The 276,043-nt window shown below is 42.4% G+C and overlaps 2 protein-coding genes and 2 long non-coding RNA genes across 6 annotated transcripts; all 4 read right to left on the reverse strand.

Moving 5' to 3' along the window:
• Positions 1 to 764: 764 nt before the first annotated feature.
• Positions 765 to 205,208, reverse strand: tenm1 (teneurin transmembrane protein 1). 2 transcript variants are annotated; one of them, XM_086307559.1, is made up of 38 exons: positions 204,824 to 205,208; positions 189,479 to 189,751; positions 185,511 to 185,846; positions 133,113 to 133,356; positions 125,709 to 125,947; positions 104,655 to 104,828; positions 93,974 to 94,176; positions 92,022 to 92,229; positions 87,859 to 87,960; positions 85,195 to 85,389; positions 82,584 to 82,784; positions 80,553 to 80,738; positions 80,360 to 80,389; positions 80,102 to 80,248; positions 71,911 to 72,145; positions 70,518 to 70,637; positions 70,167 to 70,428; positions 67,575 to 67,860; positions 58,926 to 59,069; positions 57,970 to 58,222; positions 57,175 to 57,195; positions 47,948 to 48,180; positions 28,224 to 28,471; positions 25,275 to 25,358; positions 24,594 to 24,788; positions 19,582 to 19,669; positions 16,590 to 16,786; positions 15,364 to 15,677; positions 14,540 to 14,712; positions 12,717 to 12,961; positions 11,725 to 12,018; positions 10,249 to 10,493; positions 9,544 to 9,686; positions 7,660 to 7,871; positions 6,885 to 7,186; positions 5,235 to 5,941; positions 4,426 to 4,568; positions 765 to 2,385 (listed from the first exon to the last, which is right to left on the reverse strand). In XM_086307559.1, the coding sequence occupies exons 2-38, from the start codon at positions 189,693 to 189,695 to the stop codon at positions 1,630 to 1,632; spliced, it is 8,382 nt and encodes a 2,793-aa protein (XP_086163685.1). In that variant the 5' UTR covers positions 189,696 to 189,751; positions 204,824 to 205,208; the 3' UTR covers positions 765 to 1,629. The 2 variants fall into 2 exon arrangements, with proteins under 2 accessions (XP_086163685.1, XP_086163692.1); XM_086307566.1 differs by having other exon boundaries at positions 28,224 to 28,378; positions 204,824 to 205,207.
• A 22,420-nt stretch (positions 205,209 to 227,628) lies between these two features.
• Positions 227,629 to 231,552, reverse strand: LOC147337647 (uncharacterized). Of its 2 annotated transcripts, none has more exons than XR_015131172.1 (7): positions 231,394 to 231,552; positions 229,764 to 229,895; positions 229,547 to 229,646; positions 229,369 to 229,428; positions 229,188 to 229,278; positions 228,864 to 229,021; positions 227,629 to 228,205 (listed from the first exon to the last, which is right to left on the reverse strand). It is a non-coding gene; the product is annotated as an uncharacterized LOC147337647 (long non-coding RNA). The 2 variants fall into 2 exon arrangements; XR_015131171.1 differs by having other exon boundaries at positions 227,630 to 228,205; positions 231,389 to 231,549.
• A 12,036-nt stretch (positions 231,553 to 243,588) lies between these two features.
• On the reverse strand, positions 243,589 to 254,129 carry LOC147337648 (uncharacterized). The gene is made up of 3 exons (XR_015124857.1): positions 253,450 to 254,129; positions 246,234 to 246,316; positions 243,589 to 245,732 (listed from the first exon to the last, which is right to left on the reverse strand). It is a non-coding gene; the product is annotated as an uncharacterized LOC147337648 (long non-coding RNA).
• A 9,946-nt stretch (positions 254,130 to 264,075) lies between these two features.
• On the reverse strand, positions 264,076 to 266,341 carry LOC147337649 (uncharacterized). Its single transcript, XM_086309031.1, has 2 exons — positions 265,829 to 266,341; positions 264,076 to 264,333 (listed from the first exon to the last, which is right to left on the reverse strand). Exons 1-2 carry the CDS (start codon positions 266,339 to 266,341, stop codon positions 264,076 to 264,078), a joined length of 771 nt encoding a protein of 256 aa, XP_086165157.1.
• Between the last annotated feature and the right edge of the window lie 9,702 nt (positions 266,342 to 276,043).

Below are 276,043 nucleotides of genomic sequence, written 5' to 3' on the forward strand. Positions count from 1 at the left end.
CGGAGATGAGGTTGGACAGTATCTAACGGAGCATATGGTTTCGAAGGGAAGGTGCATCGCGGCCGATCGGCAGAGTGCTAGTCGGGAATGTATATCACCTGCTCGCAGTCAGAACATATGCATTGTGTGTGTGTGTCTGTCATCCGCGGCACGGGAGAGGAAACACAAACAATTAATGGTGGGCAGATGGTGGAGCGACGGCGGGAGGCGAGTGTGTGTGTGTGTGGGGGAGGCGATGGGGGAGGCAGACGGACAGGGAGGTGGATTAGCAACATTTAAAGAGAAAAAAAAAGTTCTTTACTTTCTTTTTTAAACTTTTTTTTGTGGGGAGAGGCTTGGAAGTGGTTCACATGTAGTCTGATTGGCATTTCCTAATGAGAGGAGACAAGCTGGAGAGAACAGCTCAGCCAACTCCAGGTCCTGCCCCTTCTGCACTCACCACCCACTCGCTGAGCCTCAGCTGTCACATTTCTTTTTCCCTTTCCTCTGTGCTTTTCTTTTTTTCTTTCCCTCTTTCTCCCCTCCTCCCCTTTCTTCTTCTTCTTCTGCTCCCTCTCCTCTGACAGACGACGCAGGTTTTCTCGTGCATATCTCGGTTCGAGCCATAATGATGGGTGATAATGACAGCACAGATTTGAAAAGTTACAAACTCCCAGAAACAAGAACAAAGAGAGCACAACAAATGTGTGGCGGGGAGGCGCGGAGACGACGTGAACGAGAGCGAGCGGAGGAGAGGGGCAGAAATAATAAGTAACAACGTCTATGAAATCCCAGCCAGCGATTTTGGTAATTCACACATAATAACTTTAATCAGCTTTGTAACCCAATAAAGTCAGATTTTTCAGCGAGAATATTTACTATAGCCATGTATAATTCTTTGCAAAAATGTAACTGTTTTTCTATTGATTAACAATACTGACACTTATGAACAACAGAACTTCCAGTTGAGCACTTCTTTTTTTCAGTGTGAGAAAGCACTGGCTATATACATTCTTGATTTTTAAGTATACACACTCATACAAACTACTGTTGGAGCACACCAGAGGCGGAAACCACAAGAGCTTTCCTTCTCTAAAGGGGGGAAGTGTCAGAGTCGACAAGGCCTCTCTTACACAATATGTAAACGATAGTATATCCGAGGTAAACCATGTAGGAACTCAAATGGCAAACCGAAGAGCTCTTGATTCGAGTCACGAAGAGGATTATTCACTGGCAAAATCCTAAAAGTCTTCTTCCCTACAGTGCCGTGATGTTGAGCAGAGTCCAGAAAATGATGAACAGTGTTGAAACAGCGAATGGCAGTCGGTCGGTCGGCGAGTCGGTCGGTCGGCGAGTCGGTCGGGTTGATCAGAGATACAAAAAAGCAAAGCCACAGCCAAACCACACTGCTTGTGCCACTGTTAGAAATTGGAGAAACTGGACGATAATAATAAAATACCATCATTTTGTCACAATTAAAGGCATTTGGAAGTTTTTTGTTTTTTTTCCCCACACATTCGCTCTTCTTCTTCTTCTCTGATGTCGTCTTCTTTTTTTCCCCCCGATACAGTATAGAAACAGTAGAACAAATCAGAGTAGAGTAGAAACAGGCAGTCTTTGGTGGGGTGGGGGGCCGCTCGTGTGTCTCTGTTACCTGCCCCCCACCTCGCTCAGTGTCATAAAGTGGATGTTGGAGGGGCAGTCAGACAGCTCCGGCTGCTGCTCTATAGGCAGGGAGTAGTAGCCGTCGTAACCCTGAACGCGTCCCCCAGACAGCAGCTGCTGCTTCTCAACCTCGCTCCACGCCCTGCTCCCGGCGTCTCCCGCTTCCACCCTCCTTCTCTCCTTCTCCCAAGCTCCCTCCACTGCTCTCTTCCTCGCCTCCTCCCTCACCCGCGCCCTCTCCTCCTCCTCGCTCCCACCGTACCGCACGCACAGGCACAGAGACCCCTGCTGGAGAGTGATGTCGGCAAAACGCCGAGTCCTGCCGTTCACCGTCGCGCTCATTTGAGACACGCTCACGTTCACGCCGCTCTCCAGGACGCGGCCCCCGACTCCCAGCCCCAGGGCGAGGTCTTCCTCGATCGGCCGCGACTGGAGGAAGTGGTGGGTGTCGCAGCCGTGCACGGTGAAGCTCATCCCAGTGAGGTGGATGGCGCCGTTCAAGATGGCCGCGACTCGGCGGCTGTCCTCGCTGGCCACTCCAATGACCTCCGCGCTCACTCGGCCGTGAGAGACTGCAAAGCGGATGCTGGGGCCGAGGATGGAGGGCCGGGAGCCAAAGGGAGGGGGGTGCGCCGGTCGGTGGCAGGTGGAGCCCACGGGCTCAGAGACCAGAGGTAACCTCTCCAGGGAGATGAAACTCCTCAGCTGGCGCCGCAGCTCGCACTGGATTCCCAAAACCAACTAGAGAAAAACAGACGGACTCATTTATTACAGCGTTCTGCATGACGTACAGAAAAACACGATCCACACTAGATATTTAGACACGTAGAAAACATGAAGCACTTTGAGAGGCAAACCACCAAGACACATCACTGTCTGGGCAACTTTTAAAAAAATAGCATCATATTTTATTTGCAGTTTGCGTGGCTGCTTTTAAACCGACTTTAGGAAGTTTGGAAATGCAGTAAAAACAAGTGCAAAGTGCTTTTTATTTTATCTGTTGTGTTGAAAACTACTTTAATATACTTCACATACTTTGGAGTATATTTATTATTATTTCTTATTACATTTTATTGTTCAGTAAATTCCTTTTTAATATTTAGTAATGAAAAAAATTTATTTGATCACACATTTATTAAAAAAATAAAATAAAAAATTTAATAAAGGGTTATGGATTGTTGCTGTAATGTACAGGACAAAATTAACACACTATTCTCAAAAAGTATGACATCATGTTCTGGTCAGAGTGAAAACGTATCGTCATTTTACAGAAATTTACAATTTTAAAGAAATGTGCACTGATGTGTCATCACACAGACAACATGTGACAGACGGTGCTATAGGCAGTAGCTTCATACTGGCTAGCTGCCCGAGCACTAGAGTGCCTTTAACACTACTGATAATGTCTATTAGACATCAGCAAAGAAAGTCAGATAAGGCTACTCGGATTACACAAACATTATGTAGGAGCAGGTCATGGATACTAAAGTACTAATGTAAATAACTGGACATGAATAAGCTGAACTCATAATATAATATAATATAATATAATATAATATAATATAATATAATATAATATAATTCTAAAAAATGTTTTTTAAAGATGTAACACATTTTGGTATCAACATGAAAGAAAAGCAGATATGGAACTTAAAAGTGAGATGAGTAATGAATTAAATAATTAATTAACATTATATTTAGAATCTACCCATAATCAATATAATTTCCTTACTGTTGCCAATACAACCAAAGCCAATATTTTAGTCACAGTTTTGAAGATAAGACCTTTTATCAAAGTTTGACCTTATCTGATCTTGAACAAAAGGTCGGTGATATTTAAAATCCCCCCATATCTTTTCTTATATGACGATATGGTGTCAATAAAAACAACAGCAGTAGGAAACATATGTTGAGAATACCCATCACACCATTATTCTTACAGTTTTAAGAATAATAGTTTCTATCTTATAAGGATTTTCTCATTAAGTTGACCTTGAAGTCCTTGGTGATGTAAGAAAAATTTTAATGTGTTAGAGCTACGTCCTACGTGTCTCTGACAGGAAGACAAAACGCCCATTTACATCAACCAGCTTAAAACCCACCAGTTAACACAACATGCGTGTGTTTGGACTGCAGAAGTAAAGACATGCATGAACAGGAAGAACGTGGCCCAGCTTTAAACCCGCAAGGTTTGAACACACTGCAGGGTGGCTGTGGCCTTACCACGCTGTGCACAACGCTATAAAACAGAGACACTGGGACCCTCAAACGCTCGTGCCAATTTACCTTAACGACAATCAGTCTATGAACTAATTAATAAATCAACTAATCATTTCATTACTCGTACTCATTCTGGAGAATATTCTCATAATAATCAACTCAGTGTTGATTTTCATCCATATAGCCGATTAGGAAGAATCACTAAGGTCATAAAAATGGCAGATAATTAGCAGGTAATTTGAGTTTTCATGCTTCTGCGGAGGACTCTCGGTCTGATCTCACATGAAGACCCAAAGTGTTAAACGAATGAGATAAATGACTAATTATGAAAGTGTTAATCACAAGCACTGACATAGGCTATGTCTCACACAAACACACACATATGTATATATATATATATATATATATATGTGTGTGACATATCTTTATGAAAAATATTGTTTCGCAGTCAGACCCTAGTACATTTGAAAAAATGTTATACATATAGTTTAAATATACAAAGCATTACCACAGGCACACAGTGTTAGATATGAAAGAATCTAGCAGCAGTGTGATGCTCACCTTGCTGGAGTCCCAGTCCTGCATCTTGGTCGGCGCCTTCATCAGTTCGTATGTTTGTTCCATTCTTCCCACCTCAGGCTTTGGGAAACCGGGGACCACGTTATGAAGTTGAAAGCCAAACAGCTGCAGCCAGCTACCGATGTCTGGACAGGAAGAGAGAAAATTGCACGGGAGAAAGTTTAGAATTTAATGTGTATACTGCAAAGCAAACAGACAGTCACAAGGGCAGGGAAAACAACACCTCGTATGGGAAACCACACAATGCATGAGTGCAGCGTGCGGCAGAGACGTGTCTGCTGGTGTGCGCGCGTGTCCGACAAACACACTCCTTGTGTAACAAACAATCCCGCTGCAGGGAAACGTGACAGGCCAAATTAATGTTCTATTAAGCAGAAGGACAGACGCCCCCGCTGACATCCTGTATTCATCTTCTACTCTCCTATCCCATCTCTTTCCCTCGTTTCAGTTTCTATTTTGTCTCTCGGGGAAACAGTATGTTCTTGACAGGCAGAGGGAAGAAAACTGAACCGGCTGTGTTAAAGAACAATGTGATCAGAGGCATGGCTGTCCTTTCTGTTGCCAGTAAATCCTGTCTGTCACAGCTTCACGTCTCTGACACCCAGCACACCTGTGGTTAGCAATGTGGCAATCTTTATGGCAGATGTTTCCCCTGTAGGTGCGCGTGTAGGAGTAGGTGTCACTGAGTGATCTATCTTTCTGTATCACTTAGTTTCTGTCAGTCAGTCAGTGATTTGCTTTTGACTTGGCAGCAGTGTGCGTGAGTGTGTCTGTGCATGTGTGACGCTCACCTGTTGTAAACTGCGTCACCTCCTCCACCCTCCCGACCGGGCAGTTGTTTTTGAACGCGTACAGGTTAAAAGGCTTCGGCTCCTTGCTCAGCTCCCCCCACAGTTCGTGATTCGGTGAAGTCCATCGGCCCGCTAGCGTGTCATAGTCCTGCCTTCCCAGGTGGACGAGTCTCGTGAAAGGATCGTACAAGCCTCCGTGGAAGCCGATGACAAGCTGGAAGTCTGGGTTGGTGTCCTGGTAAACCTCTCCGTAGGGAGTGTAGAGAATCTCTTTGACGAGCCGCCCCTTGCTAGAGAAAACTGCCCTCGGGCTCCCCACGCTGTCGCAGGCTACATAGTACTCCTCTCCGCTGCTCAGCTCCATGGCGATAAGGTGACCCTGGAGGTCATAGTACAGCGACGTGATCAGATTGCTGCTGTGGTTGTACAAGTGGCTGACCCTGGTAGGGTGTGACAGATCGGCATAAAAGAACTGCAGCTGCTCGCCCTGGCTGCTCTTGGTGGCCACGCGGCGGCCCAGTCCGTCGTAGCGGTACCACACGGTGCGCTCGGTCACGCGGTTGAAGACGCGGGTCAGCAGGCCGTTGGAATTGTAGTCGAGCAGGTCGTTTGCTCGCTGGCGGAGGAAGCCGTCGTCGTCCACGCCGTACTGCAGCTCGCCGAGATGCGTGATGCGGTCCCTCTGGTCGTAGCGCAGCGGCGTGAGCCTGAAAACAAACATCAGACCCTGAGTGATATTTACCGCATGCTGTACACAACTACAACTGTGCATCAGTTTTGTTGACAACTGCTCAAAAAATCATGTTAGTATGCAACAAATGTAACCACAATGTAACCGGGATTCTGGTGCCAAATCTGTGCAAAAGTTTGTCTCAGCCGTTTAATAGTTCACCCGGTCTGTCTGCGCTCAGTCTCATCTGTCGTTCAGGTTCTGTTCTGTGGCCTTTCTGCAAACTCATGAGCAAATGTGAAAAACTGGAGGCAGCGGGGAAGCACCAGCAAGATCTCCGTGCATAACAAAGAAGGTGTTAATGACAACAGATATCCCCGATTAGACAGCGTAACAAAGGTGACATAACAAAGGTTACAGTTGATGGGTTGAGAAACAGTTTCCAGTTCCATAACTATCGTTTAATGTAAACAAAAATTGCCTGCAAGTCTCTCATTGACTCGGTTCTCACCTACAGACATCACATCCTCGAACACCTTTCCTTCAGCGTAAAACAAATCAAAACTGTTATGAGTCATTAAACGGTTAAACAACATCACCGTCACTGTCGACTGTGATAGATCTCCACACCGAGGCAGTTAAATGTAAAGTCAGCACTATCATGCATGCCTCTCACACCCACTCATTCCAACTCCTCCTATCAGACCACTGCTAGAATGTCCCTGCAGCCAGAGCCAATACTGTCAATACTGCTATATGACAATTATTTACACGTGTGTGTTTATAAATAAACAATGTCTTATTTTGCTATTTTATTGGTTTCCTCTGAGAGCCATGCTTAAGATATTTATCCACTGCTTTGCAATGGATAATAAAGATTTCTGAGCTGATCTGAATTATCGATTTATTAATAACAAACAGGCAATTTCTTTTATATTCAATGCTTTCTGTACAGTATATGGGTTTGTGTGCTAACATACCTTGCACTGGTTCCGTGGCTAAGTAGATTAATGTTCCCATTGAGGTCGTAACTATAACGCCACTGAGGCCGCTCGTTGACTGAGGCGCTTTGCAGCTGGCTGTCTGCATCATACTCGTAAGTGTAACGGGTCACATTGCTGTCCACGCCCACTCTGATGTCGCAGGTGGTTGTACGTCCGGACGAGTCGTACTGAATGGTCATCCAGTAGGCGATGGACTTGAGGATTTCATATTGAACCTCCACCACCTGGCCGTAGGAGTTGAATACCTTGGTGTGCTTCATCAGATGGGTGGTGATCACCTAAACACATATTGACTCCATAAGAGTCCATGAAAGTGTCACACCAAACTCATGGGCTAAAAGGTTGCTTGTTTACACATGCAGCACACTCTGGAAACAAAATTGTAACAAATTGGACAAGTTTGATTATTTCACTCTCTTTTGGGTCTGTTTGGATGTTCACAGACACCCATGTGAAATATCTGACTGTTTAGTTACTAGTTACTAGTTACTAGTTGCCTGCCAGTGTTGTCAAGGCTAGATTTGATAGACAAGTAAAACCAGCTGACTGACCGGAAACGAAGTTGACTAAAACGCAGGCCAAAACAATGAGCTGAAAGACGCTGAAAGGCGCCACTGAGCTGAGCTGCAGAGTCAGATTTTATATTCCACAGTCATGTGATTATTTTTTAAAAGCAGAAACAGCTGATTGGTGCAGCTTTAAAACGTCCACATTTCCACTACCGAGTAAGATAACTGGTGTGACTTCCTACCTGGTTGAGGTCGTAGAAGATGACGCTGAACTTGCCAAACTGCTCGACCCGCCCCGACACATCAACATAGCGGTACAGGTCAATGGGCAGAGGGGTCTCATTGATGACGGCCTGCATGCTAGTGACTCGAAAGTTGTTGTAGCTGTAGTCAAATCTGGCGTTGACCAAGCCTTCTTCGCTGAAGCGGAAAATCTGCCGACTTGTCAGGGGACCTACGCAGAGGAACCGGAGCAGATTTACATTAGAACCCCCTTAACAGCGTTTACAGAAATATACAGGGACATGAAGTGTACACACAGCACACATATAGCCCTTACAAGTGGATGTCACACCGCCCGCATAACCCTGCCTAATTAATTCAAATCAAGGCCTAATTCGCCGTCATTAACAGAGACACACACTGCGCAATCCATTCCATCTTAACTATCCCCACACCTCTATGGTATTTCCTGTGGTGACCTTTAATATGGAGAGATAATGAAATCTAAAGACAATAGCCATGATGGGCCAATGTGCTGCTTAATGTCAGAGCATCAACTTTAACAACACCATTCATCACATCTGCTCCGAGCTTCTGCAGCCAGGCCTCTGTTTGGAAAAAAAGGGCCTGCTAATGAAACACCATTACGCTGCTATTTGAGATGACTCTGATTGCAGTTAAAATGACTAAGTGCCTAGCTTTGGAGACTGTAGAGAGCTGGATCAGTGTTACATCTTTCTATTTTTATTTTCTGTGGAATGTTGATTCTAAACCTTCGCTAATGGGAAAATGGCAGAAGTACTGAGAGCGAGGTGGAGGCTTTTCTGCAGCCCTGGGGAACTTGCAGTCTGTTCATCTCGCTCTTCTAGCTGTCATTTCCCCCCAGCTGTCATCGTTCCCCCTTCTCCCTTTCTGTTCCTTTTCCCTTCCCTCGCCCACCACTCTATATCCCCATCTTTCTTTTTCCGGTGCCACACTTTTCCTTGTCTCCTCTCAAGGGACAATTACCACTATCTCTCCTCTCTCCAAGGCTCCGTTTGTTCTGCTGAAATGAGATCAGTTAAAGGAAGGTGAGAGTCTATTCACAGTGAGGGCAAAGCGATAAACACACACACACACAGCTGCGCCGCGCAGATTAGTGACAACTGATGGTGGCGAGCCAATCACAAAGCTATGGGAAGTGAACCGGCAGCAGAGATGAGAGCACTTTCCATGACCCTGGACCGACTATGGAACTTAAGGGGACTGCTCAACTGTATTAACAATGGCTGTATCCTAACATGCTATATCTGCAGCTGCAGCGATGGCGTGCCATCGTCGATAGCGCCGCCTTTTAGAAAACGTCTTGTCTCACTCATTTTCTCCTTCAGCACTGAAAGTATTGTTTAGTTGTATTAAGTTCAGCTATGGTTTTTTGATTTCCTGCCTCCTCTATGAGAGCGAATATGAACCCAGCAAAGTGCTACTTTTAGTGTTCAGGCATGCAACAACAAATGCAGTATGTCCACACCTAGCTCACCGCATATAATTTTGCATTCAAACATTCATTTGTTTGCTTTGATCAGGAAGCCTTTTTGCGGAGGTGGGGAAGAGACGACGTGGGTAAGAGCCCGGGGGGTGGTCTTGAATTTACAGCTGTGGTAGACCACAGTCTATTCCACTTGAACATGCCTTGCCCTACTGAAACTTCTAACTGTGGCTGCATCAGTCACAGATGAAATAGCACGACGTCTGACTCAAAGCCAGACTACTGAATTTGACATCACTCCTCAAATCTGGCACGCCGTGCACAATCACTTATATAGACTTTAAAATTTTGCTCACAGGATTGATTTATGATCCTTTTGCACGTTGTGAATATCTAAAATGTGCTTCTGTTGGCTGCTTTGAGCACATGTACGTACCTGTCTGCCTGTATCGTATGGAGCTTATGAAGCCATTGTGGGTGAGATGAATGGTCTTGACTGTTCCAGAGGCCTCGTCATAAGTGAAGGTCACCAGGGTGGAGTCATAAACCACCTCCGAGAGGCGAGCCGCAGCTGTATACCTGACGGGGGAAAGAAACACATTTTTGAATAGATGATCGATAAGTAAGTTATGTTAAAATAAAAGTACCTTCTTTTTAAAGCACACTGCATTTAATCTTCAATGTAAGTAAACATGCTATGCCACATTAATAATACACGGATCCCTTTGGGTCGCTAAGTTGCACCATCCTTCAACATTTCATCAGAAGCAGACCAGCTGCTGCGGCACTTACAGCCTTTCAAATCTTGAAAATGGGACCATTTATTACAGTATCCTCATCCAGGCAACGAGTATTAAAAATGTTAAATGCCAGAACGCTGCCTGAATCAGTCCTCCGACTTTCATCAAAATCAGATCAGTTTGTCTGACAAAGTGCGACGATAAAAAAAGGTGTGACCTTTAATCGGTCCAATCGGTGTGATTTCGCAAGGATGGATGGATGTGTGGCGTGCATTCAAGTGTCCGCTAGAGTTGGCGTAATTGGGCTTTTAAATTTTAAGATTGCGCTTTAATTATATCACCTTCATCAAGACGATCAGTGTTATGTCTTTGTACGGAGCTAAAACAGCGATGTGCCACACCTGTAGATGACTCTGCGCCCAGTTCCCAAGTACTGAGTCCTCATCAGGCGCCCGTCCAGGGTGTAGTCCTGGATGAAGGAGGCTTGGCTGTCGGGCGGGGCGTATATGTTCCTGTAGTAGCCGATGGACAGCAGCGACTGCAGGGTGTGCTTCACCATGCTGGGCATGGTCACCGCGACCAGACGATCCGTTTGGTCGTATTCAAAGACGTAGCGCCGCTGGCTGTGCAGGAGCAGCATGATGGACTGTAAGAACACACAGAGATATTCACAGACAGTTCCAACACACTGCATCTCTGTGGTTTCACGGCTTTCTCGTTTTCTGTCTTTTGCACTCTCTCTTTTTAAATTCCAATGTCACTGGGTTAAAACTTTCTCCTCAATAAATAAAAAAAATCGGCTCTTCAAAAGCAACCTTGGTTTTAGTTTGAGACCGCTTCAGTTATTCACTGAAAGCGATTTAATTATCAGACGTACGTGTCGAAAAAACAAAACGAGAAAAAAGAAAAACCATAATTGGTTTTCACACAGCAGCGTTTTTGTTTACCGCTGCTCCCCCCCCTTAAAAATCTGCGTAGCTATTCACACAGTTTCAGCTGCACTAAAACAATGTTCTCTTTAATGTCTTTATTCAACTGTAAGGTATGATATTAATGTGTTAATAATACATGAAGGTGGTATTAATTTCTAGATGGTTCTGTAATATAAGCTCATTTTCACCCTAATTTTGTCTTAGACCAAAATCCTTGACACTAAATATATTTCAGACTGAATATCATGTCATTAAATATTTCAATTAATTTCAAGAGCGGAAATTATACCTTCTGGTAGCTCTCAGCTTAGTCACACACACTGTTTGAGTTTCTTTGACTAGAAAAATTCCTTATAGCGAATATAACTTCTAAACATCTGCCAGAAGACGACGAGTGTTTACTGCAAAGACTTTACTGCTGTTTTCTTTTGAGAAAATCTATTTGCCGAACCTTGAAACATGCTGGAGTTATGCAATCGATCAGAAAGAACACACCGTCTGCCTTTACATCTCTCAACTGTGCGCGCTGTTGCAGTCGTGAAGACACAAGGCCAAGTTTAAAAGGTCTGCCCAACCATTAAACTTATGGCAGATCTAATATTCGCTCTGCAAACTGATGTTCATAGCCTAAATGGAAAGCCCCTCAAACTGAGGGAAACACATTAAAAAGATACTTGGTAATATAGCACCTGTTACTGATTTTAATATGCTTTCACTTCTTTACTTTCGTTTCCCACAACTGAGACGCTTTTTTTTGGTTTGCCTTTAATCTCAGCGCCGGTTTCGGAGAGCTGCACCAAGAAGGAAACGTAAGTGGAGAAGATGTGTTAGATTTCTGCAAGCAGCAAAGGCAAGAAGAAAACGGCGACAGGAGCCCTGAAAACAAATCTCAGCAGGACCTCATCACAAGCTGTCTGTCACGTTCGCTTCAAACTTTCTACTCACTCTGTCTGCGTACGTGTAGCTCCAGATCTTGCCGTTGACCCAGGCTCTGGACGTCACCCTGTCGCTCTCGTACTCCAGCTGCTCGGACCATTCTCCGCGGTGGATGGCTGAAAGCAGTCCTCCACCTGAATAACTGATGTTTACTTCAGTGTATTTGCTGCTGGGTGACCACACGACAGGCCGGCCCAGCTGGTCATACTGAATGTGGAGGGTGAACTTCCTGTGGTCATCGTATATCTTCCCAACTCTGGTGCTTTGATCAAAGTCTATGGACAGCAGGTTCCTGTTATGTGCCTGGAAAGCAAAGCAGTAAAATGTCAGCTAGTGACAAGAACACAAACAGAAGCTTTTTTTTAACAGCATTAAAATCATCATAAATGGTGATTGAAGCCGCAGACATGCAAATATATGAATGAAGTGGCATGTCTGAGAGCAGCAAAGATTTCATTAGTCCAGATGAATTAATTGTGACATTTCCAGCAAACCCTGGTCTGCATTTATAAACAATAAGCTGCCTGGCGAACAAGTGAGAGAACTGTTTCCCGGGGAATGCTAATTAATTGCTGCATGTAACATAAATGCCCTTTTCTCAGGAAATCTCCTGTTTGTGCTTTCATCACCACTGCAGAGGTGTTGCAGCCTGTGCGTGTGGAAAGTACAGCTAACAGGTTACGAGTCATTTGACCTATTATCACCTCCGCTGACATCATCAATCGCTCAAAATCTACCGGATTGCACAACTCTTAGCACTTAAAAGTGACACTTTTTGTCCCCCTGGTTAATGTCAAATTGCACAGCTTAACCCTGCGTACTCCTAAAATGTTGCCGGGCTGCTTATTTGATCCATTCATATGGGATTCTGGGATATTCGGCTAGTTGCGTGCATCCTCTTGTTAATTCCCAATGCCTTTGTGCAGCACTGATGCCGCAGGATTGTGTTTTATATATTATCACAGTTGGCGTAATAACAGGCTGATGATTTAGTGTTTTACCCTGAGCCTGCGTTCGTAAGTGCTGTAGTTAGTCTTGCTCTGCTCCTTCCTCTGCCTCCACTCTATCAGGCTCGGGGCGTGGTCTCCAGGCAAGCTGATGTTGCAGCGGCTGGCCGTGGGACTGACTCCACCCCCGACGCCCCCCGGGAGGAGGGGCTCGGTGCTTAGCGACAGCTCCATCCCGCTGGCCAGCGTCACCAGAAATGACCCGTCGGCGCTGACTCTGTACGAGCTCTGAGAGTGATCTGGAGTGGGAAAGTGCAAGCGTAAGTGTGAATTGTGGGGATGTGGAAGGGGGGGGAGGGTGGGTGTCGAGGGTCGACCGTTTGTCGTGGGTGGGTCAGACACACACACAAAAAAACCACAAGTGCACAGAGATGCAAATATGCAACAACAGATGAGAAAAAAGAAGTGTGAAGAAAACATCAGTCATTGTGTGTCAAAAAGAAGAAAAAAAATCAGCCTTGAGAGGAAATCTGTGAGAAGCGGGCTGCATGAATGCGATGTCTGGCTCTTTGTGTGTGCGTTTTATTTGAATTAATTGCTTCAATCACTGTGCTGAGTGTTTTTTTTAAAGCTCTCTGCAACATTAGCATTGTACTGCATCAGCTATTACATCTTTAGAAAGGAGGAACGCAGGAGACAGATAATGAGAGAGTGAGAGAGAGAGGGGGGGCAATGAAAGGAGAAAGAGAGGACAGAGAGAGAAAGAAGGAGAGGAAGGTGGGGTATAGCAGCTTTTCACACATTGCAAAGCATTCTGAGAAACTGCTCTTTCATTTCTGCCCTGCTCAGAGTCAGGCTTCCACACACTTTCACACATGCCAAGATGGCTTTGTCTCATGTTTAAAACACAATTAATACAAAAATTTAGAAAAAGAGGGGTGAAAATAACCATAAAACTATATTTTAACCATAAAACTTAACGCGGCTAATAAACCGGATAGTAACTTCTATTCCCTCCGCCACCGTAAAAAAACCTATTCTGTACATATGGTTATTGTTGCCTCAGAGGCAGGCGAGGACACGGTGAAATTGTGGGCGGCGGAGAAAGAGGTGGTGCTCGAAAAATAGTGGGTCATTTCAACTTTTTTCCCTGGCAGCTCTGTCACACTGTAGCGTGGCGTACATGCATGTGTTTGTGCGCGCGTGTGTGACTGAGCGCGTGCGAGTTGGCGCAGATTTTCCCTCCCTGCAGTCCTGTCAGTGTGACAACTGCAAGAAAGCAATTAAAGGGATGACATGAGAAGAAACTGCTCCCATGAGTGGCTTCTTCACTCCACTCTCATTTTCTCCTCTTCTCATCTCTGCCCTCTTTTCCATTTTTTTTCTGCTTTGCCCCAGCAGTTGTTAAGGCATTTCACGAGTCAGTCAAATGTAGCATGTTTTGTGTAAATAAACAGCATTTTTTCTCCCCCCCGCTGCCCATTCGTCCGGTTATGTAAAGAGGTCGCATCAGATCTGTATGTGAAACTATTTATAAAAGCGGATAAATGCTTACTTAAAGCTGTGAATCTCCAGCGATGAAGAATGAGAGAAACGCAGGTCAGAGTTTCTGACTTAAACCAGAATAACAGCCACGTTTGCCGGCATAAATGTTTAAACATCGCTGTAACCTTACGCCCTGCCCTCTACATAGTATGTGGTGTATGGTTTAGTGCCTCTTCACATGACTCATAAATAGCCTTGTGGCTAGTTGCTGGTTATAGAACCAGTAAATACATAAAACCAATACACCTGTGGCTGCGATGCATAAACAGTCTGAATAATGAGCTGTGAGAAATTTAAAAGGCAAAAGCGCAGAACTCATTGTGATGCTGCACCTTGTCTGAACATGTAAATGGTGTCGCTGGCAGACAAGTTTGTGCTGGTGACAAAGTTCTCACGGTTGGACGCTTCAACCTCCACCCGAGACCAGCGCTCCAGGTTGCCATGGAAACCGCTCACCTCCGCCGTCGGTAAGGTGATGTTGGTCACTCGACCCTCGCTGTTGTACCTTGGAGAATAAACACAAAGGCAATAAGCAAACAAATACACACAGACGCGCGCACACACACGCACAAACACGCGCAGAAATCCATCGCTCGCAGGCAAATGACCACAACCAAGCCCGCAAAAAGCACGCAGGCACACATATGCATGCTCCCGTGCGCTAGCATGAGCTCGCAGTGAGTGTCAACTATGATTTATATGTGTAATTATCCAGCTGTGGAATCTGAGACAGAGACCGACTAGGCAGTGGTGAATAATTCAGACAGATGTGTTTTTCTGCCTGTACTATATGTGCAATACTAAACACGCATGTGTTCAAAGAGTTGCAGCAGACGTCCTTCAGCTAATCAGTCACTTTAAGCAAAGACTAAAAAGAAGAAAGAAAAAAACAGTCACACCGCCCAATCCCACCCCAGGCCTTCTCCAGCTTTGTTGATGCAGAAGTGACCACCAGATGGCACTCATATTTCATACCCCTAACGTAAACCTTGTCATATGAATACACATTCATGCAATGCAGTGTTAGCTCAAACATTCAGAGTCAAGCAACAAAGCGAGAACAGGAAGGAAGGAAGGAGAAGAGAGAAAGAGCGGGGACAGACAGAAAGAAGATCGCAATAAGCAGATAAGCTTTATAAATAAACCACAAACTCACTCATACACAGTGGTCCAACTGTTCTCATCACTTTTGGTTGCTAGGAGACCTGTGTTGCCATGGTAAGTGATGTGGGCGATGTCGTGGCCTTGGGCGGACACCTTCCTCAGCGTGCCACTGTTGCTAAGGGACAGCCAGTACACCTGTCCGCCAGGTAGAGCCAGCCAGAGAGGCACTCCGTGAGCATCCCTCCTCACCTGGAGGCTGCGGCCGTCGCGGCTCATCACACCCGACAACTGGCCGTCTGTGCCGTAAGAGAAGTTGTACAGGTAGTGACCTGTGATCAGGTGTTTGGTGTACAGGTGGGAACCATTCTATCAGAGGGAGAGAGAGACACTGTTGAGGATTCAGCTTCTGCAAATGACAAAACCTGTAAATTTAGAAACTATTAGGTACTCTGTACTCTCAGACTAGTGATTTGCAGGTACACACACATTAACCATAACTACTGTAAATTATGGGGTTTATTTCTTTAAATTATATATTTAAAGATGAAGAAACATGTTCATTTTAGAGCTTAGAATATGTAATATGTAACTGTTGTCTGTATGAAATTTTAAAATAATTTTTTGAAATAAGAGTTTCATTTTCTCAGGCAGAATGAACCGTTTTGTTTATTAAATGATCAGAAATAACAGGAAAGGCCAGATTTCTGCAACATAAGGCAATAGGCTCACTATCTTGTGTGCATCTATCATGCTTACTGTCGTGCTTAGTCACCCACAAAAGCCCACTCTGAGCCAGTAAACACCCTGATTGGATTAGGCTAACCTAGCTGACATTATTTGATCATTCAATCATTCAAAGCTATTAGAACGAGACTTGGAAGTGAGGAATATTATTTTTGTGAAATGCAATCCAAAATCATCCCAAGTTATTAAAGTTTAGCCAGTTTACTGCATTTATTCTTTATTTTTCTCTAAATGGGTCATATTAGAAAGCTAATGCTAGCTTTGTTAGCTGGTTCAGTTATCTACCTTCCTAACAGGCCCAACTAGCAGTTACTGTGTGTCAATAATTAATAACTAATTATCTCAGACTAATTTGTGTGTACAAATGAGCTTGCGTGGCTTAATCTGTTTTAATTTAGCAATGTGCAAATCCAAGTAAACACTTGAGTTAGTCAGTCTGTTAAATTTGCTAATAAATTATGAATTAAAAAGACAATTCGCTGGTATCCAAATATTTTACATGCAAATACACACATTAGGCATTGTGATAAGAACCTGGCTAAAGAGATAGAGCTCCTGGTCCAGAGGTGAGCTGATTTCCACCAGTCCGGCTGGGCTGGGCTGGGGCTGGTTGGGGCTTACAGCTCTGATCCGGATATTGCCCAGATCAGCAATATACAGGGTGCCATTGGGAGCCACTGCCAGAGAGGACGGGGCTTTGAGACGAGCATCACGGGCGTAGCCTCCGTCTCCTGATAGGAAAAACGGGAACTTGTCATTTCGGTAAGGACAGGAAAAGCTCTTTATCAACAAAATAGCATAATTCAAAGCAGCATCAGTTCTAACCACACTGAGAAATACAATTCGTTCTCCAGCGAAAGCGAGAAGTCACAACCAGTCCACACGCAGGTTGGCAAAATACGAGGATCCCATGGTGCCGCTTAAACGGTTATCAGTTTGGCTCAGGACGTGGACCTATTGGGATATGGTAACTTCCCAGTGGAGTGGATATGACCACCTTGATAGTGACCTCGGTCTTATCAGACGGTGGTAGTAGGCGACTGAATGCATCCAGATGTCTTTGGTTGCACAGCAGGATAACAGCTGGGTGAAGCCCTTTAGATGCTGTCAGCAGTAGGCCTGGGGCCTAGTGATGGGTCGTTCGCGAACGAAATGGCTCTTAGAGCCGGCTCTTTGACGTGAACGACGCGAGCCGGCTCCTTATCGCGAGCCGTCACGTGGGTTTTTTTTTTTTTTTCCCCTTTCTCTCAGCCTCTCTCTCGCACTTTTTTTCCGCTTCACTCTGCACGCGAGCCTTGTGCTTTACGCTGGGCAGAGGGGGGAGGGGCGGTAGTTACACTCAGTAGCACAGGAACAGAGCCAGAGAGAGAGAAAGAGAGGCAGGGACAACAACATTAGAAAGGTATAGTAATCATCCACAACTATTTTCAGTTGCAGATGATAAAGGATTGAGAAAGTTTATTCATGCAGGTCCATATGACAGAGAATATGCATGTTCTTTTAGTTTTCATATTATAATTTATATTTAATTGTGTTGTGGTTTGCAGTGTTTTGTGTTCTTTTCACTTTAAATTTGTGAAAGGAAAAAGCTGAAAATTTAAATAGTTAAAAGTTGAAATGTGAATAGTTGATTTTTGTATTATATGATTTATTTATTACATTTTATGTGGAGTGAATAAATAAAAGTATATTTACGGTGGCCCCTAGAGACAAAGCACATACAAACTTCAAATCACGTACGAACTCTGAAGCATGTACAAACTCCAAAACACGTAAAAACACGTACAAACTCCGAAGCACGTAAAAACTCAGAAGCATATAAAAACTCAAAACACGTACAAAAGACAACAGAAGTGCTCCAGGATGCTGGGCGCAGTGTTGAGCCTTTGTTATCTTGTGGCTACACAAGCCAGCAAGTACCAACGACCGGATTTGGTGTGTGGTAATAACAGGTAAATGAACTTTTTTTTAAATTATTTGAATATATATATGAGTGCCTGTGTATAAATACACAAACAATACACACATGCTTTCAATTGTGTAATTTAAGTGATCTAGTAGCTCGGCTTTGGAAGTTCAGTTCATGCTAGAAATGTGTTTTGGAGTTTGTACGTGTTTTGTCTCTAGGGGCCACCGCATATATTTATATATAAACATATATAAATAAAACCACTTGTTTTTATGTTAGTAATTCCTTTTGTGCATAATTTTATATTATTGTTAATAATAAATTAATTAAAGCAACAAAACAACCTGAAGAGCCGGTTCGGAGCCGAAAGAGCCGGCTCTTTTTAGTGAGCCGAACCGAAAGAGCCGGATCTCTAAAAAGAGCCGGAAATCCCATCACTACTGGGGCCTCTGATGGGTCTGTGCAGACAGCAGGGTGGCAGTTTATCTCGCGACAGCATGCGCATTATGTGTGTATGCTTTTGTGGGCGACCGCGCACGGGCTCGCATCCGTTAGTATCGGCGGGTGTGCGCTCGCATACGTGTCCGCGTTCAAAGACACTGTGTGAGTGTTTACGGCGAAGGGATGGAAACGGAAAGCCTCTGAAGAGAGTAATCATCTGTTAACAGCGAGACATGATTGAAAATATGCAAAGTACAACTCAAGGAATAGGGATGGTTACAGCCCATTGGCTTGTGGCATGGGAGAGACACTTCCCTCCATTTTGAATAGAAAAGAGACTGATTTTTATGAGCAGAATTAAATGATAAAATCACATCCGCTGACACTTACAATGAAAGCACGGCCTAACTGTCAAAAGAACATCTGCTTATTTGTTGGGTCCTTTTCCTCTTCCTTTTATTGCATTTCAGGTGCCCAACCATGATACAGCAACCAGTTAAAACATTCGGCGTGTGGAAGTGAGCATTTTCTTTCACCAGCTGTAATTTGAATGGATTTGAAAGGTTTCTCCTGAGCTGGTTGCTACTGAATTTAGCTGGAGGTCTCCACAAAGAAGAAGCCTTCCTATAAATACAAATATAAATACATCGACCCACACACACACAAGCATCCACTTTCTGTTTAGCCAACACACAAACGCTCACAGTCAAGTCGTTCTCTTAATTCTCCAGCCTGATGTTGTAGGCGGTCTTTTCTTTCCTGGGTATTGTCATCATTTATATAAAAGTCATTGTCATATTTTTTATTGTTTTTCAAGGAGAGTCGAAGCGGCTCTTCCTAGACACTAAGATTCCAGCTGACTTTAATAAGTCGGGGAGGGAAAGTGCTAATCAAATTATTGTCCAGCAGGGACGCACGGGGCAGCCAGATTTACCCACTCAATATCAAGATATACAGACTAAATCAAATCCTCCGAGCTTCACAATGCTCCAGTTTTTGTTTCCTCTAAAACTACTTCTGAAGCAGGCCGAATATGATGCCACCAGAATTAATTCTCAAATGCTTTTGCATGTGTTGTAGCGCTCTAATCCTATTAAGCATAATCTAATACGTTCACATTACTTAATCCTGCACTCCTCACATAACAAGTGTGCGTATGTGTGCCTGGTGACCCACCAGAGAAGCAGTCGCAGTTGGGGTCTATCTTGCAATCGCAGTCCGTGGGGGCTCCGGAGATAATCGATATCTCGCCGTTGGTTGACACCTGTGGAGTTTTCAAAAAGCGACATGTCACAACGTGCTGCAGGAGGCCACTGTTAAACAGAAGGTAATGTTCCACAACAGCCTTTGTAATGTCTCGTCTCTCTGGCAAATAAGATAATGATGGCATTTCATATAAAAACCTGCGCTGAGTTACAATATCACTTTGCGTGTATCCGCTGTTCCTTTAGCCAAAAACATCACCGATGATATCTTTGGTGCCTCTCCGTGAAGTTTAGACAAACAAAGGCATTATGCATCTTCGATGTATGACACTATTCCCTTGCTGACTGACAGATCTTTGGAACATTAAGTCTCGCTCTCCAAACAAATTAAGCTGATTGTCCTGATGGGGAGGCGAGCTGCAAATGGAGGTGAAAACTGTTGCAACAACAGCTTGATTTTGATTAATCTTGGGAGGCCGATGCTGCTTAACTAGCCCGAGAGGACCGTGCATTGTTGGAAGATAATTGTCAAAGATGATATGTTTGATGAAGACTTGCTTTTATCAACTTTATGATTCCACGGGGAAAGTTTATCTGAGGTGTTTATTATAAAGCCGTTCCCTACTGCAGCTCGTTTGTTTGCATTGCCAAACCCAGAAAACCCCATGTTTCCAGTGTCTGGGAAAAAAAACAAGTAAATAAGCACAATTCCCACAAAACTACTTTCCAAAATCTCCATTCATCCATCATCTGAGAGTAGAGAAAACCTTACTCCTAATTTTAGGTTAGAAGCAGAATTTCATCACCTTGACCTATAAAATACTCGAATCTAAGGTTTTACGGATCAGGACATAATAAAAGCAGGTAGATACAACCACAATAACAACACAATATATTATGTCAGTGTTAATTTAAGCCAAATTTAGAAGCAGTGAGTGAGGAAACAGTACACGTTTACGCACAGCTTCAATAAGAATTAGAGGGTAAGTAGCAGCCATGTGCTGCTAATCAAATTCACTTTGTTCATTTATCATCAGCAAGTGTGAGCACCTCTATGAAAGCAGAAGCTTTGGCAGTTTGCTGGTCTGGAGGAAGAACAACCCGTTGTTTCCCATCAATCAGATAGAAAGAGTCACAAAGGGAAAACATTCAAGACAGCTGCTAATCTTCACAAGAGTGGAAGTCCCAGCAAATTCGCCCTAAGGTCAGTCTATGCATTGCTCAGAGAAACCATAAAAACACTCAAAATCTACATCTTAGAGTCCACAGACCTAAATCAGCAAGCTAAATGTTAAAGTTCATGACAGCACAATTAGAAATAGACTGAAAAAGTATGGAAGGATGTCAGGGGAGACCCTCTTCTCTCTAAAAATAAGATGGCAGCATGATTCATATTTGAAAAGCTGCATCTGAACGAACCGCAAGACAAAACAATGTCCTTTGGACAATAAAGAACAAATTGGAGCTGTTTGTCCACGATGCACAGCGCAAATTTAGCAAAAACCAAACTCAACATATAAGCACAAACACCTCATATCAACCGTCAAGCACGGTGGTGGAGGGGTGATGATTTGAGCTTGTCTTGCACCTTGCAATCGTTGAGCCCAAAGTAGAGTGCCAACGTATTCTAGAAGCCATCTGTCTGACACCTAAAGCCTGGCAGTAATTGGGTAAAGCATCAGAACGATGATCAAAAGCACAACAGAAACACTGACAAAGAAAAGAACCAAAGCGTTGCCTTGGCCCAGTCAAAGTCTACACCTCAAACTGACTGAAATGCTGTGGCAGGCTCTGAAGAGAGCTGTGCAGAAACGAACCACAAACCTCAATGAACTGAAGCGACGCTGTAAAGACGCGAGAGCCAAAATTCCTCCACAACGAAGCGAGAGACTGATAAGGTCGTCGAGAAAACAGTTAATTCCATTTATTACTGCCACAGGCGGTTTTACAGGGTACTGAATCACGCGGTGTGTTTAGGTTTTTCACACAATGCTTCTGCATTTTGACTTTCGGTAAACAAACAGTGACATGGTGAAACAGATCATGTGCTGTTCTTCATCTCAGCCTTCTCAGAACAAGATTATGTTTTATCTCGTGCTTATTATGTTCTGAAACGTAAGGTGTAATTCGTTTCGCCATGCAAACTGTTCTACTCACACAGGGAAAAAACAGCTTGTTTCCTCTTCACAGTACAACAAATGCTTCATCTTTAAACATGTCCAAAATAAACAGAAAATAAAAAGTTGTTGCAAATTGCCCTTAATTTAAAGCAGATAAAGACGGGCACAACGGAGCAAATGTGGCATGTAATGAGTTTGATTTTAATGCTCCAGTGTGATATAACGAATAACACAGCAACTTATGCAAAATAAAAATTTTAAAAAGCACATATTGGTTATGCATGTGTGGTCCTTGATGTCCTGGCCAAATGTTCTGAGTCTATGTGATGGGAAGACGTGCCTGGACCATGAGCGCAGACCGCAAGCGGTGCCAAGTCATCGCCTAAATACTTAGTATGAAGGCCAAGGCACGTTCACATTTAATAGAGCTTATTACACTAAAAAAAGACTTGCTGGCTAAACAGTACAAGCTGGTGCGAACCATTGAAAGTGAAACCGAGCACTTAATTCACGCATCATTTTTAAAATCAGCTTAAAACATCATGTCAGGTGTATCTGTGTGCAGCGAACTTACCTGAAGTGTTCAGTATTTCATTTCTCCTGCATCACATTGTATTTGCCTGGCTGTTCTTTGTTTCTTAATGCACTGATTGATTGCACATCACAAACTGCTGAGATAATCCCAACTCGTCATCACACACATCTAAACAAATGATCATTAATTTTACTTTACGGCTCGTTGTTACAAAGCGGTGTCATTCACTGTCAGTCTGGCACCTGTTGCTGAATAAGTGTGGAAACCTTAACAAACATGGATGGATCCATTCCTGTCTGAGTCCAACTGAGACGCTTGATAAATAGGAGCCTAAAAATGCCAAACATAAAATAGGTGTGTCAAACGCAGTTTAAAAAAAAAAAAAAAAAAAGGTCTTTTCATTGCCCATTGCAACATGGCTGGTCGGTACCCAATAAAAAGGCATTTGAGGTATTATATGTTCCTGTCTGCCTCCACATGGACCCAGCGTGTTGCTGCACACCACAAAGGTGCTATTGATTGAGTCCAGCAGGCACTACCTTTGTGCTGTTGGTTCCAAAATGCTGCAGTGCTATGACAACATGCTGCTACCTAATGGAGCAAATGGACAGAAAAAAGTAATATACTATATATACTTCTTTTTTCTCTAAAACTGAAACCGTACTTCTTGATTATTTTTTGAATGCCTTTGATTTTGAGCATCTACGTCCTAGACACAGACTCGACGCACTACCTTGCTGCGTAGCATCTGTTAGGCAAACAACCTGTTCACAGTGGGACTCATGATGCAACAAGTGTGAAGGTAAATTAGTGTCATAAGGCCAGATGGATTGCCAGTGTCAGCTCTAGCTGAGCTGTTTCTTTTTTCCTGTTGTTATTTCCATCAGAGACGTGGAAAACGTTCATGCGAAGAGACAAGAGGCGTGCATTGAAATGTCAGGGTAATATGGAGGAATATACACTGCTCAAAAACATGAGATATCAATGGGGAAAAAGCCTGGATATGGACTGGTTAATGTGTTAGGAATGAAAAGATGTCACATCCTTTGATGGAAATGAAAATGCTCAACCTACAGAGGGGTTGAATTCAAAGACACGTGAAAATCAAAGTGAAAAAATGATGCTGCAGGCTAGTCCATTTTGCTTACATTTCAAATGGTTCTAGTTTGTAGCTTGTATGACCCCACGTGCTTGTATGCATGCCTGACAACATCAGGGCACCTAATGAAACGATGGATGGTGTCCTGGGGGATCTCGTCTCATATCTGGGCCAGGGCATCACCGAGCTCCTCGACAGTCTGAGGTGCAGTGTCAGATGGACTAAAACATAATATCTCAGAGGTGCTCTACTCAATTTAGGTCAGGCGAGCAAGGGGGTCATTCAATGGTATCAATTCCTTCAGCCTCCAGGAACTGCCTGAATACTCTTGCCACATGAGGCCATTGTTGTGCACCAGGAGGATCCCAAGACTCACTGCACCAGTGCAGGGTCTGATAGTAGGTCCTAGGATTTCATTCTGACACCTAATGGCAGTGAGGATGCCAATGCCTAGCCTGTAGAGGTCTGTAGAGACCCTTACATGTCTGTCAGGGTGAAGCTGTTCTCATCTGTGAAAAGCACAGACCACCAGTGGTGGACCAGCCAATCCTGGTACTCAATGGCAAATGCCAGTCAGGGTCCAAGGTGCTGGACTGTGAGCACAGGGCTCACTAAAGGACCAAGTCTGTTTCTGATGTTTTGGTCAGAGACATTCACACCAGTGGCCTTCTGGAGGTCGTTTTCCATCCTGTTCCTCTTTTCACAAAGGAGCAGATTCGGGTCTTGCTGACATGTTGAGGACCTTCTACAGCCCTGACCAGCTCTCCTGAAATCTCCTCTATGGTCTTGATGCTATGCTGGGAGCCACAGCAAACCTATTGATGTGTCATCCTGGAGGAATATGAGCAGCGACACTGACACTAGCCAAATACAAATGTAGTGAAAAAAAGCCAGAAAAGATGAGAAGGGAATAAATGTCAGTGGCCTCCACCTCTAAAAGTATTTCTGATTTGTTGCTCCTCTAGTGCACCTGTTGTTAATTTCATCAACACTAAAGCAGTTGAAACTGATTAACAACCCCCTCGGCTACTTAACTGACCAGATCAATGTCCCAGAAGTTTAATCATCTTGATGCTCTACTCTGATTACAAAGTGTTCCTTTCATTTTTTGAGCAGTATATTAACACTCTGGATAAGTATGGTCTTTTGCAACTTCAGTATAAATTTGCAACATGAGAACTGCGATAAATGCATCATTAACAGGTGCCCTCAAAAGTCTTTTTAGTGACCTGCTGGATGCGGTTGATTCGCCTCTCATCAGTCTCAGCAATGTACAGCGTGCCCAGGTGGGACAGGGCGATGGCCTTAGCTGCCTCCAAGGTGGCGCGCACAGCTGCCCGGCTCACCAAGTGATGGTCAATACCTGGAACCTGGCAGTGGATGGGACGTCCTGCTACAATCCGCACCTGCAGACTTTCTGACACCTAAGGAAATACACCACAACGTATTATCTGTTATAAAAGAGAGAGGCACAATACAGACACTTACATCAATTCAACAGAGTCAGCCACTCTGTTGAATTGCTTTGGTTTTGATCCGGTGTATCAAACATCGCCTGCCTCATCTCCTGACTCATTACTTTTGAACATGCTCAAACAGGCAATTCATTAATTTCGGAGAAAAAAGTTGAGTGACATTTTCTTAAAAACAACTCCTGCAGAGACCTGTGATAGCATGTTATTTTTTTAACAAGGTGCTTTTTTTTGCTTTCTTTTATGTTAGCAGCCTCACTCACTCTAAATTCACCTAAAGTGACAGCACTGCAATTTGTGAAAAATATGTTATTACCCTCTCTTCCACTGCTACATATAGTCCCAATGTCTCATAAGAAAGCAGATGAATGAATGAGAAGCAGGCGTATATTTCCCTCTCTTGCAAGCCTCTGCTTTGTTTCGTGCGTATTTCTCTACCTGCAGGACGATGTTGTTGTCGAGGATGTACAGGGAGTTGTCCAGTGGGTTAATGGCCAGGTCTGTTGGCCACTCCAGCCGCACCTGAGGAATGACAAACACTTATTGTATATTTCTGTGAAGAAAAAAAAAAGCGAGAACAAAAGAGCAAAGAAGTCCTTGGTGGCAGCTGCCCACAAGAGCCAGTTACAGGTGATACAAATAACATCTCCTTAATAACATAGTATTAGGCCTCCTGACCCTCCCTGCTCATGCAAAGGTCAGTAGCGGGCAGGGAGCCTTCCCTGTGTTTATTCAAGACTCACACTGGCTCGCTTCGGCACGGTTCCAAATGTCATCCAATAACCGTGATCGCTGCCTGCTCAAATAGCACACCCTGTCCGCTAACACTGTGGGGGTCAAAGGCAGGCAAACCTACACCAGCGCACAGCCACCCACATGACTGTCCATCTCACTCGCAGGCGCCCGCGACCGCTGCAGAGACGACGCGGTGCGTCTGAAGGATGAGGTGATTGATGACTCCGAGGACGGATTGGTAAATAAATGGATCATGTTAAATTGCCACTGACATGTCCAATTATAGGCCCTGTCAAATGAGAGACTAGAAGGTTGACTCTGAAATTCCATTTTTAAAGATAGAGAGATTCATCAAGCAGGACTCACGGTGTCCCATGCATCAAATCCCTGCTGCACACGATATTGAACTTTGCTGTGACGGCAGGCGATTGCTTCGAGAAGCTGACCTGCACACAGGTTAAAGTTCTTTGTGTTTTTCATTTGTATATATTAAGAGAGCTTCAGCTTGCATTTCCACATCTCTTAAACAGAAAGCCAATATTATTACCAGAGATTTGAGCAATGCAGTATCTCTGCTTATAAGCACCAATGGTAGGAGATGGATTTAGTGTGTTGCTATGATACACTGCTCACCATACGTACTGATGAGAGACGAGTACTGCAGGAAAAAAAGTCTTATCAACAAAAGGTAAAAGGTACAAAATTTATTTATTTATTTATTTAATTTTAGAGTATCTAGTTGCTAAAAACATTGGGAGATGTTGTAAAGTGTAACATTGTTTATAACATATCAGTGAAGTAGATACAGCAGTAGGGACATGCTTCCTACTGTGTTGCATCACCTCTCTTTGTTTGGAGATCAGTTGCTGCAGTTTTGAAAGCAAAGTGTTTACCTGTTCTTGCTGAATATAGGATTTCACATGCTGAACAGTCTGTGGCCTTAGAATACTCCACATATTTCCACTTGGGTGTTGGATTTGACACTGCAGGCACTCTAGTCTAGCACCTGGATTTCTTTAATGCACTGTTGTTGTAATGTCATTACTATGACAGCATACATTGCTTCAAAACCTGCTGCCCCTATGTTATGTGCACTTGTCTGTACAATGATAATCATTGGAGGAACCCTCGCTTCTTTAGAAGTTCAGATTCTGATTGGTCACATCACATCAGTGGATGTTGAATCATGGAGGCAGCAACAAAAACTGTTCCTGAGCTGTGAATTCTTCTCCCAAATCACATTTGTGTTTTTTAGCGTACTGCCTGGAAACCCAAAGATCACGGCCACTCAGTTTTTGATTTTGTCCCATTTCTATTTCTCCCGATTCTCTGAAAATATTTGAGATAAACATTTTCAACGCCTCCCCTTCTTTTTCAATTATTTATTGAATTATGTTATTTTGAAACTATTGAACTACACAGAACTGCACTGAAAAATGTCTTTTGTGCTTGTGGCTGAAATGCAAAAAAAGCCTCATATTCAGATGTTGTCCTGTGTGCAGAGAAAGCCTGTTTACGCCTTTTTTTTTCCAGAAAAGAGAGGCTTTGAGGCTTTCTCTTATTTGGCCTGACATTACTGTGAGCAGCGTGACAGTGTGAGGCAGAGCCTGAAAGCAGGTGTCACAGGGCTAAAGCGGGAGACACCCTTGAGGATGTCAAAACTGCACTTTGGAGTACTTGACTATACCTGAAACCAGCTGGGGAGATAACATTGTTAGGCCTTATTTGACACCATCAAGGAGTTCAGCAGTTCTTTTTGGTTTAAAACACACAGTGACGTAGCTCTGTGTACTCATCCCCTTCCCGTTTTTTGTAATCAACACAATAAAACCCATTCATTACAGACAGCTAACATTAGCATGCCTCGCTAATGTTAGCTGTCTGTAATGAATTTTTTGAGCTGTGTAGGTGAGTGGCAGATGACTCTGCAGTGCTGGAATAGCATTAACATAAAGGACAAGGAAGAGCAATCATTTCCAGTATTAATAATCTGTATCCTTGCAGATTTAGTGAGCTAAACTATCAAACTGAGAAGTTCAGAAATGATAGCATGGTAGCTTGTACTTTCAGGAGAAAGCTAAGTTGAATGTAGACAAAGTGCTACAACAGCCAAGAGATGATGAGCAAAGATGACACATTGAGGTCACACATTGTTTTTTTGTTTTGTTTTTTAATTCAACGAAGAATGAATTTGACATGATCTGAACAATGAGTAACAAACAACGAGAAGAGCCAGGAGGCAGCACGGGCCCCTTTAACGACACATAATATCCCCTCTGGGAATTCACCTGGCTTGAACATTGATATTCACACACACATACACAGGCGCTCACATCCCCATGTGTGGGCAGAGATCCCTCTATAGAGCCAGTAGCTCATCTATAATTCATCCTTTGCTCTAATAGGCCTGATATAAGTTAGCAGTGTGATCTGAAGGCTGCCAGATCAAACCTATGCAGTCTTTGGTCTCTCCTTCACACACAAGCACACATACCTTGAAGAAATGATAAAGGTTCTCAGTAGAAGAAGCTTTGCAGTGTATACTGCTGTTTAATAAGCAGGCTTATTTTTCTACAGATTATTAAAACAACAGCATTCACAGCAAATCTGCTTTCCGCTGGTCATCGAAACTCTGCCGCATTATTAACTCACCTGGCCGATGTCCATGCGTGAATCGCAGCTTAGCGGCTGCGTCGACATCAGTCCGTTTGAACCAATCACAGTGGAGAGCAAACCCCTCTCATTAATCTTCTGAATGGTGGTGCCATCAACGAAGTAGACAACTCCTCCTTTATCCACAGCAATACCTAGGCGGGTGAGAGAGAGACAGAATGAGCTTTTGGAGATGACAGAGAGAAGCGAGCGGGGGGTGAGAGAATGAAAAGGGAAAACGAGAAAACCTAAAGGAGAGAAAGGAAGAGGGGAGATGAGTAAGGGGAGAGAAGTAGAGTGGAGAGAGGAGAGGGCTTGGGAGAGGCATCCAACTCAGTTAGACATTCAGCTCAGCAAGTGGCTGTCTTATCAAAGGCACTGCACCACAGAAATGTAATTATATTTCCATTCCAGAGCCCACTAAAGGGATTAGAACAATGCAACTGGAGGAAGAAGTTATTTGTCATATTAGATGTGAGCAGGGTGCCGCAGTGAACTTTTGACATTTGATGCTTCTGCAAATGTGCTTTATAAATGAGCATCCACACTTCAAACACACGTGCACATGCCCGCATGTGCATACATGCGCACTTGTATTTGCAGAGTGCTCTGGGACGCAAGCTTTGCCAGCGCTGTTTGCTATTAACAGCATATACTTGAACTCTCCATGCAGTGGAGTTCTGCAGCAGAGAAAGGAAAAGAGGTAAGTCCAGGTATTAAAGGTCAGGGCAGCCTATGAATCATCTGTTATGGATGAGGAGCAACCTTCATCCCCGCCTCATCTTCATACCGAGAATAGGCCTTTGATTCAATAATACTCCACTACTCAGCCCTCACCTCTTACTACACCAATCTCACTCGATTGCTTTCACTTAGCATCTGTGACAATAAGCCATTTTTTTAGCATTTCTACCTGCCATCTCCAGCGCATGTGTGCCATTTACGAATGATTTTTATTTTTTATTCTGCATCATTAAGTCACAACATGTTTATGCGCTGTGTATATAATTTCATCTCACACTGGCCTCCAAGGACTTCATGGAGACAAAACCTACTTATTGCATTTCCAATCAATGACAGAACTAAGCGGTTTAAATATAGTAGACTATAAAACAGTAGAAAGCATTAAATAGCATGACAACATAGAGTCTTATAAGCAGATTCTGTTCCTTAATTTTGTCTTTAACATTTCATCTCTTTAACCACACAAGGATATAGAAAAAATGGAGTCATTGGTTGAATCCAAGTTCATAGTTGACTCAGCTCTCTTTTTTCCCCCATAAGGGAAATATCTGACTTTTTAGCAGATAAATGTTATGTGTAAACCTCCTAGTTGCTAACTTTGTCCTTTATTGCTGTCTCACTTTGAATATTACCACTAGTATGTTTCCATGAAGTACACTATGTAACTGCTGTGTAATTTTACTAGGTGAAAGAACGAGTAATTGCTAGCAGCGTGCTGTAATTTCGACACTGTTGTGACCAATCTAACACGGCAAATTCTGCACTTAATGGAACTGACCGTGCTGCAAAACTTTATCCTCTGACAACATATTTATTATGAAATAGTGAAGATGACATTTTAACATAAATAAATACCAAATAACGGCACAACACATGAAATGACCCAGACACACTAGAGTAAAAACAGGACTGTTTTTGTGTTCGGCAACCGACTGCGAGTGTGCAACACCCTCAACCTCTGGGCGACACTTTTGAACACATGACCTGGTTGCAGCCTGACTCAGGATGTCAATTTCTAAATGTCTGTGACGCATCTCCTTGGAATAGGGGAACTGACTCAGGTAATCGCCAACTGGTTGTATTCTGATTATATTCTGATTATATTCCCATATGAAAGCTAGCTATGCCATTTTGTAGTTAAATCTCTGCAGCAACTATGTCACTATTTGTGGATACGTTTCTGATTTTCTGTTTGATGTTCTGGCTGGACTCTGAAAGTAAGTAGTTCATGTGAATTTCTGTGTATGCAGATGAGATTTTTGCAATAGTGTTTTCACAGTTAATCAGCATATTATCACAAACAGTCATGACCAACATGTCCCCATTCATTTGCAAACTAATAGGAGACTGATGGCAGACTGATTCTGCCTGATTGTTGTTTTATCAGCGTGTTGATGCGTCAGAGTTGGTTTGAAGACAGCCACTGACTGTGAATGGTCACAAGCCTGGTCCCAGTCCTTAAAGGGAAAAACAAAGTTCACAACAATTCTGTTTGCGCTGTTTTTTACCTGCTATGACTGTAGCGTGACATCAATGCCACAAAAAATGCTGCTCTAAGCTAATTAGCTAGCACTGGCATCACATATTCTTCACCTGATGACTGATAATTTGACCTTCTAGCCAAGATGGTGACCCCTGAATATGAAGGCAAAGCACCATGTTGTACATAACGACTTCTCAGAGCTCTATCCATTGCCTGTTCGAGCCAGAAATGATGAGTGTAGTTTTGTGAACCAAAACATTAAAAAGTTGCAAAGTCATAAGATAAACAAAATATGCTAAAACACACTGTGGAGCTGAGGGGAGTTATGTGTGGCTTCCTTACTAAAAGTGACCCCTTTGACAGGAACACAGAGTCACTGAATCATTTCTTTCATATCTAAAGAATATTGATTAGTTCAGCTTTAAAAAATGTCAGAACACAGTGGAAATTTCCTGGAACAGAAGATAATTGTTTCAAGTTGTTTTTTTGTTGTTGTTTTGTTTTTAAGATTTAATGGGCTCACTGAGACATTCAGCTTATCGTGATTAAATTGGGCAGTGGAGTGAAATCATCAGTATGCAGTACAACTACTCCCCCATCATTCAGTCATCTTTTCTAGTTCTGTCAGTCTTTCTCCTTCCAAACTCTGTCACGCTGGATTATTTCGAGATGTGCCTCTGTTCGCTCTGAGAGCCCAGGATAAAAATCATTACTGCCCTTTCCCCGGGTAGCTCTAATGTCTCATCCTCCTTGACATACAATAGCTTTCTTTACACATGCTTTGTGTTCAACGCGCGCACACGCACGTAGACGCGCACTAAAAAAAGTGATGCACTGCCGCCGCAACTAGATTCACAAATGTCCTCAGACCGAGCAACCCTGGACCGACCCCGTGAGTCATAAATCGCGCAGGTGGAGTGGTGGTGGAAAAGGGAGGTGGGCAAAGGGGGAGGGCCAGGGTCAGTGTGTTTCCTCCAGGGGCCAGAAGGTGAACTGCAGAGCTCTCCCTCCTGGCCCCTTCATCATTTCTCTGACACAAACAGATTACAGCACCCACACAGCCTCAGCCCTCCTCGGCAACACCTTTCCACTCCTCGTCTTGCATTTCCCCAGCTCTCCATCCTCCCTAACCTGATCTTCCTCCACTCTCTCTTTCCCCCTCCTCTCTTTGCTTTTTTCTTGTCCTTTGCTTTCTTGTCGCGCTCTCTGTGTCTTGCCCTGTATCTCGCAGGTGTTAATCAAATCACTGACCTCTGGCGCTTGGATAATGTTTAGGCTCTGTTTTTTTTTTTCATCTTCTCTCTATTCAGCCCATTTTTTATTCTTCCATCTCTTCCTCTTGGCCTTGCCATTCTTCCTCCTGTCACCTGCTATTATGCAAGAGGGACGTCTCAACCCACAGTGCAGTCTGAGCCCACTTAGGCCTGAAATTTGGCACTTTCTCCCTGCTGTAACACCATCCTCGTATTCCTCCTACTTTCCTTTCACTTTCCCATCCATTCCTCCTCCTAGCACTTTCTCGCTAAACCTGTCCCTGATCTTAGAGCTCATAAATCCTGCACAAGGACATGACGAGTCAGCCAGGACTCTCCCTCAATACTGATTTCTGTTCTCTCCCTCTGTCCCTGGATATTATTCTTTCTTTGCCCGCCTTGGTCTCACAGACTTCCAGCCTAAATTCCCACTTCCCGCTAGTTTTTTTCCTGTATTATGACATCCTTATTACGCATACTCGGGATCGGCATATCACATATTTATACAAACAGGTTCTAAATAGATGCCAAACTACCATTAACAGTAAACAAAGTCTTATTCATTCACACACAAGTACGAAAATAAAGAAATATTGCTGTTATTGCTCGACATTGGTGACAGGATTTACACCAGTTTATGTGTTATTTAAAAGCATTTTGCCGTATTTATTGAAAAGGTGGTAGATTAGTCCACATTCTCCTTGTCAGGGACTGGATTTCCTGCTGTCTTTTATAAAGCTGTGTGCTGCTTTAAGGGAATTTACAGCCCCGTCGTATAGCCAATGGATACTCAGAAGACATCAAAAGATTTACTGTTTCTCCCTGGGTGAACCTGGCACTCTGATACTCATGTTTAGAAGCTGGCAGACACACCGGTGGAGAAGTAATTGAGATAAATCTCAACTCCACGGGGAAACGGACATTTGGCTAAAGTTGGGACAGGATTTTATCATCAAAGAAAAGTGAATTAGACTGAGTTGCGGTGACCTTGGAAAAAACAGAGGGAAGAGGGAGTGGAGGGAAGGGGAGGATGATACAGTGACGCTATTCACATGCAGCCAAAGAGGGGGGAAAAAGACAGACAGTGCCAAAAGAGGTGGGAAAGAGAAGAAGGGTGGTAATAAGACAGAGGTCGTGATGAGGAATTGCTCCAATTAACCATTACAGTCCAATCACTCTCAATCAAAGAATCTCTTTGTTCTGTGTCCTTGTCAAAAGAATATCAGTTCTAACGGCCCCCTGTGGCAATGCAGTACAATCCAATCTGATTAATGCCTTGAAGAGAGGGGTCTTAGAGAACATCAGTGTTGATTACAGCTATTTGAAGAGAGGATGCCACCAGGAGTTCTCTGAGCAAAGAGCGAGGGAGAGGTGAGGAAAGGTGTAAGGTGAGAAAGAAGATAATGTGTAATACGGTCATTAGAACACAAGTTGTGGATTATATATCTTATTTAGTAGCACTCGGAGACAACACTACAGGCTTACAGTAACATCAGGATGTGGTGTGTGTGTGTGTGTGTGTGTGTGTGTGTGTGTGTGTGTGTGTGTGTGTGTGTGTGTAAGTATGTGGTGCACAGTGACTGCTAAGACCTGAGCACTCGAGAGCACAGGAAGTCAGCCTTATGGTGCTATTCAAGTTTTCCTTAACAGTACTTTCACCTTTCAAACATTGACAGCAAAGCTGCCAAAAGAGGTGCTGCTATAGACGAAAGAGAGAAGAAACGTAAAATCACACACACATCAGTGTCTGACAGGCAGTTAACCAGCACGTACATGTACAGAAGAAACACAATGTAAAGGGATGTGGTAAACAGGAGAAGAAAGCATAATTTGCACAGTTTCGTTTATATATGAAAACTCTGACGCACCCACACAATCACAGCACAACACACGGGGGAGAGGAACACACACACACACACACACACACACACACACACACACACACACACACACACACACACACACAGGGTGCCAGCAGCCCGAGGTGTAAGCCATTCAATCTGCCCTCCCGTATCCCCCAGGCCCAGTGAGTGTTAATGACATGGACTGACATATTATTACAACATCTACAGTAAATGATGCGAGCTGGAGCTGATTATGGCCCGTGGCATTTCTGTACAAAGTAACTGTATGTGACTGACAACTGAATGCAGAGCGATAGACAGTTTCACCTGCACGACTGGCCCAAGCGAGGCACACTGGCCATAAATAAAGTCAACCACATTAGCTGGGGAAAGCCTGCAGGGTTCACTAACTGCTGCAGTCCAATTGTGAGTGAAGCTGAATAACAGACTGTCTCAGAGTCTTTAGCTTGCTGTGTGGTTTGCACCTCACCTTCACCATTTCTCCTTGAAAACACACAACGCTGCCGGTACGTAAAAGTGTGAATGTGTGCACATGTTCGCGGCAGCTTGTGGGTGTGTGAGTGTTTGTGTGCGCGCAATGCATGCAATGAAGAAGCTAGGCGGAAAAGATAAGGCTTGGCAGTTAATCACATTGTGCATATGCAAATATAGAGCGGGTAAATCAGAGCGTCTGCAGATACACACACGCACGCACAACTTTCATCAAGACACTTGGGTCGCCCATGTGCACTAAAGGAGGGAAAATAAACCGCCTCATTCAATTTCAGAATTGTGAAACGCCTCTGTGCACTCTGTGGTATATGTGTGAGTCCAAATGTGTTCATTTCACACAATGTTTGATTGCACACCTGTGCAAAGAAGAAAAAGTTGTGCTGTACACATTTTGCTAGTGCTGCAATCAGTCCCCGATCCTGCACCTTCTGCAGCAAACGGCTCTATAATCTATGACATGCTCATCTCCTAACTGCTGTGCTATAGTTGCTCCTATTTCCCCAATCAAACACGTTCTATCGATCAATACCAAATAGCAGAGGCGTGTATTTCTTGTGGATCTTTGGTAAGCAGAAATAATTCATGCTTCTTGTAATTAATTATTCATTGAAGCCCCACAGAACAGACAGTGGCTTAGTAATTAAGTCTGAATCAGACACTGTGGCTCATCTAATTACCAACCACTATAAGTTTGTTAACATATTAACCCGCATTAATTAATTATTGATAGCGTTCTCCTTTATTTTGAGCTGGTATAGTTCCCAACTACACATGTATGGCGAGGCGAGGAATTCTCGCACGCAGAGACCTGAAAGGAGATTTTGAATTAGTTGCATGCTAATATTCATGCAAATAAACATTTTTTCCCTTTTCTTTTTCAGAAAAATATGCGATTCGGTGGTAATTGCCTTGTTTGATAGCAAAAGAGAGATCCAAAGCAATCACAGAAGCGGCAGACAAACTCAATTATAAAAAGCAATTGAAATGCTTTGGACTAGAAAGCTCCATGAAAGGCTGAGGGGTTTGGGATCTGTGCGAGTGTCTTGCAGATTATGTCGCACTGTTTAGAACATCAAACAAAACACAAGAAGGTCTATCAATAGGCGCTCTTTTACCAAACACGCCATCGTGGCAATATTGCATGATGCCATGAAAATGGCAACAACAAAAAAGAAAAAACAGCAACAAAAAACAGGAAGTGGGATCAGATGGGAGGAACAAATGTTCTGACATCTGAAAAAAAGCAAACGGAAGAGCGGCAGAAAACTACTATAGAGTGCAAATCTATGCAGCTTCCACCCAAACAAAGTATCCCACGTACAAAGACATCCCAGTGTCCTAGCCAGAGGCAGCACCAGTGTAGTCTCTATCACAGTCATCTAAGATTTTGCCTCATCGTTTTCCCAAACAACTGTGTGAGCACATCCTCGGGTTGAGATGTGACAAATGGACTCTTGGAGAGCTGCAGGTGATAATAGTGCCCAGGTGTGAACAATTACTGGCTCTGTTTTTCCACCCCTTTAACAGCTGCTGACCCCCACTCTCACACAGGGAGATTCAGCTAAACTGCTATGTGCAAGTACGTCCGCTACCATCGCTCCGCTTTTTCATCTTTCTGCCCAGTACGTCTAAAGAACTGACTGGCTAACAGCAAGCACGAGTTTACTTTCTCTCCCCTCTCATCAGAACTCCCTCCACCCCCGTGACCGAGACAAATGCGTCCATCTGTGTGTATCGCCCGTATTTTGGGCTTTCACCTCAAGTAAATGCAATTTATTCCTCCGCGGTAGCAAAGCTCCACTCCTCCTGTCAGTGTGCCAAGCTCCCAGTGGAGGTTGACAGGCCAGCTGCCAGCAGTGGCCATCCCGACCAGTTAAAGGGACACGTGTGTCACATTTCCCATGATCACACTGACGTTGTCAGCCTGACATACCTTTAACGAGGCTTCCATAACTAACTGCCTGTCCCTTCAGAATCGGAAACACAGACAGTCCGGCGACCAGCGGCCTGTCAATCAAAAACGAGCATATACAAGTTTGCTGACTGGCACACATGTTGCACCTTTGGCGCAAAGGCTCAGCCCTTGGCCTTAAGCCTGCATGTCTTATTGACTCTGCGCTTCATTACACACACAGTGAGCTTCAGTAATCTCTCTGAAGCTACTCTACACACTCCGACTACAAACAAGGTAGCTGTCAGTCTCTATAGCGTACCACCTATTTATTGCTTGAATAGGAGGCATTGTAAAGGCAGAGCCTTGTTGTTAGTGTATAATCGTACTTTCTTTTGTCCTGTGTATACCTTGACAGCAGACAATTTCTTCTCAGAATATCAGTTTTCCGCTGACCCTGACCTTATCAGAACGTAGCACGAATAATTTTTGAAAGCAGTCCCTGTTCTTCCAAGTAATCCCAGATAAGCCTGATTCATCTATCTGATTCAGCTAAAAAATAAAGTTCAACTGACCATCCCTCTACTACCATTAGATGAATTCCATCTCATGTTTTAATACTCTTAGATCTGAGGACTACCAGGTCTCTGAAACCCTGAGTCAATGGGTCAGCAAAAAAGTTTGCTAGAAATGTTAAAGGTGTAATGTGTCACTGTCGGGGACCATTTATGGCAATAAATAAAATATATTGTGTGGAATGCTCTATTCTATGTGTTAGTCAACAACTAAATCCAACCGATTTTACACCAAACTGCCAAAAGTATTCACCCACCCATCCAAATCCCATATAAACCCATAAAAAATCCAGCACCTAGTCATGCAGAGCGCTTCTACAAACATTTGTTAACGAACGGGTCGCTTTCAGGAGCTGAGTGAATTCCAGGATGGTACCGTGATAGGATGCCACCTGTGCACCAGGCAAATTTCCTCACTACTAAATATTCCACAGTCAACTGTTAATGGAATTATAACATAGTGGGAGTAATTGGGAACAACAGCAACTCATCTAGGCCACATAAATCACAGAGTGCGGTCAGCAGATGCTGAGGCTCATAGTGCTCAGAAGTCGAAAACTTTCTGCAGAGTCAGTCACTATAGCCCTTCAAACTTCACGATACCTTCAGATTAGCGCAAGATCAGTGAGCTTCATGGAATGGGTTTCCATGGCCGAGCAGCTGCAACATCACCAAGCAACATCACCAAGCATCATGCTCCAAGCATCATGCTCCCAACTTTGTGGGAACAGTTTGGGGATGGCCCCTTCCTGTTCCAACATGACTGCTCATTAGTGCACAAAGCAAGATCAATACAAACATAGATGAGTGAGTTTGGTGTAGAAGAACTTGACTGGCCTGCACAGAGTCCTGACCTCAGCCTGACACAACACCTTTGGGATGAATTAGAGCAACAACTGCGAGCCAGGGCATCTCTTCCAACATCAGTGCCTGACAAATGAGCTTCTGGGAAAATGGTAAAAAAAAATCCCATAAACACTCCTAAAACTTGCATAAAGTCTCCCCAGAAGAGCTGAAGCTGTTATAGATGCAAAGGGTGGGCCAACATTATACTAAAACCTATAGATTAAGAATGGGATCCCACTCAAGTCCTTATGTGTGTGACGACAGAGGAGTATATATATTCTCCCCTGTAAGGGATTTCTGAAGCTCCAAAATGTTTTTGGCACACTATGAATTAAAGTACCTGACTGAAAAATTTTAAAATCTTCCAAAGGGTTTATAATAAAAATCAGAATATTAAATCAGAATTAGCACCTGTCAAGAAACCCAAGGTCACTTTACATACAAAATCCATCTGCATTTATTGTAAGGCAGCAAAGAAAGCTGTTTCAGTAAATGACTTTGTCCAATCATAATTTTAAAAATCAGACTCATTTCACATTACTTGCTATTACTCATGCAGAATAACACATCTTTCATGCCATCTGACATTTGTGTAACATCCTGTCGTGATTAGCTAACAGTTATTGTGAACTATGTACTTTTTCTTAGGCCAGGGTGGCTTTTTTACACGTAAATATTTCTACCATATTAGAAGAATCCCGAAAAACTCACTTAAATTCCCTAAAGACGCACCAAAAATATCACTTTCATGAGAGCAGACAGACAAGTCCTTAAATGCAGCAGTTCTGGCCACAGCTGTCACCAGTGCAAAAGCATGAAAACATTGCTCAGATGCTTAAATGACATATGTCAACAATTCCTGACAAGCAACGTCTTTACCTCTCATAAATAATGACAACGCCAAAGTAGCGTGACCTTGTCACAAAGCCAGGATGCCCCCTGTGGGACTTGAGTCCCAGAAAGACAAACCCAAACAGAAAGTTTGACATTTGTTTGACAGTGCAGAGCAGCGGCGTTCTCTTGACCACAGACAAACAGAACTTACAGTTTCTGAAAGTGGCAGTTTTACAGTTTCTAGATTACATTATTAACAGTTGTGTATTATTAGCAGTCCAGTGCAGTCCAAAGCACTTCAGCTCTTATAACTGGTGCAAAACTGATTCCCACTTAAACTGATGACAACGTGTTGGTCACCAGTATTACCAGATCAGCAGTTAAAGCCTATTTGAAAAGCACTGACAGAAAACTAAAAAACTGACTTTCTCTCTCTGTGTATATGTTCATAAAAACCCAAGCTGTTTAGCTGTGACTGAAAGAACATTCAGCATCAGAGCTCTAGTGTTTTTTTTATTGTCAAGTGTTTCATTAGACCATCTGGAAAGAGCCTAGTGTGACTTGTGGCAGTGGGTCAGCTGGAAATTTTCAGAAAAACACGCGGCATAAAGTGAGGCTGCATGCATTATTTACCCAGAGTTATCTTTTAATGCGATGCAGTCGAGCAGGGCCTGTCACTGTTTCAGACAGCGACAAAGTCAGCAGTAAAAATGCAGACATGACACGGGCCATGTGTCTGCAATTCTTTCCCCAGCTATGTCAAACTTGGCTCACCTGCTGAAAAAGTCCTGATGTACCTGCGTTGCTATGTGCCTTGCCTCACGCTCTTTTGCTTGGCCCTTCAGATTTGCCGCTGGCAGCTATATTCTTAGCATTATTTCTGAGAGAAAATGAGTCTCTGGCACAGTTTCATATTGTGGCTGCTCAACGATGCATTTCTGCCTCGACAAAACCGCCGCCGCTCTCCTAATTATCATGGATGCTGCAGTGTGAAAACGAGCTGCGGTAGAACTAGCATGACCCAATGGCGTCTCCTCTATTTTGCATTATCATAGAGTATGCTGCTGTTTGCCTTGCTGTGTGATTAATTCATGTGTGTATCATTAATGCAGGAATGTCCAGGGGCAAAGACAAAAGCTCGGTCAATGCGAAAGGAAACACGGGGGCAGGCTGTGCGCGCACGTGCACGTGCTCACACACGAACCGAATCTTTGAGTTCAAAAAACGCAGTGTGACTTATCATATGCCCTTGTTTTTGTGAAACAGCGCTCTGTTTAAACCAACAAAAACAATGATAGTTGACCCACTGAGCGGGAAAGCAGCCACAGGGCCAGTTTAATATGCAGATGAGGAGTGGGACTGCTGCATGCTGTCGGATTTGGATGCGAAACACTCAGTCCACTCTCGCTCTATTTCTCTCCTCATCCATTTCATGCATTCTCTGGTTCTCTCCATTTTCAATTTTTCTCTATTAATGTCATATTATTTTTCATTCTCGGCTGCACTCGCTTTATCTTTAACTCTCCTCCTCCCTCGGTCCTGAGCTCCCTCTGTTTCTCTATCAATTTAATCCGCTCTCCTGTTTTGCGAGGTGCAACTGTCTCTCTGCACTAAATGCTATGGGAGCCAGAGGTAGAATAACAATGGCATTTTCATTCCGGCGTCATAACACAGAGCAGCCGGCACAGATCAGCTACCCTGCCGTAGGACTTCACTTTAGTGCTGTGTGATACGGCAAATTTTGGTATCAGTCCAGTACCCAGTAATTACACCAAGTAAACGCAGGTCCATACCAACACCAGCACTATGCCAGGTGAATCATCATTCATGAAATCACTGTGAATTTTGCTTCTCACAATAATTAGTTAACACAAACTTTTTGTGTATTTGAAACTGGGCTTTTTTTGGAGACCTGGAAGGTAAATACGCCTGTCTCTGAAGCACTTGGGTCGGCTTCTGTTGTTTAAATGTGCTGTAGGCTATAAATAAAACAGACGTGACAGCCAGCAGAAAAAGCTTCAGACATTTTTCACAGTGCATGTTTGAGGTATATTTTTTTCTTTCCCACAAAAATTATTTATTTAACACGATTCAGTGTCCTACATGCTGAACTTTGAGGTTGGAAACATACGAAAGTATCGTTCCTATCATGCTAGTGTTGATCCGATACCAATACCAATACCAACAATAATAATATTTCAATCTATCTACTTCTATAGCAGTAGCAGTGGATCAATCTAATTTATAGTATCAATGCAGTGCTGGTATTGGTGTTCGGATGTACATTAGCATAACCGGATCAATACTTTCGTTTGTTTCCATCCTCTAAGTTCAGCAGAACAGGAGACGTGTCTCCACAAACACTGCTCATCTCGTGCAGCTACACTTTACTCCACCCCCTCCTCCCTACTCTGGTCTCTTTATCATTAAGTGCTGTTGGTCATCATAGCTGTTACTTTAGCAGATTTGAGTATCTATAGACTATATTCAGACATTCAAATAACAGAATGTATTATTTTAATTGAATATACTCTGAGCCTGTCTATAGCCATGTTAAATAAGTTATTTTGTTAGAAAAGAAACAATATCCCTAAACATGAACTATGAAAAATGTCAGAACCTTTTCCTGTTGATTGTGAGATCTGTTTTGTTTATAGCCTGAAGCAAGTTAGAACAACAGAAGTCGACCCAAAGTGCTTTAGAGACGGACAAAAAACAGAGTTTCATAATACATGAAAAGCTAAAAGTTGTGTTTTGTTGCATTAACTAATTAATGCGGAAAGTAACAATTACAGTATTCTACAGGTCATTAAAATGTGTTTAGAATTAGCTAATTGATTATTATTCATCTCATAAATCACGACACACTGTTACTGTGACATGTTATTAGTTTCAGCGTTGGTATCGGCAGTACTGGGCCTGTATTTACTTGATAGAATAACAATGGCATTTTCATTCCGCTGCTATAACGCGGAGCAGCTGGCACAGACCAGCCTCGCAGCCGTAGGAGACCTCAGAACTTCCCTCACTGCCTCTCGCTAACACAGTTTTGGGAAGCAGCAGATTTAAGAAAAGTGGAACGCAGGCCGCAGCGATTAGAGCGGTGCAGTTAAAGGACAGTACCACTCATAAGGCATCATTGCCTGAGCAGAGGCAGGGGACCAGTGTTTGCTGAGTTAATGGTTTGAGTGCGGCCTGGCTGACAGCGAAGCACCGTTTGATTCACCGCTGCTGAAACAAACTGGGAAGTGATCCTGCGCGCGCTGCTGCGTTTCCAGCTATTTCTGTTAATGAGACCAGCACCCAGTGTGTGAAGATATTCATTCACCTAAGCTGCTTATATGTCAACCACCAGCCAAGACAGCTACTGTACAGCATGAAAGCCTGGCTGTCGTGGTCTCTGAGCAGCTCTGTGCCACGTGAAGCGTATTAACCCGTGGCTCTGACGCTTTTTCTTTTTTTTTTTTTTTTTTAAACACACCCAGGCTGTTCAACATGCAAATAACCGCAACCAGTTTAAACCCCACAGCTTCATTCGGCAACCAGGCCCCGCTATCTCATCACCGATGGCGTGCCTCGCAGCTGTGTTGCCGAGTGAGATGGGGGACAAATGTGTCTGTCAGTGTGAGGGGGAGAGAGAGAGAGAGAGAGAGAGAGTTGCAAAGAAAGGGACTGAATGAAAGCAGTGGAGAAGAGAAAAGAAAAAAGGGGAGGGGAGAGAGAGCGGGCCGACAGGGCACAGGGAGAAATGTGGTGGCAGCATGTCAGCTTCTGATAAGGGCATTAGTCTGCCCCCTGTGGGTCAGAAAGAGAGACTGACAATGCAAGTGCTCCCACCACCACGTGCACGCGCACACCTCTCTCTGTGGATGTCAGCTCTGCTGCCTGGGACCAGTCAACAAATTAAAGATAAGACTTGCACACTGCAGCCGCCAACAACTAAACCTTCAATCACCGGACTCCCTCTGAAGTCCTCTGTCCAAACCAACACATGAAAGAAACAGAACACTCTGCTATTTTTACATATGTGTGTCTTTTATTGGACGATTGCTTAAAATAACAAACAAACAAACAAACAAAAAAAGGGACCCCTTTACGCTGTGAACGGAATTAGTCTAAAATGTGAGCCAAGGCTGTTCCTGTTCCTGAGGGATTGACGCCTCTTTCATGTCAGACATGGGATCCATCCTAAATGGAGCAAGGCCTTTTATTTACCAAGCTAATTGACTGCAGAAGCAAATGTGCAGCCAGCTCCAAACAATGCCCCAGATCTTGTATTCATAAGTGAATGTTTGAAGGACACACGATAATCCCTGTAGCTTAGGTTATTGTGGGGCGGAGTGAGGGGGGGGACTATAAGCGAGAACGCTCTGCAACATCGCAACGCTGTCAGCTAAATTAAAATTATGGATTACTGTTTAACAACTGTTTTGCCGTGCTGCAACAATATTATGTGTCGCAGCAGGCCTACCGCTGCTATTTGAACACCGGGGCACGGGGATGATTCATCGACGCGATTGGTGGTGGGGGGGGGAGAAAAACAGATGGAAGAAGTAAGGAAAAAAGAGGAAGGTGCTAATTTGGAGCGAGGAGCTCACCAGAGGACGAGAGGCGAGATCAATGCTGGAGAATCACAGAGACACAACTTCAAAAAAGAAGGGGACAGCTATTTCTCTGTGAAGTCTACCACTCATTACCATTGGAGAGAGGGTGATGGGAGGAGGGGAGTGTGGGCTGTGGCAGATAGATGACAGCGAACCGAGGGGCTCCAGGCAGAAATCTCTAGATCCTTTATAAGAGCTGGTTAGTAGGAGTACAATAGCCACAGAAGAGACTCTGTGAACTCCAATGAGTCAGTATAAATTACCGCACCCTGAGTGAACAAGAGGAGTCTTGGGACAGAATATTCTATTACTGCACGAAGGCAGAGATATGGCATGTTCTAAGGTGTAAGTAGCGCGTATACACAGAGCAGTAGGCCACAGATCACGTGTCAAATGGTAGTACGAGTCAACCGCGATCTTTTTCGCTTATCATCTTCTTGTTTCTCTTTTTTCCTCCTCTCGTCGCTTTTATATATCTGAATGAACTCCAGAAGATGGAGGAAATTAAAATCAAACATCCCCCATCAAACCTGGAGCTTCCCTGTGTTTAGTGACATTTAAAGAACGGAGGCACGCTACGTTTATTTATTGCGCTCTGTATCGACCGGCTGTCTGCCTCCGACGTCGGACGGCGTCGCAGGCGCACGCTGAGTATGACTGACAGAACAGGCCTTGCAGGACTGTGGGTGTAGCCTGAGTGACAGGCCTGTGGCTAAAAAATCTCCCGTGACACTTGGAGACTGAACGCTGGAAGGCAGGAACAAAAAATCTGCCATTTTAACCTTTGTAGTGTGACATCCTGGAGGACAACTGATGTAGCATATGACATTTGATTTTAATCCGCTCTGAGTTCAGAGTCACTGACCAAATAAAGTGAACTGCAGCTTTTTCTGCATACGAGCGCTCGAGCTTTACTGCAAACTGTAGCATTAGTCAGTAGGCAACCTGGAGCTGTACTTGTGCAGTTATATTTGCATCACCCTTTGTCTGTGCATACAGTCACGGTGCACAGTACATCACAGAATAAACGATATAACGTGTGGGTGTGAAGGACGGCTAAATTGAGATGAATTGTCAACATACGCTTGCAAAAATATGGATCTCTGCAATGTGAAGACGCAGATGAACATTAACAGAAAAATAAATTAAATCAGTAGTCTGTGTTTGCTTCTCTGTGTTTTTAAAACAGCTCAGATTCTTACACACACAGATAAGGTGTTGTGAGAATCTCTGAGAACTTGCTGCAGTTTCTCTGCACATTTAGGCTTCTGTCGCTATGATATTGAGGTTATATCAGCCTGCGGAGGTCACACCATCTGTTGTCGTTCTTCTTTTGGAACACATTTTGCAGCACTATATACAATAAACACATTCAGCACCGCTTTATAGACGAAGACTGTTTCTCTCACCACTATTGTCCAAACTGCTATGAGTGTAAGGGACCAAAAGAAAAGAAAAAAAAAATCCCTAACCCCAGGTATTCTGTGGGTTGATGACAAAAGTCAGACAAGACCAGTTAAATTTGCTACAGCTCACAGCCAGGACAGAACAAAAGGAATTAAAATGTAGTCGTGCAATGGCAGACAATAGCAGGAAAAGCTGGAATCCACTCCTGTCAGCTAATAAGTGAGGGCAGAACGATTAACCAATTCAAATCAACACCCCGGGCTTAATGTCTGAAATGTATGTGCATTAATTTAAATTGCTTGAACCCGGCTAAAGCTAGGAGGGAATGAAAAACTAAATCTGCAGACTTCTGTGCATTAGAAACGCTTAATATGACAGGCATATTCTGGTTTAAGTTTATGCCTACAAGTGCTTTCTCCCACTGTAAGCCAGGGGAAGCCATGCTTACCCTATTAGTTGAACTATTATTGTCATTTTAACAAAGATCAAACTTCCCTTGCCCTAGGAACAAGATAAAAATATTTCTCTTGTAGCCAGAAACGAGCAAAATAACGTGGCGATTTAATCAATCTACAGAAGAGACAGAAGAGTACAGCGCTTCTGCGTCACAGGAATTTATGACTGTTACCACAGCCACAGTGTGCATAAAGAGAAGGATTTGAAACTGAATATTTTAGGGAGTAGACCAGGACAATTTGGAGATAGGTAAATTTAGGCTTTCAGTTTATAATGCATAGAATTTTCTGCAGCGAATATCTGAAGTATATTCAAAAGGAGACCATCTGAAACACATATTGTGTGAAATACAAGGACACGACTGCCAACATTCTCCCTAAAAGCCGAGAATCAAACGCAGATAAGTTAATCATTTCGTAAGTTGCTTAATTTAATGCACATAAACAATCTATTGAATGCTAAAATTTGTTACAATTTTGTAACTTTCTGTTATTATAGTTTATAATCTAACCTTGTAAAAGGTGTTTGTTCAACCTTCTGATAATATAAATTTGCATGTATGAGCACAGCATGTGTCTGATTGTAAACATGTTGTTTATGAAAAATAAAAATCCCCCTGATGATGTAGAGGTCTTAAAAAGTCATGTATGATAAACTTGGCGTTTCAAGGTTGGAAACTTTTATTTTTTACTTTCTAATGAATTCATGATTCAAACTTATCGATGTTTGATTGATTTATCATAATACTGCCACACATTTGCACTCAAACTAAACATATACAAGTTTAATGCAAGACACAGTACTGTGCAAAAGTCTTGAGTCACCCTGTAAGGCTTTATAGTTTGCTATCTGTGGCTCATCACAAGCAAAATATAAAGAAACGAGGGGTGGCTCAAGATTTTTACACACTTCTCACACATGTTTGTATCCCTACACCTGATTTCTTTTTTCAACTTGTTTGCAGGTGTGATAGTAATTTGGGTTTACGTTTAAGTTTACTTAGGCTATGCTTAATTCATCAACTTAATGGTTTCTTTTTAAAAAGAAAAGGTGAAAAAATGGTGCTTACACAAACTAAATGTCCATGAACGCAACCCGACCTGAAACCTAAGTAAGTACATGTGTTTGTGTGCCGACTGCAGCTTCGAGGGTGCACTGTGTTACCGTGAGCAGTCAGCACAAAAAAAATGATGGAAAGCATGCTCTAAGTCACATCCTCATCACATCCCTTTGTGGACAAGTCCGTGGAATGAAGAATAGATTTTTTTTTCCCCTTTCCATTTCCAGTCATTACATTGTGGGGTGTTTTGAACCACAGAGCCAAAAACAGACCTTTTTCTACTTTTTTCCACAGAGACATTTGGAGTTGTTAAAGCAAGAAAAGCACAGGTGCAGCGAACAGCATTAACAATGGCCTTATTCCATTGAAGTGTAAGCCCTGACAGTGAGTCAGCATACATAATACCAGAGCCTGAAACTAGAGCACCTCAATGGACTGCAGCCATGATTATTAGTTTATTAGTCACACCTGTGCTGGTCCTACTGTGCCATGGCAAAGTGTCTGCTGTGGAAAAGGTCTAGCTGTACCCTGGCAGACAGTCTGCTTTTAATCCAGCAAAATAACAGTATTACTGTTATTTTTTAGGGTAAATTAGGTAAAGACTTTAAAAGGCAACTTTCAAGTTTTAGCACCGTACAAATGAATGGCAGGAGCTATATAACAACTGCATTATATAATAGTGGTGCCTGGTTAAATCAATTTACATAAAAAAAATAAAAAATAATGACGGCAGGGTGGTGAAAAAGCACAACCAGCATGAATCCATCAATCTATCCGTGTAGCTGGGCTGCTGGTGAGACTGTGATGGGGTGTTTTGTGGCAGTGAACAGTTGGAGCTTTGAACCAATTAAACATAATTTTAATGCCATGGGATTATCTAAATATTTGAGGGCATGTGGTGCACGTGCTAATTCAACAAATCATATGAGAAACAAAGCTTTAAATGTCACTTTGGTCAAAACATAACATGAGTCATTCCTGCAATAGGTGCACGGCTAATTTTCGCTTCATTATAATAAGTATACACCCGACTGAAACGTGCTCTGAAGTCGGCGGGATAATTTAAAGAGTCATGTTAATCACTTTGCACTATAATTATCCTTCGTCTGACAAACAGAACATGAGCTCACTGTGCACATTAAATCCAAAAATGTATCCTGTACACAAAATGCAGGGAAAAATAATTTATAAAGAAAACAATAACCAAATGGCCATGTCCATAATACTGAATATGTTTAACACTGGCTGTGCAGCTTGCATTCATTTGTAAAGATTTGTAAAGGGCTCTCTCTCTTTCCTTGCTCACTGCTACATGTGTGCACAGGTTATCTTCCCATAGCCGCACTGTCTTTACTCCAGCCGTGCTCGTAGCTTGTAATTAGCCTTTACTGTCCCGGCCAGCTCTACAGTGATGAGGAAAGGCAGAAAGAAACCATAATAACATGGCATGAACCGGGTCTTTATGACCTTTTTCCGAGGCAGCGGTGCACAACATTGGGATCGTTGTTACACTGAATTTTCAACGTTCTGTGGCTGTTTTCAGTGAGTTAATCAGCCCCGTTTGCATGCACTTCACTGTGGCTGCAGCTTCCTGCTGGTACAATGATTTGAGAGTCACTTACTTTCCATAACAAGAGCTCACCACGCTCTCTTCTTAAGCATACATGCTTTTATAGTTTTTTTTTTAGCTCTGCAGCATCACTCATACTTAATATATAATATCTAAATAATCAATAACTCAATATATTGTGAAAAAGCATCCGACTGAAATGGATTTATCAGTATAGTAATGAAAGCATGATAAAGTATCTAAGGCCTTTTTATCAATATTATGATTTTAAAAAGATGCTATCACTCGCTCACATGGATATTGAACCAAAGATGTTTAAAGCACACAGAGTATCACTGTTCCAATGTTATCAGTGTGGCGTTTTGAGATTGTCATAGAAGCTTTGTGTCCTATAATGATCTCAATCCTGATAGTTAAGGCACTGGAATGAAACTGAACGGTGAGATGTGCTGAAGCACAATCAGTCCGCATAAAATGTGGGTGCGTAACAAGCCGCGCCAATATCAAAATCCTGATATTTACGGCTGTTTTTCTAGCCAAAGGCAACGACTCCAGCTAAATGCACCACATATTGCCAAACTGATCCGTGTGTACCGACCAACAGATCTGTAAATATTCACCTGGAGGGCTGAAGGCTGTCCTACCTCGAGGGTTATTGAGTGCAGCTTCCGTGGCCTTCCTGCCCTCTCCACAGTGGCTCTGGTCAAAAGGTAGACACTGCTCCCCCGTCCCAGCAACTACCTCCAGATTGCGAGATGGATCTTTTGGCTGCCCGAGGTTCCTCACCCTGTAAACTCTGCGACTGCTGGTGTCAGACACATACAGAACTTCCCCCCTCGGGTCCATGGCCAGATAGTACTTGTGGGCAGGGCTGGTGCTAGTGAGACAAGGTGGACAAAGTTAGTTGAAACAGGTTGTACAGTGAAACTGTACATGCTACTTTCTTTTGTTTCTTGCTTGTCTGGTGTTGTATTTATTACACTGCAGTTCAAAGTGACATTGACTGAGACACTAGCCTAGTTTTGCAAAATTATATTACACCTCCATACTCCTGCCTAGACAACACCGTCACTTGAAATATAGGTATTTAGAGGCAATTAGGTCATCCCAGTGAATAGCATTACTGTGAGACTCCTGGAGTAAATTTGCGACACTGCCGAAGCAACAAGATTAATACCTTCTAATTTACATAGTACAGATGACCACAGCCACTGCAGCTGAAGAATAGTCCTGAGTGATAATCTTATTTTTAGCATTGTGTATGTTAGGGACATTCTTAATATGCTTATGAATTCAAAATGTCAACATGTTGCACAGCATGTTTTTTTTTCTTTACATTTGGGGCCAGAGTGGAGCTTTCACATATGCATTTATCATTGTAGAAAGTGGATTTTAACCCAAATCATGATGTTTTTTCCTGCTGTAAGCTAGCAGTAAAGATGCCACAGCTTACCTACGGTAAAATGAAGTGAAAGCTGAACAGATGGAACCACTCCTTACTCTTGTTTCAAAAGCATTTACATGGGTCCTTTCAGAGCATAAGAACAAACAACCAGTGGATTTAGTTAGACTGTTGAGAAAAACAGTACAAAGTCCTCCTGAGCTACTGTAAACCCTTTTTTATAAGGACAGAAATCCCGTTTAAAAGGAAAGTGGCACCACTGTATCCAGAGATAACTCTCTTTTGTAACGAGCTACACATTATCCTTGTAATGAACAGACTGCAGACTAAATTCGCGGAGACGTAACACTGCATCGAGATAAGTAATTCCTCCTTTTAGTGCGGATCTGTCCACAGAAACAATAACAAGGCGTAAAAACACTGATGATGTAAAACTGAACTTACATGACTCTTACATCCTAATCAGAGACCTTGTTTGCTTAAAAATAAAACTGATATTTTCCTTTTACCCGACATGATTTTTATTGTTTGTAGAACAAATGCCCTTCTCTGAATTTTCTAAAACTTCACTAAAAACGACTGCACTTCCTTCAGGTTTATGGCTGCTTTTATCCCAACAGTGCGTCTCAGTTCTTTCCATAAATATTCAGTTGGATTAAGATTACACAGCTGACCACTTCAAATGGCCCCGTGTTTCTTGGGTGCTTTTAAACGTGTGTTTTGGGCTCTCATCCTGTCGGAGGAGCCGCGACCTCCGACTGAAACGCAGCTCTCTGACACCAGGCAGCGCGTCTCGCTCTAAAATGCCTTTGATAAGCACAGATTCGACCCTCTGCCAGGCGCAGCAAAGCAGGCTGATTCTAAAACACAGCTACAGGAGGCGTCGCATCAGGCTCCTTTGCCCCCAAGTCCAGTTTGTCTGATTAGCGATTAAGCAAACTCTTTCCCGGCTCGCTTGAAGAATTGGACCTGGGTGCAGCTCATTTGGACTTGCGCACGCTGCGCATGGATTTCTAACGCTTTCTCAACAACAGATGTCTTTGTGAACATTTTCTTAAGTAATTAACAAGCTAGTGCGAGGACAGCGTGTCACCCCTTCCCTAATTGAGTCACAGAATGACTAAAATGTCAGTTGAAGGAGCACGATTTGAAAGCACGTGTGATCGAAAAGAAAGAGCGAGAGAGGGAAAGAGTAATGCGAGAGTCAATCAGCAGGGGTTTTTGGGGACACACACACAACAATCATGCTACAGCAGTCATACCTTGTGCGAGTACATCTTAAATGTGTGAGAAGGGGGTTGTGTTTTCCGGCGGCGTTTTTTTCTTCTGAACACTGAACTCGTGCGCCGTATCAAAAAGCTCGTAATTAGTTTGATGTGTTCAAAGGACGTTCTCGCAGCATTACAGCGAGTCTCCCAGCACTTTTTAATTTTACAACCCTGCACTCAAAAAAAAAAAAAAAAAAAAAAAAATCATGCTCAAAATGTTGATTTTAAGTAATCTGATTACATGTATGTAACCATGTAACCAGTACCATTTAATTTCATGTAAATACATTCGTATAATTCCATTATGGACTTAATTACTTGTAATTTTGTAACAAATGTGTAATGTAAAATGTTACATTTAACGTTACAATCATTTAGAAAGCTCTTGGAATTTGGTTAATAAACCTTTGATTATACTTACAATTATTGCTTCGTGTTTATGAGGGACAAGAATCCCTTTTTGCTGTTATCTGAGGTCTAATCGACCCTAGCTCTAATGCTATGCTCTAATGCTATGCCTATTTTTTTTTTTTTTTTAAAAAGAGAAGAATAGGAAACTCAGAAGAGCAAACGAACATCCCCCATCCTCCCAAAATAAAAAATAGGGCTAGAGTAAAGTCGACCTCACAGAGTTAACTAAACACCAGTTTGGCTTTTTTATGTTTGACTTCCAAAAGCTGGACCTCCCTTTGCCTTCTTCAATAGAGCTTACAATCATTTAGAAAGCTCTTGGAATTTGTCTCTGTTTTGAAGTTTCCCCTTTTTCTTTCTTTTTTTTTTTTAAATCAGTGAAACTTTTCTTCTGGTCAATTTGGGCATTCCTCTTGCAGCCTCACACAGGGAGGTTGCCTACAGCCCCACGAATCAACTCCTAATAACACTAGCAGCTGTGGTCACAGGGGCGTCGGCCTTATCCTCTCAGACAACTCGCACGTCTGTGTTCAGTGCAATAACAGCACCAAAGTACTTTCCTCATATAAAATCCGGTTGAACTGCTTATAAGAATGAAGAAACCCACGATGGGGCAGCACGGCGGTGAAGTGGCTCGCACTCGTGGCTTGCTTTTGGCTTCTTCCTGTGACTGTGTGGGTTTTCACCTCCCACCATCCTGTGATGCAGGATCCTGATTTACAAATACAAAAAAAACCCAAAACAAAACTGATAGCACTGGTCTAAAACCAAAACTAAGACCCCTGACAAGCTCGGTCAGCAGCCTGCCGTAGTTCCAGTTGAGCCCGGCAAGCTTGCACTGCTGCTCAGTCTGAAAGTTCTTGCTAAAATCCTTTGAATGTGTGAATAAAAGGAACTGTAAGGTCAGCATGCCCTGTGTTCTTTGGAAGACGACTGGCCTGTTTCTTCTTGCTGTCCAAACAACATATCTTGTTGAGCAGAGATTCGGCCAGCTCCTCTACATGCAGTCCAAGTACAGCAATCGCTTGGACTCGATGGCCTCAGGCGCACTATGGATAAAATTAACTTCTCTGCAACCCGCAGTGAAAGAAAAAAGAAAAAAGCTGGCAAAGAACCACCAGGCACAGGGCTCACGCCAACTTTAAAGCAATTTAGCTTATTTGCTTTGAAAGTTAAGCTTAAATCCTTCTGGGGTTCTTTTTTTGTTGTTGTTGCTGCTTCTGACTTTTTTCCCTTGCTTCGGTGATCTGGAACAATTAAATGCTTCTTGTTTGGCATGGTTGGTTATGCTGCTGCTCGTGATCAATAACAGGATGTAATTAAAATTTGAATGTAAAATTTCTAACTGTTGAAATAATTTCTTTCCATATGTCAAACAATATTCCAGCTAAATTAAATCAGTTATTTGGCAATAAAATAGCTTTTTTCCCCCAGGATATCAAACAATGTTAACATTACTAATAAAAATAACTGAATAATGAAAATATAATGAATTTATAATAAATAAGTAGTAGTCACACTATTAGGTAGTCCCACTATTAACATTCAGGGATTTTAATTAGTCTGTATTTTTGGGATTTGGGTTCAGTAAAGAGGGTGTGCTGGCCTAAAAGACAACCACTGAGCCATCCAATGAGCGGATGGACAGACACTTGTAATAAAAATTTATGACAGCAAATAAAAAATGTACTTATTTTAATGACTTAACAATAATTTACAATAACTTTGCACAGGCCATTTTAAAAAACCCTTTAGCAACAACTCCAGTATGAAATGTATTAATTCTTCCTTCACTGAGGTGACATGCTCTGGGCCGCTGGGCCACACCAGTTACGCTAACTTAAACTGGCTTTCATTGATAAGGAAGTAAAGAAGAGCCGATGTCAGTGCCTGTTTTTCCTGTTTTCAAAGGCACGCCTGTATAATACTAAGTATAAAAACAGCAAACCTACAACTGCCTACAATAAAGCCACAAGGATGTTTTTGCTATCATTTTATAGTGTCACATATATATATTTGTCAGCAGAATTGTATCCACATGTCAGGGAGCAATAAGAAGCCTTATGTATAAATGTATGCGCAGGCTGCATAAGGAGGAGAACAGCATAATCCTTGCATGTGGAAATCTTTCCAACAGCTGCGTCATTGTATGATGTTTTTGAGTTGAGACACTTTGGTTACAAAAACAATAATGTGAAAATGACTCGTCAGCTGTAATTTTATGCCTGTATGTATCTTTGCTTTTGATTTCACCTGATGTCAAACAGACTGCTTAAAACAATTAAAGGAACATTTTGAAAACACATCAGAGTTCAATGGGGGAAAAACTGATATGAACTGGGTAATGTGGTAGGAATGGATGGATGTCACATTGTTCGATGGGAATGAAAATCATCAATCTACAGAGGGCTCAATTCAAAGACAGCCCAAAAAGCGAAGTGAAAAAATGATGTGGTGAGGCTTCGAGGTGACTGTTGTTGTGCTATTTAATAAATAGTTCATTTTGATGAACTTTCATTGCAGCAACTCAAAATGGTACTCAGTAGTTTGTATGGGTGCCAGGTGCTTGTAATTCGAGCCTGACAACACAGAGACATGCTCTTAATGAGACGATGGATCGTGTCAGGGGGGATCTCCTCCAAGATCTGGACCAGGGCATCACCAAGCTCCTGGCTGCTTCAGATGGACTGAAACAGAGGTGTTCTATTAGATTTAGGTCACGCGAGCATGGGGGTAGTCAATTCCTTCATCCTCCAGGAACGGCCTGCATACTCTCACCACATGAGACCAGCCATCATTGTGCACCAGGAAGAAGCCAGGACCCACTGAACCAGTGTAGAATCTGACAATAAGTCAAAGGAGTTCTTCCTGATAGCTAATGGCATCACTGACTAGCCTGCAGAAGTCTGTGTGTCTCTGCATGGATATGCCTCCCCAGACCATCACTGACCCCCCCACCATCATGCTAAACTATGTTATAGGCAGCATAATGTCTCCACTGCTTCTCCAGACCCTTTCATGTCTGTCACACACACTCAGGGTGAACCTGGGGACAGCACAGAGCACCAGTGGTGGACCTGCCAATTCTGGTATTCTATGGCAAATTTCAATCGAGCTCCACAGTGCCAACCAGTAAGCACAGGACCCACTAGAGGGCGTTGGTCCCTCATTTCACCCTCATGAAGTCTTTTTCTGATTGTTTAGCCAGACTCGCTCACTGGAGGTGAGTTTGTAGCTCTGGGGGTGCTCATCCTGTTCCTACTTGGGAAAACCAGTGGGTAAAAGACCTTCTACGGCCCTGAAGGGAGACACAGCAAACCTTTGTGCCATCCTGCTGGAGTTGGACTACCTGCGCAACATCTGTAGTGTCCAGGTATCACCTCATGCTACCAGTGGTGACACAGACACTATTCAAATGCAAAACTAGAGAAAAACCCGTCAGATGAGTACTGACATGGGAAACATGTATAAAACCATTCCTGTTTTGGGGGTTGTCTCCTTGTTGCTCCTCTAGTGCACCTGTTGTTAATTTCATCAACCACAGCAGCTGAAACTGATTAACAACCCCCTCTGCTACTAAACTGACCAGATCAATATCCCAGAAGCCTAATCAACTTAAAGCTACTCTAGTATATACAGGATCATCTTTTCTGTAAACTTCATGGCCTTTCAATGGACCGCAGTACGGCATCAAAAAAAAGCTCTGACCCAACAGAAAATAAGAGGGAACAATAACAAGGAGTGCAACAAAGGTCCAAAATTAAACCCAGGTAAATCTGACCTCAGCTGAATGAGTCATGGGGACAAAAAACTGCCCGTTGTTATTGTTGTTGTTATTGTTGCTTGATGAAAAGTGGACAAAAGCCTTGGAACTGATTCACTGAGAGTCTCAAATAGACAGCATGTTGCACAGGAAGAAATACCTCTGTGCGGTGTCATGTGCATGTCCTACTGCTTATAAGAAATTGTCCTTTACTCCTCAAAGCCTGAGCCAAACATTTGCACAACTGACTTTATTCGCCCTTACGCTTCCTGCAAGCTGCATACTGTCCTTTGTGTCGGATGAATTCCAACAGTGTGGGCAAGCAGCTGTGCAGGCAAGATGTGACTTGTTTCTCCACATATAGTCCACAGTTCATTAATTACATAAAACCTTTGATACTGTCATGCTATTGTGTTGTATTGTGTTGCATTATTATTAAGACTTGAACACAGTGATCAAAAAAGTGAGAGGGAATTTAAATTTTGCACTTTGAACACTGTAACTAACTGAGTTCCAGGCAATTACTTTTGTAGCGTGAAATCCAATGTCAGCTGGGTCTGGTCAAAGGCTTCCTGCCAATTAAACTTGAAGACACCCTGTTAAAGGTTTCTTTTTTCCTCCTTTCTTCGGCAGCTATTCAATAAAAAAATGTCCTGCGAGGAAAAATACAATGTCAAAACAAATATTTCTGTTATCACGCTCGCAACCCTTTTCATTTCTTCTTTTTTTTGTAGCCAGCGTGTCCTTATGATTTCCAGTTTGCTTTGGACAGCCTTTGTACCCTAAATATCCTTTTCTTTTAAAGAAGAATACTTCCTTACTGAACCTTCTCAATGCCCAGAAGAGAGAAAAAAACAAAAACAGCAACATCGGCAGGCTTGCTGTCAGTCATCTAGTCCATTAAGTGCATAACTGTTTACAGAGCTCAGCGCTGAACTGCACATACATAATTTAAACTCGACCCTAAGAGAGTTATATTCACCGAGTTTCAAAATGTGCCACTGCTCGGCGTACGGTGCATCGTATTTGCCGGGCCTCTTGAAGCTAGCGTGAGCATCGCGTGCTGTATATAACTGATTACAAATCGCTTCACCTATCTTTTCCTCAATTAGATGCTCATAGCTCCAAATGCTTTCCTCCAGTGGAAGGAAAATAAACAACAATAACAACCGGAGCACAAACAATCCCACTCCAGCCTTGCTCATTCCCACCGCACGCAATAACAAAACAGTGATCAGAGTTGATAGACACAGTGATCTAGCTGTTCCTAAATCGACCGTCTGGGCTCTCAGATAATACTGTCGAGGACTTCCTCCCCTATTTGCTTAACTCCTCGCTCCGACTCTTAAAGGGGGGGAAAGAATAGACGGTGGTTTCATGTTGAGCACTTCCCATACCGTCTTCCCCTCAGAGAGCACCTTGTTTTGAAGCCCTTTTGGCTGATCGGCACTTTGCTGGGAAGAATGCATAGTGAAAAGCTTTGAAAGCTGAATATGGATGAATAATTAATGTATTTGACTTGGGAGAACAATAGCACAGAATAAAGGAGAAACTCTAACATGCTGCTAACAGTAAAAAGCTGCTGTGGAGGAAAAGAAGGGAGCAGAAGCTAAAAGAGAAGCCTCCAGGGTAAGGAAACACCACCCGAAGTGCCTTCAGAAGAATCCAGCTCGTGCAGTATAGGCTCCAAATCTCGTTATTGCGTTTTATCTGACACGCTAGCCAGATTTACTCAAATACTCCTTCACTAACACAACCCATGATCTTGTAAATGCGTTCATTTGAATTTATTTCAGGCTGGGATCAAATTTTCTGTTAATAATATATATTAGTGGATTCTTTCAAGCAAAGTTTTAGCTGATTTTTTTTTAAAAATCTGCATTTATGCTATAACAATAGCCCAAGTACTTTATGCATCTAAGACCGTTTATCCATTACACATTAAGCTTTCTTCTTCAGCTATTATTTTTAAGCAGTCTGAAATTCAGCTACTTATGGCTAAATGCCTAACAAAGACAGCTATTTATTCATTTTTTGGCATCTATTTCAGCTTAACAGAGCATACTGTAAATTCAGGTGGGTCACAAAGTTGAGTTCAGCTACAATCCCAGCAGATTGGCCGATCTCAAGGCAACACACCTCCACTGCCTCCTTTCCTTCTCTACCTCACTTGTGCCAGCTTGTCTGCTTCTCCTGTTTCTTTTTATTTAAATTTCTGGAGCTACTCAACAATCTCTCCACATGCCAAACGCAGAAGTACCCCACTGAGGTAAAGCGGCTCCAGATGAGAAGCACTGGCTACATGGCTTTACAGTAGAAAATTACCAACGGTTTGCATATTTATATATTATATATATTTTTGACATTTGTTCCTACCCACCCACAAAGTACATCACAATCATATTATCAGTTCTGCACGGTTTCAGATTTTGGCACAGTATCGTGAAAAATAGTCAGGGTTTTTGAAATTGGATGAACCCTCTCTTGCTCTTCCACAAATACCCACAAGCACAAACACGCATACGCACACAATCGGCTCGATACAACCCACGATAGTGGTGCACGCACAGATGCAAACATCACAACACACGTGCACACACAGAAACCCTATAACATCTGTCTAATCTTCTGTCAAACAGCTCACAGCATCACAGAGGCTTGAGACGTTGAGGCCACTCCCGGCCTCGGGCCTTTTGGTCTGGCTCCGGAAATGAATGAACCGAGGCATCCACCAAACAGACTTTCAGTAATCCTCTAAAAAAAATGAAATCCTTGACATTTTGGCTGCGGTCCAGCATACAAATTTTAATATCACCAAGTGAAATTTAAATGAGACATTCATAGATCTAACTGCGTTCGTAGCGTGTGCAGAACCCGCATGCGTGTTCCAGGTGAAGCTGGGTCAATGCAATTTAAAAGGAGGCAAACAAACAAAGTTAAAGCTCTGCGGGGCGTTTTGCAACTGTCTATTCCCTCGACACACATTTGTGCAGGTATATAAAGGAGGTGTAAATCACCACTTCTCACCTGTGTCTGGTATCCCGGTTCCTGATAACAAGCCATAAAGGAGCATTTCAAAAGGGGAGAGAAGAGAAAGTAAAAACAATTATTTATGAGGCTAACGAGTGGCTCTCAGAATTTCATAGGCTGCTAAATTTTCTCCCCATAAAGTGAAATTGGGGTTGCTTTAGACAGTTGTATTGTTTCACATTTTATATTAACCTAAACAAGAAGCCGTTTTTGGCGGGTTGGGGGTGTTTCCTCCCAGAGGAAACCTCTGCCTGAACCAGAAATATTAGTCAGCCATAGAATAAAAACAGTGAATGAGAGTAAAGATACATAAGGAGAACACTCTACAGGACAAATGACTGTGCAATCCCATTGAGAGTCAACGCTTGAAAAAATACAGAAATGAGAGAATGTAATGCCTGCAGCACAGTAGGAGATATCATCGTCATAATCCAGAGGAAAAAAAAAAAGAAGAAGACGGAAAAAAACGTATCTTTGTCTCTCAGCAGAGACTTTCAGCTTCTCTCGCATCCTAAAGAGGTAGATTAGAGTCTGTGATCTCTAAACCTCACACGCTCCTCCTTCTGCATGAAGACGAACTTCAGAAAGAATTCCACCGAGATCAAATAGATTGCAGCTGCAGATCCCATCCGCAGCTAATGCCATGCTAACCCGTATCAGCTGAGCTAATTTTTTATTTCACATTGTGCTCGAGTGAATCCGATGCGCCAAATCCCACTGCTTCCTACTGCGAGAGATCCCTACCAAAAGCGGTCTTATCACGAGCACACCCAACAAGATCATTGCTCTCACTTGAGTTCCAGTATGGTTCTGGTGTATCCGTCTGGGTGGACCCTGCGAATGAAGTTAAAGTCCCCCACGTAGAGAGAGCCGTCGGGGCCGCTATCCAGCGCCACGGGGGCAAACAGCATCATGTCCCGAGCCGCGCCGCTGCAGCTCGGGCCGCACGGGACGCTCCGATAGAAGCCGTTCCCCATCACGGTGCTGATAACAGGGGGCTGCTGGGACAGGAAGACGTTTTCTCCATTCCCTTTGTGAAGGATTCCTGGGGAGAGAGGAATGCAAAGGTGACATGAAAGGCCCTTTAAGTGTACTTCCCATCAGTGGGTGCATGCTAATGTTGCTGAAATCATTTATGAATGCAATGACAAGTAGGAATAGTTTCAGTTCTTTCACGTGTCAGACTTGGGGTCTGTCTTTTTTGTTTTCCTTTGAACTCATCACGCCAGATTTAAGGGAGTAAAAGAGTTTTGGGACAGGGCGATGTTTTTCACTCTGTTGCACCGACCAAAATTTTGTCAGTCTGACTTTTTGGACTCATTTAAATCTGGACCATCTTCTGTGTGCCTAACTCTTAACAAGTAACAAATTAAGATTTTTTGTGTGAGAAAATTCAAATTTGATACATCTCAAACCACTTTCTGAGCAGCTTTAATGGCAATAACGGCACATTGTAGCTGAGTCACCCACACTACAGTGTTTTGATGTCCTTACTTCAAGGACATCTTGGACTTCTAAGCTCTGTATCATTTCATGTAGTCTGTCCAGACTATCAACACATAACTTAAAAGAAGTCACACGGTGGTTCTTATTTATTTCAATGTCAAAGAAAGAAAGCAAAAAACATCAGTTTTTTCTTTCATAAAAGAAAAAACTAATTGGAATTGAATTCAAGTTTCTCCAATTCATTTTGTGGCTTTAAAAACGCAGCCAGCCTCCAAGCACCAAAAACAAGCGGACAAACTCACCGCTGCGAATGTTAAGGGCATGGTGTTTGTCCAGAGACCATCCTCCAAGGTCAGAGGGGACCAGTTCAAATCCCTGCATCAGAGCGGTCCTTCTTTCCCAGTGGATAACACCGGGACACACTTCATACTCATAGCCGACTGCCACTGGAACAGAAACACGTGCACACATCGAGAGCTTAACATTAAGCAGTAGCGTGCAATTCCTATGTGCTGCAGACCGGCTGTGCTTAACGCTGCACCACGTGGCGCAGAATGACTGCACGCGCTTGTATCTGAACAAAGCCTGAAAACAAGGCAAAGCACACACAAGTTTCCCCATATCTTTTTCAAAGCTATATTGTATCGAGTGGTGAGATAGATAAAAGGCCTGTAGGGAGACCTCATCAGTGTTTGTGTTTGAGAGACATCAGTGAGGAGTGGGGGCGTAATCAGGAGGAGTACGGCTTCATGAAGGAGCCCTAGAATTAGCTGCTTGGCCTCTTAGTTGTAATGATACGCTGTGCAGCTTCCCACTACAACTAACAACTATCAACAGATTTTCTTTTTCTTTTTTGGCTTGGCAGGATTAAATATGTTTCGGCACTAATTTGCCACTTGGAATATGTTTAAAGGCAGCAGGTGACCAAGCTGCAGGAGCTTTCAAAGTAAACACGCAAACATACTTACATACATGTCATTCTGCAGTGTGTAATCAGGCGTGCTTGCACACACCGAAGGAAAGAAGCCCATGCACATGAGTCATTAGAGGTGGAAAAAATAAACACACAAGCAATACATTTACCTAATTAAGCAAGTGCTTTATTACAATTTTAATGGCAACTTTCTGCTGCCTTTTCTCTCACACATTCCAGTCGCTGTATGCCTATAGTCACTCTGAAAATAGCTCCTAGCTGTACGATGTCCTATGATAAACAAGACCACCTGTAAAAGTATTTGCAGAAATATGCGGTTGCTGAATCAGAAACTGTAAAATGGTTCTCTCATAATCAATTTATTGTGCACTTTTATTTAAGCATGGCTCACACTACAGCAAAAATAGGACGACAAAATCCTTGCGACTACCGTGCTGACTGCAGTCGCTCTCAGACAGATTGCAGAATGTTTGCAAATACTCACCGTTCAATCTGTAAATGCAGATTGCCAGCACATAATCAGTGAAGTTCTTTTGCTCCACCATTTATTTCTCCGAGTGAGGACACAACATAATAAATCACACAAATGTGAGTTATTAAAACTTGTGGCAGGCAATTTACTGCAAGCTGCACATATCTTACTTTGCACCTTGCTGAGAGGAGTGCTCATTTACTTGGAATTAGAGGGGGAGATGTTATCAGAAGGAGTGTGGAGTGGATGGCTCAAACCTCTGAGTGCAGCGCCAAAACTTTGGCACTGTCCTGGCACTCTTTACTCAGTCCTCACTCTGAGTGTTTACAACCGAGCCCCACATATTCCTGCTCGGCAATAATTACTGAAGCTGGAGGAGGAGGAAGTACAATTCTAATGCAAGATGCATACAAACATACATCTTTGTATTGCACAATCAGAATCAAAATACTTTATTATGTTTCCAGGCTTTTAGCTGCATTTCTACACCATGATCAGTACACAATGAAAACAACTCTCTGCATGTCTGCATCTCAGCAGTGCGCAACCAGACCAACTCTCAGGTTTCTTTCTTTAACTTCCCTTCATCACATAATGTCATATAATCTACTGGTATATAATACCACATGCCTGTACATAACACTGACTTTAATAAGGACCTACAGTTTCACACAGCCTGCAGAAACACCCAGAAGGATGTGCACATTTACACACCTGGCTTAGTAACAGTATCTTCACACAGACAGCTCGGGATCAGATGGGAAATAATGTTTTTTTGTCCTTCTGCACATGGTGCATATCAGTTGTTACACACGGATTTCCGGTTTCTATGGAGCAATAGTTTTCTCTGGATTAATCCCGGACTCTACTTGTGTTTCAGTCCTCAGGTCCCCAGCAATGTCTGTCAGAAAGAGTTCATCCTCATATATCGTAAACATATCGATTCTCCGCCAGCCTCCTCTCATTTATCTGAACTGCCAAAATGTTTTAAGAGAGAAACGTGTGTAAAACCTGTGCTTACACTGTGATTTTTAAGCCACAAATTTGCACTGCCCTTTGTAAAACGTTGGTCATTACAAAATGACCAAGCTGTGTGTTTTTGTATGTTTATACATGTGTAAATTGTAAGTTTTCCCTTTTTTGTAAGCCTGGCTGAGTCTGTGGCTCAGAGAGTCATGCCTTATGTGTGGATTTTGCTGTGTCCGGCCAGAAGGACCCAATGAAAAATATCCTAGTCTTTCCAAGTGGCCACTCTACCGCTGGCAGACAAGTTTAGCTCTATACCTCTGATGCAGATGGCAAGAGGTTTGTGATTTTCCCTGATTTATCGCAATTAGTTTCACTAATATGACAAACTAATCATATGTTATTGCCAACGTGACCCAGACTGATGGCAGACCGACTCTATCTTCTTGCAGTTTTGGATGCAGCACTGTTTTACGTAGTGTGACTGTAGCATTATGTAGCACGCTTTGAGTCTGACACAGAGTACAGTGTCAATTAAGAAACACCAATTAACCTAACATGCATGCCAAAGTACCCTGAATAAATCCACACATGTGCAGAGAGAACATGCAAACCCCACAGCCTGGGCTCTAATTTGGAACCTTGTTTCTGTGAGACTGTCAATCAATCAATATTTTACTTCTAAAGCACATTTAAAAAGGACAGTGTCCATCAAAGTGCTTCACACAAGGCAGCAAAGCAGATTACAACGAAAGGCAACAAAAACAGTTAAAAACAATTAAAAACAATTATAGTTACAGTTACAGTGATATTTACAGTTACATTGCACAAATGCAGACCAGATGGAAGTCCAAACTGATTTGCTTCAAAAACTAGATGGAACAGGTGAGTTTTTAAGCATGAGTTAAACGATTGAATGGAATCTGACATGCGAACATCGACAGGAAGATTATTCCAGACTTTGCGTGCGGCAATTGCAAAAGCTCGGTGCCCTGTAGTCTTTCGTCGGGGTCTTTGTTGCACTAAGGGCAGTTGGTTAGAGGATCGGAGTGATCTCTTGGGCCTATACATGCAGAGAAGGTCTGCTAGGTAACTGAGGTAAATGTGGGCTAACCATTATGCCTGCATGTGTTTCATCTGAGCGCTCTGGCTTCCTCCCACAGTCCAAACATTAGCATGTTTGGCTAACTGGTGATTCTAAATTGGTCATGGATATGAGAAGTGTATAGTGCTGTATGAATGCATGGTTAAATTTAGCTTGAGAGGTGAGTAAGACTGAAACAGCATTACATAAATGCCACTCTATTACACTTTAGGTAACTATCTAAATGGCAGTTGGATTCCTTTTAATTTTGTTTAGTGTTTGGTTGTCTTACACATTTCATGACGTTGCATGGATGCAGCACAGATGTATTAGCACACCTTTATTATATTAGCCAAAATAAGCAGTCAAATTAAAATCACATTGAATTATGGACGTGCCTGATAGCCAGTGCTAGCATTAGTTGATAATCCCCTATTATCAGTATGATTATGGTAAATCATACAAGAATATCATATTCAGTGTTAAACTGCTCTGATGGGCAATACTGTATTAGGTACCTCGCTGCTGTAGCCAAGCAAACACGAAAGAAAAGGCCGTTCCATCTTCCTTACTTAACCACAAGATGCTTTAAAGCTGCACGGGTTCAGTACAGAGCACATTTTAAGATGATACAGTGTTCTTAAATGAATATAATGATATACTGTAGAGTAAGGTTAGGTTGACACATCAACACAAAAGCTGGAGAAGAACAGTTGTCGCTGTCAATCACTGTTAGCACTGATCTCTTTTAACTTCACTGTAGACCAACATGCCTGTGAACTGACGGGCGCTCAAGGGAAACCATGCGGCAAAGTCAGCATAAAGATCAGATGAGATTCCGGAATACGTAAGTAGGGGCGCTCGCATTATGCAGAAACTCAGGAGATTCCCAGTAACGCGGAGAGAAACTCTCAGCAGACACACGGGGCCGACTTAAATCTCAGAGTCGGAGGGAACGATCGATATGGTGATTGGGGAGAGAAAATAATCTGTAATTTGGGGCACTGGAGATCATGGAAGAGAAAAAGAAACCTTATAGTGCTGGACAAAAGTTCTTAGAGCCTAGGAACTCTCGCTTTGGTTTCATCCAAAAAGTCCATTTGTTTCAATTTTATCTGCCTTAAGCTCAGTTAGGCTTTTAATCTTAGGTTTAAGGTCAGGCTTAAAGGACAGAAAGAGAAGTGAGAGGGATCGGAAAATGCAAAGCTACATATATTCTTCACAAAAAAACCTTTCTTAAAAACCCCAAAGCACACATATTTGCATTGTGCGTGTTTTGACCCTTGAAGGTACATTGCATTTCCTCTTCAAAAGCCTGTTTGACAACCTGGAAAGCATTCCAGCCTTTGTAAAATGTATTAAAAGTTGCCATGAATACATTTCTGTAAATAGGAACATTTTTCTGTTTTCTTTTTAAAAAAAACAAACCTACAATAAAACTGACTTAATATGAAGAACAAAGCTTTTTCCAGGACAAAACAGGCGAAACAATCTCAAAGGGAAAGTGTCAGTGTTTGGAGAACTGCTTCACAACCGAATATTACTCTAGCTATATTACAAGAAACGATACAAGCCTCAGCGCGAGAACACACACTCGCTCGCAAACAATACAGATGCACACTATAGTCCATAAATGCACACTCAATATCTCACAGGTGAAAGCTTTCATTCCCCACTGCCGAAGCCTCAGGCAATGTGTTCACCCCAGCAAACAGAGCATGATCTCCCTTTCTCTTGCTCTCTGTGGCACATGGGTGTGTGTGTGTGCATGCACAGACGTACCGCAGGATGCGTGTGTGTGCGCGAGAGACCACGCTTGTCCGTGTCTTTGCACCAACATAGCACGAGGAACTATAGAGAGGGGAGGATCAGGGGAGAACATGGGTAGAGAAGACAAAAACAATGAAGGGCAGAGGAAAACAGGAGCGAGGTAACCGGGGAGATCACAGGGAATGGAGGAAATAACAAGGAGGGAAGAAAAGCGAAAGGGAGATCAGGACAGGACAGGAAACACAGGAAATCACCCGCCTGGGTAGAGGAAGAGGGAGGCGAGGGAAAGGGGGCAAGAAGGGTGAAGTGGTTTAGCAAAGCAGGGTAAATAAAAACAGGGATCATGTGAGCCGTGAAGAGGTGAAAGATCACGAGAGAGCCGGAGCAGATGAAATGCCGCTCGAACAGATAAGAGGAGGGGGAGGGATCACGAGGGGAAAAGAAGGCCTGGGGACAGAAAGATGCAATCTTGGTATGAGGCCCTACACTCTGGTGGACAAAGAGTCTGGTAAGCCTGATCTCAGTGCTTATGGAAAGCTCTATCTTGCTGCTGCACTGTTTACGCACACTCTTCCACAAAGAGGAAGCCACGGACATAGATAGCAGAAAGTTCAATGGTTTAAGCCTCGATGGCATCTTACAAAGGGCTGTTTTTTGCCATAATGAACCTAGAGAGCAATAACAGTAACAGTTTCACATCCTGTAAATCTGTTTTTCACACAGGTGAGAGAAGACACTGGGGAAAAGGAGACAGAAGGCCGCGGTAATGAAAACCTTCAGCACACAGATTTGTATTTATGTGCTTTTTACTTTTTTTTTATTTTATCCCACAGAACCAGCGTCGTCAAACGCGTCCAAAGGGGCTATCTCCCTGTCATAGCTGACAATATCTCTGCAGAGTATTTGTAGCCTTCCGTCTTTCTGCTCCTCCCTCTCCTTACATCTCTACTCTTCTTTGCTGTCAGCGCCATTTCAGGTTTCAGGGACCTTGGACAGAGTCAAGCTAAGTGCTGTTCAGTAACACTATTATTTATGCATATGTTGTTAGTTGCTGTGGTTTCTCTGCTGTTTTCTTTACCGCAACAGGTGTTGAAGCAGATTCTCAGCGTTTCTCTCTCTCGCTTCCTCTTCTTCTCTTAACTTTCTCCCCAACTCCACTTTCTTTGGTTGTAATAACCCAAAATAAATAAGTAATTCTAATAAATTTTGGCATTTTTTTGCCTTTCAGTCAACAATTCCGATTGCTACGCTGTCAGGCAGGACAGGGAAAAAGAAGAAAATGTTTCCCTTCTCACCGCATTCACGATATGTTCTTAATTTCATAATGATATTTCACTTATAGGAAACCCTTTGGTGTGCTGCAGTGAATCGGCAGTTGTTGAACTACTGTTAAAAAGTTTAAATCAAACACTGAAATCTCCCATCTGTAATTTCGTAGCAGGACATTGTCTATTAACAGTTGGGTGATTACCCACTGAATGGTCAATCATTTACACAATGACTTCCAATCAGGCTTTTGTGCAAACCGCAGTGCTGAAACGCTCCCTCGCAGACCTAAGAGTTAACAGGGACGATGATAAAAGAAAATCTGTTTTTCTGTCTTTCAAAGGGTTTTATTCATCTGGCCTGCATCCTGTCTGAAAGAGGAAAAAAAACATTTCTCTGAGTCCCTCAGATTTGATTTATACTAAGCTAACGGGAGCTTTGCTTGTAGAAATAGTTAAATATCTCTGTGGGCAGGCTTGTTTGTTTCCTTGTCCAGAGTTGGACGAAAAAAGATTGATAGCCCTCTCATATCTGTGAATTAACTGGAGCGAGGGGAACACAAGGGGAAAGAGCTACCCTGGCTCCGTCCAATGTTCACAAAGCTCGCCTAAAAATATGCCTCCAAAGCTCACTAATTAATGTGGTTTAGCTTAAACAAAGCTGTAAAACCAAGCAACAAACTGTGGGGTTTTTTTTGGAGAAGTTGTGTTGCGCTACATTTTCTTTTCTTGGTGAAAAACAGTTTTATTTGTAATTACTTTGCGGCTAGGGCTTGGAAGGTAAGTGGAAGGTCTGCATGCTAAAGTGTCCTTCGACAAAATGCTAAAACCAAAAATATCCCAAAAGCACCCATCGGTGTGTGACTGTGTGTTTCAGATAAAGCTCCAAGGTAGACAGAATAAAGCGCAGTGTTAAAGTGTGGCTAGAAATATAAAGTGGATGGGAAAAGTTAAACTGCCAATACTTTTATTAATAAAAAGTAATAAAAAGCAACTCCCAAACCACAAACTGGATTAACCATCTGTGTAGGCTCGCATTCATCAAGGTCGTGATCGTCTTCAGAGCTTGAAAAAAAGAAGAAGCCCACTGGACTTCTTCAAGTTTGTGAAGACTCTGATTCAACAGGCATCTTCACTTCTAAAATCAAAGGTGGAGAGTCCCATCCATTTACCCCCTAGTGGGGGTTGTTCCCTTTGGAGAGGGTCCTGGGAGTCGTTGACCTACTACTGATCATGTGTGTTTCTTCTTCACTCATCTTTTTTCATTCTTTATGAGTTAATACACACACTGCATCCAATCACTGGTTATTATTAATCTCTGCTGTCTTCCACAGTTTGTCTATTGTCCTGTTTCCCTCCCCTCATCCCCAACCCCTTGCGGCAGATGCCTGCCCGTCCCTGATCTTGGTTCTGCTGAGATTTAAAGTTGTTAAAACTCAGATTTTCCTTCTCACTGACGCCAAGTGCTCCCTCATAGGGGGTCATCTGATTGTTTGGGGTTTTTTTCCCGTTATTGCAGGGTCTTTTGGTGTTGTAGAGCATCCCCTCTGTTCAATGACTGTTGTTCACATAGATGACCTCCTTCAGTCCTCTCTCAAACCATCTGTCTTCCCTGTCCAAAATGTGAGCATCATCATCCTTGACAGAGCGTCATTTGTCTTTTAGGTGCACATTTACAGCTCAGTGTTGTGCCATTGTGCCATGCATTTATGGAGGCTGGTTTCTCCAATCCAGAGGTCCTTTTATTCAAGCTCTCAAGGCTTCTGCATTAACCCCGCTATTTATTAGTTCATTTAATGTTTAGTGGAAACAAAAATACACTAAACAAAAATAGTCTGGCCCTGCCTTATGAACATGAGATGGTGTGATCGTATCATGAAGCTATGAAAGAGCGCAAATAAGTAAAGTGCTGAAACATTCATTTCAATATGTTCACCAAACCCAATCATAGGAGATCAAACTCAACACTTAAAACTTTAATGGGCTGAAAAATAGGCCTTTTTTAATCTCCTGCTCTTGCTCTTTCACACACACACACACACACACACACACACACACACACACACACACACACACACACACACACACACACACACACAGATTATTATGATTATTTTTGAATGCGAAAATTATTATGGACTGATGGCATCATTATGTTTACTATGCAGGAGGCCTATCATAATATTATCATTCATTTTGTTATTATGTTTCCCCAGGTAGACGCCTTTCGCATGGCACTCAGGACTGCTGCTGGTTTTAATTTATCTGGGATGAGTTGGATTTTTATCTGTGCTTTTAACAGACTCTCCCATGGCTAAGAACAAATCAATAGTTTGTAGTCCTTTTCTTGATCCACAAGTTATCTTACCTTCTTTCTTTTGTGGTATTTGGCATGAAAGTTAAATGTTTGTTGCCAAATGTGAAAAAAGACATTAATGAATAATTTCATATTTTACCTACCAGTTGCATAAGTGAGACCCCAGACCTCCTGACCATAAACATCTGTCTTGTTCCAGACCAGCCTGTGGACCAGACCAGGCCCGGCAGGATACCACCGCTGGTATAACCTCCCTTGGACAGAGGCGCGGACATGAACCTTGGACAGACCGCCCAGCGGGGAGACAGGGGATGATGGGGAGGGAGGAGTGAGGAGGATTCGCAGGAGAGAGAGGTAGCCAGCAGCACGAGTGCTCAAGTAGCTCAGCTTCACAAAGGCTCCTGGGATTGAAACGTCTTCCTGCACTGCCTGGGGAGAATAAGCAGAGGAGCAGAGTGAGAAATACAGGTGATGGTGAGAGCATAAATGAGAAATGAAAGAGAGTGACAGAGTAATATAGGAAAGAAAGGTGTTTTATCATGACTTTGTATTTGTATAATGAGCTAGAGTAATAAGTGTTATTGGCAGGTACAGAAGAAAATAGCTGCACAGTAGGGTGCAGTAAGTACACAGAGTACGCGTCAATGTTTTCTTATCTTTTTTAATACATGAAATGAAGTCTGCACCACAATGATATCTGTAGAAAATAGAAAAAGTATTAAAGTCTTGAGTCATGGATGGAAAATGGGAAGTAAGTGCAGTGATTTATTGAAACATGCAATTATATGCATTAAATATATTACTTGAGGGGGTAGGGACAAATAAGTAAATACTTCAGCCTACTCCTTTTCAAACAAATAATGGAATGATATTTTGTAATGATTGTGAAGGCACATGTTTGAAATGTTTGAAATAAAAATGAACTGAACTGAACTGAATATAGTATATAAGGCAAAAACCAATGCTTTCTTGTCATTTCTTCTCCAGGCTTCTTGAAGGACATTTAAAGCTCTTCTCTGGATGTTGCTGCCTTTTGTTCTGTTCTCTGTCAAGACGATCCTACACTGTGTCAATAATACTGAGATCTGGGCCCAGGGGAGGCCAATCCATGACTGATGTTGTGTTTTTCCATCCGAATATGGTTTTACTGCACTGGAAGTGTGTTTGGCATCACTGTCATGTTGATCCGTACCAGCTGATGCTTGCCAGATGGTGGATAAAAATCTGATGGCACTTTTCCGCGTTCATAATTCCATCAGTTTTCACATGACAGTAACAAAGGACTAAAAGCTACCATTTAAAATTGGTTGTGCTGTCTGTGCCTCGGTGTTTTATAGGTCAGTGACTTAATAAACAAACAAAAAACATTCATCTTTGGATGCTGGCTGACTTTTGAGCTGTTCTCTGTCAAGGTGATCCCACACTGTGTCAATAATATTGTTATCTGGGCTCTGGGGAGGCCAATCCATGATGGATAGTGTTCCATTATGTAGGTGTTTTCTACCTAGATATGCTTTTACTGCACTGCTAGTGTGTTCGGGATTGTTCTCGTGCTGAAAAATGAAGCTCAGACATCTTCTATAGGGTATTCCACGGCGAATAAAAATCTGAAGGTTGTTTTCTGTTGATAATCCCATCAATTTTTAAATATCTCCAACACCACTGGCTAAAATGCAGCCCCACAGCTACCATGGTAGAGCCTGTAGGCCAATCTTTAGTCCAGTTCTTGTGTATTTCAGCATTCTTTACCCTTTCTGTACGAATGACTTCTTGATAGCCTGGCTTCTTGGAAGCAAACGTCAAAGATAATACAAACATACACCGACAAGTATGCTTGCACATGTTTCAGTAAGTTGCTGGATGCATTTCCGGTTTTCCTAGTAAGATATAGATAAATGAGGGGTGACCCAAGACTTTTGCACAGCACTGTATATCCAGTATATACTGTATTACTCTATTCATAAAGTTTTTCATTTAACCAGCTGCCTGTGTTCACTATAGTCAATGAACATGTTACATGTACGAACTGTCAGTGCTGTTCTTTCCATTTATTTACCCGATGCTTGTGTGAGCTAAGCTAAGATAAAAAATGTCCCTTCATTCGTTTTGATGTTCTGTTGATACAAAGTGCAGATAGTGTATCTGTGGCCTATTTTCAAGCGAGAGCGAAAAGGAATAATGTGCTTTGTGCTTTTAATCTACCAAAAAACCACAAAAAACAAATGTAGTGAGAGAGAAAAAAAAGTCACAGGGTGAGGTCCTGCTCTCTGTGAACAACAAAAAAAACCAATCTTTGGCGCTACATTGTGAAGTAAATATGTAACCACCTGAATGACCTTCACATCTGATTTTCAGGTACTTAATTTGCTTTTGTGGTGGGGAAGTGTATGGATGTAGCACACATTTGCATTTTGTTCATTTGGTGTTTGCATGATGCAAATATGAATCGAGCTAAATTTGCACAATCCTGTTTGTCTCAATCGTGTGAGGCCAGGTTGGTTTGTTGCTGAGCTGTTACAAAGTTTATGTAAGCTTCATTCTCGCTGACACTCACACGCACACATTAAATGCTTCGTTACTCTTGCTATTTTTATTTCTTTATGACTAAATCCAGGCAATTATGTTCAGTTAATTAGGTGAGAAAAGATATCAGGAAATCAGCACCATCACATAGCTACCATAGTCGTGGGCTTGTGTTTGAGAACAGTGATTACGTCTGTCAACAGGGATTTTACCTGTAGCTCAGGTATGGCTGGCCCCTTCTCTGCACACGATGCGGTGTATCTGGAAAGTGGGTAGGGCAGGACGAGAGGATAGGGACTCAGAACGCTCCTGATGTCACATTTAGGAGCTTGAGGTTCCTCCCTGGACATTGTCACCTGATCTAGAACCAGGAAGTTGTTATTTGGGGACCAGATGGTTCGTGTTTGAGGGAGGAAGGGTGGACGCTGGAACATCAAGGTCATAGACATGGCGCCCAAGGTCACCAGGTCAAAGCTGGAGAGAAATGAGGAGCAACTAAGTTTGGAGGAGAAAAGGAATTAGAAATGTAGTTTTTTGTGTGTCTCTTGTGCCTAAATTTGTACCTTCCATCCTGCCTACTTGTGGTGTAACCATACTCGGGGTGCTGCGGAAAAGAGATGTTGACTCCAACGAGAGGAGAGCCATCCTGCAGCACAACGCTACCTCGGATCACAGCTACCCGACTGCCAAAACAAAGACGAGAGAGAGAGAGGGAGAGGGAAAAAAGAGATGGAGATAAACAAAGAGAGGGAGAGATGACAGGTTTACAGTGATGGAGAACATAATCACTGTTTGAAGAGAGAGGCACATTGTGATGCACTTGCCAGATGACCTTGTGCGAATAAAAAAGCAGCTGAGTTTATTCTTCTCAGTACAATTCCATTCTTCAGCACAGAAAAAAGTCTGCCAGAGACTGCCAGGATACAAGGATCACAAATATAGCTTCACCCACAGTAAAACCTTTCAACACCTTGTCATAAAGAGACCAAAACTTCCACATCATTTTTATATTACAGTGACAGCGCTACCTGCAGCAAAAAAAACCAAGAAAAAAACAAAGCAGGCCAGGTTGTTCTTTAAAAAGGCCCTAAATGACGAGAAGCATCTCTCCCATTTGAAAATATTCATCTTGATTTTGCAGGTAAAGAATAGATTACACTGCTTGAACCTGGACTAACAGCTGCCCCGGTGCAATAAAGACAGATTTAGGCCGACACATGCGTTGCACACGCACACACGTACGCACACATTCACGATGGAGTCAATCTGTTACTCCGGAAAAAAGGATAAATGAAGGATGGTGAGGTGTTCTCCGGGTGACTGCGTAGTCCCGTTTGTTACTCCTGTCCTGAAAGCTGCAATCGATTTCCCCTCAGAAAAAAATGCCACATAATTAATTTATTTGTTTATTCTACAAGTGAACCAACGGGTCGGGGAAAAAAAGAAGCACTTTGCCATTTTTCAGAGTGGTATCCCCTTTTGTTTTCCAAACCAAATTTTCTAGGTCATCATAATGTCGCTGAGATGGATTTGCGCTCTTAGACAGCAGTCAGAGGGTGCTGAAAAATTTATGGTGACACCTTTACGACTGGTGTAACTGAATGACACATAAAGCATTAATATGTACCAAACAAACACTCTGTAGCTGGATTCTGACACGGATCCTGGAAGAAGGAACAATGTGCTGTCGTGTGACTGCCGATCTTCAGGGTAACAGATGTACGTGCAGGCGTTTGAACACACGACATGCCCCATTCACATGCAAACACAAATCCTCATTAAACAAATGACATCCAGTGGACGTTGCAAGTCATTAAAATGGATGTATTTGTCCATCGTCTACTCCTGAGGTCTTTCAGCGCACCGTGCAGTCGAACAACTCGAGAGCATGGATGCGCAAACACAAATACTAGACTACATATAAGAATACGGCACAAAGAGTAAATAAGCGCATACCTGGTATCAAAGGGCACGTCTCCAGGGAGAGTGTGTGTGGCCGCCTTGCCAAGAAGGAAGCGGATGCGGTGGTAGAAGCTGTGAGTGTGCGTGCTGGTGGGAGAATGGGGTGTGGTGAGGGGAAGCGAGCCCTGCTGCAGCAGGGCCAACGGGTCGGCCGAACCCTGGCACAGGGGGTCAGAGCCACAGCTCAGCTGCTCGCAGCAATCGGGATCTACGCAGTCCAACAGGCCATCTGAAACGCACAGGAGGTTAAAATTGTACAAAAGAGAAGACCAACAGTAGCAAAAAGGCACGCATTTTCAAACAAGCACCACAGAAGAGGTGGTTTAGAGGGGAATTAAATTTACTACTTCACCTTAGAATGCATAATTAACACAGGCTTTAATATTTGTAAGTGGCTATAAGGTTAAGAGGACCAAGGCCAAGGTACTCTATGCACCTTCAGTAAAAGACTAGAAGCAGACCCAATAAAACCTCAGACATAATATCAAATAAATGATTCTTGCAGTGCTGGCCAGTGAGAAACTCTTTCGGAGTAATGCGATCTGCAATAACGAACTATGCATGCATCATCGTTATCACAAGAATCAATCAAATGAAATTTATTAGGGGCCATCAGAGTACAATTATAGCATCTATTGCTATAAATCAGACTTGAATCGCCAGCATTATTTGAATGTGATCCATAAAAGGCTGGCATAAACAATGAGCCACGGATACAAAGCAGGGCGGCAGGTAATAGGACCCAGGCTGGCATTTGTGTTTCCTATTTCAAGCCTGTTTCTGAAAAGGCAGGAAACAGTGCTGACATTTAAATGCATCTGACCACAGAGCAGGGAGCTAAAGGCCAACAATATTCTATTATAACCTCCCCCTGCAAAGATAACTCAGTACAATGGCTGAATTCCATAAGATTCACTATCTGAACTTGAAAGCACATTATTAATTGAATTTGAAATATCATTCAAGGAACAGACAAGTTTGTAGCTTATTAGGGAGGCGCGGCTCTTAAACGCTGCGCACAAAGACGAGCAGTAAAAATGGAAATTTGGAACACGTGTAATACATATAAATATGTATGTGCATGTGATTTTACTGCTCAGATGTGCAGAATAAATGCTCTTTTTCTATTTTTTTCTTCAACAGAAAGCACAATACATTTTTTTCTTCGCTCCCATCCAGGCAGAATAATTGAAACTCTCTCTTCAACGTTCTTCTTTATTCTCTGATTACTTGTGATAGCATCATTCCATCTCTGTCTATCTTCAGAGACAAAAAGATTGCGTCGAGAGAAGGCTATGAGAGCCTACCATATATCTGCCAATTAAGAGCGATGGCTGAATTGTGCGGCTGGAAATTATGGCATTTGAAAAGCTGCGCAGAGAGGTGGAAGTACTGCAAGGTAAGAGAAGTAGGAACCGACTGCATAAGGCGTTGTCAGCAAGCACTTCTTTGGCATAAGCACAAGTAAAGTGAACACTTTCACACCTTCAGTACAGACATTTAGACATTTGAAGATTAATATTCATATGGTATTTTAATGCAGTATGTTTACAGTGATCCCATTTTGCATATACTGCCATAGAGTGTATTCACTGCATCTTTTTTTTGTCTGGCTTCCATCTGCTCGCTACATCAACCTCTACTTAACCTACTCTTTCACAAAGAAAAAAATATATTAAATCAAATCCTGTCTTTTAGTCTCATGTGGGATGAGCTCAAACTGCACCCCAAGGAGCTGGAAAATGAAGGCGACACGAACGTGCCAAAATCTGCAGTCCCTCAAATTGAGGCTGGCTCCAAAAGCAAATAGTCTCCCTTGTTAAAATGTCCGACTTCAAAGCAGAAAAAAGCATGTTTACAGCCTTCTACAAAAATGTGCTAATAATTGTACAAACAGACCAAGAAGTTTGCTCAGGGAAATTTTGATATTTTGGTGTGTTACTTAGTGCTAATTAGCTGCTAGCTGATACCTCATCACAACTCGTTGCCATTATGATATGGTTACCTGCCCCAAAGAAAAAAGAGCCAACTTAGCAACAGCTAAATTTCAGCTTAAAATTCATTCGAAATAAAAACAAATTAAAATTTAACATGTGCATAAATATTCAGTCTTTTCCGTTAAATTGAAAATTGAGCTCAGGTGCATCTTGTTTCCACCAATCATCTGTCAGATGTTTTTGTAACCCATATCAACTACTGCCTGTCACATGACCCACGTCAGCTGATTTGAGGTCCCTCTTCTGATTGGCTCCTTTCACGTCGCGGCAACTCTGAAAACAGGTGTTGTGCCAAAAAGTGATTGTCTGCCAAAAACTGATTTCCGGTATTTGCCAAAAACTGATTGCTCGTATTTAAACTGCTATAAGTAACTTGTTGGGCTATAATATGTGAAACATATGTCAAATGCATCCCTCATGGATGACATAAAGTCATCTTGAGCCACAAACAACATTCGTGTAACAAGGTAGAAGCCGCAATCAGTTTTGGCAGTGACTTTTATATAACCTTTATTTATCCAGTTAAAAAAAATCTCATTAACATTAAAAATGTCTTTTGTAAGAGTAAGTTGGCCAAGAGGACAGCAGAAATGGCAGCAAATATTACAATAGTTCTGTAAAAATATTTTAAGTGGGGATAAAGGACCGGATTGGTTATAATGTAAGTACAATAGCAGAGAGTTGTAAAGATACTTGAAAAACAGATATTGTTTTAATTCTCTATATAACCCCTTTGTAAACCCTGTTCACCGAAGTCTATTTACGAACATACGTAAAGATATTACACATAAAAAATACACAGAAACATTGGAAATCAGTTTTTGGCAGACAATCACTTTTTGGCACAACACCGGCTGTGGAGGGATACTTCCGGGTTCGACTCCTGCTGTGGCTGTGAGTTTATGGCATTTAGAGCGGTATTGGAAAACAAAGCGTTTTCTCTCCTCAATTCATCTTTAAACTTTAAACTCAGCGGTAAGTGTCCTTAATATCTTTCAACCTTTGGTTGTCAGTAACCAGCCGATCGTTTTCGCGATTAAAAAATGACTTTGTGCGGCAGCGTTCCCACCGCGAGCAGAACTTCGGTTCAAAAACCGCTGTTTTTGAACACTTTTATTTACTTAAGCATTTTTATGGGCTTAATTTGAAACAAAGTGCGATTGAATGATTATTGTTATGTGTTGCCTTGAATTCGGCTATGCTGTCTGTTAGACAGTTGTTTTTCTTTATTGTTGTTTTTGTATTGTTTGTAGCGAACGCTACTGGAATGTATAGATTAAGCTACGTAGCCAAGATGATTAATGATTTAACTGTTGTACATTGATTGATGATGATTTATGATTCGCATTGTTACCTAGACTTGCAGAAGAATATATTTGTTTACCGGTAAACTGAATTGAACTTGATGTGCTAATGGACATTTTTCTGACCTACAGGTCAGGTTTTTTTAACCCCCTTTGAATTGAACTTCTTCATATTGAAGTGGCGAGCCGGTAGGACCATTCTTTGTTTTCCCCTCTTTTCCCCCACTTAGCCGTCTTTGGATTACGGACATATTTCCCATTGTATGAAGCTGGACCCCAAGGAGGAATACCTTAAAAGTGACCTTTAAAAAGAAAAGGACTCTTAGCAAAAGGACTCTTGTACAGAAAACATCACAGCATTGATTTATTATTTAATTGTGGACATTTACGTTGTGTGTTGTATTAATTATTTTGTTCCATTTCCCCTTTCCCCTATTTATTCATTATATTTTTGGTACAAGACATTGCAGTTTTTGGTCTCATCATTCACACCATCTAGGCTCCATAAAGAACTATTTCTTCTGCGCGTCAGTCAGTAAATTCATCCATTGACATAAACTAGTCCTTAAATAACTTAGCGTTACATTTTGACCACTTGACCGATCACTCAGTCCACCTGTGCTAAACTCAAACCAAGCCATGAAGTCCAAGAAACTGTCTACAGACCTCTGAGATAGAACAGTATTGAGGCACAGATCTGGGGAAGGTACAGAAAAACTCCTGCAGCATTGAAAGTCCCAATGAGCACAGTGGACTTCATAAATCCTCAGCTGTAAATGGGAACCACCGGGACTTCTTGAAGAGCCGCCTGGCAAACATGAGTGACTGAGAAAGTGATCCAATGGTCGCTCTGACAGAACGTCAGTGTTGATCTATGGAGACGGGAAGCCAACCTTTTCTGCAGCACTTTAACAATCAGACCTGCATGATAGAGTGGCCAGTGGAAAGCCACTCAGTAAAAGGCTCATGACAGCCCACCTGGAGTTTACCAGAAGTCACCTGAAGGACTCCCAGACAATGAGAAATAAAATTTTCTGCTCTAATAAAACAAAAATTGAACTCTTTGACCTGAATGCAAGACATCATGTCTGGAGGAACCCAGGCACCGCTTCTCATATGGGCAATGCCATCCCTATAGGAAGCACGGTGGTGGCAGCATTATGCTGTGGGGCAGCAGGAACTGTTAGTCTAGTCAGGGTCGAGTGTAAGATGAATGCAGCAACATACAGAGACATCCCTGATGATAATCTGCTCCAGAGTGCTCTGGAGTACACAGCCAAGATAACAAAGAACCAGCTTTGGGACCGCTCTGTGAACCTCCTCGAGTGTCGCTCTCCATCCAGACTGACGGAGCTTGAGAGGTTTTACAAAGAAGAATGAGTGAAACTGCCCAAAAATAGGTATGCCAAGCTTGCGGCATCAGACTTGAAAAGAGGGTATAAGGTGCTGCTGAAGGTGCTTCACCGAAGTAGGGAGCAAAGGCTGTGAGTACTTATGTACATGTCATATTTTTGTTTTTATAAATTTACAAGAATCTCAAAGAAAAAGATTTACAGCTGAAAAATGAATTGAATCCATTCTGGACTAAAGCTGTAACCTGACACAAGGTGAAAGAAGTGAAGTGCTGGGAACAGTGTCTTTTACATCAAGGAATCAAACTAATTTTACATTGTGAGATACATTCAGCCCACTTTGATCTTAAGTGGGACGGACCAGTGAAACTCCCTTTTCTGTGGGTGCAAAGAAGTTTAACTGCACATTTAATCCCTAAGATCTCAATATAAGAAAATGAAGTGCAAATTAATAATGCATCTCAGTTTTTCTATGTTAGCATTAAGTAATTCTGCAGTAGTAAATTAAAGAAATCTGTCAGTACAATTCTTTGGGCTTAAATTTTAAAAATTAAATGTGTAAAATTGCAGAGAAGTTCTGGTAGCTCACTGCCCAGACTGTCCTGTAATTACAGTATAAAACAGTTTTTTTAATTAATTAATAGAAAATGTCCTATTTTTCTTTTTCTTTACTGTGAACCTGACAGAAATATGTGCAGATAGAGAAAAAACCTGAAGCTTTTCTGACATGTGATTGCTCATCTGTTATTTAATAATTTTGGTGTAGTTGTAAAACTTATGAGAACGCAGTAGGTACCAAATGTCCTTCACGTTTCCCAAAGTGTGTAGGATTGGAGTCTTTGCAGGGTTGATTCCGGGCCACAGGCCTTATGTGTCACGGTTCTGGGTCCGTTGGACCCAGTATTTTGAGTTTATTATGTTTTGGTTTTAGTTTGCATCAGGGATTGTTTTCTTGTTCTCTTGTGGTGTTTATGATGATGATTATGATGTTTATTATTTGAGTTTCATGTTTAAGGATTTGTTCTCTGTTGTATCTCACGTTTAGTTTAGTTCAGGTTCCATGTGTCATTCTGTCTGTCTCTCAGTGTCAGGTCTGCGTCTTGGTGTGGTGTTCTCATTTCCTGTTTTATTGTGAAGGTCTGGGTCTCATGTGAGTGTGTTCAGTTTTACCTCTGTCTCGTCTTGTTGATCATTCCCAGCTGTGTCCACCACCTGTGTGTAATTCCCCTGTGTTTCTCTGGGTGTATTTAAGTCATGTCCTCCGTTATTGTAGTTGTTGGTCCGTCTGTGTATTCCACCCTGCTTCATCTGCGTTCTACCATGTCTCACCCGTGTGTTCTCCCTGCTGTCCGCCGTTAGTCTCTTCTGGTCGTTCTCGTTAAGGTTTGTGCTCTGTAGTTTAGTTGATCCCAGTATAGTTTAGTTCTAGCTCCATTTGCCATTTGTATTTACTTTCATGTTCAATAAACCACCTTTACACCTTCACGACTGCCTGGATTTGGATCCTCCATTTCCTCCACACGGCTCACCTCACTCGCCGTGACATTATGTTTAAAACCCTGGTTTTACAGGAACAGTTTGAAATTTTAGAAAATGTAATTTCTCGCTGAGAGTCAGATGAGAAAATCTAGATACCACTCTGTTCAGAATATGTTTACTGCCAGCAACTGATTAGCCTAAAAGTGGATGCATCAGGAAAACAGTCGAGCTGGCTTTGTTCAAAGGTATTAAAACCAATAAGCAGCTTTAAAGATTACAAATTAAAAATCATATTTTCTTTCCTCATCCAAACAAAAACCATAACAACAGTTTGCAGTTTTATGGGGATGGCAGGGCAGGTTGTGGGTCAAACTATTTCTTGGCAGGGCAGTGACTTCCTGGAGTGTTTGCTGGCTGGCTCCTTCCAGCATCATGCCAGAAAACCAGACACGAGGCTGTCAGAGTGTCAGACAACAAGAATCCAGGATGTCAGATCTCCTTATAACAGCAGATACTTAATTGTTTCAACCTTAACATATAGCCCCGTGATGGCCTGCCAATGCACTCAGTGTCTACCCAAACTTAACCCGGGAAAAGCTCCAAGACTAGCTCGATAAGTTAATCTTATGTCTTCAAATTCTAATACTTTGTTTTATCTAACTTTGTAGCTAGCTGAGATAACTCCTGATGTCATCATTTCTTACAGATCTGACAAAACTCCCTCAGTACCACAGAAGACACTGTATTTTTCCCAGGGTGGATAGTATTCCCTTAAGCAGTATGCTGACATTTATGTAAAAAAATGGTGAAAGTGCACCATTAAATGAAGAAATGTGTGACTGAATAAACAGTTAATGCTATTCATCACTACAACAGTCCTTTATTCCTTAAAAACCACAAATGAACACACGCACACACAAAAATAGACCGAACAAAAAGACATAATCCATCGATACAATACTGAAGCATAACCACACCGCTGCCAAGGCACAGTCCTGCTAGGACTCCTTTCCTCTATTCAGCCCTTATTTTACAGTCTACAAAACATTTTTTATTGCCCGGGCTCTGACGTTATAATCCAAAATAAGGACCTGTAATTCATGTGCTGAACAGCCATCAGCGCCGATTTTGTGAAGTGTCGCTGAGTCAATCATGCAGTTTGTGTAAACAATGTGGAGACGGAAAAAAAGAGTTGCTTTGTAGCTACCTAAAAAGAAACCTGTGCAACCAGAAACCAGAGAAAATATGTATGTGTTTGTGGTTTCCTGTGGCTGATTCAAACAACTCTAATCAAAAAACTTGGAGCCACAAACAAAAAAGGGAAAAAGGGTTTTCCTCCAAACAAAAGCAACACTACCTTGTTTGCAATGATGGATTACATCCCCGGCTTAACAGCCATGCCCATAATGGATATTTGATAGAGTTTCAAAGTGAATGGGCACAGTTGAAAGCAATGCAATAGTGCACTACATCCTTACAACTACCTTTTTTATTTTGTAAAAGAGCTGCAGATGGGACCGATATGGCGACGGAATGATTGTAATGAGTAGAGATCCTGCCATCGCTGAAATGTTCCTTTCTTCAGCTAGGAAAACACAACTACATGGCCTTGAGACACAAACCTCTCACCTGCCACCAGACACCTGACAACCATAAGCAAAAAAGAAGCAGAAATCTATTATGCATGGTTTGCTGTATTTGGACTTGGGAAATTTTCTCTGAGTGCCTTTTATCCTAGCAGGTGGTATGCATATTAGACATTTAGCTGTGATAAGAGGAAAAGCAAACAAACACACTCGCACAAAATGAAGAGGCACACACACACACAAATACGTATTCAGTATAATAATGTCCAGCAGGACTCTTCGGGAGTCTCAGCAGGACTGGGACAGCACAGTGCGATGAAGGGGAGGAACAATGAGGCTGATTTTTTCTTTTTTTGTTTAGATGGAAACTGAACAAGAAGTAACAGGGTAGAAGGGACAATCTGCCCGAAAGACAGAAAAGAAAGAGGTAAAGAGATGGAAAATGACAGAAGATGGTAGAATTTCACCTCCGTCGTTGTCTGTTCCATCACTGCAGTCAGTTTCCATGACAACGCTGCATCCAGGCCCACTCCATCCAGCCTGGCAGACGCAACGCCAGCCGCTCTGCTCCAGGGTACAGCGCCCGTGCCCGCTGCACAACCCCGGGCAGCCATCTGAAAAGGTGTGTCCCACGTGTTCGTGCACACAGACACAGAGTTTTAGCGCTTGTGAGGACGCTGGAGGAGCACAATGTGAAATTTATCACCTGAGTAAAAATAAATTACCTTTCACTACGACATCCAAATCATGAGTAACTGCGGGAACAAATAAGTGAGAATTGCGTAAAACCAGAATGATTGTAAATGGAAAACATCCAAAGAACAACAACACCTCTTTTTTTTGTAAACGCATTAATCATACTCATCAAAATATCACAAGACAACCGAACACTCCCACGTGGACTCGGGCACCGCTCACCAATGTTACAGTGCTCTCCCTCCCAGCCAGGTTGGCACACGCAGGTCCCATCGTGGCACTGGCCGTGCTCTTCGCAGCGAGGATGGCATGCTCTCTGGTCGCACGCAGCGCCAATCCAACCCTCCCCGCACTGGCACTGGCCTTCTGAGCAAACGCCGTGGCTGCCACATGGCACCGGGCACAGCTCTGCCGAACAGGTGGGTGGAGATATGCGTGAGAAAAAAAAGCATTTAAGTGTGAGAGGGGAAGGGAATGAGAGGGAGTGGAACAGATGGAGGAATTGAGCGGTGGAAGAGGGGAAAAATGTAAAAGAGGCACCGGGGACGCAGAGAGCAGAAAGAAGTTTCAAAGAGTTGGGGGTGAGCCATTGGATACAGGTGAGAAAAAAACATAACAAGCGATAGAAAAAGATAACCTCAGAGACTAAAGAGTCTACGTTCTCACAACACACAATCTTCCCACCTCTAATAGCTGAGCTCCCTGAAGGAGGAGAAGAGTGAATACACTCATAACAGCCAAATGATTCGTATTTGCACCGCATATTTAAACTACAGGGATTTCAATTCGGCTCTATTACCGGTATTCTTTTCTGACATTTTGATCAGATATGTTGGGTATGTTAATACCTCTTTTTCCTCTTTCTTCATTTTCCATCATCTTCTCTGTTAACTTTCTCTTTTCTCCGTAACTTTCTTCCCCTCTGTCTTGCAACGTGCATTTAAAATTCTTTCCTCCTGTTTTTGTCTATTTCCTTTTCTCTGTACTTCGCCTCTGCATCCAGCTCTCCCTCACTCTCTCCCTCTGCAGAGGCAAAGCCTCATCCATCAGTAAAGAGAGCAAAGTGCTGGAGGCACACAAAGACTACTTATCCAGCTGCAGTAAAAAGTTATTTCAATTTAAATATACATAGCATGGAGAGGGAGGAAAAAGTGGATTAAAGTTGGAGAGGTTTTTTTAGGCTCTCTATTAGAATTACATTAACTTAGCTATGCCTCAACAAGACCAGGACATAGAATTGCTGGGTCCTTTTGATTAAAAGCCCGGCAGGTAGAGGGAGGCTGCTCATATCTCAGATATTCAGCCACGGTCTATCATTATCATGGGCTATATCACTATAATAAGGCATGCACACACCTGAAAGCAGGTGCTAATGCCAATTGCTTGCAAATCATCGGTGTGCATGGCAAGGAGGATTCGTCCCAACGCCAGCATTAAGTTAGTCTGGTGGAACCAGAGAAAAGCCAACCTTAAAATGGCTATTTTCCTCTCTGTCAGCTCACACTGCAAGGATGAGGAAACTTCTTTTTCCCCCCCACTGTGTTCCACGCCACGCTGTAACCTATGTTTAGACACCACAGTAGACTTGCTTGGCTCGCCTTGTTCTAGTCTTTTTCCTTCATAATCGGTAAAGAATTGCTGTCTTTGCAAGCAAGCAGAATAAAAGTCCTTTCAGATCTATCAAGGCTTTTTATATTTAACAAACACTCACTAACTAACATGTTGTGCTCAGGTATGTTATAAATGTTGGCGAGCTTTTAAATGCCAAGCTGAATGCTCCTCAGAGTTGCGATCTCTAACAGGCCTTGCAGCAAAAATGAGAAAAGAAGTCTTTTAAAGAACACATTTTTCTCACTGTAATTTTCTTTCCTCATTTAGCTAAAAGGGAATGCGAGCGTCCGAGCGCCTGTGTATTTGTACGCGCATGAGCATGTGTGTTGCGGCATAGCTGCTGCACTCAAAGATTCATGAGAGGAAATCTCATTTACGACTAGCATGAAGAGTGAGTGCACAAAACGCCCATGCGAACACACACGCATGTAGAGGCGCATACACACAGCTCACAGTGTGGCTCCAATCCACATTTCTCTCATGTCTATCAAATCCCCAGAAAATAGTATCTGGCAAGACCATGCGTGCTACCAGAACACTGGCAACCTAGCGATGTGCACTTTCAATTTTCAGTGTTTTTTTTTTTTTTGTTTTGGTTGTTTTCTTTTTTCCTGTGTGTGAACAATAATCCTCAGCTCTTACCGGTGTAGCAGTCTGGTCCCGTCCAGTTGGGCTGGCAGGTGCAGGTGTCTGACTCTGGGAGATAGGTGCCATGTCCCGAACACTGCTCCTGACAGGCTGGCAGCGGGTCATCGCAGCTCACTCCCGCCCAGCCCGCCGAGCACACACACTCCCCACGCACGCACACGCCGTGCCCGCCGCACTGAGGGTCTACACAGTCCACTGCGGACGGAGGGGAGGGTGGAATATAAAAGCACGGCTGAGTCAGAGGTGAAAGGAAGGAGCGAAGGGGAGGGGGGGCGGCGAGAGCCTGTCTCGTTATAATTATCAGTTCACCGAGTATGAAAGCAGTGTTCTTTGCATCCCATCCAGGAGTTAACCACCCCAGATACAATCCCTGTATCTGTTCCACAACATTACACTTCATAGGACACTTAGAGCCGAGGCTTTGATAAGGGGTGAAATGGGTTGGTTGGTGTGCGGCTGTGTGTGTGTGTGTGTGTATGTGTGTCACGGTGGTCCATGCTACGCTGTGTTAGTGTGTGTAATTACAGCCCTGAGCACCGAGCCAAAGCTCAGCAAAGTTCGGCTAAACTCGGCTCAGCTCAGCTTCGCCGCTCAAGGTCAAACACGTGATTCAGTCTCTGCAGGCCGAGACAGAGAAGGCAGCAGCGGAGGTCTTTAGGACAGCTGTGCCATCGGTGTTTCTGTCAGGTGTAACGTCATAATTGTTTTCAAATATTGCAGCTTTGTTTGTTTTTTGGTAATTTATTGGATGGTTTTACAATGAAGGGGATGTGGCAAACGCCCAAGGCTTGTTTTACTCCACAGCTGCAAGCTGCCTTAACTACCTGCTCGAATCAATTGTACTGTCATTGTTTTTTACTTCCTTTGCTTACAGGTCTTTTTCCTGCTATGCCGAGAATGCCATTTGTTGCTTCCAGGAAAGCCTAACCGATAGCGAAGGTTTAGTGACCGTTTTTCCTGCTTAAGTCAGTCTGAATAGATGTTCTTACCCTCTCCATGAAACGCGCACAGGCCAAATTCTTTCTTGCCACTCTGCGTATATTATACACAGAATCACAATGATACTAAACTGACATTTGCATGCTGAGTATCTTCAATCTGTTTACTGCCACACCCCCCATTTCTCTTTATGAGGAAACACATTTAGCCTGGAGGTGTGATGATTGTTTCAAAAGAGAAAAAAAGAAGGAGAAAAAGAAAAAGCAAGGCCTGAGCAGTCTGTCCTGAAAGATGCATGTATGACAAGGACCATCGGACCTGTCTGCTGCTACAGTTTTTAGATAAGCCAAAACTGGGATATTTGGAAGGAGGTTTTTCTTGAATGTGGGTTTATTATGTGAAACATTAAAAAGTGAAATGTGGTCACGATTCTATAATGTTTGAAACTCGTTTTGTCTTCTGGTTTGAAAAGTGAAAAGGTCACTTATTAAAATATATTATGTCAAAACAGCTAAAGCTTTAGTCTACATGTTTAGAATTAAATGTCTGCAATTTTCCTATTAACATAAATATTATTAGTAGTGGTAGTAGAGCAGTAGTTGTAGCATTAGTAAAGGTGTTTACGTCTCCATCAGCTTTTGTTCAGACTGTCTCTTTGTGAATGCGACACTCTCAGACAGTATTTGAATGTCTAAGACATTATTTACTTTGCCAGTGTTACAAATAGTTACTGTTCAACAACATTTCTTTTTTCTTGGTCTTTCCGAGCCGCATGAACGTGTTTTGAAGTTCTAAAGCTAGACTTCTCATCGTGCTTTACAGTTTGATCTCTCAATAACATTGTTGACATTTGCTTACATTTCACGAGATTCTTACTTTGGTTTGTTGAAATAAAAGGAAAAGAAAGGATAAAAGAAGAATAAGTATTTTTCAATGTGATTTTCCCAACTGGGAAAAAATGTTCAGAAGATGAAGATGGAAACAAAATAGTCACTAATTCACGGTTCAGGTCTGACTTCAGGTTACAAAAATGTTGATTTTTAAAAGATGTGAGCCATTTATAAAATTATTATATTGTGCTAAATCACAACAACTGTCACCTCAAGGTGTTTTATAGTGAAAGTTAAGGACTCTGCAATTATATAGAGTAAGTCCCAACAATCTGATGACCTGCTACGAGCAAGCTCAGTGACAGTGAGAAGAAAAACTCTCTTATAACAGGAAGAACCAGCGAGGGGCATCCTTCTGCTGCAGCCCGATGGGGTCAGGGCAGGAGACGCAACAAAATTAAGTTCACTATCATGTTTCTAACTTTGTCTGCCTGCCATGTGGTGCAGCAGGTAAAAAACAGCTGGCTGCTCCAGCTGCAGTGTGGGCGAGGACAAAGGCTGTATGAAGTTCATCCGGGAAAGGAAATTTGCAATTTGGGGATGTAAAAGTGAAAACTGACGAGGGTAAAATGCTCTGCAGAGACTCTCATGGTCCGTCAGTCTGTGGGATCCCTTTAGTATCACACAAAGTCATTTGATCCTTGCTCAATATAAAAATATTGATTAGGGTGGTGTTAAATTCAATTCTTGCTTTTAATAAAAAGAGCAAAGTCATTTGTGTGCAAGTGGAGCCCTTTCTTCTTCTTCTTTTTAGCAGTGTAAACAACAGTTCTTACCTTGTTCACAATTAACACCCTTGTAGGCCGGACTGCATATGCAGATGCCCTGGATGCAGGTGCCGTGGTTGGAGCAGGTGGGATCGATGCACTGACCTTCCTCCACGTTGCACTCTGCCCCCTTCCACCCTTCCAGGCACACGCACCTTCCTTTCTCATACATGCCGTTACCGCTGCACAACACGGGGCATGAATCTGCAACAGGACAAACACAGATTACACTCACATATTCTGTAGTACACCTATGCACAAACACACACACAGTGCTGCAGTATATTAGCTGGAAGACCGTGGTAACCTACCGTGAGTGGGGCTACGCTCTCTTATCTCAGTAGTGCGCAGATTCAGCAAATCCTCAAGCAGCCTCTGTCTCCCTGTCTTTTCCTCTCTCTCCCTCACGCACACACACACACACACCTGTACACACGCGCACACACTCCAGCTTATCCCTCACGCTGTTTCAATTTACTCAAGCACCACCTGAGCCTGGCTACCACGGCAACCCAGGAATTGTAGAAAATCCTCCCAACGTCACCTCACTCATTCTGAACGGGCCGTGAAAACAATCGTGAAAACGAAGATTAGGAAAGAGAGCATTAGGGATTTAAAGAATGAGGCAGCGCTATCTCCATGCAGAGATGGAAAGCTGTGTGGCTAATGTAATGACAGGTAGAATAGAAGTCACGCTCGCAGTCAGAGCTCAGGAAGTTCAAATGCATTAAAAAGATGATCCATAGCCATTGCCTTTTTCTCTCGAATAATTTGCAATGAGGGCCTCGTGTGTCCCGTGTTTGTTTGATCCGTTGTAAAATCGAACGCTCTGTGCCACACGGTAATAAAATCACACTTCACATTTTACGGCTCGTGCTAAAACTTGCTGTCTAACTTTTTCGAGCAGAGGATATTACAGCACGAGCAAATGAGCAAAGACGGCAGGAGCGTATGAATAAATGATGAGCGTAAATAAATCATAGGAAGTGATATCATATCACCTGTTTCGACACAATGAGACAGATTCAACTACAATAATTTTTACAAAGACTGACTCTTGGGGAGAATGCAGAAGAGGGAGAGAGAGAGGGAGAGGAAATAGAGCATCTGTCCGTGGAGATGCAGAGGGAGGGAGGTAGAGCAAACGGGAGCAAACAAGATCCGGTCAGACTAGCCAAAAGAGTTCAGCTGCTGATGTCTTCACCGACTTGATACGATGTACGACTTCACGCAGACATGTCACAGTTTATCAGAAATTAAGGGTGGTGCTCACTGAGCTACGGGGAAGGTGTTTATTGAGAAACAACGTTGGAGGAAACGTGAAGGTTTAGAGCAAATCTGTGCAAACCGGAGCCTGTTCACTCCCCATCTACACTATTGTACTCTAATTCACCCAGTAGCCACTGACAAGGTAGCTCTTACTGAAGTAACTAAAACAATTATTTACTTTACTCTTGCTTCAAAAAGAAGAAAGCGTTGAAATTTATTATACTAGTATTAATTATTAATTATATATCAGAATAAAAGCTACAGCTGCATTCTGCCACTGCAAGCTTTTTTCAGACGGCACTGCATCGTGGATCAAAATCTAACTGTACTTTTCTGCATTCATAATTACATAAACTTGACAAGCTGTCCAACATCACTGGCTGAAACCCCCCAAGAAGGGTCAGATACAGCTCTCAGTCCTGGTCTTTGCTGAATTCTTTTTCTATTACTTAAGGACAAGACTTTCAGATGTTGTCCATCTGATATGTTCTTTGGTCTGCCACTTCTTTTTCTGTGCTTTTTTGAAGAAAATTGTCCAGTTTACAGTTTACAAACTGCACCATGTCAAGCCTCCAGCTAATAAATCCCCGGGAATCACCTTGTTGGTGCAAAAATGGCATTTTTTCCCTGTCTCATTGTGTTATCTTTGGCATTTTTAGAGATCCAACTACAGAAAAGGAACCAAATCATGTGTTTTTGCTAATAACAAACAGACAGATACTGTGTCTTCTGTGGAGACACAACACTGGTTCATCTCTTGAGTTCGGGGGCTGTTTTATGCTTGAATGACTTGTCGGTCATTGTTAAGTAGCTTAACAAAATGGTCAGGTACAAGGACAGGACTGAAAATGAATGAAAAAGCAGCCGATGTCTAAAAACTATGAAAAAACTTCAGAAAGTCTTCCCCCTCAAAAGCAAAATATACAGAAATAATATAATAATATAAAATCTACAGAAGACTTTTACACAAATGTGTGGTTGTTGGCCATAAAATCACAGAAAACTCCACAGACTGGAAACAGCATTGTTTAGTAAGATTCCACACACTCATGTGAAGACAGCATGAGAACAGCAAAAGCCCATTTTGTGCTTGGAAAAACCCTGCATATATGTGTGTATTCATCCGCATGATGAAATAGTACCGTGCAAAAATGTCAGGACTTGCAAAGTTTGCAAAGCAAAAATGCCTTTGTAGCTGTTTTGGAACATCACTAAATCTTTATACAAATATATATATATATATATATATATATATATATATATATATATATATATATATATATATATATATATATATATATATATACTGTGTTGGGAGGCTGGAAAATATGAAAGACGCATTTCTTTTAAACTTGCTCTTTTACTGAAATTAGACAGACAGACAGACAGATAGATATTTCTTACCTTTGGCACAGTCAGGACCCAAGAATCCAGCAAAGCAGTGGCAGTGTCCAGCGACACACTCTCCATTTCCATTACAGTCTGTGGAGCAGCCGTCCATTGAGTCTGCATACCCACGCGCACAAACAAACACACACATCAGAACATAAAAGCCAGAAAATAATACAAGAACTTGAAAATATTCTGCATGTAACTCCATAAGCTGACATGGCTCACTGTTATTGAATGAGAGATCTGATAAGCAATGGATGGCTCCCCAGACACAGGGGCTATATTAGATTAGTCTGATCCAGCTGCTATCACTCTCTGGGGAACGGCCAAGCACTCACTTACACTCAGTAGCACTAAGCACATTATACTGCATTACAGGTTGGAAACACGCGGTACGCAAATTTACACACATCAAGGCTTAATCAACAAACTGTTTACACGGGCCGCAGTTTGGAACGAGACTGGAACAACATAAAATCTGACATTGTGAGTGCACGAGTAAGTGGAGAATATACAATGGCACGTCGCTACAGTAGATGCACTCTGGGCATTGCAAAAGATCAATGTGATGCTTGTTTCTACTAGAGCATTGTCTCATCTGGATGTGTGCGTTTCATCCTATCCCTCTGTAGGCTATGTGCATTTCATCGTAATCCACAATCAGACTTCAAAAGGAAAAACTTCTTTTTTACTCTTCTCCCTTTTTCTCTTATTGATACGTCCATCATGTCAGAGCTCATTCTCCGGGCCCGAGCAGATAGGGGAGATAAAAACGGAGCGCGCTTTCATGATTTTAGAGCATTACAGGAGCCTCGCTCTCAGCTCTGCTCAAGACACAAGTTTCTGGTGAAGAAGAATCAGCAGCTGGCAGAGCTGGGGATTTGAACCATGCTGCAGGTTGTCTCGTGGCAGGCGAGCTCCATCTAAGCTAGATAAAGTAATTAAAATGAGTGTCGAGGATGTCATCCTTTATTTGACCCTGCGCCGTCCTGCTCGCTCTCCTCTGAACAGGGATCGACTCCAGAGTCAAACCGCTGCAGTCCCCTGGCTCGCTCTGCTCAGGGAGCATGGATGACAAATCCTTCAGTGGCACGGCTCACGCACACACACGCTTACAAACACATGCACACAAAGTTATTATGTGACACCCGCCTTGAGGCGCGTGTGACACATGCTAATGAGAGAGGCCCTGCCAGTAGCCGGCAGCGCAGCGTTATCCTCCACAGCAGCGCATCACTACAGAAACCAAAGTCATTTTCACCTCCATCACCTGTCATCATCACACTGATGGAGAGAAGGAGTGGCAATCATCTTCTCTCCCACACAGTCGGGAGAGATCACAAATGTTTCTCTTTCTCACGCTCGGGGGAAGAAAAAAAAGAGCCTCCTATGCACAAATTCCAATATTGACTGTGGCACCTGACACATGTAATGAACAAAAACTCATCTGCAAGGTCACCGAGTTGCTTTTGAATCGGGCGCAGGCGAGCGATCCGTCAGATCTCTCACAAGGCTGCAGGGTTGCAGCAGTGATATAAGCTCTGTATCTTTTCAGGTCAATGTCTCAAACATAAAACTCTCCGGGCAATTAAGAGGTAATGCATAAGAAAGCTATGCCTCTATTTGTTACAGCGTGTATGTGTGTGAGTGTGCACGTGTGTGGGCATTCATGAGACGCCCACTCTCTTCTTTCCACTGACTAAACCCTGGCCAGTTAGAAATCACTCATGCCATAAGTTATTGAAGTTAAATGCTATTATAAAATGGGTGCTTCCAGCCAAGTGATCTGATTGGTCAAATAAGCATTCCAATTGTACTTTATGAGCCCGTAAAGATTCAGCCATGCTTTATGACCCTTGGGCTTTATGAATTTATGAAAAAAAAAGATGAAATGGCTGCTCAGCTAACTAGAAGTATCCAGCCTCTAGCCAACCACCAGTTTTGTTTATCCTCTTTTTTATTAAAAGTTATGAAGGAAACTTTCCCAGATTTTTTTTCCTTTTTCTTATGGCCATTGTTTTAAAGAGGCAATATTCAAGCACACGTGTGATGGCAGGTGAATAAGCAATTATGTATAATTAACAGCCCTGCAGGGAGCAGCACTCTCTCCCTAAGCAGATTTTAAAAAGAAGACTGTGCTGGCAAAGTGGCCTACATGTAAACGTCGGTATCAGCGGAACAGGAAAAAAGGAGCTTTATCCGCATCTGCCGGCATTTTTTACAGCAGAGAATATGTTTGAAAATGCAATCTGACTCTCATAATGGCATCTATTTTGAAATCAGCGTGTACCTTTTCAGTATTTTTTTATGGCATCCATTTATATACCATAGAATCACCAAGATACTGTACGCACACATCGACATGCATTACAGAATCTATATCAGAATTTATGCAGACAATTTTTAGCTGCAAGCAAGTACGATATGACTGTGTTCTGCTCGTGTGTGTGCGTGTGAGATGGCCCGTGAAAGGATGACAGAACAAAATATCTTCCGAACGACAAAGGTCAGTTATCCGCTGACAACACATGTGATTTTAAACGATCGAACCCAACTTGATTCTTTCTTCTTTTCATCTTTTGTTTCCCCCCCAAGATAATGACTACTGTGAACATCCATGACAGGGTTTTCTCTCTCTCAGGTAGCCCCACGTCTCATTACTCTTGCAATCATGTTTTACATCCCAAAGCAACAAGCAATTTTTTTTTTTCAAAAACCGCAATCAGCCCCATTTCAGGTATTGTCCTATCATCTTTGTGCTCATATTTTTACTTCTTGTCATACTCCACACTCTATTGATTTCATCTTACTTTATTTATTTATTTTCACGGTCGCTTTTCGCTTATTTATTCTCTCTCGTTTCTTCGATGTATCCAGTTACCACTGGCTGCGGAAAAGCTCAGTTTCCCGACAGAGATCATCTCAATTCTCCCTCCTCTCCTCATCATCAAGGTTCAATTCTCGGTCTACACTATATTGTGTCCCTTATTAGGATTTACCGCACAGTGGCTGGGCGGCTTTCATCTTCTGCCTCTGAAAGTAAGCGGTGTCCCGCCGTAACTTCTTTCAGATGTGTAAATAGGCAGTAAAATGATCTTTGACCCCAATCCATTAATATTATTTTTGCCTTTCAAGCTGTATCGCTCGATTAATTGTTTTGAACAACCTCGGCAAACTAAAGGCCGGTAGACTAAGGCCATCTGTTGTTCCTCTGTTTGTTTTTGATTACTAAAGAGAGGCAACAAAAATTCTTCCTGGTTCCTGTTTATCACGAAATATGTGACTGGGGAAAAAAACAGAAAGTCTGGTCTATTCCAGACTTTACAGACAGCACACGTGTCAACAAATGTTTGACAGCTCTGAAATAAAATCTGTGTTTAGCTGTCGCACGCTGTCAGTCATTGTAAAAAAGACTCTGTCAATATGACGATGAAAGATGTCTTCAGTACAATGTTTTGCCTCTGTGGAGCTGTTTACTGATTGGCTTGCAACTTGGGTTTTGAAGGGGTTGTTGATACATATTTAGCCTAAAAGCATCACGTCAGCCACGCATAATGTTCCTGATCATTTCCTGAATAATAGGAAAACCTCGTCATAAGAGACGCGCGAGGAAAAACATCCCAAAATATAGACTTTTTTTTCATGGAGGGTCGCTCACGATATGCGTGTGAGTGTATTAACATGGAAATTACCAAGTTGCTCCATGGCATTACTGTGCTACTACATTTCCCAACACTTTTTTTTTTTGGTTATTTCAACACTGTATTCTCTTAAGGACTACTGGGCAAAGTGGGAGTGAAGAAACTGCCCTGGTAATTATCCACTTGTCTATATTCAGCCACATACTCTTGCATTATTCATATCCTTCAATTTACACTGCCATCCGTGTGTATCATAGCAATGAGCTGCAGTTAGCAAGCCCTGTCATTACTACAGGAGCTGTCCTCCCCTTTCTAACGGCTGTCTCTGCCATGCCAAACTCACTCGCATAATAGGAAAAGTTCCCTTCAAATGTCAATGAGTTTCACACCACTCTTGACCATGTCCTTACATGTCTGCATATCCGCAGATAAAAAGGAAGACAGAACGAGAGAGTGAAGCAGCCCTGAGACGTTATCAGAGGAACACATGTAAAGCAAGACAAATACAGAAGAAAAAAAGCTAATCCTCCTCACCTATGGGAGTGCTGTGGAGTAACACCTGCTCCAGGTTGCGGCCGTCGTTGTAGAGAGCCAGGTGCCAGGTGCCGGGGTCCATGTACTCGATGAAGCCTGTTTCTTGGAGGCCGCTCAGTAGCAGGCCTTTGGGAGCTTTGGCAGCTGAGACGGGATCAGTCAAGGACCTGGGCAGGGCCTTCCCATCCAGCAGTTTTACAAAGTCAAACTGAATACAACACAACCAGGAAACAGCATTATCAACCAGTCTGAAGGAAACAACAGCAACAAAAACAACATGGGAATTCGCAAAAGCTACATAAAGCCAACAGAAATGAGCGAGGCAAACCTTGTGCAGTGGCGTGTGGCTGTTGTTGGGCTAGCTGCGTGAATGCTATTAGAAAACTGGGTGGATACAAGAAATTGGGGAGTAGAATTCATGATGCGCATATCAAATGTGAATCCAGAGGCCAAAGGAAAGGAGGAATGCTTTTTTTCAGCCGCATCTCCCTTTTCTACCAGACGTGTTCCACAGCAGCTGGCTCAAAAACTTGACATGCTGCTAATAGCATGGGCACACTTTACCACCCAGGTTTTCAGTGGAGCAGACTATTATTTCATCTGTCTTAACCTTTTCGTGCTTCTTTCTCTCCCTCTTTAACTTCCCCCACCACTCTCATCTCCTCTCTCTCCCTCCCCTCCTATCCATCCTCAAACCTCCTTGAACTAGCAAGCACTCGCTGAGTCTTATTTCCCCTGAGGGCTGTGTGTCACACTAGTGTCAAAAACAGCTAATTAGACCTCTTCATGCAGGCGAGAGCAGGGGCGCACTGATGTTAAAAAGCAGATGACTCAGTGTGTGTTGTATTTTTGTCTGTATCTGTGCGTCTTGAATGGCACAATGCTGTTCTACACTTTGCACGATACGAGACGCTAACATCAGCGTTTTCTTCACGACAAACCGAGTGCATCCGTACTTTTTAGGGTGCCCGTGCGCCGTTTTAGAAAGACACGTGTCCATGTGGGGAGAATTGCTTTGTCCTCATGTTTTGTTTGTTTTCTTAGCTGGAAAATTAGCATCATATTCAGTATGAGAAAAACACGCACGAGTCTAGAGAAGAAAAAAACATCAGTTTTCCATCAGCAACTCTAACACTGTGTTTCAATACAGCTGAACTCACAATTTAATTGATCTGATTTACATTTTTTTCTCTTTGTGTTGTCAGAACAAGTTTAAAGCAGTGATTTTTTTTGGTTCATGGTTCATGAATGCTACCTGTTAAACAGGCAGACAGCAAATTCATGCTCTGCTGCAGTCAGTTATCGATTTAACTGTTTTTGTTTGTTCTAACACATTTGCCTCACAAAACATGAATAAAAGCAGTTTATGGACATCTGTCTCCACACAAATCGGCGTTTGTACTGAAAAGAACAAAATGCAACTTCCACCTCTTTTAGGACAAGAAATCCAGAGACATCAAAATGGAGACAAAGTAACAGCGAATCCAAAAAAACAAAACAAAACCTATTTCAGCTGTCAGATTGGATGAAAATGTGCTTGCTGTAATGCTCTGTCTGGCTGAATGAGCACACTGACAAAGTTTGAGATTGAGATAAATAAAGAGATGTGGTTTTAGAGGAAATGCACAAAAAAGACAGCCAGTGTATCACAATAGAAGTTTTTAAAAAGACTTTCAAACTAAAATAATTTCTCATGTTTAAATATAAAAAAAAGCATTGTGTGTCGTGTGTGTCTAGAGCATCCTGGAGTATCAGGAGTTCTGGATCAAAGAATATAATGTAATCGTGTTCAAATAAGTGCTTAACACTCCCCACCGCTGAATATTGCCTCAGTGTAGATGCAAGGACAAAGTGGAGAGAAATAGGTGCATTAGCGTGGATGGGATCTGTAGCAGCTGAAGCAAACATGCCCATCTGGTGAACAGCACGCTACGACATGGGGCCTTCTTTACCTGAGTGTGTGTAGGCGGTATGTTCCTGCGCCCATAGACCCCCAGCAGTGCGTTGTGTGAAAGAGAAAGATTGAACTTGATGTAGGTCGGATGGTGCACAGTTATATGAAACCTCCAAAAAAGTCCCGGCGGGATTGCCTGGCTCTGCTGAGTCCCGATGTCGACCTCGCCACGGTCGATGGCCCGGCCTCGCACCCACTTTTCTGTAGGCAAAAAAATAAAAAAATAAAAAAAATCACACAGGTGAGGCCGCTAAAGACACACGCTGCAGATTTATCAAGGCGGACAGGCTGTCGTATTCAGTATCAGAGGGAGCAATTAATAACCAACCTGATGTCCTCAAACATCAGCGTGATCAGCCGCTGCACTAATGAAGCGAGACTGAATAGATGTCAGGAATGACTGAGCGGTGGTGAAAATCCTGCTTTTCAAGAGACCATGCTTTGGCAGGCCTTTGGATAGACTCTGCATAAAGATGAACTGCTTTAAAAAGGAAGTGTTTTGTCTGAGAGCTGTCTACTGGGGCTTTGTCGTGTGCTATATTAGCATCTTCTAACAAGAAAGAAAGTCTGTGTGTGTGTGTGTGTTAGTGTGAAAGAAGAGAGAGAACGAGAGAGAGCGAAGGATGAGAAAAAGTGAGGAGGGCACATGCACGCATTCACAAACAGCGTCACACAGATAGTGTCTTGAGTGAGAGTGTGTCTTTGTCTGTGAAGAGAATAGGTCTTTCCAACAGTCCCCTGGCCATCAGCTCCTCTTCTCTCCATAAGCCTTTATCAACCACCAGGCCCAAGTCTTTTGTGTTGGGGAGCAGGCAAGGCTCTCCAGCCCTCTGTGTGTCAGCCTTTATGTAGAGATATATCTCTGCTTCTAAACTAAGATGGAGGAAATATGGTGACAGAGGGAAGCCAGCCGATCGTTACGGCCACAAAGGCAGAAGAACAGTTAGGGGCAGATTCATGGACGAGCCGGCTCGCTCTCAATCCATAATGCCTGCTGCTTTACCACTCCATTATGGCGACACCATACATGCCTGCAGGCCAGCCGACATATATCACACGTACTGTCAGAGCGAGGGAGGCGGAGGTACTCATCTTGCTATGCTAGCAGAAGCTAAAGCGATGGGAATATTTATTAGTCCGTTGGTCATTCCAGCTCTTTATTGCAGACCTCTCAGTACCTACAGCTGTTAAGTTTTACACAGATATTCATGACGATCGGAGAAAAATTCTGGGTCTGATGATCGTTTTGTCTTTCCAGCTTATCACGCCATGAAGCTGACATTTGTGGTTTTGCTTGAAATGTCACATCAACTTTTCTTCTCTACTCTCGTCACCAGGTCAGTTCGCCTTGGGTTAATCAGCAAACATGCTACCCTGCTCCAACTACACAGCCGGATATCTGCACACAAATGTTAGACAAAAGGTGCATCCATCCGTCTATCCATCTCCTACTAAGGGTCATCACAGGGTGACAGGTACTACCTGGACAAGTCGTTTCCCTTTTCTATAAAGCAAAGACAACAAGTTTGCAGTATGTTGAAAATGCCTAAGCAATGCATTTCTTGCTCAAAGCACTACTGTGCATGCATCTCTAGTATAGCTGTGGCACCTGCAGACTGGGAGATTTCAGCAATCTCAAGCCAACATAGATCAAATAAACTTAGGTACGACATCAAGTTGAGTTATGCGGACCGCACAATTGATGAAACTTACAGAATCTTAGGCCACAATGAACGGTCACAATTCCCCGGCTGTTTCTTTCCATGCCTAACGGAGTCATAATAACATCTGGAGACACATCATACAAACGTGGCTTCTGCCGCCACGACTCATTGCTGGAATTCCAAACACTTCATTTTCCACATTTTACCTCCATTCATTCCATTTCTTTTGGTGTTTTTTTTTTCTCCTTTACAATTTGTGCCAGTGTGCCAGTGTCAAAGTTGATCAGTGTGTGTTATCTAATACTGCATTCCTATCTGGTTGGTTAGTGGATGTGACGATGCCAACACTTTGGCAGGCCATCTGTAGCAGCGAGATTGTGGAAAGGGTCAGCTTTGAACCTTAACGCGAGACAAATATCTTAGAGCCAAGACTAATAGACATTCACAGCTCACTCGTCAAATCACACACAGTGAATACTTGAATTTCAGTGAATTTTAAAAATTGTGCAAATGAATGCCAAAAGATCATACATCATCTCTTTCTACCCTTCTATCTCATTTAGGCAACACTTGAAAAGAAATAATAAAGTGATTAATTCGGTAACGCGCTTAACCAGTGCGACGAGAGGGAAAAAAAGGGACAAAACGATGAGATTGGGACGAGAACAAAAACAGTTCAAAAAGATTTTTGAATGAAAGTAAAAGCAAAAGCAAAAAAAGAACCAACCCACACACACACTCACAGACAGGTGTCTGTATGAGGCATAAATTGTTCCCGCACTAAAATCTCTACCAAACCGAACAAAAGCAGCTTGGCCAAACTAAAGTATGCATTCATGCATTCCTGCCGAGTCTACCTCAGCAGTCTATTCCTTTTAATGCTAATCCTCACTTCTGCGCCTCGCCACAAAAATATAAAGGCCAGCAGAGGGATGGATGTCCCGAGGAAAGCAGTCTTTTATTCAGCACTAGATGAATAGGACATGAATAGGGCATGGCAGTTGGCGGAACACTGGCAGGCAGGCAGGCGCACAAGCAGGCTGACTGGCAGGCTGGCGGGCAGATGAGCAGGACTGACGCTAATTACTGTACAGTGCTTCTCCAAGTGTGATGCAACAAGGGGACAGAAAGCGGCACTCAGGTCAGCCACAAGGAAGGGTGGTAGGGAGATGGGGGAAGCAGGGGAGATGTAAAAGGGAGGGAGGGGGGAGCACATATGAGAGGACCATGCTCATTGACGAGTTGGCTGTGTCGAGTTACAACTGCTGATGCAAGAAAGAAGAAAAACCCTCCTTGCATCTCTCTCTCCCTCCCTCCCTCTCTCTCCGTCTGTCTCAGCACGTAGAGAATAATACTGCAGCTCCAGTAAAACCAGGGGAGAGGATCGAGGCATTTTTGGGAGTCCCACAGAAACCAGACGGCTCACATGGTGACCGGGGGCTCCTAGAGCCGCTCAGATTACTTCTGTCAATCAGTGTGTTCCAGCCGTGTGTCTCAGCACAAAACCTGAGCCCACTCTTTGAAAAGATCTTTCAAAACAGCAAATCTGTGTTTATTCCTATCTGGCAGACATAAAGAATACAAGCTTAAACAAGATGATATGCAAACTGGGAGGCAAAAATTCCTTCGCACCTTGCTATCTCGTGGCTTTAATAACAGAAAAGCAGCTTGAAATTCACACTTGCTATCGGCGGCTTGGAATAAGAGTAAAAATACAACAGCGTCGCATAAGCCTCCTTTTATCATTAGTTGGCAGGGGAAGAAAAAAATTGGGATATTTGAAAATGTTGAGCCTGTTTAAAGGGCAGATAAAAGCGTTGCATTGCTCATTCATGTCTACCATCAACATGGCCTTGATGGGAATGATGAATTGGTAGTGGGTCAGTCTGACATAACCAACATAGGGAGCATTATAATAATGATGATGCTGCCTCAGCCAATTATACTGGTTGTACACATCGTGCTTCTAATGCCCCCACTGACACTAGTCGCACACAATATGCAAACACATGTACACAATGCAATATTTTCTGCTAAATTAGCCCTTGAAAATGTTCCCAGGCAGCAGGACATCTGGATCAGGACGGCTTTACAATTGAACTCTTAACCTTTCCCATTTCTAATGACTCGCTAACACCTCCACATTGTCCTCCTTCACCCCCGTCTTTGCAAAGCACGTGCTTCCAAAAGTTAGTGTGAGTTTGCCTGCCCATCCATCTGAATGTGCTGTGTGTCTCTGAGTGTGTGCGTGTGGGTGCACCAGGCCAATGAAGGAACGGAACTACATTAGGACTTGGGACACAAGGTCTAATTAATTTCTCTTGCCTACGGGTTATTCAGGTAAAACAATTACACCTGTAATCTATTTTCAAAGGAACTAAACTGTCTTTGCAATTAATTTTATTATCCCTCAGATTCTAATGAAGCAGAGAACAGACTAAAAAGTGCAGCCAGGGTCTTGGTGACGGGACACGTCTGAGGGGACTGGAATTGTGTGTGTGTGTGTGTGTGTGTGTGTGTGTGTGTGTGTGTGTGTGTGTGTGTGTGTGTGTGTGTGTGTGTGTGTGTGTGCGCACGTCAATACTGATGCGTAGGTCTGTGTCTGAATCTCACACATATTGGTGCAGACAACATTAATAGCGTTCCAAATGCAAGAGAGATTGAGTTTGCCGCAGGATGAATAAAAATATCACAATGGGCAAGGTCTCTATAATTACTTGGATTCAATTAAGGGCCTGTTGAGCAGGTGGCTTAATAAGCTTTCAGCCGCCTCTCTCCACTGTGCAGCCTAATGAGTGTCAGTCAGAGTCAGGAGAAGATAATGCTCTTGGCCTTAGGCCCTTCCATTACGCTCTCTTCCTCACCTTCTACCATCAGACCCCAGGCTACGTGTGTGACAGACACATCTGGCCCTTAGCAAACGCATCCACTGCACGACACATGCATTGTTACACATGTAATATGTGTTGTGTCAATTGGAACGTGGATAAAGTACCTACAGATTATTTTTCTTCAAGCTTTACCTGTGTAGTCTGGGTGCAGGTCTAGAGGCTTAACTACTGTGATGCATTTTGAAAATTACTTGTAAGTATCTTAAATTACCCCTCTTGGATATTTATGTCCAAAAAAGTAGAGCACAAGGTCGATGCAACTTTGTGTAACAAAACAGGCTTCCTTCTCTGTAGTGTTTTTTACACTTTGGTACATCACTTTGTCATTTTTATGAAATATTTGTATCTAATATGTTTTCCAAAATTTTACTAATAAACTACTAATAAAGATACGTGAAGAGATATTTTTACCTGCTTAATAAAAATATGTATTTCCTTAACAAATGTGCTTATATCATGCTATGCTATTAGATTGTTAATGCTGATGCATATGTAAATAGTGTTTGAATGTAGGAAAAAATCAAGGCAAAGCTACTTTAACTGCTTTTTAAAATTGTATCTTCCCAGTTTTTCCTGCGCAGAGGAACTCGAAGGTTTGTTCCAACAAAAGCCAAAGAAAAAAAGAAACAAAACTCCAGCACTGTGCTCAAATGATCTATTTTTAAACCAGTATTGTTGTTAGGGATTTAACTGACAAGCATAATCAAAATGTGGTCAGAAACAACAGGAAAATACTCATGTTTCTGTCAACTAAGGTACAAGACTCATTCACTTCAGTGAAAGCAGACTCATCATGTTTGTGTGAGGAGACGTTCCCCAAAGGCACATTCTGAGTCAGGAATATGATATTGTTGGTTGGTTTAACAATTCACTGTGGCATGTGGCATGTAATGTAATTTTGATCTGCAAGGAAGCTGCTAATTAAACGCATTAATAACTGCATTAACAGGACTGTGCAAAAGTCTCAAGCCACCCCTAATTTCTTTATATTTTGCTGGGATGGTGGGAAATAGGTGCATACATACAGAGATTGCTTAATTCATAATAAACTCTCTTAGGCAGCTTTCTTGTTATTTCTTTAAGCAGTCTTAAGGAATAGTTCTTCAGGCTTCTTGAAGGAAATTCAAAGCTCTTCTTTGGATGTTGGCTGCATTTTGTTCTCTACAAAGATGATCCCACACTGCTTCAATAATGAGTCTGAGCTCTGGGGAGGCCAATCCATGACTGATTGTGTTTTTCTATCCAGGTATGCTTTTGCTGCATTGGCAGTGTTTTTGGCGTCACACTGAAAAATAAAACTTTCCACTGTACCGCATGCTGTATCATGGCGACAGTACTTTTTCGACATTCACAATTCCATCAATTTTTAAATATCCCCAACACCACTGGCTAAAACACAGCCCCAAACCATGACAGAGCCTCCACCACATGACATCTGACCTCCTCCATACTGATGATTATTTAAACCAAAACTACTCTGGATTCATGACTCCATCAGACCTGTTGGCACTGATTCAGTCCAGTTCCTGTGTAATTCGGCATACTTCTCTCTCTGTTTCTCATCCTGAAGAAAGGCTTCTTGACAGCCACCCTTCTACTGAGACCATTTCTGATGAGGCTTTAGTGAACAGTAGTATTAACTGAAGTGCCAGATCTCTCAGGTCCTGTATTAGGTCTTTGCTGGATTTTTTCTATTTCTTTAGGATATCGATTTCACATACCGTTCATCTGCTACAGATGTTTTTTTTACACTATCATTTCTTTTATTCGTTTGTCCTCCAGTTGCCAAGTTTCCTCATTTTTAAGGGCACACTGCACACTATTGTATGCCAAACTTTTTTATTCTGTCAGTTTTCATAGAAAAATAAGGAAATGTGTTGTTTTTGCAACAGGCTGCCAGTAACAAAGTAGCTTAACAAACAAAACTGAACTGAAAATAAGTAAAAAAGCAGCCAATGTCCAAAGAAAAGCTTTAAAGGACCTTCACAAAGCATGGAGAACTATTCCTCTAGACGCCTTGAGCAATAGCAAACAAAAATTTAAAAATCAAAATATAATGACTTGATGGGTGGCTCAATACTTTTGTACAGTGCACCAGTATCAAATGGAAACAGTTGAATAAAGTTCTTGTTTGACCACCTTTTGACCAGCTTTGAGTTTATTTTATTGTTTATTTTACAATTGATGTCAGAGCCTGTGGCACATACTACTCAAATGTCAAAAGTTCCTGCTCTTGACAAAACGTGACATGTATACTGTAAACACTGGCTGTAGTTTGAAATTATGTTTCATTTCCTCCGATATTTCTGGATGAGATGTTTTGAATGCCGGCCGCCTAACAGACAGACATGCCGCTGCTGTTAGGCTTTCTCAACTTGAGGCGCTCAAGCAGGGGGTTCACTAAGTGATCCATACTCTCTCTGCGTGTGTGTCTGTGTGAACGCGGGCGTGTGCGCATGTGTTACATCCTGAGACTGTATCCCAGCGTGAGAAAATCAATGAGACCAGTGTAACAGGGACCAGTCCATAAGCATTTGCACACACGCGCACGCGCTCACCTCTGCGCCACACACATTCGCTCTGCTCGCACCCGCGCGCAACATCAACACACTTTCTTACTCTTGTGGACACATGCGGACTGCTCGGCCTCACTTCCCTCCACTCTCTCTGCACGCAGTCTAGAATATTGATGTGCTCTTTAAGAGCCCTTCTCTCTGTCTCTGTCACATTTCATCCATCTACACACAATTTTCCAACCACACCATCAGGCAGAGTGAAAACAATTCGGCACTAACTCAGGAGTTTATACAATCATCACATAGGCTCAGATGGCATTCCACAAGCTCCACATTTCATCATCTCCACATTATAATGAGGTAACGCGCCGCTCTACTGTATGTCACTTTGTATCATTTCATATCGTTAATACATCCGACGTTGCACATTGAGTGAAATATTACTCTCAAACTCTGATGTACTTCATTAAGGAAGGGATTCCACCGACAAAAAAATTCTGTTCTGGGCACATCTGCTTTCATGTACGCCAGAAGAGTTTCCATTAGTGTGTGTGTGTGTGTGTGTGTGTGTGTGTGTGTGTGTGTGTGTGTGTGTGTGAGATGGCCATCTCTAAATGCCCTTACCCTCGCTTGTTTGATATAAAAACAGAGAAGAGATAAGGGAAAGGCGGTGTGTTTGTGAGCACACATTCATGCATGCACATCAGCGCGAGGTTGGGTATCATGGGGCGAGTGGCAATTACTGTAATACTAATTAGAGAAGCTTTTATGTGTGGTCGGCTTAGAGGGGCTGCTGGTGATCTCTGGAAACTGCAGGAGAGATAGCGTGAAGAATATAAAACAGCACGCGCGGCTTGACGAGACGCTAGCCATACGCGCATGACACAACATGTCAATTAGCATCAAGCATGGTGGCGCGGGCCGCCTCATAAGGTGGATTAGAAGTCTTGCGGCTCCGGATTCTGATTTCGGAGTGGAGCCAACAAATCATCTTTATGGCATTGAAGTTGACAGAAAAACAACAACACTAAAAATACATGAACGACAATACAAGAAGATTACTACCTTCCAATCATTCCGCCAAGCTCGTTTCATCTCTCCCTACTGTGTCATCAGTTTATATCAAAACAAGCAGAAACTGATGACTATCCTCCAATCAGCCGCCTCAGCTATCTTCATGCTCCCACTGTTACTTGTGTTCCTTGTGTTTATAGCAGCGTGTTAGGCTAAGACAATTTATTCCGAATTAAAAAAACTGAACATTTTGCATCTTGTTGTTCTTTGAGTTTCTTTTTTTTTTGGTGGTTTGCAGACAAGTTGTGAAAGCTTCTTCTAAGATGTTTAAGGAATTTGCTACTTTAATGACAGCAATTCTTTTTTAGCTTCATCGTGTATCCGTCCCTTGCCCCCTTATCTCTCTCTATCCTTTCCATTCCTTCCCTCGCCATCGTTCGCGGTGTAATCTAGGGGATTGTGTGGTCTCTTGGTGTGAGAGGTGATGGGTGCAGCAGGATGAGCGTGATAATCTGCCACACTGGATTACAACCTAATCTCTAATCTCCCTGGCCCTCCTCTGCCTGGGGACCACCTCCACCGTGCCAATTTTATTAATCTGAGCCCCCTGCATCAACAGCTTAGCTTTGCCCATTTTGATTTCCCAGCTTTCACGGCGCATATAAAGCAATAAGAGCTGAAACAATAGATTGTTGTGACGCAACACTCAGAAGTGAATTCCACGACCCCTGCGTGCTCTATTGGAGGATTTAGATACTGATGAGAGCGTTAATCCTCCGAATGTGAGGATTCATCAAGAATAGTTGCTTCAGGGATGTCCCAGGTTGCCTAAATTGCAGCGAGTTGCAGTTTTGCCTCGCACGTTTTCTGTGTAAGCGCTGAACGTGGGCTCCGACAGCCTCCGATGTAATATCCATCAGAATCACACCAACCATGAAGGTTGCTCTGTCCTGTCTGACTTCATGACCTGAGTCGCTCACAATTAATGTCCCATATCGTGGGGTTAAACTGGTGTTAGTAATTCCTCTGGCTAGTTGGGAGAAGGCAGAGTGGAGAAAAGCAATTCCAGTCACGTAGCAGGAAAAAGAAAACGCGATTAACCAGTTTCCTAGCCTTTCTAAAAAATGAGTAATCAGAGTAAGGCTTATCTCTGGACTAATGTCTCTCTATTGTATTGGATCATTAGTTGTGGGAAGAGTGTTATTTACGAAGCCAGGGACTTAATGCACTAGAAGCTGATTGAAATTTGTAGACCTGTACCTGAAGATCCGAATATAAGTGCATGTGTTTGGTGTATGTGTTTGGTGCATCTTCAGTTTTCACTCTTCAGCAACTCTTTGTACTCGTTTTAGCCTCTGCAGCAACACAACATGACAGGCTTAATCTTTGGCTTATGTGTATGGTGTTTGTAAAAGTGTGATTAAAACATTACATGTCATTGTTCAATATGTTTAGTTTGCAGAAGTTAATGGATCCTAATTGAAGTCTCAGCTGTGGTTCACAGCATCATCGAAGAGAAACAACTAGAATCCTCTTAAGCTATGGTGCACAATTTGCCGTGGTCCAAAAGTAACCGGGACACTAAGTGGGCAGATGTGTCTCATTTTTTTGATCAATAATTCATGCCTAAAAGAGCTGCCATGTGGCTGAAAGTTGACTGAAAGTTGCCATTTATGCAGAGGTGATAATATGAGGAGTAGAGTGGAGCCATGCAAATGAAGGACATAATACCAGGACTCGCACAAAAGCACAAATCTATCAGAGCACTATCACAGGTACCATCAAAACCAACAGCTGGCCTCCTTCCAGAAAACCAGGTGCACCCAGCAAAAGTAAAAAAATGGCAAACAGCATGAAGAAGTCTGCATGAAGAAGAAAAACTCATTTATGTCTCTGCAGCCCGTCAAGAGCGCTCTCCAGGATTTAGGCAAAGATTCAACAGTTATCCAAAGACAACTTCATGTCCATAATTTTTTAACACATTCCTCTCCTGTCTCAAAATTTGGCATGTACATTACTCATAATCCATTTGATGAGTCGGGTGTGTTACACATGTAAAGGCTTGTAGCCTTGAGCTGACAACCTAAAGCAAAGATGAGGAGCTCTCTGCAAAAGTCTGCAGAACTTCGAAGCTACAACGCAGACAGTTTTTAAAAACATTGTCAAAATGAAAAGTCCCAGCTGACTAACATCGCATAAGTCTGGTTAAAGACTGACATGAAGGTAAGTCCAGAGCAACTCTGAAGGGGTGGTTTTCCATAGAAACCTGAAATATGAAGGCCCCGAAAATAATTCCGATTTGTCAAAATACGCTCTTATTGGGCATGCTTAATGAAATAGTCAAAAATGCTTTCCTTGCCTTTTTGCTTGCAAAAATGTCGATAGAAAGAAAAAGAAAACAGCCAGGCACAGATAAAGAAAAATGAAGTGAAGCACTCGAAGTCATCACTTATGTTTTTAGTCAATACATTTAATACAAATTTTTCAAGCTGCTGTATTACATTTGTTTTGTTGTTACTAACGGGCAGATCCTGTCAGTGGCTGAGTGCAGAACATCTGTTATTACAGTGTACACTGTGTGCGTGTCAGCTCACCTCTGTCACCACTGTGTGTGTTTTCAGGGTTGAGTGTGTCCAGCAGGTGGACGGAGCTCGTCGGTCTGGTTTTGCTGCGGTCCTCTTGTTGATGGTCTGCTGAGCTCAGGCCATTCTCATACAGCTGGCTCTCACCGTGACGCAGATGCCAGGTCAAACCTAACAGGTGGACCGCTACACACACACACACACACGCAGATTGGCAGCCAAGGGTAAAGAAAAGAAAACAGACAGAGGAGATCATTATTCAAAACATGCAAGAGGGGTGTGTCTGAATCCTTTTTTTAATGCCCATCTTAGAGCACTCACTCTCTTTATGTGCTTATTAGCGTCCGGCAAAGCAAAGGACAATTAGAAAACACGCAGAGAAGACAAACTGTCACGCACACATGCGTGCATGCCTGCGCACATGGCACATGTGCACACCAACACAGAACGTGGCAGTGGTGGGCAATTAAGGCAGATCTTGTGAGTCTGAGCCCAGGGCTAGTATTAAAGCGCTAACACAGGCTTTTATGCATGACTAATGATGCTTTGAAAGCTGCTGCCGATTCACAATCCATATGGGCCTTTTAAACAACAAAGGGTATGAGAGAGAATACTGGATTCCCCCCTCCCACTCATAAAATTGTTTACTAGGACGGGAAACCAACATGCTGTTAAATAAAAACAACTAACACACGCCCATTAAGGTAATGAATTAGTTTTTTGCGAGTGTTGTCAGTAAAGTGTTGAGTAAAACATTCAGCTGTGTTCTGACCAATCACGAGGTTCCATTCATTCAGGCTTATACTTGAGCAGTGTTTTAATTTTTTTTTTTTATTTCTTTAAAAGAATCTAAAAAGGTAATGTGCCTTTGCTGATAGGAAGAACAAAGCAAATGAAATAAATCATTGCAGTTTTTTTTCTCCCCTCCTCTGACACATTTGGAACATCAAACAAAAGCAAAGACTTAAATCAAAAAGTTACTATGTGCTGGTGGCAGTCAGAGGATGGCTGCTGCATGCAGATCAAGGTAGGGAACTTCTAAGGACTTCAAACATCTTCACTGTCTGTCCTCTGTCTGCTGATTGCCGACACCCAGAAAAAGCACTTGAGACAAGCTTGATAACGCTCGCGTAAAATGGCTGCTTAGAAAAACAAATCCACAATTATACAGCGCAACCAACACAATCACACAGGTACGGTGCAGACTCACACTTTTCTCATCTGTGCATACATGCATGCATGCACACGCCTCCACAGTCGCCCACACTCCACCCCCTCCTGATGAAGGATACCTAATTAAAACTCCAAATAGTTCAAAGCCATTTGCTGCTACTTTCCTTTGAGGAAGCACAGAGGAGAGGGGTGCGAGGCGGGGAAATAAAACTGTTTTCTCTGAAAAATACCAGCAAATCTATGATGAGCTCTGAGAGTTGAAGCCAACAGGGTCCCATGCCTCACTCTGGCATCTACGGGGATCAGCAAATCATACATTTCTACTTTTGACTAGCACTAGCCACTATTGGTTTAGCTATCTACTCATGCACAATATGAGCTCTTCAAAGCAGAACACTGACGATTACCAGGGCCATGAGGGAGACGTCATGCATCATTTAGCTCAAACTAATTGAACTGTCAGTCTGTGACGAGACCAGACATGGACACGCACAAGCTCCTCACGTCAGTGTGAGTACGAGTCAGTCATTTTTAAACATCTCTTGTTTTCTTTTTCTTTTTTAAAAAAAGGCGACGTGGGGGATTTTTCGCATAAACACCTTGCTGTGAAAGTACCTGTGATGATTCGTTTTGATGCTGGAAAAAAGGATGTCAAACAGTAACCCAAATGATCTTCCTTGTACATTTAATTTCATGGATTTAGCTTCCAGCAAAATCCTTTCGGTTGTCTGGTACTGCCCGTACTGCATCCTTAGCAGACAGGTGGGAGGAGAACGGAAGCAGGTAGAAAGAAACTCATGAAAAAAGCACACACACAGTGAAGGTGGTCAAAATCACACGTATTTGACACTGACAGAATTAGCAAGAGCGCCGCTGAAATTTCCTTTCGACCACGGCAATTATCTTTCTCTTAAAATACACCACTGCCGTGTATATACCCCCCGACGCTAATGCTAGGTTGGCCATGAAAGAACTTTCTGCAGCCATTAACAAACACCAGAATAAACACCCCGAGGCTGCTTTTATTGTTGCTGGCGACTTCAACCACACCAACTTAAAGACAGTCCTCCCCAGATTCCACCAACATGTCTCCTGCCACACCAGAGGAGACAAGACTTTAGACCATGTGTATTCCAACCTGGCTGGAGCCTACAAAGCCACACCCCTCCCCCACATTGGACAATCGGACCATCTCTCCCTGTTCCTCACACCTCGGTATTCACCACTCATCCAACATGTGAAACCTGCTGTGAGGACAATTAAAGTGTGGCCAGAGGGGACAGATGCAGTGCTCCAGGACAGATTTAAAAACACAGACTGGAATATGTTCACCCACACAGACCTGGACCAGTACGCCTCATCTGTACTGGATTACATCTCCAAAACCACAGACAGTGTCACCACCCAGAAACGGATCACCATGTACCCCAACCAGAAGCCTTGGATGAACCGGGATGTTCGTCTCCTCCTGAAGGCCCGCAACACTGCCTTTAGGTCAGGAGATGCACACGCCTACAGTACAGCCAGGGCTAATCTAAAGAAGGGCATCAAAAAAGCCAAACACCATTACAAAAAGAAGGTAGAAGAACACTTCTCCAACTCCAACCCCCGACGCATGTGGCAAGGACTCCAGACCATCACAGACTACAGGACCACCAAACCCTCCCCCGCATCCTCTGATGTCTCCTTCCTCAACGAGCTCAACAACTTTTATGCTCGTTTTGAGCGAGGGAACCCCACAACCACAACCAAAGCAGACGTGACGCCAGACCACCAACCTATGACTCTCTCCCCCACCGATGTAGGAGCGGTGCTGAGCAGGATCAATGTCCACAAGGCTGCAGGCCCTGATGGCCAGAGCGTGTTCTGGGGAGCTTGCAGGAGTGCTCACAGACATATTCAATCTGTCCTTGGCCCACGCTGTGGTACCGGCCTGCTTCAAATCCACCTCCATCGTCCCGATACCCAAAAACTCCAACCCATCTTGCCTCAATGATTACCGCCCAGTAGCACTCACCCCCATCATCACTAAGTGCTTAGAGCGACTGGTCCTAGCACACTTCAAATCCTGTCTCCCCCCCACCCTGGACCCCCACCAATTCGCATACCGCCGGAACAGGAGCACAGAGGATGCAGTCTCCATCGCAATGCACTCTGTCCTCTCACACCTGGACAACAACAACACCTACGCCAGAATGCTGTTTATAGACTTCAGTTCAGCATTCAATACAATCCACCCCTCACAACTCATCAGGAAACTGACAGACCTGGGTATCAGTTCCCTCATCTGCAAATGGTTACTGGACTTCCTGACCAACCGCCCCCAACATGTCCGGCTGGATAACCGCTGCTCATCTACCATCACAATGAACACCGGTGTACCACAAGGCTGTGTGATGAGCCCTTTCCTCTACTCCCTCTTCACCCACGACTGCAGACCTGCTGATGGTTCCAACACCATCATTAAGTTTGCAGATGACACCACGGTGATTGGCCTCATCAGTGACAACGATGAGGCCGCCTACAGGGAGGAGGTGGATCGTCTGGCTGAGTGGTGCGACAGAAACAACCTGCTGCTTAACACCGAGAAGACCAAGGAGCTCATCGTGGACTACAGGAGGAATGCTGACCCACATCCACCCATCCACATTAAGGGGACGGCTGTGGAGCGTGTGAGCAGCTTCAAGTTCCTGGGAGTCCACATCTCCGAGGATCTCACCTGGACGACCAACTGCTCCAAGCTGGTCAAGAAGGCTCACCAGCGCCTCTTCTTCTTGAGGACTCTGAGGAAGAACCACCTGTCCTCAGACATCCTGGTGAACTTCTATCGCTGCACCATCGAGAGCATCCTGACCAACTGTATAACAGTCTGGTACGGGAACTGCTCTGCCTCGGACCGGAAGGCGTTGCAGAGGGTCGTGAAAACTGCCCAGCGCATCGCCGGAGCACCACTTCCTGCCATAAAAGACATCTACAGGAAGCGGTGTCTGAAAAGGGCTGGGAAAATCATCAAAGACCCCAGTCACCCATCACATGGACTCTTCACCCTCCTGCCCTCTGGGAGGCGCCACAGGAGCCTCCGGACTAAGACCACAAGGTACCGGAACAGCTTCTTCCCCACAGTTGTCAGACTCCTGAACTCTGCCTCCTGACATCTGACCCACGTTAAACTCATGGACTGAACATACACACACCCACAATGGACAACTGTACCCTCAAACACAATAATAACATGGACTGAACCACCACTCACAACCACTAGCACTTTATATAGCCTCTGTAGAAACTATCTACACCCTCACTTATCTTAACTGCACTACTGTATAGCTCTGTGTAAATAATCATTCTGTACATTCGATAATCTTTAATCCTACAACTGTTTACAACTTGCATAGTTCCCATTTCTGTATAGCTGTATATCCCAGATTCTGTAAAGTTATTTATTTCATATTCTGTATAGTTTTTCATATTTATATCCTGTTCATATCCTGTACATAGCTTGTACTCACTACAGCCTGTACATACTTATAGTTATAGAATATTCACAACATACTTCATACCGTGTACATTATAACATACCATAATAGACCCATTTCTGTAATATACTCACATATCTATATTATTGCTAATATATATTGTAATATATCTATATCACTAAAGCACTTCTGGATGGATGCAAACTGCATTTCGTTGCCCTGTACCTGTGCATGTGCAATGACAATAAAGTTGAATTCTATTCTATTCTAATTCTATTATTCTATAAAATATCATACCACACCTAAAAATGTAGGTTTGTATTCCTCGTCACAGTTTGTATGGCATTATATTTGGCAGTGGAGTGGAGTGGAACAACCTATCATAGTTTCATAAATTAGTCTGTAAGAGTGCTCAGTGAGGGATGACAAGTTATTCCCAAACTGATACATTTGGCATTTCCACCATTAAGTCTCTCAGACTCCATTCTCTCCTCGCTTCCTCTCATCTGAATTGCTTTTCTTGCTCTCCATGTTTGTCTGGTGTCCCCCACACCTCTGCTGGCCAAGTATTACCCACTACAGTTATGACTCTGCAGCGACAGTCCTCACCGGCTCTCCTACCTTCTCCTCGTCACCACTCCATCTCTCCTCAAAACACCCTCAGACCCCACTTCTCCTGCTCCTCCTCATCAGCCCTCCCCCCATTCTCTGTCTCTCTCTCTCTTACTTTATGGCTGTTGACCTTTTGCTTGAACACTTAGCATCTAGAGTTGCACAGCATGCATGCACACGCAAACACACCGGAGCAAGAAGGGAACAAGGACCTCTGAGTGTGATGAGGAGATGATGGAAGAGTGAGCGTTTGAGCATATGCTCTTGTACTTTTGAGGATCTAATGTCCAAACAGTAATATTAATACCAGTGAGGACATATTTGTTGGTTTGTCATTTAAGTAAATGAATTCCGGGCATTTAAAACTGAGCACTCATAGAGCCCATAATGTGGACAGGAATGGGAGTTTAATATATGTCTATCTATTAGGCATGTAGAGGTTACAAGGTTTCAATTGCTGCAGGTTATTCAGTGCCAAAGAGACATGAAAAAAGATGAGCAACTGCTGAGCATGAAGGTTTATTCTTGACCTTAACATTTATTCTGTCAGACCCCTGACTCACAGACAAATTAATATCGTTTTTGGACACACAAACGATACTGGCACAGTCGTCATAGAGATGTCCTGTCGTCCTGGGTTACGCTATCCTACACTCTAGAAAATCACAGAGACCTTGGAGAATCTGGATTATATCGTCAAATGAACTGTGGTGTTAGTTCTTATCTGTGATGATAAAAGGACATGCAGTCTCCTGAGGAAATATAAGAAAAAAGTCAACTACAACCCCCTCAAACAATGTTGGATAAACAGAGTAACGGAGTGTTTAATATAGGCCCTTTGTGACACCTTGATATTTTTATTGTTCGCATTTCTTTATTAGATCAAAAGGAGAAATAACTTAATAGAAAATAATTTTTCCCACAAAACCATGTAGAACATTTAAACCTTCACTTGATGTTTTAGAAAATAAGCTTGCTTTCTTGGCAGGGCAATATGTACAGTAAATATGCAGGTACAGCTAGCTGCTAATTAGCTTAGCTTAGCTTAGCCCCATACATTTCTTATTTGCTTTAAACAAGGCATCAGTTAGTCCATTAATTCACTGCCTGTTTAACTCCTTTCCCTTTGTGCAGATTCTCCCTTTGACTGAGTTTCTTCTGATTTCCTGCCTCTTAGAAACAAAAGGGTGGGAAGTGCTGCTGAGCTAAAATGCAGCAGAGCAGTGTCTGTAGCATATTTAGGAAATGCACTGGAGTTTAAACTATGTAGAGCCAAGAGTAGAAAAAAACTGAACAGAGAGCCGAAGCCTGTGCTTTCAAATCATGAGGAATACATGTACAGATATACTGACCTCATGATTTCAGACTCTGGCCATGTGTAACATACTCATCCACTGTTGTAAAAGTATTTATATAATAGAACCAACCCCCCACAGGAATCTGAACTTGTTAGTCCACATAACTGCCTGGAGACATTTCAAAGATGGCTACTGAGTGGCAAGAATTTCATCTAGAGAGACACCGGCACCTCTTTCCATTTAAAATACAGAGACGCTCTCACAGACTCACTTCCACACAGTGTGCAGCCAGTTATGCGAGCAGCATGTGCTCAGCCTGACCCTTCATTCTCGCTCCCTTTTCCTCCTGCCTGTCTATCCATCCCTCTCAGCGTCCATCTTTCTCTCTTGTGCTTTGGCGAAGGCACACGTTAGTGAGAGGACTCTGAGTTAGTCCAGTCATTATAACTGGTGAAGGAGCAGCGGCGTCGGCAGCAGCACAGTGCCAGCGATGAGCAGCAGTGCAGTGAGCTAATAGGCTGAGGCGCGCGCACACATGAATCATTGATCAGTGTGACAGTGAGATGACTGCCAGAGGTAATAGGACGGTACCGCTGTGAGGGGGGTTCTGTGCTGTACCCTCGCTGTCGGCTACCCCGCCGAGATGTGTGCGGAGGATGAGGAAAGCTGAAGAGAAGAGCGTGGGGTGGAGGGAGCGAGAAACAGACAGTTCACTATTAAAAGAAGGAGGTACTTGATGTGGCTTTTTCAGGTTTTCTTAAACTACCGTGGAGAGAAATGAGAGAACAGAGAAGAATTCAAGCTGGTGGAAATTTAGTAGCAAAGTGAGGCTTGCTGAGATAGCAGCAGCATCATAAGCTTTCTCACAATAGCGGCTAAAACGCAAAGATGTACAGATTACATAGGAGACAAACCATTTCAGGTGGTCGACATGGCGACAATGCTAGCATGCAGCATTCGCTCTTGTTGTCAGGCATGTATGTGTCTCCAGATTAGATAAAAAATGATTGTGTGCTCCTATGACGATTAGATTTCACACTTGTGGTGGGAGAAAGTGGGAGATGTGCATGTGAGCATGCATGTGTTCATTCCTCTTTAACCACTGAAGTAAACCAGATATCGTTATCAAGTATTTGTATCAGTCCTGGGCAGAGCTGTGGGGCACAATGGGGGTGATTGACTGTGAATATACTGCCTTATCGATAAGCATTACAGCCAAGGTAGCACTGCAGTCAGTTAAAAATGATTTATCAATACCCTCACACAAGTGGAAACACATCCTGGCCTGATTGCCAAGTCCTTTTTCGCTCGTAGACATGGCTAACCGCCGACTATATTCTGTCTGACAACCAAAGACTACAGCCAGCTTTGCCCAGCAGCAAACACTTTCAAGCACATCAGTCATTCGATTTAGTGCGTAGTTTAGCATGTACAGTAAAGGCAATTGCTCATCCAAGTTCTGCATGGCTGTGTCAGCCTCTAGCTAAGCCAAGACTTCTGAGGGATGGGAGAAAGAGAGGCAGGGGGGGGGAGTAAAAAAGAGGAGAGACAAATGGGGAAAAAACAAGTGTGAAGGAGAGTGAAGGAGAGGGACTTCAGAGCCAATAAAACAAATCTGTGTCTAAGTCAATGTTAGAGTAGAGACTAAGAGCCCGGGGGTCCGCGTGCCCTGCCGCATTTTCGCCTGTCGACCCTCGCTTCACTCTGACAGAAGAGAGGTGCTAAAGTGTTTTTCTTACTCCCCTCCACAAACTCCTTGAAAGCTACTAATGCCACTGTCAAGACTGTTTAACTGTGTGCTTTTTGCATGCATGACGGACTGTCTTTCGTGGGTGTGTGAGAGAGCATGAGCAGAGGCTCATTGCCGCAATTTTTTAACCGGTATAAACCTCAGGACTCATCATTGGTTTGACCTTGCTAATCTGAAATGGGACGTCTCGCTCGGATAAAGGGATGAAATGACGGAAAGAAGGATAAACGAAGAGCGGAGGTGGTGACACACTTCACGCGTCTTCAATGATGAGATTTGCTGTACACGCCGGTGTTTATTTACCAGTAAAACTCGCTGTCACACTTATCTAGTTAGTCATGGTTGCGACAGTACACCAAGTCCAACAGATCACAGCTTTCTTCTTCACGCATTTCTCTGTTGTTCTTTCATTTCCCATCACGCCTCCTCTCTCTTTCTGTCAGAGTCCCCCCATCTCTCTCCATCTGTCTCCCACTAGCTGTCTCACTGATCTGGTCTCTTACTGAAAGCTGAGTAATGTTACGGCGGGCAGGATATTACTCAATGAGCAGGGGATTGCCGCCATGTTACATTTCCCTCTGGCAGCCACCATCTACAGCTGAAATGCTGAAATGCTGCAGACAAACAGCGACGCAGCACCGCCGGTCATATACGAGCTCCATCTCTGCTGGTTTGGAGCGTGGGTGCATGCCTACATTTGTGTGTGTGATAGAGAGGATCGGGAAGATAAGGAAATGCGTGTGTGTGAGTTGCCGCGCGGTGCCTACCGTGCACGTGTGTGAACTCGCCCAGTGTACCGTTGGAGCTATTGAGGCTATTTTGTTGCAGCTTCTCTGACCTTCTGGAGACATTTTACCAAAGGGCTCTCTCACCATTCAGAGCTTTCTGACCACAGTCTGTCTACCCATTTAAAGCAATTTTACCAAAGGCTCCTGTAGCTGTTAGGGCAGTTTTAGCAAAGGCCAGCGGGTTTCTTAGAGCTGCATCAGACGACCAAAATAGAGGACTGAAAACAAAGAGAAACTGGAACAATCAATACAAACCCCAATGAGGCATGAAGCAGCTGGCTGAAAGAAGCTGGAGGTGAGGCGCGTGCTCACATGCACGGAAACACACAGAATCCAATTACAAAGTCACACATGCACCGTCTTGCACATACAAACACACACACACACGTTTGGACTCGTCAAGGACGAGTATTTAAGGATCATTATTTAGGCAATAATACAGTTTAAACCAATATTCAGCCTGAATTGGTCTCCATTCACACAAAAGAACACCGAGCACGATAGACTGTAGTAAGCAAGCAGACTTTGGTCCCATTAATTGCAAAGCAAAGAGAGAAATGAGAAGGATCTACAAATGTGCTGCCAGTTACACACCATTATTTATGCATCGTTCTGTATGCCTAGAAATAAATAAATAACTGAAATGCATGGCTAAAATACAGCAAATTGTATGAATACATGTATTTGTGCTAAAAAAAATAATGTTTTTACTCTTCAAAATCTGAATAAATACATACTTTTTAATTAACTAATGAGTCATTAGCTCACAGCATATACAGTAAAGTGACTGTCCTGTAAATCTGAGATAAATATGCTTGATAACATCTGTCGGGGCAAAAAGGATAAAGCCAACATCAGCACAGAGCACCTCTGCGTTAGCTGCTGTACTGTGATTGAGTCGCTATGTGTGTGACAGCGTTTTTTGTGTCCACCTTAACCGCTCTCAGCCGGAACACTCCGAATAGAAAGGATTCTACTTTCCCGGCACTACTGGAAACAAGCTGTAGCAGCCAATCTTACCTACTCAGCATTGCTGAGTAGGTAATTGGTTGCCAGTTGCCCTCCATGACAGAGCCACACAATGAAGAGGATCGCCGCTGATCCCAGACAAACAGGCAACCACCTGTTCAGAAGCTTTCCTTCGGGGGAAGGTAACATTTCATTAGAGCTACGCCAACTCAGCACCTCAACGGCTTCGTCCCGACAGCCATCACCAGACTGAGCTGACCCTCTAACGTTACCTCTATACACAATCTCTGGCCTACTGCCCACCACCTGCTATCAGAACAGACTGCAAACCTCTTCATGCAAACTGCTCACTCTATTGAGGTCATTACTGCTACACACTAGTTTCTGTAAGCTAACGAATGCATTGCAATGCAGTATTTTTAAAAAGACCTCATTAGTACTGCCTCCACAGTCTTGTGGTGTTTTTTTCCCCAGCTTTTGTCCATCTGCCGATTATTTCAGTAGCTCATGTCACTGAAGGTTCAAAATCCATGAAGCATTTTTGCACTGACTGCTTAGCACAGCATGCTGCGCAGTGGCTGGAAGACTGTGCTGTCTGATTGCATATAGGGTTCAGTTCAGATGGAATAAAAGTAGGAGACCCTCAGCCGAGTGAATCAGCACAGTGGAGCTCTTCCCATTTAGACTTGGACCATCCTTTTATTTATGTCTTGTAGATGGATTTATTCAAAGTCTTTGCTTCTTTGTCCTTTCTATATGTACGCTGAAAATCAGGCCATGGACTTTCAATATTTTAGTATTAACTAGTAAAATTAAACATTTCTTAATAAGTTCACTTCTATTACCGTTCATACCAGTTAACTGTGCAACATGCAGGCCCTGTGTTTGGCTGTTGGTAGGAAGAAGAGGGCCTTGTTGTCACAACAGGAGAAAATATCTTAGGTAAAGCAAGGAATGCTACATATTTTCTTCACTAGCAATACCAGTTTTCATGTTTTCTCAGCTCCATACCAAAGTGAAGTCCTTTGTTCACGTTTCTGTGTTTGCTATGTTCGCTATTAAACTGTGACAAGTTAAACGAGAGCCCAGAGCACTAGTGTTGAAAAAGAACAAAGCTACCAAGCATTGTGTCCAAGCTGGGAAAGCCTTTCTCTTTTCAGTCTCTGAGAAACCGTGTCTGTGATAGGAACTATCATGTCTAAACACTTCCAAATAATATTCAACTTTCAGGAATCACAAGTGGTGTGCTGGTCAGCACCGTTACTTCACAGCAAGAAGGTTTAGGTTGAATGTATTTATGTGAGTATTTCCTGGTAAACCATCTTCCTCCCACATTCCAAGGAGATGCTTGGGGTTGGTGATCAGAAACTGGCCATAGGTGTGACTTTGAGTGGGAGTGGTGGTTTGTCTCTATGTGTTAGTCCTGATTGGTGGCCTGTCCAGGCAGTACCCTGCCTCATGTCCTGTGACAGCTGGGATAGCCACCCCGTGTGACCCCTTATGACTCAATAAGTAGAAGAAAATGGATGGATAGGCAGGAGAGGCCTAAAGGTCCCATGCACATCCATTCAGTCTAACTTTTACATATTCACTACACTTTATATAGTTTCTGTATATTCAGCCTAGATCTACCTCCAACTCTATACTTCTGAATAACTGTGCAATCAGTAACGATAAAAGCACACACAATGTTATTCATGCACTCTGAATGGGGCTGCATTCATTTTCGCTGTACCTTTTGTGCGATGAAAATAAAGATTCTGACTCTATTTCTGTTACATACTTTGTCACTAGCTTTGTTACTTTTCTACATTTTAAAAACACCACAGGAACTTTTTGACCAGACATAAGGTAATTTATTAAAGCACTGCAAGTGCTCTAGCTCCTATAACAGCCACTTTTAGTCTGTCACCAATGTCTGGGACGTTACAAGAAATCCTTTATGTAGGTTTGAAGTCACTCAAAATGTTTTTATTTGAAAAATCTAACTTTTATGCAAGGTGACAAAGAATTATACTGAACACGATGACAAGGTTGGAATAAAATAAAATAAAATAGAAATTTTGTCCTTAAAAATGTGTTTTTGTTATCAAACGAAGTCACGTGTCAGCAGATAGAACTTTGCAAATCTTTGGTATTCACCTAATGTTTCCTGAAGTGCTTCCCACGAACCGGTTTGACAGGCAGTTGGACACTTCTCACATATCACACGGTCATGCTGTCTCCCCAAACAGCTCAACAGGGTTGAGAGTTAGAGAGATTGTGCTAGCCACTCCATCACAGGCAGAGACCACCTGACTTTGTTTCTGATCAGCTCTTAGAAAGTACGGAGCCACCACTGTTTTAAAGCACAGGCTTACTGGGGCTCAAGCTGTGGGGTCTGACGATGTAAAGGGTCCAAGTGGCTTTAGGTGGGGAGAATAAAATTCACCAAGAGGAGAAAAAAAATCAACCTTGACTTTTTGCACAATGGCCAATTCTCATGCTTCTGGCAGGCGTCAAACTCTTTCAATGTCTGTGTCGCGCTTTCATGCTGCCCAAACTAATCTCATGCTAAATAAGAAAGCCTTTACGACAAAAAAAAAAAACTTGTAAAATTTAACATTATTTTTTTTTCTTCCAGGTCTGAACAGCAGGCTTTTTCCACATTTCTTGCCTCATTCACTTTGCTCCGCAATTTCACATCTATTACAAACTGAAATGTCCGTAAAAAAGTCATACCAGTGAGTGGTGAGAGACTCGCTCGCATGTCTAGAAAGTGTAATAAAAGTGCTTCGATAAAACATTATCAAGAGCTGAAGTTGTGTTTGTTGCTTTGAGCTGTGCCCGTCTGCGGAGTTTATTTAATAGCTGCGGCATCAGACGGCAGCAGGATCCATCCACGAGCGTCTTCAAAGCGAGAGAGTCATGCACATTTACATAGTCGGTACAACAGAGGTAACATCATCATTATTCACAACTATTAATTATTCCCTACACAGAGATGGGATCAATCAGGTTCTAAAGGCAAATGAGATTGTGTTCGTTCATGTTCATTACTGTGTACGCATTAAGCGTGGTTGATGCTTTTGCAGTTGGGATGCGGTTGAGAGGTCATTGACCTGTTTACGAGGGAACTGGCTGTGACTGATAGACGTCCACAGGGCATGGCACGGGGTTGGAAAATAGAGTATTAGCCTTCTTGGTTCAACTTCTCAGTTATCTTCCAGAACACTCCCGCTTAGCACCACCCAAACAACCCTAATGAGCACTCCTCCAACATCTTACTTGATCCTACAAATGTTCTTATTTTTAATCTGGACACCTCCCTCATATGTTCTTATATCCAACACTGGTTCTCTTTCACCCATCCTAATAGTTTCCATTCAGTGGTCAGTCACATGTACAACATCTCTGCCTCAAAGGTAAGCATGCTGGAGTTGCCTCCTAACTGGTCATTTTGAGACTGGTGCCAATTAATACAGCTGCCAGCTCCTATGTGCGGTTACCCCTTCTGAAACTACAGACCCTTATGTACTTGTCCTCTTGCTCACATTTCTTTTATTCATTTTAAGACCAGCTGGTGCTGTTCTGTGAAGGTAGCAGGCTACAACCTAATGTTTTTTATGGCATTTTCCCCACGAGGTATAGCCCTCGTTTTTTTACAGAACGATTATTCTGACGAGTTTCGAAACAAAGTTGTTGTTGTTTTTCTGTTGTTTTCTTTTTTATGGCCATTTTCAGGCTACAATCAACCCACAGAGGCTGTTGCTACACACACTCAAATAACCAAATTTATTGCTTCCTTAATCAGTGCAACAGTTTTTTGCATAATTGGGATTGTTTTGGTTTTCTAATTATAAAAACATTACTTCACGTAACACAATGTTCCACTGGAACACAGGACTGATGAAAGTTCATTAAAAATTATGAATGATTTATAATTAATAGTCACTTCTTTTAAATGTCTGTTACAACATTTGTACTAAATGAGTCATTTTGATACAAATAAATCTGTGTTTGTCAAACGTTTCACTTTTCTGGGGTTAAACATCGATATGGATTTATGTGTTTTAAAAAAATATATAACAAGCCCCACTGGTAGGTTTGTGGGGCTTGTATCAGATAGGCTGGAAACTGTAATGGAGATTTGTTTGTTTTGTACGAAGGTTTTTCTTAGTCTTCCTAGATAAGCTAGATATTAGATTATTGGTTAATGATCTCAGACATGATTTGTAAATCATTCATAGCCAGTAGATGCTCTTTGTTTGGCTCACATTAGCTCAGCAATCGTGACAGCAGTCGGTAACTGCAGTGTCTATACCCTAACGTCTTCTGTCACACTGTGAAAGCAGATGAAGAGTAAAAATTATTTCGCCTTGATTGTAACATCAGCTGCTACATTTTTAGGCATTGTATATAAAAACAGCAGCAGACAACACATTAGACTTTTTTGACAAATTCTAGCTTTGATTTCATTTCAGTTTATGAACTCTGATCTGCATATATCTAAAATTTGGAGATAATTGCTATGAACAAAGAATTAGAATAATACAAATGCAGATTTGTGTCTTTTATCTGTTTTTAAAAGGTTTTTGACAGGAAACAGCCAAGAAAATGATTATATTGATAAATGGAGGCTTACTGAATGATATTCAAAGCTCTTTTTTGGATGTCAGCTGCATTTTGCTACATTCTCTATCAAGATGATCTCACACTGTTTTAATACTGTTGAGGTCTGGTATCTGGGGAGGCCAGTCCATCACTGATAGCGTTCCCATTACCAGATGGTATTGTGTGATGGATGAAAATCTGACTGTAGTTTCTGTGTTCATAACTCAAACCTCAACACAACTGACTGAAATTCAGCCCCAAATAATGACACAGCCTCCACTGTGTTTTACAGATGGCTGTAGACACTCGCTGCTGTACCTCTCTCCTGACCTTTTCCATACAAATTGACAACTAAATAAAGTAAAATCTGGATTCATGACTCCATCAGACACTGATTTTTAGTCCAGTTCTTGTGTAATTTGGCTACAACAGCCTTTTCTCCCTGTTTCCCTTCCTCAAGAACAGCTTGTTCACAACAACAATGCCACTGAGACCATTACTGATGAGGCTTCACTGAACAGTAGATGGATCAACTGAAGGGCCAGATGCATCTTTCAGCTCCTCTGTCAGGTCTTTGCTGGATTTTTTCCCCCTGTTTCTTAAGGACATGACTTTCACATACTGTTCCTTTGCTCAAGATAGCTCTTTAAGTCTGCCACGTTGTCTTTTGTCCTCCACTTGTCCGGTTTCCTCAGTTTTTCTAAGGGATTTTATGTCAGTCTGCTCCTAACAAAGTCTGTCTGTCTGTTAAATGTAGATACAGCAGTGGTTTATCCCTTGATTTAGTTTTTTATGCTTTAATGATTCGTGGGTCAGTGTTCGCAAAGCATAACAAAAACCAAAAAAACAACATTGCTCTGAAAATGGGCAGGTAAAGAAATGAGGAGTGGCTTGAGACTTTTGCACAGGACTGTTAATCAAGACAATTTCCTCCACTGTTTTTGTTGCATAATGTTCTCCTCAAATCACATTTGCAGTTGCCCAACTTGGAAGCCAGGGAGGTCAACAACATAGAACAAGCACTTCATTTATGATAAGCTGTAATCAGCTCGGAGCTTTGAGACAGACAGGCCTGCTAGGACATTTAGAGGAGAAATCCACATTGAGAGGAAAGAACCTAAAAGCCCTGCCTCAGTTTGAAGCTGTCAAACATACCATGTGTTATATTATACATAAAATTAAGATACTTTTAAAAAAAAATTATAAATGTATCTGTTGATTTTCTGATAGCAATTGATTTATCAGAGTGTCTAGAGTGTGAAATTGCTTGTTTTGTGCAACAGAAAAATGATTTAAATCACCAATTTATCACATTTAGGAATACGAAACCAAAACATGAATTTCATTAATCTTTACAAATAAAAAAAAAACGTTATCAGTTCATTTTGTTGTCAACTTTAACTGAAGTGAAAAACAATTTCAGCACCGTGTACATAAACATTGGAGCTGACAACGGAGAACTGATTAATCATGAGAAGTTTTCAAGCACAGCTGCCAAACATTTGCTTGTTCCAGCCTCCGAGACTGGTGTGCTACTTTGCCTTTTATTCCTGTGAGCAGAATATATTTGGAGATTTGGAAGAAGCCAAATCAGAGCATTACCTTAGGCTCTGGAAAATCAAATTAAGACAATAATCTGTGGCTTTATCTTAATGGAAATAACCATTAGCTCTAATAAACACATGTTTTTTCTTTTAAGCACAGTTGGAAACTGCACTGTGTTTGACCTCTCTGATTAATATGCAACGTTTAAGGGCAGATGCTCGGATTTGCCATCAAACTGTGAAAGTAGATTTGCGCAAAGGAAAAAAAGACATAAATGTAATAAACTTAAAGCCACTAACAAGTCATTTGGCTCTTTATGGAACCAAAAGCCCCAAAGCGACACACACTGCACAGCAGAACCACAAAGACGATCATAGCTGAAAGTGCACGCTGTGTCTTTGTGCATGCATGCGTGTGTCTGTGTGTGTGTCTGTGGGACCAAATGTGATTTGAAGGTGATTATTTGATTGCAGGGTGCTGCTGACTTGCTCATTTCACCTGAATCAGAAGCTTCTCCCTGTTGCCATAGAGATGATTATCATTCACAAGTGAAACATCCCACCCTCTCTCATATTTGATTGAGCAACTGAGGATTGTAACCATTTAAAACAGCAAGACATTCATTAATGCAGAAAATACTCTAATTAGCTTTTTCTGACAGCATGATAAAGCAATGGTAGGTAGTTTTTTTTCCTTCTTCTTCTTCTTTTTTAACGCAGGCTTAAATGAGGCTCAAAATAGAAAAATGAGTTACGGGTAGTGTTGTCAGTAGCAATATTCTTCAAGATTACAGATGCAATCTTAATCTGTCCTCTATCTCTCCTTAAATGCCCCTTTCACTATCATAATGCCTGCTTCTCATATCTGATGGCCGTGTTGTGCTTAATAACAAGCTATGACTTGGGGAGGGAGGGGCGCGTTGGGGGATAAACAAATTAACAAAGCTATTCGCAGCCCCTGCAACACCAGGGGGTATGGGAGGAGAGGAGAGAGGGCAGTAAAGGAAGAGAGGATGGCTGCCTTAGCTAATCACAACAGGGGGCACACACCGCAATCACTTAGGCACAGCATTATCTCCGCAATCATGCATCGTCCTATTGTTGTGCTAATTGGAATTCTTAATTTGAAATACAATATTATTGCTTCATTATTTGGTGGGTTACTTTGCTTCAAATTAATAAACAAAGTCACATAACTTACACACAGAGCTTTAGACAATAAAGACGATGGTTTTCGAAGGGTGTTAGGAACGGCTTCCCAGCTGTTAAGAAACCGCTGGCAGGACGGCGCTGACCGTTAAACCGCTCGTCCACTCCGCGTCCTCACAGAGCACGCGGGATCAGTTACAAGCTTAGTTACACGTCGAAGCACTGTGGAAAGCAGTGTAAGGTTTGGCCGAGAGTCATGAAAAAAAGACGAAGATTGAGCCAAAACTGACAGCTGCGTTAAAACGATTTCCACCGAGGGGAGGAACCCTCTCCAACGCTCTGAAATGTTAGGCTCCAGCTTGGCATGCCTGTAAAGGAATATGTCATGTTCATATCCTGCAAATAATCAGCAGTGTCTGCGGAATAAAACTGCAGAAGATATACACACAACATTTTACCTACTGCAGGATAAGGAAAAGAAAAACTATGTGGGGCATCCATGAATCTACCTTCTTATTAATCCGCAAAAGGTTTGAAGAGCCAAAACAAGTAAATGAATGAATTGGAAAAATAAAGCAAAATAAGTAAATGTTAGTTTTTCAAGTCAACCTACATAAAACCGGAAGAAAAGCAAAGACTGTCAGTATGTTTGACATCTCGCTTGACTTCAATTCACCTAAATGACTCATCAGTTATCCACATTGTTTCTGTTGGCTGTCAGAGATAGTTTCTGCATTTAGTGAGTGAAAAAGGTAAAAATAATTTAGCTGAGAAACATGTTCAACATGTAAAACTAATAAATAGATATAACATAAGTCTGACAACTGGATACTGGATACGGCAGGCACTGATCATATTGTGAAAAGCTAAACTAAAGACAAACATGACCTCATTTTCAAAGCAGAGTGAACTCATTTCATTCTGGATTATATTATGATAATGAGAAGAAGCGATTTGAAATCAATAAACGGGCAAAAGTCAGCACGGCGAGTATTTCGATGAAGATGAGAAAGTGCACTGGGACATTTTTTTTCTTCCCCTCTTCCTGTCAGTGGCTGTTAATTAATTCATTAAAATTACTGAATCATTATGTAATGAGAGAACCTAATCATCCTGTGGCCTGTGTCTCAACCTCTCCCCCTAGACAAAGACATTAAGTCCATGACCACTTTAATCTTGCAATTTGAATGCCTTTGATTTACAGGCTAACATATCATCTGTGCTTACATCCCATACGTCTTGGTGCGGTTGCCATGGTGACGTCAACACGGAGATCAATCACTGCCAAACAGGAGTGGAGCATGACACCAATTAAAAGGTGATGTCGTCTCCGAGTCATCACTCACACTCCTCACTAATGCACTAATTACCGGGGCTGGGACATTAATGGAATAGCATGGTTCAGCCTGGGGATTAATCTGCGTGGATTCGCTTGTGTATGTGTGATGTCTGTCTGTGATGTGTGTGTGTGTGTGTGTGTGTGTGTGTGTGTGTGTGTGTGTGTGTGTGTGTGTGTGTGTGTGTGTGTGTGTGTGTGTGATTAATGCAAACCCCCCGCCCTGCTCCAGCGTGACCTTGAGCACCACCACAGGAGGGAAATGAACTAGCTGGGTGGAGGGTTGGGATATCTGCACTTGGGGCAGCGGAGAGGAGCCGATGTGCTGCGGTCGAGGGCCCGGCCAAGGTTGAGGCTAAGCAGGGAGATGAAGCAATTGGAGGGGATCGATGATTAAATTTGGTGTTTGACTTTGACAAACTCTGCTAATGATCTTCCAGACCACAGACCTACTCAACAACTTTCCAGTTTTTAAGACTCTAATTACTGCAAAGATAGCTTCAGTCATAAAAACTGAACTTGATCTGCTTTCATGAGAACATTTAAATCCTTTGCACAAGGAAAATTAACAAAACTGCAGTTTAACAGCACTCCGTTACAATTAAAGGTATGACCAATAAACGCCCTGCGGTGACAATACAATTCAATTATTAACTTCACTATTTTTACACCTTCCCATCTAAGTTGATTATTGATTTATTAAATTCTCCAACTTTTATTCCTCTCCAGAACTGAGTCTGATCCCGTATTTCCATTTAGCGTCACACAGATGCAATTACTGTTGAACTTTTATTTGGCAAACATTAATTTTCACATGGTAGTGCAGAGTAGAGTCACATTATTTCCTTTGTAACTAACAGAAGACTTGATGAAACGCAATCAGCCATGTTTTTGGGCGCTAAACAATAATACAATTTATGTAATTTAACTAATTTAAGATGAGACTAAAATATAAAATTTAATGCAAGAAGACAAAATGTAAGAACTTTTATATTAATAGTTATTTCAAATAGGTTGTTGCTTATTGCTACTTATAGCTTAACTCTTGCTGTTGTCTAGTTTAATCTATAATAGCACACCGTATTTAATATTTCATGTGTAAGTAAGTAAATGTTATTTTTGTAGCACATTTAAAACCAAAAAGTTGCACTTTTACACTAAAACTAAAACCGAATAAACAGATTCCCAAAAAATGTATGCTAGACACATTCACAATATTTACATGAAACAGTCCAACAGCTACCAATCAACAGTTTCCATAAGCTTGACAGAAAAGCTTATCTAAGCCTTTAGCTTAGACTTAAAAACAGTCACAGTTCATGTTCATGTCTGAGGTCATTGGGGAGTTTTGATGCAACAGCATCAAAGACACAAGCTCCTTTTGAAATAAGCTTCAGCCGCAGGATGATCAGGAGTGATTGAGGAGCAGACCTTAATGGTCTTGAGGGGACATATAGGCACAGTTTATATGTTAAATCTGTGAACTAGTACTTTGTGCAGCGTACTAAAATGCAGGCAATAGTTCAGCAGCCAGTGTTGAGCTTATTAATTTTAGGTTATCTTGGTTTAATAGTGAAAACGATACAAAACAAAAGGGATGAAAAATAACCAAAACAAAGTGCAGTAATGACATTTACAAAGTTGTGATTAATCCGAAATAAAATGTGGGGGTTAAATAGGAAGTCTTTGCTTTTAGCGAATGAAAAATCAAATTAATTAATCATTAAAGGGGAAAAACAATCGACAAATATGTAAACAGTAAAAAAAAAAAAAAAAAGAAGAAAAGGTGCAGGCAATTAGGTGCTAAGCTTAGACAAACCTGGATTGATTAATATAATCAAATCACCAAGGGAGAAGTTTAATAAGGTTGTGCAACTTTGTGTAGCTGTGTGTATGTGTGAGTGTGGGAGAGAGACTGTGTGAAAAACATCAAATAAGTCACTGCATGTGTGGATTCCTCAAATATTAGTTTTGTGAGCTTTGGTCCAGAACAGCTAATTTACAATTTAGAATATCCTTTGGAGTGAAGACAATGCAATACTGCTTCAAAGTAAGAGCAAAAATTTCAGCAGGCCTGCTTTGATCCCATATCGATCGCCCTTTCTTTTTTTCTTTCCTTTTATTTAAGTTCCTATATTTATATTACCCTTTGAATACAGAAACATTGTGCATGCGTAAGGTTCCCTGTTAGAAGGCTACAGTTTGTTTGTGTATTTTTATTGCTTCCTTTTATGATTTAATTAGGCACTCTCTTGGCAAGTCCCACAATTTTCCAACTCCTCTAACAATCCCTTTTGAAAATGTAAATTTTCCACTAAACTCAGAACTCTTCGTGCTTCTCATTCATGACACGGGCTGGGTGTGTGACGACAACTCACCGATGACGTAAGTGAGCAGCAGGGCCAGGGTGAGAGTGAGGAGTGACGCAGACAAGGCTGTGCACTTCCAGTTGCAGCAGCGGTGAGGCTTGTTGAAGGTAAACAGTGGTCTGGTCACGCTGCTGCGCGGCAGAGGCCGAGGTGGAGGGGAGTACACGGTCCCAGAGGTCAGGGGGTATCCCTGTCCCGCCCCTGACAGCAGAGCTGACGAACCAGACCCCTGCTTGAACAGGAAGTGTCTGCAGGAGAAACATACATAAAAGGTGTTATTGCAAAATGCAGTTTACCGTTACCTTCCTCAGTTACTGTTGCTATGCTTTCTCGCGGTCTCATGTGCAATTTTCAGTTATAACACCGGGACATTACTACTCTAAATTCTATTTTTTTTTTTTGTTCATGGAAAAAATGGCTTTTAGGCCCCAGCCAGAAGCAAACAAATCATGCTTTTCATTTTTCGCCAGGAACTGCTAATTATGGCAGTTGACCTGATAGCTATTACTCATTTTAATCAACTGTAGCCAGCTAATTAAGCTAACATTGGCTCTGGTAGTTGGTTCAAAACCAGAATTTTTACTTGTTAAAAAAAAGGTTTTTTGACAAGTTTGGTTTTTGGGTTCTTTTTTATTAGAGGATTTTGTTTTTTTTGCATTTGATGAAGTACAACAATTTGATAATTACTGAAAATGACACAAAATGCCAAAACTAGTGAAACCAAATGACCATTTATTTTATCGCAAATAGCTGAGCCAGATTAAGAAGCCTGGATGGATTCATACATACAGAACTAAAGGATCATCATTTCTTATTTACAATGACAACATCCAACAACATGAAACAAACATACATGTTTAGTGCTCGCCTCTGTCAGTGCGCCCCAGGGCAGCTGTGGCTACAATGTAGCTTGCAATCACCTGTGTGTGAATGTGTGAATGACTGAATGTAGTGTAAAGCGCTTTGGGGTCCTTAGGGACTAAGTAAAGCGCTAAACAAATACAGGCCATTTACCATTTACATGTTGTGTCTAATATGGCTGACATTACCATGTAATACCAATCTGAAAACTGTACAATTATCTTTTTGTGCTAGCTACAGGCTCCTTTCAGACCATCCATCTCTTTGCATTTCTCCCACCGTCTGATTTCAAATATAATCTATTAATAAAGCTAACTTTCCAGTAAGGCTTTTTTCAGTTATCAGATGAGGGAAGAAGCCTAGATGTTACCCAGCAGTCACTTCCAAACCGTTGCCAGTCCCCTGTTAAAATCCTGATCTTGTATAATTTGAAACAAGACTTGCTGATCTGTCATGTGGCCACCTATATGCTGCTCCTCTCTGCCATTGAATGAAGAGTGTAGTGCATTTAAAGCTACAGAAACTCAAACAGCCTGTTTTTTAATGGGGCTAAAACCAGAGATCTACAGCATACTGATAGTAAAAGAAAAGAAAATCTGGACTTTTCTCAGTTGAAACTTTAAGACACATTCTGAATGAAACTATTATAACATGTAGCTTTTAAATACTGTATTTTTCACCCCAATTACAGTACCTCACACATCACCTATTCAAGTGGAGAAAGCTTGAAAGTTCTGCTAAGCAGAGCTACGGTTAAGCTATGACTGGACCGTTGCTCTTCAAGGCGACAGGTTAAGCAAGCGCTGTATTAATTGCTGCCCTAATCTTACAAGCGAGGAGCTGTTCTGCATTCGGCGCTCTGCAAAGTAACTCCTACCTCTGGGACCGCTGTTGGTGCTTTTCTAAAGCAGATTACAGTACACAGCTGGAAACAATCACAGTAACCATGCAGGCCTATCTAGGACAGTGCTTCAACGTTTCACCAATTAGCACAGTGCAGACATCATTTTTCTCAGGTATCTAGTATCATATTCTGATTCTATTCATGCAAATCTGTACTCGGTGGATTTCAGTCTCACGCTGATGCACGCCTGACTGAAGCTCATTTAAAGAGCCCCCAAGGTGGGGGACTTTAGAAGAGACCCTATCTCCCACTATTTTTTGAATGATGAATACAGACTCAGGTTTCACATATCACAGAGAGGACAGACTGTTCCACTTTGCCCATGCATGAACACTCAGTCCTTTTTTGAACCTGTCCAGAATAAGCACTTAGTGCTGTGCAAAAGAAATTCAGCTAAACTGTTAATATCTTACGTGTTTGTCTCCATTTGTGTGCCTGTAATCTAAGCAATCTGTTAAACTTCCAAGAAAAGCATCATCAAAAATTAATACAGGAACCAAATCCAAGGAAGAAGAGTAGTCTGAGGAAGTCCCTAAGCGCTAGGATTCTACTTGTAATTTATAATGTGTTCTGGAAAGCAGGCAATTTTTGTGGCAAATGTATACCACATACATTATTCACAGTTACTGCATTATAACAATCAGACAACGGACAGTATTGGAATGTACTGCATGCAAGAAACAGCTATGTAATACACTTGTAGCACATTATAGATAAAGTATAGGCTGACAGGCTGAAAAAGGGCATATATGACCAAGTATCTCTCTCTGGTGCAACGTTATGAGCCACTACTGTAATGCAGAGCAGCACTGATATGAAAGAGAATGAAACAGCCCTGGCAGCCAAGGATCAATGACTTACCTATTCCTTTTTTGACTCATCAAAGCGACTACTTAAGTTATACGGCTGTATTCGTTAAACGACGATGAGGTTTATTCTCATTATGAAAAAGAGTGTGTTAGATTGCCACTGATGATAGGAAACTAAGCTGCGGGGCAATTAATCTAAGTAGCATTTCATCTATATTGTGTTTGGATAATGGGGGGCGAAGGTTGGATGGTGTCAGATGAGAAGCAGGGAATGGAAATTATGCAACGTGGAAAAGTAGATCTGGGTAAAGCAATTATAAGCGATTCCAGCTTGATCTGGCCGTACCGGATCCCATCAAAAAAATGAATAAAGACTGCTGGTGGTGGGAAACAAAGGATGGCTATGAGACAGCATCAGAAAGAGAAAACAGCTATGAGTCATTGTCTTATTCTCTGCACTGTGTGTGTGTGTGTGTGTGTGTGTGTGTGTGTGTGTGTGTGTGTGTGTGTGTGTGTGTTTTTCCAAGCAAACAAAGAAAACAACAAGAAAATATCTCTGAGCTCCTGCAATTCACAGACAGCATTATTGCTCCAGATTACTGTGTGCTCTCCAGGGGTTAATATTGGCTGTTGGTGCGATATGTTGGGGGATATGTGCAGTTCGCCAGAGTGTTATTCTGTCCATGCAGTAAAAGGTGCGAGGTCACAGGCTGCCGGCAGGACACCAGTCTCTAAAGGGACCTCACAAGACAGGCCATTAAAGTGGTGCCAGACAACAGACTGACAACATCGCTGGACTCCAGACTCTAACGCTGTCCTCACACATGGCTAAACTACATCAATCTCCTTTATCCATTTAACTGTTATCCTGCCCTGCAGGCGCATTTTACTTAAAAACAAGAAAACTGGGGCGACAGTGGACTTCTCCATGAAGGACTTTGAATTTCAACTGAGAACTATAAGCTTTATTGAAAAGTAAAACAGGAGAACAACATATGTCTTCCAGGTGTTCGCATTCAAGAGGACACGCTGGATGTGAGTTGATGGTGACCTTGACTTTCGATCTCTCAAAACACAGTCAGTTCAGCCTTGAGAACTTGGTGAGCATTTGTACCAGACTCAAAAACATTCTTGTGAGTACCTCCAATAGATATTGTGTTCATAACAAAGCGGCAGATGGGAGGACATACGACCGGCCAAACGTCAAGTCTGTGGCCACAGCTGTTGCAGCATCAAAGCAGTCAAGAAAAAGGACAAGTGGAGCCCCAGTGCAAGATTTTTAATGGATTTTTCTCTAGGACTTACATTGGCCTTAGATTGCTTTTTTTTCCCAAGTTCAATTAATGTTTGTATTCTCCTGTTATTGATTTATTGCCTAATTCCATGTATTACTCCTTGGATCATTGCTTCTGATGTACATTTTATTATATGCAATTAACTAATATGATATTCTACTGCTTTAGATGAGTATATTTACAACCCTCAGGTATCTATCATATAAGATAAAATAACAGATAACCTTTATTAGTCCCACATGTGGGAAATTTGCTTATTACATATACATATATTTGTGTATGTATATTACATATACATACCAAAATAGTCTGTAAATAACTAATAATGTTCAGTCCAAACATCCAATTTTATGGAAAATGTGTGCTGTGTCTTAATAGTTTAGCCATAATCTTTGCTAATGCTAACTGAGCCGTTAGCATTAGCAAAGAATATGACTAATGCTAAATTTGTAGCTAATTAGCTAAGTAATAGAATTAGCCAGGAATATGGCTCAACTATTAAGAGAAAGCCAAATTTGTAAACCCAACTTGATAACATATTTATTACATTGTATAACTACATAAAGAAAATACTTGAAATGCCTACCATATTCCAGAAGATGTTTTTTTCTCCACACTGCAAAGCTATGACATCACAACAAGTGATTGGTCAGTTGCAAAGTTAATCCTCACCAACATGGGAAAAACAGTGGGATAACTATTAAATACGAAACACGTGTCACACGAACACATGTCAACACATTTTATTTATATATTGTTTTTATATTTATATTGTCAGTAAACTTGTGTTATTTATGGTTTTTGTGCTGCATGTGAGGAAGCATTGCCTCAGTCATCTTAAACCCATGCCTGTTTTGTGTTTCTCTCTCTGTGTGTCTCCATTGTGGCCCAGTGCCTGACAGATGACATCCATCCTTCACTGTCTGCCTCCTTTCCTTTCTCATCCAGCATCTGCTGAAGACTGTGAGCTAGATTGAGGACACAGGAGACTGCGCACAGAGCAGCTACACACCTACGGGTCAATGGCAGTTCAACTCTGAAAGGCCAGAGATAAACCCGAGAAACACACAGCCACACAAATAGAGAGAGACACATAGCTCGACTCGAAGAATGGCACGCAAGACAAACACGCACAAAAAAGATGTCAAATGCAGCATTTTCACACTTTCGAGGCCAACGCACGGGTCGAGAAGACCGCGGCACTTTGATTGCTCTGCCGAAGGTGGATTAGAGCGAAAGGGATCAGAATCCAGCTGAAGAAATTGCATTTGTCAACGCAAGTGGAACTCTATTCTTCTTGTTCGGTGCTTTTAAAATGCTTCACTGTTCTTCCTGGCTCCTCCGCCTTTGATCTTCTCAGACAATATCTAGGGGCGACGCCCAGGAAGCTCTGAATTCATATCAGAGGACAGATTTCCCCCGAGACAGGAAGAAAATGAGAGTTCCCGCTCTCCAGGAGGTCGGAGTCTAGGCCCAGGGGCTGTCTCTACCTGGATAAGTGTGTGTCTTTGTCTGTGTGTCTGCCTGTGTAGGTGGAGGACTTTTTTCACAGGTGCATGGCAATGTGCGGTGTGCGATGCAGAAGCTGATTTCACAGTGTTGGTGCACACCCACAGTGTGTGACTTACGTACACTCACGTCCTATCAATAAGAGGAAGGAGAGAAGGCAGGGCACAAGTCAATTTATTACAGTCCCAACATTTGTACCCCTTAACACACCCACAGCGAGAGCCAGTCAGATAGATTGAATATCCATATCCGCAAGCCTCCACTTACACAAGCTGGCCTCTCCAGAAACATAACGGATGTGCAGCTGAAAAGGAAAATCTATGCACACTTCAAACAATCTTAATCTCAGCTGACGCAATGTCAATACATTTGAATACTGATTCATCAAGTGCGCAAGTCGAGGAAAATGGAAGCACACTTGACAACAAGAGATGTTATCCATGTTTTGCCATTTTTATTAAGGTCACAGCATCACTTAGAATTCTGTCAGCATAAGCCCCCATGTCAAGTTTGTAAATACTTGATTAATCTTTAATCTGGAGATCGAGCCGATAGCGCTGCCAGGGTAAAAGCAGAAATATGAAATCATTAGATTAGCAGTGTATCTGAGAATGTGAGAGAGGAGAGAGGAGAGCTTGAATATTAAATCCAAACTCAAAACAGTTAAGCAGTGAAGAGTTGGATCTTTTTTTGTGGGCTCTCTCTTCAAAAACTAGATAGAAAAGAGCCAATATTATCTGAATTATGTTACGCAGGGACGCTATTCTATTGACTATGAATATGATTACATTTTATGGTTCAGAACTAATAGCGCACTATCAAATAAAACATATTTGACTAGAAAGTCCCAAACGCGCAAAATGTATTCTTACAAAAAAAAAAAAGAAAAAAAAGTCACCATCCAATATAGTGAGTCACTGCGGAAATTGTGTTTTTATAATCACATCTCACTTTGGGAGAAAAGTTCTTTGAGCTCATCAAATATTGTTTGAATGATCCGAATTTTTTTGTTTGTGGTGAGTTTTCATTTAACGCGCGCTCACACGCTCACTGATAAGTAATGTAATTACAATGCGCTCCTGACAAGCCTTTACATTGATACTCATGCCTAGCCAATGATTAATTTAAATTGTCACTGAATCTAATTTTATTCTTCCTTCCCTTTAAATGAGGTAAGATCTAATTATGGCCTAATGCATAACTTATTAAAATCCCTTCTTCTGGTGTGGCAGCCTGCCAATCTCATCCTCGCGCATAATATACCAGAATCCCGCGCCCAGCCGCTCATTACACATGCAAACATATTCTTTTCCACCTTGGTTCTCCTTCTTCTCAAAAGCAGCCGCACAAATGAGGATCTCCTAAATAATTCTCTGATCAATTAATACCTATGCGGTAAGCGTATGCTTAATTCTGTTTGATGGGACCGACTTCCAGTGGCTTGTCTCCGAGCATTTTGGCAGAAAAACAATTTCTCGGGGTACTAAAGCTGAAAGTGAAATTACAATGTGTTCCTGAAAAGAGGATTTCTGCTTTCATTTTGGATTGTTTTTACACAAACGCAGGTCCCCTAGTAAATGCGGTGGTGTGTGTGGTAGGAGAACAAAAACAATTCCAAATAAGCTTCATGATTACTTTGATGGAAGTCCTTTAATAATACCCCAGAGGCCTGCGTGGTGTTCCACTTATTCCTCCAAACATGTGCAAAACATGCCCATCCTAACAAATCCTTTAGTCCAGCATTCATTCTTAATCATTACACTCTGATTTTTTTCGAAGAAGTTTGTGAAAGTCTGCCAAGTCACAGTCCTGATGAAAGAATTTTCTTTAATCTAATGAACCTCATTTGTGAGATTAAAGAAATGTCTTTAATCAAGTGACATTATGCTGAGGGAGGGCGGTTTGCCTTGAAGATATTTTCACTTGAAGAATTTCATTACAAAATGACATCCAGTCTGGACTGAAAGCTTTTTGGAGCGCAGCCCTGTGTTTGCCCGCGCTAAAAATAACTCCAGAAAAAAAAGCATTCCCTTACCTGGTCTCTAGGGGGATGTTGCTGTTGAGCACCCAGCTGTTGTGAAGCTGGGCCTGGTCTGCGCTCGAGCTGGTGTCTGCCCCCTGGCCGCCCTGGCTGGCTTGGCACCGAGTTGGCATGGTCTTCCTCTGTAGGCTGACTTGAGTGTAAGGTGCCGGGCGGGCGCAAGTGCAGGAGTGGGGCGGCGGCGGAGGAGGGGGCAGCGGACGGAACGTGAACTGGCCGCCCGGACTGCTGGGAAGCTCTGCGTAGGATAGACACAACAGAAGGCCCGGGACGAGGGGGAGGGATGGACAGGGGAGAAATAAACAGAGGTTTATTAGGAGCACAGTACCATAAATTACAAATAAACGTGGCGTGTTAGTTGACAGTTTATTGTTATTACACTGATTGAGAGCCATAAATCAGCTTGAAAACCATCTCTGTCCTGCACCTTCCTGCCTACCTGCTTTGATACACTTCCAGCTGCCCTATAAATAGGTTCTTGGCTGGCTGCAACATTGAGCAGTCTTTAAAGAGCTAACAGCTCCGGCTTAATCTGCACCCGCCAGCCCAAACTACCCATGTGATGTTTATTATGAGATCTGCGGCTGGACGGAATGAGCTAGCCAGCTGTAACTCCCTCACACTGCTAACCCCGGGGTCTAGGGAGAGCGCTCTCAATCCATCATTTATCATTCTCTTTCACTATAACTCTCCCTCTCCCCATCTCTTCCTCCATGCTGCTTTCTTCCGCATTCCTGCCTGTCTTCTATAACTGAGCAGGCTAATTACAGTTTTATTAAATGCAATGCGCGCGCACATGTCAGCTTAACGTATGGGTATGGCTTCAGATAAAGCTGCTTTGCATGCATTTCCATACGTGCATGCGCCCATGCGTGTGTAACAGGCTGCGTGAATTCATGAATGTGCATCAGCTGGGACGACAGCTAGCACTGTTTAGGGGGGACAGCTCGTGCCATACGGTTGCAGCATGGTTCCACGAACGAGGCAAATCCTCCGTCCCAAAAGACCGACTCTGTCCAGCTGTATTGACAATGAATGTAACATTAGCCTCAAACCAGAGGGTAAAGAGTTTGCCCGCCAGAGTTCTCGGACCTCAATTGTATTTGCTGCCAAAATGTCAGCAATAATTTAGTATCTGGAAGTGTAGTCCAACTGGGAGATTACCTCAGCCCTCCCTATTCAAGTGTAAGTATTACACAGATAATACCGCAAAACACATTTTATTGACTCTTGGCAGATGAACACTGAGAAAAGTAAAATATTAATCTTTTTTTTGTTCTTTTTTTCACCGGCATGTTTCCGGAAATATGTAGCTCTGTTACCGTTCCACCTGAAAAACATCTCACAGCGTTACATAGAGCAGTGGTTTATTGTTAATATTTTCAGAATAAGAAAAATGTGTGCACAGGCACCCATATCACGTTGGTGCTTTGATCTCCTCAAAATTACTGCTGCCTTCTGTGCAGATATGTGAGCCAGTAAGCTATGTCATATCCACTGAAGCATCACATTATTACTCGTACGTTTGAAAGTTTCATATTTATAAGATATATGTACGTCGCGGCAGAAATGTAACAATGATAATGGCGAGACAAAAACAGCTCCTGTAATCATTTCCTTAAAATATTGCCACAGTGCCATCTGTCCAGGTCTAACGGCATTTTTCAAGATTTATTTGTTTTAGCAACCACTGTTTGGATGTGGGCATGCACATGTTTTTGTCAGATATATATACATATCTGACAAAAATATCGCCATAATAAGTGTGTGAGTGCTGTCGAATCGCTCTTTGAAGACGTGACAGGTTTTTCATCCTCTGTGACACATTGCTGGTTATTGATCTCCCAAAATGCCTGAACTGTCACAGCACAAATGCAGAGCATGTAATAGTTAGCATGTGTTTCTGAATAATAAAATTTGCTCTTGATTTTCACGAAGCGCCGTTTCTCGCGCAATACGTTCCTTTTACCGTTTCACTGAGACAATTAAGGAGGCTCGACTCTATTCCCTTATGTGGCGTTACTCTTTATGGGCTTTGCATTTTATACTAACACATTAAAAGATGTGATTTTTTTCACATCTTATGCAGTTCATGGCAGCAGCTGAAAATGTGCATTAACTGGATGCGAGAGATTTAGACTTCTTCCACATTTCAAACTGTTTTTGTGTGAAGCCAGAGAATTAATTTGCCTCCTGAGACAATATGATATTGTAGCATATACATCTGCTTGGTATTACTATAATACATCACTCGATGATCTCATCAGACAGCCAGGCTGTGCTCAATCTGACAATGTAGGGCCCAGTAAAATGACAGGAAATGCATTTGTGCCATCACCTGAAGGTGCTGTTTAGTCTAAACTAATGCATGTGGAAAATGGAAGTTATTTTTGACTGTACCACCCCTGAGTATTAAAAATTACACGCTTAGGGAAAAGTGAGGGCTCCACTGTAGTGCGCCGCTGTAATGCTGCAGGATTTTTAAAGTGGCGCTTCAGTTTTTAGCAGGACCTGATTCATCAGTAAGTTAGAGTCCTTTGAGTCCTGCCAGATTCCCCTGCTTTCACAGCTCTAAATACTGAAGGTAGATGTTTTTAGCAATTGTAATATTTTTAAATGTTTAAAGGAAAAAAGAGAAAAAAAAACCCACATGAAGTGCATTCCCAGCCAGCACTGGGCACTTGAGTTGGCAACTTGTACTCAAATCGCACTTAGGGTTGTGAATTAGCTTGAGACTTCAAACTTAAGTGGGACTTAACTTCATTGTCAACTGTCAACTTCATTGAGAATGTGGCACCTAAGGACACGACGAGGCATTGAGAAATTGTGAAGAAAATTTGAACACTTCTCTTCAAAGGTGACTGATTCTGCTTCACATGACAAATGCCAGATAAAAGTGATACTGAATTACAAAAGATGCAGTTCTTTTTTAATTCAGTTGACTAAAGCAAATGTTATTTATTAAATAATACATAATAATAACTAACTGCTGGTCAGTTAGATGTCTAAGAACACACTATACAGTACTGTGAAAAAGTCTTATGCCAGGAAATGTATTGAAACGTGCAAACACACATGTATATAAGGCAACAATAGAGTTTGTGTAATTCTAACAAGTATGAAAGTCAGTAGTTGGAATGGGCACCTTTATTCTTCAACACGTCACTTGTGATGTGTTCAAGTTTCAGGTACTCTTCAGGCATAGTTTTCCAGACTTTTTGAAGGACATTCCATTCAATATTTTGGATATTGACTGGTTCTCTGTCAAGATGATCCCACACCGCTTCAACGATGCTCAGGTCTGGGCCACTGATTTTCAGCCCAGCTCTTGTGTAATTTGCCATGCCTCAGCCTTTTCTCCCTGTTTCTCTTCCTTAAGAATGGCTTCTTAACAGCCACCCTTCCACTCAGACAACTTCTGATAAGGATGTGGCAAACTGAAGGGTCCGATGCATCTCACAGGTTCTGCGTCAGGTCTTTCATGGATCCCCCCCCAGTTTCTTAAGGACATGACTTTCAGATACTGTTCATTTTCTGTAGATTTTTTTTAGACCTAACACCTTTTTTAGCTTCCAGTTGTCCAACATAGTCCACGTTGTCAGCTAATAGCTCTCTGGGAATTACCTTGTTGATGAAAAACAGTATTTTATGCCTGCCAAACTGTGTTATCTTTGGCATTTTTCATAGAGTCAGCTTAAGATTTGGGAACAAATGATGTGCTTGTTTTTGCAACAGTGCCTGAATTATAATAATTTTTAATTACATACAAGGACTGGACTGAAAATGAGCAAACAAAAGCAGCTGGAGAAAGATCTCCAGAAAGCCTGGCGAACTACTGCTCAAGATCATTTTTTAAAATATTAATGAGAAAGTCTTCTCCTAATATAACAAAAATAAAGATTTTTGCACATCACATAAGTACATACATTTATGCTGGATGTTAACAGCTTTAGTTCTTCACAATCTGATGATGCCATGTACTCATTTCTATGTGCGACATCATTATGAGGTGATATCAGAATCTGCGTTGCTGTGATTTTCTGCAAATATGACACCACAAATTAAACAATGCATATAAATTCAAACAGGTGAAACCATTAATAGATTTGTACCACAGTGGGCTGCCAACAATCTTTGGATTCAAGCAGGCAAGTGTTTTTTATATTAGGAAGAAATTTAATGAGAAATTCTTTTCAGCCCAAATGGGTCACAATTATATTGAAACTAAAATAATACATGCAAATTATTTCTGCCTGTTAAGTCTCAACTGATTGCCAGTGCATTATTCATTTTAGAAAACCTAGGCTACAACAGCCCAGGCTTTGCAGTCACACACAAAAAACCCTCATTCGGCTACATTTGTGTTTTCTGGCAAAGGAAAGAGGAAAAGAATATAAAGTGGACAGGAGAGGAGGAGAGAGGACAGGGATAGAGGGCCAGAGGAGAATGTAATCTTGGTGAGTAGGGTGACACAGGGGCCCTGGCTGCCAGATGGTGCTTTAGAAGGCTTAGTAAAGGCAGCTTTGGGTCTGCGCTTCCAAAGATCCGAAAACTTTTCCTCACACAATCAAGCAAATGGCAGGAAAAGAGTCCTCCTCTCTCCTTCATTCAAACAAAGTCACATTAAACACGCAAGCTGTGATATTTTGTTAAGAAGTAAAAGCAACCCAAATAGGACTGGAAATGTAGGGCAGAGGCCGTGTAATATTTGGCCAGGAGTTCAGAAACATCAAATCGAGTCTGCGGGGAGCAGACCGAGGCTCTCGATGACATTCATGACAGTGTAGAACATCCTCTGCCCCGGGGTTCCTCTGGGACATAGGCCTCCAGAAAAGATACTTTTAGAAAGTCGCTTATGAGATATTTTCCTGGAATCATCAGCTTTTGGTTACATAAGCGAGATATGAGGAAAAAGAGTTTTATAGCAAGTAGAAGGCAGATCTGGGGGGATTTACTGGGATATGTAACAGGTAACAGGTATTGGGGCCAGGTATTAAAAATGCATTACTGGAGGTGAGATGAACCCAAAATAGCACGGTAATTAAGTATTTATGATAATTTGGGCATTTAAAGCCAAGTCCTACTAATGAAATGAGAGGAGAACATAGTAAAACATGACTCAAGCATGCATACACTGAGTAATAGCACCGGTGCGTAATGAGCTAGCTGTCATGATGGCGCAATTCTCTCTTGAAGGGATATTAACAAATGGGCATAAAACTGTTTGACTGAGCGCAGAAATGAATAACTTGAGTAAAATAATCTTGTAAATGAAGGCTTGTTATGCTCATTAAGATTATCTACGTTCTTTCTTGATTAGCCTGAAAGATGTTCAGCGCTAACAGTACATGGAACTGTTGTGGTAATGGGCAGAGGAAAAGTTAAACAATAAAAAGACGAGGCATGAAAAGGGGGTTTCTTTGCCTGCGTGGAGTGAGCAACAGTTCAAGATTACGTATCAGGGCTTTGCAGCACTGCTCGAGTGTTTGTGAATCCTTTTATAGTTTTACGCACTTCTGTAGTCTGTAATTTGCCATTAGGGGCTGATCTCAAGGTGAAATTGGAGTCAGGTAATTTCAGTCAATGGCATGACGTTTTTATCTATGAAAGACTGATCTTCACAACACTTTTGAGAAAATGAATCATTGGATAAAAATTGGAGATTTCTGAGGAGATCTGAAAAAGCGTCACTGATATTTATAATGGGTTGGAAAAGGTTAGCGAGCCATCTCTAAAGAGACAGACTGTTTGCAAATGAAGGCAATTCGTGACCAATGTTACCCTCCACAGCAGCGGTTAACCAAAAAAGGGAGGCATGCAACGGTCTGAGAAGTCACAAAGGAGCCCAGATAGAAACTCAGGCCGTTCTCTCACTGGTTAATGTTAATGTTCATGAGTCCCCCTTCAGGAGAACGCTGGAGTACAATAGTGTGGATGGCAGCACTGCAGGGAGAAAGCGCTGCTCTCCAAAAATAACACTGCTGCCCATCTGCAGTTTGCTAAGGATTACATGGACAAAGCATAAGCACGCAGGGCTGTCACGACACTAGAATTTCAAACGTGATACTGATACCCAGGAAAATACTCAATATCATTTTCAGTACTGCTGGGGGGAAAAAGACAAAAGGCTTTTTTAAAAATAAAGAATGGGAAAATGCAAACTCTGTTTTCAAGGTTGTTGAAATACAGTAACTGTAAGATCTATAGCAGTAACCGGTACGAGTACTACTACCTAAAAGAATCTTAAAATGTCGATCTTACATGTAGATCTTACTGTAAGTATTTTTTTTTTTATGTATTTGCAGATCAAACATAGTGAGATAGGCTGCTACTGTTACACTGTCCCCAGCTTCACTGTGGACCTTTAAGAGAAACATGACACCGTTTAGACACAGATAATTGTGTTTTGTCCCGTTAAATGAATATTGCCTATTAATGTTACAGATGGGCACCGCTAATGTTTACTATAGCTTCCACATTAACATTAGCGTTTTATCATTAGCAGCTAGCCACTACCTTAATGATGATTTAGCAGATGGCTAATGCAGTCATCAGCTAACGTTAACTTGTGAGCAGGGCAGGTTAACATTTATGGTAACTGTTTAGTGTTATTGACAGGAAACTGTTAAGTTTTGTGAACTTTAGCTACTTCTGCTGCTAAGGTGAAGCCTGTGTCCATATGATGTGATGTTCAACATATTAGAAGACCCTAATACTGTTGGAAATTACTAATCCAATAGTAATCTGCAGGATCTTAGTATTGATTTATTTGAACAACCCTATAAGCATATTGGACGGATCTTATCTCATCTGAGTCATCTGAGTCATTGTTAATGGAGCAATTAAGCTCCAGTCATACCAGCAACATGTACCGATGTCTGCCTGTGACCTGAACCTCGGAGGACAGTGGGAAAATAACCAAAACACGCAAAATTTGCAACTCACTCCTGACCCTGATCCATCAGATATATCGTGGAATGGCCTGAAGCAAATAATGCACGTGAGGAAAACCAATAAAATCCCACAGTTGAAGCTCTTCTCTACAGAGGAATAAGATAAATTTCCACAGAACTGATCAACAGGTGCTGGAAACATTTAGCTGCCGTTATTACCAAAAGCAAAGGTGCCCATAACAGCCCTAACAGATGTGCAATATCTGAAAGTGACAAATTTTAATGGTATTTTCTCAAATGTCTCAAACTAGCTTCTCTTTTTCTACTTTTAGGGCTTGTGTGATAATCTGATGAAGGAACGTGAATGTGGCTCATCTGACTCATGTTATTGTACTGTGTGCAGGTTTCACTAATCTAAGAGGAAAATGAAAAAGTGTCCATAAAAAACCCAACAGTATAGCACTTGTAGATGGATGAGGAACACCTCACCACAGCACAAGTACGCACGCTCTTCCATTCACTCATTCAGTCACTGTAATTATGCTCAGTTTTCTAGCAGTACTTATTAAAATTGTGTAGCTCAGTGTTTGGTGTATTAGGGGTGGGCTGCAATTTCTTTCAAAGTCAGAGTAGAGGTTCAAACAAAGAATAATCACCTTGTTTACTTTTTATGAAATTAAATATAGGTTTTCAGACCTTCCCCACTCTACTAATTTCCATACAGTCAAGTGTGGAAGCAGAAAATCCAAAACATATAGCTCCTTTAATAAAAAGAGACCACACCACATTTGATGTGAAGCAGACCAGAAAAACAGGAGCCGCAAAAATATTGAAGCCTAAATTTCAGGAGGTTTTCTCCTCTTCTTCATTCCCCGTGTTTGCTCTCACTCCCCCTTCTCTTCATTATTGTGTCTAGCCCTCTAGCATAGAGTTAATTTCACTTATTCCAGGGAAGCAATATAAAATCCATAGAGCCTGACCTCAACAACACCTAGCCTGCCTGACAAACAGAGGAATGTGACCATTTTTAGAGAACATTTAACACCAGCCCAGCTAAAAAACCAAAAAAAACACACATCACCCACCCCACTCTAAAAATAACAGATTAATAATTTCCCCCAGGATAACTTTTCATCTATCTTCCTTCTTAATTGACTTGCATTAAATTGCCACAAAGTTTATTCCGCTGCTGTGCTTCAATGAAATAAATAATTAACCCTATAAAAAGGTCAGACAACTGAAATTAGAACTAACTGGTTCTTGTTCTTCTTTTTTTGCAATAATGAGAAAGGATCTTGCCCTAACTGACCATCGGACTCGCTGCAATAACTTGTCTCTGTCTTCTGAATCGCAGATAACGCATTATCTCATTAGACATTATAAGTTCCAATAACTCCTTTCATCAGCCAGATGCTGACGAAGTTGGCAAGAGGGATCACAATATCAATAACAATGATAGCGAACGTTTGACAACGGGGACTAATATTGCTAATGATCATGAGGACGATGATGATGTTGAAGAAAATGATGTTACCGATAGCGGCGCTGGTGGCGATGGAAATAACAAAGATAATGCCGATAGCATCAGTAATAACAGCGATAACAATGATGATGAAAACAGCAGCGATGGCAGCAGAAACACTGATAATTACATTGATGACAGTGGGCTCGGAGACAGCAATTAGAATAAAAACAGCCATTGATTCATCTCTGCAGACGCAGGGATAAACGGTGGGATTTCCATTTAACAAAGTGACACAATCATGTTGTCCAATTAAAGCAAGAAAATACAAATGAAGAAGCAGAGTGCTCTAAGAGCTTTCCCCTTTCTTATGGAACCCAGTCGATTCTCATACAGAGGCTGATAATTAGCAGCAATGCATCATCTGACTTTTTCATATCAGAGAACTCTGTGTGCGTAGGAGCTGGGAGGTGCGTGGATGCAAGCATGCAGAAGTGGATATGCATAGCTGTGTAATTGCTTATTTGTACCCCCATCTCCAAAAACAACTCCGGCACAAACTCGTGTTTAGGCTGCAGGTGATTCTGAAAGTAGCGTTTCCCAAGAGAAGGCATGAAACCTCCTGAGTCGAGCTCCTCAGTGCTACAGCAAGAGGCTTACCATCACTCAAACACTTCACTGCAGGGGCCTGCGCTCAAATTACATTTTCAGTAGAGTGAGCTCCAATTTAAATGATTTGCTTAAAAGTCCTAATTAATCAGCTGATGTTTTGCAGACAGGAGTTGCCTGACCAAACTTTTTTTGATCTTAATCAATGTTGGCTGTTTTGCCAGAAGAGGCAAAAGAGGCCAGAGCAGGTTTCTCTGAAAGTGGCTTATAGTGGAAAAAAAAAGGAAAAGAAAAAGCTAGCTGAGCTCAGCTCATCTGTCCAGAGAGCACAGCAGTGTCCTGATCCTTCCTGACCTTGTGACTGCAGCAGGGTGCCCAGTCAGTATCACCACTGCCATTAAGCAGTACAGGTATTTCTGTGTGTGTGTGTGTGTGTGTGTGTGTGTGTGTGTGTGTGTGTGTGTGTGTGTGTGTCATGCCATTCATCCATCTATACACTCATGATAGGGGATTCATTCTTCTGTGTTAAATCTGCACCATGTATGTTGTCACTTTAAACCCCTCTGAAACCTCTTAAAACCATAAACTACACCATAACATACTGTATACAATAACCTACACCGAAACCCACACAGTAAATTACACCATAACCTATACCATAAACTACCCCAGTAACATATACCATAACCAGAGGTGGAAAGTAACAAATTACATTTACTTGCGTTACTGTAATTGAGTAGTTTTTTTGTGTATTTGTACTTTTTAAAGTCATTTTTCAAGTCTGTAATTTTACTTTTACTTAAGTATATTTTTTAAAAAGTATTGTAGTTCGCTACGTTTTCAATCACACCCGTTACTGAGTAAGTTAAAAATAAAAATAAAAACACTGCGCTTCGGAAATACTGCAGGGAATGATGGGTAGTAGAACAAATTGGCGCTAAGGTCACGTTAAAGATGGAGTCTGACATCGGTGTTACGGATCCAGTGAAAAAAGAAACCCCGTCGAATTCTGCTGACCCTGAACTCGAAGAAACGGATGTGAACCCCTGGCCGTATTTAAGGGACCATTTCGGCTTCAAGTGCAAGAAAGGCAACAGCTTTATTATGCAGTGTAAGCTGTGTTTGCCCAGAGAGACCGAGTTAGCAGCTTTTAAAAATTCCACATCAAACCTGCGCAAGCATGTAGAGGTAAGTTAAATACAACTCGTACCGTTATGGTAGCAAAAAGGCTGTGTTCAAATTAATCACATTAAGTTAAGACATCTGTGAAGAACACAGATAATGTTGGTTGGTACTAGCAACTTGCTGTAATCGGGCACGTTGTTGTCCACGCAACTTACATTTTTTTTACTGGGTTGGTATATTGCAAAAAGAAAATGTGTTTACCTACACAGCAAATCCAGCATGTCCAAATTAACACTGTCGGATTTGATTTCAACACTATTAAAGTGTCTATATGGGTCCACACCAGAGAGTGTTAATTTAACTCTTTTTGGAGAGTTGGTACGTTAACTCTGATTTAGTGTTAAACACCAAATCTGTCTGGAGTTGATAATTTAACACTTTGTGTTAAGAGTTTATATATTAACTCTCAAAGAGTATTTTAGTTTAACTACGTAAGAGTTATCTTCTAATTCATTCTAAAAAGCGGGAATTTTACTGTTCTGAACTTCTAGAAATTTCTTTTGGAAATAAACATTTACTAAAAAGATGCAATGGTTTTTGAAAAACATTTATTCTGAACTGTGCACCACAATTTCAAAACATTTTCTGAAAGATGTAACAGTGTACATGTTCTCACTTTCATTAGAATTTTGTTTATCAAAAGGTCTGACATGGTAAATGCAAATAACAGCATTCTCATCACTTATTTCTTCAATACAATATGCATGTCCTTCATTCATCCCTTTGTGGAACTTCAGCGCACTTCTGCTCTCCCCCATATTCCATCTTCACAAGCATATCCTGTGTGGAGATTGAATAAAAATTAGTTGACACTAATTAATGGCACAAATAATCCAGTAAACAATTGCAGCACAGTAAAAAAAAAAAAGGAATCCTCTTTGAGCCATTACTTGTGTAAAGTATTTTCCCAAAAGACAAGGACACAGGCAACAGGTAATACTGAACTAAATGTAAAACCTCAACTTTTTTCATTTTTACCTAAACCGTGTGCACAAAACTCTGGAGGGATCTAAATGCTACCGTAGAATCCAGTCAGGACATCTGCTACTGCTGTTTGCTCGCTTTTTTATTTTTTTTTTTATGGGCGATCGTTTTCAGGCTTCAAGTAGCACCATTATACCAACATTTCACATTCTAGACATTGTTTTAGGTGTATTTGACCAAAAGTTTGACTGAAAATTCACATGCAAGCTTTTTTTCAAGGCTGTGGTATTTGCCCGCAAACAATACCTTTCAGCTAGCTAAAACAGAATATTATGCTATCAGCGAGCAACATGGCTAATGCCTTTCACACAGCTTTGTCTCAACTCCAAAGAGCCACAGAAGTAAAAGCTAATAACAATTGAAACAATCTTTGAAAAAATGACTTACCAAGCATGGCAAACAACTCAAATATGTAGAGCAAAATGTTCTGAAACGGCTTCACTTCAGCTTCGATTGGAGCCGTGCTGGGGGCGGAGTCTGTGAATTTACTCTGTTGGTGTCATAGCCCCTCTAGGAGTTCAGAGTTAAGAGGTCAAGAGTTAATGTTTCCATTGTAACACCTCCAGATTTGAAATAGAAACACTCATTTTTAACACTCGATTTTAACTACTATCATTTTACACCTCAGAGTTACATTAAAAGAATGTGACTCTGCTTAGAGTAAAATTAACTCTACTTTTGCAAGGAGACTATTAACACCAAAAAATTTAACACTTTTGAATTTGCTGTGTACGTTTTTCCTGTTTGTTAATAATAATAATTTATTTAAAAAAATAGTTAAATTAAAGACAGAAGCAGCTAGTTTCTTACTTAACCCACATATGTTCATACTGCAGGCAAAAGAATAACAGAGCGCTCTCTTACCTTAGATTAGTCAAAGACAGCTGACTTCTGTTACTTATTAATTAGCACTTGCAACCTCCCGTTAACTAGCCTGTTACTGTCCAATAAAAAAAAACCCACGAGGTATATTGGTATAATTTACCAGCGGTAGCTATGTAATGCATTGATGTCTTATTAGGGACGTCAAAAAACTTTCTCTCAAACTTAACACTGGCCTGCCTGCCTCAGCTGCCTTCGAGCGTCTCTTTAGCTGTGCTGGACTACTGTTCACTGCAAAGTGAGCAAGGATGAACTCTACTAACTTTGAAAATCAACTGCTCCTCAAAATTAACAGGAAGTTCAGAGAGTAACACTCTAGCATGGATACAAAGGAACTTTAATCTAGAGGTACAGTAGGGCAGGGCCAAGTTAAAAAAATTAAAAAACATTTTTAAAGCGGCTGCCGTTCAGTTCAGTACTTGTTCTCTTATTTGACAGTTTAGAACACATTCTCATGTGAAAGAATGATATGGTTTTGTATTGAAAACACTGTGATACCTGACAGTTTGGTTTGGTGACCATTATCCATTTTCATGTATAGACTTGCAGTTTAACTGCCACTGCACTTTAATTTGTAAAGTTTTTCTTTTCACTAAAAAAGAATTACTTTGAGATTTATATCCCACTGTCTTTTTTTGCACTACTCAGAAGCGGCTGTCCTCCTGCTGATAGAAAAGTAACTATGTAACTTTTACTCTGAGTACATTTTAAATTAGCTACTTTTTACTTTTATTTGAGTACATTTTTAGACAGGTAATTTTACTTGTACTTGAGTAAAATTTCAGCAAAGTAATAGTACTTTTACTTGAGTAAAATATTTTAGTACTCTTTCCACCTCTGACCATAACCTACATGATAACTTACAAAGTGATCTGCAATGTAAACTATGCTAAAACCTACGTACACAGTAATCTGCACCATAAACTATGCCATAACATATACCATAGCTTACACTATAAATGACTCCATAACATAACCATATCATCACTATAAACCCCATAAAGCTGCACCTTACACCATAAACTATGCCACAACCTACACTGTAACCTATGCCATAACATATATCATAACCTAAACTGTAGAATATACCATAACCTACACCATAACCATGCCATAGCCTACACCTACACCTACACAGTAAACTACACAGTAAATTATACCATAACCTATACCAGGGGTCGGCAACTTGCGGCTCCTTTTAGTGCGGCTCCGCGTGGTTTGGGAAAATAAATAATTTTTTTAAGTAATTAGCTGAAGTGTATTTTATTTAAGTTAGTTCTTTTTTAACTTGTAGTTCTAAATTGGAAGATTATTGTGATATTGGAATATAAAAATAAAATTATATTCTATTATTTTTTTTGATCGCTCAAAATAAGCGTCACACTTGCGGAAGCCGGTGTACCCGCCGAAACGCCGTGCATTTATCAAGACTTTCAACCCCAGGTAAGACAATTCTGGATCTTCGGATCCACATCATGTCAGCAGCTCCACCGTGAACTATGTTAAACACAAACACCGCTCACGCCTCACAGACGACAGTTTACAGTCCTGCGTAAAGATGAAAGTGACTTCGTACAGCCCCGATTTGCAGACGCTGTGCGCAGAGGTTCAGGAGCAGAAGTCCCATTGTAAACATATCACGGCAGGCCCGACGATGTTTGCATGAACATGCTTTTCAGCATCTCTCTATTGACCACTTTTCACACACGGTTGCTGTACGCATACAGCCGGTGTTAAAGCTCACAGCCCGACACATACCAACACAACAGCATAGAGAGCACAGACGTTAAGGCGGCGAGGTGCGATTGCGGGTGCCACTAAGGTGCGTCCGCCTCCCCTGCAGCGGCTCTGCAGACCACGCCCCACCACACACATTAACTAGGTAAAATACATATTTAGGCAGAATATTGCAAATATCTATTTTTCATTTTTCAGCAGCATAGTGCTTTTTCCCCCCCAATTATTTTTTTAAAAGTCAGGTCAATGCTCCAAAAGCCCAAAGGCGATATAAGGCTGGCGGCTCTCAACAGTTTTTGTTTGCTACATGGATCATTTTAGTTCAGCTGGGTGTCTTTCCTTTTGTTATATTTCTTTAAGAGTTCAAAATGTGTTAATTACATAAATAAAATGTAATTTTCTCTGTAGCACTTCATGGATTTAAGCAACACACCTTAGTTGTTCACACAAAGCATAAATGTAAAAAAAACAATATATACAGTGTTATCTTCATTTTAGATGTCAAAAAGTATTTGCGGCTCCCAGTGTTTTCTTTTGCGTGGAAATCGCGTCCAAATGGCTCTTTGGGTGTTAAAGGTTGCTGACCCCTGACCTATACCATAAAATACCCCAGTAACATAAACCATAACCTACATGTTAACTTACAAAGTAACCTGTGTTATGGGCCAAAACGATTCCATAACTCTGCCAAAATCTACATAGTAAACGATGCCATAACATATACCATAGTACCATAGTTTACACCATAACATAACCATGTCATCATTATAAACCCCATAAAACCTACACCGAAAACTGTAGCATAACCTACACTATAGGTTACTGTGAACTGTAAACTATACCATAACCTACACCATAACCTGCGCCATAATCTGCACCATAACCTACACTGTAGCCTACATTGCAACCTATGCCATAACATCTATCATAACATAAACTATACCATAACCACTCAGCCACAAATAACTACACAGCAAACAAAGCCACAACCTAATAACCTACACTGTAAACTACGCCATAGCCTACGTACACAGTAACCTGCCCCACAAGCTATGCCATAGCATATACGCTAACCTACACAGAGACTATACCAAAACCTACACCGTAACGTACACCAAAAACTATGCCGTAACTTAGACCATGCATTTCCAACTATTTGAAAAAAAAAAAAAAGAACCTATAAAAAAAAAGACGACAGAAAAATGTTCCAGCATTTATTTGTTTCTATCGTGGATGGTACTGCATATAACACATTAGGACATGACCACATGGTAATTAACACATTAAACAGCATGCAAAAGCATGACTGCTGGTAACAGCGTTGGCCTTCTACGTTATGTCTAAATCCGTCGTAAGCATGCACATTAGAGTCTGACAGAGATTTGGAGCGTGCTCGGCTGCATGATGTCATGTGAGTTCTAAGTCTTGGTAGAAATTTGCACCAGCAAGAAAAGGGTGTGGCAAAGGTGTTTGAGACTCACAGCGGCCATTATGGTGATTAGTGAGTTCATTAATCTTTTACAAGCCTTACCATTGTCTCGCTCCATCCCCCTCACCCTCTCTTCTATACATCGAGACACACGGCATCTCCCTCAACCCCAAAACAATCACAGCATGCACACAGCGTGTACATAGAGGAGGAGTTTCACCTGCACACACATGCATACACTGTATTTCCTCTGACAGTAAAACAGGAGAAAGTGCCTGGGCTTGACAGCAAACAAACCAACATTAAGAGATTCCTGGCAGGCGAAAGAGCGAGTGGTATCAAAGCTACACGAATGCACCACCAGCAATCCATTTTTTTACTGAGAGAGTGAGAGAGTATGCGCAGTGTTGTAGTAGACCTGAGCTGCTGGTAATTAGAATGGGCTCTGAGGAGAGACAGGCAGTGGAATGAATGCAAATGAATTCACTGGCTCCGGCAATGGGCTCCACAACCTCACTTTTCATATAGCACGCCTTACAGACATGAAGTTACTGGCACAAACAGAGGCAGGCTACATGGTAAACACTGAGTGACACGACTGTGGACATGCACGTGCCAACGTGTCCGCACGCAGAAACAGACGTGCACGGGTGTGTAAATAAAATGCGAATCCGCAGGCATGAAACAAATATGAACCCCACCGTGCGTGGGGAAGCACACACAGATACAAATCCACATACGCAACACAGGCGCGCGCACACATTATACTAATCCCTACAAACAGCACAGTGTTGCTTATGAAAAGAGAAAGTGAAATTGTGCGTTCCAAGCGAACATCCCCTGCATGTCCCACAGCGGAATAAACAAACCCTTCTTAATTGGTGTCGATTTGGAACGGAGTGATGATTCATCATGCAGAACTCCCCAGTAGAGTATTGGAAACCCAATCATTTCTAATCCATATGACCTTGACAGAGGGCCACAGCTAGACCGTAACTCCTTCCACATGCATTGTGGGACAGACAAAGTCGGGGCATTGTCACCGACTTTACAACTCGTTGGGATTGTAATGCACCAAAGTCAGATCACTTCACTGATTACTCCATCTCAGCCAGCGGCAAATCTTTATGAAGCACTCAATTCTCCACAGCAGTCATAAATCAGGGCACTATAAGCTTTCCATCTCTATGATGGCACACCAGAGACACTATTTCCATACCATGCTGCTCCAGTCAATAATTCCTATTCCCAAAACATCCACCAGCGTTGCTCTGGACTTAGAGATGCTCACCAGTACCAGCGTAGCTCACCTGCAGATTCCCAGCGGTTTCCAATGCGAAACTTTGATCAGTAACTCTGCAGCTTCTCTCAAGGAGAAGCAGGTCGTCTGTGAAGGGGTCCTGCTCTTTACTAACCAGTGCAGTAAATGAGCCTAATTAACACATCTCCCTTTCTATCTTAACCAGACTTCCAGGGCCAACTAGAGTCTTATTATAGAGTAGATTATGCATGTAATGTCCCCACTGAGATTAAAGTATGGAAAGCACAGAGAGAGGTCCACGCATATGTGCACTCTGCACAAGAGGACAGGTCTGTTTGAATATAGGAAGAGGAACAGGAGCAGATGGAACCAGGGGCTGCTTGGTATTCCGACTAGACGGTGTAATAGATGGTGGAGTGAGATACAGATACAACGGGAGAGCAGACGAGAGACAGAAAGAATAAGAGGAAAGAGACGTGTCTTCAGCACCACCTGCAGACTAGTCTGGTGGCCATCTTGCGGTCAATGAGGTGAGAGCGGCCGACGCCCCGGGTCAGGATTAACACAGACCAATGACAAGTCAGCACTTGCCCTCTATTGCAGCAACATCTTACCGTTCCGCTCCACCGACCGCACCTATCACACCAATCACGGCGCATGCACATGCATACGCTTTCACGTTCTTCCACCACTTTCTATCTGTCTACCTCTGTTTTGAAATCGTTCTGTCACACACACTTGTGCACGCACGCACACACACACGCACACACCAGGAGAAACTTAACAAATGTGGGAACAGATGCCCCACATCAGACTGCAGTTGCCCTCTGCTCCCTGTATGCCTCCAGAGAGACAGAGGGATACCGAAGATAAGACCCCGCAGTCCTCTGCTGTCTTAACAGATGCCCACAGAGAACACACACACACACACACGCACACACATTTCTGAGTCGTTTGTTAATGTCTATATCAATATAAAGCTTAAGAGATACAACCAGAATATCTGTAATACCTTCTTCATGCCCACCTTCCAATCACATCTCCCTCCTTTGCTGTAAACACTTCTAAGCGATCCTCCCTTATGCTTTCTTTCTTCTGGGGACGTGACTCCTTTTTATTCTGGCTGCTGTCACCCTCTACTCACTGGTTGAACTCAAGGAGCTGCTTTGATAGGTGAAGAGGAAAACAAGATATTTAGTGACCCTCTTGTACCCAGACATTCAACCAAGGCGGAAAATAAAAACACTTCTTTGTTGAAAGCTTCAATTTTTCTTTTTAAGGTAAAGGGCTGTGCATCTCTCTCAGATACAAAATGATCGTAATATATTTATGATAATACAGGCTGCAGTTCAGTTTAACTATGTAGCCTGTTTTTGTTGTTGTTATGCTAGGAGTATATCTATTGCTGCATCTTTAGCTGTATACTGAGCAAGCACTGTATATAAAAGATGAACATACACGCTTTACCGCCGTGATTTTTAAAGTGAATCTCAGTCATAGTGTTTGGGCTGCTGCCATGTTGGTCTTTTGGACCAAGAAGTGACCAGTTTTAAGGGCAGCAAAGTGCATCAATTACCACGTAATGCCAGAAAGCTTATTTAACAAGTGCATAAATAAACCTCATGAGTGCAATGCAAAGACACAGATAAATATTAATTCAGGCTTGTAACTTATATATAACTACTAGATTTTCATTTGACAAAACTGGAGCCCAAACCTCTTGGACAGGCTGTACCTCACAGCAGGGCAGACAGTTTAATTGAAAATACTCCAAAAGGCACAAAGACATGACTCAGATTAGAGAATGAGTTGATGCCCTCAGGAAGAAGGTACAGTTTATACCAGACTGTAACTCAGATAGGTATAAGAGGAATATGATGGATGGACTGTGATGTGTTCTCTCATTTTTCCAAGATGAATTTTTCATAAGAGAGACAATACAGCGGTCCCTTGTTTATCGCGGGATTTACGTTCTAAAAATAACCCGCGATAGGTGAAATCCGCAAAGTAGCCAACTGTATTTTATTACAATTATTATGTTTTAAGCCTGTAAAACCTCTCAAAACACACTTTATAGACTTTTCTCACACAAGCATGGACATTTTCACGCTTGTCTCTCTTGTTTAAACACTTACAGTTCAAACCTTCGTAGAAAAATAAGCCCAGTATTACATAATGAAACCAAAGGCACCTGCAGGTGACGACGTTTCGTCTGCACTGTTGTGTTTGTTGGGGAAAAATTTACAAACATACAGTACAGCACTTTAGAGTCACGCTGCTAGTGATCAAAGATTTATGTAAATTTGACAAGCTGAACAAATTCTGTACTTTACAGGAGAGGACACGGCATGAGATCGATTGACAATGGTCTACAGCCAATCAGGACGCAGAACACAATGCGCTGCAAGGGGGGAAAAAAGCATGCAAAACTGCACCCAAAAAAATCTGCAAAACAGCGAGGCCGCAAAAGGTGAACCGCATTATAGCGAGGGACCACTGTAAAGGCTAATCTAATCAAATATACTCTAGTGGAGATGGAGCTAGAGCTAACGGTTGCTGATATACTTTATATGCCCAACTCCAAAAAGTTGAGTCAGTGTGTAAACAATATGCAGTCACAATAGAACGTAACAGCAGACAGAAAATGTTTAAATCTACCGTGTCCAGAAAAAAAACAAGGTCATTTTAAATTTGATGACAGCAACACATCTGTGCATCCCTTCTCTTTTTAACTGCAGTCTGTAAACATCTGGGAACTGAAGAGACCACCCGCTGGACTTTTGAGAGAAATGTTGTCCCATACCTGTCAGGTATAGCATTCTGCCTGATCAACAGTTGTGCCTCTTTATTTTATCTTTTATTTCATCAAATAATTTCAGTTGGAAAAAGGTCCTGACTGGAGGCAGGTCAGTTCAGGACCCAGACCCTTTTACTAAAAAGCCATGTTGCTGTAATAGATGCACTGTCTGAGAGACATATGCAAGGCCTTCCCTGTAAAATAAATCATCTGGATGGGTGATGATGGTGCCTGATGGTGCCTTTCCAGATGTACAAGCTGCCAGTTCCATAGGCACTGATGTACCCTCACTGATGACAACAAAGATGCAGGCTTTTGAATATTTTCAGAAGCCGACCACAGAACAGTTTTCCAGTTTGCCTCGATGTATTTTGAAGGATCTTTTGCCCAAAGAAAACAGCAGCATTTCTGAAATATGGCACCCCAACCCAACCTTTTTGAGATGAGTTGATGCCTACTGCAAAAATTATACATTTTCTCAGTTAAATCTCATCTCTCATGTTAGCCCTGCGATAGACTGGCTACCTGTCCAGGGTGTAATACGCCTCTCGCCCTATGACAGCTGGGATAGGCTGCAGCCCCCACAACCCTGAATTGTAAAAGAGGAATATAAAATGGATGGATATATATTATGGCTCAATATTGAATTAATTGGTTCATTATCACATATTCATACATAAATGTACGAATGAATCGAAAATGCACATGTGAAAAAAACCCTCATGAGCTTGTGCTTGTTACTCGAGGAGCATGCTTTAAAGCCGGTGACATTTAGGGCATCTATTATATAGTGCACTCGCTGGTTGCAGGGTCAGCCAGGAGATCAGATTAAATAAACATCAGCAAGTGAGAGAGAGAGACAAACACACACGGAAGAGAAGAGGTAGCTCAAGTGGTCGATTTTTTTGTTGAACACCAATTAAATACAAGCTTTTTATGTGATCCTTGGTCACACATATAATCACTTAGCTCTCCAGACATGTGACAGACGAGGGACAGCGGAGGAAGATGTGTGGACGGATCAAGGGTTTGCGGCTGACTTTCAGGGATGAACGGATTGACATCAATCCATCATCCCTCATGTTATCTACTCTGGTATCTGTCATAGCCTGAATAGTCCCTGGTTTCCAGAATAAAATGATTAAAGACCTGTCAGTGTATTAAAAAAAACACGAGCCCTCGAGCATAAAAGACAGCAGTAGCCCAGTGACCACTGGTCCTGTGACTACGGTCACATGGTGAAAATATCTCAACAAACTATGACACCCAAGCACCTGGCTCTGCAAACCCGTCAAAAATATGCAGACGTGTCAGTGCGTAGAATGCAAATGCAAGATGAAATCATGCATAGCAGTCTGAAAATTAAAAGATAAGTCAATACACTATTACGGCGAGACAGCTACGTATGCACTTACACTTCTCCAGTTAGAAGGATGTTTACATAGCCATTAGCTAACTGCACTTTATGACTATTCAGAAACCACTTACAGGACACACACTTCCAGACACTTAGCGCTATTAGCAGCCATTATCATTCATGTATAATCATGTGGAATGATATGCAAGGGAGCCTCATCTGCAGTCACCACAGAAAACACAGGGAAAACTAAATTCTGGTGACACTTGTGCAGCCAGCGGTGGAGCACAGGGGCACAATGCAGGTTTACAAAACGCATAAATGGCAACATATTTCACGCGTGCATACATACACAACCCCACACCAACTATCACCAACTCAACAACACAGCCATAAAACCAAACAGTGGGAGAAACATTAAAAAAGTACATGTATGATTCAGCCTGCCGTGATTGTACCAGGCACAAGCAGTGAAAATGCGGCACTTGTGCCCTTCGCCTCGCCCATCTCTTTTCCTGTCCACAGCTGTGACTAAAAGGGCCACTAACCTATGACACAATAATGCACAAAAAGACAGCATCCAGAAAAGACAGTCTGTGATCCCTTCTAAAAGGGTCAGGTGCTCCGAGGCAATAAAAATCTTAAAAAGCAAAGATAATATTCTGCCTTAGCTGTGACTCCGAAGACAGCGATGAATAGGAGAGGCTGAGCTCAGACAGGACCTGGGCCTTAATGTAGTTTGTAATTGTAAGTGTTGGTCTTTAATAAAAGCCCAGAGTATTTGGTCAGGCTAATAGACTGGGCTCTCTAAATCCTGCCTGCCATGCATTATTCAACAGCCATTAGCTATTGCCTCATCTGGGAGGCTGTATGAGCCCCATCATCGCCTGGAACCAAGGCTACGAACACCAGAGGTGTGTGGGGAAGGATGTGGGGGGGGGATTAGCTATGGAGAAAAAGAGAGAAAAGGAGGAGATGCAAATAAAGGTATGGGAGGGGAAAGAGGGCAGGCTAAAGATTCAAAAGCAAAGAATCAAAGAGGGAGGCTGACGAAAGTGTCATGGTCTGGTTGGGCACCTGCAGGTCTCAGACAGCGGCTCCTCCTCCTTTAGGCGGAGTCCGGTTGCCCCTCCCTGGCTGACCACCTGTGAGCAATCGTGCCAGCGGTATATCAGACCTGCGCTCTCAACCACTCATCGCCTGAGTATCTCCTATTCCCATCGATAGCACCCGGAGTGGAGATCTTGTTCCCCTCGCTCCCGTCCTCCTGGACCTGGGCCGCCAGCTGCTCACACAACGTGGCCTGCCGACCCACTGCTCACCTGCCTGCCTCCCCACGCCTCGACCGCTTCCGGGTTTTCCGCTCCACCTGTCCCCTCCATCCGAAACCAATGCCCCGGCCCCTACCTAGTCCTGTTTCTACCTCCCCGCTGTCCAGCCGTCTCCTAGAGGTGTCTAGGTCGCCCTCATTTTCACAGACTAATCCTACGCGCCACTAGTGTGGTGGCGTCGCTCTGTGTTCTCACCTCCATGTTTTCACGGTCAGTCCTTGCAGTGATCATCATAGTCTGAGTTTTCTTAGTTTGTCGCAGTATTAGTTTTCCCAGTTTAGTTATAGTCCAGTCACGCCATCCCTGCTTTGTTTGTGCACTTTGTCGTCAGCCATAATAAAGGCTCGCTTTCTGTTAAGTCCACTCCCGTCTACTCACTTGTGTATGCACCTGGGTCCATCACACACACCACCGCACGGCCTGTCTCTGCAGACCGTGACAGAAAGATGGGCGTGATGTGGCATGGGTGGGGGCCTGTGATATGGAAATGACTGGAGGGAGATGAAGAAATGCCTGGATAAAAGCCAGGGGTCATATAGTACAGATATTAAAGTGAGAAGAGGTTGATGCAGGGAACTGAGAGGAGAGGTGACTGATGGGAGGTGGGAGGAATAGCCAAGGTATAGGCAAGAGTCAGAGGGAGGCTAGAGAGAGCAGCAGAGAATGAAAGAGAGATGCCAGCCTCAAGTGGCATTTTTTGTCGGTCGGGAACATAAATGTCAGATGCATCCTTCCGCTCCCCTCTCAACCTTTTCCTATTTCAAATCCCCTCAGCACCTTTTCAACCTTCCCCCTGCTCCTTCCACTCCACCTCCCGTGGCCCTTCTCGATCCGCCCGCCTCCCTCCATCTCCTGAGAGCAGTGCCAGTGGTAATTTTGCTTTCAGAGACACGAGAAGGCCGCGGAACACATGGAGGCACGGGCTGCTCAGTTACCATGGTATCGCTGGCCAAGAGGAATGGCGCCAAGATGCGCGTCTGCGTGTGCACCCGTGTGTACAGGTGTGGGCGCGAGCGTGCACTCTCGAGCACGTCTACACGGCCGGGTAATGGGTGTTTAGCAGGCCTGCCAGACTTGTCCCAGCCACCGCTCTCCCAGACTACCAGGTTCTCCTGACCCTCTGCGGCAGCCCAAGGACACACTCCTGTCTCTCTAATTAAAACACAACCCTGACACACATTGCATACACACACACACACACACCCTGCAGGTCTGCAGCTTAAAATAACCTTAAAAGGAACCATCATCCCCTGCACTCAACACCTCTTCAAAATCCACTCAGCGTTTTCTCACCAGGCAGCTCGCGGGCAGCCTCTGCCTCAATCTGCAGGAAGAGTCGCAACAACAAACAGCATCTCCAAATACTGCGCTCGTTTATTAGACAAGTCATCAAAGGCAGCTGCATTTATTATTGCATGACCTTCCAGGAACTACGGCACAGCTACTCCTACTGTGCACTTGAAAATAATTGACTGCAGAACCATTGGCCACAAAAACCACAACACTGTTTCTTTAAGGCTGTCAGAGCAGCTGTGGTTTAACAAACAGACAAATGTCTGTTTGTTAAACCAATGCAAAATATTACTGCTCGTCTATTTTTATTGCAAAACTGTAGGCGGACAGTATTTTGCAGCATTATGCCTCACCATGCTTTTTTTTCATTATTATTCTTTTTAACCATTGTGACCACAATTAAGTCTTTCACAAGTGTTTGCAGGTCCATCACTCTGCAGGCCCACACAGTCTCCTGCTTTTTTTTTTTTTTTTTTTTTTTTTATTGAAACAAATTTCCATATACAAAACAAGTCAAGGAAACAGACCAGAATTGTAACAATTTACATTATAAAGATGGTGAAGCAAGTCATCATAACTTTACAGGGAGAAAATAAAAGTTTCTAGAGTAAAGAAATAAGGAACATAGACCTTTTGACACAGGCAAGAAAATTAGAAGAGCAAGTATTTTTTGATTTTACAGTATAGTACAGCAGTTTTTTTGTTCATATTTGAAATAAGCTTAAGTGACTTAAAGTATTGACAAAAGTAATTCAAGAGGACGGTAAACATAGGAGAGGCATTCTTCCACTTACATAAATGAATGAAAAACTTACATAGCACTATTACAAAATTGACAACATCTGAGATTTCAGAATCCAGATTGTCCATAAAGTAAAGAATATCCTTAGATGTGAAGGCAGGTACATTGGAAATTCTGAGTGAAACCCAACAGTGTATTTCAAACCAGAAAGCATTAACATACTGACAAGTGAAAAATAGATGCTCTAGTGTTTCTGGATCGGAAGAACAGAAAGCACAAGAGTCGGCCTCAAAATTAAACCTTTTATGCAGGAATTCTCCAACTGGATAAATGCCTGATATGATTCTGAAGTGTGTTTCTTTCATTTTAGGCGCAAGTGGGTATTTTAAGTAAAAAGAAAATGACTTGTCTTTCAATATGCTATCAAGGTCATGTCTGACATTGACATTGTAGTTGCAGAATACTATTTGCTTAAAGGTATTAGAGATGAACTTATTATTAAATTGTTTGTCCTTTATTGAGGTATTACCTATCGTCAGTGAAGGTAAGCATGTTCTCATTAATGAATACTTTAAAGTATTTACGATAAGATTTAACAACGGTGTGGGTATCGCTTTACAAACCTTATTATAATTATTAAATGAAATCTCTATTTTATACTTATCAATAAATTCTTCATAAGATAGCAAGTTTCCATTTCTATCAAGCAGATCAACAACAAAACATACACCGCTATCATACCAGTCTGATTTAAATAAGGACTTCTTATTGATGACTATAACCCTATTATTCCACAACACAGAATTGTGAGGTGAAAAATTGTGGGTGAAAATTAGTTTCCCAAAATTCAAAGCTTGCTTATAGAAACTAGACAACTTAAGAGGAATCTTAGATATTTCATAATCACATCTGAGCAAAAAATCTAACCCCCCGACCTTATTAAAGAGTTTGTTTGGAATATGGTACCACATAGATTGAGGACAGGAAATGCAGTCTTTTATCCATCTGAGCCTGAATGCAGCAATAATAGATTCAAAGTCTAAAGCTTTCAAGCCCCCATTTTCATAGTCTTTAACTAATTGTGATTTGCGTATATAATGTGTTTTATTACACAGTCTCCTGCTGTTGTGGCAGCATGCAGAATTTAACATTAGTTACCTGTGTTCGCATAAGCTAATGTTAAGGCAGGAGCAATCAGAAACCTTGTGTGATTTAAGCAAGGTAAGTAACGTGCGTGGGTGTCGCATGTGACATCCGGGATTGATCCAAGATGGCGCCGGTGCGTGTGGCTTGCCGTCTATCACTGCCAGTGTTATGTTTGTTTGTTTTGATTTTATTGACTATTGTAATAAATGCCAACTCTCTCTTGGTGTATGATCGCCTAACCCTACTGGATCTCCGACCTTCTGTCAAAGGCTGGGCAAAGTGGAACCAAGCTGAACATAAAACTTTGCCCCCGCTAATATCGGAGATCCCGGCTCACCTGTGCCGTGTTCCAGATCCACCACTCCGGCAAAAGTGCCGTCGCCGGGGTCGAAGGGCTGGCTTCCTGGTGAAGCTGAAAGCTTCTTTAAGGTATTCTCTTAAGCCCTTGTCCAGAAAACAAGGAGTGGTGCCAAACTTCTGTTTCTCTCGGCGATCGTTGGAACCTGTCTGTGCCTGGCTGGTACCGGTCATCGGCCTAGATGGGATGTCCCGAAAACCCTGCTCTCCTCGCCCCCGCCGACGTGGTGTGAATCTGCGGAACCTGCGGCCTCTGTGTCGGGCTTCTAGGACGGCTAGCGACGGGGATCCGCTGCTTACCGCCAGGATTGGCCTGGTAAATGCTAGGTCCCTAGCGAACAAAACGTTTATCCTGAAGGATTTTTTCACATCCCGAGGACTGGATTTTCTTTGTGTGTGCGAGACGTGGCTGAGCGCCGGTGAGTGCAGCATCTTCTCGGATCTTCTACCCGGCGATTGCTGCTATTTTAATTCCCCACGTATGTTGGGCCGAGGAGGAGGAATAGCTACGATCTTTAAAAGTCATTTTAAATGTAAGCAGCTATCAACCCCGTCATTCACCAGCTTTGAACTGTCTGTGTTTGAGCTGGGCTGCTCTCACACAGTGTTGTGTGCGGTGGTTTACCGGCCTCCAAAATACAATAAGGACTTTGTGAGTGACTTTGCTGACTTCTTGGCTGAATTCATGCCAAAATATGATCGTGTTCTTATTGCTGGGGGTTTTAATATTCACGTGTGTTGTCCTGACATGCCCATGGCGAAGGGCTTTTTAAACCTTATTGATTCGTTTAATCTGGTGCAATGTGTGACAGGTCCCACACATGAACGTGGACACACGCTTGATCTTGTTTTATCTCATGGTTTTTCTGTTTTTAACATAGAGATTTGTGATGCTGTGTTTTCTGACCACAGTCCTGTGATGTTTGAAGTTCCTCTTGCCTGTGCCTCAGTTAAAACTCGCGCTGCTGCTCAGCGCTGTCGTGTTTTTAACTCCTCCACTGCTGAACACTTTTCAACAGTCTTTGACCAGATCTGTAAGATCCCGGATTTTTTATGCAGCCAGACTGAGGAACTGAGCTCATGGTTTTATTCTACCTGTCGGACTGCTTTGGACACTGTGGCTCTATTAAAATCCAGACTGCCTAAAACTAAATCTGAGCCCTGGCTGAACGACTTGACCCGAGCTGTCAGACGCGACTGCCGTCGAGCTGAGCGCAAGTGGAAAAAGGACAAACTACAAGTGTCATTCCAGATGCTGAAGGACTGTTGGCGTCGATATCAAAGAACTGTAAAAGATGCCAAAAGAAAACGCTTATCTGACATTATTTTGTCAAACTGCCACAACCCACGTGTTTTATTTAATACTATTAACTCTGTTCTTAATGCACCATATACTGACTGTATTGAGCCCTCATCAGAAGCCTGTGAAAATTTTTTACACTTTTTTATCGAGAAGGTCTCCTCCACAAGGGCTCAAATTTCTCCTCATGCTCACGACCTCTCAGTCTCTGTTTCCTGCTCTGCTGTCTTTGACAGGTTTGAGCCTGTGACTCTATCCTTTTTAAAGGAGACTGTTGGTCATCTTAAGCCTGCAGGGTCTCCAAATGATGCTGTCCCTCCTCGACTTTTAAAAGAGGTGTTACCTACAGTTGGTCCTTTGGTGCTTGAGCTGGTAAACCATAGTCTGATGTCAGGTGTTGTCCCTAAAGATTTTAAACATGCAGTAGTCAAACCCCTGATTAAAAAAACCTCCTCTTGATCCTATGGTTCTTGCAAATTACAGGCCTATCTCCAAACTACCTTTTCTTTCCAAAATTCTTGAAAAGGTAGTTTACAGCCAAATAATGGCCTTCCTGGAAAAGCAAAATGTTTTAGAGGTTTTCCAATCTGGTTTTAAACCCTTTCATAGCACTGAATCAGCCCTTTTAAAAGTTTTTAATGACATATTTTTAGCGACTGATGCTGGGGACTGTGTTGTTCTTGTGCTTTTAGATTTGACAGCTGCGTTTGATACCGTGGATCATGCCATTTTATTCTCTCGTTTGGAGCACTGGGTGGGCATTAGGGGCACAGCACTGGAGTGGTTCAGGTCCTACTTGACGGGGCGAACTTTTTGTGTCAGCCTTGGTGACTATGCGTCGTCCTCCGCTCCCCTCTTGTGTGGTGTCCCACAGGGCTCAGTTCTAGGCCCCCTCCTCTTCTCTTTATATCTGCTTCCTCTTGGTTCTGTACTGAGAAAGCACGGCATTGCTTTCCACTTTTATGCTGATGACTGTCAGATCTATGTCCCTCTAAAGAAAAAAGGCAGATACCTTACACAGCCATTACTTCAGTGTCTCGATGACATTAAGGCTTGGATGTCTGTTAACTTTTTAAAATTCAATGATAAAAAGACAGAGGTGATGGTTTTTGGCAGCCCCACTGAGACCCCCAATGTGTATGTAGATTCCCTGGCACAGTATGTTAAGCCAACTGTCACAAACCTGGGGGTCAAAGTGGACTGTGATCTAAAGTTTGATAATCAAATTAAGGCCGTGGTAAAATCTAGCTTCTTTCACCTCAGGCAGCTGGCAAAAATAAAGCCAATTCTTTCACGGCAGCACTTTGAGACAGTGATCCACGCCTTTGTTAGCACTCGGCTGGATTACTGTAATGCACTTTATATAGGGGTCAGTGCATTATATATTAGTCATCTACAGAGGGTGCAAAATGCCGCAGCTCGTCTTTTAACTGGCACTCGAAAGTTTGAGCACATTTCCCCTGTTTTAGCTTCACTTCACTGGCTGCCCATTTCTTTTAGGATTCATTTTAAAATTCTTTTATTTACTTTTAAAGCTCTCCATGGCCTAGCTCCATCTTATCTCTCTGAGCTGCTACAGCCTTATACACCCACCCGCTCTCTCAGGTCAGCTGATCAGCTGCTCCTGAAGATACCCAGGACTGGGCGTAAACTTAGAGGAGATCGTGCTTTTGCTGTAGCAGCTCCCAAACGGTGGAACGAGCTTCCTTTAGAGATTAGACAGGCCACTTCTTTATCTGTTTTTAAGTCACTCTTGAAAACCCACCTCTTTACCTTGGCCTTTGACACCACGTGAGATGTTGGTTTTTTATTTTTATTTTAGTTGTTTTTAGGTGATTCGATGCTGTTTTATCTTGTTTTTGCTTTAACATAGGGCTGTTTTAATTTTATGTCTTATGTGTTTTATTTATTTAATTTGCTGTTTTTTGTTATTCTATTGTTTTAACTTATTTTCTGTACAGCACTTTGTTCCTGTGCTGGGTATTTTAAAGTGCTTTATAAATAAAATTGGATTGGATTGGATTGAGACAGCCTCTCCACTTCATCTTCCAGCAGACAATTTAGCATGTTTACTTCCTCGTTAAGCGCATGAGGAACCCTGATGGAGGAATCCCAGGGAGGCAATGGTGTCCTGTCACTGCAGGTTACTACTGCAGCATGATTTAATGGAACTGTCTGTCAGAAGGCTGAACAACAGTCTGTCAACCAACAAGGAGAGGTTACACGCACACTCGCAAGTACATACACAGACTCCCAAAAAAGAAAAAAAAACAAAGCAAAAAAACAAAAAAAAACCCATAATGGAGACGGACTGTCAAAACTCCCTCTTTTACTTGCTCTCTCTGTCTCTCTTTCTCTCTTAAACACACGCACACAAGCAGTCGCACACGCAGGCACACAGGGAAAAAGAAGAAAAAAATCGAAAAGCTAAAGCACATATGTCCAAAAAGGTTCTGGCAAGAGCTGAGACAGGCAAGAGATGAACACGGAAGCGCTCCGAGCACGTACAGAGAAATCGGCAGTTAGAAAAACACACATCACCGGCAGCCCCCCCACCGAGAGAGGAGATGAGTGCCAGGAATACAGTTGCTGCATCAAGCAGCACAGGTGTTATCAGAGCGCTTTACAGGAGATCCCGCCAAACAAAGTACTACTGTCATCTCTGCACAAGTAGCAGCATGGAAATCAACCCAAACAAATGTAATGAACGGTTCACAAAGTATTTAGCAGATTAGGTGGAAAAACTCTATGCATGATGGGGGCCCAAATCCAAAGCTCATTACATGTGGCACTGCATTAGGAGCTCACACGAGCCAGTATACAGCTCTATCTCTCAGCTCAAGTCTGATTTCTATCCCCTGCTACCCAGTGAATGAGGTAGAGAGCAATCACATCAGCCAGGCGTCGGGCATCTGCTATAAAAGCCTTTCTTTATTGTATATTTCCAGCATCATTCCAAACTGGCAGGACAGAGAGCTCTGATTAGCATCAAAGCCTTTGATTGCCCCACTCAACAATCAGCGCTGCTCTCCCGTATGATGCCTGCCGTGGTGCGAAACGAACAGTGTGTGCGTGTGCGAGAGGGCGCGTGCGACTGGTGAGAGAGGCGAGAAATTACGATAAATCGCGAACAAGTCAAAATGACCCACCCCCACCATAATGCACGAACATACGTGCATTAGCATGTGTCAGCCCACGCCTTAATCTCTCGTGATGAACCTAAGTGGTCTTCTAATACGCCAGCCTTGAAGCCCATCTTTTGATGTTGCACATTGCAGCAGAATCCTCTGGTTTGAACATTTCACTCTGGCCCCACAAAAACGGGCTGCTTCTTTAAAGATACCGCTCTCTAAATATGATTAGCTGCAGAGGACATTGTAGCTCTCTCCACAGCTAATACATTTAGTATGGATCGTCTGAGGGGGTAAGGATACAGCTAGGAGAGAGATCAATATTCTAAGTCAGAGTCTGTCTGGAGAGGAGGAACCATGCTGGGAGATGGTTAACTGTTCTAAAGCAGCAAATGCTGTCTGGAAGCAACGAATGCCAGGAATCCCACGATATTGAACACGTCTTCAAAAGGTAATGCTTAATGCTCAAGCTGGGCGATAAGTTACGCTGAGTGTCTGCATCAAGCAAGGTGCTTGTTGAAGATTTGCTGTGGATATCTCCAAGGATGAGAGATTACATAAGGCAAATCTGGATGATTCCTTATATTCTATAGTGCACCACTTAAGACCAAAGCCCCATAAGGGCCTTGCCTCCGTAGGACTGATGTCAAAGTGGTGCTCTAAATAGAGAAAAGGGTGTCCTTTGAGATAGAGGGGAAAGGACCCAGATTTAAGTGGCTTCATTTGCATGCGTGAATCCCTCACTTGAGCCCATTTGAATCGTGCAGACCGGCCTCTGCAGACACACATGGACATGCACACAAACTTCCCAGCACACACACTTAGCATAGACACATTCTTCCCCTTCTTTTTTCCTAGCGTCAGAGGACATTAGCGCTGCATCTATTTCTGGAGTCCCATTAAGGCGGTAAAACATTTAAGATCCACACAGAGTGATTCCTACTGTCAGAATGACCCGTTCTTCCCCCATTTCTCCTGCTCGTGTTAAAGAAAAAAGAAAAAAAAAAGGCTGACGCGAAGCTTGTGACAGAAACATGTATTCGGTGCCGTTATGGATTCGGCTGAGCGGACTGGCACGCCGACTGGGTGGTGGGGAGAGGCAACGGAGGGTTCGGGGGGGAGAGGGGTGTATGCAGCAGTTTGCCCGCCAAATGGGTCCATTTTGCTGAAATGTGAAGCCTGCACTTTCCTGACACGCTATAATAAATCTATCAGTTGTGTGCGTGTGTGCGTTGCATGTGCGTGCGCGCCATGCATGAAGAGGAAATTCCCTTCTCCTCTATAGATGTGACAGTCACAGTAAGAGCCAGCATCTCTTCCCACCATAACGCAGGATGGCATATGCCTTATAATGGAAATACTTTGTATCGGCTAGGGACAAACACACACTCACAAGAGCACACGAGTATTTAAATAGACACACACACATAGAAGGTAATGTGGTAAGAGTAGACAACCTTGTCTTCCTTCCATCTTAAATCTTTACATAAATATATAATTTCTTTGTCCGGTGAGGAGGAGATCCATAAAAGCAGCAATGTTGGGCTACTTTAATGTGAAATGACAAGCCTAACAAACCTGAAACGTCAGTATTTCCAGGGGAATGTAGAACTAGCGGACTAGCTCTACTGTAATTTATATTATTCCAAACAACTCGAACACCCCCTCAACCAGTGTTTCACCCACCTCCTGATAGCTTCTGCATATGTGCAGCCTATCAGAAGCTTTGTGCCCTTTCACAAGCAATTACATATCTGTGCATTGTGGCCTTGAAGTCCTGATAGGATTAATCATTCTATTAATCCTGCCTATGTAAGCTACGTAGTTCTATCAATCTTAGTTTCAGATCCTACACAAGGGAAAATTACAAAGAAGAAATAAAATGCTCTGTTTTTTTAATGTCCACCTCGACTTTGCTCAGCTGCGCAAAATCGAGTTTTCTTGAACACCATCGACTTTTTAAATGATCATTTGATGTAAAAATAAGAAGAAATAACGAATTTGATATTCACAAAGACTTGTTGATTTTGTCTCTATATCATCTAGTACTTGCAAAGAGATAGATAATGCTTCTGAGGCTGTAGCTGTACTCTGTTTCTGATATGCACGAGCAAAAAAGAGCCTACATTAAATTTTCAGGATTTATAGCAGTACTAACAAATAAATAATTAAGCCAATGAAGCTTTTTATTAATGCTTGATTTGGCTGAACTTTAGATGCCCTTTATGTCATGGTCTCTATTCTATTCACTTTTGTTCTCACTGGAATATAATTAATACCTCAAGATAAGCTAAGCAGAACAAATCATTCTTTACCAAGCAAAAGAAGAAAGTTTATGTCTTCTGGTTTAATAATGCGCCAGTATTTTTTTCTTTGAGTGGATTTTGGCCAACATTCACACATACCTTGTTGTTTTTTGTCACATTTTCTAGTGGCTGTTCTCCACAATCAGAAAAGTTGAGTCCAAGAGAAGCTACCTTGGACAGAACCATTTTTAACTTCAAAGGTACAATTGTGGAGCCAGGTGATTGCAAAGACCTTTAAGAAAAAAATATCTACGTTTTCAGTGAAAAGGTCAAACGCACTGGAACATAAGAAAACACCGGGAAATAGAAAAATGTTGTAAAAGCACACAAAACACAACGAAAGACCGATAAAACTCACAAAACACAACAGAAGTGTTTTTAGGTGACAAGCTAACCGCAAAGTGACAAGCTAACCGTAAACAGCTAACCTTTATCTACAGTATTATGTGAATCATGTGACATGTGCTCCAATGAATCCCCCACTTCCTTTAAGTGTGTTTCAGTCCTTTGTATGGTTTGGTTTGACTTCCGCAGCTGTTCTGTCACATTAATATTTCCCCAAAGATGCTTCCTTTATGTTGTTGTGAGGTTTCATTTTATTGTACTTCCGTTGTGCCTTATTCAGCTTTGATTCTGTTGTGTCTCCTTTGGCAGCATTTTTATACTCGCTGGTGTTTCCTTTAGTCACGGTGCATTTGACCCCTCAGGGCCACCATAAACATCACGCTAGCTAAACATCTATAAAATCTGCATGATAGCCCTTTTCAACGGACACTTACCCCCCCTACGTTACAGTCCCTGCAACTGCTGACCTTGGGAGGGAGTAGACAAACTATTTGCTTCTCTTTTGTAAGACGTTTTTCTTGCTTTAGAGCCCATTGCCATCATACAGGTGACCCCACGGGGCGGTTGTTGTTGCTGACAAGAACATGATCCCGCACTGGCTTCCCACCCACAAACACTGTCAGTTATGCTTGATGGCATGTTCAGCCAAGCCAGAAGCAATGCTGCCATGTCTTTGGGCAAGTGCTTTCAAGGTCCACGGCTGAGAGACACCGACAAAGCACAGGCAGTGCTTTTAAACCACTGTCAAACTACAGAGTACTCATTAATAATTGTATGACTCGTATACATCATGCGATACATATATTGGAAAATGCTGCTCTTACTTTAAACCAGCCTGGAACCACATTTCAATCTTTAACCGTCAGAAACTTGTTTATGGCGGATGAGTGTCGTGAGTGCTTTTTGTGGTAAAGAAATATGCTTTTCAGTGAAAAGACGAACCCCTCCTGTATGCCTCCATTTGAGTGCGTTTCGTGTTTTCATGTATGGACTGCGAAAGCGAATTTCCTCTCAGAGGATAATAAAGTTCCTGTCATCTTTACAGAGGTGCAGGGTTGTGCTGCCTTTGTCAATAATATCCGTGTAGATGTGTTTTCTCACTGCGCCTACTGCAGCACCGAGGACTAGTCAATATCCCACAATGCACCTCTGACCTGTGGGCAAACCTGCCTCGCTCTCCCTTTCAACTTCCGATGGAGATTGATTTTCAAGCAACTCCCACTCATATAAATGTGTCAATTGAGGAGAAATGAGAGGGGATGTATTTAAAGTGTAGACCAGGCTTTGAGCAGGAAAATACAGGGGAGCATTTCATCTGCCGCTAACCTGCAACCACGGCGAGCTAAAAGGCTTTGCATCATCCTGAAGGAAGCCACAGAGAAGAATCTGTTACCGATATTTTTGTTCTCCTGACCACAAAGTACAGTGTGGAAGTGCGAAGAGTGTTACACCATGGATGCATGATATGTGAGGCGCTATTCTAGGGTGAAAGTGTGTTTATGCTTGTATGTGTGTATTAGTGGGGTGAGGCAGAATCTAGGTCTGTGTGATGAATCTGTTTCAGTGGCAAGCAAGGTGCTGCTAGCAGCATGCCGTCTGTTAATTCACATTCGCCGCGGGTGGTTAGAGTCTGTGGCTGATGATACTGAGAGGTGTTGAGAAACGGAGGGAGAGAGGAAGAAGAGAGAGAGAAAGAGGCTTGACAAATGAACGAACACCATGTGCAGGTTGATCCCCAGATGTCATCTGTTGGCAAAACAAAACATATCTAGTCTAACTTCAACTGCGACTCCCTGGCTTTTATTTTATGTTGCTCCAAAACTACAAAGTGTATACTGTGGCATGAAAGAACCCACTTTACATAAGAAATACTTTAGCTCAACGAGCCGGAGTGTAGAGCTACTCGGTGCTTGTTTAAGTAAAATTAGCAGGAGCAGCTATCTCAGCTGGAGACGTTTTGATCTCTGAGCCATCGTGTCTTCATTAAAGTATTAACCGATGATTGCAGCACCACCAACCAGCCATATTTATTCCAGCGGCAATTATAGCCTGTGTTACATCCACGCAATCACGACCTTCATCTGTGAAAAAAACCAAAACCATACTGAGCTGCCTCTCATTCGCCGTGCAGTGGTCATGAGAACATTAATCCGTAGATTTTTCTCTCTCATATCTTCCCTCTACGCCTCTAGCCAAACATTAGAAGTGATTGTGTACCATCCTACATTCATTCCGTTAATGTAGCACACAACTGCGCGTCTCACCCACTTTCCTCCCTCACCTTTTTCTTTACATCCCCTCAGCTGAGCTGTCAGGGGAGATCCATTCAGCGGAGAAGGTCCACATGTAAACAGCTCTTGCGTAAGTCCTTCCTAATCGCGATCACACCAGGAACGAAAACGAGGGCTTTGAGAACGAGAAATTGCATTCAGACAAAACTAAGATTTATATTTAGTTGCTTTTTTGGGGTGGGGGTTGGAGCCTTTGTGTGGCACAGGTCAAGAATACGGTTCCAAATCTGGTTTTGTGATGGTTGCCATCTCTGTTTCCTGTCTCGCAAAGGAGGAAGAAAAGATACCGCGGCACCACCCGCATCACATAAATCAGCCAAGAGAGCATAATGGCGAGGATTTGACTGAGGGCAACCAGGGGGCGAGATTTAGCACTCGTTCATTCCTGCTCCCATCTATTTCCCTCACTCTGCCTGTGTGCCGACCCGTCTCTGGTGTTGACCCAAAAAGGAAAAAGAAGAAAAGCCTGTGTCCACCTATTGTCGGCTGCACAGCCCATTATATCTCTTTCTCTCTCTCTTTCTCATTCTGCAGCTACGAGGGGGCTCAGCTCACACTTCCCCCGAGGTGATCATCTCTCAACACATCTCACAAACCGGACTCATTTTTTGCGCGGGCTGCAGTCTTTCCCTTTTTTACTCCACCACAGACAGAAAAACAATAGATGAATGTACCTCGGATGTAACACCAGACCCTCGAGGGACGGAAAGAGACCTTAAGAGGAGAATATCTACTCTGTCTTTAAAAAAAAAAAACACCCAAAAAAGACAGAGATGTACAAAAAGGAAAGTGGCTTATGATGCTCACCTTCATGCTTCATTTTATATCCTTCTCATCATTTTCCTCCAATTAACAAATTAAATCAAACCCCTTCCCCAAACAGCAGCCTTCCAATCATAATTTAGGCACTTTGAAGCTTTTGGAGTAGCAAGTCTTTATTAGGACTGATATTTAAAGAGACTTGATGCAATGTCTTTTAATCTCCTAAAACCAAAATACAAGCGCAAACGTCTTAGGTGAATGAATTATACATTGTTATCTGTCCTCAAATGTGCCTCAAACATTAACATATCCAGATGGCTTACAATCTACAACAAGGATTACCTCTGAAATACTGTCAGATCCTCGTCTCGTTTGCAATTATGAACAAATACAATCTACTGCTTTAACTTGAGTTGCTCGTGTAAATGCGGGATACTTTATCCAAACACGGGTAGTGCTGGCAGGGAAAAAGTAAACGAACCCCTCTTGCTAGCGCAGGATTATAAAGTGCATAGAAAAAGAGTTGCAGTACACAAACAGAAGCCCAGCTGACTAGCATGAAGTCCACTCATTCATGATATGCCTATACAGCCACTTCCTCCTCCTCATTTTCTTGAATTTGATTGCTACTTTGTTTTCTGCCTTCATTTTCCTAATGATTGCTTGCACAGGTGTGCACCGTGTACCTCGGCATTTAAAGCTGCCTTTACTAAAAATAGTCACAGCATGTATCCTTGCATATACCTCGCAGATTAATGCTGCTGTCAATCATGTTGCTCCCTTTTCTTTTTTTTTTAAATGTACAGATTTTTTTGCTTTTAGTCTTTTATGAAGAGTCTCTTACTGGGCAACATAAAGATGGGGATTACGTTCAAATCCTTGGAACCACTTGTGCAGTGGGTGTAGCTTTGGAGGTCGAGTTAGTCTACCTGTGGGAAGTGCCGTGGTTCATCCCTGGCTTCTCCAATCCGCCTGCCAAGTATCTTAGAAAAGCACTAGTCCGTTTACCATTTGGCATGGCTGCTTCTGGGTGTCTTAAAGACTATAAGTACAACGTCACCCTTTGGGCAACAGACAACATTGAGTTTAATTTAATTCATGTTTGTGCCTTGACATGGTGCCCAAAGAACGTTGGACACCAAACACATGCATCTTTCTTTTTGTCTTGCTTTAAGGAAGCCGGAGGTGTAGAGGTGATATAAATATCGTGACCACTGAGCGTGTGTCCTGTGTGGGAGCTTTATCAGTGCCATTATCTTTTTCATTAATTCACTGGGTGTACTTTATTTCTAGAATTTCTTGGAGTTAGGGATTTATGTTCTTGTGTTCTGATTGACAAATGTTTCTCGTTGGGAGATAAATGTGAACAGAAATCCTATAAAAGGAGAGATGTGTGAGATCTATGGTTGCATATGTGCAATTATTCAGTGTTATAATATCCATTTTTTGTAGCGAAAGTATACGTCTTTCCACCTGGAGGCATCCCGTTAGGATCCAACAAGGTATAGAATGTGTTTCTTTAGACATCAGCGTTTACAGATGGTTGTTTGTTAATTTCTTGGATGTATTCAGTATACCGTGGGGCAGCACGGTGGCACGGTGGTTAGCACTGTTGCCGCACAGCAAGAAGGTCCTGAGTTCAATTCCACCATCAGGCCGGGGTCTTTCTGTGTGGAGTTTGCATGTTCTCCCCGTGTTTGCGTGGGTTCTCTCCGGGCACTCCGGCTTCCTCCTACCGTCCAAAGACATGCAGCTTGTGGGGGTAGGTTCATTGGATAATCCAAATTGCCACTAGGTGTGAATGTGCGAGTGAATGTGAGTGTGAATGGTTGTCTGTCCCTGTGTGTTGGCCCTGCGACAGACTGGCGACCTGTCCAGGGTGTACCCTGCCTCTCGCCCTATGACAGCTGGGATAGGCTCCAGCGCCCCCCGCGACCCTGAAAAGGATAAGCGGAAGCGAATGGATGGATGGATGGATGGATGGTATTCAGTATTTGTTTTCCTTTTTTGTGAGAACATCAGACAAAAAAGTGGAGCGTTTCGGACGCTCTCCACTGTTATAATGTGAGCATGAACTGTCATGCCTAACACAGTCATGACGTAGGTGCTGGCTACAAGTAATGGAAACATCACCAACCAGGTAAAAGTGCACCATTTGTGGAGCAGAACAAACCCAGGGAACAAATGTCAAGTACTTCAGCTGACATAAATACATAAGATCAATGAACCACCAGTCTCCATCTGCCCCCAATTACAACGATCACTGCTACAAACCTAGCAGGAGATCTCCAGAAGGAAATGATGCAACAAATATAATGTTAAGCAACAGCATTATACCAACACAAAAAGCGGATGTATAGGGAAAGGTGTATGGATGGATGTATTGCAGGTTTACTTGTGGTTCCTAAGGTTTCTAAAAGTACAATGGGATGCTGAGTCTTCAGCTTTCAGGCCCCTTTTCTGTGGAACCAGCTCCCAGCTTGGATTTGGCTTAAAACATTTCTTTTTTCATAAAGCTTAGAGTTAGGTTTGGTTTAGGTTTGTATTTTGTTACGTCTTCCTCCTCTGATGCCCAATCGGTCACCAGCTAATGGCTGATGCTCCCTAAGCCTGGTTCTGCCAGAGGTTTCTTCCTGTTAAAGGGGAGTTTTTCCTTTCAACTGTTGCCATTGTGCTTGCACATAGGGGGTTGTCCATATTTCTCATATTATTGTAGGGTCTTTATCTTATACTATAAGGTTGATTGAGACAATTGTTATTATGATTTGGAAATACATATATAAATGTAATGGAGATGGAGATCTTTTAGGTCTAGTAAAGTCATAGGCTGTAAAAACAATAAGCCTATTGTATGTATGTTGTGAAGCACACAAGTCTAAAACTGGTCATTCACACTTGAGTACTCAGTTGGGGGTGGGGGGGGGGGGGGGGGGGGGGTATACAATTGATTGTGTGCCATTTCCTGCAATAGCAAAGCTACTTATAATCATGATGATTCATGTTGAGTTAATGTGCTGTTTGCACAGAGTCAGCCAAAGCATAAAATCTCAGTACGTTTCATGTAAAAGCTTGCTTGCATGTGCTCTTTCCATATCTCATTTTACCTCGTCTCTTCAGTGTTATGTGTACGTGTGTAATACTGGCCACAGCAATTACTGAGTATTATCCACATTGGCCAGACTCACTGCACCGGCTGGTGTTGATCTGATTCTGCTCGTACACACACAATGAAAAACAACAAAAAAACAAAAAACATCTGTTTGGAGCAAAATACACTTACACACAGACACGAATACAAAGTGAACACTCCCTTGGAAGCACACGTAGACAAGCACACGCTCACCCTACCCGCCACATACGCACACATATACACACATACAAACCCTATCTAAATGACATTGTGCATCTGTTTGGACAGCGCTAGCACATTCAGGTTTTGCAAAACACTGGCAAGAGCTCTGCATTGGCCACGAGAAGCTTTTCCTACTGCAGCAGGGTGACCGGGTGACCAGGCAGCCATCCAATTGTCTGCCTGCTTCATTCCACACACACACATGCACACACACATGCGCACACACCGTCACCTGCAGACTACGCAATGCAAATTCAGTCCCATCCCCTCCCCTGACACCAACAGTCTCTTTTTCCCCCAGTCACCCATAAAATGCTCATGCCTTTAGCTTTTAGAGGCATTCCAAAACATTTTAAGAAGCGATTTATTTAACAGCATGATTATCTATCTGGTGTTCGAGCGATCTATCAAGCTAAGCGACTGGGTGTGCTATTACCGCCCGCTCCCCCAGCACAGGTGGCAGCTGTTTAGAGGACAAGCAAATGAGAAGCCCTGCCCCACCCAAAAAACAGACTAATTCTTGACGTATGTGTGAAAGTTTTCAAACGTACAATCTTTGCCACAGTGTGGCAAATTTGATTTGGTGGTCAATCTAGCATTCTGTGGCGGCACGCACATCTCTAAAGGAGTTACTTTTAAAAAATACAGATATATATAAAAATAAAACAGCCTCCTTTGCATGTTGAAAGCCTGGGGGTAATCCCATGTGTCTTAAATATGAAGGTGACGGCTTCTGCCAATCTGTCATGTCTCATCATAGCAAATGTATCTCTTCAGGGACCGCCAGTTTAGCATTAAGCATGTACATACATCACATCAATGCCACGAGACGAAAGCGCCCCATTTGTGTTTCTGACAGCTTTGTAGGGCCTCAAGGTGTGTGTGTGTTTGCACACATACACTGTGTGCACAGACAGAAAGAGGTACAGTGTCAGAAACAGACGGGAAAACAAACAGCAACAGAAAAAAAAGGCGAGGGAGCGAGTAATAAGCCAAGGCCTGGAGGAGTTTTCAGTTATTTACATATGCAGATTCTGGTCACCCTAGATCCCTTCCCTCATCAAGAGCAAACCAATTAAAAATCTCTTCATTTAATGTTTACCTTAATTAACCGTAACAATTAATGGCTTTCCAAAGTCCTATTGTGGTTTTTTCAATTAAAAGCTGTCTGTGAAAAAGGTTGCAATCCAATCCTATAAATCATACAGACAATTCTCCTCCATCCCAGGGCTGAAGTGAATGAGTGAAATAGACTCATACATCACTACTTTTCTCAGTGTGGCTTAAGCTTCAACTCGCACCTTACTTTAAAAAAAAGAAAGTAAGAAAACAAATAAAAGTAATTTTTCCTCAGATGTAGACAGGTTGTGTTTTCATGTCACTGTGTTCCCTGGCATGCGCGTGCATGTCCGACCATTCAACACTCCTATTGGTCAGCAGATTGTTGGGTAAGACCCAGCGGACCATTAGTTGTCCGAAGCTGCCAGGGCCGAGCGCTGATAATGACAGGTGGTGCACAAACCCTGGAGGTCTGACAGGCTCAGGGCATCGTGCCACGTAACAACAGCCTTCACTACTGGCACCATAACTGTGATGGCAGCCTTTAACGCTGGCGCTGACGCAGCTATGGCAGAAGAATCCCTGGCAGTTTGAGGACTGATGCGACAGAGGAGCAGCCATTACTACAAGTGGTTAAACTAAAATGGCAGCAACTGGTAATGGTGGGAAAACCGGCGCGCCGTTATTGCTGTGACTGGCATTTGAATCCCCGTGCAGGCTCAGATAGCGATTCTGATCGTCAGACTAACAATGAATCTGTGCGTTCATTATTCAGACGAGCTTTTTTCTTTTTATTACAGGAGACTGCTTAGCGACAGGTTCGGTTCATCAACACCGAGGATGGCATTGTGCAGGACGTAAAAGTCCCCGTTCACTTGTTCTCCCTCTTTCTCAGTCATTGTTCATTTAGGCTTTCGAGCTAACCATTCACACGGGCGTCTGTGCTCATACAAGCGTTTGAGACATAAGAGACATCAAAAATATTTGATTTCTGTTTTTTCTTTTCATCTTTTTTCTGTTTCATCCTCCCATCCAACCACTGCCTTGTCAGTACAGTTCATGCTTTCTACCACACCTCCAAAATACATAGCCCACTGACCTCCTCACACACAGAGAGCGCAAAAAACAGCAGGAGCGTGTGTGGGCATCCGAGTGTGCATGTGTGCGTGTCCGTACAGGCACCTTTGTGTCCTCCACCCCCTCTCAGCCTCTCTTCCCTAGTGCAGAACACTCTGATTTGCACTAATCTCTCGGTACACTCTCGGGGCTATTGTTCCTTTCTGCTGCGAGCTTATTCATGTGCCACTCACTGCGCTCTCCTCTCATTTTAATACCAACAGCGCTGCGAGCTAAAAACAGGCTTTAAGACTGCTTATTTGACTGTTTATGTTTAAAAAAGAGAAAAAAGTGTGTCTGCCTCTCACCTCCTCTGCTCTGTAGGTGACTGCAGGATTCTCTACAATTTAGCCGCCTATTAAAATGGCTGGACTCTGATGTTTCCATTGCAGTGTTTTTATGTATACAGCCTGTAGGCAGCCAGTGGACAGCTTGAGATGAAAGCTACGGCTGATGTTCTGATTTGATGACTGTTGCCATGGCAGCGGGATGACGATGGAGGAGGGGGTGAGGGAGAAAGAACAGAAAATTATCTCTCTCTCTCTCCCACCGCATCTGACTCTTTCTTTCTCTTCGTCTCATTTTCTCTCACTCACAAACACACATCCCTAACCCCGCATCAACCAGCTCTACAGTCCAGCAGGTCCTTCACTGGATCAGTGAGCTGTACGAGTCCATCATTAGGACAACAGGGTGGGGTCCGACATCCTGACAGCTTGTCAAGAACAGAGGCCTGCATGGCTAACTGCGTGATGAGACCACCATTAAAGAAGAGGAAAACCATACAACTGCACTGCTGCTACAACAAGGCACCTGGCGGATTCATGGTAACTCTTCAGCCTCTCCCGGATGGCTGAACGAGCAGTTCAATAAAAACGCTTTCTGGCTCCAGCGGATGTGTTTATAGCGTTTCCTCTGGCCAAGCGCAACACCAGGGTTAAGTTGATCATCTCTCACTCTGGTAAAATAGCCAGGGGAGCCCATGTACCTCTAGATCAACTCTACAACTTAAAGACCCTAAACGTTACAGCTTCGATGATCGATATGGCACTGAGCAATGTTCTTTACGAGCTAATAGACAAATCCATTCCTGCAAAACCCCTTGGGCCTCTGGAAGGCAAGAAGAGTGTTAAAGTACGTGGCTGTTTGCCTGATGTGTCCACTTAAACCTGCGCTTACACTCGCACACAAAACACACCAAAGAGGTCGGAGGAGAGAGCGGGATGGGGCTTGTGTGTCTCGTGCGTGTCCACATGTGCGGTTTCACCGGCACATCTGCAGACATCTCAGTTTCCGAGGGCATTGTCATTTCTGGATTCCCCTGAGGTTATCGAGGTCGTGGAGCTGCCAAGAGGAGATTTGTGTCTTGCAAGATCAGAAGGGGGGAAAACACACAAAATCCATTTCGTTCACATTGCTTAAACGCTCCTATCTGATACCCCTGGATAAGAGAGCTTACACGAGCCATGTGTAATTCCCTCACTATCTAATTAAAAGTCCAGATTGCCTAATAATTGTCAGAATTGCATCACACGGATCAGAATCCCATCTGAAATCTAACACCTGTTGCTGTTTCACTGAGTTCCATCAGCGCATAGAAATGGTAAGGAATGGTATTTCAAACATAGCTTTAACGCGCATCAAATGACTACTGTCAAAGAAAAAAAAAACTCACCAGTGCCTTTTTTAATGATGGATCTTAGCGAGCCTCTCCGGCTCTCTCTCCACTCTCTGCTCTCCTGCTTTGTCTTTACCCGAGCCGTTCACGCTCTCATTAAACCGTGTGGTCAGTTTTTGTACTTCGCTCTCTCACCAGACGCCTTCCGTGCCCTCGCTAACCTTCCGCAATTTCTTACTTGAACACAGCTTGGTCAAACTTGACTGAAAAACTTTGGCACATCATTATAAAAATAATGGACCGTGTTTACAAAGGCTATGAGGCTCCTCTATGACATTGTGCAGTCCCCTAGGCCCTCGAGCAACCTAGTTTATAGTCGGCTTGTAACATTTATGTTTAAGGTAACATTCATGCTTGTCTTATTTCAAGGCAAGGACAACAGCCACACTATGAAAAAAATATATATTTTAAATGACTTTATTTGAAGGTCTAAAAAGGAGCAATCTATTTTGGGGCAATATGCCTCATTTAGTGTTGGTAAGTATAAACCCTGCAGCATCTACTCTGTTACAGGGTAACTTCCACACTCTAATTCAAGGCAGAGAACATTAATACTGCTTATCGTTCATTTACTGAAAAAAAGAGCATATTAAGAGAAATGACAATTAGTGAGGATTGCCTTCTAGAGTCTTTCTCCAGTAATTATAGTGCACTTTGAATTAGCGGTAAGTTTGTAATGCAGATGGAAAGCGCTGCATTGAAATCATGCCTGAATTCTCACAAAGACGTGTGAGTGAAACTGCTGTCGTCTCGTGGTTTGTTTTTTTAAATTGCTTTACTGCTACAATTGCCAAATATTTTTCCATTCGTGAAAAAGCCTCACACTTAAGCAATTAATCTTTTCATAGTCACAAAAAACTGACTTTCAACGCTTGTTTGTAAAGTCTCCAAAAAGATTGGTTAGTCTAACCGACGACACACGTCCCAAATGTTTTCCATTTACAAAGATTTTTTTTGTTTTAAAAAAGGGATCAAATTCTAATTTTTGAGATGGAAAAATGATTAAATTGATGGCATTCTGCAATCCATCTTGGACAATTCCTTGTTTGAAAAAAAAAAATTGAAACGTATTTTAAACACATCAACAAAGAAATTAGTACTTGAGGGAAAATTTGTCTGAGAAATGAGTGTGGGCAAATTGAATTCAAGACCCGCAAGCTGTCAAGTGTAAATAAATTCATGTCTGGTGAGAATGAACGAGGAGGGGCCTTGCATTTTTCTGTTCAGATTATGTTTGGGCGTTAGATCACATGATCAAAGGCTTTTAATATTCATTTATTGACACGATTCCTTTGAAAACTTCATCTAATACCAGGCTGCTAAGCAGTGACAAAAGATAACACCCAACACTGAATACAAATGTTCAATTAATTAACAATCAATTACACAATAAAGTCATCTTGTGATCGCTTGGCTTTTTGTCTTAATGTGTTTACAACGTCTGCAATGGGTCAGATCGGCAAATCTGGGACAACCTACCTCGACCCATGGGAACGACATCCACGCTGAGCCGTGTTTTCAGAGCACTGCTTTCATTAAGCCTGATTGGTAACTCGGAGACTGTAAATGTTTGAGGCAATTTGAAAACCCATTTTCTTCAAACCATTATCTGCAGAGTATGGCGGAAAGGGAACATTCAGACCTTTCTAGAGTATTAATTTAGCGCCGCGATCAGACAGTTTTAAGGGAGTTGTCAAGTTTTTAAAAAGTAATGGACATCCTGCAGCCAATCGGGATCAAGTGCTTACTCAGGCCCGGGTAATTACACAGATATTTGCATTTAGCACAGAAAGTTATCTAGTATAAAGAGCGATAGGGCCTTTCGCTGGACTCCTGTTTGCGGACGCCTTGGAACCCGTTCATCTCATGGACGATGGATGAAACGCGCAGTGATATAAAACCAGGAGGCTGTCTGATACACGTCAATGTGTCAATCTCAAAAGTAGCGGGGAGAAAGATAAGCCTAAAGAAGAGGGTGACGAGTAAAACTGTTCAACTGATGAAAAACAAGTCAAGTAATTAGCATCTCATTATATGACAGCGCTGTAACTCAGATTATATAGCTAATGTTTGTTTTTATGATTATTATTCCACGCTGCAGTAATTCAGAAGACTGACACCTCTCTCTCATCAGCCCTCTCTCGTCTGTGTCTCAGCATTTACTATAGGCCTCTGACCGTCACAAAGTAACTGAACACCAGAGTCAATGACCCTCGCCATCATAAACCTATTTATTAACCCGGTCCTTTTTACTCAATTTATACGCAAGCAGCAGTGTAAAAGGCAACAGTGACTTTCTGAAGTCGTTTCAGCACAGCGGGGTTGCCAAAAAGTAGAGATGTTACTCATATGTACAGAATAGAGGAGCAACCTTTCATGGTTCAGTCTCAATTAGGGCTGCCACGATTAGTCGACTAGTCACGATTACGTCGACTATTAAAATCGTTGACGACAAATTTAATAGTCGACGCGTTGTTTGAAGCTTTGTAAGATCCCGAAAGACGCAGGAATAAGTAGTAGGATTTAAGAGTGTAATAATGGACTGAAACAGAAGATGGCAGCACTGCATGTATAAGGATGCCAGCTGCCGTTAAACCCAGAAGAAGAAGAAGCTGTGTCCCAGAATTCATAGCGCGGCCCAGCGCAGTTGTCAACAATGGCGGCAGCTAGTTAGTTTTAATATTACTCTTATTAGTCTTTTTGGGTCACAAAATAAAGTTTAACATATTTTCAGGCGAGAATGTAGCTGTGTAAACTTCAAATATCTGCTCAGTTTATCAAGACACCACATATTTTCAAAAGCGCTCGGACGTTTTCGGAGGCGTCTGTTACCCACTAGCTCGATAGCTAGCTGGGGGCAAGGCTCACTAGAGCCCGTGAGAACACCGGACTCCCAGCAAATAGTTTTCAAAGCCACCGCTGTCTTTCGCTACACATGTGATATAAGTCACTTAGATAACTTAAAAATGTTATTGTTTGGCTTTTTTTAGTATTTTATTTGTTCCTGAGTAAATCAGTTTGGCTGAGAAATAAAGTTATAGTTTTTACACAGCTGAATAAACGTCAAGCAGACAGCTGATTATCAGAAGTGTGAGATGCTTGAGAATCTACTCCCGTGTCCTGTTATATTTTAGATAGCAAGGAGCAGACGAGACTGAGTTTATTAAACTCCAACGAAACAATCTGCAGATTTCATTAAACTTTAATAAACTATCATCTTGTCTTTATTTTTAGTTAGCACATACCTTAAACACTTCAAGCTGTAAGCTAATGATATCTATATAAGAGCAGATGCATGCGGGTGCAATAAGCTGTACGTTTTACGTTCAATGGATCTGATTAGTCGACTAATTGCAAAAATAATCGGTGACTAGTCGACTATCAAAATAATCGTTTGTGGCAGCCCTAGTCTCAATAGAAGAAAAAAGGGCGGTAACCTGCTGGTGATTTGTAAAAAAAAAAATCGCAAGGTCACCTGGCGGGAGGCAACCTGTCTCTAAACAATTGCAGTGAACTGTTAACTGTTTGCTAACTGGTTTTATTTGGTTATAATCCTGTAAAACAGCAAGGTTGCTGAGCACCTTGTATCATTTTCACATTAAATCACTGCCCTGCAGCGACAATTTCACTGTTTTTGGAGGAGTTCTGCTTCAAATCTTTGAGGTTCTGCCAGGACTCTGAATCTGAATACTTAATGTGAATTTATGTGTTTGCAGACGGCAACAAACCTGCCAATTGTTTGACAGTTTACCACAGATAATCACGTATTACCACAAACAGATTGCATGTAATTGCTACCTTAACCCCATTCAGTTGCAGACAGATGGCAGACTGACTGCGTTTGCTCTTTTATTGTCATCTATGTGCACCAAATAACCATTTCAAAAGCCAACAAGATCAAGAGGTCATTGAACACGGTTGCAATAATTTAGTTTGCGCTGTTGTCTCCAACACAGTTTTGTGACTGTAGCATTACACATAAAATAACAGTTAAACAAATACTATGTATCTTTCTCAATAAACTGATATTTTTACATCCCTGTTTTTATATGGATTAAACACAAAAGCACAACTGGGTGGTGAGACTAGCTTCTTTCTGTGTTTCTCTACTCTTCAAAGAAATCAACTAATGGGTTTCCAGCTTAAGCTTCATAGTTAATGGCAGGTTTGAACTAGAGATGGCACGATACCACTTTTTTATGTCCGATACCGATATCATAAATTTGGATATCTGCCGATACCAATATGAATCCGATATAGTGTGTTTTTTTAATCAATAATAATAATAATATAATTTAATATATTGCTGCATTTTGTATAAGTTCATACTCAAGTTTAAATAAACAATAACACTAAAGCTATTCTGTTATACCTGTATGTAAAAAATATACTGCACCGAAAATATTTCATAGTTCAGCAAAACTGATCAATCTAATAAACTTAAACCTACTCAATCCTTCCTATTCTGGTATTTTAAAGAGTACTTAGCAGAAATATTAAGCAACCTAACTAATAGGGTTGCAAACTCCCAGCAAAAAGAAAAAGAAAAAGGGAACCACCCTCCACCTTATGATGCTTAATTGACGTAATCAACTTTAATTTGATGCAGTGTGGAAAAAAAAATGCGCAGAAATAAATTATTTTTCTACAATAATTAAATAGATTCAACATCTTTCTTCAACAGAATTGCAGACTGCACAGATGGTACCTTCCCAAAGGAAAAAGTAGTATAGCTTACTAGGGTATATTAGACTTAACAGTTACTATATACAGCAATGGACTTCTATACATTTTACATAAGATTAAAACTTTGGGTGTAAGATTCAGATAATTATTTATTAAAAGCTAGACATTTTAAATGAGAATAAGAAAGAAAAGTATGTCTTTGTGCCCCCCTTGTCCCTGTTCATGCCCTATCGGCCCCCCTGGCTAAACTTTGGTAGATCCGCCCCTGCACAGTTACCAGCCGTCAGCTACATAGAAAAAGATCCTGGTGTAGAAAGTAATATTAAATAAATTCTAACAACAGCTTATCAAGCTTAAACGTGCTGCTGTTGTTCAGCCGCTGGTTTCCTCTTTCTGGCGCAAAGTGGGCGATAAACAAACAAGAGAGACGGACTAGCGACAGAAAAGCCGATCAGCTGATCACTGATCAGTTTCATGATTGAAGTAGCAGCAAGAAGAGGGAGGGAGAGAAGAGGCGGTCGCTCCATATATCGGTTGTTAAGCTTAACGTGGGAATGCTTTACAAACATTCAGAGATGAACTTACACACTTGCTTTACTTCTCTCTGGGATAACTTCCTCGGAGATGAAATGCTGGTTTGGTAGCGAGGCTACAAATACACACAGCTGCTTTATCACGTGACCACACTGCTCCGACGTGCTACGGATATGGGCCGAGTTACGCAGTGTCACAAGTTCTGTGAGGTGCTTTTTTTGATATTTAATGGATCAGATTACATTTTTTATTTCTCTCCGATATCCAATCCAGTAATTTACATCAGTATCAGACCGATATGTAATATCTGTCTCAAGCCTCTGCTTTTTGGGGAAAAAAATATTTGTAATAGGTTAAACAGGATTTCTCCCGCACACGGGACTAAAGCTGCAGAATCTAGTCTATAAAAATTACAGAGCCCCTGAGACTAAGGAGGTGTGTGTGTGTGTGTGTGTGTTTCATTTGACCACAGTTCTGCCTGATTCACTTTGATTTCAAGTCCACAAAAATAGAACTAGTGAGCATGACTGGACTTAGTCTGTTGCTTACAGCTGAATGTGGGAGTCTTCCCTCTAGGTTTATTAATATTATAAATCCCTGCAGCTACAGAGGGAGGACTGATATGTGCATCACCAAAGCCAAAGATTTGTTTTGTGCACATTTATGCATGCAGCACAACAGGGATGGCATTTTAAATTATTCATATATACTAGTGCTGTCAAAATTATCGCGTTAATTGTTAAGATCAACGCGAAATGTTTAATGCATTAAAAAAATTTAACGCTGATTTTGTTTTTTTATTAATTTCCTGTAATCTAAGACCTTTAAATTCATGAGCACCTCTGGAGGAGGGGGCAACAGTGTGCTATGCTGGCGTTTGGCCTGACAGAAATGATTAGAAGAAGAAGAAGAAGTGACACCATGCTACTATCTAGCTAACACTAGCTAACACACGCAAGCATGGACGAGGGCGGACTTTTGGGTGGAAAGTTTCTCTTTAAGAAGTTGCCTGATGGCTTGTTGGACAAAACGAGAGTAAGATGCACAATTTGCAACGCTGAATTCAAGTACCACAGAAGCAGTTCATCACTGGCGTATCACCTGAGAGCAAAACACCCAACTGAATCCACCTCTACGGGACCTCGCCAGTCTACGCTTCAGGAGTATGGTGCTTGTGGACGAATAACAAAAAATGTGAGAGAAAAGGTAACCAATTCCTTGGTTGTTTGGATAGCTAAAAACTGCCGACCAGTTAGCATAGTAGAAGATGATGGACTGAGAGAAGTCATTCGTGCTGCATCAGGAGATGAGTGTTACAATCTGCCCTCGAGAGGAACCATTGTGTCGAGACTGCACACTTTGTATGGGGACCAGAGGGCTCAGCAGTCCAGCAAGCTTGTGCAAGTAAGGAATGTCGTTCTCACCGGAGACCACTGGACTTCGGTGAACAACGATAATTACTTAAAATATAAAGAATAAAAAAATTTAATTGGAGCCAGGCTATTAATAAAGTAATTGAGATTAATCGCAATTAATAACAGAAAATTGTGAGATTAGTTAGTTAATTTTTTTTAATCTATTGACAGCACTAATATATACACCTAAAAACATAAACAATGAAATGGATTTCTTAGCTTTGCTACACTTACACGAGCTGTCACACTCAGACTTACACAGTTTACAAGCTCAAGTCAAAAGATTTATTGCATGCTGGCCACCCGAAGCCTGAACTCCTTCAGTCAGTTTTACTGTCCAGTCCATTTATTCTGCAATACAACTATCGTCTTTCTGATGATTTGTTATCATGTTTTCTCACTAACCTGTAGTTGGTACACCTTCAGGTCACTCACTCCAGAGCATTCCCAGCCAGCTCCTTTTGGGATGAACTACTTTAGAATCAGTGTTCACTACCACTCCAGGTTTCCAAGTCTTATGTAATGCTTTCCCAGATAAAAGTATACTGCAGCCCATAATTTTAGACTGACACCTGGTTGTCCACATACTTTTGTCCATGTATTGTAAGTGGTGTACGTGTGTGTGCATCTCCCAGTAGTGAACTCCAGCTGAACTACACTTTCTTTCTACTGCCAATCTCCTCTGTTCTTGCGATGAACTGTCGTCAATTCGGGGTGTTGATGCTTTCCTGAGTTTGTCAGCAGGTCTGACTGGCGCTCGAAAATGCCTGCAGCCTTCCTCAAGGGAGGTGTCACAGTTGGACACACACACCCCACCACACAGCCTCCCACACACACACGCAAACATGAAAGAGAATAAAGACAGACATCTGTACAAATGTGGCTTCACACACAAGCTGAATCTCCTTTTCTTTTACTCTTTCTTAATCTGTCGAGCCCTCTCTCTATTTTCTCACACCTACACACACACACACACACACACACACACACACACACACACACACACACACACACACACACACACACGGGGACTAAATTGACTTGTCAGCTTCAATCAGACCAGGAACAAAAGGATTCCTGCCAGTTTGAAGCTGACATCATTAATAGGTTTGGGGGGGGTGAGCTCTGAAGACAAAGGGAGTGCAAGGTCGGGCCGACTTAAAATGCACTTTCATTTTGGCAGGGACGTTAGCTTTTAGATTTCAGCCCCTTCACGCCATCATCTTTTTGCGAGTGCCTCTAACTTTCATTATCGTCCGGGAACAGAGGGGCGTGTGAGACTTTGTTGTGACATTTCCTATTAGAGGATGCCACGCATGGACACACCTGGCCATGTCTCAGAGAGAGATGGACAGGAAGAGGATAAGAATAAATGGGCTGCTGCCGGTGGTGGAGAGGGAATAAGGTTGCAGAGTAAAAAGGATACGGACGCAGCAGAGGAGCATAGGTGTGAGTGAAAAGGGGGGAGAGCGTGTTCTTGAGAAAAGTTTGGAGAGAGAAACACAGGACATGCATTACATCATCATGTGACACATGAAATCCACACATAAACCGGCTTTCCTGGTGCACTGTAGCAGCAAAGCCCAACACTTTGAACATTTTAATCCTCCCCTCTTACGTCTGTGACTTCATCCATCCTTATTCCCTGCTGTCTGCTTCATTCAAAGCTGCCTCCACCTTTTTTTCTTTTCTTTTTTTTTGCAGTTTTAATTCTGACCCCGGATAAAGACAGAGTCCCTCATCTGAAATGGTAATATCTTTGGACCATATGCACGCAGCCATCACAAATTGGTTACTGTGTACTGCTGCAAGCATTCCCACTCTCTCTCACCCTCATTTTCAGTGACGCTGACTTCCTGTCCAGTGCACCAGCTATTCCCAAGCATCCCAAAACCTTTCTAGCTCCTTTTTCGCTCTCTCCTCTGTCTTCCCAGTCTTTCACCATCTTTGTCTAGCACTCACTTGAAACTAGCGTCTCCTTCACCTGTTTTACCCTCAACCACTCATTCCCTTTTATTCTCATTCTAATTATACCATTACATTACCATTTCTATTCTCTCATTTGCATTTTTTGCTTGCCCCTTCTCCTTCTCCCCTCTCTCTTTTTCTCCATCACCCTTCCTTTTCTCAGCCACTGAATACGTTCCACCTTTTTTGCGGCACATAAACAGACAGTGCCCTTGGGGACGGGTTGGAGAGCTCTGTCTTTGTTTGCGTGCACCTCTAACTAACTCTCCATCTGCAGGGAGCCCAGCCAAGCCCAGCAGCGCAAGACAGATAGCTGGCACCATCCCAGGCTCTTCTCTAGTTGGCCCAATATCTTCACCCCCTCCCCACCTCGCCTGCCTCTCAACTTCTCCTTCCTTCTAGGCTAGAGTCTTCCCACAGAGGCGGTTGTCAGATGCCCTCAGGCAGCCATTCAGGCACTGTAGACATGGGACCGCTACAATTCCTTTAATCCAAAATCTCCAATCCTTTTTCCAACTCATATTCTGTGGATGTTCATCATTGGACTTTCCTTGAGCTCAGAGTCAACCCCAGCTTCACCTTCAATAAGAGCTCACTTCAGAGACTAAATAACCAATAGTACATTTACTCTATTTAGTCACATCAAATAGCCTTCAAAGAAAGAGGAACTTAAGCATTAGCTTTAGTTCGAATACTGAGAGTTTCAATCACGCAATGGACCAGGGGTGTAACTTAAATCTCAAAAAAAAGAAGAATGTTAGGTGTTGTTTTTCTTTTTGCGTTTATTTTGCGTCTCTTTTCTATAATGAGGCTATAAGTGTAGGATGTGAAACACCATCTCACTTCACCACATGCTGCATCCTCCTTGCTTGTAGAAAAGAAAATCATCAAAGGTGTGCTACTAAATTATCTGCCAAGCCGATCTCCACTGCTGATGGACAATCCCATTAACGAGTAAGAAGAGAGGGTTTTTTCCCCACTCACCATTGTCAGGCTCAGACTTCCTGTCGTGCTCGGTGTCAGTTAGAGAGAGGGCGGAGTTGGCGCGGCTCGTGAGGCAGGAGCTCTGCTCAGACTTGAGGCCGCGCATCCACATGTGCTGCAGGCCGTGAGCGGGAGACGGGTCCACCTCCGGCTCCGTGTCCACGTCCGAACCCACACCGAGGGAGTAGCCGTGGCTGTGGACGTGCCCGGTCGGTCCAGAGCACAACACTTCCTCTTCCTCCTCCTGATGCTGCTGATGCTGCTGCTGCTGCTGCTGCTGTTGGTGGATGTGAAAGTCTGGGCTCCTCAACTGCCCGGCCTTACAGAAGTCTAAATCTAGAGGGAGGGAGGGGAGACATGCAAAATGAGCACGCACAGCCAAAGAACTGCAAAGCCTCTAATACTGGCGTGTGTTTTTTATTTGCTTCAGCGACTAAGCTGACCAGGTGTTTGCTAAAGACAGGCATTTACAAGCCAAACAGCGAACACCTCCCAAATTATTCCAACAGGCAGGCTGTTATTTGAGCAAGCATTTATTAAAAGTTTTTTTTTTCTTCTTCTTTTTTAGCAGAGGTCCAAATCAAAATGCCAGCCTCAATTTTTCTTAACCATTTGCAGTGAGGCTATATCCTGTTCGGGCTGCCCGATGTGTGTTATTGAGCTCGAGATGTATTGAACTGCTGCTCAAACAGAGCACTGATCTCATCTATATTCTCCTTGGTGGGGTGAAGAGATCAGATAAAAATCAAACCTTATTAATATTGACTCAGACTGAGGGAAAAATTGAGCCTCATATGCTTTCAGGTATTAGAACGCCCTCCAATCCCGAGCATCAACCTGTTATCTGAGAACATCAGATATACTGTGTTAGTCCTCTGGTTACACTTCAATTCAATTCAATTCAATTGAGTGCTACTTTTTTTTTTCCTGTAGAGGCAGTTGAGTAAATTTTCTTTCTCACCACATGAGTTTTCTGTTTAGAATGTATAAGTGGAAGTGAAGGAACTGATGTAATTGTGAAGAAATGAGGGCATCAATTGAAATCCATATAGATAGCAGCCTGGTACCACAGGCCCCTCTGAGAACAGAGGAAAGAAACACTTCCCTTCCTTCTCACTTAGCGCAGCTAATACGCGTGTTAGGTCAGGTCCTCTGAACATGAACCGCAGCGTTTCAATAAAAGCCGCAGTCCTGTTGACCACTTCATTGACCAGCGATGTGTCCTGCTGTGCCTGTTTGATGGGGTCAAGACCAAGTCTGGCTCACATACTGTTCTGCTGGAATTAAAGCAGCCAAAGATTGGTCACCACTCCACACTACTGTTTAGTTCAAATTGGCTGCAAGAGGGCAATTTGGAAGCAAATTGGCCATTTCCCAGTAGCAACAAACACGGATTGACTGCAAACTGAAAAGTTGTCTAACCGCTTTGTTTTGAAACGTATTTATGATAAAACAAGAGGCCGGGGGTGGAAGTGATTAGAGCGACAATATTTTTCTTTGAAGAACTTCCCATTTCCTGCCATTACAGTCACCCGCTCAGGCCTCCGGACTATTTATGTGACTGTTTTATATTACTGTGCTTTCTTCCAATCTCGTAAGTACCTGTCATGAGCAAAAATCATTATTTGCCAAGCAGTTTGGGTAAAACAATCACAAGAAAGTAGGCTGAATATAATGTACAAAATCCCTGAATTGGATCCCAAATTTTAGCTTTGTGTTTCTTTCTCTGTTTGAGTTAAGAGCTTGCACATTTATAAAAGTATTTCTAACTCTTTCAATCAAATATGTAATTAAACTTGGGGTCATATATAGAGTCCACGTTGGGACTGTAGCACTGTTGCCTCACAGAAAGAAGGTCCTGAGTTTGACTCCGCCGTGTGGCCGGAGTCTTTCTGTGTGGACTTTGCATGTTCTCCCCGTGTTTGCGTGGGTTCTCTCCAGGTTCTCCGGCTTCCTCCCACAGTCCAAAGACGTGCATTTATTGGGGTTAGGTTAATTGAGGATTCTAAACGGCCACTTGCTTTTTAAAATCTATTCTTAATTACAGATTAGGTTTGATTAACTAACTGAAGTCTCTCTAAAAGGAGAGAAACTCCGAGAACCCGTCTGAGACACTTTTAATTGTTATTGTGCACACTTAGCAATAATGTTTGTAAACCTAATGAACTCGGGGCACGTACACTGCCCCTCTGTGTGATCGGCTGGGATCATGCGCAGCGCTTTTATTTATTTGTTTATTTTTTTGCTCTTTTTAGTATAAGAGTTGGCAGGAGCCTTGTATGTTTATGTACAGAGCAGTTTACAGAGAACTTCTGGTTTTGTCTATTTGGTGTCATCAGAAGGTATTTTGCAAGAATGTGAAATGAATTAGTTGGAAAAAGGTTCATAAATAATCAGATTCTTACTTAATTCAAATATTTAAACTGTGATGCATTTCTGGCTTTCTAAACAGCATGCTGAAAAAGCACGAATTAATTAGCATCCATTAGTAGAGGAAAAAAATGTAATTATTTTGGTCATTCGTTTTCAGCTCTGTAAAATGGTCACGTCGCTGGGGACCTGGCTGTCTATCTGGCCATCTATCAACAGTATCTGTCCAAAGTAAACAGGCTTAGCACAGACAGGTGCAGCGCAGAAAGGAGGTGATGTGGGATTAAATGGAAAGAGAGAGGAATTTGTAATATTAGTGGATAGTGAAACACGTGGGAAAAAGAAAAGGAAGGATAGGAACCGGAAGGAACGGGAGGAGAGGGCAAGATGGGGAGGCTTAAAAGATGAAGGAAAATATGAAGAACATGGGTGGGGAATTAAATGAGAAACGAATTGGCTGATCTTTGTCACGAACACCGTAATCCATTAAAAATGTCACTGGAGGCAATGTCCCCCCTTAACAGTTGGTTACTTTGGTAGGGTATACTATATATAACTCTGTGGCCCAAAGATGAACAGATGTGCTTTGCAGAACCGGCTGCCATTGACATTTGAAAGGCTGCTTTGGGGGGGTCTCGTGCACCTTACCATATGACACTGATGGCAGGGGATGTTGTTTGTTATGGAAACAGAAAGGCGAGTAACTGCTGAAAAAGGCAAGTGCTCTTTTGACACCGCAGTGTCGTGGAATATATCGAGGCAGCATCATTATGACTAATGGCCATTGACAGGTTGCCGTATGGGCAAACAGGACGACAAAATCCATAGCAGGTGGCATTCAAACCATGAAATCCCTGGAGCGGGCCGCTTGTCAGGAGTTGTAACCGTTATGAATGGCTAATGTCGCTTGTTAGCATGGTGGGTAGGTCTTGCAGAGGAGCACAAGGTTGAGATAGTGGAAAGAGTATCTATTGATCACCATGAACCCTGCACAGTGGCGTGCTCCCGATGAGGTGCTGCTTCTCTTTTAACACCACACATGACCTGCATAAAGGCCATCCATCACAGCGCATGCTGGCCCATTTCTCCTCCTGTCACCAACAGGGAAGACATTTTTCGGTGTGTACGTGTCGGGGTGTGTGTACGTGTCGGGGTGTGTGTACATGTCGGGGTGTGTGCACGCGCGTATATGCAAGCGTGTGTGCATGTATGCGTGCCTCTGTCTGCCCGTGTCAGTATCTGTGTGTGTGTGTAATGAAGGGTGGTGTTCCACCCCAGGTGAGGCCAGAGAGGTTTGGGGTTGACCTAGTTTAGCTGTGGGAGAGAAATATCACCTCCGTGGAGAAGAGGTAATTGGCTGCCTCCGACTGTCCTTCTGGCTCATTGTGGACTGTAATAGGTAATTCACAGAGGTCTTTTTAAAGACCTCTGTGTGTGTGTGTGTGTGTGTGTGTGTGTGTCTGCCTGCCTGCCTATCTTTTGGTGCCAGTATCCATTTGAGTACACATACAGTATCTTTGCAACCGCGGACGTATATTTCAAGGTAACTATATCCAGCCTAAGCATGCCCTGATAGCATGATAAGCGTGACCTTGTACCTTGTTGGGGTTGGCTGTAGTTGCTCTGCCTTTCCCGATGTGAACCGAGGGTGAGGCGAAGCTCGTGTGTGTAGTCAGGCAGGGTCTCGCGTGATGTGTAGGAGCGGTGATGGGTGCGCCCATCCTCACTCTCATCGGATGAGCTGGTGTAGGACATCTCCATTTCATGGCGCCCCTTAGACAACGGCTGGTAGGGTTTGCTGTCCATCTCCTCCATGGCTCGCAGGGCTCCACTTTAGTCACTCAGCACAGCCACAGCACAGAGCACAGAGTCTGGAAGAAAACGAGGCGGGTGAGACGCAGGGCAATGGGGTAGAAACAGCGAGGAAGGGAAAAGGGCAGCAGGGAGAAAGAAGAATGGGCCAGCAGTGGAAAATGAAAGGAAACAGGGGATAAAACAGACAGGGGCAGAGGAGAAAAATAGCGCAAAAGTCTATTATTGAACACAGTGGAACAGTATTGCAACATCTGCTCATTCCAATTACAGCAGACATTCATAAACAGCATTTGGCTTCTTTCATATTTCACACCAAAGATTGCTCCAAATCAATACGCTCAGAAGGGACCGCGATGGTAGCCATTATGTCCGCACGTGTTTGAAAAAAAATTGGCCCAAATAAAGCAAAGCTTAGTGTTCTGTCAGTTGCGGTTTCTATTTTTCCTCTCGCTACTTTAAGCTTTATCTCTCTTTTACAGACGAGCATTGACAAGCTACGAATAAATCTACAAATTTGTCGCTGAGAGCCGTGTCTCTCACTCTCATTAAACGCTGTGACTCACCAGATTCTGAAGTAATGATGAAATGCTATTAGAAGCCAGTCTTTACAGTGTCATTGCCCTCCCGAATGGAGTAATGATAAATCAGCTCTTTTGGCTCTATTCAGCTCCGATTCTCTTGTTCTTCTTTCAACCACATCAAAATCTGCTTCCGATAACGTCCATCGCTATATACTTATACCGCCAAACTAATGATTGATTGGGACGACGATTAGAGCACAGAAGACGTGATTAGAAAATACTTCATTCATATTAGTTCTCTTTCATCGTGCCCTGCTCGAGGCCTTTCCAGCCTATTTCCTGCAGTTATAAAGCTTCTAAATGGAGCTTGAGAGGGTCATTGCTCATAGAGACAAAGTGCTATGGTATTGACCTCTTCAGGGAGTCCTGTAGTCCATATATCAAAGCCATTAGAGCGTGCCTGCTCAATACCTCAGAGATCTGCGGCATAGGGTGATCACCACCCGCCTGATACAAGTTTACAGCTGACCTTTCTACCACTGCAGTAACGCTTTTATTCCACCTGAAAGCCTCCCTAGCCTGGCCTTGCACTCACCCTCCTCATCCCCTCCATGCATGCACACACACACACATGCAGACCACCCACTGACCTCTGACAGCAAACAGTCAAAAAATGGGCCAAGTCAGTCGCGCATTCATCTTGCACACACCCCCACCCTAAAAGCTCACCACTAGCCTTTGCTTGCATCCATCTTTCCCCCTTTAAGCACAACAGGGCCTTTTAAAGTGCACAAGAGCATTTTCTGTGCAATTATCTCACTTCTCAGTCCGTACAGTAGCGTACAGTAAGCTTCTCCGGATTCACTCGCACGCATGCTTGTGGTTCTCTCTGCAATCATGATGCCTTTGGTTTTGATTGGCAGAAGTTATTGCAAGGAATCAAAGCCCGCTATTATCTCAGCTGCCCTGTCAGAACGGGATTGACTGGTGTCACCTTCTCTCTGGTACGGTGAGGAGCGAGTATACATTACCCTGTGAGCTCTGAGCTTGCTTCAGGCACTGACTGCTGTCTGTCTCTACAGAGGCTCTCTGTCCCGTTTGATTTCTGTCTTACATTTACACAGAAAAATGAAAGACTGCAACGCGGCACAAAGGGGCATCATCTTGTTCCTCCGCCGCGCGTTTGAACTCGCACAGATGGTGTAGTGAACATTGCTCTTAATAAATGTAGTTGCGCTTGTATGTGACATGTATAATTCCCTCTTTCTTGTACCGGTCCACCTCTGCTTTCCCTCCTCCCCGCTCTTCCCCTGCCTCGCACGCTCTCCGCCCTCCACCTCGTCCTTCGAGGCTCCTGCGTTTAGAGAAGTAAGCCTGCTGGCGGGGGTTATTCCTGCTAATTCTAGCCCACAGTAGGGTGCCCATTAGGGGGGTTGATTCTCGGTTTTGATGTTGAAACCTGGAGATTGTTTCCTAGAGCCAAGCTTGCTTCAAACAAGACACAGGGGCGTTCTCTAGGACAAGTCAGCATGTGCCACCTGAGCTCAACACCAGGCGAGATTCACAGCTGAGGAATAACCACCTTGGGGCAGAGTGGGCACATTGGCTCAGCTACTGGCAACTCTTCCAAGAGAAAAAGCACAATTGCTCTGAAAAGGTCCAAAGATGTTGTTATAATTAGCTCCGTGCTAGAGTAAATTTTTAATATAGGATTCTTTCAGACCATCCTTACAAGGTTTGTATCATCTCTCATCATTTATTTATACACTTGTAGAACACGGGACTACACGGTGCATTTGTTAAGCTAAGTGCTTCATTGTATCACCATACTGCCAGTTACTAAAAATGATCATAGTCTGATTGCAAATGCAAAGACAGACTGACTGGGAGACTGTAAAAAAACGTATAAGCTATAAGATATGTGTCACAAATCGATTATGGGTGAATATTTTTATGCACTGAATCTCTTATTATTCGGTGAATAGCATAATAAACGTGTTTCTGCTATGAATGGAAAGCAGTGATAAAATAGAAATAGAAAATCTATTCTCACTTGTTAGATAGACACAAACAATATGGGAAACATATGGGCTGTTGCTAAGGTGATCAAGCAGCCTGCATCTTAGGAGGAGGAGCTATGTATTTAGTATAACTTTGAATTTAGTTTTAGCTGTTCTGGCAGCCAGAAATATCTCATTTTTGCATTCTTCATGGTTGTTAATGTTTTCATCGGTAAGGAGATTATAGGCCTTGACCCTGGAGGTACATTATCACTATCTGTTTGAAATGAACACTGAGCTTTTTCAGTGTGTCAAAAGCAGCCACAATCACTGTCTTTATTTCACAAACAGCAACCCTGGAGGCTGAAAAAGGAAGCCAAAGTAGAGATGCCAAAATTCACAGTTCACTTGAAGCAGGCTCCAAAAGTGAGTCAATCTCCGTAGTCTTCAATGTTAAAAATGCTGAACCTTAAAGAGGAAATTATTGGGATTACAGTCTGGAACAAAAATCGTATTTTTTTGTTCCCATCGATAATTTGTTTTGCATCTCTGCAGCTATCAAGGATTATGCTTTCTTTTTTTTTTATTAGGTTTTAAAGTTAGGGGCGTGGCCTCTTTGACAGACATCTGGATGCTTCGTGTGGTACAGCTCATCCATAAACTTTGTGTTCCAGTTTTGATAGGTACAAGTATTTTATTTGTGTTTTACTTAGCACTGATGGTATAATTTGTATAATTATGGTCAATCAAGATTGCACCAGCTATGTTGGAGACTTCACGTTAGGTATGTTGTTGACTACTACCATCTTTTATACAAGGGGTCAGCAACCTTTAACACCCAAAGAGCCATTTGGACGCGATTTCCACGCAAAAGAAAACACTGGGAGCCGCAAATACTTTTTGACATCTAAAATGAAGATAACACTGTATATATTGTTTTTTTTTTTCACCTTTATGCTTTGTGTGAACAACTAAGGTGTGTTGCTTAAATCCATGAAGTGCTACAGAGAAAATTACATTTTATTTATGTAATTAACACATTTTGAACTCTTAAAGAAATATAACAAAAGGAAAGACACCCAGCTGAACTAAAATGATCCATGTAGCAAACAAAAACTGTTGAGAGCCGCCAGCCTTATATCGCCTTTGGGCTTTTGGAGCATTGACCCCAAAATAATTGGGGGGAAAAAGCACTATGCTGCTGAAAAATGAAAAATAGATATTTGCAAAATTCTGCCTAAATATGTATTTTACCATGTTAAGGTGTGTGGCGGGGCGTGGTCTGCAGAGCCGCTGCAGGGGAGGCGGACGCACCTGAGCGGCACCCGCAATCGCGCCTCGCCGCCTTAACGTCTGTGGTCTCTATGCTGTTGTGTTGGTATGTGTCGGGCTGTGAGCTTTAACACCGGCTGTATGCGTACAGCAACCGTGTGTGAAAAGTGGTCAATAGAGAGATGCTGAAAAGCATGTTCATGCAAACATCGTCGGGCCTGCCGTGATATGTTTACAATGGGACTTCTGCTCCTGAACCTCTGCGCACAGCGTCTGCAAATCGGGGCTGTACGAAGTCACTTTCATCTTTACGCAGGACTGTAAGCTGTCGTCTGTGAGGCGTGAGCGGTGTTTGTTTTTAACATAGTTCACGGTGGAGCTGCTGACATGATGTGGATCCGAAGATCCAGAATTGTCTTACCTGGGGTTGAAAGTCTCAATAAATGCACGGCAAGTGTGACGCTTATTTTGAGCGATTAAGAAAATTATAGAATATAATTTTATTTTTATATTCCAATATCACAATAATCTTCCAATTTAGAACTACAAGTTAAAAAAGAACTAACATAAATAAAATACACTTCAGCTAATTACTTAAAAATAATAATTTATTTTCCCAAACCACGCGGAGCCGCACTAAAAGGAGCCGCAGGTTGCCGACCCCTGTTTTATACAGTCTACTTGATTGTACAGCAAAATATACTGCTTAAAAATGTAAAGAACACCTTTTAATCAGAGTAGAGCATCAAGTTGATTAAACTTCTGGGACATTGATCAGTTAAGTAGCAGAGAGGGTTGTTAATCAGTTTCAGCTGCTTTGGTGTCAATGAATTTAACAACAGGTGGACTAAAGGAGCGACAAGGAAACAACCAGCTAAACAGGAATGGTTTTACAGGTGGAGGACACTGACTTTTTTTTTTATCCTAATCTTTTCGGTTTTTTCACTAGTTTTGATAGTGTTAGTGTCAGTGTCACTACTAGTAACATGAGGTGATATCTGGACCATATAAAGGTTGCAAAGATAGTCCAATTCCTCCAGGGTGGCACAGTCTCATGAGTCTGGAGGAGATTCCAGGAAACAGACAGTTACTATAGGAGAGCTGGACTGGGCCGTAGAGGGTCCTTTACCCATCAGCAGGACTGGTATCTGCTCCTTTGTGCAACGAGGAGTAGGATGAGCGCTGCCGACTACAAAATGACCTCCAGCAGATCACTGGTGTCTCTGACCAGGCAATCTGACACAGACTTCATGAGAGTGGCTTGAGGAACTCGTCCTCTTGTGGGCCCTGTGCTCACTCTCTAGTGCTGTGGAGCCTGACTGGCATTAGCCATAGAATACCAAAATTGGCAGGTCCACCACTGGCACCACAGATGAGAACAGGTTCACCCTGAGGACATGTGACAGATATGAAAGGGTCTGGAGAAGCCTTGGAGAATTTTATACTGCCTGTAACATCGTTCGGGATAACTGGTTTGGTGGTCGGTGAAGGTCTGGAGAGGCATATCCATGGTGGGACACGCAGACCTCTACAGGCTAGTCAATGACATCATGAGTGCCATTAAGTATCATGATGAAATGCTTGGACTCATTATCACACCCTACGTCAGTCCAATGGGTCCTGGGTTCACCCTGGTGGATGACAGTGTTCTGCCTCATGTGGTGAGAGTCTGGAGGCAATTCCTGAAGGATGAAGGAAATGATCAAAATGATCTAGCCCTGTTATCCCCTTCCAGTGCTTATCCACTGCCACTAGCCATTTTTTCTATTTCTTATCAATCCCTCTTACACACACACACACACACACACACACACACACACACACACACACACACACACACACACACACACACACACACACACACAGTGACACGGGAGTGATAATCCATGGCTACACAAATGCAATAATATCTAATGGGACCCTTCACCCACTTGATCCTCCGTCCTATCTATCTATTTATTCAAACAGTGCAGCCATGGACAAAATCTGCTTAGAGAAGTGATCGAGGCTCACATACACAACTTGCTTTTAAAAAGGATTTACGCTCCGAGTCTCCTCTGGAGGGGCGGGGTCCCTCAGATGTCCAACAGCAGCGACGATAACACAAACAGCACGGTCGAGATTGTCATGTGAAAAGGCAAGGACCATGAGGACAAGTCAAAACCAATTTTCGCTTCCCAATCTCAAATGAATGTGCTGAAGTCATGAAGCAAAAAGAAGAGAGAGCATGCAAAATGGAAAAAGAGAATGAGGCAGAGAGAGGATTGGGGCCAGGCAGAGGCAGTGAAATTGAGTTTCAAACTGGTAAATAAACAAGGAGGACGGGGAGAGCAGAGTGGCATCCAACCATATTAGTCCTCAGATTATTGATACAGTATCGTTCCAGGATTACATGCAGAGAAGGCTCTTATTTTCATAACAGGCCGGAGACCCCATGTGAGTAGGAAGCTAGTTTCTTTGTTAGCTCTCGCCTTTATACGTTTCCTTGAAGCTTGTTTGCACAGAGACAAGCTAATTCTGCTCGCTAAACAGGCCCGGCGAGTCGCAGGAATGACGATGAGGAACCTTGAGAAAATATATTCATGCCACAGCATAGACTTATCGCCCCAGATGCTCCAAAGTGAAGTTATGACAATCCTGTCGCTGTTTGCAGGTTTTCATTTTGTCTACCATTACAATGGCTTAATCATCAGAAGCAATTGAGGCACAGTCTGTAGCTGCAAATGCAGATCCAGGCTACAGGTCCTACGGGAGTAAACAGTGAGCTGTCAGAGAGAGAGAGCGCTTCTCCTAAAGCGAGGGTGTATGTGTCTGTGTGTGTGTGTGTGCACCTCCTGTGTGTGTTTGTGGCTGTTTGCATGGAGAGATGGGAGGAGGATGTGTGTGCGTGTGGGGGGGAGAGGGCTTAAAAAGCTATCTTCTCCATTCGTTAGCACCACCACGGTTCCTCAGGCATATGACAGGGACGACGATGACGAGCGGCCCTGAAGGACCCACAGGACCCTGTTATACCTAAACCACCCACAACACAACAAAAGAGTGCACCACCCACTGGGAGCCCTCGGCTCCTGCTGAGAGGAGGGAGGGAGGGATGAACGGCGAACAAGGATAAGGGGAGTGATGGATAGATAATAAGAAATGGAGAGATTTCACTATGAAAATGGGGAGCATTGAAGGATAGAGAGATTGCCAAGTGAGACATGGAGTGATAGAGGGTTTTAATTAGTGGATAAGGGCTAGCTATCTGTGGGCGGCAGCAGCACTCTTGTCACGTAGTTGTGCTTTCATAGCTGACCAAGCCTGAAATCTCTTGCTGCCGAATTTACCAGCAGAACACATACTGTAGCACACAAGCACACACACACATATAAATATATATAAATATATATATACATACGCATGCTCGGACACATAAACCTCAGCATACAGACTTTATTAGCTCCTGGGTTTGAAGATGAACAACACACTGACAATCATCCACAGATGGACACACACACACACACACTCAGTGCCCTTGCGCCTACAAGTTCTTATAGCATTTCACGCTAGCTGACAAACAGCACACTTGAACACCCACATGCCACAGAGGCTCAACAGTCTTCACTGGCCTTCTCAGCAAAGACAGCATTGTGCGAACCCCGCTTGCTGTTCCTGTGTTGTCGTCGCAGTGTCTTTCACCATTCAGCCTCCGGTTCACCGTACGCCCTCATTATTCCGCACACCGTATAACCCAAGGTTAATGCATCTGCTGCATGTGCAAAGCAAGTCGTATAGGTGACACGTGTAGCCCTGCAAATCCTTGTTGTATTCCCACCCGTGTTAGAATGAGAGCATGACCAAGAAGCAGGAAATAAAGTCTGCGTGCGTCCGCTCACGGAGCAGATCGGCCCTTGTCAGGAGCTGTCAGGAGCTGTCAGGACCAACCTGGGCCATTTGACTATTTATAGTGGACATGGCTCAAATCCCATATCAGCGCTTCATGCCTGAGCAGTGTGGAGAAATCCATAAGGTCCTACACTATTCATGCTCTCTGAATGTGGCCTAGAGCAAGGGAGTAGCTAAGCTTTAACTTTTCAAAGCTTTCTTTTATATCTTGACTACAGTTATGACTTTTTTCTTCCTTTCAGATCTCGACTAAGGTAGCCCATAGTCTTTTTTGTCTCCCCCACTGCTTCTTTCTATTCACGCTCCGATCCTGCCCGTCTCTGATCTAAAGCCCTCTGCTGATTCCCTAGAAGGCCGGAGAGCAAACAAGAAAACACAAAATATGATGCAAGTATGCAACAGCACACATGTACTGTATTCACATCCACTTGAAGGGGCACACGGGGATTTGACCGCAAATACGCACACACACGGAGCAAGAGACACCACCCAAAACCACTTAATCAATATTCCTGACAAGGCAAAGCCTTATTCAACACATTTGATATTCCTCCTCTCTCGCAAGATAAATACATGTCACTGTCCTCCTCGGCGGACTAAAAGGCTGTTCGCACTAACTCGCTTTGCAAATAAAGCTTTACATCATGAGTGACAACCTCCTAAGCTCTCTGCATCAGCCACTGCTTGGAAAAAAAGCCTCTTTCAATAATGCATTTGACCGCTAAAACCCTCCCAACACCCAAAGCCAAGTAAAGTGGCAGCATTAGGGATGCAAAATTAATTGATAAATCAATGCCATTGATTCCTGAAATTGGATTTGGTGACTTGCGATTTAGACAGTATTTCCTGTGCGTCCTCACTCATGAAGTTGTTGATTACGGAGAAATGAGTGAGTAAAGAGCATTAGTCCTCCAGAGGAGCAGCTGAAACGATGTACTAGTAGCTGTTGAGCAGCCCAGCAGATTGATTTCTGAATGCTAAGTGGGCTAATCTTCCGTCTGCGCTGTTACAATTTGATGCTTCTCAGCCTCTGAAAACCAAGGAGCGTGTAAGAGGAGATCTTTTTCTTTCTTTCTTTCTTTTTTTTGCGGCACTCCCAATGCAAAAGTCCAGAGGGCTCCTGCTGCTCCTCAGATCTCTTCTCAGCCCTCACTTTCACTCTGATTCTCCTGGCGGCTCAGAGACTGAGGCCACGGATGGCATTCAGCAGCCTCACACAGGAAAATACTTCTCAACAAAGAGAGAAGCAGCTATTCAAAGACCACGGGACTCAGTCGGGAACAAGCCGACGTTCTCGCAATGCTCTTTTGTGAGCTGACGAGACAGAAGCGATGGGCTGAATACATCCCACCTATACGTCTGTTCAATTTATATAAACATATAAATCCGCCTCAAGGTTATGGCAGACAGTCTGTTTAACCATGCTCTGAGACAGACATAAAAATTTCGAGCTTTCACCAAGAATGAATGCAGGATTGTTAGAAATGTGTATTCAGCCCTAAAGGCTATAATATATATGTGAGTCGCACAGACAGGCCATGGTGAGATGTAACAGCGAAAGAGAAGAGTTGCAGATTTCCAGATAAACAAATCACATAAATTTGAAATCAATAGCACACATACTGTAAAATGTATTTACAGTTAGGAAGTGGCAGAGAGACATTTGAAGCACTTTTTCCTTCGATATCTCAAACCTCCGCCTTGCTTTTTCATTTATCCTGCATCTTATTTTCCACTGCAGTCCTTTTTCTTTCTCCTTCCTCAAAATTTGTTAGGCAAAATCTGCAGTGGGCACATTCCTCACCAATTTGCATTTCTCATTTTGGTTCCTGTCAAATGAATCACTGTGTCATCCGAGCACATTAACGAGAACAAAATAAGGATTTTTTCCCCCCAGACAATTCCTTTTTGAGACCAAGGTGGGGATGACACGCGAGAGCATCTGGTAAAATTTCAGATTTCGGGATTGTTACGTCGGGAAACGTGATGTACAAAGCCTGGTTCGCATGAAAAATGGCTGTGCAGCTCTGCCGTTCTCTGGTTTTCTTGGAGTACATATTGCCTTGTTTTTTTTGGTCTTCCTTTTTTTCACATCACTTTGCTTTGTGCAGTTTGGCTTGACATCCTGGCTTGCAATCAGCGAAGAATATGTGTCTCTACAGACAGAAGTCAATTTGGTGCGATGATGCACGCGCTTGAAATACATCCCTGAGTTCACGGTGGATCAAGTCTCCTCCCTGAAATTAAACCTGAACAATGAAAACAATTCACCTCCTCGCAAGGCACTGAAAAACACACCCAACCCAACCGTACTGTACCCTACTGTACATTGCATTGCGCAAAATGTGGCTTCCAGCAGAGATGCATCAAGCACCATTTTGGCGCTATTCATCTTTTCTATGAGTTAATAATTCATGATCATCTAGAAAGTAGAGCTATGAATATTACTGATGATACACATGAGGCTATTTACCAGTCAGCAGGAAATAGATGAACTCGTTTAGCGGAGAGATCTACAGTGTAATATCACTGTGTTTTATAGTGCTAAATAAATCATTTCATGGGCATGCAACAAAGCTACTGATGCAACTCATTCATATTGAGTTATTAATCACGGTCTTGAGGTGCAACTGTAGGTGTGTGACGTGCTGTTGAGCTTCATTGTGCGCTAATATGGAGCAGACGTGAAGGCGACTTAGTCTCCAGTTAGTAACTTGGCTAAACCATGGCTGTTTGCTTCACCCTCAAGGTGGATCGTGCGCAGTTTTTCGGCATATCTGACGCATCCAATTTCAGCCGGTACCCTCTCCTGATGGCTCCCGTGTCTGCAGGCGATAAGCTAGCCAGTGCCAGCTGCCCCTTTGTCCTCTGTGTGAACAAATGCAGGATATGATATAATTGGTTTAAACTTAATTATTTTGACACTAATTCCAAGATGTGGACCTGGAGGTGAAGGACAATTTATGTGGTAATAAATTGGGAAAGAAACAAAAATTGATTTTTCTTCTGCTAAAGTTGTCTGCTGACTGGATTAATAAAAGATTTTACAGTGGGATGCGTGTCCATGTAGAAGTGCTTTCTATGTGTGTCATTAGATACTGCATTGTCATTTTTTATGATAGTTCCAGTACAGCAATATCAGAAAATAAAATGCTGTCATGAAAGAAAGAATTACACCGAAATAGCTCAGCGATTGACTGAAATAACATTTATCTGCTAGGGTTAAAAGTAATTACTCAAGCAAAAATATTCCATATTGCGAGGTTATGGCTCCTTCTAACATTAACTTGTTGTTTTTGTATGTTTGCGCTTGGGGCTCTTGGGCTGACATTTAAAGGCATCACTACAAATTCTAAGAACCATATTTATTTATTTTTTTTAAAAAGCAAGAAAATGTATTAATAAGCGATGAAAAAGATTGTCTGCTGTATCCCTGTGTGTAATATAATTCAACATAAATACGCAAAATTAGGTCCTCAAACCTTAACGCGCACGTGCTAAGGTTTGAAATTAAAAATATTCTGACAGCTATCTCAAATTTCTGTCTAGGTGTGCGCCATCAGCGCTGGTCTTCACACACACACACACACACACACCTCTTGACAAATTAATCTCATATTTTAAAGAGAGGTAGAGTGGGCTTGACCAGCCAGCCTCTCGTGGTTCTGATCCTTCTGTGTGCAGACTAGAAATCTGAAAGGAGGGGGACCAGGATGAAAGTGGAGGAGTGTGAAGGGAGGCTGTGATTGCATTTTTGTCATAGAAATCTCACATAACACCTGAGTAGTTATTGAACTGTACATAGTTCCTGACTGTTGCCCATAGCCCAATGGAAGACGACAAGAGAGAACAGAGGGCTGGAGATGCCAGTTGAGACTTAGCAGAGTACTTTAAAGAAGAGTGCCTCCGGCATATACTGTATCTATGCGTCTGTAGGTGTGTGTGTATGTGTGTGTGTGTGTGCATGTGTGTGTAGCATTGGCAAAGAAGGTGATTTTGGTTACTATTTCTATCTGTTTCTCTGTTGCTGTCGGTCCAGGTTTTGGTTTAGACACACACACACTCACTAGTAAAAAAAATCTTCAAAGCTTAATATGTAACTACTGAATTCTTAATAATGGTCAGTTACTAGAAAAATACAATGCATGATACTTACTGAAGTAACATTTTGTGATATTTATCAATAAATGGCGACCAAATATCTAAGAGTTCAACTGTTTTGATGAATCTTGTTTTTATAATTAGCTGTTAATGAGTCTGCAAAGCCATCAACTGAACCATTTTCATATTTACTGCTTTTTTAACAGTAATCACTTTGGTGCCAACCCTGCTTTCTTATTCCAAGTGCCTGAATTGTCAAGTCTAAATGATGGGCTCACTATGTGAGGTTTTTATAGGGTAATTTGGTAGCACTATATTGCTTTTGTATTTCCTTTTTTCAAAAAAAAGAAAAAAAAATCACAGGCTGGCAATTTCCTTGCTGCAGAGGCCAACCACAGGCGAATGAATAGAGGAAACGCTAATTAGCACTGCAGGATTTGTTAAACAATTCCTCTTGAGGATGGAGCAGCATTGCAGCAAGAAGGTAAATATTTGAAGTTGTACAGTGGTTACATCTCTAAGTGTCTACGCTGCGTATGTGTGTGTGTGTGTATATGTGTGTTTGTGTCTGCAAGTCTAGGGGTCTAGCACTCTGATTAGCTGGCTGGCGTGAGCGCTTTTACTTTGAAATTATCAGCCGGGTGGCGAACGCAAACGCATTTTATGCTTTTCCAGCAATTACATTCCTACTATATGATGGACATGCAGAGAGAGAGCGAGAGGAAGAAGAGGAGAGAGAGGGATAAAAACTCCCACCGGGCCACATTTTGCCTGGCTGCAGCACTGAGTGTTGTACTCTATATAATAAACAACCTCTGATGCATTTCACATTGTCCTCTCGCTAATTCATGACCCCAATTTTATTAAAGAAAATGAGTTTTGTGGACAAACTTGTGGGTCAGAAGGGAAGATTGTGAGCGATTCCATGGGAGAGGGGAGCATTACAGTGCCAGGGGCTACTGCATTCCTGGAATGAAAATTCATAAATAATGCAGAGCTGGATAACAAAAAGAACTCCCCCGCTGTCTCGCACAGCACTGCACTATCCAAAGGCCATGCAATATCACTCAAATCTCAGAAAAACACAAATTATTGGAAGTAAGCGAAGAGTTTTTTTGTTTTGGTTTTTTTTTTGTTAGTGGTTTCTTGACACAGGACAATGGGATCTGCTGACAGCCGAGGCAAAATGCCAGCATCCTAACAATCGGCACTCGGGGCCCAAATTGTCAGGAAGTTGCACTGAAATAATGATGTGACTCCAAGCCAAGGAACTAAGCAGCTATTTTGGATTTCCAAAACACCATATGCACCGCCGGCTTAAGAACAACAATTGTGAAAATTAAAAAGTGCAACAACTGAGGGAGATAATTAGCACAGCGACAACTGCTAACTGCTGCTGAGAGAGTGTGTGTGTGTGTGTGTGTGTGTGTGTGTGTGTGTGTGTGTGTGTGTGTGTGTGTGTGTGTGTGTGTGTGTGTGTGTGTGGCCTTATCAGTGGTGTGTGCGCAGCATTTAATTGCTGAAGTGACATTTCAATTCAAAGGCCTGTCCTGTGGTTGTTAAGGTGTTGCCATTATGGGTGTGCCATTTAAAAAAAATATGCACTTAATCACTGTTGATCATCGCGGAAGGACTGAAAGTCATCTGCATGTATGCGAATGACAAGAAGGCCGCCACCACGACGCGAAGCCAATCTACACCAGAGCACCAACCATCAACCTCTGCTGGTCCAGTGCATGCACATCATCTCCCTATGACTAATGTGACTAAAAGAGTGTGCGTCCATATGGTGAAGAAGAGAGCATGTGTGTATGTGTGTTATCAAGCCTCCTGTACAAGATGCACTCTATTAATCACATGGAGCTGAGACAAAGTGCCTGATTTTTATCATGACTATCAATAATGTGCAAGCCGAAGAAGAATAAAGCACAGCTACAGCTTCGTTGTGAGCAAAGCCAGGTAGGGCAGTGACACGGGAGGGTTACACCGTGTGACAAAAATCCCCACAGTTCAAAGCTTGCAGCAGAAGCCACACCGGGTTGGTTTGCTTTTGTTGTTTTCTTTTTTTTGAACACTCCAAAATAATAATGCAGGAATCAGGTATGCCAGATGGGTGAAACAGTCCAAACACTAATGCAGCTCTCTGAGAGATGTGTACAGTGGCTGTAGTGGGTGATGCATTAGATGCATGTATTAGAGATGCTGATGAATTATAGCTTATGATTAAAATGCTTTTGCCTCCCCTCAATCAAACAAAGCCAGATTTAATACCATCGGAAAAGATGTGGAATGAGAGTTCAAAGCTAATGGAATAATATATCTGGAGAATTCCTCAGAAATCTGCATTATTCATATATTTGTTTTCCTTATTTGTTGTTGTCTTATCTATGACTTATTTATTTATTTATTGGAAATGTGCCTTGAGTGGTTTACTCCAAACAATTATTTATAATCTGCTGTGAAGGGGAGAAGTGAGGAGGTCTAATTTAAGTCTCTCAGAGCCTATCCATCTCGGTGCAATTTGCGCTGCCTTCACAATAATTATGATTTATCAAAATGCATTTGCCGCCTGTTAATTATTTACCCTCACACATTTTTAAACTGCGCCAACGTGGAAAATAGATATCACGCAGCTCAATAATTTAGGCCAGAAATTGCCTCACCAGCCATCCAGAAGGGCTAGGAGTTGACATGAGAGATGTAAAAATAACAGAGAAACACAGTGGGTCACGGTGCCTGTTGGACCTATACTGGTGGTAATGTCTAGCCCGGGCCCGGGTAGGCGCGTCAGAGAGATCTACACCCTCTGGATCTGATTGCTGATGGAGATAAAGCGGACGAGTCAGAAGTGGAGCAAAACACAACAACAAAAAAACCCCAACAACTCAAGGCTGTGAGTGTTCAAAACGGCTACGACACATACAAAGCTGGCAGCCTGCTGCTCCGCGCACTGTACTCGGGTCGTCATCATTTAGACAGGTTGTCACACACACAGGCACAAAGTCTGCATCCCCACACTTCAAACGAGGTGCACTGGTTTTCATAAAAGCCCAACCACACACACGTACACAAACACACTCACATACACACGCACACACACACGTTTATATACTCTCCCCCTCTCTGCGTGTCTGCCTCACTCTGTCATACACTGCACACACACGCGCGCACAGACACGCACAGGTCATAGCACTGCACGGCGCATCAGAACAGCTGATAATCACCATTCCCGTGAAACTCACGTTGTCTCGGCACCCGAGCCTCGTTTAGCCAAGCAGCACCGTAGCCCGATCTCCCTCCCCCGCTTAATGAGCCCACTAAAAAGGCCAGAACTGAACGTGCCGCTTACCTTCCCGACGTAAAGACATCCCTTTAGTCCGATTCCGTGCTATAAGCAGCCTGCAAAAGCCGAAGTGTGTGCTATCCCCCCTCCCCACCACCGGCAGAAATGTGACTTGAGCTCCGGTTAAAAAATGTGGACGAGACACCCTCTCTCCGCGGTCTGGTTTCGAGGCGGCGGTGCTGATGATGCTGATGATGCTCGCTCTGAAATGCCGATGGAGGACGACGAGACGATTTTGCGCGGGGAGGAAGGGATCTCCTCGCACGGGGCTGTGCGCGAGCCAGCTCCGCTGTGCGGTGTGACAGGGATCCCGGCGCGGTGCGTTTAGCCGCAGTTGAACCCGATGATGCTGTTGCTGGTGAGGCTCGGTGGTGCTATAACAGTATCCCTGGATCATACCACCGCACCGAGGAGAAGGGGGTGTGGCACAGACCGGCCACAGACACAAACACTTGCAGGCGTCAGGAGGTCGTCTGGATCACTAGTCAGACTCGTTCAGGTGGTGCCATATGGCTGCACACCGTGGTCCTGCGCTGGAATGCTGACTCATTAAGACGAGGAAAAGTTTCGCTTTTTCATCCGGTCCCATGGAGCAACAGGCCCGAGAGCTGCAGAGGTGCAATTTCACCCCCACCCCCCATAAAAAAAAAACCCATTATAAAAATTATACAAAAAAGTATAAATAAAATAAACTCCATGTTGTTGCGAGGAAATATATAGGACCCAAAGAAAGCCTTAAAAATCAACAGCATTCACTTCAATTACTTTTAAGCAGAAGATGGAATATGGCATTAATTTATGGCTGCAGTGGGCCTGGTGTGTTATTACACCTGCACACCATCTCATAAGATGTGTTTTTCTTTGCTAAATTAGCCACCTAATGATTCTGACCTGTGCTCTATGTGCGATGCATTGGAGTGGGTATTTACAGCCAGCCTGCTACAAACAACTTGTGAATGACAGGGGTTCTAATGATGCAGTTTATTATTTCCCCAAAGCGCTGTACGCGCGGGGCTACAAACAACCATTTTGACAGCTGCTTCAGTCTACCCGCCTTTCAGCCTGTCTTGCTATATCCCCCCAACACAACACAGCAGTATGCATCTTTTATTAACAATAGTTTTTGGCACTTTTCGTCAGTTTCATCGGCCAGTCCGCTCTAAACAGTTCCGCCCCACCCCACCCACCCCTCCCCCCCAAGGGGATGAGGTTATCCAAGAGGAGACCTCAGTGAGGGGAAAAGATCTTCAGGTCCTTGTCCGTTTGATGTTAACTGTGCCTGGCTGGTGCAGAAATGACCAGTGTGTGTCAGTGTGTCAATATGCAGCTGCCTGGTCACTACAGGACCATGCTCCCTTTAACACCCAAAGGGAGAGCACTTTTTTTACAGTAGCATGCATTCTTTCACTTAATATGTTTTTATAGGGTGATAATACACACGCCCACATAATTCACTTTCAATCTGTGAGTAAATAACTTGAGTCTTAGCATTTGGCACCTTTAACGAGGTGCTCCTCCCTTTTATTCTAGTGAAATATGTCTTTAACTTTTTAAGTGATGTTTGTGTTGAACAAACGGTCTAATAGTCTTGGACTTTCTAAATCAGAATTACCATGGAGTAATACCACCGATGAGGTGTAATGTCCTTTGTTTGTACTGAAGCTGGTTTGGAGCCCATATTTACAGTTTGTTTAGGCCATTTATTCCATTTGTAGCCACAAGCAGTGTTCATTTTCCCTTTTATGCTCCAGAAGCATGTCTCCAAAGAAGGTAATACCATCTCTAAGGCTACAGTGGTTGCTCTTTGATTAATATTTAGTTTGCTGTATTGCTACATTTGGTTGGTGCTTGCTGAAGCAGTTACATCTTGACTGCTGTTAGTTCCTATTTATTCATGTTTGTGCTCCACTAACAGACATCATACCAACCCTGTCGGCACTGAATGGCGCTGGAAAATGGATCCTGCAGAGAAAATCTTGGAGGATGCCCTGGAAAAGCACCAGAACATGATTCGACAATTCAGAGGTTAGGCTTTGAGCAGGTGACACATGCAAACATGAACAACAACATGCATGTTTTTTCTAAATGTCTGTCTGGCTATTTGTCTGTTTACTTATGCTTATGCTTGAAAGTGTTCATCATCTTTGTTAAAATGAACATAGTCACAAAAGTGTGCAAGAATAAGCCATTTTGCACTTTTTCTCCTTAACTGCGCAAGACTCTAATGGATTTTGATCAGGATTCAGAGGGACTCCCCCCGGATCTCTAAAGGTGCTTTCTTACACTGTGGAGAACAGTGCGTCTCTCTAACTCCCTTATTTGCCTGCAGAGTCCTAATGGCAGGCACATTACACCTCCGGTGGCTGGGTAAACGCTCTTTTAAAAGAGCACTTCCTCTTTTTGCCTGACACATCTCACTGAGACATCTCCTTGACAACCAGCTCATTGCAGAGATTTGAAATGTCACAGTGTTTTACTGTGATTCTTTTTGAACATTATTGTCTATGGAGGAGAGCGATAATAGATGTGGAGAGGGGGTGGTTGGGTGGGGGGGGGGGGGGGGGGGGGACTGGCCTTGCTATACAGGAGAGACTTATTAAGGACAGGATGATACAAAGGAAATGAAAGTAATGTTTTATAACTAGCCCTGGCGTACAGCTATGATACAGTGTATCTAATACACTTCATGCTGGGGAAAGTTTTTGGAGCAAAGTCAGACAACATTTTATTTGATAATAAGGCTCATTAGAGCCGCAGAAGCTGTATGGTGCTGGTTAGAGTGCATTTCAGACGTAATGTCAGTTGCATTGAATCTGGTGTCACCGCATTATAGTTAAAGTGACACGACCTAATTAAACAGTATCTCATCAGGCTATAAATAAATAAATAAATGCAGTTGGTCGAAACAAAAAAAGATGAGCTTGTTCTCCATAAGACCATGTTTGCTCATCTAATTATTCCTGCCCTATTTGGAAAACATGGAAGCTCAGCTGGGGTGTACAGGGAGGAACAGCGAGCACAGAGGTGGATTTAGAGGTTCATAAAAGACGATGTGAGAGTCTAAAGAGAAAGCAACCGCTACTGGTGTGAATGCTAAGATGGTAGTCTGGCAGGAATCACTTTAATGGGAAGTTGTCCGCAGTCCTGCCACCCGTCCTCTCCCCTTGATTACGAGCATGCTCATCCCCTATGACACATCTATTAAAACCTGCGTGCTCGGGGTACGTTGCACTTCACATGCTGTCATGAAACAAGGGCTAGATCTATAATGCAGCCTTGCCTTAAGGCTACTTCAAGCCTTAGCACTGATATTGGATTCCAAGTATCCCTGCACTACTTCACTTCACAGCTGGAGGCAGTTTCCTTGAGCATTACTTAGTCTCATACATGCAAACTGCAAAGCCAACACAGCTTCTACTTCTCGGAACTCTTTGCTCCTTGTGGGCTGCGTTCGATTGGCCGGTGATCAATCTTTCCACCACGGAAACCAAAAAAGGCAGCCGTTGCACGTTGCAACTAGAAACTAACAATTATTCTCTCAATAGTTTGTAATTCTCTCTGTTGATTATCTCCTTTATTTTCCCCTCAGTGTGGTTGCCTCTTCCTGTGCAGTCTTCTAAAAATATTCCTTCAATTTTCTACAATTTCTCTTATTTTTCTGCTTTATTTCACCCTCATCTCTCTCTCTCTCAATCCCCCTGCCTAGCACCATCCTCTCTCCAGGGTGACGTTGCTGAAGGGGTTTCTCTCATTCTCTAATAAGGGATCTTGGATCAGTGCTGTCAACAATGCTCACCAGCTGCAGCAGAGATACAGTATTATTCTGCCCTTGCAGTGGATGGCCTGATCTCGGGGGACGTTAAGAGTTAACTGGGGTATTCTTTCTCCGGAAGGGTGTTAGGGATGTGCTCCATCACTCTTTCTCCCCTCTGTTCTCCACCAGTGCTCCAGCATCACCCAGTCAGCCATACGCAGCTCGAGTATCTCAGAGCCAACCATTTATTGAAATCTTTTTTTTTCTCCTCTTTTAAATGACAGAGCTGTGACCTTTCCCGATGCATACGCTTCACGACCATAAATTCTCGCAGATTTCATTTTACATTTCCTCCAAGCATTCACAACCAAATTAACACCTCCACAGCCTTCAGCCTACAGGCAAGAATACAGTATTTTCATCTTCAATTATTACTTCTTTTTTTTTCTTCTAAAGACAAAAAAAACTTTTCGATAGCACTTCAGCACTCTAGAAAAAAAGGGGGTGGTATAATCTGTCCTGAAAAACACACACATTTTGATAGCATCGTCAAAGCCTGTCCTTTCCTAAGCCTGTCATCTGCTTCCCATCGAGAAAAGGAAAGGGGAAGAAAAGAAGTGAGCATGGAGAGGTAGCTATTGATTAACCAACAACAGTAAGAGCCCTAATGTGTGAGCACGGTGAACCAGTTTCACAAGTGTTGACAGATGAAACAGCTATATAACCTCACCCAGGCGACACATTCTCCTTCAAACCTTTCTCTCATAATTAGTCATATCCCTGAAAGGGCATGACATTAATAAATTCCACTTCAAAATCCACATGTATAAACTGAGCAGGATTTAAAAGAAAGCTATATTTTTAAGCAGCACTGCTCTGACATTCAATAGCTAGTGAAGAGCGAGGAGGAGATTGCACTACAGAGGACGCAGAATGATACAGGGGGAGGACATCACTGCACCAAAGACGGGCTCCGAGCACGTGATGCAGGAATTATTGATTTATAAGGCATATCTTTATCCTTACAGTATGCATGAAAGCGAAGAGAACATCAAGAGCATCTCTCAATCACCTTGAGCAATGGAATCAAGTCTTTGTTCTGGGCTTAACAAAGCTTCAACACACACACGCACACTCTTTGGTCCCAAAACCAAGGCTAAAAAAAAAAAGCTTTTTACTTTGGTCCCCTAAAATCTGAGGATTGTTCCCAAAAGGATCAAAGTGTATATGTATGTTTCAGCAGCTTTTGTATTTAAGTGTGTGTGGCGTTGAGTGCTTTCCTCAGACTGTGCAAAAAGCCCTCAGATACCGAACGCCACCCTAAAGCACGGGCACTTCTCCTCTCCTCCTTTTATCACTGTACACTTCTTGCACTCGCTACCCTGCTTACCTGTGACAGGCGCTCCTTTCAAAAGCACCTCATTGCATTTCAAACGCCAGTAACTCCCACTCCCGTTTCCAAGACTCCCACGCAGACGTACGCGCACGCAGCTGTCAGCTGCCCAAATACTGTATATCCCCTGGCCTTCCCTCCCACCCCTTCCTGAACTAACTCCTCCACAACCTCGAGTTGTTGAGAAAATAATATTTTATGCATGCCACAGCAGCCCACACACAGACACAGCTTATGAAAGACATACCGAGCCTACTTCGCTGCCAACATTTGTGTGAGTGTCGTGCGTGTCTCCGTCTGCGCTCACGTATATTTGTGTGCTGCTTGTTTTTATATGCTAAATTAAGATGCACTTAAATGATGTTCTTGTATTTAAATGCAAGAACACATTGCGCAGCACTCGCTTTGCAGTGTCTCAGGGATCAATATACATTGTGCGGATGCTGTGTCTATAAAACTTAGAGGTCCAAAAGGCCACGGGAGTCTAGTTTTGGCATAGGCACCACATTCTCGGGAGAATTCATCACAGCAGCGGATTCAGATGGAGTCTGCCTACATACCTTAGCATTTGTCAAAACAGGAGAGGACACAGTACAATGAATTTGCATCTGTTTGAAGTGGTATTATTAATTCATGCCAATGAATGCCTGCATAAGGGAGACTGGGTAAAATCTGAAAGGGGGGAAAGTCCCAGTAAGCAGAGGGACTGTTTGATCTCGCTGCGTCTTCTTGTTCTTGTGCAGCTTGTTGAAGCTATATTGTTGTCCAAGCATCTTTATGACTACAGGAGGTGCCCCGTATTAGCCAAGCCCATTTGGGAACAACAGGCTGGTATATACGCATGGGCCTATCTTATTTAATCAGCATGTGTTGAGCTAAATAACAAGCCATTATCACTGACCACTCATTGACTACTGCTCAGTTTCTCAAACAGCCCAAGCAAAAGGTCAAACAGCGATAATGAGTAGAGAGAAAGAGCTATTCCTAATTAGACATGAATGTAAAATCTGAATGTGAAATTAGGCCCGGTACGCGGGAGCAGGAGATAGAGCGTGACCAGTGTATTCCAGCTGCACGCGATATATTTACTCTTTTCTCTGTTTTATTGCTTCACACACCGGTTGGCCCCAGAGTGTGCACACAATGGATTGTGTGTATTTCTCATGATTTATATTTAAGCATTCACATGGTGTGAATTGTTGCACCGCAAGGTTGCCAGTGCTTGCATACTGCACATGTGTGCGCGTGGTACCCATGGGGTAGATTGTGCATATGCTGGCATAGCTACTTGGGTGTGTTTGAGTGAGTGGGGTGGTGGTGACAAATATAGTGGTGGCACATTATCAGCAGCAACACAAACACAGGCTGGCAGCATCCCAGCTGTTAAAAGGGGTCTTTATTTGTGCGTGTGCGTGGCTGTGTGCGTCTGAATTAAGGCAAAAGAAACAAGGAAGGGTAGTGCCAAGGAGGGAGGTTTTTGCCTTCAGGGAGAGTGGTAATTACATGAGAGTGCGCCGAAGATAAAACATATTAATGGTAATACTGGTCAGAGGGGTGCTGTCCTTGGGGTTTCCTGGAGAAACATTTTAAGCATGTTACAGTGCTGTTGATTTAAATCTGCAGCAAACACTGTAATTCCCCTCTCCGGTTTCTTCCTGTTTCTGCTCGAGCCAATGAAGTTGTCAGCACGTCTTTCCCATCTTTCAACCAGTGGGCTTAAGCTCAAGCCCCGGTGACAGGAAGCATTTACTTTGCTTAAGTGTCCTTGAGGGTTTTTTTTTTACTTAATCCCCACCTGCTCTAGGGGCGCTGTTCTGTTGTTAACCTGTGCTCCCTGCAGAGGCTTGTAGAGCAGAATTTCACCCTACAGGCCACACAGCTTCCCACAGAAGCGGCTCTGTCCATGGTGCTGAAATACAGCAGCTAAAATCAAGACATATGCTGTATCCAACTTTATAAGTGACATGCTAATTGTAACCAATACTCAGTATGCATAGCGTTCATTCTGGAAAAGTGCTGAAATTAAGCATACTCAAAGATAACAGTATGCATACTAAATTCACTTGTATTCAAGTGCGCTGTTGATGGAGGTTATTTTCCCACAATGCTGCAGAAAAGCTCTTCGCAGCTGGGGACGAAAAAAATAAAATAAAATAAAGCAAATTGTGTACGGCAGTGAGACTGCTTAAGGAATATCTCGGAAAACAAACATTTAGATTTCTCTTTGTGGAAGAGAATAATTTGATATTCAAAGAAAACACACTTTCTCTGAGAGACTTAGAGGAGAAGATTGATAGCATTTCCTCAGCTTCTAGCACCCAGCTGTGAACAACAGAGAAAAATAGCCTTCCGACTTCACATGTCAGCACAAATCCTGCATTATTTCCTTCTATTTTAGAAGACAGAGCCGTCAAAAGTTAGATTAATTAGTTGTGTAATCACTGAAGCAAAAGGAAAAAAATAATAATAATAATAATTTATATATATATATATATGGTACACGGTGTCCCAGTGTCAATGCATTTCTGCTAAGAGATAAAGCAATTGCTATGAGCATACATTCAGTTAATACAGATAATAGAGGTGGTAAAGAATCTAATCTCATCGCGGCAAAACTCTAACAACACAGTAAATCATCTTTACTTTTACCGAGGACAGACCCACACACTTACATGTGTGGTGCTCTGGAGAGGGCCAGCTCTGAAACAGCAAATGTTATCTGGGTGAGGCATAGCACATTCAGAATATTAAAATTAATAATTAAAAATGCCTAATAATTTCTGCTCTGTGCTATATGTGATTAGAGCAGGATTAAAGGAGAAGCCTTGAAAAAAAAAGCTCTGTAGTTGTGATTGCTATCAGAGTAGCATGAGTTAAGAAACAAAATTTGCTCACGGATCAACATTTTGCAGACAGATTAATAACATATTGACCAAAAACTCACATTTTACGTCTGTGTTCTTTAAGCTTTAAACTCACAAATATCACCAGACTCCCAATAACTTGTTTTGCACCCTTTTTGTATTTCAGTGGATCACAATGAGAATTCAGCTGTGACTGCCCTTGGCTCCAAATTACTCTCAGGCAGACTGTGGTACGTGAATGGGTTAGCGAACAACAATAGAGTGACTTATCAATCCAGCTTTGAATGATCATGTTTCCGCTCCTTACGACGCTCATCATGACCAAGGATGGTTGCTTTCTCTTTTTCTCTTGCGCTGTTATATTAAAGATAAACAACAAAAATAGCTTGTGTGTATTTAAATGTTTTCATCCCTCCTCACAAAGGTAGCTATGAGCCAAAACAGTTTACAGAACCGAAATGCCCTCAAAGCACGCTTTCTCTGGCAGCTTTTTAGTGATGGAGTCTGTAAGCATATTATTTTCTGACAGCGTGAACAACTAATTTAAATTGGGAGATTTCAGTGTTTGTTTTGTTGTTGTTGTTGTTTGTGCTCTGATCTCTGGATTGAATCAGACTTTGATAACAAGCCTGTGCTCAGACTGCATCGCTGCGCTGCAGTTTTCGGACAGAAATAAATGCGTCCTTGAAAAGGTGTGAGACGCTGTGCAGGAAGCTCTGAGGTAGGGTTTAGGTTACTGTTGTTTGCTGAATCGACCCACATTAATGGACGCTCATGTTGAGACGTCCACCTTTACAACATAAACATGTCTGTTCACAGCCTGGTACAAAAAAATGGTTTTACAGCTATAGAAACACGGTAAGGAGAAAGTTTGCATGACTCGGGGTGTGGCTTCTTTTTCTGACAGGTGGATATCATAAACAGTGGACTCGTGCTTTGCTTGCTGTCATGTTGTTTGCTTTTATTAAGCCTTATATGGATGAAAGGGTGGAACCTTCTTTTATCAGCTATCTTATCAAGGTCCGTTCATAAACCATACGTTTTTGGTAAACACATATATTGGCTAATTAGTGCTAAGGAGTGAGTTAGTAAAATACTAGAATCCTGCTCCTCACATACAAGGTCTTAAATAATCAGGCTCCATCTTATCTTAATGACCTTATAGTACCATATCACCCCATTAGAGCACTTCACTCTCACACTGCAGGCCTACTTGTTGCTCATAGAATATTTAAAAGTAAAATGGGAGGGAGAGCCTTCAGTTTTCAGGTGACCCTGAATCCTCCCTTAGTTATGCTGCAATAGACGTAGGCTGCTAAGGGACTCCCATGATGCATTGACTTTTTCTTCTTCAGTCACTTTTCTCACTCAAGACCTCTCTGCACTGAATCATACTGGTTATTAACCTCTGTCTCTCTTCCACAGCATGTCTTTATCCTGTCTTCCTTCTCTCACCCCAACCAATCACAGCAGATGGCCCCGCCCCTCCCTGAGCCTGCTTCTGCCGGAGGTTTCTTCCTGTTAAAAGGGAGTTTTTCCTTCCCACTGTTGCCAAAGTGGTTGGTCATAGGGGGTCATATGATTGTTGGGTTTTTTTTCTCTGTATGCATTATTGTAGGGTCTACCTTACAATATAAAGTGCCTTGAGGTGACTGTTGTTGTGATTTGTAATCCACTGTAAATGCTCCAAAAGGCACCAACAGCACAAATACAGTGCAGGGATCCAGCTTAATTACTTGACTACTAAGTAGTGGATGAGCTCGGTTCAGTTCAGTTGTGTTTATATAGCAACAAAGTACAAGAACAGTCACTCTAACATACTTTATATTGTAAGGTAAAGACCTTTCAATAATACAGAGAAAACCCCAGCAATCAGACAACCCCCAATGAGGAAGCACTTGGCAACAGTGGGAAGGAAAAACTCCCTTTTAACAGGAAGAAGCAGGCAGAACCAGGATCAGGCATTTGTCACAACTGTTTGGGGGTAAGGGGAGGGAGACAAGATAAAAGAGAGCCAGAGATTAATAATGATGATTAAATGCAAAGTGATTAAGCAGGTGGAGGGTGGGAAAGAAAAACTCCCTTTTAACAGGAAGAAACCTCCAGCAGAACCCTCTCAGGATGGGGCGGTCGTCTACCATGACTGGCTGGAGGGCCAGGGTGAGTCGTGCCCCCTAACTCAATCGTCCAAGTGGATGAGCTTCGAGTTGTTATGAAGATAAAACTATTCAACTATTCAAAACAATCTTCTTTTGCACCAGGCTTTAAGCATGCTGTTAAACGCAGTAATGTTTTTGCGTCTCTGGGGATCGACTCCTAGAGGAACTGCAATTTTTTTCCACTTCCACACTGGCTTCATTTTACAGCTCCACGGGTTGGCCCTTGGTGATTACTCAGGCACGTGGCTGTACTCAAAAGCTGTCCAGCCACATCTCATTCCCCGGGCATCAAATTATACCGTTTTGTCAAAGCTGCCGACGTGTCTCAGTTACACATAAGGTGTCATTTGGCAGCATTACATGACACACAGGGTTATGGCATCAGTCATCCCCACCTCATCATTTTACAGCGTGCGGGGTTGCTATTTTTAAGTGGCACATTTTAAATAACTCTACATATTTTTTTTGACCAATGACTAATCAGTTTTCAGTGTGGGAACCTAACCCAGTCCAAGCAAAAAGTGACAATTAAACACGAACCAGTGGGGAAAAAAGGAGGAAATAATGCAAACACAAAGGACCAAATGCTGTCGAAAAAAAGGTCCATGAAGACATCTTGTGCTTAAGGGTGAGACAGAGGTAGTGCCTGTCAAAAATGAGTTTAGCAGCTTGTTAGGCTTTAGCTGAGCTAAACTGATCTCTTAAACTTGTTGTAGTGTTGGTGCTTTTTGAAATATTTTTAATGCAGTTATATGACAAAGAACTGTGCTCCAATTTAGCTGATTTAGAAATGTAATTATTTAGTTAGGGCTGTATCAGGTGACCTCAAACCCTCCCTTAGTTAGTAGGTCTAGGCTACTGGGAGTGTCTCATGAGTGTTTCTTCTTCACTCTCCACGTGTTTACACACAACTCTGCATTTAATCATTGTTATTAATACATGTCTCTCTTTTGTCCTGTCTCCTTCCCCTCACGTCCAACCAGTTGTGGCAGATGGCTTCTCCTCCCCGAGCCTGGTTTTTCCTGTTAAAAGGGAGCTTTTCATTCCCACTGCTCCCCCACTCTCACTTCCCATTGCTCAAAGTGGTTGTCTGATTGTTGGGGTTTTGTCTGTATTATTGTAGGGTCTTTACCTCACAATATAAATCCCACTGAGGCAACTGTCGCTGCAGGCGAAGCTACTATTAACTGCCAACTTAGCATTGCACACTTTCATTCAAATATTTCTCCCTCCACAAAGACACAAAATACTAAACTGAGGCTTCAAAACACAACTTCACAAACTACAGTCTCTAATGCTGCCTATTGTGTGTCATTCAAGTCAAATCAAAACACACCTGCATAGCCCTGACATCTTTTCAAAAAGAATCCCCCTTTCCTGGACTTCCTCTGTAATTGCTGTTTACATAAATATGACATTTTAAAACTTCATATCGAGGCCCTCACTGTTCCTTCCTGCCACAGATTACAGTTCTTCATGTCTCTGACTGCATGCTTCATTGTCTCATGCTGAACAAGGAATTTGGCATGACTTAGCTGACTCCCTGATGGCTCTGTGATGGATACCAATCTGAATGTGAACTTTCACATGAAAACTGAAGACAGTCTCACTCCACTTTCTGTGTGTCTCTAAGGTTTGTGGGTGTCATATTAAACAAGGAGCACTGTTATATTTATGGAACATTCTGTATTCTAGCTACCAAAAGATGTGAGGTACAGTGCAGGATACCCTGCGGCCTCATGCCAAGTTTGATGGGAAGGAGAAGTGAAGGGGTAAGTCAGACCTGCAAGTCTGGGGTATTGGGTTGCATTTAAGTAGTGTGTGTGTGTGTGTGTGTGTGTGGCAGTGGATGGGAACTTGAAGACATCGATAGGTAATGTTGAGGACCGGATTTGAAAGTTGCACAGGCACCGTGGGGCTGATCCAAAAGGCATCAATGATCCTGCAGGCGTGAGAGAGTACAGTGTTGTTGATCTGTGATGGAGCATCAGTTGGCAAGGCGTTAAACGCTCCTCCGTTAACACTTTCACACGCAGCTTGTCAGTGTAATAAAAGCCTACAGGCAGACATGCGCAAATACTGTAAACTCTTCCCTCCACTTTGATTTAACCTTGTTAAGCTGTTTCACAGATATTTTTCTGAGTGGAGATGGATTTTCCGCCTGACATCTGATAGGCGAGTTAATTAAGACAGTGACATTATTAAAGCCAAGAGTGACTGTGGCGTGTTTTTTATTAATTCACTATCTGACCTTTCCTCTGGATTCAAGCTAACACCTGATACCTTTGCAATTACGGTATCACACCCCGAAGCTTTCAGAGAAAATGGAGAGCGCTTTGAATTTGGCTGTTAACATCTCCACTCTCAGCGTGTGGAGTTTTCTGTTTTGTTTCTGTGTCCTTCTATGACACTAAAGCCCCGTGGAGTGACTGGTGACTGCGTGGAGTGACATATCAAGGCAAGTCACACATACAAGGCAGACATTTTCTGCATATGGTATGAAGGTCTGTAACAAAGCTATTGTGCGAGATATAAAAACAGCATTTTGTTTGAATATTACTTCTCAGAAAAGGTCGAAACTTTAAATAGGAGATATCTGACATTTACATAAATACAAAAAAAAGAGAGTAATTTCCAAAACCAATTTCCCACTTGTACAGCTCAGCTCCTAGAACTCACAGCCTGTAATATTAAGCCAACGAAATTATTCATTGATTTTGTCTAAAAAAGCCACCGTGTTACACAATATAGGGCTTTCAGCAATAAAGTTATGAACCAATGAGACTCAAAGGGCAATGATGACAAACAATGCTGGTGGGATCCCACTCTCTAGTTAATCCCGTGACTTTCCCTTTGGCCAAAAGTCATGAAATGACAGTTTGTTATCAGGTGCAGTTGAGCCAACATTTGCACAGCTTATCCCACGAGCAGAAACATTACTATTTTTATCTGACGCTCTATTTGTTTAAATCCATAAAATTACTCATCTTTGACTGCAGGTAAAAACTTAAAATTGGTGTGTTTTAAAGTGGAATTTGAAAGCCTTAGAGCTATGATTTCTGGTAATACAATCCCCATAATTAAGCATTAAAATCTGATTTTTTTTTGGTTTTTGCATTTAACCAAAAGCTAGAGAAAGATTCAGCATTAAATATTTTTACTTTGCCAAATCACTAAGCAGATATTGCTAAGCTAAGCGCCTAGATACAAGTGTCCTTCAGTTATAAGGCTCTTAAAGTGGCATGTCAGTCTAAGAAAAGCACACGTGCGAATTAAATTTAAAAAATAATAATAATAGTGATGATGATAGCCTAATTCCTTTCAGCTGCTTCCGTTTCAGAGTTCTGAAGGCTATTAATGTGTACGCTGGCTCACAGCCATGTCTTACTGTGGCACTTAAACACAACACAGCTATCATTAATGTAATTAGCAACACCTGTGCTTTTCCTATAATTAAAAGTAACACTGTAAAGTTATCCACTTCTTTGGCATCTTGTCTTTCAGGATAGAGCTGATGGGGTGAGAACCCTTTCAGCTATTTGCTTTGGTTTTCCAACCACAGATTTTCTACTTGCACAGCCCTGTCACTCTAACCAACACAGAGTTTATCTTTGCTCATCTTAGCACAAAAAGTAAGAACATTTGTGTTTGGTTGATTATTCTTTTGTTGTAGCAATGTTTCTTGGCAATAAATCTTGTACTGTTGGAAAGCAACTGAATTACATCACATTTTATTAATTACAAATTGCTAATATGTCTTGTTTCTTCAGACCTCATCCAATCCAATAAATGACACCAAACAAGAGTCAGTAGCAGAATAAGCTGTTTGGCTTTGCAAGAAAAGATTTGGCACGTTTTTTATGAGCACAACCCACACGCTCAACTCTGCTGCTCAACCTACAAATGCATTTTTCTTACAAATTTGGCAACATTTAAAGAGAATAAACAGGCTTTCCAATGGTATAAAATTTATTCCCAAGAAGCACTGATGCAATAAAGAAATAATCACCCAAACGCAAATTTCCATAACTTTTATTCTGGCGCCTCCACAGCCCACTTAGGTGGCAATCTCGCAGCTGAGTCCACCAATTTGCTGTGAGTTTAACTGCCAGTTCCTCCCTCTGTACATTTCAAAGTCCTCGCTGGTTGGTAAATGGTAAATGGCCTGTATTTATATAGCGCTTTACTAGTCCCTAAGGACCCCAAAGCGCTTTACATATCCAGTCATCCACCCATTCACACACACATTCACACACTGGTGATGGCAAGCTACATTGTTCTCATATGCTTTTGTGTTTTTCTTTTATCCACTAGCTTAGGCTAATGATAGCACAGCAAGGCAAGCAACAGGTCAAACAGCAAACCTTCAATTTTGAGAAAACAAGGAAAAACAACTTCAAAAGCTCTTTTGTTCCTTTAAATGCCACGCTTAATGCAAACAGGTTAGTCCAGTTCAAACATTTAATTCTTTCCACAAGTAAAAGTTTAAATGCAAATGAGAAAGTAACAGCCCTCACTGGAAATAAAATGGACTTCTGTGCAGGGCTGTCACGTCAGACTCATAGAGCTAAAAGATTACCGACTGATACTTTAACCAGCGGTCCCCAACCTTTTTTGCGCCACGGACCGGTTTAATGTCAGACAATATTTTCACGGACCAGCCTTTAAGGTGTCGTGGATAAATACAACAAAATAAAATGATATGACCGAGACAAAAACTGTGGTATTTTGTAAATATAATAATAAACGCCAATTCACTGTGTAATTGTGTAACTTTATTAGCAGCGTCCTCCTGAAATGTGCCAACAACACTGAGAGTAACATCCTCCTCTCTGCCCCTTAATGCTCTCTGGTTCCTATGGTAACGCGTAAATATTTCTTTCAAAATAAGACACACAACTACAACACAGGAAAATACCCAGGGAAACCGAGTTAACGATAAAAAACCTAAAACCATGAATTTCACACTCGAGCCTCAACTCTCGCGGCCCGGCACCAAACGACTCGCGGGGTTTGGAACGATGCTTTAACAAATAGGCAGTGTACATTGTCGCTAAAGATGGACTTAAATGCAATATGTGGTAGTTTCACCTGTAAGTACATTGCTCATTATAAGCCAACCATTGTGCTAAGTCAAACATAAACAACAGTTTCCACTTCTGCAAAAGTAACTGGAGACAAATTGTGATCATTAGACACCAGTGATCTAAAGTAACACCACTGGTTTATGACCAAACACCAGACGGAGACATTTCACAATAATGTGGCTATTTTTTAAACTGTCACCTGTTTGCATTGCCTCATTGAAGACTGAGACAACAGTCCCAATAAAAAAAATAAGCACTGATCATATTCATCCACTTCCAGTTAACAATTGAGATGTAACTTGAGGACATCCAAAAATAAGACCTGGACAACACACTAGTCTGAGTCTCTGAGGCTCGTGGCGGCATCGCTGATTCAAAGCTAGAAGTGATTCTGTGTTGCTGTTTGTACTGAACGGCTGGTTATTAACAATGCCACAACACTGCACATTATCTGTGTGTGTAGCTACATTCAAAATAGCAGATTATGAAACACACTGAATCATTTGGCAAAGCCACGAAAATAGCACATCCCGGCTGCGTGACATGACTATTTTTTTCCCTGCTGTTTCTGTAGGCATGAGAGATGGGGAAAAAAATAACAGGATAAAAGTAAGAGAATGAATTGAACTGATTCACGGCAGCTTTAGCCGTGTTGTAATGCATATTTTGTGACAAGCGGAGTTATTTTTGCTTGTGTTCACTGATTTGTTGGAACCGTGTTTACAAGATGAACACACACATTGATATATACAAATAGTACATGGCATAAATACTGTAAATTTAAAACTGTAAATGCCTGTTTTTGAAGAAATACACACAGAATAGCACAAACACATGCCCCCAGTGTTTGCATATGAGATTCATTGTAGCAGTCTGGAAGGGCTGCCCTGATGATATGATGATATGTAGCTGAAAGCTCATGGAGCACAGTGCACCAGAGGTCCCTGAACCCCAGAGACTGCTTTGCAGGGAACCAAAGGCATATCTGCAGGCAGCTACATCACACGCTAGTATCTGTCTGGAGCTGGTGTACATCATCATGAGCTCTGTAACACCGGGTACTGAAACATCCAAACGTCGACATTCCCAGCGGAGCATCGCTTTCTCGTCTACAAAGCATTACAGTAGTGAGAATTTGAAACAGTACTGTATCTGCTGGAGGTTTTGTGTTGAACCTCAAAGGTAAGTTGGATAAGTTGAAATCTGCCAAGTGTAGTAGAAGGTGATGTTTAGTTGTTTTTGGGCTCCGAGGTCGTCTTCATGCAATGCACCCTGATTGAGAAAGGGGGGGGGGGGGGGGGGGGGGGGGTGTGAATCTGTAAACAGTGTTAATCACCAGAACAGAATAATGTGATTTGCTCATAATGAGGAGGGGTGTAGCACATCACACTTAGAGCTGTGATTACTGACGTCTCACTGAGTACCGATGTAGCAGAACTAATTCATACATACAAATGTATGTCTAAAAAAAACATGAATTTGCTTCAGGCTAATTAATAATCAAACAAACCAACGAGCAGAGAAATACCCAGAAGATGCGTCCGACTATGCTAGGTGTCTTAAGATCACAATAAAGCGCCGTCAATATACCCAGAAGCTGTGCCGTACATGTCTTCATCTGTAGAAATGTGATGCTTTTTTCTCCCCCCTTTCACATTCACGCCAGGCTGTGGCAGACTCAGAAAGTCTTTTATCTGCAGGGATGCAAACATTTGTGAGAAAGAAAGGCGAGGAAAAGATTACGCTAAGGAGCAGGATCTTTATCCCTGTTCAAACGGGGCCCATCAAAAAAAAAATGCTTTCAACTCCTTCTCTGTTTCCTTTGGTAATGACATTTGCAAATTTGGCTTTGCCAGGTCAAACACCAGACATTTCCCATCTGTGTTGATTTTATTCAGAGGTCTCGATAAAGGGACGAAGCTTAAACCGAATCTACCCATGGACGAGGCGTGTTGACTTTAATTAATGAACAGTTTAAACCAGGATCGATTCACATTTTAGGCACGTTCACGTCAGGAACAGATGACAGTTAGTGTAAGCCCATTGTGAGCTTAAATTCCCTGACTGTCAATACTGCAGATGACAAAGTATGTAAGGAGTGCAAGGGTCACAGCAGCTGCTGTTACAATGCAATAACTATATCTGCAGTCCAAGGATTATTTAGGTGTAACACAGAAGTGCTTTTTCCAGCACTTCTGTGTTAGTGCTGAAAAACAAAAGAGGGGAATTAGGACACTGCATTGTTGTCACAGTTTACAATGTAACCCAACAATTAGCAGTCCTACTTGCTATCCCCTGTGTCCACTGTGTTAATAGTCTTGGGCAGGTTCCAGTATTCCATTACTGAATAATTGGACAGCGTAGTGGGCCATCGCTGAGCCCCCTTGCTCTTGCCAAGAGAGAGGTGAAAGCCTTATTGATCCCATGTCTGAATCTCTGATCAATCACCCCAAATCAGCCCCTGGGGATGAGGGAGGTAAAACAGGTGACAAAGGATATCTCTATGACTATGTACATATTAATCACAGCAGGGGTGTGGGGTGGAGGGGGGAAAGAGATGCGGGTGCAATCGCAAGCAGCATCTGGCTGCAGATTCCTCACTGAATTCTCAGGCGGGCAGGGAAAATAGCACTGGACCGCTGCAGAGCGTGGGAGAGGACAGTCGGGTCAGTAAAGCTGCCCCGAATCTCCAGGTGACAGGAGCGGCGGCGGAGCCTGCTGTGGTTCCCTATAATTGAGTTAAATAAATGATTGCGTTTCCAGTGGCGGTTGCTGCGGCCTTCAGCTTTATGCCTGGCTAGAGCCACAGCCGATTTAATTAATTTTTAATTAGGAGGGAAAATTGCTGGCCTATTCCACTGGGACCTTTAAGACATCTGTGCATTAGAGATAACATTCTTAAATACCCCGAGCCGCCCAACAGTGAAAGCTTTGAGGGAAGCGTGGCTTGCATAGTCCGGGGCCACGGGAGGCAGACGGGGGTGCTGCTAAAAGTTTTTGAGTGCATGTCGGTCGCACTCGATGTGATTGCGGTTTGTTGATCATTGGTGGGTGTGAATGTCATCAAGCCAGTGTGAGCTCAAAGCCTCGAGACTTGAGACGATTCCTGTCAATGTCACGTCCAACTTCACTTGATTGATTGATTGAACTTACCCTCCATCCTGTCATGCACAAACACTTGTACACGTGGAGGCGGCATACCATTAATTTTCACACACAATGTGATCCACTCTCTCCTAATGAATATGTATAGCTGTCCTATTTTCCTTTCTGCTGCCACGTAATCCCTCACATACTTAGCCTTTTGCATGCTGTGGCCGGGGCTTGATGTATGGCAGTTGTGGTGTGTAAGATTGTAGCGGGCGGATGTTCAACAGCCTGTTGGAAGATGTTTTACAGCCCAGGCGAGCAGTATGTTGTCACAATGTGTTCAATATCACAACGCATCAAAATTTACTGCAGGCTTCCAGCACTTTCCATTCATTGTACTTTATCGCTGTGGCGACACACATTGATCTTGGCAAATAATACTTTTTATTATTGAACATTACCCCACGCACTCCATAATCAGATTTATTTCCTGTCCAGCATGTCTACGCTGAGGCCTATGAACAGATATGAGAGCAGATATAGACGAGAGAATTCTGCCCTATACTTGACGGGATAATATCCATGAAGAACACTCTATCGGAGAAGGAGACGGTATCTGTGTTTGTTGTGCCTGAGGAAAAACACCTGACCTCTGATATGGACTGACAAGTTCTCATAGAAATATAGGAACTGATAGAAAAGGAGGCCATTTGATCTTGTGGAGTGTCACAGACCACCTGTTCATCTGCTTACTTAGAGACCTATGCTTTATTCAGATCACTAAATTCAGGTGTTCCATTCACTTTCATGGTCACAGGTGTACAGAATGCTGCACCTAGGCATGCAGACTGCTTCAACAAACAGTTGTGAAAGAAAGGGAGCTCTCAGGAGCTCAGTGCATTCCAGCGTGGCACTGTGATAGGATGCCACCTGCTCAACAAGTTCAGTCATGAAATTTTCTCACTACTACTACTGATAGTGGTATTATAACATGAGCAACGCAGCTACGAGGTAGTAGCCCACATAAAATCACAGAGCGGGGTCAGCAGATCCTGAGGTGCAGAGTGCACAGAGGTCACCAACTTTCTGCAGACTCCCAAACTTCATGTGGCTTTCAGATTAGCTCAAGAACAGTGTGCAGAAAACACATTGTTCAAGTATTTATGATTAGTTTCCATCGCTGAGCAGCTGCATCCAAGCCTTGTGTCACCAAGCGCAATTGTGCTGGAAAGCGTTGCATTCACTGGTGTAAACAACACCACCACTGGACGGTGGAGCTGTATTCTCTGGAGTGATGAATCACACATCTCTGTCTGGCAATCTGATGGATGAGTCTGGGTTTGGCGGTTGCCATGAGAACGATACTTGTCTGACTATATTGTACCAAGTGGAAAGTTTGATGGACGGGGGATGGTGTGGGGCTTTTTTTGAGGAGTTGGGCTCTGCCCCTTAGTTCTAGTGAAAGGAACTCTTAAAGCTTCAGCATACCAAAATATTTTGGACAATTTCATAACAATTTCAAAACAGGTCTTCTCGTCCAACATCATTGTCTGGTAAGACTGGTCAAAAATTCCATAAACACTCCAACCTTTGTGGAAAGCCTTCCCAGAAGCTGCACAGGGAGGTCTGACATCATGTTAAATTCAACGGATTAAGACTGGAATGTCACTCAAGTTAATATGTAAGGGCGGTCAAGTGAATACTTTTAGTAATATAATGTGGCATGGATGATCAAAACTGCTATGTTATTAAATAAAAAGAAAATGACTCAGTGAAATAATAACTTACTCTGACACATGAAAAATACTGATAAAATAAAGATGGACTTGAGTAAATGTATAAAACCTTAATGTCTGACTAACTATTATTTTCATCTTGATTAGGTAAGCACCTCAGTTCTCTAAGCATCTCTTGACTGGAGTGGGAGCAAAGAAATAAGGATCAACCAGTACTTGAAGCCTTGAAACACTTGCAGCAACTTCATCTGCAAAATCAGTGAGAAATACCTGAAAACAATCAGAAATAAAGAAGAAGCCCTCCGAAAGCGCTCACTCAGGGCCAGCTCCCTCTCTACTCATCATTTCCTTTAAAGGGAATAGTAAGGTATTTTGTACAGTGGGGCAAAAAAGTATTTAGTCAGCCACCGATTGTGCAAGTTCCCCCACTTAAAATGATGACAGAGGTCAGTAATTTGCACCAGAGGTACACTTCAACTGTGAGAGACAGAATGTGAAAAAAAAAATCCATGAATCCACATGGTAGGATTTGTAAAGAATTTATTCATAAATCAGGGTGGAAAATAAGTATTTGGTCACCTCAAACAAGGAAAATCTCTGGCTCTCACAGACCTGTAACGTCTTCTGTAAGAAGCTTTTCTGTCCCCCACTCGTTACCTGTATGAATGGCACCTGTTTGAACTCATCATCTGTATAAAAGACACCTGTCCACAGCCTCAAACAGTCAGACTCCAAACGACGCCATGGCCAAGACCAAAGAGCTTTGGAAGGACACCAGGAAAAGTATTGTAGACCTGCACCAGACTGGGAAGAGTGAATCTACAATAGGCAAGCAGCTTGGTGTGAAAAAATCAACTGTGGGAGCAATCATCAGAAAATGGAAGACATACAAGACCACTGATAATCTCCCTCGATCTGGGGCTCCACGCAAGATCTCATCCCGTGGGGTCAAAATGATCATGAGAACGGTGAGCAAAGATCCCAGAACCACACGGGGGGACCTGGTGAATGACCTGCAGAGAGCTGGGACCAAAGTAACAAAGGTCACCATCAGTAACACACTACAACGGCAGGGAATCAAATCCCGCAGTGCCAGACGTGTTCCGCTGCTGAAGCCAGTGCATGTCCAGGCCCGTCTGAAGTTTGCCAGAGAGCACATGGATGATACAGCAGAGGATTGGGAGAATGTCATGTGGTCAGATGAAACCAAAGTAGAACTTTTTGGTATAAACTCAACTCGTCGTGTTTGGAGGAAGAAGAATACTGAGTTGCATCCCAAGAACACCATACCTACTGTGAAGCATGGGGGTGGAAACATCATGCTATGGGGCTGTTTTTCTGCCAAGGGGACAGGACGACTGATCCGTGTTAAGGACAGAATGAATGGGGCCATGTATCGTGAGATTTTGAGCCAAAACCTCCTTCCATCAGTGAGAACTTTGAAGATGAAACGAGGCTGGGTCTTCCAACATGACAATGATCCAAAACACACCGCCCGGGCAACAAAGGAGTGGCTCCGTAAGAAGCATTTGAAAGTCCTGGAGTGGCCTAGCCAGTCTCCAGACCTCAACCCCATAGAAAATCTGTGGCGGGAGTTGAAAGTCCGTGTTGCTCGGCGACAGCCCCAAAACATCACTGCTCTCGAGAAGATCTGCATGGAGGAATGGGCCAAAATACCAGCTACTGTGTGTGCAAACCTGGTAAAGACCTATAGTAAACGTTTGACCTCTGTTATTGCCAACAAAGGTTATGTTACAAAGTATTGAGTTGTATTTTTGTTATTGACCAAATACTTATTTTCCACCCTGATTTACGAATAAATTCTTTACAAATCCTACCATGTGGATTCATGGATTTTTTTTTCACATTCTGTCTCTCACAGTTGAAGTGTACCTCTGGTGCAAATTACTGACCTCTGTCATCATTTTAAGTGGGGGAACTTGCACAATCGGTGGCTGACTAAATACTTTTTTGCCCCACTGTATATATTCATTTTAGTTTCTTTGCCCTTTTGAAACTTGCTTTGAGAAGTTTATACTGCAGTAAAAATGGGTGCAAAGTGCAGGCTTTTTAATACTACTATTACGTAACAGAATATATAATATAAGTATAATTAATTTTTGTATTTATGTGGATTCATTCTTTATCTCGACAAAGCTTTCTTTGAAGATACATTTTGGGGTCAACTTGAAAGAGAGGCAGGTGGGAAATAAAAATTTGAGGTCAGAGGTCAAATGAGACATAGTATTTGGTAGGGATGGCACCGGTTCTGACATAAACGGTAGTAACCAGACCGAAAAGCAGCGCACATTTCGGTGCTTTATTTCGGTGCTTTTTTTTTCGGTGCTTTTTTTGTCCTGAGCTGTGATACACTTTAGATTCTACACTGTAAAAAAAAATCTGTCAAATTTACGGTAAAATACCGGCAGCTGTGGTTGCCAGGAATATACCGTGTAAAAAATGTGGAATCTGTAAAAGACAATACGGTATACTGGTTTTGTAACCCTAATTTTTAAGGTAGACAACGTATTATTTTACCAAAATCATGATAGAAAAAACCAAATATATTTGTCAATTATACAGCAATTTAATGTAAAAAATGCAACTTTCCATAGCTTTTTACGGATATTTGCAGTAAAAAAAAAGTAATAATATAATAATATTTACAGTAATTTGTTAATTTAACAGTAATAGGATAGACCCTATTATTGTAAATAACTGTAAAAATAACAGAAATATGTTAAACCTTATTAAAACCTTTGACAGTAAAAAACACAGTGAAATTGTATAACAAATTACAGCATTTTATTTTGACCAGATACATTTTACGGTAAATTCCTGGCAACCACAGCTGCCGGTATTTTACCGCTAAAAATACAGTACAATATGAGGAACATAAATGGTTTACCGTACATTTTACATTTGCAACCGCTAAATATAGAAAAATCTAAAGATGCTCATATACAACCAAGGTAGAGAATATTACTGATAAACAATGAGAAAATTTGACATACCATTTGAAAACAGACTAAACATATTATTTTCTCTATTCCTACAAAACAGCATAGATCTTGAGAATACAGCATGTGTCCATATATATGGCTGGTAATCCATGGAGGAATGAATAAACATGAAACAAAATATTACCTGCCCCTGACCTATCAACAGTAATGAGTCACTGGGTCCTGCCTTGGTGAAGGAAAGGACTCGGTGGAGTTTCTAATGCGCATGGTGTTGAAGATACAAGCTCTGCAGGAGTACTTCAATGTCCATCAGGAGTTCACTTTGGACTGGCAGGATCCCCTCTGCAGCAAAAAAAATGGACAAAGTTTGATCAGTGCTTGAGCAAAATGCACAGAAATGAACAAAACGTGCTGCCAAAACCAGATCTAATGATAAATGATTTCTTAAGTGTAAATTATACAGTTCTTAAAGGATAGCTATTGTCAAAATGCAACCTGGGCTGTTTTTTTCAGTTTTTTTTTTTTTACTGTAAACGAGACAAACATATCTAAAAGCATAATTACGACAAACAAGCCGTTTTTGAGATTGACCGTGATTTTGTTTTGTGGTCAATAGCCAGTGAATGGGAATACTAGGGGGCCGGGGCATAAATTTGAGCACATCAAAATCGATACAGTAAAAAAAACAAAAAAAAAAAAACAGCCCAGGTTGCGTTTTGGCAATAGTTATACTTTAAATCTACTTATGTAAAAGTTATACATAGACAACGCAGCCCTAATCACAATCATAATTTGTTGGAAAACGTATTTAAGTTTCGTATTGATTTATCATAGAACTTGAAGTTAATGGCTGAATGCATGGTGATGAGACCTATCATTCAATCTACATTTTATAGCGTATGAAACTGCTCACCTGGACATGAACCTGAGCTCGGCTGATTAAGATTAGTGTCTCCTGTCCATCTTTCTTTAGCAAAACTTGAATAATACCACTGCTTACCTCTTATTGAATCTTTGGGTGCAGACTTAATTGAAGAGCCTCGTATAAACAGGCAGGGTGTGATGTTTAGGGAAACCAAAGAATACAGCCGCCATCATTTCTGCCAGAAGACTCATTGGGTGCAACGAAGCTTTCATTGTGGACTGGCTAGATACCTTCTGCATTCAGAAGGAAAACAAGAAGGGCATACACCATAAACAATAATAACTGACAAAAATAATGAGACAAGAAATTAAAGTAACAAAATAAGTGCAAATCAAGTTTCCCTGTGTTACAGTGTAGCTGAATGTTTTTCAACAATTTGATTTACGGTAAAACACATACCAAATATTTCCAGCCAAGGTTTGTTTCAATCTTCAGCATTTTTTTCCTGCCATTGTCTTGAAACTGTTTCATCTGTCTCTCTCATTTGATGCTGTTTACAAAAACAAAACAGCAATATTGTAAAGGGAAAAAGGAAAATTAATTTAATGGAAAAAAAAAAGATTATGACCTGAAATCTCACCATTTCCTGAGAGTCACAGGTCCTTTGAGTATCCTTATGGTTTCTGCTCAAATTCAGTGTCTGAAAAGGGCAGGAACAAAACAAACCTTTTTAATCATAATAAAGACAAAATAAGATTTAGAGACAGACGACAAAGAAATGTGTAAAATATCTTCTTGAATCTGTTTACTTTACTAACCTTGAAAGAGACTCTTGGGTCTTAGCTGTGCCACCACCCTTAAACCTTAAAACAGATGGAGACGATATGCTGGCCTGGCTTGAAATTTCCATATTTGGTGCTGTAAAACAATATCACAAACAATAGATTAATTGTACTTTTTGGACCTTGGCCAAAGCATAATAGAAAAAACAGAAAGTCCTTCATGGCTATTGTGCAATGAAATCATAATACTTACTGGTTTGTTTCTCAGATGTCTCCACTCCTAATGATTGTAGTGCCTCCAGTACAATTTCAAGGATTGAGGCAGACAGGTCCGGCAGCACCTTAGTAATGGAACTCCTTATGCTGCCCCCCATTTCCAAGATGTCTGATAAAAGAATGTGAATAAAGGTCAATTTACACCAAGTGGTACCTTTGGTCTTAAAATATGAAGCTGATCTTGCTTGATACTACACTTTTATACAGTGTTTCGTAAGTACCAAACTAACAGCACCATTATTGTGACAGCACACTGTGTTTCAGTGGAACCATTTGGTACCCATACTTCATGTAAGATGTTAATGGATAGAAATCAATTAAGTCAATGGGTTTGACCAAAAAAATCATTTTATTTAAAACAGCTTACTATCACTTATGTCACACAGAACATCAGCAGGAGGCTCAGTAGAGGGCTCTTCTGATTTCTGCCACAGATCAGACTCTAGCAGACATCTCAAAGTCTCTCTTAAAGGCACATAATAGGCAAACCTATCTTTTCTGTTTTCATCTCTCCCTAAAAATATTTTCTTTGGTTCCGCATAGTTGAAGGCTTTTTTAAAGATCTGAGCTCTGGAGTGCACTGTCCTCAATGGCCCGGTATGACATGCAGAAAAAAGATCATAGCTTTTGACAGACTCACAGACTTTGTTGATGTCCTCCTCTGATAATGATGTGTCATCTTTTAACAGTGATGCAAGTTTACCCAAACTGTATGTCTGTCCCAACTCATGCATGTTCTGCATTTCCTCTACAATGTTCTGTATGGTTGAAGCAGGCAGTAGAAACTGACCCTGCAATTTTAAGTAGAATAGTGAAACGTTTCTCAGAAAAAGATCACAGAATTCAGGGGGCATTTCCATGTTATCTTCATGTGTAATAGACTGTGCAGCAGGCTCGGAAATCAAGGGTACAAAGTCATCTGATGTGGTTGGAACAGATGATGACTGACATGCAGACTCTCTATATAAATCACCAATGCTGCTGTCTGAAAACTCTGTGTTTACGTGACATGTGAGCAGTAAAAGATGATTTAACTCTAAAGGTATTTGTGCATCCTCTTACTGGACAAGTGACCACGTGTCCTTCCACAATATGGCTCTTCAGATGAGCTATTAACTCTTTAGAGTTCTGACACTGACGTTCACACATCGCCATTGCACATGTAAACGAAGAAACCACCACCACACCAGTGACATGGGTGGGGGCAGAGTGTCTTCGGTAAAAATGAGCCTTAAACGCGCCATACCTGGTGTATGTCTGCTTGCAGCCTGCTTCAATACACCGAAAGAAACAACGTGGCTCATTCCGATGCAGTTTACAATGAAGCACGTAGCCCCTTGATGACTGAACTACCTTACCACAGAAATTACACGTTAACATAACTCCATGTACTTTGGTAATTCCTCCCTAGCGAATTAAGCACGCCATATACAGAAACTAATCCAGAGCAATGCTTCCCTCGCAACAGTAATGCTAACTCAACTCACAAATGCTAACTAAATTCACAACCTCACTCATAAAAAACGAACTGCTAAAATTATCTATAAACGCTGGGCTGGTGGATTTTTATAACAGAGATAACTTGAAGTTGCATGTACTCACCTCACCTCGAACTAATTGTAAGCTGCCAGGATGTCTACAAATTCCGAAGATGCTGTGGTCCAAGCAGCAATAAATGGCGCTAATATACGAGTTCAAAACTGTGTCCGTTAGCGAAGCCAACTTGAGTCTCCTGCATGAAAAAAAGAGCGGTTGGCACACAGCTCAGCAGCGCGCCGTGCTATTGGTCATTTTCAGGTGACGTCATCCCGCAATGTAACGTCGCTCTTTGTTTCTTTAGGAGGTTCGAATTTGATCAGAAGTCACGTCTGCAGACCGCTGCAGCCACGTCTTACCTTGCTTCCCCTTTTTTTTGGTGAAATGGTTCGCTCATACTGCACAATGTTGCTACCAGATTTTTTTTCTCTGCAATTCGAACGTAAAACGTCTGTACACAGTTTACCAGCAGTTTAGCTACCAATCAACAGCGATCACACAAATTCAAAATTTAAGGCCGACCCACTTAAGGTGGTCTGATAATATGGCGTGAAACACAACAACATAAAGTTGTTTTAAAATAATAATTAAAAAAGATTATTGAAATCAATTTTATTCACAACCATAAACTTTATTTTTAACATCTTCTTTTGCTGTTGATTTTTTTATCAGAAGGTTAACAATGATATACTGCAGGCCTAACTTTTAATCTGTATATCGTCTTTCACTGCTGATATTTGCTTTTTTTTAATGGTATGTACTGGTTGTATTATTACGGTGGACCCTATTTTTTAACATCTTGTTTCTGTAAAAATGAATGTTTTTGTTTGCTTAAAAATCTACAGCTTTATACTGTGAATTCCAATGTGCACAACCCCAAAAGATGTAGTTTTACTCAAATAATACCGTAAAATCTAAGTTTTTCAGACATTTTCAACATTACAATATGTAATTGTAAAATGTATGCATATTTATTTGTTTTCACAGAAAATATTTATAATTTCAACATTTTATTACAGTAAAAAACAAAGTTTTATCCAGTCTCACAATTAACGGTTATTCAATCTATTTAATACAGTAAAAGGAAGTTTTTGATTTTACGCTCCATTACCGTTGGAATTTGACGGTGTTTTGCTGTATATTTTACTGACTTTTTTTACAGTGTAGCCAATCATTTTACGTTTCCGAGGATAGTAGGCGGGGCCAGGTACGTACGTTCTTATAGAGCAGAGCTACAGATTAAAAATGCCCAAGGCAAAGCGGTCAAAAGTCTGGCTGTACTTCACAGCAAAAGATGCAAACTCAGCAGCAACAAGTGCTTTAAGCTGATACTGTGATACTGTCAAAGGAGGTAACACCTCAAATCCGATGAAACACGTGGCGACACATAGCGTTTTTTTTAAAAGCCGAAAAATGCGCCGTATTTGATAGCTTGCTGCGAGACCTCACACCGAGCACATCTACTGCGGGTGGGTTGCCTGTTATCAGACCCGGAGTTACCAACATCCCCCAAAAACCGGAGGAGTAGAGTCCTGGCCCCTAGCCCTGCCAGTGTAGCAGAAATGATGACGGATGATGATGGCAGCAGCAGCCGTTCTTCTCTGGGTCAGTAGCTTAATGTTGTTCGTGTCTAATTTACGTTGCGTAGGCTAACCACGTTATTACATTAATGCATGTAAGGTGAACTAGCAAACATCATCATAGCTACATGCGGCTGTCTTCTTGTTTGATGGCAGATACTCCCTTCACCCTGGCCAAAAAGGCTAAAATGACCAAAGAAAAAGTGGAAAACAGTTAAACATGAGAGGTTTTTGGACAAAGTTTGTGTTTTTTCCATTGTTTAAGCACTGCTTCCAGCCAAGAGTGATGCCATATATGCCCCATAGCTGCAGAAAAGGCTAACATTGTTATCTTTTTACAAAAAACCAGCTGAATATGAGAGGTTTTTTGACCAATTTTGTGTTCTCCATTCTTTAAGCGCCGGTTTGAGCACCGTTTAAGCACCGGCACCGTTTCAAAAGTACCGGTCTGGCACCGGTATCGGATAAAACCTAAACGATACTCATCCCTAGTATTTGGATGCAAGTGATAATGCGTTTTTTAGAATCCTGATAGACCAGTATCATTTCCTAATGATGTCAATGTAAACAAAGGCAGTGAGATTTGAAGCAGTTTTAAATATAAAAGACATTTTCTGAAAGTTTGAGTTTGTTTGAAGAAGAGGTCAGAGGTCAGAGGTCCAAGGTTATGTGATATTTAGAATATCATTCCCTATATTCCTATATGTTGTCAGTTCAAACAAATGCAGTAAGAAAAATTAGTTTCAAATAGCACTGAATAAAATTATTAGCACTTTGACCTTGAGATAAATCTTTTGACCTTGAAAGACAGGTCAGAGGTCAAATGTGACGTGGTATTTGAAATCTTTATATGGTACTTTCTGTCATGGATCGCTGTGTGGCAGGCGGGAGATTGGACCCAAAATGCAGGACTCACTACACACGTGGATGAACTCAAAATGCAGCTTTATTTCCTGACACAAAGGAAATGGTACAAAACTAAACTAGGAAGCTCTAAACACACAAGGAAAACACGGGGAAACGCACACAACAGTAAGGGACGACACAACACTGAACAGAGAGAGACGCTGACCTACATACACAGAGGGATAACAGGGACATGTGGACACATGAGGAGCACAAATGACACAGATAACCATAAGAGGGGAAGACCAAACACAACTTGACAGACACTGACGGAGACTATCAAAGTAAAACAGGAAGTACACAGACGTGGACCGGAGAGGGAGAGAGAGAACACGCAGGAGCACGAGGGAAAGAGGGCAGACATGGCAGGCTGGGAAAACAAGGCACAAGAACTCACACAACAATATAAACGCAGACACCCAGGGGGAGGCACAGAGAGCAACAACACGGGAAATCTAATAAACAATACTGAACAGAATAACCTAGGAAACCTAGAATAATCCTTAGCATAATGCAAAAAATGACAAAAAACACAGGAAACTCAAACCGATGGGTAAAAATGACCCAGGACCATGAAACTTTATATATCTTGACAACACACCACACACAATAGTTTCTAAGACTTTTTTATTTTAATTTTCAACAATAAATCATTCAGTTGACCTTGAACACTTTGGTAGACAAAAACAAAATTTTAATGGATCATGAACATGACCTCACTTTACACCAAGTTTATAAGTCTTTTACATTTTTTAAGTCTTACCAGAATCCATGCAAAACATTTTGAGTTACTGTGTTTACAGACAGACACTCACACACTTCCTTGGCAGAGGTAACTACTCTCTGGACGCTTCATTTGGTGCATCTTCTAGCACCAGTTGGGCCTCCTTTTGCCTTCAGAGCTGCCTTAATTCATCATGGCATAAATCCAAGAAGGTGCTGGAAACATTCCTCAGAGATTCTGGTTCACATTGACATGATAGCATCAGACAGCTGCTGCAGATCATTTGGCTGTGAGTCTCCCATTCCAGGAAAACTCGCTATTTTCAGTGTCAACAGCCTGAACTGTCGATCCAAGGCAGGATGGATCCTGCTTTCATGTTGTTTATGACAAATTCTGAGTCCACCATCCAAACGTTACAGCAGCAATCAAGACTCATAAAAAGCAATGTTTGGTGATCCTTTGTAAATTGTGCCTTCTGCTGCTGTAACTCATCTGCTTCAAAGTTTGATGTGTTGTGCATGAGATGCTCTTCTGCATACCTTGGTTGTATGGAGTGGCTTCGTATCACAGCAGTCTGGCCATCCTGGGACCTCTGACATCAACACTTTTGCCAGTAGAACTGCTGCTCACTGGATATTTTTTGGCATTCCCTGTAAATGCTAGAGATGGTTGTGTAGATAAATCCCAGCAGATTCTGGAATACTCAGAGCAGCCCGCCTGGCTAAAAAAGAACACACACACTATGTTCAAAGTCACTTAAAATCACCTTTCTTCCCCAAACTGATGGTCAAATATGAACTTCAGTAGGTTGTCTTGACCATGCATGAATGCCTAAATGCACTGAGTTACTGCCATGTTTTGTTTTGTGCAGCTGAACAAAGTAGGCAGTAATTTTCAAAAGGGAAAATAATGCTGAAATTAAATAAGTAAAATAGATGATTATACTCTAGTCCCAGAGTTAAATGAAAAAGTAAAAGGGTGCAATTAATACAGTAAACTAAAAATACTGCCTGTTTTTATTGTATTAATGGTATCAAAATTCATTTACTTCACGTCATTTGTTTATTTCCTCACAATTATTGCACTTTCGGTCCTCCTTAAATCGGCATGAGAAGATGACAAAAATAAGTTAACGGTTCAGTTCCACAGCTGTGGATTAAAATGAATCAGCGATTCATTTTCACAAATCTCTCCTCATCAGAGTAGCACTTCATTGCAAAATTATATTCGTTACATTAACAAATGTGTTTCTGGAGAGGGCTTTTTTTCCCTTCTTCTTCTTTTGGAAGATCTGATGGCAGAGCATGGAAGTGCCTAATTAGGCTGCTGTCCAGGAGGCTACAGCGTGTGTGAGAAACGCCCTATCTCTGGCATTTAATCTAAGCCTGTCACATCCACTTTGCCTCTCCCTCAGCCCCCAGAAGTGCTTTGAACGCATGGCTGAGGGGACACCTGAACACGTCGCTGTAATTTTCTCTTTCGCACTGATATCCCTCTAACATGACACTGGCTGATGGTCTCACCGCCTGCCTTGCTTGTGAAATAATGAATCAAGTGCCATATTGTAGTGGAACCAGTGTGTTTGGGTGTGTTGATGCGTGTTCGTTAAATAAAAGGGAACGAGCAGACGCTGTTACAGGTAGGGAGTCACGTATAATTGGACAAACTAAACAATCACTTTGACACAATATATTTTTAAAATTAATTATCTTTTTTTAAAATGATTTTTCCAAGTGACAGACTTGAAAATTTAACTGTCTTCTATTGATCGCAACATACCAATGAGGCATGGAACAAAGGGGACACAAAACTACCGAGACAAGCGCTGTGTCAAACATGGGGTGCGTCTGACAGGCGGGAAAAAAACAAAACAATTAGGGCTCTCACGGGGTGACAAGACATCCTAGAAACTTATTATTTGTCAAGTCATTCACATGTTTCTTTTTCACTGGTAAGATGGACACCAGAAGGGGCATTGTTGAACTCTGAAAAAGCAGAGCTGGGATCAGAGGAACACCTCATTCCCCCCCAAAAAATCAAAACAAAACGAAATCACAGGGGTTTCAATCCTGGGGAACATTTCAGCTTTGTAAATTTTGATTTTGCCATCACTCCAAAACAAATTTGTGTGCAATCATGGCACTGAAATTAGAAAAATTTGTTTTTTGTTTTGTTTTTTATGAAAACAAAAGAGCTGCAACATCTGCTTCTAGAACAATTTTTCATTTCACTGCAGACAATCTACAATCCTGGCAATGAGCAGTTTTCAACTAATTTCCCCTCAATAAACAGTCTAGATGAAAAGATACAGCCTGAGGAAAAAGGCAGTACGAATTTTCTTCCGAAACTTTTGTGAACTCCTCGTGGGTAGTAAATATCTGGCCTTTGAAGTCAATATTTCACTTTGTGCTCAAATTAACTTTGTTTTCAAATTCGCTTGACCCAAAGCAGCCGAAGAAATGTTGACTGTGAGCTCTGGAAAATTACAAGTGGAGAGTGGAAGATTTTTGTTTTGTCACGCGTGTTAAAAAGAAAAGAGCTACAGATGTCGTCAGGAAATAGTTTTTGTTGTGCTTGGCTTTTAAACCCTCTGAAAACTAAAGTAAATCCTGAGGATATCTGTGAATCCAAGTTAGATTACGAGAACCTTGTTTGTTATTTATTTAGATTTTAGCTGCTGAAATTGATCTCCCAGCCTCATCGGTGTGATGGGGTGTTCCTATCAAGTGTTGACGCAACATTAACTGTTATTGAAAGTTTAGCAGTACTCTTTCATTTATTTTGGTGTTGCGCTACTTGTACATGTGCATAAAGGCAAAGACAAAACCAGAAAGACAACCATTTGTATGTAAAACACTGCAAAACTGCTAAATAGCGTAGCCCATCCAAATGGGATTTCAAGGCCTTTTAGGTCACTCGCAGCTGACACTTTTATAGCTATGTGATTAAAGCAATAAAAATAACATTATGACTGACATAAGCTATATTAACAAGAGCAACATGTTGCTTTACCTTTTCAGTGGCGATGTTCACCTTGCAGCATGGCTGCACTATTTGCACTACTGCAAATAAAAAAATCTTAAGGTGTGACAAAGAAATCCCAATCGTACTTTCTTTGCATTAAAAAAGTTTTATTTGTGTAAGGCCTCAAGGTTTCTGGAGGTCTACAAGTCCCCCCTGTGACCACTTAGGCTGGCCACTTGGATTTAAAACAAGGAACCTTAAAAAAATGTTCTGTTTAAGTCTTAGGATAAACCCGGCTACCAGGTAATATGCTGCAAGTCTGAGGTAGACACCATCCCCGGGGTTAGGGTTAAGGCCTCATACTACTTGCAACCATCTGGCACTTACCAGTCACTAAGGAAAAGTGTGTATTCCTGGCTCGTTGGTGAGTGGTTCAATTCACTTTTATTTATATAGCACCAAATCACAACAACAGTTGCCTCACGGTGGTTTATACTGTAATGTTGGAGCTTGATGGAGGCTACCCATATGGAAAAGAAATAGTAAAAACTTATATGTGATTACTCATGAAAGTGGCCACTTTCTCATTACTTTCGTACATTTTCATTATATAATTTTTCAAGGGATCTTATATCTGTTTTCACTCTTATATGCTTTTCATACAAGTTTCACACAAGACAGATACAAACTTTATAAGATTTATATATATCTTTTCCATATGGGTACTGACAGTCCCTCTCTCGTCTTTAAATGATGACATGTGAACCCTGTTTCCGGGTCCAAACTACTCTGCGTTTATTAAAGCTGTTGTGTTTTTAACATGTTTTAATGCTTTGTATCTTGTTCTATTTAATCTGAACAAGCCCCTAAAAGCAGTCAGTGATCACTGTCGGCTTCTCTGGGTTTTTATTACCACTGTTTATTTTAAAGCTCGGTTTTTAAAACCTTACGATGTAACTACAGACTTAGACTTAGAACTTTTTGTCATTTTACAGTTGCTTGCACAATGAAATTATGTAACAAGACCACAAGGTGTGAAAGTAAAAGACAATATACAAAACACTATGTATACCAAGAACACCATGTACACTAGAATATACTAAATCATAAATAAGGGTGGAAGGGCTATGGAAGTTGCACATCTGCCAAAATATTGCACAAAAAAGACATCAACATAATAAATGCCAAATAGCAGCAACAGAATACTAATATGATTGTATGGAAGACAACTGCTCAAACTCTGAATTTGCATTAAAGTCTGTTGGTTTTGCACCTGATGGATCTGAGCCTTTTTCCAGGATTATCTCAGTTGTTCTCCTGACTGAAGTTTGTCCGTTTACAACATCCTGCCATGCAATAACATTTGTCCCTAACCATTGGGAACCCTCACGTTAACTTTTATCAAATGGAAAAAAGTTAGCGTTCATCTTCCTGCTTCACTGTGTTTATATTATGCTAACCATAGCCGTGTAGCTTGCCACCATGTATATACCAACTAGTCCAACTTCAGTAACCCTACAAACGTCACTGCTATTTAGTTTTCTGTCTTCATTTATGTTGGAAGTGGTGGCAGAGCTGTACGTTTTAATTTTTTCAGAAATCCCTCTGTCAGAACATGCTATACCATGTTTAGAAACTACCAAGCTAACTCCCTGCTAACTTCTAACTCATAAATTCTGTTTTCATTGATGCCTGGATGTTAAACTTAATTGTTACACCTGGTAGAGCAGGAATGCTGATCATTTTATTAAAGATGAAAGAATTTAGAGTTTGTAGCTTTCAGTGATGCCGCAGTGTTCGTTTGACTTTGGGACCTGAAGCGGAGTGTGGATCCGGAAACGACTAATGACTCGGACTTAAAGACTGGATTGCAAAGAAAGTGGAAAAAAATGTGTATTCCATGTCCACTTGCTAGCATGAAGTTGGTTGCAAACAGGTTACACGGAAAATCTTCTTGTGATTGCTTTCTTAGCTAGTGGTTTGCTGGAGTCTCCCATAATTTACATCGAAGATATCATCATCGACTGTGTGACTGAGGACTTTGCTTGTTCGGCTTTGAATTCTGGAATGAGACAACAGAGCTACTATCCATAACATGTAACTGCAAATTCTCCATCTTTCCATTAGTCCAGAACACAGCACCCTCACTCAAAATTCATAAACTGATTTGGAACAGAGTAAACGAAATACAGTGTGAAAATGTTCCTAAAAACAAAGTTTCCTTCCAGCACCCCAATAACTGTGCATTTGTTATCACTGTTGCTAATTTGTAGTCTTAAACATGTCGTGGTTTTATCAAATTTAATTTATTCACCTCCTTGTAATTAGGGTCATGGCAGAGGCATGTCAGATGTTTTGCTGATTTTATTTTCAACTTTAATAAGCCAAAACCCAAACTATTTGCATGCACCGCGTGTTTCTTCCTCCTTGATAGGTGTATTTAAATCTGTGTTTACTCATTCCAGCCTCATCATCTGTGCTTTCCTTGTTGGGAGTCCTGTGAGACTGCTGCAAACATAAAGCAAAACACGTCGCAGAGTCAGTGCAGGCTTCTGCGTGTTCTCCTTCAGGGATCCTGCCTGCCTTTCTCATCTCTGCTCCACGGCCGCTGACCACATTAACACTCGCAGGTGTAACCTACGGCGAGCCCCAGTTAAGCCCGTCAGCCAGCTGCCACCACGGTGAATGCTGTCTCAGTGGTGCTGGGCTTTAATAGATGATAATCACAGCAGGACGTAGGAGGGCACATCAACACGATTTTAATAGCTTCAGATGGATGTGTCTGTCTGTAGAGCAGGACGAGGAAAAGAGACAGCGACATAAGCACCTACTCACTCTGACTCTGAGGTGACCTTCTCCATAGAGACAGGGAAATGTCATCTCAATTAGGCCAATCACATGCTCTGTTTCTGTCACGGCTGGCCCAAGGAACGCTCTGAGGAGTTTTGACAGCTGGATGCTAAGAGCTCAAATTGCTCCATTAGAAACATTTTGATTTGAAACATATATAAATCTAAAAGTGATCCCTGATGTCACAGGTTAAACATACCGGCTTTGTAAGTGGCTGGCAGCAGCATGCTCCCATTCATCCCGTCTATAGGTGGTCCCATTTATTTACGTCTGGAGAGAGGCTTTAAAATGAGGCGATTGCAAATAAACTGAAACTCTAAGTGCATGTATTTAACCATGTTTAAACAAACTAGTGTAGGCCAAGAGAGGGAGGAAGAAAAAATGAATCTCTGCATGTGACACCAACCGGCAAGAGAGACTTTCATTTAAATCATTCAGGTGCCCTGTCATTGCATTTCTAATTTTAGTTTTAATCAGCGAGCTGATATATCTGCATTGTTAAATCAGAAACCTCATATACCTGTTAAGCCGGATCGTTAATCAAGTGATAATCATTCCAATATTCATTTTCTCCCTGGCATGAAAAAAGCCTCCCAGATACTTAGATATGTACACATGAGCACACACGCGCTCACTCAAATCAGAGCTTTTCACCCTCACATGGCCTATTAAACAACACGTAATGGTGACCTTGGTTTCGCATAGAATATGAAATAAGCCGGGCTATTATTTCATTAATGCAGAGAACGTGTAGCCCTTCAAGCACTTTAGTTTCTGCCTTAACATTTAACCGTTCTTTATTGCTTGCTGACTAGGCTCAAGACAGCAAGGTCAATTACCAAGGGTTCCCCTCAGAAGGTGCTTTACCTGCCTCATCATTTTGCATACAGTCTTCAAAAAGTGACCATAACGACCCCTGTAAACGCCAGGCGGAGGGATCAAAGAGCTCATCGCTTGTTTTGACACACTACTGTTTTGTGATTTTTATTATTTTTTATTATTTTTGGCCAGTGCTGGGGAATAAAAATAAGCAGGGAGAGTGCTGTAAAAAGGTTTAACATCTTAGCGTGTTAAAATATTCCGCGTGTGACTCGAACAGAGGGTCACTACATGAAAAATGTTATAGACCACGTTATTTAAGGCTTCCGGAGAAGAATAGCAGCTTCCCCCTCAAGCAACATTTGAGGGAGACTAGGAGCTGTGTCTGCAGCTGGCACTGCAGTTTAAGTGCGTCCAGAGCAGAGGATTGTAAACAGCAAACACCCATCAAATTATTTGTATAGCCCCCCCTTAATGACACCGGGCGACACATCACTAATCCACCCTCTTCTCACCACCTCTCTCAAAATGCGTGCACGCGCACACAGGAACGTCACACACAAGTTGCCTCATAAATTTCTCACCTTGCACCATCTAAAGTAATCATACGGGGCCATGCATGACACACTCCCCCCAACACCCCTTCGGCCTCACACCCCTGTACTGACAGAACCTTAATCAAAGGTCACACCAGAGAGAGGGAGGGGAAAGAAATGCACCGCTCTAATTGTTACATGCCTAATTTAGTAGAACATTGCATAAGCTTTGGGCTGTTGTCTGCCATTGATTTATGTTATTGCAGCCCTATTGACTTTCACAACAGTATTCAGTGAGCTATTCCCTTCTAATGTTTACTACACTGGATCTGGCTATTACATCATAGACAATAACTTAAACATCAATGTACCTACATGATAGGAGATGTTGCAAGATAAAAATGTTTGTCTCACTGGAAGCAGAACTGCCAGAGACCCCCTCATGCCTATGTAATGTAATGCTTCCAAAAAGGAATGATATTAGACGAATTTTTCATCTATTGTCCTCAGACAACTACATCTGGCTCCTGCCACCCTACCCCAAGGCATTTGCTATACGAATTTGAAAAGCACACTCAGCTGACAGTTGCTTTTTTCCCCTTTTCTTTTTCCTGCTTGCGAATGCCCCATACACCCTGGAAACTAATTAACTGGACATTTACTTCTGTCGAGAGCCAGCGACTAAATGCCCAAAGTTCAGCTTCTCCGAACTCAAAAAGAAATCAGTCTTAAGCTGCCGTTAACAAAAATGTCACTTATGAAAAGCAAGGGTTTAATATGCGTCTCTGCTCACATTTATATGCGCACCATTCACAGCTTGAAACAACTTAATGGACTTTTAAGTAAAGAGAAGGCTTTACAAAAAAAAGACTGCACGCAATCCTTGAATTTTAATGTTTATTTTTCACAGGTGGTCTTGAAACACTCCTAAAATTTCCCATTTCTCTCTCTCGCTCTTTTTTGTTTGCTTTTGATGGGAGCCGCTGATTATTTTGCACATTTTCATTTGAACTTAACGAGGTCAGATGTGCACGCGAGGCTCGACGATGCTGCGAGGAAGATGGAGGTGAGGATGAATGAAGCAGGATATTGACTAAGATGCAACTTCCTGAATGAAAATAAAGAAATAAATGCCGCACTATTGATTTACTATTTAAGATTCCCATCGAACTTAACGCTTCCTACCTTGACACTAAAAGGGTGAGGACTTGGAAAATAGATGGAAATCCACTCAGGCTGAGTTCTGCCAGGTGGAAGCGCTATTCAATGCAGCATCTCAAACACAGATAGCTCGCTTTGACAGCGCTAAACATAACCCTCCACTCCCCCACCACCGCCACCCGCCCTGTTCAACACTCGATGACAAACATCCCTGGAGTCGAGCTTGTTGGCCCTGATTTCACCTGCTGCTGTTCTGATTGTGTTTGAGCAGGCCGCAGTGTTAGCTCAGCCTCTCACAACCCACTGAGAGCTACATCCTTTCTTACAGGATGCGGAAACGTTTCTTTATCCTCCTCTTGAACTTTATGTTACATTTGTATGACTAACAAATATCCCTTTTTTGCAGAAAGCTCCCCACCCCACTCTAAACATGAATTGTGAAAGCAGCTCAGCAGCAGATCTGCACAATGAAGTCTCACCCCCGGTAATTTGCCTCAGGCTCCATGTGGTTTCAATCATTGTCAATCATTTAGTTTAATGCACTTCGGAAGACTGAAGAGGACCCGTGTCACCGCTCCGAGCTGCGCAGCCTCCTACCTCTTCTCTGAGCCGAAAGATAAAAAACAACAAACATGCACTCTAAATTGGTTCCTCTGAATATAATTACTATTCTCCGGGTAATTCCCCAACCACGCCCCCCCCTTTCCCTTTTCTTTTTTCCCCCTCTTCCATCTTTGCTCTCTTCAGATGTGCTCATTTGAATAGGAAGCAGGAATCATGTCCCTTTAATATATGATGTGTTTTCTTTCTTGGACAGTATTATGGAGCCCTTACAGAATAGTTGTAGGAATAAAAACGTCACTGAACATAACGCCCCGATATACTGTAGGACCGTAGACACTGACTATGCTAATGAACGCTCCGTGCAGCCTCATTATGAGCCGTGGAGAGAGCTCGTTTTTCTTGGCTATTTTCCCAATGAAGTATTGCTTGAGGTGGGAAACTGGGCAGAGGTCTATGGTGTGTGGATTGTAAAAGAAGGAAAAAAGAAATAGGGTAAATGAAGAGCGAGCGATCGTTAGTTGGTGTGATTTATATATATATTAAAGGTCGACGTGTGTGTGCGTGTTTCGTGCATGCGTTGGCTATTTCGGTTTACCAGCTCTTGACAAATGAACAGCAAATTAGTTGTCTGTGGGCATTTTATGGACGTAATTATGGCTTGAGTTTCCCCGCCACTCCAGGGACCTCACGTGGTTTAAACTTAATTCCCATCCAGTTCAGAAGTGGGAAAACAGACATCCTGTGTATCCCTTTTATTTTTTCTTTAATGTGATGCACATGGCTAATAAATTAGATGAGTATGTATAACAATTTTATGCACAACTTTTCCAATTTTTTTTAATGTAATAAGCTCAGGGTCCTGAGACAAAAACTGAGCACGCCAATTAAGACACTCATCTTCTCCCTCTCTTTATCTTCTTCTGTTTTTTTTTTTTTTTTTGGCTTTTTGCTACAGCCTCTTCTTCTCTCCTGATTATTTCTGATGCTGCAATCTCCTAGTCCTACCCCCCATTCCCCATCAGCATCTCAACCTCGTAATTAGCCGGCATTAATTAGATGCACTGGCATAATTGTTAATCATTGGTTACGCTGGAAACATCTTGGAGAATGAACAGAATGCCAAGTAAGGCACAAGGAGAAAAAAGGGAAAAAGGAAACACAACTTTGTAGCAGTGAGAGCGGGAAAGATAGACAGAGAGGTGGAAGATTGTGTGTAGATGGGAAAGCCTCAAAGAAAATGCAATCCAATGTGATTAATTCCCCAAGACCTCAGTTTCCCTACTTAAGCCCGTGGAGATGGCAGCAGCAGTGAGATGAGGTTGGTAATTCATTAATGGATCTGAGTCCTGATATTATTACTGCACGCACTCCAGAGGATGGTTTTGAGAGTTAAAACAAAGCTCGAAACCAAGCTAAGTCGTGGATTATAAACACTCATAAAGGCCACCGCGACGGATCGCTAAACTAGAAAGTCATGGGGATAGTTTGCTTATGGAGTCCCCTCGGCTCGCGGGCGCTGACTGCACCACTGCCTGTCCATCTCCGATTACCGTCTAATCGAATTCAGCCTCATGTCTGGCTGCTCCCGTGGGTCTGCTCTCGCGGTCGACTTCTGTGATAAAACATAAAAACAAGACACCGCCATTTCATTGTGGAACAAGTCAAAGGGGACGTCGGAGACCTGCATCGCCTCTCTTTAGTTATCTGTCTTTCTTTTGCTCCTTTTTATGTGCTCGTTTGCATTTTCCTCTCTGCGTTTGTCTCTCCTCCTCGCCCCGTCTGCCAGCGTGTTGAGGACGGCGGCAGAGTTTGGAAGTAGTCGACTGAGCTTTGGCTGTGTCATCAGGAGTCAGGCCGGCATCTTGCAGAGGTTACGTGGCTCATTCTTTATTCTCCGTGTCAACTGCCCGTAAATGTTTATAGCTTTGTGGTAAGACCTCAGCTATTCAAATTATCTTGTCACAATGCATCCCTGAGCAGGAATAAAGCCCTCCTTTATGGGAAACTGTAAACAGTCGCTGTGTGCTTCATGGGGAACAATACCCATTTATAAGAGTCCAGCAGAGGCCATGTCCAAAGGGGACAGTAAACTTTTCTCTGTTTTTTTTTCTTCCTGCAGCTTTCCCCTTTCTTCCTCCCTCCTCTGTTTTTTCCTGCCTTTTTCACCCTCCTTTCCCAGGGCTTGGCTGAGATCAGGCCGGGCTTTAATGAGAGCTGCTGCCTCAGTCTGAGCCCTCCTCTCTATGCAGCTCCATGAGCCTCGTAATCCGCCATCGATCCTTCCGTGAGTTGTTGCTGTCAGCTTTCTGAAATAACAGAAAGAAAAACAAAACGCCATTCCAATTAGTCCAGGTTATAATTGGGTATTATTACAGTGCTGGAGCAGGACTTGGCAGAGCGAGACACATGTCATCGTCCCCCTTCCCACCCCACCCCTCGCAGCAAAGCCCCTCCGAGAGGTCGGGAGTGACACGGTGCCCTTCTTGCCAGCCCACATCCTGACCTTCTTGCCAGCTCATATCCACAAGCAGAAAAGCTCTCGCTGCCACAGCTCACGACACAGAGCCAAGTAAACACTCCATTTAAATGTGACTGTAATCCTAATTACACACGGACAACCGTTCGGTAAGAGATTGCTTCCTTGCTTTTATATAAACGTGTACCTCTAAAGAAATGGACTTTGCTTGGCAGAATGTCTGCTGACTTGCTCAAAAAAGCTCAAGGACAGTGGAGGGAGATAACCACTCCAAGGAGGAGCAGTGTTACAATATGCCTCTCAAAGCTTTTGTCCCATCAGTCTGTCTCACCTTTGAGTAACACCTTTGTCGCCAGACAACTTCTGATTCTTTGCTCTGCCTTCACGGTGCTGAAGTTGCACAATGGAGTGAATCTGAATAACAAAGAGGGGCAGTTAACGAATGAACCTCACATTCATTTTCCTCGGATAATAGCCGCGCAGGCTAATATGTGGTATCATTCATTTATTAGGCTTTTTTCTACAATAAACGCCAGTGAATCCTGGTCGGTGCTGCTATTTTTAAAAAAGGACCGTTTATCACCCCTGAAAAATATGAGAAATCAGACAAAATTGTTTCAGCAAAAAATAGGAGTAATTTTGCAAAGTTTGAAACCAAACTGATTTTGCAGTTTGCTTGAATTTCATCTCAGATTCCAGGAAAAATAATCCTCAGAATAGTTGAATTACTGGACGAAGCCAGAAAAAAACAAACGCACGGCCTTCCAGGATCCAAAGCCAGTGAAAATAAGTAACATTTGGTACAAAAACTCACAAGTGTTAGAGAGGCTTAAATGAGTCTTCACACTCCTCTCTGAAGTGTATTCAGAGAATTGAATTACACCCCTCTAGAGAGACGGAGTGGAGAGAGGAGAGCGTGGGGGTGGAGGGGGGGCAAGAGACAGAGACGGAAAAAAATGGAGACACTGAGCGAAATTGGAGTTTGCTTTGCGTTGTGTGGCTAACAATGTGGAAATACAGTTTTCTGGCACTGAAAAGAGCAAACACCAGGAGTATCAGCTCACAATCGAGCCGAGGCTGGCGGTGTTACTGTACCGTGCGTTGCTATGGCAACAGCTAAACCAAGTGATGATGTGAGGTAGCCTGATTGTCACAAACACGGTCACCGAGACCTGGCTGTCAAGCTGCTCGGGTGGAGAGGAAGAGGGGGGTGAAAGCACTCAGAGCACTTACAGAGGCTGTTCTTTTCCCTCGGTTTACCGTAGCCTTATCCCTCCAACTGCCAAGCCCGGCTTCGTGAAGGAAAGGCCGACTACTCCACACTTTTATGCCATGTCTGAAGCAACCTGTGTAAATCTGTGTGGGCTGTTTGAAGCGCCTCTGATTTGTAGCATCAGGTCTTCTGAGACTTTGATGTCAGAGAAACGGGGGGGGGGGGGGGGGGGGGGGAGTGCAGTGTAGCTGTGCCATTAAAAATAGTTTTCCTGACTTTAATGTGCTGATTAATTATTCTGTGTGAAAAAAGAGCCTTTCTGTTTCCTTCTCAGTAGCTATGGAGCCGCAGACCATGAAGGTGTTTAATAAAAAACAAGGGAGCGACTGATGATCTTTGTCCCTGCTGTCCCAGGGGGAGGTAGGCGATGGGCAGCGGCCACCTGCTACTGGGAACACTGCACTTTACTGGTGCCATGAAAAGACAGAGGCAGCTCTCCACAGGCCAATCAAACTATACTAACAGCTGGCCAGCTGCCCTCCTCAGCCATGCTCTCTTTCCATCTCTGTCTCTCTGTCTCAGTTTGTCCCTTTCTCTGTGCATCTTTCACTCAACCCCCGCCACAGTCCTTTCTCATCAACCAGTGGTGTGATAGCACCGCAGAGGAGCATCTCCGTCGCTCTACTCCCTTGGCTACAAATATTTACTGTGGTGTCCTGATTTATTCTGGGTTAATTAGTGAAAGTTAAATAGCTATCATCGGCATGATTCTGAAAAAACACAAACTCGGACATGCACGCACACATGTGTGCTGACAACTGGCTGTCTCACACAAGCTCGACGCCAGCTACTGACCTGCCCTCTAGCCCCCAAAGGCATAATGTGGTTTATTATAGACATGTGAAGACTTAATTAGATGTGTATAATGCATGCCGTCCAGGGACTGCTTGCTGTAGTGCTGTATAAAACCCAGGCTGTGTTTAAAACTGGCTGTGTTAACAGTCTGCATTAGTAAATCTCTTTGTGTTGTGTTAGTGACGAGAGGCAGCTTGGTGGTACTGCTTGTGCCTCATTATGACAGACATATGTGGCTTTACTAGCAAAGAGAGGAAGAGTAGTAGGGAACACTTCAGACACACATCTTCTGTTTTTGAATAATTGGCTCTCTATACAGTAAGGAAAACTGAACTGTATGAGAATCTATAAGTAATGAGCGTTATCATAAAACAAATACAACCTGACACACCTTCTGGCTCACTATTTGACAACTCCAGCAGCGACAGCTGCCACATCTGAATATGTGTAGAATCTCTTTCCTTCAATCCCAGCTCACAAAGAAGTTTCTGCATCTCTGGCAAATCATTCGGCCAGGCTCTGTGCCCCTGCCCTGGAGAAAGCCGTAAAGATTAGCCGTTAGATTACAATCTTTACTACAAACAGTCTTTCCAAGGGAGAGTGGGTGAAAGAGCAGGCCAAAGCTGTGCCGATGAGGGAGATTAGCCCAGGCCTAAACAAGAGGGACAAAACAAATCCACTCAAATGAAGAGGCCGGTCACACAAAGGGAAGAGGTGGGAGACTGTGTAAAAAATGGAGGGATGTTGTTGACTCTGGGAAATGTTTATGGCTTGCAGTGGGCATAAAACTTGAGTCAGAGCTTTTGTGAACAGAAACAAAAAGAGAGGGAATCAATAAATCCATGCAGGTTCACAGTAACACCAGATTCTCTGACATTTGTCACAGGCATTATTGGCCTTTTGGACAGCACTATGACCCTGGGTCACATCGCTGACCCTTTGTTCATCTCTGTCATCGGAAACGTGCAGAAGCCACACAAAGTGCAGACTGTCATAGAAACAAATGTTTCCTCTAGGTGTTCTTCCATGTTTTATGTTTTATAGAATTTCCATAAATCCCACGGCAAGACCTAAGCAATCTGTTAGCCTATCTCACTTCTCACTCAGAGCTCGCTATTCTTGCAGCCCCAAGCTCAGTTGTTCCTCCTAAAGTAGGACACAAATTCATTTTGCCACATACAGCCCAGTGTGACCAGTAAAATGGCTGCGTAATAACTTGCCCCCATAATTTCCCCCCCTTCCTTTTAGTATGAACAGATGGTGACCGGTCTGAGATGTCTCGAGAAATATGCAATTGCAGTTGTTTTCCTCAGTCAGAAATAATACCATCAGAGAAACTCATCCTCAGCTTGGTTTGGTATGGGTAGGCTGTGGGTAATGTCTTTGTCAGTAAGAAAGGCTGTATAACTGACATAATTAGACCTCTGGCTCAATGTAATTAACAGTTTAGATAGCCACTTTGATGACATGAGCCATTCTAATGAGTTGCAACACAGTGCTTTCTGGTGCAAAATACAGTGACAAGTTCAAAATAAGCCCCCACCCCCAGCAGTTTTCGCACTTTGCAAAGCCATATAGTGACTGGACAGTTTTCCCAGTTTTATATGCTCCACGCCGTCGAGCTACAGAAACATCACATTTAGGGTTGCCAACTCCCTGAAAAATAAATAAGGGACACCTCGTGGCCAGGGCCAGTTGTCTTCACCCTTCCCAGTGTGGTAGCTCTTTTTTTGTGTGTGAAATTATTTTTTTAACCATTTGACTTGAAGTTGATTTAAGCAGATGCATATTCTTTGTGATATGACCATATGGGAAACAAATGATCATTTAGCCATTTATTTTTAGCTCAAAATGACAACATTAACACAATAAAACAGGTCTCTTTCTTAAACAGAAGCCTGTCATGCTTAACTTTTGAGAATATAAGTAAACCTTTCTTTAAAAGAACTCTGTCCTACTTAACTTAAAATAATAGAAAACAATAGAAAGAATAATATTCTTGTAACAGTGCACATTTAGTGCATTTAGTACAATTGGCTTCAGTTGAGGTATTATTTCAGCTTTTCTAATGCTAATCAGCTGCTCCTGTTTGTAAACCCACTTGTTCCCATGATTACGCATCATAACTCATCATCATTATTCATCTATGTATTACTTTTATGTATTAGTGATCTATTTGTTGTAATCATCTATCCTTGCAGTTGTTTATTACACAAAATAAGTTATATTATCACACTTCTGGCCACATAGCGCTGATATTCACTGCACATGCCCATAGTAACTTTTTCCAGCCAGGTGTTTTCCTTTTCCCATTCTTCCCTTTCTCTGAGGGGAACAAACATTGCTGCTCTAATGCTGGGCTCACACTGTGCGGTTTTTGGCCCATTTTGAGACGATTTTTGAGTCGTGCGACCGATTTGGTGATCGGACCGATTTTGGCCTTCATCGTGTGTCGTGTAGTATACGTGGGGTAACGAGAAGCGATTAACACCTCACGACCAGCTCCGATCATCAATCGCTCGTGACGTGTCACCGCAGCCGCTCACACTGCTCACGCGCAAACACATAAACGTCGGTGAAAAAGACGGTGTTCTGGACACAAGCGATGGAGGCACAACTTGTAGAACTTTGGAAAGCTCATCCGAGCCTTTTCGATGTGGCATCACAAAATTATCACGACCACAACAACCGTGAAAATAATTGGATTTACATTGCTGCTTAATCACAGCTGCCTGATCAATGTTTTTCATTAGCAATTTAGCAAAGTTGATGGTGGTGGTGTGTCTGTGTGAGTGAAAGACAGAGAGGGAGAGAAAGCGAGAGAGAGCGACAGATTTTCTGTTATAACCTTTATTTTATGGAGGCACAGTGTGAGCACTCAGGTCGCATCAGAGCATCGGGCGAGTCAATCGTGCAGTTTGAAAATCGCACAGTGTATGTCCAGCTTTAGGTGTACTGTCGTCCGAGACTTGCACCGCAGTGTCGGCGTTTGTTTCCCTGTTGGCCATGCTTCTTGTTGTGGTCATCTGTCGTCTTCCGGTATTTTCTCCGCAAGCGACCTTTCCTCGACCAATGAGATGAGCGGTAATCTGAATTGTCATACTCGAATTGTCATAAGTGTGCTGTCAGCTCATGTGTCACAAAGCAGGAGAGGGGCTGGGAATTATGTTTTCAAACAAAGTGTTAATTCCATAAACATTTATAGACTACTTTTGATTCTCACTGTATTACGGGACAAAGTGCGTCCCTTATTAGCTCAATACGGGACGTGTACTTTTGTTTCGAAATACGGGACGATTCCGTATTTTAAGGGACGGTTGGCAACCCTAATCATATTTCTTCTGTTAATTTCCTAAGACAGCTTGGCTCTGCAGTTTCTTTAGGAAATTATATTTACTTAAGAGTAAATAGTGCATTTTGTGCAGCTGGGGATAAATGCACAAACCAGCAGTAAATATTTACAGCACAACACTAGTGTGTGGATTGATCGAGCAATATGTGGCTGTGTATTGTCATTTAATATAGTTTAGATGATATTAAACTTTAGGCTCTAGCTGCAATAGTTGTTAGAAAAATTGTTGCTTTGGTCTTTAAATGTGATTTGTTTACTGTAAAGTAGAAATAATGTACAATACTGTGTCACCCATCCATCCATTTTCTTCCACTCATCCGAGGTCACAGGGTTATCCAGGCGTGCACCAATGTGTTCCCAGACCAGCAAAGAGATATAATCTCTCCAGCGTGTCCTGGGTCTGCCCCAGGGCCTCCTCCCAGAGGGTCATGCCTTTCTCATCCTTGTTTGATGCCTGAAATCACCTCAACCGGCTCCTTTCGATGTGGAGGAGTAGCAGCTGTACTCTGAGCCCCTCTTGAACGGCTGAGCTCCTCACCCTAACTCTAAGGGAGAGGCCAACAACGCTTCAGAAAAAGCTCATTGATGTTTCGGTCATTGCCCAGAACTCGTAGCCACAGGTCAGGGTAGGGACGTAGATCGACTGGTAAGTTGAGAGCTTCGCTTTTCCACTCAGCTCTCTTTTCATCATGATGGACCGGTATAAAGTCCGCAACACTGCAACCCTAATTTTTTATATTTTTGTTTCGAAGGAGCCATGCTTTCTAGTTATTTTTCATTTTTTTTGTTGTCTAAAATACTTGTCTAAAATTTCTGAAGGTCTTTTAAAGTTCTTCTTTGGAAATTGGCTGCTTTTTCCACTGATTTTCAGTCCATTGATTTTACCTGACCATTTTCACAGGAATGTTTTTGTTGGTAAAGCCACTTAACACTGACCTATGAATCATTTATGCATAAACAAGGCATGGGATGAACCAATGTTGTGTCTACACATTACAGACAGCAAAGGACCAATTTTAAATTCAGTCACTTTGTTACTAGCAGCTTGTAATAAAAACACATTATTTGTTCCCATTTCTTTAGATTAGCCTATGAAAATGCCAAACATAACACAGTATGACAGACACAAAATAGTCTTTTGGCACCAACAAAGTGAGTCCAAAAATGACTATTACCTGAAACCTTCGCATATCTCAGCATGGTGTGCACAGTGTCCTTACAGAATGTGAAGAAACAAAAAGGACAAAAGAAGTGGCAGGACTAAAAAAAAACTTCTTCAGCAGATAAAGTCATATTCTGAAGTAACAGGAAAAAATCAAGCAAAGACCTGACACAGGAAGTGAGAGATGCAGCTGGTGCTTCAATTGATCGATCTACTGCTCGGCGAAGCCTCATCAGAAAAACGGCTGCCAAGAAGCCATTTTTAATGAACGGAAACAGGACGAAAAGGCTCAAGTATGCCAAATATCACAAGAACTGGACTGAAAATCAGTGGCTACAGGTTCTATGAAGTGATGAGACCAAATTTGACATTTTTGGTTCAAGTTATCAATATGTGCAGAGGAAGTCAGGGCAGCAGTACAACAGTAAGTGTCTGCAGCCTTCTGTAAAACACGACACAGCCTATGTCAAAACCACCTTTAGATTTTGATCCACAGTATAATATCATCTGGAGGGAGTCTGCTCCATTTTTCAGGATGACAATGATCCCATGTAGTAAAATCATACCTGAATAGAAAAACACAATGAAACAAGCAGAAAATGTCCTTCATGAAGCCTGGAGTCTACTGAAAGAAATTAAAAGAAAGCTTGCGTAAATTTGAGCTGTAATATTGACTTTCAGGCTTGTTATGCACCAACTCTGTTTTTTACAGTGGCCCTGAGAGGCCAAACGAACTGCAACTTAAGAAAACACCAGCAATAAGAAAAACACTGCAAAAGCACACAAAACACAACGGAAATAGGAAAAAAATGATTTCCAAAAAGCACAAGGGAAGTGTTTCTGGGGAGAAATAACCCGACGGACCAGTTGCAGGAACCAAAACATGCTAGGCAAGTGTTTTAATCTCATGATTCATATAATACTGATGACGGATTTTAGGCTAATAGTTAGGCTAACACACTTACCTCTCATCTTTTCTTTCCTCACAAAACCGACAGATCCTCCACTTCTTGTGTCTCCCAGCGCAATTCTTAGCATATTGGTTCCTGCAACTGGTCCGTCGGGTTATTGTCTCCCCAGAAACACTTCCCTTGTGCTTTTGGAAATATGTTTTGGTTTTTTTCCCGATTTCTGTTTTCTTTCTTCTTATTTCGTTTTTCCTATTTCCGTTGTGTTTTGTGTGCTTTTGCAGCGTTTTTCTTATTGCTGGTGTTTTCTTAAGTTGCAGTCCATTTGGCCTCTCAGGGCCACCGTAGTTTTTCCTCATATGTCGTACGTATGGTTGCATATTTAAATAAATCTTTGCACGTATTTCTTAAAATATAAAGAAATGTGTATGTTGCAAACTCTCCTCAAGAAACCTGATTTTCAGTTTTAGTTTTTGCATATGTTTTACATCTTACCGCGCTTCCTCCTGCATGATCTCTCTGTCTCTGTACACTAACCCAGTGGATTTTAGATTAATCACGTGTTGATTGAAGTGCAGACTTTCAGCTTTGAGTCAAGACTTTAAACCAAAGTGTTGCATTAACTGTTCAGGAATTACAGTCATTTTTGTACACAGTCCCTATATCAAGAGGCACAAAAGTAACTAGACAAACAAACATATTCTTAAATACAAGAATTGTTTTTTATGCATTGGATGAAAATCCTTTGCAGTCAATAACTGTCTGAAGTCTAGAACCCATGGACATGAACAAATGTTGTGTTTCCTCCCTAGAGATGCCCTGCCAGGCCTTCACAGCAGCCACCTTCAGCTGCTGCTTATTTGTTGGTCTTTCTGCCTTCAGTTTTGTATTTAGCTACTTTTGGCTGCTCCCTTGTCACAAGGGGTCACCACAGCGGGTAGCTCAGCATGTTTGATTTGGCAGTTTTTATACCGGATACACTTCCTGACATAGCCCCCCCCAAAAAAACCATGCTCTATTGGGTTGAGATCAGGTGACTGATTTGGCCGTTGAAGGATATCTTTTGCAGTATGCTTTGGGTTATTATGTATTTGCACTGAGAAGCCCTGTATGACCAGTTTTACAGCATCTGGCTGAATCTGAGCAGAAAGTACAGATTACATAGTTCATAGCTGCTTCTATCACCAGTCGCATCATCAATAAACATTAGTGAGCTGCTATCACTGGCAGCCATACATGACCAGGCCATAACATTACCTCGGCCATGTTTCACGGATGATGTGCTATCTTCCCGAGCCGTTTCTCTCCCTCGCTGTACTTTTCTCTTCCATTCAATCTGTCCAAAGATGTTTTCCCAACTTTTGAGGCAAAGCCTTCTCACTCTTGAGTGTAACTGGTGGTTTGCACCTTGTCATAAACAGCCATCACTTGACTGTAGATCTTGGCATTGACCTATTCGAGAATGTGTTTGACTTGGTTAGTTATTGTGAAGAAGTTTTTTCTGCCTATCCAAGGAAATAACACTGCAATTATCCACTTTAGTTTTCTTCCGTGGTCTTTCAGGCCTTTTAGTGCTACTGAACTAGTCAGTGTGTTTATTGTTTTTAAGAATATACCAGACTTTTGAGTTCTTGTTCTCTCTGATAGGGTTGTTTTGGTTTCTTAGTGTAATGATAGTTGCTCTCACTTGCTCCGAACCTCATACTGAAGGTTCCAGTGAAATGGTACCAAATACAATTTTAAAAATTGTGATGAAATCCAAATAATTAATCGGCTTGATTTGTCATGGAATATCAAGGGAACAGGCCTCACTTCACCATGAAACTATCTGTCAGTCAACTGTCCGACTGGTTTTGAACCTCTGAATTTGAGGACTGATTTAAAATAATTCTTCTGAGAGTTCACATCCTCATATGTGGAAATGATTTTGGCTTTTCTGCTACTTTTTCGTCATTCTGCTCAGCAGTATTTTTTACTTTGTTTAGTGTTTCGCCTCTAGACAGAAACACAGCAGCTCACACAGACTTCTTATGGTGTTCTGCTGCAAACTTCGTAAATTTATATAAGTGGGGTGGCTGTAGCTCAGGTGGCAGAGCAGGTCAGCCACTAATCAGAAGGTCGGTGTTTCGATCCCAGGCTGCCTCCTGGCTGCATGCTAAATATCCTTGGGCAGGATACTAACCCCATGTTTGCCTACTGGTGGTGGTCAGAGGGCCCGGTGGCGCCAGTGTGCGGCAGCCTCGCCTCTGTCTGCGCGCCCCAGGGCGGCTGTGGCTACAATGTAGCTGCCATCACCAGTGTGTGAATGGGTGAATGACTGAATGTAGCGTAAAGCGCTTTGGGGTCCTTAGGGACTAAGTAAAGTGCTATAAAAAAATGCAGGCCATTTACCATACTTATAACAGGTCCAACTAATCACAAATAGTGAGGAGAAATTAAAATGCATCCCAAATAAGAATCAGACTCAGAAGGTTAAAATCATGCATTTTTCAAGAATTCAAGCTCCCTCACTTCATTGTCTATTTATTCATAGCTGATAATTTCGTTATTCTGCCTCTGCTTAATGATGCATTTGAGGTGAGACTTTTTGGAAATGCCATTACTGTTTGCTCTGCTCCAGTCGCAGATAGAGATGATAAATCAGTTCATCCGTACGAACCTTTTAGAAATATTCTGTCTGTAAATCTGATCAGTGAGTGTTCGATCTTATTTGAGTTTACACACAAGTTGGAGGCTCAACTGATGGAACTGCATTCGAATGCTCAGAGATTTGATTTTCTCACACTTGCACCTATACTGCAGACATTAATGTTGTTAAAAATGCGAACCTTCAAAACATCCTTTCTTTTTAATTCTAAGATGAGAACAATTTATTTGTCTGTCACTAGGTTGAATTTCTTTGGCCTTTGGACTGTTGGTTGAAAACAAAAAAGCAATTTGAGATTCATGTTTTGTTCACCATCATTTTGAAGACTAAATTGTTGGCTTAGCAGGGTAAATGTAATGCTTATAAACAGTTTATTTGGACTTCAGTGACTCGTATATATTTATTCACATTTTTTGTGTGTATACACCAATCAAGCACAACGTTATGACCACTGGCAGGTGAAGCACATAACACTTTTATCTCTTCGTCATGGCATCTGCTAGTGGGTGGGTTATATTAGGGAGCAAGTGAACATTTCTTCTTCAAAGTTTGTGTTAGAAGCAGGAAAAATAGGTAAACTAAAGCTTTCCAAAACTCCAGCTCTTGGGGGGTGTTCCTGGTCTGCAGCGGTCAGTATCTATAAAAAGTGGTCCAAGGAAGAAACAGATGCATGTGGTGAGTGAGGGTTGGAAGCAGGTCCGGTAATTCGATCAAACAGACAAGCTCAAACCTCGTCTGCCCAGCAGGTTCTGAGAGAAAGCTGTCAGAATACTAGTGATGGGATTTCCGGCTCTTTTTAGAGATCCGGCTCTTTCGGTTCGGCTCACTAAAAAGAGCCGGCTCTTTCGGCTCCGAACCGGCTCTTCAGGTTGTTTTGTTGCTTTAATTTATTTATTATTAACAATAATATAAAATTATGCACAAAAGGAATTACTAACGTTAAAAAAAAGTGGTTTTATTTATATATGTTTATATATAAATATATGCGGTGGCCCCTAGAGACAAAACACGTACAAACTCCAAAACACATTTCTAGCATGAACTGAACTTCCAAAGCCGAGCTACTAGATCACTTAAATTACACAATTGAAAGCATGTGTGTATTGTTTGTGTATTTATATACAGGCACTCATATATATTCAAATAATTTAAAAAAAAGTTCGTTTACCTGTTACTACCACACACCAAATCCGGTTGTTGGTACTTGCTGGCTTGTGTAGCCACAAGATAACAAAAGCTCAACACTGCGCCCAGCATCCTGGAGCACTTCTGTTGTCTTTTGTAAGTGTTTTGAGTTTTTATGTGCTTCTGAGTTTTTACGTGCTTCGGAGTTTGTACGTGTTTTGGAGTTTGTACGTGTTTTGGAGTTTGTACATGCTTCAGAGTTCGTACGTGATTTGAAGTTTGTATGTGCTTTGTCTCTAGGGGCCACCGTAAATATACTTTTATTTATTCACTCCACATAAAATGTAATAAATAAATCATATAATACAAAAATCAACTATTTACATTTCAACTTTTAACTATTTAAATTTTCAGCTTTTTCCTTTTACAAATTTAAAGTGAAAACAACACTGCAAACCACAACACAATTAAATATAAATTATAATATTAAAACAAGAAGAACATGCATATTCTCTGTCATATGGGCCTGCATGAATAAACTTTCTGAATCCTTTATCATCTGCAACAGAAAATAGTTGTGGATGATTACTATACCTTTCTAATGTGATGTTGTTGTCCCTGGCTCTCTTTCTCTCTCTCTCCCTCTGGCTCTGTTCCTGTGCTACTGAGTATAACTACCGCCCCTCCCCCCTCTGCCCAGCGTAAAGCACAAGGCTCGAGTGCAGAGTGAAGCGAAAAAAAGTGCGAGAGAGAGAGAGAGGGTGAGAGAAAGAAAAAAAAAAACCCACGTGACGGCTCGCGATAAGGAGCCGGCTCGCGTCGTTCACGTCAAAGAGCCGGCTCTAAGAGCCATTTCGTTCGCGAACGACCCATCACTACAGAATACAGAGAGTATCACAGTTTGTTGAGTATGGGGCGGCAGACCAGTCAAGGTGCCCATGCTGACCTCTGTCCATCAAAAGCACCAGCAATGAGCATGTGAGCCTCAGAACTGTGGCCAGGTGTGCGTGCATGGCTTACCCTGGGGATAGGTGCACTATGGGAAAAAGGCAACCCAGTGGAGGCAGTGTGATGGTTTGAGTAAAGTTCTCCTGGGAAACCTTGGGTCCTGCCATCTATGTGGATGTTACTTTAACACGTACCACCTACCTGAGCGTTATTGCAGATAATAAACACCCTTTCGTGGAAACTTCCCTAAAGGCTGTGGCCTCTTTCAGCAGGATAAAACAGCCGGCCACAAAGTAAAAAGTTTCAGGAATGGGTTGAAGAGCACAACAACAAGCTTGAGGTGTTGACTTGTCCTCCAAATTCCCCAGATTTCAATCCAATTCAGCATCTGTGGGACAAACATGTCTGATCCATGGAGATCACACCTCACAACTTACTCGACTGAAAGGATCTGTTGCTATCATCTTGGTGCCAGATACCACGGCACACCTTCAGAGGTCTAGAGGAGCCCGTGCCTCAATGGGTCAGAGCTGTTTTGGCAATATTAGACAGATGGTTCAAATGTTATGAGTTATACACAAAACAAATACATTGAAAGAAAGTAGTTGATCAGATTAGTCAATGTTGTAATAATAACTGTTTCTCAGTTATAATCCCGGTTGTTAATATTAAGTAATGCAGAAAATCGAGCAGATATTCATGAAAAACGATTTTATGATAATGTAATAAGGATATACAATCAAATTTTTATTAATTTTTTACATTATTTTTTGTAGAGATTGTGAAACCTGCTATTAACTACCTCATACTGTAACGACACACTTGACAGAGTGAATCTGATGAAATAACAATTATTATTATATAAGGGTCTAGGATCCTTTACCGCTTACTGAGTATTGTGACTGTAGCTTTCATCCTTAGGGCAGCACCCTGTAAGAGAAGCACTGCAGTGTGAGGGGGTATTTATCAGCTTCCCTTTTGGACTAAACAGAGAGAGGTTTTCCAAGGTCTTAGCGCTGAATTGCTTCTGTCAACATACTGTAAATGCAAGCATGGTGGGATATTGGCAAACAAAGGATAACTTCAGCATTCACCTTCATGGTTCCACTGAAACAAAGTTGACCGTTTCAGGCTGGAATCAGAAAATAAACTCATCTGCCGAGCAGGTTTCACAGACCAGAATGTCATGTCTCTTTTGGTTTCTCGGCCGTGCTTTGATGGCCGTCTCTGAGGAGCACTGAATGAGCTGTTGATTAGATTAATAAGGCAACAGACTAAATGTGGTGATGTGTTTGGTTTACAGGTCATTCCCAGAGCCCCTCTCACTCTGCGGTCGCTGTACAGGACCAGCCAGCGAAGCCATTTGTTCTTACCGCAGATGCTGATAGGTCCCTTGGGTACCGGCGTGGTTGTCTTACTGCTACCACAGGCAGGCGGTCATGTTGCAGGGAGATTTCTCCTGCTTTCCCTCTTTCTCACATCTGCGTGTCTGACAGTGGCATCTTATAAAGTCTGCACAGAACACATTAAATCATGTGGGACAATTTTGAAGCTGCTGCTAGCACTGCCCGAGCGCTGGTTCCCTTTGATATTTCATCACAAGAACTGAAGTGCAAAAACTTTAAACATGGATTTCTAATATCCTGGTGTTGTTATTGCCTCGCTGTTATCGAGGTCCACTGAGGCTGTGTAAAACATTACTCTATGAGATAATTGAATAATGTCTCACGCTAGCCTCCGCTCCTCATTTCTTTCCCTGTATAATCACTGATATGACGTGATATAACATGACAAATGAAAAATATCACATTTCAAAGCAGGCAACATCTCGCATTTATCATTGTTTCAGGAAATACCCATAGGGTGAGCCGCGGTGCTTACCTGAGACTGTAGCCTATTGATCTCAGCTGGCAACGCTAACTGTGCTCTATTCATCCTGTTCTGGCTGAGCTCTCGCACAAACAGAGCCGTCAGTCACTGTCTCAAAGCAGCATTGGCACCACCTTTGACATAAAGCTAACAATATCATTTGTCTCTTAAGTCACTCTGCCGCATACTTATTTAGGGGCAATTGTGGAAGAACGCGCTCGCATTTTGCTTCTAAAGATGCAGAATTAAATTTAAAGTTTAATTAAGCAGTAATGAAACTTCAACTGGCGTCTGCATAACCCATGTTAAGCTCTACTTGTGCTCACAGCAGCCGTTTAAAGGATTCAGACCTGAATTATCATATTGAAGCAGCACTGCCTGCATGTAAAAAAAAAAAAAAATGCATGATACACTGGCAGCTGCTAATTTATGCTAAGCAATGTAACAGACCGCAGATGAGCGTGCTGTGTACACGCGGCTTCTTGGTGGCGCGTGGCAGGTGTGATCCCTGTAAGCATTCTGCTCAAGGTCGGAGCATCAACGTCCCCGCGTTAGGGATCGGGATCAGCGCTTCTTTCTACAGAAGCAAAATCAGGAAATAATATTGACACCTTAAACAACTGATGAATTCATTCGGAGCTCAAGAAAAATCCATCCCAAATGATTTGCCCATCAGTAAAAAACAGAATGTGGGCATTAATAATTCATCCAGAATCAGAGGGAATTGATCCATAAAGCTGGCAGAGTCTTCGCAGACAGCAGGGTTGGAGATTTTCTCCTTAACGCACGTGCTGTAGACTTGCAACTATACCTTTTTCTTTACATCTACATGTGTACGCGCCAACCCAAAAAGAAACACACACAAAAAGCGGAACTATGCGGGCGTTGTAACAAGATGTACATGTCCCCATACGTTAACGTCAGGATGACTTGCATTATTAAATAAAATAACGAGGATGGGTGAAATGCCACAGAGGTATCGGGTATCAGGTAAGTGTTTGCGTTTCCTTCCTGAATATATTCAGCAATGCCCCATTTCTGCAGCTGTTAAATGGTGCCTCACTGTCTTGGTTTCCGTGAGCTTTCGCTTTGAATTGAGTTTATCCAATTATCTTGCAGGTGTGACATCACTGAAGCTGAAGAAAGTCTAGGAGGCAGAGAGAGCGCTGCCGGTTGAATGAGAGATAAGCAAATGAAAAAGATGCAAATGGAGAAAAGTTATTTTGAATTTTTTTTTCTGAATGTCTAAGCTAATTGGTCGCTAGAGAGAAGATGCTGATGCAGAGGTTTCGAGGCGTGCTGCAAAGCCACCCACTCTATGACTCGCACAAAAGCTCCGAGGCGAGCTTGCGCGCACACAATGCACACAAACTCATAAATGCATCTGCCACATCTCCCGTTAACACCCCGCTCTGCTCGCCTAACAATACTCTATTCTACCTTAGCTCACTCTGGGTTGCATTAGACATCACCTTGTTTTGTCTTCTGCATCATTTTCCTCAGTCTCAGCCCTCTTTTTATGTTTTTTTTGTTCCGTGTATGTTAAAAGCTAACATTAGCATACCAGAATGTCCTGCTTTTGTCCTCTTTTGTGAAGCATTTCCATCTCTCACCTGCCATTAGGCAACATGATCTGTCTGCCTGAGTCACATTTTACACAAGGGAGACTGTTCTCTACACACCCCATTAGAGACTAGGAAATAGCCCCCAATATGTCTAGGACACTCTGTGCAGAACATATGCACCCTCGCTCTCTTGCCTCACATCCACACACACACACACACACACATTTACACAGTTATTCACTCAGGAAGCCTGCTGTTCCTTCAAAATAGTCACTGTTCGGTTGATAAAGATGCAATAAAATAAAGCAAAACAAAATGAGCGGAGGCATAATGAGCTGCAGAGGGAGTGGAGGACACCTGTTTGTTTATACAATCTTTCACAAATACAGTGCAGCTAATCACCTGAGGTGCTGCTGGGGTGACGCATATCTGCATCACAATGGAGGGGTCGGCCCGCATTAAACACAGAGGACAGATGCCGTTCCATTTTGCTTTGGCTTTTCGATTTTAATGCCTGTTTTCTTTTTTTCTCTCTCTCTCCACCGAGACGTAGATGCAGATGTTCTACATTGTGCTGCACCTGCATTTCCACCCCAGCTCCTGCTTGCCAACCATCAAAAAGCAGCCAGACTGAATGTACTCACAATGATCCAAGTAAAAAAAAAAAACAACCTCCCCCATCAAAGAAGGGAAAGTAAGACATCAAAAACACTTTCAATCTCACCTCAATTTTCTCTCAATCGTTGTCTGCAAAGCAGTTCTCCTCTATCAGAAATAAAGAGAATCCTATTACATATTTCTTACTTTTACTGGCTCTGTTGCCTCTGACGCCCTTTCAATAGCTGTAGTTACCACTTTATTTGCTGCCTCCATAAAGGTGACTTATAAGCTATTATCACAAGGCTGGCAAGAAACGTCAATACAAGATTAAAAGGTGTGAGCAGAGAATGGGACAGACTTCATTAAAGTTGATGCAGAGCTGCAAACACCTATTGATATGTGAAAGACAAGAGTGATAGTCGAGAGGTTCGGTTGAGTTTTGGCCCCCTCATTGACACCTATTGACTGTGACTGACTTCTCATATGTAGTGTACTGATGAAAGTCTTCGCTTCACCAACACCCATTTTCAAGTAATGGAAAATGTTGGTGATACGTGGTAATGGTGAAGATGGCATTACTCTTCTACTATAATTGAGATTATACAATGAGTAAGAACAAGTGCAACTACATCCAGGATCCAGATTATCTGGATGTACCTCTGTCAGTGCGCCCCAGGGTGGCTGTGGCTACAATATAGCTTGCCATCACCAGTGTGTGAATGTGTGTGTGAATGGGTGGGTGACTGGATGCGTAAAGCGCTTTGGGTTCCTTAGGGACTAGTAAAGCGCTATACAAATACAGGCCATTTACCATTATAAGTTTATGCCTATTAAAAAAACAAAAACATACCTCTACTACTGCTGCTAGTTCTTAAATGCTTCCTAGAAGTCCCCGTATGACCGTTTGTGTTTTATCTGCAATGAGCAGTGGATCTGGTCTAATCCAGCATGTCAAAACAGCACCGGTTTAACTTCAATTTCATTTTTCTGAAAGAGGACTAAGTCACAGGGAGCCAACTGTGGCGAGCAGGGCTGGCGGTAAGCTAAGATTGTCTACGCGTGGCCAAAAATCTTATGTCTTTTCAGCGTGCTATGTGCTATCTGAATGGCACATTGACATGCTTTTTGGTCCCTGGGTCATAGCCAGAAAGCCAGTTCTCATTACCAGTGAAGATCCTCTACAAGTAAAGCTGGGTCACTTTGACACAGAAGTTGCTCTGTGCCCAAGTTTAAGGTCCATGTTGAAATCAGGTATAGAATAGAATAGAATAGAATAGAATAGAAAACTTTATTTGTCAATTTCTTCAAATGTACTTGCCATACAAAGGAATTGAAATTACGTTTAACACTGTCCCATGCGTAGACATTGACAACAATAAAGTGCAGATGCACAACAAAAACAGCCCTAACAATAAGGTAATATTAAATAGGTAACAGGATAGACAAAAAATAAATAAAATAAAGTGTTCCAACAGTGTTCCCTGGAAAATAGTATACTAGTCTACTTGAGGTAGTCCCAGGTTGTGGTTGGTAGGGGTATTTTGTTTTAATGCAGCATAAGACTATAGCAGCAGTAATAGTAATATAATAATATAAATAGTGCTATGTTACGGCCCGGCTCTGCTAGGCGGCAGCGGACGTAACATAAACGAGCCCAGAGACCAAGGAGTTAGATAGGAAGACAAACATAAGGTTTATTAACACAACTGAAATCCGTTAGTGAAACAACTCACTAGGCAGCAGAGAAACTTTAAGCAAACACCACGATTAATAACACCAGTAGAGCACTGCTCTACTAAACGTCTCGCAGGAGGCAACACAAAACACAGGCAGAAGGCAGAAGGCAAAAGGGAGGGACTCTCTGTACAGTCTGTTCAAATCAACAAGTCCCTCGACGAATGAAGACTCCTCAGCCTTTTATACTATCAGTTAACTGCAGTCAGCTGTGTCACTTGTCATAACTGCAGACAGCTGTGTCACTTGTCCGTCGTACTCCAGGCTCCTGCGGCAGCCAATGGTGTGCGTAGTCTGACAGGCTCGGATCCGCATGAAGTTGGGGCGGGCATATGTCCGGGCCAGCCAATCCCCCGTGAGTCCTGGAGCACTGTAGCTTCCATGGAGGAAGGCGGGGCCACCTGAGGCCAGCGGCCGTAACACCCCTCCCCTTAAAATACCAACTATGTTGGGCTGAAGCCAACGTTACAGAGCATAAACAACAACAAAAGACAAAAGCAGTAAAACATGTTTACAAACGGGACAGACCGTCAGCTAAAACATTTTCAGTCCCCTTTTTGTGGTGGATACTTAAGTTGTATTCCTGCAACAACAGAGCCCAGCGCATAAGGCGCTGGTTGTGATTAAACATACGCGCCAGGAACACAAGTGGGTTGTGGTCTGTGTACACAACAAGAGGCAACATGCTGGACCCCAGGTACACGTGAAAGTGCTGAAGAGCCAACAACAAAGCCAGGGTCTCCTTTTCAATGGTGGAGTAGTTTAACTGATTTTTATTGAACTTGCGGGAAAAGTAACAAACGGGGTGGTTCAAACCCAGCAAGTCTTCTTGCAACAGCACTGCCCCAGCCCCGACAGCACTGGCATCAACCTCGAGTTTGAATGGTCGCGTCAAATCAGGTGCAGCTAACACAGGAGAATGGCAGAGGAGGGCTTTTGCACTCTCAAAAGCATCCTGACACTCACTCGACCAGCTAAACTCAACCTTTGGGCTGAGCAGGTCAGTCAATGGCTTTACTACAGAGGAGAAATTCTTACAAAAGTTCCTGTAGTAGCCCACCATCCCTAGAAACCGACGTAACTCACGCCTGGTGGTAGGCGTGGGAAACTGTTTAATCACTTCCACTTTGGCATCTATGGGCCGGACCTGTCCACGTCCCACCTCCCTGCCTAAGTACGCCACAGTAGCTTTGGCAAACCACACTTAGCTAAGTTGAGAGTTAGGGTAGCCTGTGCCAAACGGTGAAATCCCTTAGACTGAAAGTTCGAGCCCTGGTCGGTTTGTACGAACTTAGGCAAGCCAAACACTGAAAAGAAGGTTGTCAACGCCTTAACGACAGATCTCGCTGTAATTTTATGTAACGGGACAGCCTCGGGGAAGCGGGTAGCGGCACACATTATCGTGAGTAGGTATTGCTTTCCTGATTTTGTTCTAGGTAGTGGACCCACACAGTCTACTAGGACATGGTCAAACGGCTGATCCACTACAGGAATGGGACACAACGGAGCCGGGGGTATGACCTGATTGGGTTTACCTGTAATCTGACATACATGGCAACTGTAGCAAAATTTAGAAACATCACGCTTCATACCAGGCCAAAAGAAATGTTTTAATAGCAGCTGCTTGCGAAACCTCTGCCTATAGGCCTCTGGAACTAGCTCATAGGCCTTCAAGACAGCTGCTTTAACACACGAGTAATCTAAACTGTCCTTTAAAGAAAGAGCAGCCACCACCTCTTGAGCTTTGCCGGACAGTTTGCACTGTAGCAAAAGAGGCCAAATCTCACTAGGCCACTGCAGCGCGCCAGCGATTCGTTCAAATGCTGCAAAGTATGTATCCACCTCAGTTTCTCTAAAAGTGGGCAGCTGGTATGTTTAAAGAAATGCACTTATCAATTTTAAAAGCAGAAGTGGACGTGGAGGTGGGACCGGAATGGACAGCAGAGACAGATGAGGCTTGAGACTGTGACTCCAGCTCAAGCTGTCGGAGCCTAACGGCCTTGTCTGCCTCTATTTCCAGCCTCCTTATTTCAAGCTGAATCCGCCTGTTCTGAGCCTTCTCCTCAGCCTCCATCTGGAGACGTGCCAGCCGCACCTTCAGCCGAGCTCCTTCTCTCCCCTCGGAACTCCCAGAAGAGAGTGGATCATAGCGAGGAAGCGTGCGCGGCGTTTTTCCCCGCTCATCCCCCTCACCATCCCCACTGGAACCATTTTGGCCCTCTTCAACTACGGCAGCTTGGCTTGGCACACCAGAGACCACAGGCAAAACAGGCGCTTGAAGCACACCAGCTCCCACCAACTTGTCCACCACTAAGGCTTTTATTTCACTCTTACGGAGAGTTTTTGAAACCTGCAGCTGAAAGTGATCCACAATTTGCAGCAAATCATTCTTGCGACAGCTATTAATAATCCCTAGAGACGGGGCAGCTATAAAGTGCTGCAAACAAAACGCAGCTGACATAGTGCTTAATCTTTAGCCAACTCAATTTCTCTTTTTTTTTTTTTTTTTTTATTTATTTTTTTTTTATTTTGACCCCCACTCCCAGGAACAAAGACCCCCTATGAGGAATCCCGGACGAGCCCCCACTTATGTTACGGCCCGGCTCTGCTAGGCGGCAGCGGACGTAACATAAACGAGCCCAGAGACCAAGGAGTTAGATAGGAAGACAAACATAAGGTTTATTAACACAACTGAAATCCGTTAGTGAAACAACTCACTAGGCAGCAGAGAAACTTTAAGCAAACACCACGATTAATAACACCAGTAGAGCACTGCTCTACTAAACGTCTCGCAGGAGGCAACACAAAACACAGGCAGAAGGCAGAAGGCAAAAGGGAGGGACTCTCTGTACAGTCTGTTCAAATCAACAAGTCCCTCGACGAATGAAGACTCCTCAGCTTTTTATACTATCAGTTAACTGCAGTCAGCTGTGTCACTTGTCATAACTGCAGACAGCTGTGTCACTTGTCCGTCGTACTCCAGGCTCCTGCGGCAGCCAATGGTGTGCGTAGTCTGACAGGCTCGGATCCGCATGAAGTTGGGGCGGGCATATGTCCGGGCCAGCCAATCCCCCGTGAGTCCTGGAGCACTGTAGCTTCCATGGAGGAAGGCGGGGCCACCTGAGGCCAGCGGCCGTAACATGCTAAAAGAAATACTAAAAATATATAGCAGCAGGTGTGTGCAATTGCAATGCAGAGGTAGTTGTTTCCAGTCAGGAATGTATTCAGGAAGAATGAGATTTTCAAGGAGGCCTCTTAATTTAGCAGACAGAGGTCTGAAGTAGTGGTGTACAATGCCGTGATCCAATACCAAGAAAATACAGGGCGAGTATTGATGATACCAATAATGACCTATAACCTATAAAGGCAGGACCAATACCAGCATTGGTGTCAATACTATTGACATTTGGATTAATCAGCCCACCTCTTGTATAAAGATACAGAAGGAGATGTAGGGGTGATCAGCCACAATAGGTCAGCCATTTCTGATTTTTATGCATCGTGTACGACTGCCCAACAGGTCCTTAAAAGTATTTGTTTCCAATTTCTTCCACCAATGATATCTAGTTCCTAACAGACGCTTGTCTCGTAGCCTGAGTAAAAACAGACCTTTATTCTAAAGCGTAATAACACAAATAAAATATATAATAAAAACTATGTAAAAATCAATTACACAAGATCACAAAAATGAATTCAGTGACAAAACATTACTATTAGAATCATCAGTGTTATCTCTCACCTGTTTGCGCAACATATTCAGTTTTTTAGCTGCTGGCACATTAGTATAATTAAATTGGGTGCTCTATTATTGTAATGTCATTGTTCATTGGAAACTATGTGGGGAAAATTATATTTTATGATAATTCCCCACTCGCCCCTGTGGGCAGTCAATCCTTCAAGCTAGAGGCCTGGGAGCTTGAGGGTCCTGCGCAGTATCTTAGCTGTTCCTAGGACTGCGCTCTTCTGGACAGAGATCTCCGATGTTGTTCCCGGGATCTGCTGGAGCCACTCGCCTATATATATACTATACGCTTCTTCTGGGCTATATTCTCAGCAGCATATTAAACATATTAGGTCCCCATAAGGAGAATCATGTGCTAACAGCTGTCTAAATGACTCGGGTAAAGTTTGTAGCATGCGTTGTTTTTGTCTGCTTCCACTTGTCTTTGCACTAGGATGATGTCGGCGTAAATGTGCAGTCATATTCATTGTGTTCCCACTAGTGCTATCAGCGTTAATCTCGTTAAAATGACATTAACGCCATAACGCAGCAAATCTCCGTTAACAAGTTACCGCGGATCGCCCCGTGCGTGGGGCTGGACGGCGTCAACACGTTAATAAGCTAACTAGTTCCCACAAATTGAGCATTGCGTGGCACATCCAACATACTGTTTTACTTTTGTCCATGACGCGCTTACCATCAGGGTCACGCTTCACATGAAAACCAAGATAGTTCCAAACGCCAGATCTGAATGAGGGTGGGGGAGGTTCAATTTCGGGTAGCGCTGAGGTAGTTGCCATGTTGCAACGAGCTTAGCTTCTGTCTTGCTAGCTTGCGCTGCGCTCAGTGGATCTGCACTCGACAGTGCAGCCTAGGCGGAGTAGTCGAATGCAGATCCACTGAGTGCTCAACACAGACAGCATCATCAGAAGAAAAGTTGATAAAATAAATAAAAAATTTTGTATTGTTCAATACATATGTGTACCGAACCGAAAGCACTGTATCGAACGGTTCAATATCGATACGAGTATCGTTGCACCCCTAATATATATATATATATATATATATATATATATATATATACATATATATCGTTGCACCCCTAATATATATATATATATATATATATATATATATATATATACATATATATTAGGGGTGCAACGATACACAAAATTCACGGTTCGGTTCGATACTTTGGTGTCACGGTTCGATATTTTTTCGATACAAAAAAATGTTCATGCATTTTTAATTTGTCATTTATTAAAATTATAAATATATATTTTAACTCAAAAGTACAGTTTTTAAATTTAACCCTAACCCTTGTGCGTGTTTTTTATTTTGACAGCGAATGCGCACCTGCGGACCACTTATGTGCAGCCCTGGTTATTTAGCTCGTCATATTGCAGCCACAGAAATTCTTTTGTCCATGAAACCATAAAGCTGCACTTTCTTTTTGCCTTATAGTCTGATTTATCATAACTTCTCCGTTTTGTGGTAAGCTTTTCTTTGGCTGTCACTTCTTCACCCTGACCTGTCTTATTTGGCTCAGCAGAACTGAAATGCTTTTACACACGCATTCACATAAGCTCAGCGATTCTCTGCGCGATCAACCTCTCACATGTTTAAGCTTGCTGCGGGAGATTTCACTTGTCATGTTTTTTAGATTAGATAGAACTTTATTAATCCCTCGGGTGGGTTCCTCTGGGAAATTTGATTTGCATAGTTTGCATAGTAAGCTAACGATTAATAAGACGATGTCAGAGGAATTGGTGCACAAATTATCATCACTCACAGATCAGTGCTGTCGCTCTCTATACACAGTTCGCACGATTGCAAAGTGAAAGCAAAAAAACAAGCGAAAATTCAAACGCGACTTCAATATGTCACATATTGACAGTGGCTCACCGATGCCAATGACATAATTACCCAGCTACATTTCTGAAAGGATGCAAAAGCATTGACATATATTTTTCCTACAATAGCCCGACGGGCAGGGAAGAGATAGATTTTGGTAGCCCGACTGAAAAAATCGCTAGCTCCGGGACGTCGGGCTAGCGATATTGCAAGCCCTGTATCTGATTGAGGAATCACTCATCTTTGGAAAAGAGAGTTTATTACAGAGAAATGGCTCTTTCCAAAATAAAAGCTATACTATCCGCTTCTTCTGGGCTATATTCTCAGCAGCATAAGGAGAATCATGTGCTAACAGCTGTCTAAATGACTCGGCTAAAGTTAGTAGCATGCTTGCTTTTTTTTGTCTGCTTCCACTTGTCTTTGCACTAGGATGATGTCGGCATAAATGTGCACTCATATTCGTTGTGTTCCCACTAGTGCTTTCAGGTTAATCTCGTTGAAATGACCTTAACGCCACAACACGGCAAATCTCCGTTAACGAGCTACCGCCGATCGCTCCGTGCATGGGGCTAGACGGCCAACACGTTAACGAGCTAACTGCGCTAACACACTAGTTCACACCAATGTAATTGAGCATTGCATGGCACATCCAACATACTGTTTTACTTTAGTCCATGACTCGCTTACCTTCAGGGTCATATGTCACATGAAAACCAAAATAATTCCAAACGCCAGATCTGAATGAGGTTCAACTTGCCTGTTGCAAGGAGAGCTTAACTTCTGTCTCGCTAGCTTGCCCTGCGCTCTTCCTTCTGACTATGCTGTCTGTGTTGAGCGCTCAGTGGATCTGCGCTCGACAGTGCAGCCTAGGCGGAGTAGTCGAACACAGATTCACTGAGCGCTCAACACAGACAGCATCGTCAGAAGGAAAATTGATAAAATAAATTACAAATGTTGTATTGTTCGATACATATGCGTACCGAACCGAAAGCACTGTATCGAACGGTTCAATATCGATACGAATATCGTTGCACCCCTAATATATATATATATATATGTATATGTATATATATATATATATATATATATATATATATATATATATATTATAATATATATATTATAAATTCATATCTCGATATTTTTTAGCTGGATGGCGATATAAGATATATATCTCGATATTTTTTTTAAGCCATAAAGTAAGAACAAAAAGAGAGTTCTTAGTCAAAGCTGTGTCCCAGATGTCACACAGGCACTTTTATTAACATACAGCACAGATGTACATGAAAAATTACTCAAAATTAAATTATGAGCATTCATTAAATAATAATGCTCCATAAATAAAAGAAAACAATGTTGTTTTTGTGCTAAACAAAGAGCTCACAATTGTGCAGTCAAAATGTAAACTAAAAGACGCTGAGCGTAATAACAAAGACAGACAGATTTCACAGCTGCTCTGTTCCCAAGTTTTACTGTGTGACTGATAGCCTGGAGTTTGAAATCCGCTTCATAACCACGTCTCTTACAGGTGCCATTTATGGTCCTTATACACAGTAGGGTAATATTACGTTGAAGCACAGTACGTATCACTCCGCGAAGCTCCTCAGTAGCCGTAATGTGCCGACAATCTATCAAGCGGTGCAGCTCCGTAGCTTACCAAAGTCGTACTCAAACATTTGTGACAGATTGCTGAGCGCCGTGTACCACATAAAATCGGTTCGCGGCCATCAAGCACAACCAGAATTCATACATAAGGCGCGCTATCAACTTTTGAGAGAATGAAAGGATTTTAGGGTTAGCGCGGTTAGCTCGTTAGCATGGTTAGCTCGTTAACACGTTGACGCCGTCCAGCCCCACGCATGGGGCGATGCGCAGTAACTCGGACACGGCAAATCTCCGTTAACGTCTTGTCGCTGCCTGCACGTGAAGCGATGGGGGAGGAGGGGGAGTTGTCTTCAGTGAAGGAGAGAGGCGAGGCCGAGTAACGTTGCGTAGAGACAAAAGTGGACGAAAGAGAGGCAAACTTGCGGCTCCACAACTATAATTATAACGTAACATAGACTATATCGATATAAAGGATATTGTCACATCTTATATCTCGTATAAAAATATATCGATATGTTTTAAAAACTCGATATATCGCCCAGCTCTAGCATGTATGTCTATTCCCTAATGCCTCCTGGACACATTAATCAATTGGAAGGAAACACACTATATATGTATATGTGTCTGTGTACATTGTTTGTTAACAATTTTCAGCGCAGTGGCACTTTGGGGTCTGTAAATAAGTGTTCATCAAACAGTGATGTTAATAGTGCGAGTATTTAATTTTTCTTTAGTTTGGGATTCTTAGGTTTCTCTAGTTTTGCAGTTTTGGTTAATCTTGATATTCTGTGTAATTGTTTGCCATTCTGTTTATAGTGGTTGTTTTGCTTTTCCTGACCCTTATTAGTCAGTTATCTGTGCCTTGGCTACTGTGGTTCCCTCTGTGGCTCACTCTTGTCCCCGTCTCTGTTTGTTTACCTTTATGTCTCAGTGTCAAGCCCACATTTCTGTTTCAGGGTAGGATACTCCCCGGACAGGTCGTCAGTCTGTCGCAGGGCTAACACATAGAGACTGACTGAACCATTTGCACTCACATTCATACCTATGGGCAGAATAAGTAACCTTACCCGACTAACTGCATATTTGCTATATTAAATAAAAATATATATTTTTTAAACTAACTGAAAAAACTGTGTTTACTCACAAAACTAAATAAAATAAATCAATATACCAACTAAAAGGCTTTCATCTGAATTCTGTCAAATCTGACAATACAGTTAAGAACGGGAGGCATCTTAGTTTGACTCTGGATGTCTACCTGTTCTGAAATTTCAAATATTTTGTCCCTACAACACTGAACTAAGACTAAATCTAATAAAAACCAAACTAAAATGATACATTTTTCAAAATGAAATAATAAAAAAAACTAATAAAAAATTTAAGTAACTCTGAGTTCTGCCAACAATTTTCTATTTTCTATTCTACTAAAGACTCATTCCTCAGGGCCATGGAACAATATCGTCCAAAACCACTAAAAACACATAAATGAGTTAGATTATTGCACTGCATGCCTGGTTTAAATGATACAGAGTCTCTTGAATTAAGTTTAGTTAATTACGCATACTAGTACAATATGCAGTGCTATAAATATTCTACACTACACTGTGGCTATCTGTAAGTAGGGGCAAAAGGGCCATTGGCCTTCCCACTTAAAACCCCTTGTCCCACATTATTTCTAGGTCAGGCATCACCACTGTCCCTGGTTCATCCATCATAATCCAGTAAAAGGCATAAGGTAAAAAAAAACAAGTAATCACAAAAGAGGGTAGCCTATTCTATTAATCACAGGTTTTGTCATTTTCATCTAAAATAATTTTATTGTAAACTGTGACACAACATGGGAAAATGTAAAGACAAGAAATGCAGCACTTTTTATTTACAAAAGAGTATTTGGTTAAAACGATATGTTTGTTCAAATATGTTATTTTCTTCAGTTGTTTTAAAATAATGTGTGCCCGAGTCACCGATGAGACAGTACAAGAAGAGTAGCTATTCCTCCGTTACACCACAAGAGGGAGTATCTCCTAAAATGAGCAGCTCTAGTGGGAGTAAAGTCTATCCGGTTGTTCAGTCTGACGTCACTAGCCGTGTCTGGGTCTAAACTCCGCTGCAGGTCCATATATCAAACGATCACTATGGCATTACTGAGAGTTGAAAAACTGTCTAAAGTCTTTCATCATTAATAAAATGATCAGCGTTCTGCTCTACCAGGTGAGTTTAACATCCAGGCATCCATGAAAACGGAATTTAGGTTCTAGTGAAACTTACATAATCTACAGCACGCCAAAGTTAAATAGCATAGCACGGAGTTAGAAGTTAGCAGGGAGTTAGCTCGCTAGCTTCTATCTAAATACAATATAGCATGTCCTGACTGCGGGGTTTTGGAAACAAATTAAAACGTACAGCTCTGTTATCACTTCCAGCATAAATGAAGACAGAAAACTAAACAGCAGTGACGTTTGTAGGGTTACTGAAGTTGGGCTAGCTGGTATATAATGATGTGCTACGTGACAGCTAGCGACACAGCTATGTTAGCATAATATAAACAAGCTAACTTTTTTTCCACTCGATAAAAGTTAACGTGAGTGTTGTCGGTGGTCAGGAACAAATGTAATCGCATGGCAGGATGCTGTAAAAGGACCAAACTTCAGCCAGGAGAACAACTGAGATAATCCATCCACAATACGAGGTTAGTCATTCATATACTGCTGCATGGGCTGGGCTGTAGTTACATCCTAAGGTTTTAAAAACTGAGCTTAAATAAATGATTAGCGGTAATAAAAGCCGAGGGAGGTCAACAGGGATCACTGACTGTTTTAGGAGCTTTTTGAGATCAAATAGAAGAAAATACACAACATTAAACATGTTAACAACACAAAAGCCATATTAAACGCAGACTACTTTAGACCCGGAAGTAGGATTCGTCGCGTCATCACTGAACAACCGGATAGGAAAGCAGATACAAAATAGTAAATAACTTAAACTTGGTCTAAGAATAAGTCCACAGGGTTGCAGAGAATGTGAGAAAGCTGGCCGTCAATTACCTTTATTTGTGTTTAGTGTACATTTATTGGTAGGCATATAGATTAGCCATGAAGCTAACGATTAGCAGCTAGAGCTAATTCGCTAGGTGTGGAAACCTTGTGGCGCTGTGGTGGATCTACACCTGTACCTGGCTGTTTATGTTTATTTCATTTATTGTACTGTAAGAAGTATTGGTGTTTTGAGTTTGAATCAGGCCAGACGACTCAGAGTAACGCAGTGCGCCTAATGAGCTGAGTGAGTCAAATATGTAATGATTGCAGAATATACAGTAAAGGCAGACTCACAAAGCCACACTGATTTCATATCCTTTTAATCTAAGTGTGCAACAGAAATAACAAGAAGAAAAAAAAAATCTTGACTCACAGTTACAAATCTACATGTTTCATACACCGTGCAGCTATAGGATTGCTGTTTTAAATATACTGTCGGTAAATCACGTGTTCAGCCTCAGCCACAGTGGCCTCCTGCTAAGTAAGCTTCTAAGCTTAACTCTTTTCTAAACCTCAAAAAAGACAGAAATAACATTAAATACAACATAGGAGCAGAAGCAATAGCAGTAATGCTAACTTATGATGTGGAGCAAGAGTTTTAACAGTCCCATGAGTCTTTGCTCTGCCCATGGCCAAAGCACCGTCCTCTGGTCACTACAGGATGTTAGCCGAATCTTTTTCTTTCTTCCTCTTCTTAATGAGACAAAACCGCTGACCACCTAATACCCCCCTACAGTTCAGTGATCACAACGCATTTTAAGTTTCACACATCATCTGACCTCACACTGTTTTGTCTGTACTGGATGTCTGAATATCTGCGCTTTCACTCCTGGTCCAGACCTGGGTGGATAGAAACATTGTGCCTTAGAGAAAAGTAAGAAAGAAAACACAGAGGATTATTTTTTTATATATGAGAAGAATGGAACAGAACAGAAGTTTAGGAAAGTAAAATGGCTTTGTTAGAGAAAGGTCATGGTCACAGTTAAAGTTACTGAAGATAAAAAGAATCTTTTGTTGAAGAAACAGGATATGAGCACATTTTCCTGTGGGGTGAAGCCGCACACTTTGTGCTCCCCAAAAAGCGTGACCTCCTCCTGAAAAGCTTTTGTAGTTTTAAAACAATATCACACAATATCCGCCTTTGCTACGAGAGGACAATCTTATTCACGAAACAGCAAGGGGCCGCTTGTCTGTGGGAAACATAAACAGACTTTTTTTTCAAAGGTTTGAACAAGAAATTTCATTGTTTTTCTGGTGAGGACAGTGGCTGTGGATGAAAAAAAAATAGCACATCTCTTTTCAGCGGTTTACAACATGCAACAAAAAATACTTCAGAGAAAAACAGTCCTTCTGCCGCCTCTGTAGCTGATTACTTGCTTAATGCAGTTTCACACTACATCATGCTGTTCTGGTCTAGCTTGGCCCTCAGCTTCTGACAACGGAGCGAAGGCTGTAGCAGGTGAGAGAGTTCATTAGAGCAGCAAGCTGGGGTCCACAACAAGCAGCCTCTTCACATGGAATAGCAGAGCTTAGCCTCCAGCTGTGACCTCTCCCATCCAACATGCAGAGATAATACAGCAGCAACACAAACTCAAGGCAAAAAGTCTTCACATGGAGGCGCACACTTAAACCAAGGCGGAGAGTTTAACAAACGTGGAGAAGCACAACCTTGCCTTTCAGCGCTCTGCCCCCAAACTTACCACCAACCCAACCTCCGCGGTAACTCTCACTAGCTTTCAGATACATACTTTTTTTCTTCATATGAATATTTACAAAGGTCAAAGCTTCAAAAGTTTGGAAATTGTTAAAACAAATATGGAGAGTTAAGGTCAAGGTTAGGAGTGTAATGAAGGCAGAAAGCAAATTTTTGGCGCCCAGATTTTTCCACCGTGCATGCTGATGAAGTTTGCCCTCCACTAACCCTTCAAGCAGAGCTGATTGTGTA

The sequence above is a fragment of the Aulonocara sp. 'chitande type north' Nkhata Bay genome, linkage group LG2 (assembly GCF_057382095.1).
Source record: "Aulonocara sp. 'chitande type north' Nkhata Bay isolate Kocher_YH1m ecotype deep benthic linkage group LG2, A_spYH_male_GT1.1, whole genome shotgun sequence".
NCBI classification, from domain to species: Eukaryota; Metazoa; Chordata; class Actinopteri; order Cichliformes; family Cichlidae; genus Aulonocara; species Aulonocara sp. 'chitande type north' Nkhata Bay.

Excerpts from the sequence above, each read along its gene's own strand:
- tenm1 (XM_086307559.1), bottom strand. The coding sequence starts at position 189,695 with ATGGAGGAGATGGACAGCAAACCCTACCAGCCGTTGTCTAAGGGGCGC. Across the intron at positions 48,181-57,174 it reads AACCGGGATACCAGACACAG|CACCAGCCCTGCCCACAAGT; the intron begins GTGAGAAGTGGT and ends TTGTCTCACTAG. Across the intron at positions 2,386-4,425 it reads AGGACTGGGACTCCAGCAAG|TTGGTTTTGGGAATCCAGTG; the intron begins GTGAGCATCACA and ends GTTTTTCTCTAG.
- LOC147337649 (XM_086309031.1), bottom strand. The coding sequence starts at position 266,341 with ATGTCAGCTGCGTTTTGTTTGCAGCACTTTATAGCTGCCCCGTCTCTA. Across the intron at positions 264,334-265,828 it reads CACAGTCTCAAGCCTCATCT|CCCAACATAGTTGGTATTTT; the intron begins GTCTCTGCTGTC and ends CGTTGGCTTCAG.